This window comes from Columba livia, chromosome 3 (genome assembly GCF_036013475.1).
Source record: "Columba livia isolate bColLiv1 breed racing homer chromosome 3, bColLiv1.pat.W.v2, whole genome shotgun sequence".
NCBI lineage: Eukaryota > Metazoa > Chordata > Aves > Columbiformes > Columbidae > Columba > Columba livia.
Window position 1 is genome coordinate 58014591 of NC_088604.1, and position 288358 is coordinate 58302948.

Below are 288358 nucleotides of genomic sequence, written 5' to 3' on the forward strand. Positions count from 1 at the left end.
GTCTTTGCTAGAAAAAAAAGCACACAGGCAGGTCAAACAGCAAGATTCTGCATTGGCCCCAAGTGAAGTTAATGCAACCTGCATGCAATAGCACTCCCAAGATGTCAAGTCTACTCACCAGATGTTTTTAGAAACCCGAAGGTGTAGGGAAGGGCTATATAATGCCTAATCTTACTTTTAAACCATCCAATCAATGTACCCTAGACACAGTTGTGCCATAGGCTGGTGACCAGACCGGAAAACACACCAGACAGAATATACTCGATTGAACATTTTAAAGGTTCTTCAAGTCTTCAGCACATCTGGACAACAAAATCACATCTTTTCAACCTCACTAAAAAAATAAACCTTCCTAAATTTCACTGTTGTGCAGCTGCTCTTTGGAAAAAAATGCCATTGGTACAGCATCCACTGCTTGCCTCAGTGGTCTGATCTGAAAAGTCTTCAGAGCAGAGACCACACGTATGCTTGTGTGCTCAACTTGATTGCATAACAGGGTCTTCACCCTGAGTGAACATTTTACATCTATTGTGAAATTAGTAATATAACTAGAAAGAAGGTACTTATTATTTAGAATGCCCTGTGCAACATTAACAGATGACAGAACCCACGTTGCTCAAAAGGCAGCAGCCTTACATATTGAGCCCTGCCCAGCCAAACATATCCAAAGGTTTTGAAGCCCCACTTTACGCTTTTAAACTTTGTGGTTGAATAACTTTGTAAGTGAACTCCAGTCCTACCAGGAATCACAGGCCTACACAAACAAACCAAAGTCCAAAAAGAGATAACAGCCTGAGCAAAGCGCAGGATGTGAATGCAGGGGGAAAAAAGGCAAGAAACCAGGATAAATAAGGTCCACACGTAGAGATCTGAAGGATCTTGTTCAGCACAGTCAGGAAAATAAGCATGCATTACCATTTTTTGGTGTTTATGAATGAGTTGCCTGGATTTGTTCTCTTTGCTTGGATCTTTATGCCTGTGACTTTACTCCTGCTGCTACTAATTGCCTACTTCAGGATCAAACTGTCAGAAGGTGAGTGAGGACTCGGGGGAAACAAGTGGGTAGGCAGACAAAACTTCTCGTTCAACAGTCTACCATCAGGCTTGCAGCATTAACTAAACTGAAGAGAACAATTATCATAAACAATTTGCTAAAGCTGTACTGCATTTTAGGCCATTTTCTATTTGAAAAACGTTACAAGAATTTGTTTAGAATTTCGATTGAACTCCGTAGTTTTACATGCCACACTATAGAAGAGGAAGCCAAAATGGACAAAGAGAGTAGGTTGGCTAATATGCAATTCATTTTCCTCTGTCCTTTCACCTTGCAAGTCTTCACTGAAACAAGTTACAGCAGTTACACTCTATAACTCGTTGACGATTATGTGTCTGTGTTCTTTCAAAGATACGTATTTGCTTTTACTTTGTACCTAAAAAAACATTTGTCATGTTACCTTTTCAATTTAAAACTCAGATTTTATTTCAAAAATCTATTTTCAGAGTAAAACCAAAATGAGAACAGCCCCACCCAAACAAATGCAGAGTCAGTGCAATGTACCTGAGTACTGCAACATGAAGCTGCTGACAGTGCCTGACGGGTCCTAGACAGAAGACATTGGGCTACAACCATAGCAGACAGTTTCTCATAGAAGTGAAACCCCTGTATGTCAGACCATCCAGCTTTATAGGGATCATTTCGTACCTTCCAGGTCTGGGTCCCAGCCGCAGGCTGAATCTGAGGTGCAGCAGATTAATCCATGTGCTACTCCTCTCTCAGTCCTCCAGCTGCCAAGCCCAGCCTGGCGCATGTTCAGATCAGAGTCCTCAATTTTTCTTTCCTTCAGCCCTTCCAATATATGCTTTTGTAGACACTGGACTAAGCTTGTTCCTCAGATCAGCTGCCTTTTGAACCTTTTCTCCATAGGGGCTGTTGGGGGAGCAAAAGCAATATCTTAGATTTCCTCCGTAAACTTCAGACGCTTCTTGGTACAGCTTAGTGAGAATCCCCTGCCTGGGACAACAGGTCACAATGCACATGCTACAGGTTTTAGCTCTAGCAGCCCACCCATGGTCTCAAAAGCAGAGTCTTGGGCAGGGCAGGCAGGACAGTTCCAACTACAGGCCTTATCAGCAGATAAGCAGAGACATTAACCCAGAGCTGGCCCAAGGTGCATCAGCCCAACAGGAGAAGGCAAGATTTAACCACCAGTGAAAGGCGGGGGACGAACCCTTACCTAGATGCTGGATCATCTGTAATTTGTACATTCATCAAGCTTGCTCTGCCCTGCAGCCTTCTGAAATCTTGAACACCAGGTAATTTAACACAATTCTAACAGTAAGAAAGGTCACACGTACTCAGAAATGTAGAATGAATTCACTTCTACTTTGTGTAACATCTCCAGACATTTAGACCCAAGGCTTTGAATGAGGGGAAGGGTGTTTGTTTGCATACAAACGTACACCACAAGTTGCCTTTAGGCTGCTAAAACTCAAACATTTCCTGTTCAAGATGTGCTTTTCAGATGCTGAATTAATCAACTAGGGAAGCCTGTTCCACATGCCAAACCCTTCGGTTATAAATTAACCTTAGATCAAATTGCTGACAGTTTCTCACACACTAGAAAACAACCGCCAAAAATGGTGTGGTGCCAAAACATTACACAATTCAATATCTATGAGGGAATAGGAAGGTTAAGTATTGAGTTCTTTCTTGTAAAAAGGTTGAAATGAAAGTTAACAGAATTATTGCTTTGGAGTTTGGATAAAAGTGAGGATTCTCCCTTAGAGCAATAGTCATCTCTGTGTCCATCTGTGTTAGTGAAGACATTATTATGAAATAATACTGAAATACTACTGACTCATTCTTACGTGGTGATGCTCTGGCTTTTCTATTCCAGCTTCCCTTAGCCAAAAGAGCCCATCTGAAAAACCCTACAGATGTTCACATTCATGCTGCATGAACAACTGCTGAACCCAACTGGCCTGACCTATTTCACTGTGCCCATATCATTCTTTGTTGCACTTTCTGCAGGTCTGAAAATAATATGCAGAGCTACACATTAAATACTACTTCTCTTAAAGGACAGAATTTTTAACTTTGAATTTGTAGTGAGTTTAAGTAATGATTTCCTAAATTTTCTGAGATTAACAATCAAGGCTTTAAGAGAGAAGTAAATGAAGTAGTTGGCAGACCAATTTGCCAAAAGAATATTGCTTCTGTACCTGTGCCTTTCATAACCGAGAAGGATGCTTGAATGGAATTACCTGGCTGTTCAGTGCCCCAGGGAAAGAGATTCTCAATTTGCAGCTCTCAGGTGTTCTGGCTGGGATTCTCAAGACCATGTGAGATTAATTCCTGTCTGCTTAATATTTTGGGCATCGCAGTTCCAGCTCTACCTCCAAGCACTTCTTTTGCTTGATCTGAGACTGCCAGAGTCCAAACTATCACTTAGGCCTCCAGTCAGCTCACACAAATCACTAGGAGCAGCTCTCTGCACAGGCAGGTGGGGCCAGCTTCAGCTTGAGACCATCAGGTGAGCAAAACAACTAACCATAGATAAGTCTGAGAACAGACTCATTTAAATGTGCACGCTTCCTCTCTGACAAAACCTCAGAAATTCAGCTGGCTTTAGGTGCCAGTGACAATTTCTTTGGATCGCTTTAAAACAAACAAATTTGCATGACTAAAAGCAAGTCTGCCTTGTTTCATTGTCAAATAAGCATTACATTTTTTCTCTGTGCAGCAAGAGAGAGGCTCCGTGTAAATATACTAAACTCCACCTTAGCATCATCCCTTCAAATTCCTTAAAAATAAAACTAAACCCATCAAACAAAATAGCGTACCTTTCTCGTGAACAACTAGCAATGACAAGGGAAGCGACTATCCTGTGACAAAGTGTTTTATACTAACGGAGCTTTTTTATTTTCTTTTGCCCTTTTTTTCATTTCCTTCTTTCTTTCCCCATCACACTCCAAATATTGTCCAGGCCTCTGACAACACTATCCTGTTCTGAAGATGACAGGTTACGGTGGCAGAGAGAGTTTTTCTGTTCTATTAGTACCACAGGTGGCATTGGGAAGATCAGGACAATTTGAGGCTCTCATGGCACTGCCACAGTAAAGGAGAAGGCAAATTGCCAGTACAAGCTAACTGCTCTTCTTGCTGTTGTTTAAGGATTTTATTCTGATTGAAAGTTGGTGGAGGCAAATGAGAATAGAGTATTTCTGTTGCTGTCAATAGTTTGTGTCAGTGCTCCACTGGGCACAGGCCCAGTCCTTTTCTCACACTCAGAAGACTTTCTTCTAGGAGCATGGGCAAACTGGTACTTATGTGCCACCTCCTTTTATTTATAAAATTTCACCATGGGAAATTAGTGCATTCTTATGCAATTTTGTGGGTTTTGTTTTATTTTTCAGTTAATGAGGAACTGGCCATGGCAGAAGACACCGAAGAGGTCATCCTGAATTACTATAGCCAGTGGCAGAAACCCAGGAGATCTGGGAAGAAAGAGAACAAATACAAGAACTCAAGACATTCAAGGGAGTCTCACATCTCAGGAAACAAACTTAAACTTGTACTAAGTGCTCAGCTCTGCAGGTTTAAAAATAACTAGCTGTAGATAAATACCACAGAGGAAAACAAAATGGAGAGAAGAAATCAGTACTGTGTCATACAAAGGAAACAGCTGCTGCTATTCAAAAAGGTCTTGTAATAGTTTTGCTTTCTCACATGAGGCCAAGTAAGAAGTACTTCATGCGACATACTGGACACCAGAGACCACCTGCAATGTCCTGTTTCAGTTCCCTTACATGACACAGAATTTGGGGGGGGGAGGGAAAACATCTCGCTCACTAGCCCTTCCTTAGCCCACTGAGAAGAAAGCCCTGTAACAAGCTCCTGAGAGAGCTGAGCTGGCATATACAGGGAAGGCAGCCTCATTAAATTGAAGATACATAAATAGAAAGTTCATATCAAGCACCAGTATCTAGGAAAATGAGAAAGGTGATGAAGAGGAACTGACTTTTTTTATTAGTTTGTACACTTTGGGAAAAATGGTACGTTTTGTGAAGTATGGTTTCCATAGAATCTGGAAGCAAAAATATAACAGCTCTAGGAAACAAAAGGACTTCTGTCTGCGGACTCACCGTGTCGAATTTTGAAACCATAAAACCACTAAATCAGTACTCTGTAAAGCAATTGTTATTCTAGTTTAACAACAAACAGATGGTTTTTCAAATTAAAAAAAATATAAGTATGAAATCTTTGTGTGTGTCACGTCACACAAAAAAAAAAAAACTGTTTTTTTTCCCCCCTATTATTTAATGCATCTCAGATCAGCTGTGGCAGATGGCCCACAAAAACACAACTCGCACTGTTTGAAAGCACTATTGCCTTTTGGCTTCTCTGTTTCTGATGCTCAAGTTTAAACCCAAGCTGATGAAAAATGACAAGTCACTATCATTAGTGTCCCTGATATCTACTGTCTCTATCTGCTAGCAACTGCTGTCTGCAATTACCTTTCATTACAGCTGTTTGTCATTACCCACCCTGCAAGAACAGAGTGGATAATGCCTTGTCTGAGATTATGTGTGGCTTTGCACAATTTCAGTTCTCATAAACTTTTAATAACTCCTTTGATTCATTTTATGAGAACACTAATGAGGCCATGACCACAGGCTTAAGAACCCCTGTAATTTATCAAAATCTAGGAGAAGATAACAGGAGTCAAACTTCAAGTACCTTTACTATATGTAACAGTCCTCTAACACACTTTAATATCACCCTATTTTTAAAAACATAGTTCATCACACTGGCTTGCATCTGTATAGACATAGACAGGGGAATCCTCAGTAAGTCTGCAGATGACACCAAGCTGAGTGGTGCAGCTGACACGCCTGAGGGACGGGATGCCATCCAGAGGGACCTGGACAAGCTTGAGAAGTAGGCCCATGCAAACCTCATGAGGTTCAACAAGGCCAAGTGCAAGGTCCTGCGCCTGAGTCAGGGCAACCCCCAGTATCAATACAGGCTGGGGCATGAAGGGATTGAGAGCAGCCCCGTGGGGAAGGACTTTGGGGTACTGGTGGATGAAATATTGGACATGACCTCGCAATGTGTGCCTTCAGCCCAGAGAGCCAACTGTATCCTGGGCTGCATCAAAAGAAACGTGACTAGCAGGTCAAGGGAGGCGATTCTGGCCCTCTGTTCTGCTCTGGTGAGACCCCACCTGGAGTACTGTGTCTAGCTCCAGGGCCTCCAACATAAGAAGGACATTGACCTGTTGGTGAAAGTCCAGAGAGGGCCCCAAAAATGATCAGAGGGCTGGAACAGCTCTCCTATGAGAAAAGGCTGAGAGAGTTGGGTTTGTTCAGCCCGAAGAAGGCTTCACAGACACCTTATTGTGGCCTTTCAGTGCTTAAAAGGGGTCTATAAGAAAGAGGGGGATAAACCTTTTAGCAGTGCCTGTTCTGGCAGAACAAGAGGTAATGGTTTTAAACTAAAGGAGGAGAGATTCAGGCTAGACATGAGCAAGACATTTTTACAATGAGGGTGGTAAAATTCTGTCACAGGTTGCTCAGAGAGGTGGTAGATACCCCATCTCTGGAGACATTCAAGGCCAGGCTGGATGGGGCTCTGAGCAACCTGATCCAGTTGAAGATGTCCCTGCTCATTGTGGGCAGGTTGGACTCGAGGACCTTTCTAGTCCCTTCCAACCCAAACCACTCCATGATGCTATGACTCTGTGCAAGTAACATAGGATACATCACGTTGAACAGACGAAGAGACAATTATTTATTATATGGAAAGAGTCAGCTGTACATTTGTATAGAAAGAGTAAATATGCTCCACCTGTGATCACGCCAAAGTACTTTCCCAGTATCTTGCAAACAAAAGGAAAAAGATATTTTTCTTCTGATTTTGCTCTTTGCATAAACTTGTTCTTCCCAATAAGAGCAAAAGTGTACACTCCTTTTGTCCTTAAACCTCACACCACAAATATCATTTGACTAGAAACAAAAATGATGCATTTCAGAAATCAAAAGGAAAGTAGTACTTCAAAGGCAGCTCTCAAATGAGAAATTATGATAGGTCCTTATCACCCAGCTCTTGAGAAGACCTTACATTCATGGTTACTCGGGACACTGGGGAGCCCCAGCTCCCTTACTCCCTCTCATACCTGGACTTTCACATTGCCTGGCATTGCCTTGCCAAAGTAGCATGCAGTTTCTTTGTACTTTGTGCATCCAGAGGGAGTCTCAAAAGTTCTTAGTATTGGCCTACTCCTACCTCAAGTGAACTCCACTCTTGTATTTAAGTGCTGACACTAAAACAAAATAATACTGTTGTCATCAAAAGATCCATCATGATACCAGGAAAGGAGTGATGATGGAAAAAAATGTGATGCTTTGTTTCATTTTTAATGATTCTAAGCTTAGTTTTATGTCATTATGTAAAGTATTTAAACTTCACCAAAAAAGTAACAAGACACATATTACGCAGTGTCAGAAGTGTATTTATGAATACTTATGTGACACCAATGAAGAAACTAGAAGTAATAGATAAAGATTGTTAAGAAAAAGGGTCTAAAGTCATACAGAGATAAAAAGGTTTATTCTCCTGATTACACAAATGATGTGGGTTTTTTGAGTGCCAGTGTTCCCATAGGATGTAATGTTGAAGATCAAACACACCACAAATAGAAGAGATCTAAAAGTTGGAGTGAAGTGTAAGGTGGTGTCTAAGGAGAGAGATCTGAAAGTTTGATTCTAAAGATCCCACTCTGCTTACAGCTGTGTCACTTAGAAAAAAAACATGATCTGTAATTGATGAGTTTATCTGTAATCAATAAACCTACTGGCCTCCTGCCATGACCCTGCTCTGTCCCGCTCCAGAGGTGTGATTTCATCATTTGGTATTTAAGTGTCCAAGAATTTCCTCAGAAGCAGCTGGTAGAGATCCTTGCAACACACAGGACATACTGCTGAATGATACAATATCCTGAAGTACAGAGAACTTCCTGTTTCCCTACATAATCCTTAAATAACTTACTCTTACACACATCCCAAGCAGCCATCAGTAGCCTCAGCCAGAGACAGGATTCAGGCAGTGTCAGTCATGTAGCCTGGCCCAGCCCAGCCACTTGCATACACTTACCTCCAAACACTCTTGTAAGATTTCCTTCATGCAGTACATTAACACTACAGGCATTAGCAGCACTACTAACACTTGCAACTTGTATTAATATTACTAATCCAAGTATCTTTTTCAAGTGCAGTACAAAAAAAAAACCCCAAACAACTGGGCAGCCTGAAAATCAACACAGTTTCACACTGTCAGGCCAACAGTGTGGAACACCAGCTGCTCCCAGTAGCCCACTTCCACAGCTGGCTAGAAGATGAGAGGCTCCCACTGCACCCTGGCCAAAGGTACAGTTAGTTGTTGTTGGGATCTATAAAATCTCACAAACTCGGACTTCTGTTACAGTATTTCTTTTATTCCATCTCTTAATCTATTCTGTGGCCAAACTAAAAGTTTCTATTCAGCTCAAGTTGTCGAACAGGAGAATATTTCAAGAAACACCTTGTATTGTAGTTCCTTATCACTTTGGGCAATCCTTTCTTTCTTTTCTTTTAAAAACAGTCTGTCACAATAGCTGTTTGCTTGTCCTCTATGAAACCTTCATCTAGGAAACAATCTGTAAAACAATTCCAACATTATGAACCCTTAGATGATCATGATTACCAGAAAAAGCTCTGTTAAATATTTTTGTGCAGGATCTACAACTCACTTTTCCCCATACTTAAGGAGAATCAGGTACTGAAATATCTTCTTATTAAATAGGCCCATAATTGCATTTGAAATTACCTATGTATTACAAAACCAGCTCGTGAAGTGCCTCAAGAACAATTTCTTTAGTTGCATGTTACAGTTTTTGCTACAGATATATTAAAAAAGTAACAATGAAGACTCGGACTTGCACAATATTCTAGAATCACACTCAGGGCTGAAGTTTTTCTGCATGTTTAATTAGTACACATTTAATTAACATAAGGGATAGCTACGCACAAGCTATGCTGACCTGACCTGAAAGCACTATTAACTTTTCCTTGACAACATGTTCTGATCACTATTTGAAGACATACAGCTATCGAGGAAAGTAATATTGTTTTCAAGAATATTACATTTGTTGTGCTAAGGATTAAATACAATTGCAACAGAAAACAATATTGATCTAGTGTCTAACAAATCAGAAAGATCCAAGTCAATAAGGAACTGAGTAATATGCTTTCCACCCACCAAACAAGTTCTGCAACTAATAATACACCACATCAAAAATACCTCAACGATTTTATAAAACTTTTTCTTATACACTTTGGTAAGAAAAATCCATTAAGACATTCCCTTAAATGCATGTATCTCCATTTAGACCTCCACTCACATATGCCAAACCTGCCAGTTCCTTGACAACCTCCCTCCTCCTGCACAGAGCTGTGGTAGTGTCCTTATGTTATTAGGCCACGTGGGTTTCTCTTCCCTTTCAGAAAGGCAGAATGCCTCTGTTTTTGAAGAAAAGCAGGTCAGAATGTTATCTGCTATTTTTCAGAGTAAGGTGGGATGTAACTGAAAAAACCTATATGCATATATGAATCAGCAACTTGGTTACTGTTACGTTATCCAAAGTGGATGAAGCCAACACTAATAGTTAAGCAAGCATGTGGACAGATGGCAGCAATCTAAACTGAGAATAGCACCAAAAATATATTGCTCAGAAGTGAAAAGAATGTACTGAGAAATGTTACAGATTGTTTTGTTACTTGAAGATCATAGTGCATCCCAACTCAATGAACTCAGTAGAACCACTTGCAGGCTGAGTGGCATTTTATCTTGTGATGTGCTGTCCAAATCTCATCTCTTTTGGCATCTGAAGATCTCTCCTCCTCTGAACAACACAAACCAGTATGCTTATCAGAAGAGGTTTAAAAAACACTGATACTTTAGTAACAGTATTAGGAACCAGGCAATTCTGCCACCGTTCTGGAAAAATGGGGACTACTTGTACTAATCCCTACTTTTCAAAGTTCCATGGCCTCTAGAATTGCAGGTCTCATAACTGACTTGCTCACCTTAAATATCTTCTAAGTTCATGTGTGAGTGTCAAAAGTCATACAGAGAATAAACAACTTTATTTTATAGCAGAATTACAGAAAGCAAAATATCACTTAATACAACTTCAAGCTGCTATAGATCTAATTTGGCATTTTAACTATACACAGAGTCAACAGCAAAAAAACCCCAAAACAACACAACAAAAAAAACCCCAAACAAACAACCCCCCTGCAGAACAAAATAAAAATAAAATTCAAAATAATTAACAGGTTTTCTCAATGGCAGTCTCAAATAATGGTACTGTCTTGCTACTTTATGAATGAAGTCCATTGTAGGCTTTTACTCAGTATGCTAAAAACCTGCGTTAACCATTAGATGAAGCATCTTAAACATACACCCTCTCAAGAAATGTCAGTTCTAACATGGAGACAGTGAGGTTTAATAGAAAGCGCGCATTCTACACATGTGTTCAAATAATGGAAGTGTTGAAGTTGGGACACAGTAAGAAAAAAAGCACTAAGGTTTTAAGCTGCCTAGATCACCTCTTGTTGGAAGAAGGGAAAGATACTTTGTTCTTCCTTCTTTCCTTATCTGGAATGCTGCAGACAGCAAAACGTCTGCAAAAAATTGTGTTGGCACCAAAGTGCAAAAAGAACACAGTGCTCAGTCAGAACAAATGTGTCTGCAACTCCTTCTCCTCTATAGACTGCCACACCATCTCTGCTCCACAGAGAGGAGAACCTTAGAGCAGAAAGAGTTACAGAGATAGCAGTATAAAATTTATTCAAAGAAATATAGTTTTTCAAATTTAGGAAATGTATTTTTATAAAAATCTTTGTTATGCGATACATATATTTACCTGAATAATCTGGAAAAAAAAAAAAATCTGTAAATTACTCCAGTAAGATATTTCACTTGAAATATGTGGAAAAACTATATCTAAATTAGTTAAGATCCCCCTTCCTGCACAATTACTACCTGCTCCAGTGAACAATGCTTTCCAGACTTTTTGGTTCACTTTCATAGAATTAAGAATCAGCTTCAAAAATGCAAGTATGTGTGCGAAAGAAGATCATACCCTCTAAAACTTCATTTTAAAAAAATCTAAGACTGTTAAGAAGTGGTTATAAAAAATAAACAAGAAAGATTGTAAGGGAACATAGACCAAAGGTGTTAAAATGGAGTTTGGTATTGGCATTTAAGTCTTGAACATATGGTCATCATCGCTAGGCTCGGTGAATTCGGTAGAGTAGTGATGACTCGGAATGATTACAGTTCTTCATGATCACGGTTTCATTTTTACTTCTGGAAGAAAAAGGTGAAGATTTTATGAGCATGCGTAACAGATACTGTGTGAACGTCACAAAGTCAAAATGCCATTTTTCCTACATAGGTTATTTTGGGGGAAGGCTATTTCATTTAAAAATGTTGAATTAATTATAGCATCTCTTCAATCATGAGGTAAACAGTAATGAATTTTCTATCAATGTTCTTCTTGCCCTTGTGTATTTCTTCCCCTTCCCAAAATTCTCACGGTATTTTAAAAGTCACCTCTTGCACATTTACTGAAAATTTTAATCCACAATCTAGTGCATAAATAAAAAACAAAGATACCTGTTCAATTAATAATCGCTCAGAATCAGAGTGTAATATTTCTCACTTTTATTAGAGTAAGCAAGTCTACACAAATAACACTGCTGAAGTCACCAGGGCAGAGTTTTCACCGCCTTAGAAACACCTCAGCAAGATTTGTGGCACGATTCCATTGCCTAAACACAAGTGTCCAGAGCTGTTCCTGCCATCCCACCTGCCCCTCAGTTTCTGCTACAGGAGGGCACAGGTCTCTTGATGGTCCAAGCTGAAAACATATTCAAGGCACTTCAGACAGCCTGTGTTTAGACAAGTTTTTTCCTTAATGTTTAACTGAAAGGCATCATCAGTCAAACAAACAAGTCACCAGGCCTCAAATACAAGAGCAACATGGTGAAATGTCTTCATATTAGTCCTCTCTTACTTTCACAAACATTTCAGACCAAGAGCTGTACAGCAAATACCATTCCACAATGTCTGTCTTTCTCAAAAAAAAGCAAAAAGCTCCCACCCTTAGCAGATGGAAGGAATTATTTTTTTTTTTTTTAATAAATTTTTTACCAAGTGGTTAAATATTTGATAAAGGAACAAAAGCATCTTCGTAGTTAGTCACTAGTGTAGAAATGTGGTTCAAACCTGCCAAAATTGTTTCTTTCTCCCATGACACAGTCCCTTCTAGAGAGACGTTGTAATTACTTATAAAGGATAGATTATGTTGAACACTCATCTGAACGATACTTTTCTGGATTAAGGTAGCATGACGAAACCAGCACATTCTGTACAAATGTAAAAGAGGCAGCATCCCTGCTCCCAAGACCTTTAAATTCACACTGATTAATAATAAATGGAATATGTGGATGGCAACACATATTATAATAGTAACTCCTTGCAAATCAAAATGATCTGTTCTGTGGTCTCAGTGCATCTTCCTACCTTAGATCCTGCTATGTAAATGCTGAAAATACAAGAAGGATGCTTTAAGCATGCATGTTTAATGTTGCTGTGTACCAAGGGACAAGTGAAATTACCCAAACTGCAGGCATTCTCCTTGCTACAAACCAACAGCTCTCTCAAAAGTGATGGGGATTTTTCTGAGCCCTTCTGAAGCGTTTATGCGATGTGAGGACTCATTCACACATCCCTATCTCACAGTTCAGTGCAGTTCCATGTCTGCTGTGCTTTCAAAATAAAGCTGGAGCACTCATGCTGTACCCATCTTCAGTGTCACTAAGCAACAAAGCTGCAAAGCAAATCCAATTGAACACTAAAACAAAGTTGCAGCAAAAACACACAGAGATTTGCTCAGAGTTCCTATGTTTTGGTGACTTTTCTCAAGCCCTCCCTCACAAGCAACATTTATTTTCACAGTTTATAACTTTCTACAATGTTATAGTAATTTAAAAAATATTAATGTTACAAAATCAATATCCAGGTGAGTGTTGACCTAGCACTTCCAAACTCAATCCATGTTGCTTTCCTGGTTTGTCATGTTATGAGCAAAAACTATCCATTCTTTTTTCAAACACAGAATAACCTGACCAAAACTGAAGAAATTTGCAGGGGGCAGCTCCAACTTAGCTCCACTCTGATGTAAAACCTCCAGGTTCTCACAAGCTCAGACAAAAACTGGCCAAAAGGTAATTTATGAACTCAGCTAATAAAAAAAAAAAAAAACAAAACCCAACATTGTAGCTCTAGCACAAACTGTATGAGGTCAGGAGAAGCAACTGGAACCACTTGGATGGATAAAGGGGATAAATTTTGTATCTTCAGGTAGAGGGCAGACATTCTACTCTTCTCCTCACAGACTTCTCCACAGCTTCCAACACCATTGCTCTATACAGTGCTGCAGGTGGCAGGAGTTCAGGATAAACTCCCAGAAGTGATGATGTTTGAAGTGATGGGAACCAACAATTCCCCCAACAGATACCTCATAATAGAAAACACCTCACAATATGCAGTCTTAAACTGATCACATACACATCAACAGCTGGCAACATATACTAGCGCTCTCTTTCCTCACTGATATAGGCCCTTCCACTGCCATCCAGATGCTAGACACTTGCAGGTAGATGAAATAAACTAAGGCTCTAGCCTCTGTCTTCCAGCTGAAAATATGCATCTGTGATCAGTAACTAGTTCAGGAAGACTCAGATTCCTTGATAATCGTCATCTTTCAGAAAGCAGCATCAAGCAGCAGCACTTCATATCCTCTCAAACTGACGCCTGAATCTTTTCTCCTCTGGATCACAGAAGCGATACTTAACAGTGAAATCTTCAGCTCTTAGGACACTTGGGCACAGTAATAAAACATCTCAACATGAAAAAATATCAGCATTATGTGAAATACATCATCCTTATGTGACTACATCCTCCTTATGTGAATGCATACTCCTACAGTAGCTTACATCAATTCTCTTATCAAGTCAGCATCTCATTTTTTATATAGTCCTGGCACTTCACGAATAGTGCTCATGGTATGTAGAAGTCTCCTGAAGCTAGAGTTTCTGACAGGTAATTTCCTTGGTAAAACTCCATTCGATACTACAGAAAAGCACACCTGTGCAGGACCTAGAGCTCTCTTTTCCACAGGCCACAACACCATTGTATAAATTACTGAGCCAGGAAATAAGAATCATGACAACTCTCATATCTTAAAAAAAAAAAATACAAAATGTGTTTCTTTTACCTTGCCTCCCTCTACATTAACGTTAGTCAAAATGGACATTAAAACCTTCCAGTTGTTGAAACCTCTGCTCTTCCAGCTAAATACAGACTCATCAGCAGAAACAAAGACGTCTCCCAACAAAGGCGTAAAACAATGCTTTTAAAAATTTATTTATTTTAAAATCTCTCCCATTGTTATTTAACCATTCCCAAATGAAACCTTTTCCTTGAATCTACAGTTAACAAAGCCATTGAGTTTGAAAAATCTGAAGCTTCAGTTTCATGACATCAACCAACAAAGGAAATGCAAAGCTTTATGCACTTGAATGGTTACCGAGCTGTAAGACACTGACCTACAACCAGCGCAACAGCACATTTATTCTACATTTATCCTGATCTTTCTATTGAAAATGTGCATTTTTTGTTTGTGTTCCCCCCCCCCCCCTTTTTTTACCATCGTAGAAATGAGGGCTAATAAACTGACATTCCTTCAAATATGTTTTTTCAACTGCTAAGAGGCTTTAAAACTTGAGTTTGCAATGCATCTAACTCCTTGCCTGGGAAAATAATAACAAGTTAAATATTCCAGTGTTCTTAGGATTAAGAATTAGCTGACTAAATTAAAATATCCAAGTGTGCCCTTTCACTATGGACAACTGCACACAGTGTTCTGACTAAACAAGCAAGTTGTAAGGCAAGGACTGTAATTGTACATGTAAACAGAAAAATGTGACATATCCTTCATGTTTTGCAGAAATAGCCGAAACTCGCTTCGATATAAACTAAAACAACTTGACCAAACATCATAGGAAATGCCATGACAATACTGTGACAAAACTGGGAGACATATACAGGAAAATTTGCAATGAAAAGTAATGTCAGATTGGACTTAAAAATTCTTAGACTAACAGTCTACTATCAGCACCTCTTTCAACCCACCATTTTGTGACAGCATATATCAAAGACGTCCCATATTTTTCAAGCCTTTTTTTACAGAACTCAACAGGGAACGGATGCTACATTTCTCTATGTTAATTATATACATTGGCTTACCTGAAGTATTTGCTCAAGGGCTTTTATGACTTTATTCCTCATCTTCCTCAGCAAGTTCAGTTTCTTTGTGCACCACCACTCTTGTGACAGACATGTCAGGGTGCTGTTCTTTGGCTTCTTTGATTGCCTGTGCCAGGGCCTGCAAATGTATTCAAAATAAGTAATTTAACAACAGCAAAAGGACATTCATGTGGGACCACAGAATGGGAGACTAGCATCGGAAATTTTGGTTATAATTTTTCAAAACTCTAAATTCCTGAACTTGAGAGAGCTCAGGGGTGGGAAAACAAACAAACACAAACAAACAAAAAAAAACCACCCACAAAAGAACACAAAACCCCCAAACAAAGCAAAAAACCCAAAACCCAAACCAACTGAAACACAAAACCAACCAACCCTCAAACAGTAAAACCCAACCAAAAATAACCCTAAGCCCCACTATGCTAAAAGCTTACTGCAAATTCTGGGAAGTAACAAATAACCACAAGTTATCCTGTAACTTTTTTAGCTCATTCCAGGAGATAAAAATATTCTTATACCACAGAAGGTTTTGAACTTCTGCAACAGGTCTAGCAAGTAAAGACTTCACAAGAATGCAGACAGTACAGAAGCATAAGAGTTCCCTCTAGTTTCCTGAACAAAATGGACAGATCCTTTTGAATGTGTACTAACATGGTACTGGAACTCTGGAAGATAATCGTCAGAAATTTCTCAGCACAAGAATCTCCTTTTTCTCCTTTTGCTAGTTTAAGAGAACTTTCTCTAGTTCAACTCAGGGACATACAGATATTACTCCGTTTCTTGTAATCCCTCCTCCACATTTTAGGAAATTTTATCTTTTTGAGAAATATACCAATATATAAAACTGGCAGTTGGACTAAAAGATCATTTTACAGGTCCCTTCCAACCGAAATTATTCTAGGCTATTCTACGCGAGGCTTTACAGTCAGCCACATCAGAGCACCCTCTGAGGCAGAAAAGGAGAAAGAGCACCTGGGACCTTCTATTCCTTCCTCTGATCTGAATCTCATTTCAGTGGAGCTGTGTCCTGGTTTTGTTAAAAACAAGACCAGTTTCTCTTTTAGTGAATTTTCTTTTCAGCTAAGTTCTTGCAAGTGCCTTCTAAGGAACTGCACTTCTCTGAATTTTTGCCTGCATATTTTTTGGACCATGTGCTCGAAACTGGTAAGAGTGGCCAATGGAATGCTGAGGAAGCTCATGTTTAGATGTATTGCTTTGACAGCTAAGAATTCTGATAACATCCCATAATTGAGGGGGATGTGTTTGCAAGGAGGGACAGACAGAACAGGTGACTAAAACTGACCAACTGAGTATTCCACTCCATAATTGTCATATCCCCTATATAAAAGGGTGCTCATGAGGGTCTTGTCCCTCTTCGACCATGGCCAGCATTTAGAGAGGACTCTGTCTGCCTGCAATCTATAGGCCCCAGGCCCTGCATTCCTGAAATCCAGTTTCTGGTTTGCTGTGAAGTGTCGCCCATGACTTTGGGGTGCCGGCCCTGCAGCTGCTGCAGCCACATCAGCTCCCAGCCCCACCGCTGGAGTGACGCCAACTCCATATTGGGCATTCAAGATTTGGTTTTGTGTACTTTGTATCATCTTCTCTCTTTATTAGTAGCATCAGTAAAGCCTTTAAAACTCTTCCAACTTGCAAGACTCTTTCTAACTTGAAGTCCCTCTTCCTTATCTTCTATCACCTTTTATGGTGGGAGGGATTAACAGAGGGCATCTGCCATGGTTTATTGCCACCTTGCTTTAAACCTTGACAAGCTGTACTACTGTTGGAACCCAATACAAGAAAGAAGAAACTGAAAGGCATCCTGAGGCAACAGTAAGCTCACTGCTCACCTTAGTATTAACCACAACTGAAAAAAAAAAAACCAACCAAACCAAAACACAAAACCAAACCAAACAAATCTGAAACAACACACCAAAAAAATCCAAAACAAAACTAAAAACCAACCAAAACAAATAAAAAACAAATATACTAGAAGAAGCAATAAAAATATAAACTTTTTTTTGCATTATCTTCATTTACAAAAGTGACATTTTCCTGAGCCATCGGTGGTAAAAGGGAGAAGAAATAACTAACTCTGAAGAGAGATCGGAAACAACAACAGTAGCCACTTTAACTATCATGTGATAATGAATTTGAAGTCCTATTAAGGAAATACATACAGATGAACACACAGTGTGCATTGGAACACACTGATGTTTGCTGATGTATTAATCCTAACAACTTTTTTTTTTAGTTTGTCCTTTACAATACACCAAGTGTAATCTCTGTAGTACAAATGAGGATTTAAAAGTAGCTGTTGAGATTTAAGAATCAGTGTTCATAACCAAACCTTAAACAACGAAAAAACCTTAAGTCTCTAACTGTTTAATTACAACAGCTAATTTGTATTCTGAGACTCAAAACTAAAATATCTTTTTTTTCCTACTGAAAACTGTTCTAGTGATGTAGAGAGCTAAAAGGCAAAAGACAAAACAGCTAGCATGTAGTTTGTGCACCTAAAAAGCTCCATATCCACTGAAGAAAAAGTGGTAGATATTTCTTAAATCTGTTAAAGGCTGCTCACTGCTGCTTTAAAATTCAGCAATTTAAACCGTATTTTGTACTTCCTTTTTTATAATTGCATTTTTTACTTCATTACCCACTTATCTGAAAAACAAAGAAGAGCTTAGAGAACCATTTTACTAAAGCATTGTCTGGTATACTAAACATATTGTGTGACCTTTCCAGACATCTGAAGTGCACCGAACATGTGTCAGGGGTAAACAAGAGCGATGCTTGATGCTGAAAAGCCATCTCAATTTAATTAGGAGTTTCAAGAAGAGATTCAACTTGTCACGAGTCACTTTCTGAAGGCAGATCAAGATGTGAAATTAAATTTCCCAAGAGTACTTTACACTAAAACCTGTTATGTTGATTTGTATAGCTTTCATAAAGTTAGAACTGGATTCACTGCAACTTTATGTACAAGGTAGGCTTTTCCATTTGTACTATCCAGTAACTGTTGATCGACTTTGTTACTGTATTTTCTTAGATGAAAAACAAAAATTGTGTAATCAACACTTGAAAGAAAAGATAATTACACTTCCTCAATTATTTTTTCTGTCTACTGCATTAATTCAGCCTTCTTAATTGGGCAGGTAGAAGTGATTTTAACCTTAATTTCTAGGACATCTTAAAATACTGCTTTGGTACTGATAGAGATGAAAGCTACTTATATAGGATTCCAGCAGGTCATCAATTACTTTTATTATACAGAATTCTATAAATACAAGTCAAAACCTATTTTTTAAATTCGAGCAGTTTATGCTGTAATGTATTTCAAATCTTTCGGTGAAAATGGCTGCTGCATTCAGATGTTGCTGACACAATGCGGTAGAGACTCCCATCTATTCAGGCTAATGCATCAAAATAAGATTATTTTAGTAATGTCCTTCCTCTAAAATGGCAAAACCAGCACTAAACAAATCTGGTCTCTTCCAAAAAAAGCAATCCCTTTAAAAATAGTAACAAATCCATTCACATGAACTATGACACAAAGTTACAAGTGCTGTTTTTCTTTCAGTTATATTCTAAAGGCTCCTTATTCATAAAACACAATCACTTAACAACTTTGTCACAATTAACAGTCTCAAGGTCTATGTCCTCTTATTCAATTTCTCTATCTTTCTCTGATTTCAGGTTTCTGAAATATCGTCTAGATCGCACTGGACTACAAAAAGGACATGGTGAATGTTAACAGCTTACATACCTCATCGTGGTCAATATCCGCATCTCCAGTAATGACAATACGCTTCTCAATTCTTGTTTCTGACACCCCACCTTTTACCATCTACAGGCAGCACAAAACAAGAAGAAAACATCCTTGTGATTATTCCATATTGCTGCAAAGCAATCCTTTCTGTCACACTGAAGCGAATGAATTTTTGTGATTGAGTTGCAATTAGTAGTAAATATTCACGGTACTAAATCATCCTGTCCTTTTTCAGCTATGCAGTTAGTCACACTCTAGCAATTGCTAAGCCTGCTAAAAAACAACTAGAGAATTCCTCCTCTTACTGAAGCCCAAGTTTGAACACATCTAGATATGCAGACAAGCTGGAATTCCAGCTTCTTCCACCATATAAACCTGGCACCAAGGAAATTCCAAGAGTCTTTGATTTCAACCCATCTATCATGGGCCTCCTCATAGACTCTGTATTTAATGGCTTGGGATTCTTCAAGGATAATCTGGTTTTCGCATTTTTTTTTTTTTCCATGGACCTTAGTGAGATATTTTTGACATATTTCACATTGCTGATGGAAACAACTTTGTGCTTTGTTTCTCCATTTCTTACTCTAATGATGAAACACCAAGTTTTCCTTTCCTTTTCAAGCATGGAATGCAGAGCACATAATTCAGCACAAAAAGATGACTGAAAAGTATTCTAGTGGTAGGGTCTGTTTATAAACATGTTCTAAACCTAGAAGCATAAGGATCATCAACACTAAGACTGAGAAAACACTGCTGCAGTTCATCCTTAGATGCCACTGGCAGAGCTACTGCAGACCACAGACAAATCATTTACCTCAATAAAGATATCAGTGAGTCATGACAGGGCTGAAACTGAAAAAGTTTAGGTATACACTTATTTGTCAAACAGAACTAAGACCTATATGAAGTACTAAAAAAGCTAATAATATATTTCACCCTTTCCCTGCACCCTTTCCCAGATATTACTGCTTATTCATTAGGGTTTCCCTGTTCATCATCTGATTACAGAAAGATTAACTCTCACACATGCCTGGAATGAACCCAATCCATTTCAAGTCAGCTTGCTTAAATAAATTGTATGAGAAAATTCATGTAGGACTTCATTTTGAGGGTTCTTTTTAAATTTTTATTTAGTTTGGAGAGACATTATTATTTTTTACCTTTGTGATGTGTGTAGTTGTGGTAGTAGAAATTGACTCTGATGTAATTGTCTGTGCACTCAGCAGCACACCAGCATTGCCACCAGCACTGCTATCAAGCTGTAAGGAAAAAAGAATGGTATTTTTGTATTTTGGTCTTTAAAAGCTTTGTTTTCACAGGAAAAATGGATTATTTTCTTACTAAATACATTGTCTAGTTCAGTTAGAACTGTTATCTAAACAGAAGCCATCCGAGTTTACCCAGTCATGTAAGACTGTTGTTATGGTTCATTCTTGGGGAAAATTTATGATCAAAGCCACTTGTTCCTTTCAGGAGCAATGAGACATTTGAATCAAGTTTTCAAAACTAAAAATGAGTTGTACATTTGCAGACAGCAACTAAGTTCTTACATTAAAAACAACCAAACACCACTTAGACTTCAGGAGTAACACAGCTTTGTCTACACACATTTCACTTAATTAACAGGCAAAGCTTAACTTTAGCTGCTTAGAAAAAAAGGACAGGTTTTTGAAAAGTGTTTTTTGGACATTATTGATTTTGATATACAAGTAACTGGAATAGAAAATAGCTTGCAAACAATACAGTAACCCAGCCGCCATACCTGTGGCGATTCATAGGTGATAGTTTTAGTTTCTGTTTGAACAATTGGAACTTCTTTAGTGGAGATTTCAGTTCTCTGTGTGGCATCTGAAATGGTTATCATCTCTGTTTTCACTACTGGAGGCTGTGGTGCAAGAAATAACCAATCAATTCAGAAAACAGAAGCTGGTTTGTAAAGTAGACCAAGAAAACACACCCATAAACTCAAGAAAATCTTAACAGTAAGGTAAGTATTTGACTGTCTTCCCAATCAGAAAGGATGCAATAAATAAGCAAAGCGAAATGAAGTCTAACACACCAGCCCTCTAGTATCTGCATAACATGGTAGGAAAATTTACTCTCCACTATTAATAACCTTGCCAAAGTTCTGTGTTTCAGCCAACACTACGGATCGGAGAAGGCAACTGCTAAAACAAAGCTTCAAGACTCATATTGAAAATGTGTAAGAGAGCACGTAGGAAGAAAAAAAAACAACTTAACTTGCATAAAGAAGATGATGGCTAACTCAGATGGAGGAACTTCATATTAGAACTACTCTGGGAAAATACCTATCATTGCTCAGTCAAACTGCACATGAGGACTAGAAATTCCAAGGAAATTATGTAAAAGTTTAACTTTTTCGTTTGTACTAATTTGGAATAGAAAAACAACTTTGATAACCGGATTTTAAGCAATCTGCATTTAAGGTCATGATTGTGGTAATCAACGGCTTCTTTTGACAAGAAGCTAAGAAGGCATTTCAACCGTTTAGAGTTCACTAGTGGCGTTCTCTCCAATATCACAAAGAAAACAATTAAGCAGGGGTCCGTAAGCCAGTGTTTTCAGTATATTTAAGAACTTTAAAAAAAAAAAGTATAGTAAAGCCTTTTGATATTTTTCTAGCTGCATCAGTTGCTATCTCCCATTGATTTTGGATGCACATGGGGGAAAATCCCAGGGGAAAAAAATAAGCTTTCTTTTTATCACACACACTTGCACGAACAGCAGCCCTTCTACTCTTCCTCCAAACCAGGCACGTTTTTAAGAAGTGTGGGTGCCTGCAACTTGTAAAGATCTTATAAACTAATTCTTTCACATCATGAATCAGATTAGATGTGTGTGCAAAAGAACAAAAAAACCCCAAGGTAAGCTGTTTGAATTTAAGTGCAAAGAAAAGAAACTGTCACCATTAAAAGAACAAGCAGGTAGACAACTAGAAAAAAACCCACCTAATAGTTTAAAAACTCAGCAGAAGATCATGCCAGCTTTACAAAGAGATGCATCCCTGTGCTTCACTCTTCCCCTTTCTGCTTCTTTATAAAGTTTGCCCAGTAATGAAGCCTTCAACCCTCTTTGGCTTAAAATAACTGATTGTGACTGGAACCCACGTGTGCTTCCCTAAATATCGACTGCACGAGATTTCCTAGTAAGATGATGATGGTATCAGTCTCATCGCTTCACAATGCTGTGGTCTCACCTAAATGATTTCCAGCCATACTTATTCTAGTCTATAGATTCATAACTTTTTTTTTAAAAGGAAAAAAAAAAAAAAAGGCAAGAAAAGCAGTGAGTAATGAGGGGAAAAAAAAGGAACAAAAATTTGTGATGGGTGTTTACTAATTTCAATTGCCAATAGCTTTCCAATCACAATTACACATCATGGACGTGTCAAAAACAATTGACAAATAGACAAGACAAGACTTAAAACACTGGAAATGTAAATAATAAATATAGGTTATGTATGTGCATATAAAATACGGGAGAGACAAAAGGGAGACGGCAGTCTTCGGAAGGTTTGCCTTACTGGTGATTCTCACTCAGTTCTAGCAAAAAGTCAGAAACCATAACTGAAGGAGACAGAATTTCACTGCTCATCAATGGTTTCACCTTCCAAATGATCTGTATCCCGTTGGATGCCTGAAGAGCTGGAGAAATAGGAGAAGAAGAAAGGCAGGTATATTTTCACCCCAAGAAATATCTCTGCTTAATCTAGTTGTCAAACTGTTCTACCATTTACCTCAGAACAACAAATTATTTGTGGTGCAACATCAATGTCAACATGAGACACATCTCCATTGAGTCTGAGCTGTTCTTCCTCTTTCTCTTCACCTAAATCTTGCTTAATCTCCTCTGACAAATTCTTCTCTTCTGTAGCTATGGTAACTGCATTTTCCTGGACCAAATCTTCAGCTTTAACTTGTGTGTGCTCAACTGGTACATTTAGTTTACTGCCTTCTGGTGTGGCTTCCACATGCTGTATTTTTTCTTCATGTTCTTTCCTTTTCATGTCTTCCTCTTCTTCCTGTTCTTCCCTGATGACTTCCTCAGTTGCCCTATGATGTGGCTGGTATTCTCCCACCTCTTCATCCTCACTCTCACTACTACTGCTGCTGCTGCTACTATCTGAAGGCAATGATGAAGAGTCTTTTTTTGACAGATGCTCCTCCACCTTACATGTTTCCCCAGCACCAGTGGCAACTTGCATTTTCCCTTTGTTGGTTTCGTCTACGACTAGTGTTTCTTCTATCCCAACCTCTGCCTGCTTCTTCTCCTCCACTATGTCCAGAGTCTCATGTGAACTCTGCACAAAAAACATGGATGAGGAAAAATAAAAGTAGAGTATATGAATAAATTAAAATAATGGAAGCAAAATTAGCTGATGGCTGGTTCATGTCATGTAGAAGACAAAAGATGGTTGTGATGGTTAACTGAAAAACGAAGGAAAGAAAGAATGAAGATGGATTGGAAGAGTTACAGCTGAATTTAACTATGGAAAAAATCAGTAGAACCTTATCAGCATCGCTGACTCCAGTACAAGGCACTTCTGCTCTGGAAGCATGTCTCTGTGAAACAAAAAGCAATCAGAGGACAAAAATCAATGCATAACCCTTTTCAACAGCGTAACACCCTCCAAGCAAGCTTTAAGAATATACATGACACTAGACAGACACTGTGTATTCACTGCAAGACTCACAAAGAACTATGCTCCCTTCCTTCCACTTCATTGAAATCATTCAAAACTAGGTTAAAAATATGGACATTATTAATTGGAATAAGATTTTAATTATGAAAGGCTGAAAATAAAAGCATGAATGCACTGACCAGTGATGTTACTGAGGCAGTTACTTCTCTCAGTTAAATCAGAAATTAGAATAATGTTAAGGGAAAGTTAAAAACACACACACACAAAAAACAACCCAAAATCTACTTAGCATTCTACTATGAGATTATTAGCATAATTTAAAAAAAACTTTATTGTAAGATTTTCTTGGCTGTTCATCCTTGGTCTGTCACTTTATGATACTTAATAGGTAACAAGATGAGGGGCACTGTTTAGGGTGGTATGTTGTCAGAACAGCAATACATGGTTACTAAGATGATCCCATTAGGATTCTTTTTGGAGCCAAAATGATGAGATTAAAGCAGTTATATTAGTATTTGTTCCATAACAAAATTATCTGGGATGGATATAATAGAAAGCCCATCACAAATTATGTATTAGGTAGTGTTTTTTGTTCTAATGTATTTTTAGTGAATGGTTTGCAGCAAAATTTGAGTTCAAGCTAAAAGACTAGACAAAAAAACCCCAAAACAACCAAAACACATCATCTGTGACTTAATCCTAGCTATTACTGCTGTTTACCAAGCAAAGCGCCTACGCAGCGTAAGCCGGCATTCCCAGTGAAGCTTAAACAAGGACTAATTAGTACTTCCTGAGTGCTGCCAACAGAGAACTAAGCTGCGTGGCTGGATGTCCCCGGCTCCGGCACTCGGGCTGCGGGCTGCGTGCCGGACCCCAGCGCGGTGCCGCGCGGCGGGCGGGGGGGGGATGGGGCAGCACCTGGGGCGGCGGCGCGGCCGCGCTCTGTTCCCCCGCAGCGCCCTCTGCTGGCCGCGAGCTGGCGGCGGCGGCGAAAGGCCCTCTGGTGCCAGCAAAGCCCTCCTTACTAAATAAAATGGACGTTATCTCCTCTTCTAGGCTCTAGACGAGTTAGAAAAGGGAGAGGAAAGAATTAAACAGCGGCGGACGAGGCGGCAGAGACCTACAAAGGAAAGGTTTGACAAGACAGACAGGTGACGCAGAAAGGCTGGGAGGAGGCTGCAGGCGCACGGCGGGGTGGGGGGGGCACAGGCTCCCCCCGCAGGGTGAAACGAGGACAGAGGGGACACAAACCTGCTGTGACAACACAGAGTCGTACTCAGCTCTTCACCGTGCACACCTTCGCTCCTTATTTCGCACGAGAAAAATTAAAAACTTTAACATTTCCATGGATTTTTGCTTACTTAGACAGTAATTCCTTAATTACTATTGGGAGTTTTCCCCTTTAAAAATCCATTTGTAACACCCTCTAATTCCTAATTTGCTCAGAGCTTCAGAGCAGGCAGATGCATTTGCTTTGAACAAGACATACCCACAATACTAAAAATAGTTTGTTATTCTTTATAAACGTATTTTATATTAATTATACATGTTTTTCAAATGCTTAAGAGCTTATTAAATTCATATTTACTAAAAAGCCTTTTTTTCAAAAAGCCTTTCCCATTCTATAGGAAAAAAACAAACTTGTTTCATTCAAACATTCATAAAAGCATGTGCTCCTTTAAAGCATAAATTACATTCCTAGTCTGGTCTATTTTCTGTAGTTCTATAAATCTTTATGGTAAAGCAAACACTTAAAATTCACGTGGGTAGAGGCCTCTGAAAAGGCTATAATTCTTTGTTTCAGTTTTCCTTCCACAAGCTCTTGTATTAAGTAAGAAATAAAAACAGTTAAGCAGCCAATAATGTAACATGTACCTAACACGGACATAACACACGTTTTGACAACATTCAATAAGATGCATTTCTGCCGCAGGAGGGCACTACAGAGGATCGCAGCAGAAGCACACGGCAGAGGAAAGCCAAGGTCCATGCAGACAACTGCAGCCCATGCGAACTCACCGAGTGAGCAGTGATGTACAATCTGAACTGACCTAAGTTACACCATGCTACTCAGCATATACTACAACACGCATGCCATGCAGAAGAACAGAGAAAGAAAAGATAAAGAATCCCTATATTTTTTCCCTACAATAAAATTTAGAGTACATTTCAAAGGTGGCTAAGAAAAGCTAATATGAATGCAAGTTATTAAATGTGCCCTCATGCAACATTCAGTATCCATCATGGCAATGTGTTCCTCACTCCCACTTCTTTCCCTAGTTCACCGTGCTCAATAAATGTTCATCTATTAACAGATCACATCAAAAGACAAATGTTCACGATACCCCTTCTACCATATTCTAGTACCACATGTATTCTAACCAGTCAGAGCAGTAAATAGAAAAAAAAACAGGGTAAAAAAAAAAAATAATCTATGTGGTCAGACTGTGTGCATCTCTCCCCACATATGTTGTATATAATTAAAGATAGGCATATACCACCCATCTTTTTGCATTTTAGCACCTTCACGTTTTTAGGTCTTACAATCTTTTAAAATGAAAATCCCAATTATATGATTTGTTTGATAATGTAACTCCTGTTCGCTGAGGTGGCATTTAGTGAAAATGATTAAATATATAGACAGAATTGGCACTTTTCATCAAATCACTGTAGTTACCATAATGTATCAGCATGGGAAGATGTTTAAATTCCTGGCAAATCCCTTCTGGTACATAGTCATGTAGACTAATATGAAATACTGTTTGCAGGGGTGGGGGTGGGGGGAAATGGATTAGAAAAATAATACTGCAGGTATTGATAGCGTAACAACATTTCACACGTTTACTTGTGACATACATATCAATGTGTCACAATTTCTGTTAGTATTAAGTCACAGATGCTGTGTGTTTGTGGGAGTACAGTGATACAGAAGTATAGTGGCACAAACGAGATGTACCCAAAATAACATTTCTCATACACAGGAAATTACTTATTTGGAAATATTTTAACTGGAGCAAAAGAAGGAGGAAAAGAAAGAGTATTAGGAGTGGTACCCCTGCTTTATTTTTGTCTATTGCCCAACTAACCTGGAAGATAGGCAAGCACATACAGTCCAGAAATAGGACTGAGCAATGTATTAATCTACTAATACCAGCAAGTTTATAAATTGTGGATAATGGTACACTTGAACTTCTCTACATCCCTCAACAAATAAATTGGGATGGAAATATACTGTTTCATAAACCTCATATTAATATATGTTAATGAAATAAGACAGCTTTACATTACAGCTGACAGCTGTAATGCTGACAGCTTTACATTAACTTACTTTTGTCCCAGTTACTAGGTGGTAGGAAATAGTCCAAAAGTGATATAAAAAACCAACATCATGATTGCTACCCATGATCACAATTACACTGCCAGTAGTCCCACAGGTTATATAGTGTTTTTCACTGCATAGGTGTTAAACCAGCTTATGGGGGGAAAACTTCCCTCTTTTCCTGGATGAAAAGAGAGGTGCAGAAGCATGGAGGTTACTCAGAACCAGGTTGTCATTGAAATGAAGCTGCTTCTACAGCATTATGGACTTCAATAATGATTACATGGGGAAAAAGTAAAGCAAAAGTTTTGTGTGAAGTGTCAAATAACTGCAGACAATTATTTCCATATAGAATGGAAATACATGCTTTGCTGTCATCCTAATCCATAAAACATAGTAATTTTCCCCAAAAAATTGGGTTTTTTTTTCAAACAGTAGCCATTCAGAACTTCACAGCTAGTTTGGTGTTTAAGCAGAATGTTGTTGGCATTCACGTATGTGTAGATACATACATATACACACACAGAGATCCTGTAAACTTCTCCTTTCAGTACTGGCTTCTCCATCAGGACAAGAAAAAAAAGAAGAAGAAAGAAGCGCCCAAGCTAGCCCACAGCAGATACAGCAAAAAGGCAGTAGGTTTCAGGGCAGCCACCTTATTGGTTTCCTCTGGTTTTGCTCCAGCAATCCATGGTATTGCAGTCCATTGCTTCTCCTTCCCAGGCAGAGGTTTCACTTGGAAAATGTGGTCTCCTTTTTTCTATTTGGTTTTCATTTTATAAAACCATATAAATCAACAAGCAATGAGACAGACACACACTACACATTAACATAAACCCAAACCATCTGAAAGTGACACAACATACTTGATGAGGGGAAAAAAAATACAGAGATAAAAGAACTTGGAGTGTCCTCAAATTCAATACAAAGAAATCAACACAGAAAACACACACAACCACATAACAAAAATTAAATTACACTTTTACATAAATGTCTATTTTAACCAAAAATACCTTTATAGCTATTAAATGAACCAATGTGTCATGAACATTTGAAAATTTGATCAGCATTTGTACGTATGCATATACCACTATGCGTAGAAATATTCAGGTACTACTCAGAAATTTGAGGAATACTATCCTGTCAGTAACCGTAAATTTACAAAATAGTCAGTAAAGAAGTGATCCATACAGTCAGTGACTGTATACTCTGTATGCACATATAGTTCAGATTGCTAAGTATCTTATTGAAATAAAGTCTTATTATCAAAAACCATTAGGCAGCATCAAGCAAACTTAATTGAAAGTTCACCTGAACTGAAGAGAATACTGAAGAGAATACTGAAGAGTTTAATGGGATAGGACAATACATTCAGGAGGGAAGGGTAGGAAGAAAAGGATAGTAACAGAAGAAAAACTGACTGTTTTCAAAGACTGACTTCCTCTTCTACTCTAAGAATGATGCAGCAAATAACTCTTCATAAAACTAAAAGTTTCACAAGAGCAAGATAAATGTAATTGGGTAGTTTACTTGCCACAGACATCCAGAATATTCATACAAAACTGTTTTACAAACTGCTCTTTTAAAGTTCAGTTCAGGAAGGACGTATCGAGAAACAGTAGGTCAATTCATTTTGCAGACTTTTAGAGATTAATCTGAGTAAATTTTAACAACCATATTAAATATGTCCTGAAGAAATCACCGCTATAAATTAACTGATCATGTAAGGTCCTTCTAAAACAACACACAGACTGTGTGTGTTTATGTACCAGCTGTCTATGAAGAGTTATAGAGATGGAAACTGAGGGAAAAGTTCTACTCTCACTAAAAAGTTAACTCCAATCTGCATAAGTCTGAGTGAAATTTAAGCTGCCAACGCACACGAAAATACTGCCATCACCTCCTTTTTGTTTGTTTGTTTTACTGATTCCTCATTCAGTTGCTCTTGTAGAATAAAATTCCAAACATTAAAGTCAGATCCAATGGTAAGTGGTAAAAAGTTAATGTATATTTAGTATAAACAAATATTACATTAGCCAAGTAAAGTGTTCATTTAAAGGAAAAACTGCGTTTACTACATCACATACAGGGCTGTATGGAAATGCATGCGGAGAAGTGTCTGCAGTGACATACCCCTTGTGTCTGTAGGGACAGAGGTGTGATACGCCGCTTTTCCCACTCATTTGGGCGTGGTTCAGGTGTGGATTCCATGAAATTGCGCTTGAGCTCACTAATGCTAGCCTGGTGTTTCAGTAAGTCGTCCTGGGTCTTATCCAGGTCCTAGCAACCCGCAACGTAAAACAAAGTAGGACAAAACACGACAACAAAAGCAAACTTAACTATAAAAAAAAAAAAAAAGAAAAAAGAAAAAAAGAAACCAAACCAAGGAAAGTGCCTTATGTCTGAAGAGCTATTCTTCTTTGGAGTGCCTTCAAATAAAAAACTTTAAGGCTATAAGGGAACTAAGATTTTTTTTGCTTTTGTTTTTGTAATGAAAGGCCCCTCATTGACTGTTCTTTCCATTTTTAAGGCAAAGGAAAAATAATGCTGTGCATTATTATTTAACAGAAGGTTATTTTCATCCATAAACCTACTAGCCCTATGAAACAATAATCATTTCCAGTAGCTGTTTGCTTTCATCTAAAATTTGTAAGCACAGGATCAAGCGTTTTGGGATATTATAGCTGCCTTAAGTGGTTAATTGTGCAAGAAACAATAGTCTAACCCAAGAAGCATTACAAAAAGGCATCTTTCTCGATATTACAAGCTCCATGAAAAATACTGCTTCTGTGAAGACAATACTACAGGGCCAAATGTGCAAACAACTAATGCTTAACTTCAGAAAAACTACTCATTGTGGCTGTCATGTAGGCTTAAACTCAATGGAAAAATCAGATTTAAAGACTTAAAGCCTGGTATCTGCCAATTCCATATTTAATAATCTGACAGCTGACACAGAAGCCAAGTAGGGATAGTTCTTGTGCACACCAATACCAAAGTTCTCCCTAAATTGCACCAACATAGGCAAGTGCCAAAGGGGACACCACAGTGTGAACATGGAATTAGATTTTGTGATGACCCATGGAAGCAAAGATGCAGCATCTCGGATCAAATAACTACAAGTTGGTCTTTCACTTTATACCAGATGCAGGAGCAGATGTAACTATCAGGAGCTATGCAGAAACATAACTGTTCTGGTCAGTAGGCTAAAATCTATCTGCTTAGCTCTCTTGGAAATTCATTATCCTTTAAATACAATGCTGGGCTTTGATGGGAAGAACAGATTTCACTCTGCTTTCATAATCTGTCCTCCTCCCAGCACGCCAGCTCTTGAGGAAAACTATGTTGCTTACGCAAACTCTAATACAAGAATATTTTTCAGTATTCTGTGGTGAAATTCAAGTTTAAGCCTCAGAACCATTTTTAGTAAAGAATTAAAAGACTGAAGATTGAATAGTATCAATGTAGACAATTATTAATGATGTTTTATAGAAATAATGTAATCAAAGACAATAATTTAGGTAAAGCATCTGTGTTTTCTACAAAGATTTTTGAAATTTTACTTTAACATTTTTGTTAGGATTTTTACCATGATTGTTCACAATGCAAAAACATCACATCTTTAGTCACAAAAAACCCAAACCCAATACAAACTCACTAGTTTCTCATTTCTTTTCACTTGTACATACAGCACCAGTAACAGTTCGGCGCTGCACATCTATTTTCTAATTCTGCAAATATTCACACATGCACTTTGAACACTAAGAACCTCTCCATCCCCTTCTGGCAACTCAGTAGGTCCATTGTGTCACAGGACCAAAGCTTCACTTTTAATCTAGGGCTAACTAACGAGACATTAAATATGTCCCCCTAAGGTACGTATTTATTGAGTGAAGTAAAACCTTATGCCAAAGGCATTCTATTACCCAACTGAAGCTTGTTAACAATCATGTCATAATTTTAAAACCTGTCTTGGCTTGACACAAGGCACGTTTCTTGGACTTGATCAAAGCACAGTTACGCAATGCACACTTTCAATGCTTTAGTAAGTTACATACAAGCAAAGTTTCAATAGTGATCAAAAGCTGCTAAAAGCCAAAAAAATTATATTAGTTGGGTTACTGCGATCCATACATCTCCTTATTACTGAACAAGACCAATGATTTTTAAAGGACAGTTTTTGTGACAAAGGGAATTATTTATAGCCCCATCTGGATGTATAAAATAAATAAAAAATGGCAGCAGGACTTCCTAAAATTTCTTCAGTTACTAGTTTATATTATTAACCATAAATTAAATTACACTGATTGCAACTAAAACCATCTTGGATAAAGTAATCCAGATTAACAGACTATATAGGAATTCTTAGAATAAAAATCCCTACTTCTGTGACAAAGCACTAGGTATTAACATACTGTTCAAAGCTCTTCATAGATGCTCATCTTCAATGAAAAACAACCCTTAGGAAGCAAGAATTACTTCCATGTAAGAACTGAAAAAGTAAGGCAAAGATTTCAGAAGCATATCTAAACATTCCCTTTAAGAATATAGTGCCACATTTCTCAAGGTTCCTAAAAATCAGTAAGTGTCAGAACCACAATTAGTTTATCCATCCTTCTATCACTGCTTGTTTCTTACTAACTACATTATTTCAGATAATGAATTTGATAAAGGATGATCAAAAACTGGTGAAAACTAGAAACCCTGCCCAACAGAAGATGCACACATTGACGTGCAATATAGAAATCCCACTTAGGATTATGAATTGGCCTCATGTATTTACTTTATCTAAATAGGGCTATTATTCCCAGTTGCCACCTTGAAAACATGTATCAAAAAGTACACAAAATGTACATTTAACATTCAAGCTGAGGGTTTTTTTTTTTGGTTTATTGGATTTTTTTGTTGTTGGTTGGTATTTTGTTGTGGTTTTTTTTAAATTTAAACTCAGAATCTAGAACAATAACATGCAGAACTTCCAAGCTGTTTCTCCCCCATGCACTTCATGCACTGTGACCATAACAGCCTGCAAGTGACCTCCCATCCCATGCAGCCTGGCAGCCCGTGAGAAGGGAAAGTGTTTCTTATATTATATACAAACCTCCAACATTAAATTGCTATGTCTGACATAAATATTTTCCCCGTCTACTCTCAAGGAATTGCTCTGTGAAATTAAGCCACACAGAGAGAAGGGAAAAAAAAAAAAAAGAACATAAAATGTACCACCAATTAAATAAATAAAGACCCTTAGAATCAGACAGTAAAATAAAGGAAATAAAATGGCAAGGTGAAAAGGCACTATTCCAGACTAAATCCACAAAAGTTTAGGGTGCTAACAAGGCAACGCGCTACAGCCAGATTTAATTGTAAAGAAACAACCATGCACCTTCTCCTGTGCTTCCTCCTCTTCAGAGTCCACCTATGTGAGCACATGGCAAATTATCAAGAAAAGGAACCGTTAACATATGCTTACAGACTAACACAGAGGCTTAAGCTCTTTGTAAATGCTGCAAAGCGTGCTATATTTACAGACCTTCACTGTTTCGGCCCCAGATGATGTTGAAATCATTAAGCGACTTTTGTCTTCCTTCACCTACATTGTTGTAGAATGGCTGAAGGAATATTTGGTGTAAGTGGCATGAAAAATGGAAGTTTTTCACTGTGTCCCTTTATTGCTGGACTTTCCAATGTTTTCCCAGATGGAAATTTAAGAATGAGTAAAGAAAAAACAATGACACATATGATTTCTGTGTTAAGCACCTTAAACTCTGCCACAAGTTGATGGGAAAATGGAATCTAGTGCATGAGTTCTTTTGGGAAGAGAGTCTCAGTTTCAAGGCAAACACCTGAATACTGTATTTACAGACTGTCTTAATTATTTTAAGAATGCTGCTGTCCCACACTGAGTTATTTGCACCCCTCCCCCTTTTTAGGTGAATATAGTCTTCCTCCAACTGCAATGCACTCTGTTGGAAATGGTAGCTAATCTTCATTTCTTACCTACTAGTATTCTGAATTTCTTAAAGAACAGCAATCAAACCACTTGCCAATCTTTCCACAGGCATAAATACCAACTGCTAATCTTAGGAATAGATGCATTATAGAAGTCAACACTGTGTGAGTACATAAATTTGAAAGGGTTTTACTTATTGCACATACTGTTGTATTTTCAATTCTATGTGAATGTACACATAATGTGTTACATATCGCATTTTTATTCATTTCTCACTTATCTGGGGTTCTACTTTCTGCAACTTTATTAGAAATGATGGGTTGAATCAGGTTACAGAAAAACTGAGAAAGTCTTTGAAGTAATTATTTTAAACTTTGATTGGTGTTTTAATGGCATCGTGCCTTATTTAGCATGTTTTTAATATGGACATTGTATTGATTTACTCAGTTTAACTTTGTTTAATGTAACATTGAACAGTGCCTCCCCCTTTTTGATTCTATAATATTTGGTTTCATATTTCCTTTGAACATCAAAATAAATCACCTTTTTCTAGATGTATTGCTGTAACATGCACAGTAGACATGAGGAAAGGAAGCATTTTGCCAGGCACTCCAGATGATCAGAGCAACATGTATTAGTGTGACTGAGGCTTCTGTATAGCAATTTTAACAGTATATTTCAAAGAATGTTCAGAATCCAGTGATGCAAGTTTGATAGAACCTGCAATCCCAGCTAATGAACAAAGTCAATCTCCTCCTTAACTGCTGCTAGAGATTAATCACAGCACTTGAAAATAAATCCAAAAAACACACAGCACACAGTGCCTTGGACAGACTCAACTTTGCACACACCCTTGTAGAGCAGAAACATCTGAAATCTGGAACAACAAAAATCGCCGGTCTTAAAGCATCCAGAGTTTCCTGAAATCAGCTTTTAGGAATTTTACTTTTCGGATCTCAACAGAACTTTGGAGTGGTGCATTCCAGTCAATGCACGCAGGAGATGTGCATTTTAACACAAACCCATGCTGCAAGTCACACAACTTGCAAATAGTATACAGTAATAATATATCTGTTATTACACAGCACTTTCAGTATTCAGACTTCTGTGCTTACAAACATTTTGAAGTAGAAAGCAACTCTACCTGCAGCTGTGATTCTGTAATGAAATTGTGCATGCTGTAGGAATTCAAGCAGAAAAACCATCAGCTATTTACTGACTAAAAATCCCGCAATGGCCATTTTTCAGAAATGACAAAAGTTATAAAGATTCAGCTATACGTGTGTGTGTATTTATAAATATACAGGCATGTATGTAGACATATTCCTACACTAGGAAGTGTGCAAAACTGAGCAAGCCTCTGGGAGAACAGGCACAAAAGCTATGTGCAAGTGTCAACATTTAAGCAACAAAATTACAGACCTCCTCTTCCTCTGCTTTGTCATTCAGGCTACTGTCATTAGAGGCACTAAAGGAAGTCACCTTAGGCTCCAGGTAGCAGAGGGACAGAGCAAGAGGAAGGGAAAACATGAGTGAAAAAGGAATAGACTGGAAAGCAGATAGCAGGACAAAGATAAGAAGGAAAGAGGGGATGAAGGAAGGAGAGGTAATGGGAATATAGTGCTGAAGGCCAGGCGGGAGGAAAGAGCTACAAACATCAGGAAGGCTAGGAAATGTAATATAACCATCCTCATCAAGCAGCGAACGGAAACTAAAAGAAAAGCATCTGATAAAGCTGAATGAGACACACAGCTCGGTGCTTTTGTAGTCATTTTTATGGATATTTCCCTCCACGGCAGGGGAGCCTCGACTAGGTAGGGGTCTCATGGATTCAAAGATATTATTTGGTAAAGCTACTTCGGTTTTATTATGGTTTGGTGTTTCGTTCATGGAACTGCACTCTGAGATGTCTGGGATGGTAAGAAGGGGCTCCCCAAAGGTATCTTCCTCTGAAATATCTGAAAGCATGTCCATCTCGGGGACAGGTGACAGGTCTGTGAGATGGGATGATACAGAATGGATGGGTAGTGATGATGGGTGTACGTGAGTGAGCTGAAGAAAAAAACTCTGTGCGCAGTGGAAAATGAAAGCAAAACAAGTTTGAAGGCACAAGAAGAGGGGAAAAAAAATAGAAATTATTAGTTAGTGAAATTGTTTATTTAGAAGCAGGGATAGCTCTACTAATGCAATAGAAATGGCAAATAAAAATAGAAATCCCTTTGTGTTTTACAAGCAGCCAACTTGTTTACTTCTGTGGATTACGAAAGGAACCCATTACGAATGTTTTGTTCTGAGGCTGTAAAGAACTGTGCACTTTTGAACTGTAATAGTCACAACAGATGGAAGCGGACAGACATTCAAAGCTTTTGCAGAAAGGTCAAGGGACAGTGCAGTACACGAAAGACAAGCTGGCTCTTTGATTCTTGGGTTTATAACCATTTCCTCTAGGACTTAAAGAGAGCCAGAAAGAAAAAGTAGTATCTGCACTAGAGGGGAAAGCAAGCTGTTCACAGAATTGGCCTGTGTAACAAAACCTTACTGAACAGCTTCCTGGAACAACTTCTATTTTTTTTTTCTTTTGGTTAAAATATTGACAGATACTGCCACTTTGAAAACAGGGGAGTATCACCATTTTACCAAGCCCACAGTCAAAACATAGTAACTTATTTTACCATTTTTCTCCCATAAAGAAACACTCTGTGTGCCTTTTTCCTAGGCGAATTCAAAATTATTTCAACTTGCCAGCAAACAAAACAAACAAAAAAAAGCAACTGTTGGTATTTGTTCCCTTCCTACAGTTGAATGCACTGGGAACCTGTGAACTGCACAGAGAAAATCAGCAGTCCTCCTAGGAATCAAATGGGTAGCTAACTTGCAAAAATGTTTGAAAACAAAATTACTCTTCAAATACGGAAGAAGATTCTAGAGAACTGCCAAAAAAAGAAATGACCTCCAAGAGAGAAGAGCAGCAGATTTCAGCTGACACTTCGGAAGGAAATTTTTACATCAACTCATACAAGATATAAATTTAATTTTTTGACCTTTTCCCCCAGTAGCTCAAACAAACAAGACAAGTGAATGGTTGTTTGCAACAGGAACAGACCAAAGTACTCGACTTCTCACAGAAATCTATGCCTCAGTCAACACACAAGTTTTTAAAGGATGAAGTAATTCTGCAACGGCTACTAAAACAATACTGTTACCTATGGTAATTAAACACAGTCATAACATACTCTGTTTTATAGAATGTACACAACTGTGGATATACTAACAATTTCTTTTTAAGTCTAAATAAACTAAGGAAATGAATAAAACATTATTACTGCTTGAAACATTTTTTTTTCAAGAACTCCTGCAAGCAAAGTAAATTTATAGCAATAAAAGAAACCTTAGGTCAATAGCATTAAGAAGTTTGTATTTTCTTTTGCTTACACTCACATTAAATTAAACTGACAGCAAGCACTTGACAATTTTCCTTTAATATTTTAATATGGTGTTCTGTATGATGCTTAGAAGTGATAGGCACTAAATAACCACAAATGGACACAAAACACATGAACAAGTAATTTTGGTGTAGAAGTCAGCCATACCTTTCCATCCTGAGTCAATTCTAATTGTGGAGTTTTGACTGGGCTTCCATCTTCTTCTCTGCCACCTTCTTTTAATTTGGCCTGACCAGCAGCGTCAAGGTCAAGTATTTTATCTCCAGCAGCCTGCCTTGCAGTAGCAGGGAAGTCTCTTAGCAGACTTTGATCTGAGATACCCATGGGAGCTATTAGAGAACAAAATAATTTTGGTTAATCGGGTAAGTCAGAACATTTTGGTTTTAAGACATCTTAACAAACTTACTTTATTGTGATGTAATCAATGAGCAATACAGACTAGTTATCGAGTGATAAAATATTTTTAAGCTTCTTGACTTCGCAAAAAGGTCTATGGTTCTCCTTGCACTGACAGAAACAGCAATGTACCCTTGTCATATAGTGTGCACTTCGCAAGGGAAAAATACCCACAGTATCAAGTAGTTATTTAATTATCAACTTTCTGATTCCTCTTGGAAGGCAAATTGAAGGTACTGTTGTTGTGACTGTGTAAATCACAATAGCAAAAGAGAAATAAGCAACAGTGTTTTGTGGAAATTCACTATTTTGAGAGGACTGTTTAAATGCAATATGGAAATAGCTACCTATCTGTCACAGTATTTTTATTCTGGAACCTTAGCAAATCTGAAGAAACAATAGCTCAGTGCAAGTAAGACTTTCTCCCTACATTCTTGCAAAAAATGGAAGGGGGAAAATACTGAATATATATACTTGAATACAGTCAAAGCACAAGAGAGTGAAAGGCCTTAAATTAGTTTTTCCTCTTATTTGATTCAGCATAATAGGATTAATGAGGAGGATGGCTTTTTTTTTTAATCAGGATGACTGGCTCAGTCAAAACAGTAGTACTGAAATACAGGAGAATTTTAATTTAATTTAATTTAATTTTAATTTAATAAACACAACTTTGATATAAACTTAGCAATCTTCTGTAATACCTCCATATGCCTTGAATTTACAAAGCCAAGGTGCAGAAAGTTGAGAGGAAGAGGCGTTTCTTGGAGTACCTTCAAGGGCTGTCCTCTTTTGAGAACAGTCTGAGCTCCACATCAGAGACTCCCTTAAGCTGCTGAGAAGCCAAGGCCAGCTAATGGCAAATGTGAGATTTGGGATGTTGGGCTTTCAGAGCCTACATAGTAAGTTCTCCAACTTAAGCTTCCGATCTCTTCTTGGGTGTCAAATAGCGTATTTCTTGGGTGGAAGGAGTATTTCTTGGGTATATGTCCCTCAAGTTCCACAAGCAACTTTTTACAAATCACGGCATAATTTCAGTTGGAAGGGACATCTGGAGATCAGCTAGTCCAAGCCCCGGCTCAGAGCAAGTCCAATTAGACCAGGTTGCTCAGGGACTTGTCCAGTTGAATTTTGAGCATATGCAATGTATTTTTAAACAACAAGAAAATAATTCTTATTTCTAACTGAAATTTGCTCTATCTCAACTTGCAGGCACTCCCTATTGCCTTATTCCTGGACACCTCTGAGAAAAGCATGGCTCCATCTTATCTATATCTTCCCCATAGGTTGCTGTAGACAGTAATATCTCACTACTAAAGCTAAAGAACCACAGTTCCCTTAGCCTCTCCTCATATACCATGAGCCCCAGTCCCCTGGCCAGCTTGGTGGTCCTTACTGCACTCATTGCAATATGTCAGTGCCCATCTAATACTGTGAAGCCTAAAGATGCACACAAGTACTTCAGATATGGTCTTCACAAAGTACTGAATAGAGATGAATAATAATTTCTCCTAATGTGCTGGTTCTGCTCTTGCTAATCCAGCCCAGCATACAGTTGGCTGCTTCTGCTGTAAGGGCACACTGTTGACTCATGTTCGACTTGTCCAGCAGGAGTCCCCAGAACCTTTTCTGCAAAGCCGCTTTCAGTGCAGTTGCTCCCCCAGTGTGTACCGGTGCATAATGCTGCTCCTTCTCAGATGTGGGACCCCGCATTTATTTTTGTTGAATTTCACAAGGTTCCTTTCAGCCCATTCTGCAGCCCCTCTAGTGAGGGTGAGATGGGAACAGAACAAGAGTAACCCCTACAAAGATGAATACGCAGCTCTAGGTATTCAAGAGGAACAGTGACACTGGACTGGTTGCTCACAAGGGAGAGTTAGTAACCCCCTACAGGATTTCTCCTTTCAGCTGTTCACTCACAGTATGAACCTGTATCTGGACTACTGCCTGATGAAAGAACAATATTTAAGTTTGACTTTGAATGAACACAGTTTAAAACTATTACAGCCTGCAGACAGCAACACCAGCAAGCTGCCTTAAATGCTGCCAGGAATAGCTGGTTTGTTTGAAATGAAATCAAAGATGATTAAGAGGGGAAAAAAGGAAAACCAAGAGCAATGTTCCATTATGCTCAAAATTTTGATTGTGATAGCTCTGTGCAAGTGAAAGTTTGGCCCTGACCACACATACATACACCTCTGTATTCTTCAGATGACACACAAGGGGTCTCAGAAAGGCTTCCTGATACAATCTCCAAGAATTGGGCAGAAAGCAAATTGTTTCTAACAAGTAGAAGCACAGACATTAAAACCAACTCAGATGTAAAAGTCTTCTAAGTAAAAAAAAGTTTTGGAGAAAAAAGGTAAAATTAAAGGCTGAATTGTAACTAAAGTCGTATACCATTGTCACAGTTCACTTAGATTAAGGCATACGCAACTTCACTAGAATAAAAGACAAGCTTCACATCGTTTTTGTGAAGAATTTCTCTACCTTATATTTATTTCAAAAGTGATCTAGTGTAAAACATGTGCTTCTACATCTCACACATACTGCTGGTATACCTACCTTTCAAAAGCATGCCTGTTTCCAACAAAGGGAACCAGAAGGTATTTCTGCTCAGACACCAAACACCAGTAACGACACAAAAATTATATCTGTTCAAACAATCTCAACATAAAACACATTAACTAAACACAGAAGCGACTAATAAATATACTAGGAGAAAAATAAACTGAACAAATAGATACAAAACTAGAAGAATTTGTTTTGCCTTTTCTGCTTGGTGTAGAGTAGCACCCAGGCCAACACAGAGCCCAAAAGCTGCCACTAGCCAAGCAATTTTAATCAACAGCATATAGTGCATGCCTAACCCGTAAAAACAAAATACAAGTAGTGAACACTGTATGTCCAATATAGAATCCTCCATATATTTGCAGCACTGCCACACAATTTAGACAGTGCCTTAACTTACTGCTTAGGTCACCTAAAACTGACAAGTAACAAAATCAGCTGCTCCTCACATCAACCATTATAAATTTGTCAATTGACATTCTGGGCATCCGTAATGTCAACATTTTGGAATACTGGTCAGATCAGAATGACAACACATAATGTAATCATCACACCAAAGAAATAAGTCAAATTTCATACCTCCATCAAGGCTCCTGGAAACACGTTTACTTGAAGTGCGCTCGAAGTATGGAGCTGGTCTGTCTATGAGGTTGCTGGCCTGTCGTGTCTGTGCTTGTGTACGTCCACTGTAGCGGAACTTGGAACCCAACGTTAGAAACTTGGCTTTTGGAGGCTGTTCTGGTGACACAAGTCTAAAAAGGAAATATGAGAAAGTCAGTTAAACAGGCTTTATTTTATGTATTTAATGAGGTACTTTAAAGCTACTTATTATGCTTCAGCTTTAGTTCATCATGCATGATTTATGCACTCCAAGAAAAGACTCTACCATAAGCTCTGTGAAGAACTTCTAAAACAATGCATGTTACTTATTATTTACAGTTGGAATTGAAGTGATGTTGATAACCACCACATTTTCCACAGTATTTTTAAGCATCTTGGATCCTTATCTTTTGGTGTTATCTTGGTCAATTGGTATCTTTTCTAGAAAGCTGAGGCCATTATGGGTGCATATAGAATACCTCTCAGCTCTCTCTCCTTAGAAAGTTACTTTAGTAATAAGTATAAATTTCACTTCCACTGTCTTTGCTGTATCCTGAGATAGCAATACAGTGGCTGCTCTTCCTCAAAGTAAGGGAATGGCACCTCAAACAGCTAGAGAGTTGTGACCCAATAGTAAGAAGGTTAACAAGCTAGATTCAGACTCCTGTTTCTTTACAATGTCATTTATAGATTTGTATAAATTGATGCTTGCTGGATATACAGAGGGGGTGAAAAAAAGCATATTATGTGAAAAGGGTGAAAAAGGGATTCAGTTACAAGTACTATTAATGAAGGGTATGTATGTTTGTACCTAAGTGTTTGAGCTAATGTCAGAAAGTCCAGTAACAATTTGCTATGAGGGACACCGTTTTGTTCTACCCGTTTTTGCCACCATATGAATTAGACGAGACAGGTCCTCTGCACCTCTCTGGCTTTCTTTCAGTATCAGGACTTAACACTCTTATGCATCTAATGTTCATTGCTTGTACTTAGTTTTTGAATTCTACGCCATCAGCTTCAACACTGAGGGTACTGTTTGTTCCAGTGCCATCCTTTTTGACAGGATAAACAATCATCACTGCAGGAACACTTCCCAGTCTCAGCTTCTCTAGAAAGGTCTTCGATGTTGTTCCTTGGATCAACATAGTGCTGCAAACATGTGCTCAGCCAGCATGGCAGTCTCCATGCCCTGTTCTCCCTCTGCATAGAACCATCAGAATATTGCAGATAGAGCTTTTTGATCTGAGGGTCTACAAAGGATGAGAAGCTCACTGAACATCAGGTTCTTTCAAGCAGAACCAGCAACTACTGTACCCTTTGTACTTAGGGTGGCACAGACAGGCAAGCTAGACTTAAAAGTACACTGACTTCATTCTCCTTTTCTGAAGCATTTGCCTAGGGAATATCTGTGTCAGTAGAATCCAATCCAAGACGTTAAAACAGTATCCAGTGGTAGGTTCTGAGAACTGACAGTCATTCTAAAGATATTTCAGCAAAACTGAAGAGTTTTCAGATGTTTAGCAAAAGGAATAGTGAGCAAGACAGAAAAGTTACCACCTCCTCTAAGGGAGGATGTTGATGGCTTTGCCAGAGCACTAGTCAGGAGGATCCAATCCTGCACACGTACAACGCAGATGCATGCACCTGAATCCTTATCTGTTTCAAGATATTTTTTAAGAAAACAGAATTCAAGACTAATCCACCTCTCTGCACTAAGGCTGCCTATTATATTAAATTACAAGTAACTGGAGCTTCATTTTCATTTCTTCTATAAAACAGCCTTATGCAATCTTTGTGACAATTTATTTTTCCACATTATTTCCAAGAGGGAGTGCATTATGCTCTAAGAGGAAGAAGGCCAAGAGGGTTTTTCCAAGGTTCTTTCTGTTCTTTTCCAGTTTTGGCAAGGCTACAGCATTAACTGCCATTTTTATCTTTCACCCTGCTGAGATAAACTTTTAATCTTTTAATGTGGGGGAAAAAAAAAAAAAAACACAACAAAAAAAACCAAGAGAACTAATTACTTCCTGATTAAGGGTATTTGAGTAGATTTTTTTTGTATTACAAGCTTAAATACATGAAATATCTGAAAACTATGCTTTTACTGTTTTAAGACATTCTGGGGAAACACAGAAACAATCATGAAAATTTCAGAGAAAACATCATAAAACAGAATTATGAGCAGGTTTCTGCAGCCATTGGTTAAGATCCAGAGTTGCACACTAAGCTTACCTCAAAAGAATTATGTCAATACATAGTCTGTATTTCTTAAAGCAGATTGTTGATCTTTGAAAAAGTTACTGGAAACCTATAATGTTGAGTGAATCCAATACCTTTTTGTTGTCATTTTCAATATAGTTCATTACAGATTTTTATAAATAACTTCATATTCTGGCTGCATTTCTCATACATTATAAGAAGATGAATCTTAATGTAATTATTTGAGAAAAGGCAAAGCATTGCAAAAGAAAACACAAGGAATCTTACAATGTTATACAGGACATGCTAAGAGATCTGGAAGCTAAAAATGTACATCTAGATTGAGCACAATTTTCTGTGGTATCACACATGCTTTACACATGCTCTGAAAGAGCATCAGTCTCTTGGACTGTAGCAATTACGTTCTGCTTTTTATCTTTGGAGAAAAACAGAGCTGGATTTATTTCAGTGTTTTTAAAACAGGATGAGAGGTTCTAAGGATTTTCTGATGACATCAGTGGGGTATATGTATTTTACAGAATAGTTCAAATATTTGTTGCATAATTTTCATTATAATGTCATTCCTGGTTAGGAAAAGCCACTTCTGATTGGAATAAAATCCAATTATTATTTTTATTATTTTTGTAGGAAGATTATCTAATATGTGTTAATGCCCCTGGAAACTTGTATTTGCAAATGCTAGTGCTCAGTTTAGTATTTTTAACTTCCATAAGATTTTGGTTTTCTCCCTATTCAGCTCCATTTTATTACTATAAAACCAAGAAGTACAGTTTCCCAGCAAAGCAAACCACTGCATGAGGTTTTTGAAGAGTGTTGATAAACTTTTAATTGCAGACAGAACTGCAGGCTAATTGTGGTAACAGATTTCATCAGCCAAAACAAACTTCAAATTTTCAAGAATAGAATGGTGGAGTAGGCTTCTCAATAAATCTAACCAATGAATTCTATCAAACACGAGAAAAAAAATCTTTGATCAGGATTTCAAAAAGAAGTGCTTCTAAATTAATCATTTTGAGACTGCCAATCTCAGCACAAATTCTAATATTGCATTCAAGAATATTCTACATTCAATGAAAATCTAAATCCTGAAAACCATCCAGTGAGAGAGTTCCAGTAATGAACTGCTTAGGTCTCATGTTCCCCAAGTTCTTTCAAGGTCTCAGTCTAGCAAGTATATTGGGCTTACACTAGTATGCAGAGACAGGATTGCATCTACCTTCAAATACAGTTGCTTTTTCTAAAACAAAACAAACAGGCTGCTGAAGGAGGAAGCTTACCTTTTACATGCCCTAGTTATTGTGCTCATTTCTAAAGCAAGAAACTCAGATTCAATGCCTATTCAATGCATAACAGATTCAACCTAAACCTGTGACTGCAAGGCTGCAAGGGGCACATGCACTCACTCATGGAGTTTGTGCTGTTAAAAAAAAAAAATCAAATGAAGATGTTTTCAAATTCCTTTTCAATGGAGAAAGTAGAAACAGAAAAAACTCTGTGGCCTATTGTTAAAGTGCTCATTTACAAATAGGCCACAATTTCAGTGATCAATTCAGAATTTTATGTTTATTGGTTACTGGGGGAAAAATGCTGAGAAAGTTATGGATTCCAATAAAAACGAATAGTAGTGTGTTTTAAAGTGATTTTCTATTTAAAAAATGACTGTGGAATTAGTCCAGTTTATAAATAAGCAAAAATTCAGCTGTAAGCATTTACAGTCAGCAGAATATGAAGTGAATAAAAATTACTGCTAAGCCCTGAGAGCTTCTTTGAAGGAATACAGTGGATTTTTAGATGGTCTGTCTCTCAGCAGGTCTTACCTCTGATCACTAGTTTAGTTCCATACTGTTAGCACTCTTAAAGTTTAACTAGTTAATTGTACTTGCGACCTTCAGAATTGATAACTTGGGGTCAATGATTGGTAAAGTGTCTTCTGTCTGTGTTACTGGACTGAGAAATAAGTGGCAAAGAGGGGGGAAATCTTCTCTATTTTCCTCATTCTTTCAAAGAGAGATTTGAGCATACCTGGCAAAGTGGGGGAAACAGAGAACTACCATTTACCTGAAGAAAGTATGGTGCTCCACACAAACCTTCCATAACCTCTTAGCAGCTCGATGGTTTGGCAGTTTGAACCCAATAGTGCTCTCAAACTGTTCCAGCTGGAAAGAATCCACAAATCAATTAACCCATTTCCTTAAGCTGGCTATTAACTAGCAGGCAGAATTCAGATAGTTCCATTACTCTAACAAGCTGTAACTCTCCTCTCATAAGACTTCATAAGATTAAAAAAAAGAAAATCAGAATTTCCAGCCTTTTAATAAAATTATACTTGGCAGGCTAGATATGACAGGTAATAATCACATTATCATTTCCTAGCTGTACTAATGACTCTTGAGAAATCCAATAATACTTTAGTGTTCCTTGCTAATTTTCTGACTACCTGCCCAATGTATTTATGAAGTAATTGCACTGCAGGTTGTGCTGAATACTTTCCTTGGATTTAATAAAAAATCTGAAATCCATACTGCAGTGTTAAGCTTACCTGATGCATTTTGCTATATAGTAAATTCTTCGTAAAAATATAACTATGCACCATCAGTGAGTGCAAGAACAATACATCTGTGTTCCAAAATTTACAAAACTACAATTGTTTGTATTGAGCTGTTGGTATTCAGACTTCTCCTTTGTTTTATTTATTCACACCGTAAAAGCTACCTTAAACATAGAGTGTAATTTTAAAAAGCATGATAGTGTTTGAATTTATATTTTTTGTGAAATTCATAGTTGCAATGTGTATGAAACAACCCCCCAGTCTTCTTTAGAAACTCCCACAAACTTAAAGTGATATCTGAAAAGAAAGCTGAATTCACTATTTCCACAGCAGCAAACAAAGAACTATAATGTCCTACAGGACAACTCACAAGCTTTTGGTTACACCCATACAACCAGATACATTGACATTTAGTGAAGAATTATACCCAAGGAGGAAGAGCGGCTGGCTCTCTCCCAGGACTGCAAGTTTGTCTAGACAGTAAGATCATGGCCTGTGTAACTAGCTTTTCTCACAACGAAAAGTTACAGGATGGCATCTATTAACAAAAGAAAATATATTTTTTTTAGTTTGCATTTACTAATCAAGAAAAATATTTAAAACCACCAGTAGAATTTTGAGAGGAAAATAAAACCCTCTTAAGTTTTGCTCAAATCCAATATAAGCCTGTGAGGACATCTAGGGAAAAAAAAAACGAGGATGTTATGTTGCTGCTGGATAGAAATAATCTAACCAAAGAAAGAAAGGTACTACTTACTTCTGCTGGCCTGACTTTGATGTAGAAATTACTTCGCTTATAGGAAATTTTCAGAATTTTTGGCCATGCAAAGCGGTTGATCCGGAGTCTATCTTTGTAAATGAGCAGTCCATTAGCACATACACCCAGCATGATATCCACACCTTCAGAATCCTAGCACGTATGAGACAATTTCACAGACATCAGTTCAATATTCCAAAGAAGTAGTTATTGCTGGCATACCTTGAGGGAATAATGCAACTGGGACTTGTTTCATATTCAAACCTGAAAGACCCTGACAATGAGATTCTTATAGCAGAAATAACCAAGTATATTAATTTTATAGGAAAGGCTATGGAAAGGTAATGGATTGGGCACTCATATGCCATTGCATATGCCACAGTTCTGGGGAATTCTTTAACATTCTGGCAAGCAGGACTAAGTCAACAACTGATAAGCAAGGAAAGAAATGGTGAGTATACTACCAATAATTTCAACAAATATTAAAATAAGAAAAATTAAAAACAAGCCTTTCCAACTTAAAACAGTCAGTGAAAAGTCTAACTTGGTGATCATGGCGATCTTCTACAGTCACCTACTATTCCAGCAAAGACATACGTAGTAATGGATAGTTGGCTGAAAATGTCAACATAAGGATTTCAAAGTGCTGGCAGGCTGAGTTTCTGAGCACTCTGTTCCACTGATAGCATTTGGTGCAATTTTTACAGGTTACAAAAACTGATCAGTTAAGGATAAGGCTTCAATATGCTGAAGCACTACACAATACAACAGAATCTCTTGTCTGCCCCAGCAACGAATCAACTATACTAAATGTCAACACTATCATTAAAAAGTTGCTTCACTGGCATAACTAACAGCTGCAAGTGGATCCAGGCAAACAGGTCTAGCACTTGCTTTTACTTCACTACAGCAAAAGAAACCTCCAATCTAAGTTCCTTCAAACGCTACAGACCAGTTGAAAAGCTAAACTGCACTTGTATTAAAAAACTAATTCTACAGACATGGTTAATGTATGCAAATAAAAACTGAAGTATGTTTCTTTCAAGTGCTTCTAACAGAACACAGGAAATAGTCTATGGAAAAATCAGAAAAGACAAGTGCACATTGTTTCCATATGAAACAGAATTAAACGTTTCTCCAGTACTTAAAGGTCTTTATTTTCTTTTTTAAAATACAAGTCTGATATGCTTACAATGAAGTAATTTTCCTAATGATTTGAGATTCTGGATTTGTGTGAGGGAATGGAAGGGGGTTGGTTAGTTGGGCTTTTAACTAAAAAAATCCTACTATAAACGCAAATTTGATTTGAGTTACCCAGAGGAATAGAAAGAGCACCAAAAAAACACCCTCCCCCAAAGCCTCCCCCCACCTCTGCATTTAACTTGCATGGTATTACAATAACAATTGTGTTGTTTTAGGTTTTACTTTACAGCCCCATGTCTCCTTGGCATCAAAAATCTGACATTTAAAATGTATTTTGCTGCTCTTATGAGTAAAGTATTATTTCCAAGTTTCACACACATCTATGCACTAACTAAACTTAGATTTAAAATAAATTTTAAGGATATTAGAGCTGTGAACAGAGTAATTATTGTGACCAAGAGATAAAAGTCTTATACCTAAGAACTGAGTGTATGAACATGTTTAAATTATCTATATATACTATGTCCTTTAATACTGAACACATCTATCCTAAAATAAAACGAAACCAATCCCCAATACCTTGGCATGATGTAAATCCACTCCATACATGGAGAGTCTCTTAGCATTTTCTAGGAACTGGGAATCCGCCTGTGCTGGAGTCAAGCCCCTAAAACCATTGAATAAGCCTTGAGTTTATTGACAAAAAAAAATGAGAATCAAAACTGAGTGGAATCCTGGAATTCAGACAAATAGAAAAAGCTCAATTTCGTAAGGTATCAATAGCATTTTAGGCCTGAAGGAAAATTGTTATTTCAGAGCATATTTATATTTCTTTAGTAGAGATTTCCACCTTCACTCTTTCAAAATATTCTAGTTGTATGTTGCTTAAACTCATGTGCTCAGATAAAAATATTTTCTCCAGAAGTTCTCTTCTGAGATTTTAGTGAAGCTACTATTTTCAAACTAAAATTTTTAAACATACAAAAAGTAAGAGGTTCTAGCTACGCAGCAAAAGATTTCCAAAGTGACAATAATGTCAGCTTAGCAATTTCACATACACTCCTAGGAGAACTGACATAAATATGACAAAGCGTGATGATTTCATTTAATCCCCCTGTATCTGACAGACCTGTGTGTTTTGTGTAGCTCAGCTACTTTCTCTTCCATTTCTTGGGTTTGATTGGGCGCAAATTGGAATTCACTGATATAGTCACTGCGATGCTCCTCTGGGTCATGGTCACCCAGCTCAGCCTGCAGGGTATAGGAACCAAGGAGGGCGTGAGTCACAAAAGAACACGGCAGTCGACCAGATGCAATGTCCTGACGAAGCTGTAAGCACAAGAAATATCTGCAGGACAAAGGGAAGTAGAAAAAGAAAAAAAGTGTTACCAGCGGCAAATTCATGAGAGATACGGCAGAATTTATCAAGATGAATGTGATCACATATGCATATATTAAAATAAGTCAATGCATTAATAATTTGTTAGGCTTTACATTGTGTGTGCATTATAGACACAGTGAATTTCACTTACATTTCTAAGAGTCAATATTACTTTCATAACTAATTTGAAAAGCAGGAAAAATTCTGATTTCCAATATAAATGAATGAAAAACCGTATCTAGTTTGTAACAAGAGCTGACGAACTACTTCATTTTGCATTCTAGCCTGCAGGTATCTGAAGGTTTACAAGTAAACCCCCATGCATTTCCTTTGAAATTTCACTTTGGCTTTAAAATTCTAACTTTTCTATCCCTTGCAGCTCCTCAGATAATCAAGTCATGTAATACACAAAAGAAATCCAGTTTAGTACCAAACTCATAATTGCCTTGTTTAAACCATCCATGTATTAGAATTTAATATTTCAGGTACTGCATACAGTCTTCTACCCAATTTAACAAGTTATCAATCCACAGACATCTTACCCTTGCACAGATTTTTCACGTAAACTAAAAAAGGTTGAAGTTTTACAAGTGAAGCTCACAGTTTAAGGAATTTAGCTTTAAGCTAAAACCATAAAAATGCTTTTATCAGTTGAATACACAATTGAAAATTCAACCAACTCGCTAGAAACTTTCAAAGTAAACATAGACAGCTTCTTTCAAACATACTGCATACTAAATGTCTTAGACTATTTGTAGTCTATCAACTACAGACTTGTGCAGCTATCTTACTTTGTGCAGAAGACTGCTATGATGTGATGTATAGTAACATATTCTGCCTCAGCACAGTCAGCTAATTCCAAATCAAAACTGTTCAGGTTTTCCATCACTCCCAAAAAAATGAGCATCAGTTCCTTGCACTCACTGGTTATATTAAGTCTTGCAATGCTACTTATTAGGTGTCTAGTATCCACTGCATTCTAAGTACTTTCCATCTAAGAAATCTGGAAGAGAATTATTTTCAGGTTTTATTATGTTTTATTTAAAGCATATGTACACAAATCTATGTTTTTACCAACCTAGCCTGGATAGTTACTGAAGTGTCTTGGATCCTGTGAGCCCCACTCTTAATATCAATACCCTCACACCCTCATTTGCTATATAATAATGCAGCAGTCTGACAATAAACCTTCTTTCAAACATGATCCTTCTCAACCCCTGCCCAAATCATATCCCCACTTCATCATTAAATTATTTTTTCTCAGGTTTCTTCCTGAAGTTTTCACTTTACCTTTTCAACCTCATTCCAAAATGCAGTTGATATAAGAACATCTATAGTGTTCTAGAGTAACAGTCAAACCTGTTACAGCATCCAGAAACTGAAAGAAATTTTATATGCCCTTCAAATTACACTAATAGTAGTTTTTAAGTTTAAAATTAGGAACTATGCATACCTAGTGATATCTTCAGTCAACTGTGAAGGATCTGGAGGATAAAACTTCACATTAAAGGTGAATATCCAAGGTAAACCTAAACAAGGGAAATGTCTGATTGTTAATCTCAAACAAGTTGAAGCAAGCAAAGAAAGAACCTTACTGAAAAATGTTAGGTAGTCATATCAATCTTGTATCACTGAAATATTGAAAAAAGGTTTTTTTTCCCCTCTTTTTACAGTACATTAGTAAGAAGCATACATTATTTCCATTAACAGGTAGTAACTCACATACACATACAGTGAAAGAATAGCTTGTCAAAAACTATTTTCAAAACATGTTTTACAGTAAGTTATAAAAATATCAGCATAAGTTTTTAATTTGAAAACTACTGTGATATATTAATGCTTTTAAGATATTCTGTGTTCAAAGACGCTTGCAATGAATTTGTATTTATTTCCAACTCGTCCAAAGGTAACAGTCTCCCCATTTAAACTGACTGTTGATTTGAGAGACCCTACAGTAGCTGTGAACATGAGATGTCAAAATGAGGCCTGTGCTGCATATAACAGAAAGATAATGTGTAAATTACTCATATTCCTACAAAATGCATGGAAGACTAAATACTAACCATTCCTCCTTCAAAATATATTTTATGAAACAACACCTTTAGCAACTATAATAGCAAAGACATTTTAAGCTTAATTTCTCTTGTGTTAGAATTGTTAACACCACCTGCATTTTTTAAGCAAAAGCATGCTTAAAACTAGATTAATTGACAAAGTATAATTGTTGCCTTTCTCCATAGCTCTAATTTTAAATAAATCTTTAAGATTTGAAAGCTGAAGTCACTTATCAATAAGTAAAATACATTCTCAGAATGTTATTCTACTAGTATTGTAACACTATGCCAGAATACATTAAGTGGAAGGTACTAATAACTTGACAACACAGAACTTCCCTAATTTGAACAGATTTTATTAAGTACAATACAGGACATGTAGTAGAAAATCCCAAAATAAGAGCCTAGAAAAGAATTTCATAGTTTGGCTTTGCATGCTGCTTGAAAGCAAATGTAGCTGAGCTTTACCATACCTTGCCAAACATATTGAAAGTAACACTACAACGTGGATCTGATCAAAATTAAGAAAATCAGAAAATAAATCAAAATATTATCAACACAATTAAGCAGCCTTTTTGCCTTCCTGTTGCCCTTTTTCTCCCAATACAAAAAAAATATTATGGTGAAAGACCTAGCACAAATGATCTTTGGTAAAACATGGTAATCATTTTATAAAGCTTGTTAATGATGAATTTTGGATAGTAAATTATTTTAAAAATCTGTCCTACGCAAATAAATCAGGCTTTGAAAATATATGTATTTTAATAACAAGACTGAAATGCCATTTCCAACATTATGCTAGAAAAGAGTGCTGACATTTTTGTTTAAGGTTATTTTCTTTTTTTAAAAAAAGGGGGGAAAAATACCCCACACAACATATTTTAAAATTTCACAGCTGTTAAAGGTGAAGAGGTGCTTTGTGTCAAAATTTCTGATGTCTTTCAACGTTTCAAAAATTATTTCAGTTTTTCAGACATGACTTCATTGGAGCACTCCAATTTCTGCTTAAATGTGAACATCATTCTCCACCAGGCAAATAAGTCACCTTTTGAGAGTTCAGGGTTTTAACATATCTTAATCTTCCCAGTGATTATTTATTTGCTAGAACAATGATACCTTTGCTTACAAAATAAGGTAGAACTCCTTAAAAGAGAAAGCCTCATTTATCAGCAGTACACAGACTACTGAATCAGGTAAAATATGCCCCATTGCATCATCTACTGCAATCCAGTGCAAGATAGAATTAAGACAAAAACACCTTTAAAAGTGTCTAACACTAATTAATACATATAGCATAAACAAACAGAATTAAAGCTGGAATAGCCTGCTTCCATCATTTATTTCCCAGGGAATTAGCAGCATCATTTAATGAAAAGCCACTGATTTTGAGTAGGCCAAACTGATGAAAAGAAGCAATTGGGCCAAAATGCCTATGAAAAAAGCGTTTAGGCAGAGGTGTCATGTAAACAGGGCTTTGAGATGGGGAGGGATGGACGAAGGATGTGTCCTTCCAACACAAGTACTAAACCAGTTTTCCTGGAATGAAGCAATGTCCCCTGGTCTGAAGAATTTTTTCCTGGTCTAAAATTGCCATTAAACTAGTCACAAATGAATTCCTGCTTAACCTATTTCTCCTTCTTGTCAGCATTTCTAAGTTAGCTTTCAGACAGCACTGTAGTCAGGAGACCTAGACACCATTTGAAGAAAAAGGAAAAAAAAACACTCCTTTCTATAAAGTCTAAAAAGAGCATAAATCCTGTGAATGTATAGACTATGTGAAAAATGTCAGCGTCTGCTCATACTAATTCACATAACTAAATCATAGAAAAAATGTTTTTGTTGACTTTCTACTGAATATATTCTGAACAGTTGGTGACATATTTTGCCTGATGACTGAAAGCAAATCTATCCCCTGAATAAAGACTAGCAAGTATATTACAATGTGCACAGTCTATATTTGTACTTCTCACTAGAGCATACTGTTTAGAGCCATATAATGGATGTATACAAATATAATTGTCTTCACACAATAATGCACACTATACCAGGCATCTGGAATTGGTGGCCAAGACAAAAAGAATAAACAACTCTGATATTTAAAATGATCTTCAGCATTCTGTCCCTGATAAGGCTCTCTGTTTCGATGTTTAATAATATAGGATATAGAAATGTCAAAAATTTTTCTAGCCAGCTTGTTACCTCAAAAATGCTTTTGTGGCAACTTTAGGCACATTCTTAATGAAAAAGAATGCAAAGTAACCAATTAGCTAGCAGCATACAATCGACATGATTCATCCCGTTCAAACTTGGAAATCAGTGAATTGTGGGGTTTTTTTCTCCAGTAAAGGCTTTTTCTGATGATACCTCTGTGTCTCAGCTAACATTTTTCGAGTACTGTGAGATTAGGACAGATACACTGCTCACAGACAGATGTAAAAAAGCCCCATAAAATTAAGAAAATGGTAGCAATTTCACTTAAGCTACTTTTAAGGAAATTGAACACACAAGATCTATATCCAGTCCATATTTTCAAAAATACATTTTAAAAAAATCAATTAAAAAAACACACACAACACACAAACCCCCACAAACCAGAGTCCAGCCACCCCTAGTTGAACTAACAAGATTCAGCTCACAAACTCAGACATCTCCAAACAGCAAAATCATTCTTTATAATTAGTAGACACAGAGGAGCACTTCTGCAGGACAACTCTTCCCTGGCACAGGTACTTACTTCTCTTCATGATTTATAAGATGGACTCGAGAGTAATTAGCTTAGACTGAAATTAGCCACAACTTTTACAGATATATGGTTATTCACATAAAAGAGATGGATATAAAGTTACCCCAATGTTTTGATGCCTGAGCTTAACCATGTTTTGTTAGCACTAAAATCAGAGACATATTTAAAAGGCAAGCCTATACCTTAACTACATCTTACTTCCCTTAGCACTTTAAATACAAATTTTTAATTACTTAAGTATTTTAGTACAGTTTTGTGAAATTCTAAACTCATGCTATATTACTCTCAGACAATCATATTTATGTATTTATCACCATTTGCTCTACTGTAGAATTTAAAAATATACATACTAACCATATCATTACCCTTCCATATCATCCTCTTTTCTGAGCAGTCAAGATGCTTAGGCTGTATTACAGAATATACCATAGAACCAATATCAAAAACCCATTTCAACTCCTTGACAATCCCAGAACCACCTTAATTGTTGGCTACTGTCCTGGTTTCGGTTGGGATAGACCTCATTTTCTTCCTAGTATAATAGCTGGTATACTGCTGTGTTTTGGATTTAGTATGATAATGTTGATAAACACTGATGTTTTAGTTGTTGCTGAGCAGGCAGGGACTTTCCAGCTTCTCATACTGGCCTGACAATGAGGCAGGGAGTGCTCATGAGGTTGGGATGGGGCACAGCTGGGACAGCTGACCCCAACTGGCCAAGGAGACATCCACACTATATGATGTCACACTTCCTATGTAAACCTGGGAGAAGAGGGGGGAAGGGTAGGGTATGCAGAGTGATGGCGTCTGTATTCCCAGGTAACTACTACACGACAGAGCCTGGCTTTCCTGGGGGATGGCTGAACACCAGTCTGTCCATGGGAAGTCGTCATTGAATCCCTTGTTTTGCTTTGCTTGTGTGTACAATTTTGCTTTACCTATTAAACTGCTTTTATCTCAACCCACAAGTTTTCACTTTTCCAGTTCTCTCCCCCATCCTACTGGGGTACAGTGAGTGGCTGCATGGTGCTTAGTCGCCAGCTGGGAATAAAGCATGATGGCTACACACCTCAAAGACAAGCCCATTATTCTGTTTGGCTGTTTTTAAGTTCCCTGAACTGAATGACTGGATGCTCATAAACATAAGGATGTTAAGAACAGTCTTCAACATGACTAAGGAGCAAGGTTTAAACTTGTTGCCCAAGATTTGCCACAAGCGGCCTTACCTATTGTACTACTTCATCTGTTCTAATCCACTTCCATAGAATTACAGAGGATTTCCCTCAACCCCCTCAATAAAGTGAATCAAGTAACAACCAAATTAAGTTTTCTGTCTTTACTCCTCCAATTAATCACTCCTTTCTAAACATAAAATAACTCTTCTACCACCATAGCCATTATCTTTTTTTGATACCAGTAGATATAATTAAATTCAACCCTAGACTGCTGAAATTTAGTTATGTACATAAGACACCACTGACTCTTATAAGCAATAGCAAAACCAGGCATTTGCAAAGGCTGGTTTTGTTCTTCTCTCAGCCCCCCACTTCAGAATGTACTAACCTCCTGAAAGTGCCCGCTCAGAAAACAAGTGCAGTTACCTTAGGCGGACACAGTTAACCTACATTAGATCAGATTAACCATCTAGGTACAGTGGTGAGCTTCTAGAATCTTTCTGGCTAAATAAGAATTCTCCTGAGAGAAGAGAATAAGACAACTTTGAAGTTAACTTCAATAGCAAAACCAGTTAAATTTACCCTTTATCAGATGAGAATGTCAAAAAAGAACCTCTATACAGTCCATTCTGTTCTCAGAATATACAAATCCTCCCCATTTCTTATAAGATAAAAAAGACAGGATATGACATACAAAGTTTCTAGGTTTTATCACAGAATTTTACTTTTGCAGTAAAAATAATAATCATGCCACACACTATAAATAGGTTTAATTGACAGAACATTACATTGAATTTAAGCAACTATTTGATGCAGCATGGCAATTAAATATCTATTTGGAAGAGTATATATTATATCCACACCAAAACCTGGACGTAGCCCAAAAATAGTTTCAAAATGTGTGAGAAGGTCAGTTTCATATACTTCAATTACACAAACAACAAGAGCAAATAATTAGGCTTCCCAAAACCAATGGCTTATACACTCACATCTCTAATCTTTACCCATGATATAACCGTGAACATCTAAATTGCATATGAAAGATTAGTCTTTAACTGCAATTAACACTACGATGAAACCAGGTTTACTTTACTCACTCAACCCTGTTATGTTGCAATTGGGACGGACAAACAACATAGACCAAGTTCTTCTGTATGAACAGCAGTCTCCATTTACTGCCACAAACACCTTTCTATATAGTTTTTACCAGCTCATGTGTCTTTTTGCTACTGGTTACAGGCTGCAATAGTAACATACCATTGGCTAATTTTGCTAATGTCAATGTTACTTTTTTACTCCCTTCTTTCTCACAGGTACACCTAGATATCTCTGGATACTCCTTTACTCCCATCTTTCTCATGGGTAGGCCTTAATATCTTCAAGGCTAAGCGCTGTTCCCATAACCCCCGCCATAGTTTCCCACACTGTTACACTGAGTATGAGAGTAACGAGAATACTGACAGACAAAACTGAGTGGAACATCACGTGTTCCATACTAAATGCACATACAACATCTCACATGGAAAAATTCTCAAATTAGATTTTATACAAGGGTGAGCCACCACACCCTTTATGAAGTCTGGGATTTGACTCTTCCAAGGACAATTGCTACTGCTTGTACCATCACTTCATTCAAGCTGAAATTCTCAATTTTGCAAAAGCCTGAATCCACTTCAGGTGTAGCAATTTTCAAGATGATAGAGAAAAATATAATTACCTCACCTTTCACCTGATTGAATTAGTTAGAGGTTTTAACACATGCCAGTGGATATCCATTTACATGAGATTAAAAAAAGGTCAAGAACTAATTTTCCTGAAGAGACCAGGCTAGCCAAAAGCAAACAAGCATTTTACCACCTTCATAGCTGTGATAACAGAGCCGGTAATTTGTGGATCAAGTTCATTAGCCAAAATAACACTGATAATTGCTGAGAACCAACATAATTGTCCAGCCAAAGGCCAACCTGAACAAATGAGAGATCATAAAGAAGGCCTACAGACCCTGACTTTGCAAGAGCCAGCCTGATGCAGAACATGATTTGGGGGAGACTACAGGATTCTTTCTGTTGTCCCCAGTCACAGATAGTACATACATGCCCAAAGTGCAGAGTATTTGTATTGTTCACACGTTAGACAGTGACTGAGTTTGTTATAAATATTAAGTTGCCAACTGGTATGCTGAACTCAATTTCCAAATTTGCCATCTTTGTGTGTTCAGATCAATGTGTTTGTCCAGATCCACTTACCTAGCACGCCAGTGCTTCAGTTTGTGCTCTAAATGAGAAAAAGAAATGTGTTTCTTCATCTCAAATGTTCAAATGGAGTAGTAGGTTTTAAAGGTACCTTAAATTTACTATAATTGAGTATTTTTGTACATAAGATTTCCATTCTTGATTCAAATATAAGTATATTTAGAACTAAGACTGAAACAAAGAAAAGCCTCATTACTTGATAATCATGGTGCTAGGGGATAAAATTTATTTTTGCAGTACATTCCAATATCTGGAAGCTCTAATACACCAATTACAAGGAACACAACTGACAGTACGCTGATTACTTGAAAATTGGTGTAATCAAGTTTCATTTGAAAAATCCTTAAAATGGCTCACTTGGTGGTTTGCCTTATACACAATGCTTATCAACTCTGAAATGCTACAGAGCAGAGAAAAAGTTCCAGTCATGATGTTTAATTCAAGAAACTGGACTTGATCTCCAATATAAAATGTAGGTCTTCATGATTCACAAAAATCACATCCCCTTAAAATATTTTTGTAGGATGTATTACATGTTATTAAAAAAAAGGTTGTGTAATGCATCCAAATAATTCTCAGGTCATTTCCTACACTTCAGACTAACAACACTTGTAGCCTATATAGCATGCAGATCACTACAGAAGACAATATAAAAAATATCAATGTCCTCAGTCTTCTGTTAGATATTCAAACCAAACAAAATGGCCTTTAGCCCACATGTTTGGACAACTAACAGGTTTTTACTGAGGAGGTGCAGAATGAGAAGTTACAAAACCAGCAACTTTTCCTTAATTAAAAGGATGGCCTTTACTTGCGCAAGTATATTAGTACATTCACTATTTTAATAGGTCTAGTTTGCTTATACAAGAACACATCAGCTTATAAAAGAAGTTTCCAAGGAAGCTTCTGTAACTGTCATTTCTTTATTGAAAACATAAACCACACCTTCCTAGTAAGGGATTTCATCAACTGGTAAAGGCATAAGGAAAGCAAAATGAACACCACTATGATTTCTGGAAAAATGTGTTGACTTAAAACAGAAAGTTAACAAAAGTAAAGAAACCACCTGCTTATCATTGTAAACAACACACTGCTGTTCTTAATTGCAAGTGTTCCCACTGGATCACATTCCTCAAAAGAATTCAGAGTCAGTTTCTTGTATTGCTTAAATTTTTGTTGTGTTGGAACTATAGACATGTACATCTTACTATCATCATCATCATCATCTCCTCCCACTTACATTTCCTGACAGGCACCCACGAAGTAAGATTTCCATCAAAAACCAAACAAAAAAACCCCTGTACTGGCCACAAATTAGTGAACCAATGAGAAGAATTTCAGTAAGGGCTGTCTAGCCCTTCTTAGTGGCTACTTATTTTGAGAGATGTATACTCACAAAGAGTAATTCCTGCATTTACTTTCCATTCACTCCCCTATCTACTACAAAAGCTACCTGGCTAATGAAAAGTTTTGACAGTTTTATGCAGAGTAAATTAAATTACTCATTGTGTATTGAGTATAGGAAGCAGAAACACTTCTCACACGGATTCAGTCTGAAAAGCACCGTAGCAAGACATTCAAAGATTACGCGCTCTATTCCGTTTCCATTCTGCAAATGATGGACACATCAAAAAATCCTTATCAGGACTGAAAAATATACATTTTCTGTGAGACATGTTGATTCTCTTTTTATAGTTTCATATTTTTCATATTTCATGGTTTTGAGTCTTCAGAGTTAGAAGTCCTATAGCAACAACCATGACCATCTTTGCAAGATGACATTCTCCATCCCATAACCCAAATATCAGCACAAAGCAGAAAAACACCTACTGTTTCAAGATGCAAAAAAATCAACTGTTAGTCACAACACAGGAAAATTTTGGGGCAGCAGCCAGTATAATGATTAACTTCTACAGACAACACTGAGTGATTCTTTGTTTACTTCATGGACATGGGACAGAAATAGAAGCTTTGCTTTCTGTTCTAAGATTGAATATATCATTATCAGATAAAAATTCTTTTAATGCTATAAGTACACAATTTAGTTGACATCCAGGCTACTAAGCTTATGAAGAATATTTCTGTGAGGAAATGAAAGAAATATAGCATCTGAATACAGAAGTACTTACTTCGAATTTGTCTCTTAATTTCCTTTGAAGAATCTAGCCAGTTCTGAAAAAAAAAAAAAAGAAAAAAAAAAAGAAAAACAACAAACCAGCATTTAAAATCATTTGAAACTGAAGACAGTGAAGTAATTTCATACAGTGCAGTTAAAGTTTATATTGTTCAGACATCTGTTCTAAAATAACTCAGAATTCTAAAATTGAACTTGTGATTTGCTAGCAAGTCTCACCACCCATGCACATCAATGAAACTGTGTAATGCCACTGCCTTCACTGTTGCTTTTAGACTGTTTATGCCTTGTAATTTTACAAAGTAGATAATCTCATGGTGGAAGTAGTCTAGCTCATTACGTTTGACAAATGCAATTTTCTGTCATGCTCCTTTTATTGACATAAGCAAACTTTTCAGGAACAGCTATGTAATCTCTCCATGTCTGTGCTACACAGCCATACAGAGTTACTTAAGATGGTATTTCTCTTCAACTCTATAGACTTATTATTCTCAAGGCATATACATTTTAGTGCTGATGATGCTCAAAGATGCTTGGAAAAACCTTATGAAATTTCATGCCTTTTTCCTGACCTCCCCCAAAGCAAATTTCTCTATAAGCATGTATTATGGTAACACTGATACACTGGCAAGGTTCAAATCTAGATACTCAGCTCTATTTTAGACAATGCAAATAAAGGCAGTTTTTCATATTTAGATGCCTCACTATCAAATGTGTTCTATCCTCAAGGCAAAAAAAAAAAAAGTTTTTATATAATCTGTGCAACCAGTTAAAGATTACATAGCATTTCAGTTACTATTGGTATGTGCAAAAGAGACATTTGTGACCGGATCATCCAAGAATAGAACTTCGGGAAGTAAGACTAAGAAATCAGTAGCATACATTCATCAGTAACTTAGACAATCCTGTTTACTAATTTTACTCAATGTTAGAAAATACATTGAGAGACTAGAAACAAACCTTTTAAATGCAGTTACCAAGAATTACACAGTGTTTAAACCTTTATTTCCCATGGCCAGATGCACATACATGGACACAGGCACACATGCAGACAAACAGCCTGCCAGCAAGATTCAGCACATTTCAAAGGCCGAGGTGTGCAAAGTAGGGCAGAATTAGCAACTAACTTGTAAGGTCAAGGACAAAACCTACATTTCCACAAATCACTGCACATATTAGCAGCTGTAAGGTCAGAAGGGCTGCTCAATTCTAGCACAGAAGTTGCTAAAGACATCTCTACCAATGCCGCTTGCCTAACCTAGCCAAATAGCAGATACTGGGTATAATGTGACTCAGCTTTCAGTTTACGGTACCAAACTCCAGATGCAACAACTGTTTTCCAATACCACATCCCTCAGTCTTTATTACAGGCTCTTCCATCCAAAGTTGAATTTCCTTCAAGGAGACAAAACATGCTAGGCTATAGTGTTTTGCATCTGTATGGATTAGGCAATGTGGAACTACATGTTTTTGCACTAGTGCAAATCTTTAACATAGATCACCTCTGCTGACAGAGGATGTGGCTTCTAGGAATATGACCTGTTTTAAATGACCTTGATCCAAGTTGATTTCAACAGACATGCAGCATGTATATATTAGACAAATACTGTTTACAAATTAAATGCATTATCATTTTGATAGATGTAATTAAAAACACCACATTTCTTACTTTAAGAAGTCTGTGACCTCTGCATTTCATAGCTACTATAATTCTTCCAGAGATGCACAGTCCATAACATCGTTACAAAGGAAGAAACAAAAAACAATCCTCCAAAAGATCTGGATACTATTTATACTGTTTAAGTCAGAAAAACTGCTAGTTGCTGGATAAGCCTTGATGTAGAAATGCCTTGGAGGACAACAGAAGTTTTCAGCTAAATTTAGCTTAGAGTCACTTCAGCTACAGTCATCATTCTACGTTTTCTGTTTTGGCATTAATTCCATTCTGCAATCATACAGAGCCATATTCTTCCAGTTACAGATAACCAGAAGTAGCTTAAACTCTTAAATTTTACACGTAGTACAGGATAAAGTAAATAAATAAGTTTAGAATATCACATGACATAACTACAGCAGAAAACTAGGATTCATAAGTGTATATTACTTTCAGTGCTTTATCTTTTACCATTATAAAATAGGAGAAAATAATACACAATATCTTGCAAGATGAGAAGAATAATCCTTTCTTTACAGGAGTTATACAGTACATTTTGTGATTTTCCAAACTTGGACTAAGCTTATTTGAAACAGACTTTGCCACCAATTTCCATTATTCTTCTGTCAAAAAAAATCAGACACTTATATTCTATTTAAATGCATAGTGATAGGGGTGGGGGTTTTTGCATCTGTGCCTTTTGTTACGGATAAAACAAACACTATTGAAAGAATCTACCCTGAAATAGACCTCTTAATGCAGAATAGACAGGTCTGTCTTTCAAAAGAAAAGTGTATATACACAACTTTGTTCCAGTAGGCAAAAATCTATTCATTTAATTTGTGAATGGTAAGGTTACAGATAAAACAAAGTAATGAATTGTCAAAGAAAAACAAAATGTTCTCTAACAGTACAAAAGTATTTTGTGCAAATCCAGAAAAGCAGCATTTCCAAGCTGGCGCCCAGAATGTGAGAGCAGAACTTTTCTAGCACTTCTGCAGACCAATTACAGTGTGAATGGAGCATTCATGGACTTCTGAGGGTGTAATGCAATGAAATCACTAACTATACTCTAGACCAATAAATTCCACATTTGCAAAACCACAAAAGAAATAATTAATGAGCAATTAGACCCAAGTAGTTTTTAAATGTGTATTAAAGCTAACAAAAAAATTAGTCTGATTTGAAGACATAACATCTCTTACAGCTGCACAGAACACCCATAGAAAAAAGTTAATGGGACTCCTCCTCCAATGGTACCCCAATGGTGCATTAGGGAGCAGCTCTAATTCAAAAATGTGCCTGGCATTCAGTTTCCACACCCCACAGCTGCCGTCAAGTTCAACAGCTGGCTTATAAATGGGTGGCTGTGATGAGTGCACAAGAATGAGAAAAACACATCATTCAGCATTTAGAACTGACTGGCCTGGAGGTCAGAGATTTGTGGAATTTTAATCTGAAGAGTCAATAGTCATAACAGGAGAAAACAAAGTGCATCAGAAAACACTGGTACTGAGATGGAAGAAGAACTCAAACTTACTGCAGAGGTGAATAAAAAAGAAGGCCATAAAACCACCAAAAGTTCCAAGTCCCCAGACTTTCTTTGGCAGCTACTGCTGAAAACAACTGATCAGCCCAGTACACCTCTATCTATTAAATCAAAACATAAAATGTTGATTTTTTTATTTTTTTTAAGAAGAATGAAAAAAGGTTGAAACACTTAAAAGTCTTAAGACAGAAGCACAGAATTTGTGAAGAACATACCACAAATAGTTATCACACTAAAAACAACTTCAGTGTCCTTCATCTGTGCATTAAAATAAATCTCGTCAATAAGAAAGATGAGCACTCCGGTCTCACTGACCACATCTTGTGTAGCTACACAATTTCAAACTCACCAGCACAAAAGCACGGCAGCTGGGGAAGTGGAACCTCCTCAGTGCACAACCAGTCATTCTGCTGTATTAAGACACTGCAGCAGCTACACTTCACACTACCCATTTATACCATAACTGGTGCAAGAACTTCCAAACGTGGTGTTGTAAAAAAGCAATAGCTCTAAAATATGTAACTTGAGTGATAATAGCAATAAAAATAAACATGCCCATACAAATGTGCACATCACAGACTTGCCAACTCATACAAGCCTGTAAGCACTTAGGCAAGTGACTGGTTCATGCTAAAGCCCATATTTTCAAATGCTTATTTAAAAACCCCCTCATCTGGTCATCACAGCTCAGAGCTGCAGGAGAGGCACAGTACCATCTATATAATGGCACTTTAGGTACAATGTAGAGAATATCCTCCTTCACTGTTAATCACTGACATTCAAAATTGTGTAGCTTCTGCCTTACACCATATTCTGCATCAATCCAGACTTCCATCTTTACAAATGCCAAAATTTTCTTTAAGCTTAATTCTTAATTTTCATTAAGAATTAATGAAAAAGGAACTCTGAAACCTAACAGTTACTTAAGGGCAAGATTTCCTTCATGGTCCTTTTCAAATACAAGAGAAAAGGCAGTATACTTACTGGAAAGTCAGGTAGAAGGTTATTTTTTTTATTATTATTTACCATCCAAAGTTTGTTTTGTTTGTTTCTTTAAAAAAACATAAAAAATAAAAGCACCCAGAACTTTGGGGAGTTGTCAGACATTTAAGGCAAAGAAATTAGTTAAAATTTCCTGTCTTCACTTGCAGGGATGTTTACTGTTTTACCATAAAGCCTAGCAAACACACAATCCGCTTTCTCAAAAAGGTAGGAATTTTAAATACTCCCCTACTTTAAATAATAAGTGAATACTTTGTTAGGTATCTGAACATACACATCAGTATCTTATTGTTAGTTTGCAGCAGACTAGAACTGATATTTTGCAATGTTTTACCCAAATGTTTCTAATGGTATACATTTAATACAATATGCCTCACTAAACTATTCAACTCAAACCCCCCCTCACACAGGCTTACCTTCTGTTCTGAATTCTCATAAAACGAGAGCCCGAAATAGTCCTTCTCCAGTAAATTGAGATGTTCACACACTTTGTCAAACAGCACTTGGCCTTTTGCTCTTTTCTGGGGGAAAAAAAAAAAAATATACAGCATTATCAGTAAATCCTTAACTACAGGTACTATAATTAGATGGTATTAGTCAGGAAAACAAACAAACAAAAAAATCAATAAAATAAATTATAAAGATGTAGCTTTCTTACAATACACTGTTCACCATATTTTAAAAGCTCTGCATATCACTGACAAAAACAAAGACATTTCAATTTTTTCCAATTCATCAAAAAAGTTGACTTGAATGCACAAGGAAAATTCAGTACCTAAACTGATTGAAATATTTTGCACCATTAAGTGCCATTAATAGTTCTTAGTTTTTTCTGCATCTTTATTTTTGAAATAATGAAGAGTTCTTCATGTCAGCCAACTTTTTATATATTATTACCTTCTAAACTCTTATATATTTCCTACAGTGTTAATTTCTGTTAACTTTTGCATTTCTAGCATTTGGGCATACATCTGACTTTTATGAATCACGTGATATGAACTCCCAAGAAAAATAAAGCATGTTATCATCTTCAAGAGACAAAAAGAAGCAGACCACTTAAAGCTGGTGATCAGACCAGCAGAAGTAGCATAACAGTGTAAGCAGAGCACAAGCAACATGTCAAACTGTCTATACTGCACAAGTTTTGAGGGGCAGAAAATAAGAGAGCTGCCTTCTATTTGTAGATTTATGAACTCTTTCAAATACTCAAAAATTAAAACCTGCCTTAAAGAAGTTTAGTTTTCCTCAAAATAATATTTGTGGAAGTCAGTAATCAAAAAAAGATCACATTTTAAGGTTAGTTTCAATATTGCAGTCTGCTAGTTTATAGTAGTAATTGAAGATACTACTAAAAAGGCTGATTGCAGTAGCTCAGTACCACTGCAGCTGAAGCAAACGGCAATTAGTCCTGAATTTTTATCTGTGTTTCTTGTACCTGGAACTGGGAACATAAACAAGGGCATCCTGTATCTTCCTATTGCTGGTAATGAAATGCAGGCCAAGGCCCTACTTCCACACACAAGGTTTTAGGGAAAAGATTTATTGTACTGGAGATGGCAGCTGACAAGAGACAAAGTTTTAGAGCAGACTGCTCACGACACATACACAAGCATGGGGAAGATGAGAATTTCTTTCCACAGCCAAAATTTGACCATGAATGGCACGCAGTCTCCTAGCTCAAACCAACCTCTTCACAACTGTTCTGCTATTTGTGGCATTTATCAATGAGGCCACAACATGGCATTTTCAGAGGCCTGGCAGCGTAAAGGAATTTTTGCATTTGCTTATCCTACAGATTTCAGTAGATGACCAACACCACTGCAATTCCACAGAAAGGCCATCGCGACACTGCAGCCATTGTCCCCACAGACAGCACAGGGTGCTCGCAACGTGCCCCAGCGCAGCGCTCGCCTGCAGCTCAGCCCCACGGCACAGAACATTAAGGCCGGGGGGGAGAAGGGTGAAAAGGAGGTATGCACTGAGCAAATAGTAAAGGCATTGTTGTTTTATTCCCCAAGAATCCAAAGCTTTATTTGTTCAAGATCGCATTGTTCAGCAGGCGTTACAGTCCCAAAGATCAGAACATTTTCAAAGCAACACTGATAAAAATGAGCACATTTTACAGCACGAGCATCGCAGTGAGGCAGTGGAAATTGGAAGTCAGTCACTTTTGAAAGGGGAAGCTGGGAATCTTAAGTCTGTTTGGTACTTTCAGAAATTTTACTCTGCCAAAAGACATAACTATTTCCCCCAAGAGTCTGAAGTAGCCACTTATTATTCTTGACAGCCTCACTTTCAGCTTAATTAAAAAAATCAGCAATATAGAGAAGAGCTAAACTGAAAGCAGAAAAGTATAAGCAAAAGAGGGTTTGAAGAACCTTGGACTGCTGACATGCACACAATAGATCTCATTTTTCTCCCTAAATCAGGGATCACACCTTGCAAAGACAAGTTCCAGGTGTACATTTCAGTAAAGGAAACCTACAGAGTACTACAGAAATAATATATGCTATCATTAAGGCCATATTTGGAGTCAGTACTAATTATGTAGCTTTTCATGAAGTTCAGAAACTAAAAACTACAGTTAATATCAAGTCTTTGACATACAGAGAGATAATGCAGCCAAATCTGCAGGAAATATCTTCCAAATATAACAGTAAAATATTGCACATTTTCTTCTTAGGAACTCATAGTCTACACAGAATTTGGATACACTGGCAACATCCACTGTATCTTTAAAGATGGTTTGGTAAGTTTATAACTCTTTCACATACGGAAAAACACCAGTATGCCATGAAGGCGAAGTTACGTTAGTTAAATTCTAGGCAGCAGAACAACACAAAGAAGTTACAGCATATTTTATCATATAATTTAAACTGAATAGTAATCCCCGTCCCCAAAGGGATTACAAAGAAATAGCACTTGAGAAGTGTTTTTGCAAATTAAACACTTTTGCACTTATAGACCTCTGTTGCGGATTCAAAAGCAAAAGAAGCCTCTCGGTATCAGCAACACTTCGCGTTATAAAATCCTACTTGTAAAATTAAAAGATTCCTAATTTTTCATTATTTTTTAATATTGTGATATAGTTTTAAAAATCTGCAAAAGTATTTAACCTTTTTGAGAGTTATTTGCCTACTCCAATTTTTGGGAAAATGTTCAATCAGAACCCTGGCAAATCTCTTTTTCCTTCAGGATTTAGTATTTTGCGTACTGAAAGAAAAAGGAAGGTACTATTCTTGTCATTTTGTATTCTGGCACCAAAATTGGTATGTACATTCAGACTATGTTAGTAAGGGCATTTACACCATATACATTTAGTTGTGGTGATGCCAGAGGTGAAAGAAAGCGGTTTGATTCCCCCTATGTGAACTTTGCAGAGATGCAGAGACCATCTTTTGGCTTTGACAGGACTTCACACATAAACATTATTTTCCATGGTGTATGTTCAGCCTGCACCAATATTTTTTCAATGTGTCCAATTTAATGTCATACTTATTTTTCTTCTTCTAAATAAAGTATGCCATACTTTAAACAGACCACTTAGCTTTATTCAAACATTAGTCTACACAACTGAGCAATCAGAAATAAAGACTTGCAAATCAAAACCCAACTACGATTAAACATCTGTTCTGTATCAAGTTCATTCAGATTTTTCTTAATTAAGTGTTAAAAACTTATCTTAATTGTACATTAAGCAAACATTTTTACTTTGTGTTAGCAAACTGTAAATAACCACAGAACCTAAGTCAACTCCAATATATTTCACTTGTTCATACGTGCATAAAACACAGTCAATGCTGGCATCCTTTAAATGCCTTTTGTTATAAATATTTAATTAGACCACTGACTGAATGCAGTAAACAAACCCAACAGGATCTTCATTTGCTTCTAACTAGTAATCATTATGCAGTTAGCACTTTTTTGTTTGTTTAAACTGTGTTTATCCTCTACTAAAACCCAGATTATATTTAAAGCAGAAAATCTGAACAAGTCTTTATTGCAGATCCCAAATGTAATGACAACATTTCCTCTCAACTACTTAAGAAACCACAGAACCAAGTGAGAAAAAAAAGCAAGTTGATTCCCCTTCATGAAAGAGGCACATGTAGATCACCCTAGAAGATTAATAACTTACACCTGCTCCCATGGGTGTTAATTACAAGGAAGGGAGTAGGTCAAAATTACATTATTTGCACTGTGCTAAAAAAACTGAAAAAAATGCTCTAGAAATTAAATCTCAAACATTCCAACAGTCAGCTCATTCAGGCTATTAAAACTCCACTCCCATTACATCTCACAAATATTACACTATTGAATCATGAACCTAAGTTATTTTATCCTTTAACATGGTTCTCTCATTTCAAGTAAGAACAAAGATCCAGCCGGTTACAATTTTTGGCAAATACCACTCAACATCTTTCATCCTCACATATTTTGACAAGTCTCTCTGATATACTTACATGTTGTTATCCCTATCAGTGACTTGAACTCTCTTTAAAGTACGCAATAAAATGTAACTGAAAGTTCCTAACAGTTCATAGCCTGTGAAAGTTGTTTCATGTCACACTTCTCCAGAACTATTAAAACAGTAGTTTCTTCCTCTTCAGGCATTCACACATTACTCTGAAGAGTATGAGCCTACATGGACTTTAATTTTAAGGATTACAACAGCTTTAAGGTTAAAATTAATTAACTGAATTAACTGCTCATGTTGTCTATGTATGCACATATTGTGTACACATAACTCACCTTTAGTATAATCCATAAAATATTATGTCATCATATATTTCAGAAGTTTCCTAAAGAGCTTTGGACGTTTTTAATTTAAAACTACAGAACACAGAAAACTGTTTTGTTAATATGGAACCTGTGGACTTAGGGAACTTTATACATTTTAAATTAAAAGTTAAAGGGCTTAAATATAACATTTCACTGGAGGTTAGTCTTCTTCCTTATGAAACTTTCCAGGTTCCTTCAAACCAAAATAAAGTAAGTTTGAATAGTGCCTGGTATCAAAGTTCATAACACTACTAGCACAAAGTTCTTAATTCCTCAGAGCAATTACCCAAGATACAGAATCACAGACAACAAATACATACTTTATCAACTATCCAAGATACCAATGCAGAGATGCTGATGGCAGAATCGACTAGAGTTCATTTATGGGGAAAGAAAACAACAACAACAACCCAAAACAAAAAAACAAACAACCAAAAAACCCACCAAACAAACAAACAATCCCCCATGAAACACTACAGTAAGAATTTCAAGTTACAATGAACTAAGGAATAAGCTTCACTGAGTACAAGGCTTAGCTTCATTCTGTTGACAGGTCATGGACTTCTCTGCGCAACAGAGGAGTACCTTAAATGTTGCGTTTACATCGGTATTCAGAGCAAGCATATTTGGAAGAAGCTATGCTCAAGAAAAGGACAATAAACCAAGCCCTTCAAATTTGCATTTACAAAAGCAAAGCAATAAAGGTACAAAGACAGATGAGAAAAGAACCTGAAGGGAATAATCACAAGAAAATGACATATCTGTTGAAACCATCCTGTAGAAAAAGAATTATTGACTTAAAGTTCAAACTGGCAATCTGACACCAGTCAGGTGACCTATTAAGGCAAAATAAGAGAGTTCTAAGGGCAAAAGAACAAACAGATTACTCTCAGAGGTGATAAATTAATTTACAAAGAAACTCTCAAAAAAGAGAAATATCTGAGATGTGCTTTATGTTGGAAGCCAAACATCAGCCATGGCAGGCATGCCTGGGGCAATGGGAAAGACATGTGAAAACAAGCCCGAGAAATAATTCCATTGCCAAACAGCACTAGGTGGCTGCAACAAAACCCCAGAACTTAAAGTAATTATATACAAAATATATAAATGGCAAAAAAAAAAGGAGGGTACAAATGCACCTGTAATCCTACAGCAACATTTGATGACAAATTTTGAACTATAGAAGAACAGCATTCAATTATATTTGTTTGCAAAGATGCCCCTATATCACAATAAAAACATGCTGATTCCAATGAGTGATTCCGCTCCCCCCCCAATAATTTCATATATAAGCTTGCTATCTCAATATGTTAAAGAGAATTTCTTATCAGTTTCCGTTCTGTGGCACTCACCAACAAATGACAACACGTTAAAGAGAACACACACACAGAGGAATTAGCTTTCAGAAATACTTTGTCATGGAAACAAACTCTTCTTTACTCTGAAATATCTCTGTGCATTCTGCAAGTCACATATAAATATATAGATTCCGAGAATGTTATGCAGAAGTTATGTCAATTTAATGTTTACTAGACTTTAAACTGTAAAAAAAAAAAATAATCCCAATTTTATTAGTATAATACAGGCTAAATTTGCACATGTACTTAATCCACCCAAAATAAACCAAATTAATTCCAGTTAGAACAAAGTGCACATCAATGAAAATTTTGTACTGATTTCACCAAGTTTACAATTGCATCGCAATTTTTGCTGGTTTTTTGTTTGTTTCTTTGTTGTTGTTGTGTTTTTTGTTTGTTTTTTAACCACTGCATAGATTCAGGGTTCCTTATAAATATTTGCTCCTAACATTCAACTCCTTTCTGAATATTCCATAAAGGAAAAAAAAAAAGTAGAGTGACATTATATACAATTCCCTTATGCAAAACCTACTTCTACCCCCACCCTTTTAAGTCGATGATAACGTAGTATTAACCCCTGCTTACAGGGGACAGGGATAAGAAGCCCTAGAGCACTCTCATTTTTCCTGTGTAAACAGGAGTAAGTTTTACATTGGAGTTCACAATGTATTTGTGAAACTCCATGATCAAACCAAATACCAGAACATCTTTGCAATTGTTGCTCAGCTGCAAAAACAAAACAAAAACAAATCAACCAAAGAACAGAAGAGCTCACAAGACAACCACAACATAGTTACTGTCTCTGTCTACCAGCTACTGTCACGGACTTACTGCACTTTCACCTCAGCAAATTGTACTACTCTTATTGCAGCGCTTGAAGGTCAACCTGACTAATTGTGCTGGGGTCTGGGAGGAAGATGCTTGGGAAAAAAATGTTCATGTGAATCATCTGCAGGCAAACCTCTATTTTATCTCCAAATTTAAAACTACTGTGTGTTAAAAGATTATTTTGTCTTTTAATATTAAAGTGCAGACCTCTTACTTTAAAGTAGCTATACAGACAGGTCTTTACTAGAGACTTGATGTCTTACCTCTAGGTCACAGCTGAATTCTGTGCCATCCAGAAGCACCACTTTACACTGCACAGTTTTAATTTTCTTGGGAGACTTCTGAGGAATGTTTTCTGTTTTAATTTCAGCTGTCTGCACTTCTTTTGTCTCCCTTTTTTCTTTTTCTTCTTGTTTCTCCTCCTTTCCCTCTGTAACTTTCTCTACTTCTGTTTCTTTACCATCTTCTTTGGCAGGCTGTATAAAATACAGTTAAACAATGACTGAAACTCAGGAAGGTAGATATTTTTAACTGGTTAATTTCTTTCATAAGCCTCTAATAAATACAACATTAAGCTTTCATTAAAGTTATTCAGATATTGGAATCATAATAAACAGTGTAAGCATTAAGGTCTTCCTCTGAGGACCAGATATTCTTGCTCTCAAACCATGGAAGGTATCTTTTCTTTCCTTAAAATGAGCTAATTTTTTAAAATGTTTTATTGGCTCCCACCTCCCCCCCCCCCAAACAGAAAAACATTTAACAAGAATCTCCATGATTTATACAAAACTAAAAAACAGTGTTTATGAAAGTCAAGCCATACAGAATGACTGAGGTTGGATGGGAAAACTTGAGATCATGTAGTGCAATGATGTGAGGGCCCCTCTGGGGCCACCCTAAAGCAGTTTGCCTACGACATCTAGTTGGGTTTTGAGTATCTTCACAGATGGAGACTCCACAATGTCTCTGGATAACCTGCTCCACCACCACAGTAAAAAAGATTTTTTTGGTGATTTGAGATGGAATTTCATGTTATTAACTTGTGCCTGTTCCCTTTTGTCTTTTAACTACATATCACTGAGAAGAGTCTGGCTCCTCATGCCCTCCCTTCAGGTATTTATAAATATTGATGATTTCCCTTGACCCTTCTCTTCTCCAGACAGAACAGTACCAACTCTCTCAGCCCCTCCTCGTATGAAAGATTCTCGATTGCTCTAATCATCTGCATCAGCCTAGAACGTGAGGTCTGAGTGTTAAGAACAGGCGTGCAACTTTTCAAAAACCAAGACTCTGGAGCACTGCAGTAGGTGGTGTTCTCCTTGGAACTTGGCACCAAACTCCTAGAATGAATCAATAAGGACACTGACCACTAGCATGGTTTCTAGGTAAAGGATAACAAAAATTGAGTACTGAAGGACTTGAGATAATCCTTTTGTTATTTGTTGTGGTTAAGTCACTAAAGAGGTATTCCAATACCTTCAGAGATAAATCTAACTTAAGCAGCTTCTCTTATCCCTGCTCATTTCTACAACAATACAGTTCTACATTCCTTTGAGCTATGCCAAAGTGTGATGTTACACTAAAATTAGACATCTAGAATGAATGGAGTGAAAAATGGTCTGTCACAGAGCAGGAACTCTGAAAACCAGCTATGCTACTCGTAACTACATGAACCCAACTGTACAAAAGGCCAGACAGTAGCTGTCATATTTTCTGTGATATGATCCTATCCAAGTTTTACATTAATTACATAAATCATAAATCAGTTCTCATTAAAATCACTCCAAAGCATTTATTAGCCTTCCCACACATACCTGTGTTTCAGCAATACTAACAGAGTGTTTTTCTTCTTTGCCATCTGCTTTAGCATTATGCTGATTTTCAGCTGCTGCTTCTTTTAAGCTCTTTTTTGGCTGAGCCACCCCCTCTGGTGTCTGGCATTCACTTTCTTGAACTGCTTGTTCTTCCCCTGTGGTCCTTTTCTTGGTCTCATCTTTGGGCTCTGCCAAGGTGTATGATTTTTGTTTCTTAAGCCAGGGGGGAAGGAAGCGAGAAATACCCTTGCTTTCAGGTGAAGATTTTTCCTTCTTCTGGCTACTTAGACTACTTTGGCTAGTTGGTGCTGGGACAGAGGAAGAATCTTGAGCTTCTTCAGAGAATGTTTCCCTAGGCTTTTGATTTTCTGGAGTCTCTGATGCTTCCTCGGGCTTGTCCTTGGTTTTGTCTGGTCCCAGCTGCTCAGAATCTTTCTTTACTTCAGTCTCTGATCCAACTTCAGTTGTCATTGTCCCAGCTTACACTAAAAGAAATAACAATAAAAATAATTTTATTATGTAGCATCACTAGTTTTACTGACTCACACATTCTTTGCAGTAATTTGTAGTAATAATCTACAAGAGTTTCTAAATTAAACTTACTGGGGTTAAAGAAATACTGGTTTAAAACTGTTAGACACCATTAGAAGTCAGTGGTATTTATTCACAACCTTCTTAAAATAATTAGTTTTAAACTGATGATTTGTTTGTCTGGCCTGAACAATAGCAGGTTAGTTACAATCACATTTCTAAGTAAAACATTGGGCCCTTTCCATTAAAATGCCATTAATGCTTGCCATTAGAGGAGGTTATCAGCAGTTCAGGACTCCTGCTGAACTCCACTGCTGCTGTCCACACCCCTGCTCAAAAAAAGAGAGTCAAGGAGAAGGTCACCTAGTTCAGGCTTGATGCACTGAACTCCCACAACACTTCAAAATGCAACTGAAGTCAACCAGAAACTAGTTTACATCACAAGGCAGCAGCAACACGTTGCCCCTAGTCAGAAAAAGCTAAACTAAGCCATTCCCAAGGACAAAAAGATGAAAAAGGACAAAAACACAAAAAAGAGGTAACTAATAAATGCCTAAGAGAGAAGTCTGTCTGGCAAAAGAGGTGGGCAATATAGAGCAAAGCAGACAAACTTGACAGTTACCTTAGTAAGAAGCTTTGACATAGACTAGAACTATCTACAAGCAAATTCATATTAAGTAAGCATCTTGAGATTAAAAGTAACTACATGTTGTATGTGTAAATTGTTCTTTATTTTAAACTTCAGTATCTAAACCAAAACATTCACCAATGGGGAAATTAAAAGTTAGTTTCTTTGCTGCTATATAAGAGACTTTTGAATACATTTCAAGTTCAAATATTACAGTGATGTAGCTACTTCCTTCACTTTTCATAAAACTTTCAAGTTTTGAATTGTTAATAAAATTTGTTGTGATAGAGTATTAATGTTTATGTATGTATTATTTATCTTCAAAGTAAAAGGCCTCTGAAAGGCATGTTTCTGTTTGACTTACTGTTGAGATTAAATAATTTGCTACTTCAAGCCTTTTATTAGCATGTTTGTTTTAAAGCTGCTATTAGTCAAATTACATTTTGCTACCACCTTATCTTATTGCTGCTATTCTTTTCTTATGGTAGGTATGAATCCTAGTAATAATGTAAAAGTTTATTGTCAAAATCAACACTATATAGAAAACCAAAATCAACTTCCTGCAAGAGAAAAATCCACAAACTTCTGCTGATCAGAGAATAGCAATCCACACTGCTTAATAAAGTCAAAATGGAGGTTTCATTATTAACAGAGATGGTGGTTATAATCTTCAAAGAAGCTACAGGAACAGAAAATCACTGTATTTTCTGCCTTTTACTTTTCAAAATCTACAGAAATGCATGAAATACATGTACATATCTTAAAATTAAGATCATATTTTGCTTATACAGTCAAATAGCAGGCATCTCCAGAAAATTCCTTAGTACTGAGCGAAATAAATGGCCCTGTAAACGTGTTCCTATTATATTGTTCTAACAATAAAAAGAACTGAGGACACCAAGTTATACATCTTAAAGGATTAAATTAAGACAGGATAGCAGTGGGTGGTACAAACTCGCACGGTGTGAAACAAAAAAGGATCTGCACCGCCAAGTGTCCAGGTTTTTCACAACTGAAGTTATATTTAAAAGGACAGCTTGGCTTTATATTGCCAAAGCAAGGGAAACTTGTAACAGACCCTGTCTGAATAGGTCTGTGCACGTTCATTTAATGCCTTCATTTGATGCCCACAGCAGGAGGTGATTTCTTTCATAAGCTCCATTTCCCACAAGCTTGTAACTTCAGTGCTTTTCCATGGAAAAAGAATGAGGGAGGAAAAACCTACAAAACAAAACACAGGTTTTCCCTAAGCCTGTAGATTGCTTTGTACTCCCAGCCACCTCTGAATGAGTTGTTAGAAATGGATGAATTTCGTGAACAAGGGCACTGACCAAGAGCATAAGTGATAGTCTTCCCAAAGTATCTACTTTCTCTAGCACATGAGCTTGATATATTTCTGTTTTCTAGAGTTTCATTTTAGCACAAGAATCAGGCATTCCTGAAGAAACAGACAATCAGGTCTACCTGCCCCTTTCCTGCACTCACCTCCCTTGTACTCACTGATTCAAGGCTCTGAGTATTTAAAAGTCAGAAAAGGCAATGTAAAACTTTTTTCTTTTTCAGTTTGTCACTGAAATTCATAGCAAACTCAAGAAATCAAAATTGCGTTGATATTTATATCTCCATCACCCTAGTAGAATTCAGAAAGGAACCACCATGTCATAGAAGAAAAAAAATAATTTCATCCTTCTTCTGTTGAAATAAATTACAACTCAGTGCACTAAAGGCAACATGAGTGTCTGCACAAGTCATGCAATTTTCTGGATCACCATGTTATTAATAATTTATTTAAATCGTTAGCTTCTTAAAAATTAAACAATTACACACTTGTACTTCCAAATATTAAAATTCACATGAAGTACACAGAAAAAAAGAAGAGAAAGAGAGCAAAGAACTTATTAAAAATATACATGAAAACATAAAATGAGGTCACATGTACTTCAACAACTTATTTGGGAGTTGTTGTGGGTTTTGTTTGTTTTAAAGAAAAGTGTTTTATTTCTTGATGTATTATTGATTTGAAGCACAAAAGACTGCTCTGAATTTCAGAGTTGGTTAGAACAGCTCATTTACAAACAATATGCTTGCTGGTTTCAACACATAACAGTTGTTGACATGAAAGCCATAACGAAGTAAACTCCTAGCTGGAACAGCCATCCAAATTTTAGAGTGTAAAAGGGTCTGGTTTAACCATCAGGTAATACCTGAAGAACATGGTACTACCCCCAGAAGATTTTTCAAAAGCATAAATCAATTCTGTAGAGTACAGTAATTTATACTCCAAATCATGCTAGATGTACCTAAAAAAAGAACTTTCTTTTACATTTCCATTACATTTTAAAACTTGTATTTTATCATCAGTATGTAAACAAGAAAACTCATGGCATCACATACTTCTGTGCTGCATCATTTTGCTGAAGGTGCCAATATAACCTGCACGCATTCTATTAGCAGACAAAAATAATGTAAATCCAAATTCACCTTCTAGTCATTATTTAGGTCGATTACTACAATCGCAATGACATGAAGCTCTCTGAACACAAAGGAATAAATTAATAACTAAAGAATATAGTTTTCAACTTCGAGATCCTTAAGGAAGCAAAATCATCCCTAAAATTGTCCTAGTCTCATCAATCCACAACCTTTACATTCTATAGCTTCTAATAAAACTAATCTGCAGTCAAACATCAACTCAAGAAAGCCCTAGTTCTCCTATTGGAACTTGCACCCTTCTCTGTATTTATACATCCACAGGACTGTATATAAAACCAGGTATACTTTGAGTATTGAATCTAATAATGTGGATTAAGTTCATTTTTAAGCACACTCCTGAAAAAGCAGATGAGACTCAAGTCAATGCAGACTCTGCTTTTTTGTGAGTCTCAACAGCAGCCACAGGGCAGAGGCCTGTTGGAGCCCATCAGTTCCCCACACTGTGACAAGGCCACCACAGCCAGGGCCTGAACTGATCTCATGCTGTCACGGCTCTTCTTTGTAAACTTAGAAGGTAACACATTGATAAACAAAATACCAAGAACAATCCTATGCCACATATAGAAAAAAAATATATAAAGCTTCACAGTTTGTGGAAGAACCTTATGCAATAAATCCAGGTAACTAGACAACTAAAGCTGTGCGACAATGCAGACTTTTGCAATGTAATAGTGTCCCTGCTAAAAATATTTATTGCAAACACAACAAACACAATCCAACTAAATCACCCTTTCTTCTCAGGATTCTGTCCCAAGGGCCTCCTAAACTGGAAGGTCATTTGCAAGGAGGTAACCAGGTGAGCAAACTGTCATTGCCAGTCTGTACATTGGTCAGCAGATGGTGCCATAATAGTTCTAAAAATCAGTAGCACTTTTCAAAGGTCAGACTTTAAACTGCAACAATATTCCAATTTGAGGTGTAATTCCAAAGTTACACCAAGTAATTGAACGTTTTCACATAAGTATTACATAACAATTTTATAAATATAACTTCCAAGCCAGACAGTGAATTACTACTCCATGACAATACAAATTAGTTACATGTATACATGAACATGTTTGTATCTAAGTATATACACATATTTACATAGCATCTAAGCTTATTTCCAAGAGCAGAAATGGCACAAAATGGTTCAAATCCAGTTTCCAGAGAATTCTAGGGACATAATGGTGGCTAGCAAACTCTCAGTTAATGGCAACTATACCTGTAAGCACCCTTTTACCTAGATAGTGAAGTCACTATTCAAAATAACAGGTATTTTGTTAGGCTTCATGTTTACATCCATGTTGTCACATAGCTGAATATTTACAAGCATAGAATGCCTCCCTCCCAAATGTAGTACCCAACCTGCATTATTAGGAAAACATTTTTGTCCTTATACAAATACCAAAATATCAAGTCTCTAGACCTATCTAATGTGGTGCTAGAAAATCACTGCAAATGTGTCATCAGTCCCTGCAATACACAGACTATACAGGACTCACTGGAAAAAACACTGACAAATCCCTACATAAGATGGTGCAAACTTAAAAGATACTTCTGAAACAACAATATAAGACAAATACTAGAGTAATTCTGAAGATCACTGTGAAGACAAAAAAATAAAATGAAGGATTTAGACAACAAATGAAATGAGACCAAGAAATCTATTTGTCTAGAACTGCAAAGTGAGCATGCAGTCTAGATAGAATATTTTCAACATGAAACTATTATGCTGACAAATTTCTGTAAAGCAACTCCAGGGAAGTTGCCTCAACTCTTTGTAAAGTCAAAACAGAATCCAGAAACATGACTGTTCCCCAAAAACCTTTATCCTGTTAAAGCAGCACAACACCACACATCTATTCCCTGTGACTCAAGTGCTCCCAGCTTTTCATGAAACACCTGCTGCAGGCGATCTCTAATTTGTCTGGTGAATAACTTTAAATCCATAAACAAGTTAAAAGTATTAGTGCTAAAGGCTAATTCAGTTGAAGGGATACAACTCTCCAGAAAGGAAAGAAAATACCACTAGACATGAAAACAAGTGAGAATTCTTTCAACACTACTTTGTTAAAATTTCTCTCCTGACACTAGGTAGCAGCCTAAAAACGTATAGTAAAACATAGAAATAATATTAGCAAGTGCTGGTTTGCAAACTAAATGGAACACATTAAGGACTGTATCATTTGTGTAATAGCATACAAAAGAAGAAAAAAAAAAAGGGGGGGGGAAAAAAATAAAAAAACCAAACCCCAAACTCACACACACCAACCAACCACCCCCAAAAGTTCAAAAAAATCAGAACACAAATACCTGTCAGGTGCTACACATAGCCAAGGTGCAATGCCCACATCAACATTTCTTTAAGATTACATTGATTACATTTAAGCACATATACATCCTGCAGCTCTCTCAATGCTATCTATACCATATCCAGAGATGACAGGAATCTGCTCCTTCTGTATTTTCAATCTACAAATACTCTGATATATCCAGGCAAAAAAAAAAAAAAAAAAAAAAAAAAAAGAAGAATCTCAAAGAAAAACTTAATTCAAATAGAAAAAACACTTTGCCAGAGTACATATGCACACATATAATCTTTTTATGAAGGTAGTTTTGTTCTGTTCCTCAGCACTCAAAAAATGTTGTAAGCCGATGAGAATCCAAGCGCCTTTTTGAAAAGCTGTATTGAAGAAGAGTGACCCCACCCAAGCCCTGACACTGCTAGAGAAGAGCATGCTCAGTGGAAAACTGGGATTTGGTGCCAAATTCATTCCAGCAGTCAGAAAACGAACATGGGTCAAGAGACAGCTCTGTTTTCCTGTTATCTGTCCAACAAACTAAGAACAACACAGTTTGAGAAAAATCTCTGCCCTATCTTTAAAATCAACATTGCAAGTTTACAGAGGGTTTCAACTGTTCATATTAAACCCTCAAAATAACCACAATTTTAGAGATTAAAAACAGCAGTGACCAATCATTTGCTATGGGAAACATTGCCCCTCCAATCTCCATTCCCTTCCTTACACCCCATCCCACACATCACCAAATCACTGTTTCTGTAACAGTGTCACATCTAGCTGCCACAATAAATTTTTCATTTCCAACTTTCATTCTGCCTATTTATAATGTATTGACAAGATTAAAACCAGTTTCTCTTTATACTTTGAACATTAAGTTGACTCTTGCATAAAGTACGCTTCCAAGGCACTCAGAATAACATGGTTAATCAAAGCTAGTACGCGACAATTTTTTTTACTGCAAACTGAGAGCCGCAGTGTAATAAAGCTTCTGGATGCTGGAATCGCAGACACACATCATTGTTCTGACAAGTATTAATTTCCTCTTCAGTGGAAGTCATATACAGAATTATTACCATCTTGCATGTTTAGGAAACGTATAACAGCATGCAAAAGAAGGAAATAACCACAATACCAGCATTCTATGTCAGGAAAAAGAAATAAGAGGCAACTGACTTGTGCTTTTGGTAGAATGCTACTCACAGACCACTAGAAACAGAACAAATCTGCAAGTAATTTTCATAAGCAGATATAACCATTAAATTTATTTCACCACTATGTCATGGCTGAATGTCATAAAGGTGCAGGCACTACTGAGATCACATTGACAATACTCATTAGCTTTTTATTTTAGTTAATCCAACTTAGGAACAATGGCCAGAAACCATTAAGACAGTTTGCTCTGTTATATACAAGAACAGAGTTCAATAGATAAACGTTGTTTACAAAGCTTCAGGCTGTAAACACAGCCACACAAGTGCCTTTTCTGGCAGCAACACGAGTTCTGTATTTCAACTATAAAGTGCACTTCATCATTTTTACTATTGTTAAATACATGCACTATAAAGAGAACAGTTCTCTTTGGCGAACCAGTTCAACAATACTGGTTGATGTTCACACATTACTGAGGGAAACAAAAACTTGGAAAAAAGTGACATTAAAATTAAAAATTATTTTATATAGGTGACAGGTGTAGAATCTTTTATTATTTTTTTATGTCAATTTTCCTGAATCAGGGTGCAAGCTGAAATACAAAAATTGATACTGCCACTACTTCCTGCTGATAATGAAGCCAGTTTCAAATACATAGTTAAATGGCATCCCTGGCAATTAACCTTAAGCTTAATCCAAATTCCAAGTAAGTCTGAAGTTTCAAACTATACAGTGAAGTATTGCTGGATATCTGCAGGTCAATTGCAGTAGTCTCTTTAGTGCAAGCATTGCTAGCAGCTGATCAACTGCTGAAGGAACAGCAGAAATCTCAATGCACATGTAAGTAAATAAATCCTGGCTATTAATTGTATAGTATGTTTTATGAAAAATAGACAAACAAAAAAGAATAGTTAAAACCATGATAATTCACAATTGCTTCTGCAACGAACAAATGCTGTCCCATTTTCCCTGCCAGCTATCCCCCACATTCCACAGGCCTCAGAAGTTAGCCACTCAAGATTTCTTGTGTTGGTGTTTCAATTTTTATGTTTCCAGCTAGCACAAGCTAGCTGTGTCTTTTGTATGCTACTGGAACAGACGTATTGTCTTGAAAGAGCAGAACCAATTTGCTCAGTGTTTCCCCCCCCCCAACTAATTATAATGCACCTAAAATGATTCATGTAAAGCAGGACACTGCAAACATTTTCCTACATACTTATGTTTAGTTAAATATATAACAATGTATTGAAACTACAGATAATACTGCTCTTCGGCAAAGTATGCATCTACTGCTCCTGTGGGAGAATAACATTGCCAATCCTGAAGAAAGAAAAAGCAGTGAAAGAGAGATGCCTGTTAGCTGAGCAAATAAAATTGGCAGCCAAAACTTGATCACTCCCATAGGTTCTTCTGAATGCTGCTATTTGATCAGAGGAGTGAAAATATCAGCAACTTTCTAAAAGTTTCCTGCTTTTTGTGGCAATGGTTTCAACATTAACACCGTTTCAACCTCTGCAACATCTCTGGGCTACACAAAGTGAAATGATGCCCTAGAACGCAGAAACAAGTCCAAAAATATAATGGGGGGGAACAAAACGGCAAAATAATTTTATGCTAATAATGCTGGGTTTGTGCCTGGACTTCAGCACTCAACATGTTTGTTAGTCATCTAAGTGCCTTAGCTGTTTTGTGCTTTTTGGAGGGACATTCCCAGCATGAAAGTTTGTAATATAAAACAGATAACAGGATATGCATGAAAGTCCCAAGGGAGAAGCTATTTAAACAAAGTTTTCTTTGGAGAGTTAGGGAAAGATGACAGATAAGAAAGATTTAAAAGAATAATTCATTTTGAAGACCAAGAATGAGGTGAGGAGGAGTATTTTGAACTGTCCTGTAGACAAGGAAAAACAATGATATGCCAAACCACAACTGCAATGTCATTCCCATATAAATATACATCACAAACTGCAGTTTACCAAAGCAGCCTCACCCATTGCAGAAAAGCCTTTTAACCACCACATACGAATGGGGAGGGTGTGTTATTACAGTAAGCTTTCAAGCCAAATCAAGTAGAGGCTTTATTCTGCGTTCTTGGGCCACATTTTCATTCTCATCCTATATATCCAGAGAAGTTTGAGAGCTTTGAAACAGTCCTAGGAAAACACAAATCCAAGCTGACAGCAATTTATCACCTCATAGCTTTATTACGCAAACACACAGAGCACAATATTATAAACTCCATGCCAAAAACTTATTTGTTTGAATGAAACTCCCAATCTGCATAGGTGTGCAGGTTTCTTTGCCTCCTTTTGGGCTCATCAGTTTAGGTGCTGACAGAACAAATGCTTGAAAGCATATTTACCCTCAAGTATAGTGCTGTTCTCTATGGTTATGCTTCTTTTGCTTTTAAACTTAGATCCAAGACCATGTTTGAGCTCACAGTTGTGGACTCCCCCCATACCATCTAAATTTTCCTTAACTCTGGATTCATCTCTGAAATACTTAGAAATATAAAGCAATGAGAAAGATAAAATTGGCATAAGCATATAAACAGATCAAACTTACTTTTCTTGACCACACTGTAATGGTTAACAACTGTACTTTCTTTTGCAAGAGCATATTCCTGTGTGGAAACCATACAAAGCACAGAAAAACAAAAAACTCAGACTGTTGTTTAAAACTACATCATGTTCTCTCAGAAATCAAGATCATTTGGACAATAGTTCCCAAAGTGAGATGTCAGAGACCAAGAACTGGAGCTGTGGTCCATATAAAGTCTGGGATGTGCTACTCTGAGAAATCTGCCTAAACAAATGATCCTCAAAAATTGAAAACTCCTAGCACTGAGAAAATGTGTACATCTGTGTCACTGTGTTAGGAGGGCAGAAACACATCCATACGATAGACTTGTTTTGAGGTACAGTATGAACAACATGCAATTGATGTTCAATAAATTCATTAACAAGGGTGGATGCAGAAACACATTAAAAGGGGAGGACTGATGTTATAGCTCTCAATTCTCTCTTCCTTTCATTATGAACAAAAAACTTAGGAAGAACAAATAAAGACACCACTGGAGAGAAAGTCAGGAGTAAAAAAAATGGTGTGGGGGAGGGAAGGAAAAAACAGGAAACAGAGCTGAAGACAAAACAGGAAAAAAAGGTCATGATTTGTGTAACAGCTAAAAAAACTGCAGTGAGGAGAGACGGGGGAAGGGTGGGAAGACACCAGAATTGTGGTGCAGGCTAAGTTCTATTGTAGAGGCCGCCAGACAGAACACAAGATCTCCAGGTGTTGGTCCTTCAAAAGTGCGAGGCCGCAGGAGATCCAGCAACTACCATTTCTCCCTCACGTATAAAATCCTGCTCAGTAAAGTTATTAAACCACAAAAGAATCTGTGCAAGAAAGGGCACACAAACACCTGTAAGACTGGGAAAAACAAAGCCCTTGAACCCACTGCCCTTATGACATACTATTTACGCAGAAGAATTTCTTTTCAAGAGCTTAAAATCTCTTTCTTGTGCAATCAAGTGTCTCACAAGATGTAATACTTTTAAGACTTTTCCAGTAGCTTATTCATTTTTGTACATTAATTTCATGACATGTTCCTCTACTATAAGATTTAAACAAAGTGCTTCTTCCTTTGCACTTGTAATTATTTCTGTATTTATTTTTAGGCAGCAAATGCTTGGGGTTTATTGTCTAATGGATTAACTGAAAAATTGGAGTGTCAGATCTGGGTTACATGGGAGTTACAAAAACTACAAAAAGTTATTTAATAAGCTTTTTTGCTTTTAAAATCATAACCTGGAACAGAAGTAGTCCTAGCTCAATTTCCACTGAAATAACTATTATACAAGCTAAAATTTATTCTTCTCAAGTGATGTAACATTTTCCTGTTGAACAATCCAAGCTAATTCATGATTGTACAACATCACTAAAATCTGAGGTCAAGTCTGAGTCTGAAGGAGACAGACACCACTAACTATACATTCCAGTTCAATAGAGTTAGAATTCACCACAGTTATGCACAAATCAACCAAATTCTTATCCACATCAGGTAAAGAAGGAATTCCGTGTTGGCAGATTCCTTTTATGAGGTACTGCTGTCATCAAGTGATTCTCTGCAACTTCATTAATCACCATGAACACATTTACACAGAAACAATTCAATATTTGAAGCAAAATGAATATGCTATCTTTGCCAAGAAAAATTCCAGCATTTCTCATACATTTCTTATGCCAACTGAAGCAATGTTTCATTGTCTTCTTTAACAAAGGAGAATGGATTTTAGACTGCACATATCTACCAAGTACACTGCAACACTTAAGATAAAAACTGTGAAGATAAAAGTAAGTTTACCTGAAAAGTAAATCGGAGAAATGTAGCTTAAGGCATTCCTTTTAAAGATATACAGATACGTAATACAGCATGTTTGGTGTGACTTTCAAATAAGAGTTTCAAATTGTTGAAGAGACAAAATTTTTCATCCCACAAAGCTTATATGAATGAAAATATTGTACCATACTTCAGATAAAATGTAAAGTATGCTGAGCTATCAAAAAAGACTTCAAAAATTCTTCAAAAAAGTTGAAAAGTTATTTATGTAATTCTTATTCTGAAAATGTATTACCAGCTTGTGTTACCCCATGCTAAGATATACAGATAAGCCTTTTAAGTATACAGAGAGCGCCATATGCTAAAGAGACATTTAGACAGAAATTGTGAAAAGAGAATTATGTTGAGCACAATGTTCCATAATCCTGTAATGGGAAACAGATTCCCTAAAACTCCTGAGACATAACAACAAAGCTGTTTTAAGCTGTGATGTGTGGGCTTCACTATTGGCAACACAAAGATACCCTTCTCACTTCATATTAGATTCATGTATAAACATCTCTTTCATCCTCTTCTCCCTCCCCTCTTGTACCTCCACTTAATCTTATTTACTTTTTTTAGAATCTTCCCGATTATCAATTAAGTCCTATGCCTCCCATTCTTAATTCCATCACCATTGCTAGAAAGCCAGGGTGCCAAACTGTGTCAAAAGCCTGGCTTACATCCAGATGGTTTAGCATCTCACCTGAACAACAAAGAACATAAACAATTCAATACGCAAGCTGGATTTTTCTTTCAAATCACATCCACACGAGGACAAAATAAGCTGTTTGCAAATTTATGTGAATATCTTTTTTTGCTGATGAAAACAAACAAAAAAATCAAAGGCAGTGCTTAAAAGCTGTTCAAGTTGTCACAAATTATGCCATAGTCAAATATTTAATATTAATTCAACAGTTTCAGAAACTGAGAATGCATTTCTGCAGCTAATTTTTTTTAAGTAGAACTATACAACTAGCTAGTATTGTGAATTTGTTTCTGCCCAAAGCAACTGGAAACCAACATAGTCAGTACATCACAAAGATGTGCTAGGAGGCTGAAATATAGGGAATTCAGGTCTTTTTCTGTGCCTCGCAACATATGCTCCAGTTAGTGTACTCAACATACCCAGCAACTGGGGAAATGACAGAAATCTTTTTAAAACTAAGAGATAATCAAATCTGAAAAAGGCACAACCCACAAGATTTTTCTGCTCTAATCTCCCAAAGTATCATCTTCTGAGAAACACTGATTGATTACACTAGTGATCCATAGTCTATGAAGAGCTCCACATTCCCTAACTGAAGAGATTACAGGCAAAAAACAACACTAGAGCTCCTTTCATAGGGAATCTCTTCCAGAACAGCCCCTGATTAATGGAGATGAAAGTGGAACGCCTTAATACTTCTGAAAGAATCTGCCTGACAAAAAACCCAAGGCAAAGCCTATCTCGAAGAAAAGGATTGTACGCTCTGTTGACGTTGTCAGTGACCTCCTTTAAACTGTCATGGCTGGGATGAATAGCCTAAGTCACCAATCCATTTTATGACTGCTCAATCTGAGCCAGGGTTTAAGCAGCATGCTGTGCTGCATGGGCTACATTAATCTGTCTACAGGTCAAGATACGTGGAAAGCTGCAATCTGCTCATGCCCAGCAGGGAAACAATATCCCTCATCTTCACTCTAATTGAGGACTGTGTTTATTTAAGGAGTAAATTTTCCAATTCAAAGAATGAATATAAAGGTTTCAGGAAATAAATATATATTCTGCATTACTCAACTCAGAGCAGGTTTTACTGTTTACAAACCTCATGCAGGGATGGTAAAATTACCACATGCTTTTTCTTCTCAATTTTGACTGTGACACTATCTCAAGAATTGGCTCTAACTAATCCTTAGTATATACTTTAGTAAATGAAATTAAACCCAGCAGAAACAAAAAACAATTAAAATGAAAAAAAAAAAAAAAACAACGTGTAAGAAGGAGAGACACCATTTGTCTCTTCACTAATTCCTGGCATTACAGGCCTGTGGAAAAAGAAAGAATACTGAAGTCTCTTGTAAGCCCTGCAATATTTCTTCCACTTAGTGTTTAATCCCTTCATGAAACACAGCAAGAATAAGAGGAATGCAAACAAATTTTAAGAAGCTGTGCTGGAGCAAGCTTTTCTTCTTGTTCTGAAGTTCTGAGCACGATGTTGACAGTGATCCAAGAAAAGCCCTTAAAATTTAAAAATTGAATTGATAGAAAAAAGCTAATATTTATGAACACTGTTTAGAATTTTTAAAAAAGATATTTTTTTTAATAAATAGCCCTGTTTGTGTTTTTAAAATTCTTTTAGGTTGCTTCAGTCACAGGTGCTCAAATGGATCTGACAGCTCGTTTTAAAATATTAAAATCTCCAAGTTCGTTAATGGAGTGACCATAAGATTCTGGAAAGCCACTTTCTAAAAACATTCAATCTGTCATTTGAGACATCTGTGAAGCCCTTCTGAAGTATTCAGTCTAATCTTTGAAGAATAAAGTTGTTGTAGTGGTGTGCTTTTTTGTTTTGTTGTTGTTTGTTTTTCTGAAAAGGATAACCAGGAACCATAAAGTTCTATGCATGGCAAAGCAAGAAAAACATCAAGGTTAGATGTCAAATTTGAGTTATGTTCTAATTAGAGCTACAACTGACTACTTTATGGACTGAAACAGAATTTATTGTTTATTTCTTAAACAACTAGAACAAGTATCCCAATATATTATACATCCTACTTTTAAATCAATTGCCCTGGAGTCATTATTCATTGCTCAAGTCCATCAATAAGAGGATGAAAAACTTGTTATCTCCAAGGTCAACACGGCCTGTGGGAGGGCATTATTTCTTAGGATTGACTAAACACACAAGTTTTACTAATTTCAATATAAAACTACCTTAAAAGAATATATCTGATTTCAACTGATTGTCAGTAATGCTCTATTCAACTGTGTGCATATGCCTGCCCACAGATGTTTTTGTAATTTTTCTTAAGAAACATCCATTTATTTCTGTTCAGTACTTGTTAAAATGGATTTATTTCAGCAGAATCCAAGGCTAATATTACCTTTGGCATTGCTGTTGTGATAATCAAGCAATTACCCACACATTTGAATTATTATTAATCTTACTATATACTTATTTTTATTCTTCACTTTATGACCTTGAGTGGCAATAATTATTTTTGTGATTAATGCCTCACACTATTTAGAATGAAGTTAAAATTTTTTTCAAAACATGGCACAGAACACTAAAACTACATCAGTGAGATAAAAATTTTGCAAAGATACTAAAGTTTGATTAGGGACTTTGTGTGTACAAAATGCATTGCTATCTTCAAATCTGATTTCAAAACCAACCATGCTTGCTAAAAAACAGTGACCAGCTTTTTAATTTAAATGTGTCAGATGCGGCTTCTAACCAGACTCTGAAGACAATGTTCCTTTTCGGGAATTATGCAGCCCATAGGTCCTCACTATTTTTCCCTTGTTAACATACTTCTATATTAAATCATGTCACCTCAACCTCTTGTTGATAAACTCAACAGGTCAAATCCTTGAGAACCATTATGTAAGAGCTTTTAAATTAGTTTTCTTCTCTGAACTTTTCAGCATGCTTTTAAAAAGTGGCAACACTGGAAGTGCCAATTGTGTTTTAATATACAATTACTTACAGCATACAAAGCAGCAAGGTCTTTTCCCCACTCCTACTTTCCGAGTCTCTTGCACCCCTATCAGGTAATTCCATTGCTCCTTTACAGCTCTGGCACTGCACTAACAGTCTGTCACCCTATTTTGAAGGGTAAAAAGATGGGTTATCATAGATTCTACCAGTTTTGGTAGAAGCTTGACATGGGTTGGCTTATTGGTACAGATGTATCCAAAAGGAGTTTGAGCTATCCCTCTTCTGAATTTAAGTTTTGTGCCCAAATATCTATATTCGTGTCAATAATTTACAACAACCACTTAGTTCCCAAACTAAACTACATACATCCTCAGACAGAAGATGCTATACCACAATTCTGACCACACTTGTATTTAGATTAGCACCTAATGAACAGCACCAATGCTCTACACACTTTGTTGACCTAAACATATCTCAAAAAAAAGAAAAGGTACTGCTAAACCAAAGATTTCTTATCCAAAATTTCCCTTTTTAAAAATCATAGATCTCTAGAAAATATATATATATATATTCTCATAGCTGCTTTTCTCCAGTGTCTCAAATCAGCAAGTATGTGCTTATATACACCCAAACTACTTCAGAAGCTAACAATAGTTATAAAGGAAGAACTATAAAACTCTGATACAACTGCTACATTTTGGGGCCAGTAGCCTGAGTTGCAGCATTTTTGGTGTTTCAGCCAATTCACCTAACTACATCAACAGCAGCTGCAGTCAGAGTTTTGACTGTAAACACATTCTAAAAACATCCAAAAATAGTGTATACGTGGCCACTGGAAAGAAGCTCTGTCAAATATATTTCCCCTTACATAACTTACATAATATTCCTTGACCTTGTGAAATTATGAATATGTAATCAGCAAATGGGCAATGAGATTAACTCTAGGCAGAAATAAGATTATTGTGACTCAAATCTTGAGTGAAAGATGTCCCTAGTGAGCCAGCAGATCTGTTCCAGTAGGAACAAAAAGCACGACTGCTATACAGATAACACACCCTCCCTAGCTCTAGCCTAGGTATCACGAGTAGGAAATTACGTACACCAAAAAAGATACCGTGAGTCCTGATCCCTACAGGATACATTATCAAATCTCCATATACTTCTACACTAAACTTTCAGGAAAAGTCTGTGGTAGATTTATTTTCATACTTGAAATCAGGTGTGCACTCTTAGCAGGCAAATTGTGAAAGGAAACAGAATTACTAGACCATTACTGAACCAGATTCTCCATTCCGAAAGTGTCTCAATACGTAGGTTGGAGTTTCAGTAAAACTTCTAACTTATAGATTGTATTTTACTATTTCAGGATCATAAACCCTCTAAGTAAACTTTCTATACAAAGTGTGCAGCTGAATAGCATAGGGGTAAAACAGCAGCAATTTTGTCCACCAGCAGGTGTGTGGTATTTCCATCTTGCCAGAAGACTTCCCTTTGTATTGGAGCCACATAACTACAGTATGAACTTAGCCTAAACGGCAGCAACCCTTTATTTTAAGCTGGTATTTTCTCAGTTCTCACTACCATTAAGATGTATTGGGTTTTTTTGCAGATCAAATAGTCACAGCTAGAAGAGTCAGCAACCTCACTGTTCTAGTGCTCTGCACAGTGCAGAAAAACACAAAGATTTGTCCCCTGTTTACTAACATTGTGCAATAAAATTTAAGTCTTTCCTGACAGTTTTATCAAAATGTATTTCAAAAACGTAAGAACTAGCAATAACAAACATTTTAGACAAAAAACTCGTTAAAGTCAGTGTTCCTTTCTCCTTCCTATACTTCCCTCCTCCATTCACGTCACCTCAGTATCCTGAGATACTGACTCCAACACAACCCTTCCCAAGGCTGCAGCCCCTCTCTGCACTGCAGAGCTCTGCTCCTGCACTTCATCGGCTGCCACAGCCACAAGCTACTGCTGAGGAACATGAGAAAGGGGAAAGGCCAAGGGGCAGAGCAACATAGCCCACTTCTTGCTTCATCATTTTTGCTGCAGGAGCTGAAAAGTCAGGTCTTGGGGAGAGCAGAGACTGACCCACAGCACAAGGCAAAAGATGGAGTGCTAAGCCAGGCCTGGCAGGCTCACCCCAAGCAGCAACCGGCACTTTGCTTTTGTATTGCATACTTTCCTGACCCACATTGTGTCAGTCTGCACAAGATCCAGTACAGGAAAAAAGTAATATATTATGTTCACTAAACACATTAAGCCTGATACTTAAGCAGCATCTATAAAATAGCAGATAAAGACCTGTGAGAAAGTGAACTGTACATAACACATGCTAATTCACTCTGACAGAAAATGCACTGGAGAAGCAATTCCCCATGAAGAAAGTCCTTTTCATGTTTTAGTCAATACCTCCATTTTTGCATAGGAACACATGCAAGCACTGTTCAGTTTCTCCCCATCTTCTAGGTTACTGGACACAGTAGTAGAGGAAAAGGATTTTATAAACGCTTACTGAGAAGACAAACTACGTTACATCTGTGCCAATATTATTACTCTGGGTAAACCTTTATCAACCAACTTAGATGTCTACTCCCTGCCCCATGTAATACTCTACAAAGTAAAAATACTAACAGGCTACAATGTTTTCCCACTTTGTGCAGAACTCCATTTGCCCTGTTTCCGTAAGTTTCATGGGAAAAGCGAATAAGAACCTATAAATAAAGGATGAATGGTAACTGCCATATTATTTTTCCACTAACCACCACAATAACAATCAGTACTAATTAGCAGATCATATATTGTAGTACCCAAAGTAAACTGCAAAATCTATTTATGCAAACAAGAGGGAAAAAAATCAAAATACCTCAAGATGTTTAAAGCAACTAATGTTAATTCTTAATGAAGTCTCTAAATATGTTTGACTTACAGAATATTCTGTATCACATTACTTCTGAATAAAAGTGATATTACCATAAAAGAAAAGCACATTATAAACACACATGCATTACAATTGTTTCTTTGTTGTAATGCAAAAGCTACAACAGCTTTCAGAGCTCCACTACCACTGAATAAGGAAACCTGAACTATATAATAACACTACAGTGAAAAGAAATAGTAAACAATTTAATTGAAAAATTCTGATACAAAAAATTAATGGGTAAAAATTTCTGAACTATGTTAAAAGTTAACTGTTTTTTCATACAACAAATGGATGAGATTTTGGGGCCACTTTCCCTAAAAAAGTAGTGAGGTGAACAAACCACCCTTTCAATGGCACTTGCAAAGGTATTGAAACAGTTGATGTGTTGACTTTCAATTCGATGACCCAGGGAACCTATTCCAAGTCTTTAACAACTAAAAATTCAAACATCCTAACACTCACCAAAACTGAAACTAGGACTTTGACAACTTATATTGCTGTCACAGTGCTCAGCATCTCCTTTATACACAATTTTACTCTTTCAGAACAGGAACACAGAAACACAATGTACTTTCTCTGCTGCTTTGAACAGACAACTCTCTTTGTAGCCACCCAAAGAATGTGTTCTGCAATCTCTCATAATTTAATCACTGTCAGTAATAACAGCCTATTGTGAAAAATAATCCACTCATTTCTTTTATCATCAGTGCACTCAAGCATGGTCCATTTATGAGCAACATAGTCACATGTATCAGCCACGAGAGATCCATTACAGAGCTGCTGGAAAGTTTGTGAGCAAACAAGTTGCTTTGCTCTGGTTATCCATAGGCTAAATCTAGAAGTCTCACAGTCTTTCATATTATTTTCACAGGAGAAACAAAGGAAAGCCTTCAAGTGATAGTTCTAGGGTTTACTTCAACCCATGCTTACACTGACAATAAGCTAATTACAACTCCAAATTTTAACATGAAATTACAGTAATAATATCTGATTCAAATCAGGTGCTCATGGAAGGACATGTCATATTGATATCCTAATAGAAATTGAGAGGTCCTCTGATATAATCAGTATAGCTGTTTGTGCTGAGAGACCAAAAGCATCCAGTGTAAGTGGCAGAGTTCTTTGGAGCTGCCACAGGCACACTCAGGAGCTACCAGGCTGAGCAACAATCAGGAGTTGCAAAATAGCAGCCAGATCAACACACCTGCACACGTTTAACAAGCCCAACTCACAAAGGTTAATGAAGTAATGGGAGTAAAATAAGTAATAGCTATGAGATGGTGCTAAGAGATCCAAACTAACAGACTGAGGAGTTTCACAGAAGCTACATGCACAAGAAACACATGCTTACACACTTTAATGTCTGCAGACACATGGATGTGTACTATAGTCTTATCTCTCTCAACCAGCAAAGGATTCATCAGGAAATATCCTCCTGCATGAGACACCAAACAGATTGCTATAATAATAGAGATTGGTCAGAAAATTATTCAGATTATTACAAACCATAAAGCTTTGCACAGATTTTCAACTGATAATTGTTGAAATTGACTGGTTAAAAATAATTTCACACAAAGTAACTAATTGAATCCTGGCTGGTTTTGTGCCATATGAAGAACACCTGCACAATACCCTGTTCCTTGAAGTTCTCTTATGTCTACCATTTTAAAAAGAGCATATAATTAAAAACATAGTGGTAAAAAAAAAAGAAGAAAAAGAAAAAATGTTAACACTAGAAATTTGGGCTTTTTCAGTCAGGATATGCAGATAAATCTGGAAGTGGTCTACCACTTTAAAAAGAAACCCAAGTAAAGAAGCACCACTGTGAGCACTCAGCCACTGAAGGTCCCTGGCAAACTATGGAAGCCTCACCCACCCATCCCTTTGGCAGCTCTATGATGCTATGGCGTAACCTACATGAGAGACATGGCAGATGTCACTGCACATCCTGCCAAAGCCCCACATACTTAACTGGAGAAAATTTGCAGAAGAACTGCAGATGCTGACCATTTGGAATTCTCACTGGTTTGTATAATGCTGTCTTCCACAACGTACCTGATCAAAACAACAATGCAGTTCTTACCGTGTTCAGACACCAGGTATTTCTCTAACTTTGCCAGAAAAGATTCCCAGACAAATCATGGGAAGTTTCTTGCTTATAGCATTAAGATTTGTCTATGAGCCAGAGTATAATTGATCTTCCACACAGACACTCAATCACTTAATACAATGCACTCCAGTTAATTAATAGAGTCAATGTATTAGACAAATGCTTAGGCATTTCTTGTCTTGAAGTGAATTTTTGGCTGTTAGAAGAAAACCTGCTTTGACTGCAACTGCTTTCACAATGAAAGTTAATAAGTGACTTCCATAAGAAATCCACAGTGTGTCAGAGATATCTAAGCAAGTATATACACACATCAAAACTGGTATCAAGAGCATCATGCCTGTTCCTCCATTTAAAGAGTTTTAATTTAACCTCTAGAAGTGTTTGATATCATGAAATTACTTTCTCCAGTTGACTGAAAATTATACACTTTATTTCTTTATAAGCAAAAAAAGACCGATACAGCAAAACTCCTGCTTACTTCCTCACTAAGCTAACAAATCACTATACCATTCAACTTTTAGGTTTTAAAACTGTAAAGCAATAGAGCAACTACCTGAAGGAAGTGAGGTAACTTGAATTCAAGACAATATTTTACAGGAAACCTTTCAGGCTCCAAAGGTTACTATTGTTGAATTTTCCAAAGGAGTCAATAAGAAACAATTTTTCATGCAGTGTTCAGTTTTAAAATCTGCTGAACACTCAGAAAAGGCTGAGAACTAAAGCTCAAATTTACTACCCAATTAAGTCAAGTCAGACACACTAGCACCTCAATAAGTAAACACACCAAGTCTTTACCGTGGTTAGAATCTCTAATTCAGAAACGCATTTGGGACTCATGCACTGAACATACAATTCCGCCACCTGACAATTAATAGATATAAATTCTGAACAAGACAAAGCAACACAAAAATCCACCCAAGGACTCTCATACACGAAACTGGGCTATCAGGCTTCTCTTCAAAAAAGGTGAGGTTTTGTTTTTTGTTAACTTTAACTTTGTGCCCATGCTACCTCCTTGATCTAAAAGTCGTTTCCTTTCAGAAAGCACCTGATGGCAGCCAGACTGTGTATCTTGCTATATACATCTTAACACAGTGTTTAATATAGTTTATCTCTAAACTCTCAGAAACCCCCAGCTGTCACTTCTACAGAAGTCTGAATTGTAATGTGGTTTTTCAGAAATGTCTCTGGACTTAAGCATAAGGCAATCATATTTAGGTATGACACCACTTGTGATTGGCCACCAACTGGATTTAACGCTGTTTACCACAACAGGCACAACAAACTGTGTTTTAAAGGTGAACAATCCAGAACTATTGAGCAGCAGCAAATTTGACAAGTGAAATTTTTAGTATTAAACTAGTTACTATGCATTGACTTTTCTTCCAAGAAACTAAAGACTTTCACGCTACTTAATGCATTTATTTGATTTGCAAAGTATTTGTTGAAGGTGGTCTTTTTCCAGAATACTATTTTCTACACAGTGGATTTACTGGTTTGGCTAGTTCATCTGATTCCAACAGCAAGCTAAAGCAGTATCATAGGTCAAGCACCACATTTCTCAGATTACCTTAGCTTTAAGTTTGGTACACATTATTGAAACACTGAGGCTTTTCAAGATTCCCTCAACCTTTTCTCTTATTTCTAGCATCTTGATACGCCAAAGAATTAAAGGGAAACATTTTAAAGAAAAGTGAAGCTATTAGTGGAGGTGCATGGTATCACTTATTATGAGCACATTTTCGAAAGCAAATCACAAAGACATTTTTAAACATAGCTGATATTTAGTTTTTCAAGATTTGTCTATTCTGGTAAAAGGCACCAGTCATGTCACTGAGTAAGCCCATTAACCATTTAATTCATTTGAAAGTTTAGGGACAGAGCAGTGCTAACTCAAGGCTTCTCAGCAGTACTGACAAGACTAACTTTTTCCAGTCCAATTCATGTTTGCTGCAGAAGCAATAGTAGCTCCCATTTCCATCTTCTTCCCATATTTTAGGAGCCCCAGTGACCACCCCCACCTCAGCTCACTGCACATTGACTCCAGTCCCGCTGCCCTCATACAGGGCTCCTGGCTCCTCTGTCCAAATTTCCAACCTTTGACAGCTTTTCAGGTATCTGCCCAGTTCAGCTCTCACAGGGGGTGAATTTAAATTCAGCATTTCAGCTGAACTACATTTGTCAGGGGACAAGGGTAGGTAGAGAAAGAAATCAGGCTAACAATACTACTGAAGCAAAAAGAAATGAGTTTGTTCCCAGTTACAGCTAAATTATTACAGTGAATTATTTCACTGGAACCTCCTGAAGTGCCTCAGGATACATTCTTCTGCATTAAGTTTGCAATTAACTCTACAAAGCTATACTATAAATTCTTCATCCCTTTACAGCTGTCCCTCTGTTTACAGCTACACCTAACTGAACTGCTGCCATCAGCTACCTACGTTTTACACAGAATGAAGCTATATATTTTATGACATTTGCATTTTCCATTCAATACTGCTCTTACTATCAGCAATATCTGTAACTTGCCAGGACTTCTCAGCCATAGGTTCATTCTTAAGTGTGTAAAAAAACTATTCTCCACAATGTCAGTCATTAAGAGCTTTGTAGTTTAGTCAGAATTGTGCCATAAGTATAAAGTATTTGGAATTGTAATTTCAAATAATTATTTTTGCGTCTTAGTAAAGTAACAAGCATTGTTACTTTCATTAAGGAATACCAAACAGGTGTATCATTGCACTGGTAAGTAAGAAAGCACCATTTTTAAAACTATGATACTCATCCAGTTAAATCTTACACCATCTGGTGCACCTAAAAAAAAAATTGCAATGCTCTTTCATTCAGCTTTTCATTGCAGTGCACATCATGCATCAAGTGTGCCCATTCCTAACCAAGTTAAATGTTAACAAATTGAATGAACACCAGTTCCATGCCTGGAAGAAGGATGTTAGGTACCACCTAGTAAGGCTACAACTACTCATTATGATTTTGGTTTAAGACGCACCTCTCCAGCTGATGTCTAAAATGAACAATGTCATATACCTAGTTTAGGGAGAAGCCCCCTATACAGCTAACTAAAATTAACAAGGGACAATGTCTCTGTCTTCATAGGATATGTGGAGAAAGTTGAAGCAGCACTTGCTTATGTGGTACGGGAAAAGGGTAATACAGGAAGAGTGTGTACAGTGGCAGAAGTTTCCTTAATAAGAATTGCTGCCAAAGGAATTATAACAAGTAATCAAACCTTTCTGTTTGTTTTTATGCTATGAAGACAACACAGTCCTTATCTGCAAAAAACAATAATAACACTTTTCTGCTAATTAATACCAACTTAATGAATTAATTATATGATACGGTTAACACAAGTACTAATAGTAATGTATTTTTTGTCCTGTCTATGGCTATGATCTCTTGTGAAATACCAAGGCCTCAGGACTGAGATTCAGGACCCTTGACTCAGGAGAGGCATCAAAAGATAAGGCTTCACAATCTGTGGTCCTGGCTTTGGGAATCAACTTTTTGAATCTCTGTACAGAGCAATCTGGTCTTATGAATATCTTCAGGAAACAGATACATTAATGATGTTATGAGCTCAACTTTCACACTTCACATGAGATAAAAACAACCCCTCCTTTATCTATCTTTATAATACTAAGTAGCATTTAGTACCTTGATTATAATAAGATACAAAACACTTTGCATGTGGTAGATATAATTGAAAATATGGAAGACTCTACACTTATTTCAACAGTCCTTTTATTGGCAGCACTTCAGTGCTCCCTTGAAGAAAAACAAATGTATTGTTGTGCTAATCCAATTCCTTTGAATTATGGAGTAGCTTCTGTACACAATAACCAAAGTTTTTACTCTCCATAGCTTCAGCTTTCCTTGTTGCAGACTTAAAAAGCTACATTTGAGATCAAACCACAGACTAACAGATATATGATAAAATTGAGCTAAGAGCACCAACAATTTGTTATTGTCAGACATTTCACACAATCAAATACGTAGATACAGAATTAACGTGCCATAAAAATGTACCACATTACATAACTTATAGGAATTTTAAAAGTAAGTCAGTAGAAAAGTTTCCATTTTAAGTTCAGATACTGTTCAAAACCTAAATAACTTCTTAGTATTTGAGAAAATTCACTGGCTTTAAAAATCTTCCTTAAGAAATGCAAAGCAAAAAAACACATTTTAACCAAAATCAAGAAATGTTTTTAACTGCTCCCTATAAGCAGTTTACAGTCAAACAAGTTATTCAAAATACTCCTTGTACATTTGTCTCCAGTCCCCCAAAGAATTAGCTTTAATATTAAAGGGAATATCCTAGATTTTAAGATGTAAGCTTTACATATTTTAAAGCAAGTCAAATAAAATACAATTTGCTTGAAAATCTAAAGTTAGAAAGACATATGCCATTTCATTATTTGGTGCTCTTCATATTCATTCCACAGAAGGATGATAAAAATTTACATAAAATACTCAAATTGTGTTAACATAACACTTTAGCTACCTTGTTAAGCCTTATTAAACATATTTATAATAACAAATCGAAGTTTCTAAAAAAAAAAAAAAAAAACCACAAATCTCCATGCTTTAAAACAGGTACTAAACTCCTCTTGAAAACCAAAGGATACTGGACATCAACTTTCCCTCAGAATCTTTCCCATACAAGTGTATCTACTCTCTTCATTTTGCTCTCTTCACATGGTAGAAGTTTTACTTCATTTAAATGTCTAGCTATTTTAATAGCATCATCATCACTATCACAAAATCTTAACAGAAAACATAACTATGCTCAAGTATTTTTGCTCCTGCTCTTGTGCAAATGGGGAAGCCACTGTCCCATCTAACAGCACTGTTATCAATACACACCTGATCACTGATTGCAGACTAAAGTTAAGGACACTATGGTAAAGTCCCTCTGGTGCCAAAGATGTAGCCACATTCTTAAAAATTGGAAATAATGACCAACTTGACATTCTATAAGCAAGAAAAAACTGCTTACAAAATTTCTGGAATGCCTGTGTAGGCAATGGCATTTGTAATTCTGGGGGTTGGTGCACTCAAACAATGGTTTATAGAAGATCTTTCAGATACAATTAGATTGCAGACCATTGGTTCCATCACAACAAGCCTGAAACATCCTCAAATTCAGGCAATATTCCCAGGATATTTAACTGGGATGCAGAGAAGGTTACTACCAGCATGGCCATCTTCTTGCCTTCTCCAGCTATTCCTTACCCTCTCTTTCCCCATGCACCAGGGAAGGAAAAGGAGGTAAGGAGATCAAATAGTACCCTTCCCCATGGAACTTTCTACCCTGCTGCAGGCACTGGGATTTATAATCAAAACTGTCTGGGATACAGACTGCTGCTAGATTTGCCTGCAATGCTGGCAGGCTGTTAAAGTTACAAAGAGAGAACTATGTGCCAAAATATGTACTCTTGCTTGCCAAGCATATAATCCTGATGCATGCTTCCTGATAGGAAAAGGATTTAATAAATATGAGACAATTTCCTTTTCCCTTTGCTTAGAATCTTCTTTCCCACGTGCTTAAGGTCAGAGAACAAGAAGCAGCATAGCTTCCACATTTCAAAGAAGCTCAGTTAATTCTCTGCATGGAATACTCACTTCATTTGATCAAGCTTATTCTATATTTTCTTAACTCAGATGACAACCACCAGGACAAGTTCTGGAATCTAACACAGAGTCTCTGCCTCAAATCACTTATTAAACATTTGACAACATGTTGCAGGGTTATAATTATTTGGTGAACATGGCCCCATTTGTTGTCAGGCCTACTCTACTGAGTGGTCTACTAGTAGGTTCTCTCCTGGTCTGAAACAGCAAAGGAATACCTGTGAAGGACTATGGGTTTTACACTCGAGTCATGGGAAAAGGAAGTTTGCTACAATTTTTCCATGCCACACGTTTTAATTAAACAACAGGATACATACGGGTTGATGGATATCTTGCAATGCTTAAAAAAGCAACAGAAAGATAGTAAGCAGAAAAGCAAAATACATGTGTCACGGAATCAAATAACAGACAGCATTACAGTGCCTAGGCACTCAGTTTGCTTCATTATTACAGCATGGCAATGTTCCAGTAATTAATTTAGTATATGAGTAATACAAATAAAGCACTAGACAAACCAAAGCTAGGATTTCAAGAGTCCTCATTAAGGAAAAATTAAGGATAGCTAACAAATTCAAAAGATCTTGTTGAAGAACAAACATGAAGAAGGTATTAATAACCATGTGAAAACCCTGTGTCAAAAGTAATCTCAATGTATTTAAGAAAATTCTTACATTCATAATAAGGCTTCCAAAGAAGAAGAATCAATTGTCATTTAGTTCTAACAGACAAGAGTCATCCATGTACAGAAAGATGCTAAGCAAATGACTTAAGTGTTACTAAGGTAGAGATCATGACAGTATTTTCCCCAATTTGCAACATCCTTCTGCTAGTTAACATCTCTTCCTATTTGCACAAAAAGGAGGAAATAAGACCTTTTACTCATGACAAGCTGTCAGAGGTTTCAGTTGCTAAGTACGATCTATGCAGCTGAGTGCACTTAAAAGTCTACAGAGGATATCGCAAAACAGTTGACGTGGCTTTTGGAACAAAAGTCAACAACACACAGAGTAAGTTTGTCCAGCAGCAAGATTCGCCCAATACCAAAAGGCAGTCTACAAATACTCAGTTTTACAAGTAGTATCAACCATTACTGAAGTAAAGAGCAGGCAAAAGTGTAAAAGATTTCAGAGGGGGGAAAGCCTGCTAAAGTAAATCAGAATTCTCAACTGAAATTGGAAACTAACTTCTGTCTCCCAGTCATAACATTTCCATGACTGCCATAAGTCTAACTGCTGTGCCTCACATACAGAATTTAAGCCCCATCCAACATCTCCTCAATGCGTATCTGTACAAATAAATAATGATCAAAATCAAACAAAAGTGAAGAAATCTCTTGCCTTTGCTTTATAAGCTAAATCATGTAACTTTTAATTTTTAACCATTAGTTTAATAAATAACAAGCTAGGCAAACTTCATATGTACATACATATGCATACATATTTAAAAGTAAAACCCATTCTGTGTATTTAGCCTCTTTTGACTAATCCTCTCCTACCCTGTTACTACCATCCGAAATACCTTATACAAGCCTGGAAGATGGTCTCCAGAACCAAATACGAACCTCATGTTCTTATAAGGCGTGCCAAGGTAATCTTTGGCAAAATGTACACACACCACATGTGAGAGAACATTACGAGACAGACTGGTAGGACCCTCTCCCATATCTAACAGATGCAAATGGATTCCTGGTAGAATGGCACCACGTCCCTGCTGCGCATTATGGTTGGCAGGTTCATGCAGTTTTAGGTTCCCCAGTACAAGAGAGGTGAGGATGTGCTGGAGCACGTCTAGCAAAGATGGTTAAAGGCTTACAGCATTTGGCGTATGAGGAGATGCTGAGAAAGATGGAATTGTTTAGCTTGGGAAAGAGAAGGACTGGGGTCAGGGGATCTTATCACAGTGTATAAAGACTTGATGGAGGGTAGTAAACAGAACCAGGCTCTCCACAGTGGTACATAATAAAACGATATGAAGCAATATGCACGAATCAAAACAAAGGAAATTCTACTTAAACATAAGAGGGGGAAAAAATCCTTTACTCTGACTATCATCAAACACAAGAACAGGTTGCCCAAAGAAGTTGTGGAGTCTGCATCCTTCGAAGTATTTAAACCTGACTGGACAAGGTTCTGTGACCCCACATTGAGCAGAAGGGATTGGACCAGGCCATCTCCATCTTCCAACCTCAACAATTCCATAACTCCTAGCACAAATAAAATGATTAATCATGCTCTCCAAGGAAAGCAGGAAAAAAAGAAATGTTAAGACAAGAATGTCTTTATATTCTCCTATAACAGATGCCAAGTATTTCACAAAAATAAAACTAGTATACCTCAAACCAGCTAATAATCTAGCCAAACTGAGACCATGAGATACTAACCATCATCAGATGTGCTAGGAACAGGATGACAAATACTATTTTGAACTCCAACAAGAACACTGAAACATTACAATTGTTGGCCTGGTTTCCTAAAGAAATAAGACTTGTGCAGTCATACTGCCTGTTAATCTGTTATCCTTTGCTAGTAACTTTCAGGTTCAATCATGTCCCTATACTCTTCCCAGCATACCTGTCCCTCCTTCCACTGCCTGTGCATTTCCTTCTTGCCCTTGAGTTTGACCAGCAGGTTTCAACTCAGCCATGCTGGCCTCTTGCCCTCCTTACCCAGTTTCTTACACCTGGGGATTGTGAGCTCTTGTGCTCTATGGAAAGTGTCCTTAAAGATCTGACAGCTCTATTCTGCTCCCTTGTTCCTGAGGGCAGTTCCCCAGGGGATCCTGTTGACTAACTCCGTAAGGATCTGGTAGTTGGCTTTCCTAAAATTCAGGCTCCTGACTTTACTCTTTAGCATGCCTCAGGAGTTCTTCCATTAGAACTTAGTTTCAAATATCTGAAGTCCTGATGCTTTCAGATAAACTTGAAATTAATTCTGAGGAGGATTACAAGAAGATCAACAACATAAATATTACCACCACTAGCTAAAAGAGACTAGTATTTCAGTACTCCCATATTACTAACTTCCAGCTACTACTGAATATTGTATAGTGGAGCATCAGAGCAGGGAGGAAAAAGGAGAAAGAACACGAGGGGAACAATATTTCAAATCCATGAAAAACTGATTACACAGAAATTCTACTGCTTATGTCCTATATTAACCATACTATTACTACACTCATTAAAAGTTTTTGAAATAAGTTAGCAAAAGGAAATCCAGCAACATAAGTCAATTTCAGCTGATACCAGATAGAGGGGGTCTCTAAATCCAGTTTATTCAGTTTGCAGGACTCTTATCATGAGTTTCTGGGTTTCTTCCATCCCTTCCCCATCCAATACTACACTCAGAATGCAAACTAATTTATGCCTTTAACCCAAAGGAACTGCACGCAAGAACACATGGACACTTAACTAATGATAAAAGCACAAAGAGAGCTAGAATCTCTGCCTGCTGCAGGTATCTGAACTGATCATGCTGAGAGGATGATGCAGATTAAAAAGTACCTGCCTCCTGAATTGCTAGTTCAATAATTTTGGCCATATATCCATTATGGTTTTGCAAGTATTCAAACTGAGTTCATGCTGATTATCAACATCTCTCAACAGCTACAGCTGACAAATCTGACAAAACTTTTTACATTCATCCAGAAATTTTGGCAGCAGCCGTCCCTCAGACTACAAATAACTCACGGCATCATTTCTGTACCCATGTCACAAGGGCACAGAATTTGTTGCAGTTTACTGTACTGGGCATGGTGACCCCTTGGACTGGAAGCTGAGAGCACGACCACCATGTATGGCAACAGAAGTATCAAGTCCTAAAACAAAAGGTTACTTTTACTCACAGCTGGGTAGTCTGTCTACTTCTGATCTGAGCACTAAGGGACAGGTTCAAAGCTGCAATGACAGTTTAGACACAGACACATCTTCACATATAGCCAATACAGAAAGCACTTCAGTCTCACCCAGGGAACTGACTCTACCAACTTCCATATATTTTTCTTTTGAAGGATATACCAAGTTCAGTAGGGTATGTTAGAGGTATCTATCATAAAATACATCAGAAGTTCATGTGCAGCCTGTGTAGAGCTTAAGCCGCTTAATTAAGTTTCTTAACTTCGAAGAAGAGAAAACAAAAGCATATATAGAGTTAAAATATACTTGATATTCTATGGGGAAGAGAAAAAAAGTGAAGGGTCTTTGGCATCTTATTACAAGAACTCAGCAGATCTGATTTAGAACTCTCATAACAGCATCTCAACCTTTTCCAAAAGGTCAGGAGATACCTCATGTTTAATAACACTCTCAACTTCCAATGATTATGTAAGCTACAGAATACCACAGATACAATAATCATAAGATCACTAAACAATAAAAGCATTGGAAAACATTCAGAAATCTCTTAATACATCTGTCTTTGCTTTTTCAAGACACAAAAGAATCATAATTTTCACTACAATAAATCCCTCCCTAAGAGGTATTTTCTGCCTAAGAATTGCTATATTTCAACACCCTCTCTTACGCAAACTGCTGGTAGTGATTTTAGAAAGTCACTGTAAATAACCATTTTGATGCAAGAAGTTTTTTAACTGAAAAGTCACACATCTTAAAAATATGATATTACTGTAGGCAATGACAGTCTATCATAACCAGAAGAGATTAGTTGTGTTAATTAATGTTCCTGTATTTATTATACATCCTTTAAGTCAACAGCAACAACAGTCAGTGAAGATGTTTTAGAAATATTTCAGCTTTATAGATTGAATTAAATGTTTAAGTCAAAATTCCCTACATAAGAGGAAACAAAACCACTCACAGGAAACACAGCAGCATCTTACTGATCATCCTTTGCTATGCTGACTCAAATATCTTATGAACACAAAACCACAATAATGCAGAGTCACTGCATTACATCAGACTGCAAGTCTCTTCACTTTTTCTACTTTATGCTATTTAAGAATTAGCTGCTACTCAGACCTCTGAATATCACTATTTGTATTACGATGCCAGACAAACAGCCACAAAGCCCATTATCTCTAAGAAGGAAAATAGTAGCCACATTAACCCATGGGGTGGAACAAATACATCTTATCCTTACAGAGTAGAAAAGCTGGAGAAAAAAATAGGTGACTTTTGAACTTAAAAAAACAAAAAACAAACCACACCACCAACCACAAACACACACACACCAAAACAGAAGAAAAAAATGCATTTTGGATTCCTCCTTTTCTCTTACTTCTCACCCCAAACAGTTATGCCTTCCTTAGCACAGCAATAAGAAACTGAAAACTAGTAGAAGTCAAAGCCAGGAGCTTGTATCTATGCACTCCACATGCATCAGTGACTTTCTCTCGGTATCACTTCTCCCTATGCAGCAACAAGCCAAAAATTTAAAGAGGAGCTTGATCTTACTGTTCTGTTCCTCCAGACTTCTACAGTAAAATCTGCAGGTGTGCTTTGAACAATAGCAGCAAAACAACAAAACATGGAAATGGTTCAAAAAAGTAACTACAACCAGATCAGTTGATCAGACTGGAAAACTGAATGTAGTATACCTGCTCTCTTGACTGAAAAGCACCGAATTGCTGGCAAAACTCTTGCAGAACAGTTTAGCCCTTTGCAGAATTACCAGCCCTTCAGGGTATCAGCATCAAAGACAGTTTTAATCATGTGAATGACTGCATACTCTTGAAAAGTAAGTGCAACCTATGGCAGTGCTTTTCGAGTGTAGAGACACCTGAGTAAATTGAAAGGTTTTTCAGGCAAAGGGAGACATACCTTAAAAGACAACAAGGCATATCCCTTTGCCTAGCAGGGTGAAAGGAGGAACAACTCTTCAACACAAAAGGTTAGAAGCACTGCATGAGAGCATATTCAGCTTAGTTTGATTTTGCAGAATAGTCTTTATACTGTCATCATGTTGATGTAAGATCTATATAAGACTACCTCATTTGCAGTAATAGCTACGTTGCCTATTTTAAACACAGAATTTTGAGGTGGCTGCTTCAATTTCTGCTAAAACCGTGAATGTGATCACCTTCATATAAAGCAACAAGTAGCCTTCCATGTTTAAGTAGTGTAGCATTTAAAAATTCCAGCTGTGGCTCAGGTAACCTTTTCCTTCTTAGAGCAGAGACAAAGTTTTGCATACCTTTGCAGTGTATCACCATCAGAACACTATCAACTCCCTACAAATGTTCCCTTAGTGATGACTAGCTGTCTTCAATTCTTCAGTAGTACGGGACTTTGTAAACAATTGTACTGATTAGACTTAATTCAAGGGGAGATCAAAAAAGACAAGAGAACAGAAGAAAATGAAGTGGGGAGGAGAAGTTACAAAGGGCATGCTTGGAGCTGAAAAGATGAAGAGGAGAAAAAAATGCAGGGAACCACACCTTCAGAGGATAAACTGAAATGTAGTGGAGGGAAAAGAAATCATACTCAAAACATCTGCTGAAAATGGAAGCCCGACTTCAGTTGCTTAATGTAACCTCCATACAGACTACAGATACTCAGCCTCCTACTTTAAAGGCATTGCGCTAAGTACATTCTTGGTTTAAAGGTCCCACAATAGGAGCAATTGTTCAAAAGTAGTGTCCTTGAATGATCCATAGAGTTGCCCACTGATATCATTAATTAGCTCAAATTTTGTATTGAAAGAAAAAAAAAAAAAACCAGCAACCTAGTTAGTGGCCAAATTTGCCGTTCAAAGGTTTGCACATACAAGATACATATGATCAAAGGTACAAAAGTCACACTCTAAGCTCACCAAACCAGACAAAGAAATAATGAATCATAGTCAGAAATGTCTCAAGTATCTCCAGATCTAATGCACTCCTACACAGTGGTACATTTTCCCCTCATGCCATCATACTTTACATACCATTTCAGACTAATAATGCTCCACAAAAATATCTTTAAAGAAAACAAATTTCCATAATTTTATTTTATGTTATTGAAAAGTAGAAATAATTATAATTTCAAGTCTGCAGAAAATGTAATGGCAAAACATGGTTCATCTTCTATAAAAAGATAACTGCTAATACCCTAACAATAGCAAACAACAATAACGATACAGGTGGAACTCTCATTATACTGGAATCTTGCTGTTCTAATAAAAATATATAATACCCACTAAGTTTTGTTTTGGCTCAAAGTTGCTATGCTATGATTGTTTCATTTTTCATTTTATACAGGAAGCACACACTGCGAAACTTTCCAACTTTGTTTCTGTACAGAAATCAAACTAATATTGTTCTGTCATGTAAGAAAGTTACTCAAGCCCCTACAACAAGAAACTTCAGTAAGAGAATTTCCACACAATTATTCAAGTACCAGTTACATTCTTGAACTATCAGGGAATAATACTATACCTAAACACATCTGGGAAAAAAAGACTTAACTGCACAAAATCAGATATTTTGCATCTGTGTAAGAAAATTAGACTCGTCTGAGTCATATTTGTTATGAAGCACCATTGCTTTGCACAAGAATATAGGAACCCTCTTCTTCAAACTAGGACAAGATACTTTAAAGGACTGAAGTGTCATCTGACAGCAGACAGATACTATCACAAAACAGCACTGTCCTGCAGACACTCCCCAAACACACACAGAGCAGCAATAGACTTGCAGGTAACTCACTGGCTCCAGCACACTGGTGGCAGGCAGAACCTGAAGCTAGTCAGCAAAATCTGCGCTTCTCTACAAGAAATTAAAAACTCTACAGCCACACAAAAAAAAAGCTACCACACACATCATACACATCATACACATCATACACATCATACACATCATACACATCATACACATCATACACATCATAAACTTTGTTTCCCCAGAAAAAGAGGGATCCTTTATTTCATTTTATATTGAAAAAAAAACAAGGGTGAGGGAAGAACTAGCAAGATGTGACACAGAAACCACTGGCAACATATCAGTACTACCTAAGACAGTGTAATTCAAAAGGATTTATAAAAAATAGGGTATTATTCTAAGAGATGCTCTAAAAGTGCAGCAGGCCTGCTACACTACTAAGCTTCAGCTCAACTAACTATGTATTAAGAATCACCTAAGTTTACTAAAATAAAAAAAAGCAACACACAAAAGCAAACACAACACACACACAAGGAAAAAAAAAAACAACAAACAAGCACCTTTTCCACTAAAAAGTTACCTCACAAAGAGAAACTGCAAAACTCAATTTAAAGAGGGACCAAATTTAACAGAAAACAGCATCCAATAAACAAACAGAGGTAGAAAAAAGAAAATAGCACTCAAGGAAAATACAATTAATTCCCAATGAAAGAAGACATACGTCTTTACTAAGGTCAGAAGCGAACAAATAAAAAAAACATGACTACATCAACGTATTTTATAACAACATCTTGCATTAGCTCCTGATGCTTAAAACTTAAAGCACTTTTCCTATCAATCACAAGAACTATGATCACTTTCAGCTCTGAAGTAGCAGTTGATCAAAAGCACAGCCCAATGTCAGAAGAGTATTGTCAGGAAAAAGAATTGACCTCCAACATGACCATGCGAAGTCAAAAAAAACCCACACACACCACAACACAAAGCAAAAATGAACCCCAATGACAATTTTTTTTTTTTTTTAAAAAAAAAAGCTTTATGAAGTTTCCTGTATCTTATAGAAGTTTTTATCAACATCATTTTTGTTTCAACCAAACTACCCTTAAGTTCTTAAATAAAAATATTTAACCATCTCTCCTAATGACAACCCACAAAATAGGCAATACACAAGATTTACAATACCTTAACTTGGTTTTTTTTTTTAGGTTCCTGTTCACTCTGCAGGAAAGTTGTTAACCCTTCACCTACACGACAATTTTTTTCCTCTACAATTTTTCTCATTAAACATTAATGCTTTCTATAAGATAGCCTCAAGAATACCATAAGCAGAGAAACTACACTGTGAAAGTAAGCCCAAATATCCAACAGCTGAAGTGAATTAACATGACATAACTAGAGGTCCAAAATAGGTTTAATACTAAAGTCATTTGCAATTGCAGTTTTTGAAAAAAGGAGTAGTAGCACTGATATATAGCAATCCCAGGCTTGATGTGAGCAGCTGCCTCTGACCATTATGTAGCTAACCTGTCTCTTTGACAAAAGATTACTGCAATACAAAAGCGTTGACCAAAGAGAGGACAAAGCAGCCTTCAGACCAAACAAGGACTTAAGTACAAAGTTTATGCTACAACATTCTTTGGGTTTTCCCCTGCCTCCTCTTTTCCTCCAGACATTGGATTTGCTTCAGATTCATGGTCCTATAATGCAATATCCTACCAGGAAAAGCACCCAAAAAGCCATATAAGAAAAAAGGATCCAGTCCTCTAAGGGAAGATCAATGATACACAGGCTTGTTATTTTGCCACGTTTCTTTAATTGATTGATGACAGAGCATTTACAGTATTATTTAAGTAACACATTTAGGAACAATTTCAAAAGGAGGAAGCCAAATGGGATAAAACAGCTTCTTTCAGCTGAGGAAACAGCAAATAGTTCATTTACAAGCTATGTCTACAAAGGACAAAAGAATATATTTGGAAATTGAACAAGAACTTTCAGATCCAAATTTGAATTGTTCAAACTCACAGGACTTTGCAGGACATACTCAGTATATTGAAATTATTTTATTAATGAATCCTTACTTTTGGGAGTAGCTAGAAGCAATAAAAATGTTCACACAAATGTGAAACCCAAGTGCATATTTTTATAATAAAACTTTAATTTTGGTTTGATTTTCAGAAGAAGGCAGATAACATGCTGAGTCAACCAGAATGTAAAGGTCTGCCTAGTATGAATTCAAAGGCTTGTAACACAAATATATATTTTAAATCCCATATACAGGATAACTGAATATTTCAAATTAGAGAAAGCTGTTCTTATTTTCCATTGTGGTAAGAGAGCACATGATGCATTTTAAAAACATACTGAAGAATGTTATTAAAAATACAAAACCTATGTTCTTAAAACGTTGTAGTCAAATTCTTATCCAGGCCACTAAAAAGAATACCACAGTTATAGTCTATACTTCTCAAACCACAGTAATGGGATAGCAGTAATTTACAGTAAAATCTGGTGTTACATTTAGCTGTACAACACTACTAATTACAGAGTAATTTCAACAATAAATATTTGGTTAAACTCTGCTTTGTCATCAGTGCAAGCAATTTAAGATGAAACTGATCTTTCAGAGAGTCCACACTTCTTTTTTAGAGTCTATTTTTATTTTCTGGTAACTGAACATCTTTTCCTACAGAACATTTCTCCAGAACTACTGCTTTGCGAACAGCAAACCACATAGACAATGTCAGAAGCAAAAGGAAAGATTTAAACCTAGAGCACCAAGGCAATCCATACATTCCTTTAAACTGTCCTTAGCTAACCCTATTTTATAATACACTGCCAAAGTCTTTTAACAATGACCTTACAGAGTGCACAGGCTGCATCACTTAGTAACAGCAAGGTAAGTTAAAAGACAGATCACATCACACCCCTCAGCAAGAATCCAGGGAGGACAAAACAAGACAAAGACAAATACAAGCACCATTGCAGATATAACATCAAGTAAAACATCCAGTTAATGTCCTAGACACTGACAAAGAAGCCTCCAGCTTTAAAGAGAAGATCCTCCTGGAGTGCTCCTTCACGAGGTCTCTGAAGAGCCAACTACTATTAATAAAAGCACGACACAGAGATGAACAGCAGTAGTACCTTATCTCCATTAGAAAAAAAAATCACCAGCCAAAAAACCTTCCCAAAAAACACTACTACCTGCTTCTGAGAATATTCAGAGCCAGCCAATCAGTTTTTAGACAAGAGGCCAGCTTAACCAAAGTCAGGCCTTCAAAGCATCACATACTTGAGTCCGGTCACAAACATAATGCCATCAAAGAAAGTTGTGATGTGCGACTGTAGAGACAAGAAGGTAAAGAGAATCACTTGAGAAGAGAAACAGAATTTGAGTTTTGTTTTGTTGGGGTTTGAAGTTTTACATATAAAGTCCATAGATTCCTTAAGATTGCTTCTATTTTCAAGGTAGTATGCCAGACGTAGAGAACTACATAAAGAATATAAAACAGAGAAACGAAGCCATGAGCTGTAAACTGAAATTAGAGAAAGCTATCCGGAATTACTGTCAACAATGCCTATAAAGCTTCTTGGGGAGGTAGCAGTACTTACAGAGTTGCTGTAATGCCGTGTTGGTATAGGGCCACTAAAACATCAGACACTACTGCAACAGAAACAAACTTCTTTTTCCCCAAGTCTGTTAAAATAAACAAGCCGGAATTCTTGCTGAGCTGTCCCACTTGCATTACATGAAAGTCTATAATCTCATACCATACACAGAACATAGTTTTCTCATTTCACTAGCCAAACACAATGCCTAATTTCAATTACCCAAAAGTAATTAACCCGTATATGTTGACATGGCCTTCACCTAGTCTGTAAATCTTTACAAAGCGTTCAAAGACAAGGTGTAGTCTATGAAAGAAATGAGTTACTAGTAAAACTGCCATCACAGAAGAGTTCATATCGTGAAGTTTTTAATAATTTAAGACTTGCTAAAAGTCAAAATATTTACTGTATCAGTATGTTCTTTCCTGCATAATATTACAAAACTGTAATATAATGCAAATTTATCACATCAACAGCTTTTGAGAAGGTGAAACAGAACACAGAACTTCATCTATGTAGTAAATTCCTACACTGAACTTTCTGATATTAAAAAAAATAATCACGAGTTACCTTTCACTCAGTGGAAGTCTTGAAGATTAGTAGAATGCAACCAACTACAACAACTGGATAACAGCACAATATCTTCTTTACCTATAAGAAAGAGATAAATTTGGAGTCAAATCACACCAAAAATTATCCCATTGAGTAAATTTTAAAAGGTAAGTGAAATTGAACTATGCTTAAACAAGTAATATATTTTTAAATGTGAACACCATTCCAAATAGGAAAAAAAAAATGCAATCATTTAAACTACACTTTGATTTTATCTCTTTTTAAAAAGTAGAAGTGTTGCTGTTTATAGCAATGTCTAACACAGTTAAAGTCAAGAGGAGTCTTTTCTTCCAATTTAGAAGGCCAGAAATAACCGCTTACAATGCAGTTTGACTTCTCATATAACCCAGGCTATAACACAATCACACGCTCTCACATCCCCTTTTCTTGCTCCCATCCCTTCTTGTGTCAAACCATTGTGCAAGAATACAATGGAGAGTTTTCCAACACTGCTTTGCTTGCGTTAATTTTGCCTGTGATGAGGAAGCAAGCCCACCTTCTCCCTTCTCGCTACCTCCAACTTATGATCAGCTCCAGAATAAACCCACCATTCAAATTAGTATATCTTAGGAAAGCATTCCATCTTGCTTTAAAAATATATAATGGCAAGTAGACTAAACACAACCACCTTCGGTAAAATAATTTTTACCCTCCTGAAATTTACACATAGTAAACTAAAATGTAGAAAACTTGTCCTCTTTCAATAATTAGAGTAATGCTGTATGCTACAGACATAACTACTAACAACGTAAACAATTTAGATCCTTTTCCTGGCACTGAATCCTTTCATAGCCACTATTATCTGCTCTTGTCCACATTACAGGTAAATATGTCACAATTTTCCCCCCCCGCTCTCCTTTTAGTCCCTAAATAATCAATCTTTTGCAGTGAAACATGCTTCCCCATTCTTGTAACATTTTACATGTTTTCAGTTTATTACTATCAGCTTTATAAAGCTTAACGCCAAAAGTTAACACAGAATTCAAAAAGGAATCTCATAAGCACCAACTACAGAAAGATTTTTTTTATCTTATATTTTATGTTGTTTACATACCTAGTTTGATTTCTTTGCACAACTTAAAGACAACTTATGTTCAAATTATTATTAATCACAATCCACAATACCTCCTTTAAATGTCTGCCTTCCCAGAAAATTTTTCCATTCTGCACCTATGACCCACATTCTTAATCCTTAAACGTACGACTTGGGAGTTGCCCAAATGAAAAATGCATATTTTGCCTATGTCCACACTCACTACATGATTCACACCATATTGAATCCAATAAGTAATACAATTATTCTTCAGGTTACCCTCCCCAAATGAGAGCTCTTCAGTCCATAGTGTTGCCACCTAAAACCCACATAACAGGCATCAGTAAGTCTGACCAGCTTCAGACACCTGCCCTTGTTTGCTCCTACTTTTTACGTTATATCAAAAAGTGGTAACAAAATTCAAAATTTCTTATTAATTGACTGCACTCGCTGAAGACTTACCAAATTAGAAGTGGAACAAAAGGTAAATTTCCAAAGGAATGAAGCCTGGAAGTCTATTCCATGTGGCCTTGGCTGTCAAGAAGTTTGAACTCTTTTCTTCAACACATGTGCACACAGAATGTGTACAATTTGAAAGCCTTGTCTAGATCATTCTAAATAACATAGTTAAAGTGCAAGCTTGTTTGTCACAGGTACAAACTGCTGATATATATACTTCAAGATCCATAACCTCTGAAAACACAGAATGGAAGGCCATACTCTAAGCCCAAAGGCTCCTGCATAACCTAACATGCCCCAAAACAGGTTTTGAACTGGGTTTGTTCTATAACCAGTTGGCTCTGTAGCTTAGGGACTAAATTTATGTGCTGCTTGAAACTTTAAACTATTACACCAAAGGATCTGGCTTTATTTTTTAGATAGTTCCTGTTAAAAAAGTACTTTGCCATTTTAAACTCTCCAAATCTAGAAATATGCAAGTTTATGAGAATTTGCTGAAGGTTAAGTTCTGCAAAATTACCTCCTTGTTGCATTTCACTAACACTCTGGAAGTACCTATGCTAGCAGACAAGAAAATAAGGCAGTAATGCTAAGCAAAGCACTATATGTCAATGAAAAAAAAAACTATAAATTACATGTTTCTAATAAAGAATGGGTCTTGAGACAGCTTTATAAGAAAAAACAACCTCATTGAACTGCTTGCTAGTCATTACTGGTATCAAAGCACCTTAACCTAAACTTACTACCCTAGCTGGCTATTACTTGTTCTGTGGCACTGATTTATTTCAGAGGCAGTTTCTGGAAATCATAATTATTAAGATGACAAACTCTCAAGCCAGCTCCCTTTATGTCAATCAGCAATCATTCATAACATAACCTCCTTTAAGTCCATTCTAGCCATACACATGTATGTTAACATCAAAAGGGATTATCTTCAACTTAGTGGGATCGTCACCTGTGGAGAGCTGCTGCGCTAAAAATGTTACCACAGTGTTAACAGCTCTTCTGAGAGTATTCAGACTTCACAGTACTGTAATCAAAGCTTTAAGAAGAACAATAATAGGAAAAGAACTTTGGGCTTAAAGTTATAAATAACATCTCAAGTTTTTTAAAGACTTCTGTGCACAGTGTTCAGGCAGAGGCCAGATCACCCCATTTCGAAAGGTAGACTATTTTTTATCAAACAGCAGATAAAGAACATACAATAGGATACTACAATGTTTTTTATTCTAATCCTGAAGAGAAAGGAAATTAGGAATGTACAGTCTTCCTCAGTTTCACCCTCCACCTGATTATTGATAAACAACTTCTGTGCAGGGTCTATTTAAGGATTAAAAAGGGAGGGAACAAAATGAAATGGTGATAGATGTACCTGTAACGTGGACAAGAGCAGGTACATGGGGCTATGAAAAGATTCAGTGTCAGGAAAAGGATCTAAATTGTTTAGATTGTTAATGGTTATGTCTGTGGTATACAGCATAACTCTACTTATTGAAAGAGAACAAGTTGTCTATATTTTAGCTTCCTACGTGCACATTTCAGTAGAGTAAAAACGATTTTTACCTATTTAGCTCACTTTTCTGCCGTTTCTCACTTCCTGCTCTAAGAAAGAAACAGCCGAAGATGCAAACAGATGAAGTGATCGGAATAAGGAGTGGTGCTTTAAAAAAAAAAAAATAAAAACAAAAAAATCACAACAGCAACAACCACCTCTCCTCGCACAGCATCCACAACAACAACAACCACCACCTCTCCTCGCACAGCATCCACACGACGGGTACGGGACAGCAACCAACAGAAATCGGGGCAGATTTTCGGAGGAAAGCACTCCTCTCTTTCGCGCCTCAGACCAGGAGACGGAAGGCGCAAAAGCGCCGCAGATGCGGGGCCGGCGGTGACCGCACGTCCAGCCCCGGCCGGGGCGCAGCGCCGAGCCGCCCCTCGGCGGGGCGGGCGGACGGAGGCTGCGGGCAGCGCCCGCGGCGGCCGCCGCGCGAGGGACATTTGAAACCGAGCGGCGAGAAGCAGCTCCGGGCGGTTGGCCTCGGCTCGCCGAGACCAGTGCACAAACCTCCGCGGAAAGGAGGAACGAGTCAGCCGCCCAGAGACCCCCGCCCACCCGAAGAGAAGGAAAAAGGCCCCACCGCCCCGAGGGGCTCCGGCGGGGAGGGGATCTCCCCCGCCGCGGCCGACGCTCCGGACACGCTTCCTCGGCGCCGCTGCCGCCCCCTGCCGTCCCCGCTCCTCCCGCGGCCAGCCCCGGCTCTGACAGCCCCCAACCGACCTCCCGCCCGCCCAACAGCCGCTCAGGGTCGGCAGAGAGGCGGCAGGTCCGACCGCAGTTACGACCGCCCGGCCCGGCTCCGCCCGCGGCGCAGAGCGGGAGAAAACGCCGGACCGGTCCGGGGAAAAGTGGCCCCCTCGGCGCACGGCCGCCCGCCCCCGCAGCGCTGCGGTGGCCCAGAACCCCCCTTCCCCCTCCTTTCCCACCGCCCTCCCGAGCACCCCCGTTCCCCACCGCCTGGCTGCGGGCCACACTCCCCCAGGGACCCGCTTCCCCACTCCCTCCCGCCCGCTCCTCACCGGTACCTGCCGCCCAGACACCCGCCGCTCGCGCTCACATACGAAATTGCAGTGGCCAAACCGCAGCCCTCCGCCCAGCCCGGGAAAAACCCCGCCGGCCACGCCCCTCAGCCAATCCGCGCCCCGCTCGCCCCCGCGCCCCGCCCCCGTCACCTCCTCAGCCCGGGCCTCCCCGGCGCCGGCCCGTCGGCTGCTCGCTCCGCCCACGCTGTCGCCGCCGACCCCCGCCCCGCTGCCATTGGCTGGAGCAGCCGTCAATGATCAGAGAGGGCGCTTCGCCCCGCCCCTCCTTCCTGAGCCATCTCCAACCGCCACTGCCTTCCCGGAATGGGGGTTCTCGCCTGGCCTGCAGCTGCAGCCGAGTGGCGTGTGGGCTGGGGGACACCCGCATTGGAGGGGTGGCTGCTTGGGAGCGCCGCTGTGTAGGCAGGGCCCCGGCTGGCCGGGCACGGTGCTGCCCGTGCCGGCGGTGAGATGCCGCTGTCCCTGCAGCGACTGTCGCAGCGGCGTCTCCACGCAGACTCGTGTTGCGCGGGGGAGCGCTGGCCGGGCTGCGGAGGAGCGCGGTGGCACCGCGACCCTGCGGGCGGGAAGCGCAGCGGCAGCTGCGGGGAGGCGGTTGCCTCTCTCAGCCCAGAGCTCCCCAGACCCCCCCTCTCTCAGCCCAGAGCTCACGCTGCTCCCAGCCGGGCCCCCCCCCGCTCAGGAAGGACACGGACACACCGGAGGGATCGCAGAGGGGGGGCCACCTGTCCTGTGCGGAGCGCCTTGAGGGATAGGGCTGTCTCAGCCTGGGGAAGAGACCACACTGGGGGGCTAACAGAACCGTCCCAAAACCCATGGGGAGGTGGCCACGAAGACACAGCGGGGGTTTTCACTGGTGCTGCACAATGGGAGGCTGAGGGACAGCAGGTTTGAGTTGAGAGGCTCAGGCTGGGTGGAAGGCAAAGCTTTTTCATGCTGAGGACATTCAGGCAGTGGAGCGGGTTCCTCGGGGGTTTTCCACGTGTGAGGGGGGACAGCCCTGAGCAGCCTGGCCTGACCACGCTGCTGGCCCTGCTGTGGGCAGGAGGTTGGACCAGAGAGCTCTTTACAGCCTGAATTTTCTGACCATCTACACTCTTGATGGGGGTTGTCTTCCACTTGGCTAAAGACTTTCAGGTGCTGTTGCAGATGTTGCCTGCTGAAAGGCCTGGCTCTTGACACCTTCCCCACCCAAGGGCAACTGCCTTACCCTAACCCTTTGTGCCCTCCTTTAAACCATGTATTAGCCTTTTCATTCTTTTTGTAACTTTTCTTCCAGCATATGAAAGGTGTATCAAATCTTGGACCACAACGTGATGGTCTGACCTGCAATTTGTGCGTGTATGTGCAAGAAGGAAAGAAAAAGCTAGGAGAGAAATGTAGTACGAACAGGTGTAAAAAACAGAACTCAACAATAAAATAACAAAACAACTGCCTAGTTAAGAAAGCAAAGCCTCTTTTAGTTTTGATCTTTTCTCATTAAGAAAATTATTTATATTACATGAAGTCATACTGAATTTGCAAAATCCAGCATGCAGTATATATTGCCTGTATAACTTCAGTTAATCCCTTTTATGCAATTTAACCTAAAGTTAACTACAGACTTCCCATCTCACTGTCATATGCACACTAAGCCATGCCTTTTTAGTGCACAGAATAGATTTTTCTACTTTGGAGCAGAGCTGTGCAGTAAAATAAGCTATTTTCCATGTAAGCCCTGTGTCATTTCTATGAAAATTAAAAGGGGGGAGGAGGGAGGGAAGGATCATGACTGAGACTGCTGAGTGTTCTTTACAGAATTCTAATGAAATTGTAAGAGATGATGTTTTCTTTATTAAAAATGTGTGATGCCATGCGCTACATTGCTTGAATCTGATTTTGTGAAGGGGTTGAGGGATGTGTTTTCATAATTCCAGTCTTAAGATGCTGAGGTCTCATTTAGAGTAGCTTACTACTGAAAATGAAGTCAACAGGCAGTATCACATAAATACTCTGGGTATTTCATAATGTGTAAGATAAAGAAATCAAGTCCTGTTTGACACTGATGAATACATCTTCTTTAATCTTGGTGCTTCAGAAGTAAAAACAACCCTGCAGCTCATGGGAGTGCTGTTAAAGGAAATTAATGTAAGCACACAGAGAAGCAATGAGTTGGCAATGAATAGAGAGCAGGCAGTATTAGATATCTGTGCTTAATTCAGCATTGTTCATTCTGCATCCAGTGAAAGAGGCTAGGGACCAATAATTAAAGAAGGAATTATAACGCATGTGCACAAACAATTTTAATTCTGACTAGCTATATTGCTTGATGTTGTAATCTTCACATTTCATTTATTATAGTGTATTATTTAAAGAGAGCTAATGAAGTATTTTCAGTATCTGTTGCTCCACATTCAAAAACAGCATTTTAAAAACCTTCAACTCTTTCACAGAGGAAATGGAGTATCACTTTTCTTTTTTAGGGAAACCCGTCACTGTGGTTCTTTCTTTTATATAACAGATGCTATAATTACCACAGCACCAACCGGGTTAGGATTTTACCTCTAGATGCTTTTTATATGCAGAATAGTCTCTAAAACTCTATGCATGATATCCCTTGTTTCATTCCTCAGATGCTTTAACATCTCTAAGCATGAAGGAATGACAGCAGAGTATGTGCCAGTTCCTCAAAAAAATAATAGAGCAGCTTCACATGCCTTCCTAAAAACAGTAACTACTACTTTTAAAGGCTTAATATACAGCCACAACAGGAGACACTTGGTGTCTGAAGCTTTCTGAGGATACCTGAGTTTGCACCGTCCAAACTGCTTTTTCTTACTGCTAGTACTTGTGTGGCTGCCAGTATTTAATACCATTGGCCTGAGCAAGTTTAATTGGCACAGGACTAAAAACAGCTGCGCTTGCAACAATCTTGTCTTCAATAAGGTTCCCTGTGTTGCTAAAACCAGTGGAAATGCCGATAGTGACATTTTCCTAGATTAGAAAATTCAGGAAGACTTTAAAAGAAACAGCTTGAGACTTGTCTCTTTTTGTTCCTTTCCTAAGACAGGCTCGGACACCTCTGATGAGAATATCCATTTGTAATTATAAACTACTTGATGCTGAAAGAAAATAAGACATAGGGAAAAATACTCATTCTGCCTTCTTGTATGCAAGGATTTCCCCATTTTAGAGATTTTGAATCCAGCCTCAGATGTTGACCCATCAGGTACAGCCCAAACCAAGAGACAATTGATATCGCTGCAGTGTGAAGAGAGGAGTTCTCTCACACCCCAGCTGTGGTGCAAATGCAGCAATCCTTCTCTGACAGCTCTTATATGGTGATTATAAGCTGATAAATGTAATTGTGGGGTTTTGGAATTACTAGGATTCCACTCTTGCAGACACTACTGGTTACAGTACTCTTTCTTGTGAGTGCACCGTCTGAATTGCAAAGATTCTTGCTGGTTACTGCTATACTGACTTGAGGATTGTCCTCAAGTTAAGACATGTTGCCTCTAAAGAAGGAGATGTTGTTTGTCAGACCGTACCATTAAAGAAAAGAAGCTCGCTTTTATCGCTGGAAGAAAAAGCACACCTTAAGGGCCTTTGTGACTTCTATAGCAATAGAAGTTGTAGAGTTAGGAATGCTAAAGGCAAAACACAAAATAACACAAAATCCAGAAGATGAGCACTATGTGATGTAAGGTAAATACAGTGAATTTAAACTCTTTATATTCAGCTGGAGGGGTGGGGCTGGGAAGAGAATTCCATGGGAAATGCATGTTGGTCATGAAATTGATACCTATAGGTGTCTTTTATCTTTAGATTCCCCATTTGTTTGATTCTGTAGTGGTTTTGTGTCAAAATCAATGCCACAACATAAATTTCCCCGAACAGCAAAAAACAACTAGTAGTTCAAAGTGACTGTTGATGTGAAAAGCCTGTATTCTCTTGATGTTGCTGCTTGGCATTGCTACAGACTGGGTAGTGAAGCGGATAACAAATATTGGCATGGGTAAGTGGCAAGTGTTGCTGAAGACCTAGATTTTGTTTGTAGAGCAAACACCCACAACAGACGGAAAGATCCAAACTGGCAGGCCAACCAGGGCTCAAATGAGTTATGCCAAAAGAAATGTAGTTGAAACATTATTGTGTGGTAATAAAGTAGAGGATGAAAGCCATTAAGAAAGAAAATAATTTCCTTATTTCACAGCTCCACAGACCAACCCATGGAGATTCCAGAGAAAAAGTAATTTTAAGAAAAGCAAAGTATGCGTGTCTTTGTAACTTAGCAAAAACAAGATTGCTGCGTATCTGGGATTTTGATTGCAAAGCTGTTAACTCTCAATTCATACACAATCTCTGTTAACATCTCTCTAAAATGCTTCTGATTCTAATTTATTTAAATACTGATGAAAGCTTTTAGGCTCTGGTTGGAGACAACTTGTCTTCAGCAAGTCAAAAGATGTGATGGATAAATTTGGCACATACACACTAGCTGCAGCTTTTAGGTGTAAGTCCATAAAAGTGAAAAGCATTTGGGATGAGAGCAGGAACACCTTGTGAAGAGCCCAAAACAAGTGTCTCTGTCATACAGTGTAGAAGAAAAGCTGAATATAAAAGAGAGGATTGGAAAACAGTGCTGTCTGTCTAAGACATCAAATTTAGTGTGGAAAGGATTAGATAAAATGGATTCATGTGCATTAATAACAATTATAATAATGATAATCTAACTTGCAGAGGCACGTCCTATAGCTGTCTCATTAAGATAATTCAGAGAAGTAGCCTTCATGTTCTTTGTGCAGGGACGTAGCTGCTCTTGCCTCATCAGGAGATTTCTGTGTGCCTGTATAAGCTCTGATCTCTAGTCCTGCTGTAAGAATTGTTGCTATAAAAAGCCTGCAGACCATGCTGATCATGCTCAGGTGATTTCCTCCTGAGGGTAAAGATTTTCTTGTTTTGACTTTTAGTTTTGAATTTCAGAGTTAGTGCATGGGGTCGTATGAGAGATGGACTCTCAGCTGACAAAAGCTATGGATAATTAGTACATTTGTAAGGCATTTTCATGGGGCTGATAAATACAATCTTGGAAAAAATGTAGGCTGGAAGGGATTGTTTTTATTTATATTGGAGTCCCATGAGAGCTGTGCCAAGTAGGCTAAGGTCCCACCCTGGTCCCATTATCCTCAATGGGTATTTATGTCACCAGCGTAGTATCTACCACACATATTCCTAGAATCATCCAGCTAAAGAGCCCGAGACCAAGTTGTGGGCAACCTTACCACTTAGCAACGTTCAAAGAAACCACAGCTGATTATAACTCAGTATAAATCACTTAACACCTTGTAAGAACACACTTGCCAGGACTCTTTAAAGAAGTTATTGTATCACTGTGTCCTATGGTAGGAAGCCAAACCATTCACTAGGAATTCTTTGGAAAGAGCATATCTCAATGTGACAGAACACATAATGAGAGAAGATGACATTGGTTAATTAGATGAGTTACATGTCAATCCCACAACTGTGTGTTGGAGTCTTGGCCTCACTACTCCAACAAAGACAATTCAGAATATGCATCAGAATACTTGTAAAGAAATAAAATCAAATTCCTGCTAGAACTTTGAACAAATTATTTCTTTACTTTCCCTACTGCTTTCTAAAACATTTTCAGTTTCTATCACTCACTGACTTCATTTTCCTGCTAAGTTTTGAAACTTTCCAATGGCAAAAAGTTAAAAGCAGGAATTCACAACATAGACACAAAATCAAATCAGCAAGTCCCCTAAAAACAAAAAACTCACGTAGCAATGGTACTTATTATTTTAGTAAAGGGGGAAAAATACAAATTTGATATAATATCCAACCACTTACATGCTTCATGAAACTTAAAACTTTTTCAAAATAACAAGCATATCCAGCATCGAGTCTGTGTCTCTTCTTCAGGGTGTGCTGAGGATCCTCTAACTCAAGATTTCCCAGGCTGAGGACCACAGAATACTGGTGGTGTGGGTCACCTCCTGTTTCATTTTTGGAACAAACAGGGACAACCACAGCAACTGTTCCATTGGAAAAGTAATGGTAAGAAAATATTTAGTCATTCCTAACTGTTCCAGCTGCAGTTCTGGCCTTTACTTTCTCTGCAAGGACAATGCATACAAGAGGCAGTGAAGATACTTATTTCTGTCCCATTCCAAGTGCTTAAATAGGATTCCCGACTTTTGGAAGCAAGAAAGCAGCACTTTGTGTTCTATCAATTATCTACAGAAGATTAAAAAATTGCATGCTGATGCCATCTTGGGGATCACTACTATGGAAAACACAAAGAAGCCATGTGTCTGTAACTGTAATAATAAATCCACCTAACTTGATCATGACATAAAACTTCTCCAACAGGTCAATCTTATTGATAGCTCATTCCACTGATTCGAAGATCCAGATATTTCTAGAATATCTAGAATTCTAGATATTTCTCATCCTAGTACTTGTGTGACAACCAAAATCCTCCTCATAATGTGACTGTGTTCCCACATTTGTGTAAGCCTTTCACACAGCAAAGAAAATATAATTAATAGGGAATGTATTTGTAGCAGCTGAAGAAGAAAGGCATATTCAGGTTGGTATAAGTATGTAAAAAGAGTCTAAAGTTTCCTGATTAGCAAGGGGTTTATATTTATTCATAAAAATGTGTCGCTGGAAGTGCAGCATGTTATGTCTATTTTGTAACACTTCATCATGACTAAGAGATAATTTTTTCTTCCAAATAACTGTTGTTTTCTCAGTGCAGTCCCAGTGTTCCTCTCTTAGCTTATCCACATGTTTTTCTACAATTATGTGTGTTTTTGTAAGCACACATTTCCAGTATCTCTGAACTTGCTTCCCAGGGTATGACCCAATCATTAAGGCTGAACCAGTCAAGTGATTTAACATACAGGGATTTCAGGTAGGGTGTAACCGGAGGAGGGAATGCAGCCCACCCAAGTCTCAGCCTGTGAACGCCAAGTTTAAGTAAATTTACTAGCAGGCCTTTTCCCTTTACCTCCTCCCCCCAACAACAAAACATATAATCAAAAGGTGAAGAGTTCAGTTATGGAACAAACAGGACCTCTTTAAAAATATGTAGCTGGCTGTAGCCAAAGACAAACTATGATGTCATTGGGTGGGAACTTCCCCTCACTGTATGCGAGCAGCGTTGGAGTGATGTGATGCAAGATGTGAATAAAATCACCGGAGTGATTTAATATATTCTGGGGTTTAGTTGTTACAACTAATCTGCATTATCAGTGATTTTCTGTTTTATTCACTGTTATGACTTGTTCATCTGCCATAAATTGGGAGCCACACAATTTTCCATTCCTAGCCATGCTACTCTCATACACAGACTGAAAGCTAATCTGATTTGCAAAGTTGTCAATCACAGCATTGATTACATGGTAGATAGTGGTGTTAATGCAATCATTAAATGGCAAGCAGCTTTTGCAATGTTTTCATTGAGTAGCTTCTAGGGCCTCATCCGTATTAGAAGCACGGCTGATTCAGGGAACCTGGCTATTGACAAGTTACCCTATAACTCGATTTTAACATTTGTATTGATTGGCCCAAGGTTGCCAAGACCTCAGTCCTGCAGACCTTTAGGTACATAGTTCATATTTTCTCTCTGTTTGCAGAGCTAGAAACTGGGTTTGCCCACAAGAGATTTCCTGTGCAGCCAGTTAGGCTTAGACACCTTTATAGCAAATTCCTTGAGAAAAGGCCATGTGTGGTGTTGTCAGCAAATGTGTCAGAAAAATATAGTTTAAAGAAGAATTGGTACTGATGTTGATGTCTCTAATTCTCACTCATCCATGTAAGACTTTAATGGTGATAAGAGAAACAAAGGTGAAATCCTGGCTTCACCACATCACTAAAAAAACCTCTCTTGACAGCAATGGGGCCTGAATTTTATCCTGTATGCTTTACACTGAAATATGGTGAGCAGTGTGAATCAACTCTTTTACCTTTGAGACCTTAGTTCAAAAGAAATTGAAGAAGCAAATTAGCTTGCTGGGTTTATTTCTACTACTGTATGGGCATTTATCTGTGACATTAAACTTCCACACAATGTTTTCTTTTCCCATAGAAAGATCAGCATTAACTATTAGAAGTTTCCTTGGTCTGTGATGAATTACATTAGTATACATGTCTGAGAGAGATCCAGATAAAACATCCAGCTCTTTTACATTTTGCTTTTCCCAGGAAGAATGGAACAAATATTTAAATTTTAACCAATTTGAGTTTACGATTTCACATATATATATTATATTTTTATTAATCACACTCAAGAAAAAACAGTGGATAACAAACAGCTTCACAATTGGCATTGATTTTCAAAGAAATCTGTTACCAGTTTTCAAGTACTGTATTCACAAAGGTCAATAAACTCAAACTGCACAGACTCATTGTTTGAACCTACAGGGTGCTGAGGGGAAAATGTGCATTACAGAGAGTCAACCTCTTTAAAATAATCTATCTCAAGTCTTTGCCTCAGGTCATTTTTTAGCATTAAAAAAAGCATACCATCTATAGCCATGACCTCGCCCAGATGTCTGTGATGTCTTGAATCAAAAATAATGAACATCCTGATATTCAGATGATTTAAAATTTGCTCGACCCAAAGCCAAAACCTTCCCACTCTTTTTTTTTCAGAATAGATTATTTATTTTGTTTCTTGAAAGGAGGAAATGACCATGAATAACAATATTGGGCCCAGTTATTCAAGTTCTCTAATATTGTAAGTATTAGTAAAGTGTTTATTCAAAATGGTTACCGTACTAATAATGATACTAACTTGGACTGTTATCCATATGACATTTAGCGGTATTTCAGTTCTATGCAAGGGAAAGCATCCTCCGCCGTTAAAAATTCTTGTGGCTAATCGTATCGTTAGTGAGAATACATGGTTATCCTGTATGCAATTTTAGATTCAAGTGAATTAGGGAGCCTTGTTGACCTTTGGATGTGTGAAAATAGCCACTAAATATATAAAATCACAGGCTAATAGTCACAAAACATACTTCTTTATGTCACTGCTCTTTTGCTCGGAAAGTCTCTAGAAACTAACTTTTTGCATTCAAGGTTTGACTTGCACGTGCATCAACAAGCAGCCATGCCAGCTGTGCTCAGAGCAGCTTAGGGTTTCTTGCCAACTCCATATGCACCAAGTAACCTCACTTTAAACTCATTTAATGTGCCTGCACAGCAGGTGCATGCTGAGTGTTTAAACTGATACAAGGGAGGCCAGGAGTGCAATTCTCTCTTCGGAGTGGGCCAACTACAACTTGTGAAAAAGAAGCAATAGCAGCATTGATGTTGCTTGTAATGCCCTTTGGAGCGGAGCAGCACAGCGGGGCCCCTGGCAGCTCCTTCCACCGCTCAGCTCACCCTGCTGCTGAGAGGGGAGTCTGGAGTGAGACCTGCCTGGCTTCCCCTCAAATGCCCTCCCAGTCCGTAATCCACAAACCACACCAATCTGCACTGGGGCTTCCCTGCGTTATTGTGGATCAGTGACATTCTGCTGTATCATATAGTGCACTTATGTGCTGTTTGCAGACCCTGTGCAGTCTAACTCATGGCAAGCAATGCTCTGTGGTCTCATGCAGCGTTAACATCGGTTAATACAGGTATATTTTTTAAAAGTATTAAAAAATAGGTATAAATAATGTTATTCTTACTTTACAGTAGAGTTTTATATAGCATACTGCATGCACACCTTATAGCCAAACTTTTTTTCACAACCTTGCAAAGGGAGGTTAAATGTCTCAGGGTGCATTCAGCCATTCCTTTGCACAATGGCAGGCTCTCACCAATCTGTCAGGAGGTGGTGACGTTCAGGGATTTTGCCTGGACTCCCCTGTACTCCACAATTCTTTTCTAGTGGTTTGGCTGCCAGCCTAGCAGTGTTACTTATTCTCCCTCTCTCAAATAAAATCAGTAAGCCCCGATCCTGCAGGAAGCCTGACAGTCTTAGCCTCCCGGCTCCTGCAGGCTTCAGTCAGCCTCTTTTTGTAAGGTCTACTGGTAGTCTTCTGGCAAGCACAGCTCTGTTAAAAAGTGGTCCTGACTAATTCAAAAGGAGGAGAAATTTACAGGACACTCTGAGTTCCTTTAATCTCACCGTTCGCTGGCTCCCTTCCCTACCCATCACCATCACATTGTCTCTTTTCCTCCACTTCTCTGCGGTGAGCCAGAGGGCAAGTTGCTGTAGGTGAGATCAGGAGAACTGGGAGAGTCCTTTGGCAGGGTCTGTGAGCTTCATTTGGTCCTACTGTGCAAGCACTCAGCATACAGGGCGCTGGTGGCCCCTCTCCTCCCCCTGCCACTCCATCAGTCTGCAGTCTCACTGTGCACAGCTGCCATGGGAAGCCACTGTCATATATGCAGAAAATATACCCACAGGCCCTGTGGAAGGACAGCAGCACTGAACTGTTTGCTTGTGTTCCGTAAGAAAGGCTGGAGGCAAGCAGTGGGGTGCAAAGAGCAAGACCCAGAGAGGAGTAATGGGGTGCTGTGGAAGGACGGGGACGTGACTGCATGGAGAGAAAGGGTAACCAAATGCCTTCCTAAGAGTCTGGTAGCAGCACATGGAGACACATACAAACAGATCTGCATAGCTCACAAACACTTACATTACAAATCCTCTTAAGTTCTCCTTCTTTGAGAGGAGAAAATACTATAGCTGGAGTTGCTGGGGAAAGTCATGTCTGTCCACTTCCTCAGGGCCCAGGCAGGGCACCCCACATGAAACACTTTTCATTTCAAAACGTTCACTTCACTCAGCATCACCTGTCCCATCTGCAGACTATTCCCTCTCTTCCTTTCCCTGTCTGACTTACTGCAGGACCCTATATTCAATCTCTGCTCTCTGTTAAAGCTTTAGCTTTAGGGAGAAGGCACCGGGGAGATTCTGATGCTGGTGAGAAGGTGCATTGTGATAATGAACTACTGGCTATTGCTGTATAGTCTTCAGCTCTAAGACTCAATTCACTATGGACAAGTTGTTGCTATCCTTATATAATAGATTCTCTCCACTAGTTACTCTGGTGGCTTGCCATTTTTTATAAACAGACTTCAAATAGAACAAAAAATGTCTTTCTTCTCTTCTAATGTGGATAAAATTACGTTTCCTCTTTGGTGCATTTTATTTTTTTTACTGGGATCATAACTACTGAGAAAGCAGGAAAGTTAAGTCAGATGAGTTTTGTGGTCTGTGAATCTCTGAACTACTTCCATCAGAGTGTCTAGAGATGTTACCTGTTTCTCTCTTCTCCCCTTCCTGCTCCATCAGGGTTTTGGTTGGTTGGTTTGGTTTTTTGTTTTTTACAGTCCACAACTGTCATGGGAAGCCGGCCTCACAAATAAAAAAGTATATCCAGGACCACCTACATACAGTAATGACACCACTGAACTGTATTCTCTACTTTGAAAAAGGTAAAGGTTCAGTACAGGGATGCATCTGTGGAAGCAAAACAAGTAACACCTCTTAAAGTTATTATCCTCATGGAAGTGTTTTTTCTGTTGACTTGAAGCAATCTTGGAGAGGTTTCTGTAACTTGCATCTCTGTTGAATTTTGTACTAGACGCAGCATTTCCCAGCATTTCTGAGGAAATTTCTAGGCAAACTGAACTCTAAATTGGTTATATGTATACACTGGCATGCTCTAAGAAATCACATACATCTTTAGAGAAGTAGCAGCAATGCTCTTCACGCAACACGCGCAAAACCTCTTATGATTTAAATGTGAACAGACTATGTATCTTTGCCATGTTAGCTCAATAATCCAAACTTCCCTCGGGCAAGTTGCCTGTGTGTCTAAATGGCACACATCTGTTCTTTTCCACCACTTGTTTACATGTTCTTCCTCTCCATGTACCTCCACCATCCTCATTTTAAAGATATTCCTTAATGCTTTATTTCTCACATTTATTTCACAACTGCATGCTGTAACAGTAGTATGTGTTGAGTGCTGGTTTTATACAGTGTTTGTTTTTTAATATGTTAGTATGCATTAAGAATAAGTCTGTGAAGTCATCCAAGGTTAAAATCAGGCTTTCTGGCTTCAGGCTGACTGGGCAGCATTGCAAAATACCACATTACAGGGGAATGTAACGAATGTATCTGCAATGATACCTACTATATACAAAGGACTTAGGATAGGAGAAAAAAAGTCTAATTAAAATTAGCAATTTAGTAGTGGCATTCAAAATAGTAATATATTTTTAATAGCATAATCAGAGGAAAAATGCACCTTGAATTAAGAAGATTTTTTAAATGATGACTTTATCTTTAGTTTTCTGTTCTCAGGGGCTAAACAGCCAGATTTTGAGAATTGCTGAGCAAATATTTGTTCAGTAGTGCTGAAAAAATAATGCTGAATAGGTGGATTCTGTGAAGTCCACCATCTTTGCAACATTAATACAATGCTGTACAAATATTAGGACAAAGAAGATGCTCATTTTACCCTAAGGATGGAGTAAAACATTGCTGCTGTTTGAAAATTATTGCTAGAGCAGCTCAGTTCTGAGAAGTGGATTACAAACCTTTCTGCTTAACATTACTTTGTGTTTTCTCTGTACTATTTAAAGTGTTCTACAACTAATAAGCCAGATAAACTGAAGTGGGTTGTTTGTTCCTCTGCTGAAATGACAATCGGTGCTACCAAAACAAAGCTCTCAGCACAGGACTTGTTTACATGTTTTGTCTGCTTGCTTATCTTATTCTAGTGCTGATTAGTGCTGCCTCAGTGTCTTTTTCCAGAGTCTCCGATTGCCAGCCTGGAGTGGAGCCTGCAGTGTGGGTTTTTGTAAAAGGCTTAACAATCAAAGTAAAATCCACAGAGAAATATTGAGCACATCTGACATTTCATAAAATGCACCCACAGATTAACAATGCATAGTTCAGAAAGGAAACCAAGTATTTTCATGGTACAAACAGAAACCAAAAAAGTATTGCTGTGCATAAATGGATATTGCTGTAGGAAAAAAAAAGGTTTCTGATGATTAATCTGTTGGAATTACAAAATCTTAAAACTGGCAGAAGATTGGTGTGGAATTAAAATTCAAAGCCTAAGGAACTCATTGAGATAATTATTCTGCTTCTTAGGCTTATTTTTATTTTTTTTTTTCTTTGTAAAGTAACTTAGCAATGCACATCTCTCTCCTATTTGTGACAGCTATGAAGAAACAAAACTATATTTTTAGATGTGTATAAATACTATTGCATAATGTCATGTTGATCTCTGATCATTGCAAAAGCAATTATTTCCTTTGGACAAAACTGTCTGCTCATTAGCACTGAATGGTATTTATCAGTCTTTTTTCCTGTTTAGATAATTTGTTCAGTGTTGATATATTTAAAAACATTCAATTGGTTGGAATAGTATCTGTGGCTTCCCATCAAAAGAGTGATGGCAGTAGCTGTGGGTCTAAATCTCAAAGCACCACTCTGTAGACTTCCTAAGTGATTAGCACAGAGTATTATCGCCCTCCACCATCTGGCTATCTAATATGGAAACGATATTAAAGGAATCAGAAGACCTATACAGGCTTCTACACTTTGAACATAACGTGCTTCACAGCAAAAATGTGGAAGCTGTGTTTAAAACAAGAAGAGATATGCTTAAACATAAAATTATTATTTTTATTAGCAGAGAAGGTATACATCTGCTCTCCCTCATTTTAATTCCTTGCAAGTGTATAAAGCCATACATATGTATACCGAGATAATACAGCTTAGCACATATACGCGGGCTGCATGTTTAGCATGCTAGGAGTGAAATCTGTTTAAATTAAGGATCTCATTTCTGGTTTTGATGTCACTACAATTAGTTGATGTGTTGGATGGATTCTGAGACTTTGATTCATTTATGCTTTAAAGGTTTTGAAGTTAAACGCTTTGGATAAGGCGGAATTAAAGAATCATCAGAAATTTCTGTGCTAAAACCTCACAATCCAATACATAAAAACTCTTGTAATTCAGTGTACTGTATATCATTGTGTATAAAAATATCCCTTTATAAGGAAGAACAAAAGATACGCTTCTCCACTCCAGGAACATTACATGGAATAAAGAGCCTCTGAAAACCTCCAAAGCACAGAATGCAAGCTTGTGCTGCCAGACAAAAGTGAAAGCCTATCCTGTTTTCTCTCTCCCTGATGTAGTTGCTGTGTCAGATGAGGGCATCAGGGCAGATTTAAAAGTCAGAATGAAGAAAAGAGAAGCAGTGTAGAGAGAAGTGTGGTGAATCCAGTCCTGCAAACACCTAGGTTTTCTCTGCACAAGCCCAGCTTTAGGCATTTCAATTTGTTTGTTTTGCAGAAGTGCAGATAAAGGTGGTAATTAAAAATGGGCTGTCAGATTGCACTTATTCATAGGTGTTCTGCTCCGGGGTATTGGGAGCCCTGTATCCGGTATAGAGGGAAGCAGAAAAAAGGGAGGTCTTTTCTCCTGTTCCCTTCAAGCTGTTTAGGAAGTTATTTCTTTACTTCTTTTTTTAATGGTTTTATTTTTACCTCATAACGAAAATCAAACAGTTTCTTTGCATTGTCAGAGAATCCAGAGCTAGTGGGCTTTCAGCTGCACTCGCTAGAAAAGTTCAGTAGCCATTAATGAGGAAACAAAAATGTTTCGCTGAGCAGCACAACCAAGAGTTTGGTTTGGTAAAGATCGGAGTCTTTTGGTCCAGAAACCTCTTTCCCCACTGCAGCTATCTCAGGTCCTCCTCTGTCTTCTGTGATACCTGCCCTGGACAAAAGAGAATGTGAACTGCAGTGAGCCTGGAAAAAGCACAGTAGCAGAGCTGATCTCACCTTTCCCTCTGATGAAGAATTAATTTCCTTTCTTTTCTGGACAACTGTGGGGTTTTTTTACAAAGTTTGTAAGATGCTAATTGTCTTTAGGATCACTATCCTCTTGCACATATGGCTGAAATTGGTCACTGACTTCAAAAGCTAAAAGGCAATGGCTGACAGCACAGTCACATGCACCTTAGGAAAGGAGGTTATCAATTTGCTTACAATGGGGCTTTTTATATTTTATGTTCTCAGCACTTTTGACCTCAGAACAGCCACAGTTCTCTGACCATTGGTAGTGTTGTCCAGGATGGCCAAGGATAAGTGAAAAACTAACCAACAACCAATATCTCCATACCCAAATTTTCCATCTCTCTTTCATCTCCACCTATAATGAAATGAACACAGGATCTCTTCCCATTTGTACAAGCTGCTTTACACAGGGAGGCTGCAGATCCATGTAACGCTGCTTTTGGCAGCAAAGCCGTCTCAAGTCAAGTCAAGTTGATGAGCTTTGTTCTATGGCTCCTGATCTGATCAAATCTGCATCGTGCTTTGCACCCGCATCGGTTGTGTGAACAGAGCCGTCTGTGGACCCTAGGGTAAGGCGGCTCACTAAAATCATTAGTACTAAAAATAACCCCAAATTAAATTTTTTAAGACATTGTTAATCGATTTCTTTCCAACATTATCATTCTTATCTCTTCCACTTTAGTGATGCAGGGGCAAATGTTCACAGCTGCAGTGGAAAAAAGAGCTAGGAAATGAGGCTTAAACTGGTTCTGCTACCAAAGGGGAATTGATTTTGAGTTACCCATAAAGTGTGAAATTCTGTCCTGACTGAAGATACTAGAAAGTTTGTCTTTTACTGCAGAGTGGATAGAATTTCATCCTGTGCAGCCACAGTGCAAGGGCAAGAATCCAGGCCCTACCGACATCAGGAGTAAAATATCCCATGAATTCAACATCTTGGCACTGAATAAATCCAATAGTTGTGACTCTGCTAGGGTAGCAGTAAAACCTGAGAAACATTATCTGTGGGTAGAATCTCCTCTGCCATTACAAATTCCAAGCATAACTACGGAAAAAGAATTATTAAAGGACCAAAAGATAAAATTAAGATTGCTCCAGATTTAACTGTCATGATCTTTTCAGAAATTAGGATACAAAAACCTTTTAATTCTATTGTACTTACATTTACATTCATAGCTTAGGCAAATATTTTATGCAAGTATTTAATCTTTTCTGGTGCACTGTTGTTTTGTTTTTCCTTTTAATCAGTATCAATTAATACAGATTGTGACCCATTTTCTGTAAAATTTGCATTAACAGTGCAGACAGATATATGACCACCAGAAATGTAAACAGTTTGTCAGTATTAAAAATACAATTTTCAGATATGTAAGAAAAAACCCAGGTATTGATAGGATATACAAGGAGAGAGAAAAAGAATTGTCAGCCTCTGCGCACAGTGTTCAGCCAGTTCATAGTGACCTTCCATGTGCTGGTTCATAATGTACAGGATCTGCTCATGAAGTCCTAATTCTGGCAAAAATTCCTTTTTCCTGAGTAAGGAGAGCAGAGCAGCCCTCACAGTGAACACTCAATTAACAAGTTTTTACATAAAACTGCACAAAACAGTTTTTGGGAAGGAAAAATACATTAAATACATTTTCCAAACAACTTATTTAGACATTTTGTCTTCTGGTTTATACTCAGATATTTCAACATAGCCAAGGAACTGTGATAAGGTAACTCAGTTAAATGTATTTGTGCTCAACTTTTACTCACTGTTGGGCACATACAGTCTGTGGCTGAAAGCACAAACACAACAGCAGCAGTCTATTTTTGGCAGAAATAGCCCTGATATTCCAAATGTTACCATTTCCTTTCTGTGTGTTACTGTTTAGCAAAAAGCAGGAGCATGTACCCGCTCTTTGCCAGCAAGAGGAGAATCACACACACAAAAAATCTGTGTCCAGCACAATCACAGTAAGCATATACCCCTTTTCCCTGCGAAGGACTAACTAACGCTTCAGCATCCTCATTGTAGAGAGGCAATATACACATTTCCTTCTTTATGGTGGAAATCGGGGCAAGACTATAAAAATGCCACTTCAAAAAAGCAGATTTTAATAAAATATAAAGAACTTTATCATTCTTTAGGTAATTCCTTCTGGCACAGATTTTATTACAGCTTTATATCCTGGATTTCCACCAACGTAGATGTCATCTTATGTAATTAAACTGGATCATTTTCAACAGTATAGTATACAATGAGTCACTTGGAAATCAACCGAGGAAATATACTTGGAGGAAAGTAAACTTTTCCATTAATAATATTTTAGAAGATTCAGGAATAGGTATTTGAAGGAAGATGTGTCTCTTCTGACATACGATATACTGGAATTCTTATGGGTTCTTTTTGAAGTGATGTGCTAGTAATTGAAAATGAGATTTTAAAATAGAGGTTTACAAAGGGATATCAGCTCTTTTGTCAAGGCTTGAACTGGTTGTACCTATCACACAATAAGTTTTCTTGTCCAGTTTTCATTAGACAGGTTTTTTTGTTGCTGCGTTGTTTTCTTTTTTAATTTTAAAGTGGACAGGCTCCATCTGTGACAGATAGACCAGGATATATACAAGGGAGCCATAAGACAAGCGTTAAACAGCTTAGAAGATTGTCTTAATGCATTACTAGCCCAGCAGTTGGAAGGATTATTGCTGTTGTTGTTGTTTTGGATTTTTTCCTGGCAATATCATAGCAAATAACAGATTAAAGGAGAGCAATCAAGTAGTTTTGCTGGTGCTAAAAGTGAAGTTTTTCCAAACAGAAGAGGGAGCATAGGAAGAAAAATTAATTCTACATCTTCACAGTACTAATGTAATGATTTGCACAGATATTTGAGCTGCTTCTGAATGAGTTAACATGGCACTGGAAGCAGAACAAATTCATTAGTGTGGTATTTTCTTTGGGCTGTTTACCCGGCTGAGAGGCACAATGTATTCATCCAGATGTACAGCCACGGTGACACAGCCATGCGGCGTCCAGCACCCACGACCGGTTGTTAAGATCTGGTCTGTGTTTCTCTTGAGCTATGCGGGCACAACTGACAGCTCCTGTTTAGAAATTACGTTATAATCCTTTCAGAGAAGGTCATCCACCTTCTCAGTATTAAAAGATAATTAGGACAAGCATCAACCATAAGGAATGAAAATCACGAAACCAAAGTTGTTTGATAAAATACAGAAGATGTGGAGGAATTTAAAGATAGGTGACATTGTCAAAGCTGACATTCTAGGAAAATGACGTTTCCAAAGACTAGGGGAACTAAATTGTATTTGTCGAGACCAAAAAAAGGATGTTTCAGATGTAAGGTGAAGATCTGGACAAGGATTTCAGTAGTAAATATTATAAGGTACACAGACAAGACTCTATCTTAGATAAAAAATTAACTTCTGCATAACACATCTTACGACAGATTGAGAGAAAAGCTTTGAGAGGTTTGAGACAAACATAATTCTTCGGTGATGGGTACTGACTGGCAGGAACCTGTGGCTCCTGATGACTGAAGGAATGCGAAGGAGGAGGATGAACTGTTTTTAATGATGTTGCATGTGGGCTGAAAGCCAGACATCCACAGGCAGACTGGCAGTCAAGGACAGGCTGAGATCTTGATTTTAAAAGAAGGAAACACATGTGAAGGAGAGAAAGACCTGGGAGTGATTTTGATAAAGGTGGCAACTTGTGCTTTAGATGAGAGAGTAAGAAGTGAAGGGTATACAGAAAAGGATGAAGGAGTAAGACAAATCCTCTAAAGGCAACGCTGAAAAATGGGAGAATCATGAGCCAATGTTGTCATAAAAAGGCAAATGTGGCAAGATTTCAGTGTGAGAAATCTGACCGTATGATTTGAAAGATGTCAACTGGCCACTAAGAATAATGATGGAGTCTTGTTTCTGGGACTTGGGTCATTTGAGACTCGGGTGAAAACAGTTTCAGCTGTAAGGCAGAAAATGGACTGTAGAACACGCAATTTTACAATAATTTAGATGGCAAATGTAAACAGCAAATTGACTGAGCCTGGAGCTGAATGGGTAAGACATGTAACATCTAGAAATGCAAGCACATATGGACTTCTTATCAAAGGGACAATGATCCCTGAGGTTGCCAGTTCTCATGGGAAGTTAGTGAGCTGTATCTAATCACTCTCACTTGCTCTGAAATCTCCCTAATTATCATTCTAATAACATGGATGTTACAAGTCAACTATCATTAGTGGTACTTCCCATGAGTATCTGGGGTCCTCCAAATGCGGTACATAATTGGCAACATCTGCTGTAGATCCACAGATAGATTTGACAGAAGTGCAACTCAACATTTCCCTTGGCACTCAGTTTGCTTTTTTCCTCCTTGTCCTTCTGCTGCTTCTGCTCCTCTTCAATTAAGGGAACAGGTCCTGGACATATTACAGCATTGCAGGAAAATGTGACTTCTTTCACTGAATGCCCCTCAAGTGAGGGGCCTGTTGCTTTCCTAACTGTCCCAAAAGCATAAAGCAACCTTTTCCTGGGTATGACTTCACCCTTTTCTAAAGTCTCCATGCAGCTGACCTGTCTCAGCCAGCTCCGCTGTGAGGAAGGCTGTTCTTGAGATTATAGATACCATTGTGCCAACACACAGCAGAAAGACAACTACATGTCCCACAGTACTATTTGTCTGCTGTTTTCGATTTGCCTATTTTTTGCAATGTTGATGCTTATCTGTTTTGCTTGAAAAAATGATGATAAAGTTTTTAGGACCCAGCGCAAATTAGAAAGAAAGAGAACAGTCACATCACAGTGCTGTTACATGGGAAGTTGTCACACCATTTGGTCAAAACTGAATGCAAGCATATCTGATACTGAAATATTTTGATCTGAGTGTGAATTATGTCTCAAAAAAATCCATTGATTTTCTGGCTGCTCACCAAAAATAGAGTTCTTGACAGACTGTATTTTATTGTATGCCTGAGCTCCTTACTTTCAGTGTTTCAAAACGTGTAAGCCACCTTTCGTGACTTTTAAGTTGCAGATTGATGTTCTTACATAGATGTAAGTCTGGCAAATTCTACTCTTAAAATGAAAATCACCCAGAAACTGATTAAAAATAAGACTTATTTCTTTCCTACACAGGTACAATTCTTGTGGTCAGACCAACTAGCTGTTTTGATCAGACCAAATGAACTACAGTTCTTCTGGAGCCCTGGGGAGAGGCTTTGCCCTACCTTCTTCTCACTTTATACTAACTGTATTAAACAGTTAGTTCAGTTTCACAGGTACATGGTAATGGGCACATGCTGGCTTATGGGGACAGACTGGATGCCTGACAAACTGACCCAAATCTGGTTCTTTCAGTACAGGTACTGAAAACACTGTTCAAACCTGGACTGAAAGTCAGATTTAGCAGTGGAAATGTAAATGGTTTCCTCCCTTTCAGTTATTGCAGCATATTTAGTGCTACTGTATGAGTACTTAATGCTCCTGTATGAGTGAATGTGAACGAATAGTTGCTCAGCAAAAGCCTGCAGGATTGAATAAGAGGTCGACTATTAAAGACACAGCAATGTGTTAAGCTGGAAAATTAAAACCTGACTCTTTTCTCATTAGCCAGAATGTGTTCAGGTGTTTTTGTCTAATTGTATTTCTTTCCTTTATTTGTGCTTTATCATAATACTAGAAAGTGGACACAAGTTAAGTCTTTCATTTCATGTAAATTAAAATAATAATTGTAAATAAGGGAGCTTTATATTGGTTTGTCCTTGTTATTTGATACATTAAAATCTTCAGCCTCAAGAAGAGGATCAGGAAAACTCCACTGTCAGCAAAGACATGGCGAATACCCTCAGAGCAACACATACAGGCTGATCCAATAACTAAGAGATTTCAGTCACAGAAACTGGATGCCAGATCACATTGTTCCAGGTGTGAGTGGCAGCTAAAACAACATTAGAACTGAGATCTCTCATTTCTGTTTAGGTCAAGGACCCTTCAAACAATAAGTTACTGTTTCCCTGTATAACTTGTAGGAAAGGTATTTTGAACATCGTCTTTTTATTTGATACTCCTGGTTAAATATAAACAGGCATTTTAAGAGACTACTGATGTGAAAGCAGCGGGTGAAATTTTTTGTGCAGTTAGGCTCAGCTACACCGGGGATAAATCAATTTCAAAATTCATGAGAAATATAAAACAACACCACTTAATTATTTCTTCCTAGGTAGGCTCTAGCTTGGCAGAGTCCCAAAACCTACACTGCGTGAAGCTTTCTGAGCACTTGAGCTTTGCGGCATTTGCCATAGCCATCGTCAGGTTCTTCCGACTGCATGAGGGTTAGTATAGCATTTGAGAAAGGCTGTTTTGACACAAGTGTTTCCAGTTAGAGAGTAGATGTTGAATTTAATTGTCTGGGCTCCAAGAGGCTTTGCCAGAGCCTGACATATTGGGACAGAACACAAAGATTTTTGCCTAATTCTAAAGGAGGCAATAACAAAATTCAGGCCTTGATCCATTTCACCCAACCTGAGCCTACTAAATGACATGCCTAAGCAGGACACAAGCCAAGTTGTCCTGGACATCTCTCTTGTCCATGGTGAGGGAAGAACAAATCTCTAGAACAAATCTTATGTGAATCACAGTTTCCCTCTGAAGAAGCCTGTGTCTTTATTGACTAGTGAAGAGTCCCAGGGCTCATCTTCACATCTTAGGCTAAATGAGAAACTGGCTGAAGTTCTGGTAGTGCTTGTGAACTAATGTCTCAATTGCTCTTAGGAAGAAACGCAGGCATACACCAGAAATCTGCACAGAGGTGAGAGTGATTATCTGAATTTCAGGAAGGACTGTACTACATTCTGGCAATAAGATTAGATTTGTTTCTTTCTAATTGGACTTTGTGCTCTGCAAACGTGCATGAAAGATACTGCACCTATTCCATAAGCATCCTAACTTTAGTAATACAAAAACTCCATAGATAAAAGAGGAAAAAAGATACAAGGTCACACACGAAGCCTGCAGAGCGGTGACAAACACACAGCGTGTTTGTGCAATACCTGGAGCCTGGGAAGGCAGGAAGCCAGAGTGGAAAAAGAAGCTTGTGGCCGAAGGAAGAGATAGATAGAAGGACAAGAGGGGAGAGGAGCATAAGCAACACAACAGATAGACAGCTGAGAATCAAGATTTTTCAGTTTAGACAGTAAATACGTATTTCCCCCACCCACATCTGGAATAATATGAATTTTGGATTCAGAACTGCATTCTTTATTTGCCTGACTCCCAGTAAAGTGTCTTTTGCTCAAGGAATGCAGGATCTAGTGTCTCAGCTGTATGACTTCTGCATGTAGTTGGCAATATTCACAGCATTCAAAATCAAACTGGTTTTTATTTGCAGGCAGTGTTGTCTACTTAAACAAAACACTTCTCCTCTACTTCTCCCTTGCCCATGCTTTTTTAAAAATCTCTGTTTCTTTTTAAAAATCTGTTTCAGTTGGAAAATAGGAACAGCTCAAGGGAGCTGGAGATTCTGGATCTAACTGAACTTGACCTCTGGAGTTAAAAAGTCCAGTGGGTTCCGTAAATTTCCTAAAAGAGAAAAATGTTTTTACTTCAGTGTACAGCCTCTCATGTTGCAGGTCTCTGAAGGTTCCCTATCAAACTGAATGGTGTCTTTACATTGCAGACTGCTGTCCTTAATCGTCTCCAGAACATGTAACCTTTTGCTCAAATACAAATTATCAAGAATAAGAGAAACAAGACTGCAGTCATCAAAATAATATTTTTTCTATTTTATAGGTTTGTTGTGTGTGTATAAATATTTAGTAAAAAGAAAGTTATCTATTCACATTACAAAATATGAAGTAGTAGAAGCATTCCATAAAATTATTTGCATTCTAGTTACCTTATATTTTGGAAAGTGAAGCTATGTGTATCACATTGTTTGATGGAATTTGTGCTTCTGAGACAAAGGTAGGGAAATTAATAGCTTATTTTAACCTTATGGTGGAGCAACATAGGGAAGACTGGGTTTGTTTACTATAGAAAATAAAGTACCTCTGCTGCAGAACGAGGATTTACCTAGATGACTTCTGGTGGATTTTCTCAGCTGACAAGTGAAGGAAAAATTAAGTTAGGAAAACATATTCTACCATGCTGCTTCAAGTATTTCAGAGGAAATACTAAAACTAGCCAATGAGATACCATTTGCAGGGCAAATGGGTAAAGGAACTAGCTTTAATAATTCGTTTTTTCAGGGAGCAAGGCCTGTAGGAGTTCAAGCTAGAGATTACAGCCTAATAAAAACAACCAGTAAAGAATCCAAGTGAGTAAAAAATGTCATGGACTGTTAGTACAGATGTGCATCCAGCAACTTTGCCAAAACTCATCTGTCCTATATGCAAGATTTTATATTTGTATTTGTTGAACTTCATGTAGCAAGCATCTGTTGTTCTGCTTCTCCAGCCTGTTGAGGTCCCCCTAAATGCCAGCTTGTGTGCAGGAGTGTGGGATGGGTCCCCAACGGTGCTGCTTGCTCAGGCACAGAGGGACAGTCTCTGCCATCGTGCTGCCCTGCATCTGCTTTCCCATTGTCTACCACTACCTCTGCCGGCACATCTCTTCTAGCTCTTCCAGCTCTTTTCCAGCTTAGGTCTGATGGGACTGCTTCTCCATCCATCAGTAATCTACTTTAAAGTCCTCCTTATGAGGCTGGGAAGCCTGTTGGCAAGGACATTCATGCCCCACTTTTGTTAGGTGAATCCTCTCTCTACCCAACAGTCACCATTTGTCAAAGAATGCTATCAGCATAGAAGCCTGGAAATGTCTGAAACAATATCTTGACATTAATAGCATTTGAGTGTCTATGCTGATCTTTAGCCAGTGTCCCTCACAACAGGTCACTATTCAGAGGGTACCAAGTGAAGAATTGCTGCTCTCGGTACCCTGTTAATTTTTCAGCTGATTCCCACTGTTCTGTTCCCTCCTCTTGCAATGTAAATGAACAGCCTGTAATTAACAGATCATGAAAATATCCATTTACTTTAATACTTTCCACATTAATCTTCATATTCATGTTAGATGTTAATCAAATGTAGTTTCTATTCATTAATACAACGGATAGCATTTTCATGTACTTCTTCCTTTTAAACTAACTATAGTAGAAACTCTAGCCTATTTGCTTTTTAATATTTGCATTAAATTACTCTATCCCAGGCACTCCTCTTCTCTCATTTTCCATTATCTCTAGTTCTGCAACTCACACTTCTCTTTGTTTCTACAGAAAATCTCTTATTACTACCAGATCATGGTCTATTCTTCTTCACTTGTCAGAAAACAAGTTCCTGTACCAGCAGTGTCAGTAATGAAGCCTCGTTTCGTACCAGTTATGTCCTCCCTTCTCATCACAATAACTCAGGCTTCCCCTATCATCTCCATGCCTTCCCATTACAATACATTCAACTCACTCCCACATCCAACACAATATCCCAATGACCCCTTTCAATACTCAGGCCTCCCTGTAACACTTCCTATACCTGCCCCTTTATTTCCTAGCCTCCCATGAGTGAGTCATGTCCCAAATACTCGTAGCTCCCCCGTATCTCTTGCTTGACTAAGATAAGACATATGCATTGATAATATGCACCCTGACCTATCATGTAATGAGCTGACCAGTACTCATGGCCAACCACAGCTTTATGGAAAAAAATAAGCACAGAATTGTTTCTTCTTTCCCTCACTTGGGAGCTAAATGTGACTCTTTTTTCTCCCAAACCACTAATTTCCAGGGAAGGTGTGGGAATATCCTACCTCTAAATCCTCTTAGTCTAAACTGAATTTGGTTGAAGTCAGACAGTGGATTAAGAGACAGTGAGGTGGGTGGGAGGTGAACAGGTGTGGGCAGTGAGGGTGTGTAAGCAAATAGATTTCGAGAGCTGCCTGTGCTTTCTCTTTTTGCTAGCGTCACTCAGCTGTCATTACGTGACATTTTTTTCCTGAAAGGGACAACTGTACAGCTGAGAGGTTAATCAGAAACTCCCTTTAATAAAGGCAAGGCCACAGAAAATTGATAAAGTGCTGGCTTTTGCTCAAAACTCAGCAGTAGTGCAAAACAGTTTCTGCCAGGCACCAGGTCAGTGACTTCTATGAAACCTGTGCAGTATTGGGCAGGCAGAAAAATCACAACTTGTTACTTCAGCTTTCTAGTCCTCAACTGAACATTTCCCTCTGACACCACTTTTATGACTTGCAGGGACAATTAATGGCAACTGTTACCAGCTCCACCTAAGGTGCTTTTAATTTCTCACATTCCATCATCTTGAAAATAGTATATTCGGGGACATCACAAACCCAAAGAATACATCTATGTATTAGTGCTAAGCTAGTAGGTATTGGTTAGATACAACTTTAGCTCCACTAAAACTGCATTGTGTTTTCAGTTGTTAAAAGGACTATGAAATGACAATTTATCTGATTTCATTGGACTCCCCTGTCCACTGTACAAACAGAAATGTTCTTTCTAGTGTTTGCTTGATGATGATTTCTGCAAAATACATAATGAAGTGATTTGGTGCAGTTTTGGATCCAAAGCTGCGTTTTAAATTAATATTTTTAAAAAGACGATACTAAAATATCTTCTCTGAGTACTTTATCTGTAACTCTATGGAATCCAATTTTATGGAAGTATCTTGCTTGCCAATGCCAACAGGCTAGGAAGAGATGACCAATCATGTATTTAGTCTCCAAATGACAGCTGACATTTAGATGAAATGCGTATAGTAATAAAAACTGCCAGCAGCCTCATCCGAAAGCTTCTCTTGGATCTTTTGGACTTCTGTGTCAGCTCCAGCCTTTGGCCTCTGCAGGACTATGCTGATCAAGTGAAAATACTGTGTGAACGACAGTGAAGGCAAACACAGCACGAAATGTGTTAAAACGGTGATAAAATATATCCAAACAGACTTTATTTCCCAGAAAGGGAAGACACAGAGGAGCCACATAGAGAAAGTGGCCTCGCTTTCACTCATCTTCAAGATTCTAATATCCAGCAACCTTACAGCTTCCTCCCTATCACAACCATCCTATGTTATTTGGCTTTGCTACTCCTACTCTCTCTAAAAATGGAAGTAGGAATATTTATATGCATGTAAACAATCAGCTCCCTCAGATCTAGTCTATACACACAGACCAGCCTCCAAAGCACCACGCAACAGTTGGCTCGGCTTCTCCCTCAGAGTCCAGTGACAGATTTGGCTTCCAAGAAGCACCAAACCTTATTTAAGCAGGAAAAGAGCATCTCCCATGCCTTGCCTCAGAGGAGCAGCCTCTTCCGTACACCCCAGACGCCGATTCCCAGTAAGAGACCGTGTGGCCGCAGCAGAGGCCTCGGTGCCGCAGTCAGAGGGGCTTGGGTCTGCATTACAGGGCACAAGGGCTGCGTGAAGGAAGGAGTTTAGGGTGAGGCCATCGAGTCTCTCCCAGACTGCGGCTAAACGGAGGGAATCATTGCTCCGGGTTGCATACAGTTCTCCTGGCAGCTCTCCTAAGCTACAGCTGGTTATTTGGGGGAGACACCCACAGTCACAGCCTTTCCGTGGGACAAGCGCTCGGGCGGCCACATTTCGGTAAAACGCTGAGTGAAAGCCACGCGTGCAGGCGCGGATCTCACGTTTCAGGGCACACCAGCTGGGTGCCTTCGCTGTGCCTTGCACATTTCGGCCAAAACCCCTCAACCCCTGCCGCAAGCGAGAGGACAGTGACGACGGGGAGGTGCAGCACTCCGGGCCGCGGTCTCCCCGTTCGCCTGCCTCCCGCCATGCCCCGCGCGGGCCGCTGGGCGCAGAGCACGCTGGGAGCTGTAGTCCCGCGGGCACACGGCCCCGTTCCCCCTCCGCCCCGCGCTCTTGCCGCCGTGTGCCCGGGGGGCACGGCGGCGGCGCTGGACGGTCCCCTCTCCGCGGTCTCCCGGCGGGCAGCCCTGCTCGCCCTCACCGGGCATGCAGCAGCTGCTCCGCCGGCTTCTCCCCGCGCTTTACTCGGCGCGGCCGGCGGCGGCCCGCACCCTCCCCGCCCGGCGGGTTGTGCCTGCGCTGCCGCGCCTCATGGCGCTGCGGCCGGCGGCGGGAGCAGCCGGGAGTGTCGGGGAGCCCTCCCGCGCACCCGGCGCCACCCTGGAGCACGGTGAGGAGGCGGCGGGGCGGCGTTGCGCGGGAGGGATGCGGGCAGGCGCTTCCGAGGCCCCGCAGCGTCCTGTGCGCGGACCGGGCGCCCTCCGCTGCCGAGGGGCCGCGCCCCGGTCGTGCTGTGCGGGGGCGCCGCTCCCCGGGGGCCGTTGAGTGGTCACGGCGCGCACAGCGGCTGCGAAAGCTCTGGCTTGTGAACACGCATTCGGCTGTTAAATGGAAAGAGGTTTCACAGCAGGGCTTGGGGAGGTCGTAGGGGAAAAGGATCCGACTTAATTGTGGGCTGTTGCTAAAAAGACTTGTGGCTTTATTTACCCTGCCTGCCTCGCTCTGTCCCCAAACTTCTTGTCTGTGTAAGCATCCGGCCTGGCTGAATAATAAATCTACTACATATATATATGTATATATTTTACTCAAAATTCTGTTTTGTGTTTGTTTTGTTTTGTTTGTTTCGTTTTTAAATAAGATTTTTAATTTTTCTGGCTATGTAAACAGTAGTGTCAGCACCAGTATTGTGCCAAAATGCCTGGAGCGTAAGACCATCTATTTCTACAGCAGCTTTCGGTTGAATTGTCTCCAAAGGTTTCCTTTGTTATTAAACATGTGAACACAAACATACTAAACATATCACGGAGTCACAGAATGAATATAAACATATAAACAGGGAACACCTAATCTCACTGTGATCTCTGATGTGTAGGTGTCAAATAATACAAGATTATGTGAAACTAGAAGTATGAGAGAAGAAGGCTGGGAAGATAATGTAATCAAATATGTTTTCTTGCTCCTTGTTTTTGTATTCTCTCATTTGTGAGCTAGGTGTATCATGATGTTTTTTTCTCCTGGAACAGATGACTCAAATACTGGTGAATATCAGCAGCCACTTAAATACAAATATGGGAATAATGTAGATACCTGTTCGTATATGAAATTTGGGCTAATTTAATTAAGCATGCAATTAAGAAAAAAACATTTTATCCTACAACAGTTTGATGGTCAGGGAGTTCCTGTGGAAGCTGGTTTTGTTACATGTGTCTCAGACTATTAACATTATGTCAAGAATTTTGAAAAATCTTGTTTTCAGGTTGTTTCAGTGACTGGAACACAATTCTTGAGTTTTGTTGCTGATTTCTTTAATAAATATTTCACAAAAGGTGAGAGATGGACTTTTTTTTTGCTCAAGGCACAACCTGTAGAATTTAGGAGGAGTGCCTGTTCAGTGTGAGAAGGGACATTGGTAATGAATAGTTGTGCCTTTGCTATGTCAATCTGCCGTTGAGAGCAGACAGAAGTTTTCAAAGTGGCACAAGTATGTTGCTTTTTGAGTGGACAGAGCAAAGGAAAAGCGTAATCTGCAATATAGATGCCTCAGATTTATATGAGTCCTTGTTCTGCGGCTGGTGCTCCCTTAACAAATCCCTTTTGCTCCCAGCTGATTATGATTCTGCATTTCTGAATATTGTTGATAGCTTTTCTGCCCCAGAGTGACCTACTTGTTTGTCAGTTTCATGGATTTCTGTCTTGGCCTGCACTTTGAGATCTCTTTGAAAGAAGAATTGTTTTCTGTATGCTTGTGGATTACCAGCAACAGTCTATTTTGTGTGAGCTTTGATGTAAATGTTAATAATTTGAATATTGTTTTAACATTCGTTTGTTGTGCATAGTTAGTGTCTACAGGGAGAACAAGCAACAAAACTAAATACTTTGTTTCTTTTTAATAGCCTCGGGGATAAAGTTAGGTGTCAGACCACAACCACAGGGTGATTTATGCCTCCCTACTTCAGACTGGAGTGAATTAGCATTTAATAAGGTTGTTCTTTTACTTATCTTCCCTAACATAAAGCGATATATTTAAAAAATGTTCCACAGGGTAATAATAACCCAAATGGGCTCTGTAATATTGATTTTATACATGTAGTGTAGCTTTGCATGCCGCAGGAACATAATATGCACTTTTGCTGCCAAATTTTCCCCTTGGGCCAGTTTTGGACTATCTGCACTGGTCACAAGAGGAGCTTTGAAAGTGCGTTGTCTGTAGTAATGAGCTGTCCTGGGATAAACTGCAATTCTGACATAAGGCTTCTTCCACTACAGTAATCCCATTGTGGAGTTGTCCCAAAAAGAGTATTGCTGGATGCCTGGTTATGTGCTCATTTTTTTTGCTGCTAGAGAAGATTTTCCTTGCTCATATGCCAATATTAGAGTTTACTGATACAGGAACATGAAGCAGACATAAGGCAATGACTCATGCTTAGTTAGTACTCTTGGGGAGAAAGACATTTTAAAAAACTTAGTGGAGATTATTCTGTCATTGTGGTATTACTCTGAGATGGAATTTCCACGTATATCTTTATACATGCGAGTTTTATATTGATTCTTTCTTTAACTTAAATTTTAGAAGTCAGCTTTTACACTGAGAAGTTCAGATCATTGCTGCCTGTAACATGCTCTACTGTGTGGGAGATGCAGGAATAATCTTCTCATTCCTTAATGACCTAGTCAGCTGAGAGCTCTTTGTATCATGTGAAATGGTAGGATTCTCTTCCTGTTCCTTCATGCCTCATTTTCAGTGTGTTTACATTGGAATTCCTTTGCCAATGCTTGTCTACACTGAATTTCATATGCCATTACTCTTATCTAAAGTGAACTTTATGTGATGTCTGAAGACTTTCTTTTTTGTTATACTCGGTTATAAGTATTCTCTTTTTTGCACATAATTGCATTTACTTAGAACCGAACAAGACCATAAGTTATTAAATATAGAAGGCTGAACTCCTTTTTTTGCTATTCCACGTAAAGCACTGAAGTTTTTTTGCTGATATTTTGACGATGAGGAAGAGCAGCATTCTTAAGAGAGTTATATGTCAATATTTATTTGCTCATAATAAGTGAAATGTATACTTGTATATTGCTTGTGCATAATGTGTCTTAGCTGTTTATATAAAAAACTGAGACTCAGCGTATTATTTTAAATATATTACAGATGGGCTGGAAAATGTACAGCAAATTAAAATCTTTGAAGAGAATAAGAAAAAGACACAAGAGGAAGAAGAGCCATGTCCTGCAGATTCAGTAGACTCTCTGATGGCAGAAATGCCATTTGTCGACACAGATATTGAAGATGAATTTGTTAGTAAGTACATTAAATAGAAGTAGCCTGGAAGCATAGGCATATCACACAGTTCTTGGTCCTGCCTGTTTGCATGTACAAGTGAGTTGTGCACATGGAACAGCGTTTCCCCATGAACAGGATCCAGTCCAGAGCTTCTCTTAATCGTACTCGGTCCTGCAAGTACTTGAGCATGCTAAAAATGTACTGTTTTGCGATCCATTGCAGCAATGAGTCACAGAATGAAGACTACCCATATGTCAATTACTGTATATGAGCTTCTTGAGTGATGGCTTTTATGAGCTGTCTTCCAATATGTGTATTCCCAGCATGGGGCTAGAGCTGCACCTCTAACTGGACAGTGGATGTCTGCAGCCTGGGTCAGCTTACAGGTGTGTGTCAGGGCATGTGGTGGGAGAGGGTGTGCTAAAGGCTTGAGGAAATAAGCTGGGAGAAAAATAATTTATGGTGCAAAGGTAGAATTGAGGATACACACTTTCTTTCACTGTTGCAAGGTATTTTTGGGAAAGGAGGAGGTAGAGAGTAGATCTGTGTTTGATGAAATTTTCTTCTGGGCTGGGTTTGGTCCTTGAACTATCAGTTGGCTGGTCCTAGTCTAATGCGACCTTTTCCATTAATAATTGTATGTATTATTGTGTTTTATATTTCAAAATGCAGCATGCCTGGAATTATTGAAACTTAATGCTGACCCTTTTCCGCTAAAGTCACATCCATGTTCAAGTGCAGACAATTTGCAGGCCTGTTACACTGCAGTGTGAGTTGGCTAAATGACACACAGCAGTTTGGAACCTGTTTGTCTTTGTTAGCAGTTTATAAGCCTTACTTAGAGATGTTTGCTTTTAGTTCAGACATGGTGCTCCACTCGTATGACTACATTAGTTCAGAGTGGAGTAGGATCCCAATCAGACAGTTCAGAGCATGAGCAGATTGGATAACTGGGAAGACATGCTCCAGTCAGTTGACTGAAGTCCAGCTCCTGTTTGCATGTTATGAAGTGTATCTTTGTTTTGATTTGTCTATATGCTGAAAGTCGTTTTGTTTTTTTTTCTTCAGTGCATGCAACCTCTGAAATAAATATAAAAAAGAAAAGAAAGAGGACTACTGGAAAGGAAATTGAAGAAGGCAGTGAGACAAAGAAGAAGAAGAAAAGACAGTATCAGCCGAATTATTTCATTTCTCTTCCAATCACTAATCCAGAGGTAACATTCCTTTTATACTAATTTAGTATAAACAGAATTACTTCAATATCTGCATGTGTTTGTAAGAAGCACAGTGTTTTATTTTGACAAAAAAATCAGGTATTTTTAAAGGAAAATTAGCAGCCTGTTCAAAGAGTAGCTTTATTTCCTGTAACGTTTTTGTGAGTAAAATTGCTTATCTGGAAAAGACTAGAGGAAAACTTTTTCTCTTTTTATTCAGTTTTTTAGTCTTATGGATTTTACCCTGTTTTTACTGGAGCTGGCTTAAATTTCCCCTTTCTACTGTTCCAATATTGCTTGTTTTGTCATTCACTTACGCAGGTGTCAAACTCATTTTCACTGAAGTCCACATCAGCCTCGCAGTTGCCTTCAAAGGGCCGAATGTAATTTTAGGACTGTATGAGTGTAAGAGTAGTTACATACAGTCCTGAAATTAAATTTGGCCCTTTGAAGACAACCACAAGGCTGATGTGGCCCCCGCTGAAAATGAGTTTGACACCCCACATGTAGAATAAAGGAGACATTCCTATTTAATTTAATAAGAAAATCCCTAGCAATATTTTTAGCTCTCCTTATAGAAAGGAATTTAAATTTGGATCCTTTTCCTGTTTTAGCTTGGCAGCTTGCAGTTCAACATTTTCCAGTAAAATTGATCATCTTATTTAAATTTCGAACAATGTGTTGTTTTAGTGAGATGTTGTTCAAATGGATTAGAGAAGTGCAGAGAGCTCTTTTAGAAAATGTATTTTCTTGTAGTTAGCACGTGTTGTCATGTTTAGACAGCGAATGAGGATTATTTCTTACATGCTGTGGGATGTCTCTTATATAGCTTTGAAAGCAGGTGCATTATGTTTAAAAAGTTAAACCAAACAATTTGCCACCATTTCCAAATTTAGATTTATTTTTTAATACAAGGTTCTATCTCAGGTGAAATTTAACTCATCCTGCATCTGTATTATCTGTTCTCTGAGAAAGTCAAAGATTTAGAGAATCCAAAATGAAAATAAACCAAAGTAGGTTTGAAAATTACAGTGCAGTCTTTGATACTTTTGAACATACTATATGAAGAAGAGATTGTAAAGGTTGGATAGGCTGACACAAATATGGTGGGAGATCTTTTGTGTCATCTTACTCTGAAATATCTTTTTTCCTGTCTATTCTGTGATTTAACAAGTGAAAGAATAATGTTTGGGTTATATAATCAGATAATTGAGACTTTCTGCTCATGGTTGTTATTGTGTTGAATGGCTGGTTGAATGGAGAGTCTTAACTATGCATGCTTTTTCTATATGTCATGTATTTAGTCTTTTATTATTTCCAGAGGTAAAGGAACAACTATATTAAATCTCAGAGCATTTGGGAATTCCAGGATTTTGCTGGAAAGTTTTGTTTATACTTGCCTTAGATATGGAGTTTTTCTGAAAGTAGTAAATACATGTTGGAATTTTTACAGGCAACATTAGCCAAAATTTAGACTTAAGACACTTGGTTTCTTGATAACCAGAAGGAATCTGGTAATTAGTGGTAGTATGTCAGTACTGAGAGAACTTTCTTTTTTTAAGGATCTGATTTTATTCCAGTGGAGTGTTTTGGGCATTTATGCCGAGAACCATTTTGTAATAAGGAATATTTCTGGAACATTTGATGAACTGTTCCTCTTGGAAATTAAACAGTTTCCTTGTTTTCATTTTAATTATGTTTTGAATCTTCATAAATAAAATGTGGTGTTCCCTTAATCTTGAATTTATATTAAACTTTGCATTATTACTTTTGCAAAAATAGTTAAATGGATGACTATCATTGTATTCCTTTCTGGTAATTTTTTTTTAATGTTTCATCTGATATGTTATCACTTGGTAGATTAGTCTTTCAGGGCCCTCTAGTCTTTATGATATTATAATTATAATTAATTTGGTAAATCTTTAAAGCTTATAGTCTTTATATGCACTTACTAATATTATCCTTGCAATAAGCAAAACCAAGTTATTTTATTACTCTTCAGAATAACATGTTCAAAGTAATGGGAGAGGGGACCTCAAAATCAGTGTTTGAGGCCTTATTTTGGAACACTTTTAAAAATAATCTGAGGGGAATTGTTGAGTATGATCTGCCTTCAGATATTTGTTTTAGTTAAGAAATCTCAAGTTAAATGACATGATAGCAGTCGTAATACAACGTACAACTTTGTAAGGTAATATAAATAGCAGGTTAAATAGCAATTTAACATTTTTATTTATGCAGTGGGTCATAACTAGTTATACTGAGATGTAGGAAGAGTCCTGGTTCACTTAATTAAAATTCAGCATTCTCAACCATTAATTGCACCTGAGATTTATTGAAGAAAACAGAACAAATCTGAAGTTATCTTATGCGTTGTGATGGCACAGCTGTGCTACAGCTCTTGCCTTATGTTTTGATCATAAAGTTTCTGGGAAAACATATTAGATATAAAATCCTGAAATTCACAAAAATGTACCTGAAAACTTTTCTTCTTCTCTCAAAATAGTGTAGATAGTGTAGAATGTTGTAACTTAGCAAGAGAGAGAGAACATGGTTAGTCTTCCTTTTTTTTTCTTTGCCAGCTTTCAGGTGCGAATTAAATTTAGAAGCAATAGTTGAAAATGGAATAAAATTGTAATTCATATGATAGGTGATCTCATTTTTGAGGTTGTTTTGGGTTTTTTTGTTGTTTGCTTTTTTTTTTTTTTTTAACAGGGATAACTGCATTTATTTTAGTTTATAAACTTAAATAATTATGCAGTCAATACATTGTAATTACCAGAGATTGCATTTACCATTTTTTTTTGCTTAAATGCGGGTTAAATTTCTCCTACATCTGAGACAATAAAAGTGTTATTTATCCAATATAAGATCAGTTCTGACATATGAAGGAAGTTGGTCTTATTACAACATGATTAATGATCAAAATGTTGGTGCAATTTTCTTCGTACGTCTTACACTACCTAAAACACTTGTGGTTTTGTAGATGCCACATCGCCTTGTACTGGCAAATGGCTTTTACCTTCCTTCCTCCTCTTCATCCTCCCTAGAGTTGGTTCGTTTCAGTTACAACTTGGTTTTATTTAGATGGCATTAATAGATATCTGTGGCACATTAGATAAAACTTGCATGGCAAAATTCATCTTAAGAAATTCAGTCAGAAAACTACTGATCACTCCCATTAGACTGTGTTTTTTTCAGGAAATTTATGTGGTCCTTATGATTAACAGAGCTATCAAAATATATCAAAGCTTCTTTTTTAACCTAAGATCTGGTTGTGCTTATGTTATGAAAGTCAATATGTATAATATATTTGTGAAGCATTCACCACTGGGTTTTGAATTAAAAAAAACCCAACAGTTTTCTACAAACTTTTATACATGCTTCTTTTAGACTCACACACCAAATCTGAATGATCTGTAATGCCTTTGTTAACATGCTTTAAGAAATAATACGTTTTGTAAGATGGTCAAGGTTATTGGATTTATTTTCCATCTACATATTCAAGAACTGTCACACTTTTTTTCTTAAATCACTACGATAGAGCTATCATTATGGCAAGCACAGTGAATATTTTGTATACAATTTATAAAGCATAAATAACCATACAAATAACTTTCAATGAAGAAAATGTAATTCAAGTAATTTTAAGGACTCGTGAAGTTAGAACTGTATAGATGTTGTATGGAAATTTGTTAAAATATATTTGAAGAGAGTATATAATTTATATCTATCTATTGGACAGTATGGTCAGAACTGTAAAGTGGATATCTCTACAAATTATTTACTGAATATTCCTGTTTTGTACATGCCCAGTCCTGCAAAAATCTCTTTCTTTTTCCAGACACTTGTCTGCACATAGCAGCATACAAGTGAGCAGAGTCCTTGAAGAAACCTTTTATTTGAATTACTGGTAGTGTAAAACTGGATGATCTTAATCTGTTCCAGAAATTTATCATACTTATGGAAGCAAACTCCTATCAAGATATGATGGGGAGTGTCCAGTGATTTATTAATTACTCCATTCATACCCACTTTGGGTTTACTCGGGTCAGTTAGCACAGCTTTGTCAGAGGATCAAACTTTCTTCTGCTAGAATGGTTTTTACATAAACGTTTGATTTCAGTTTGTGTGCTTTCTTGTTCACTTGCATGATGGGACACAGTAATTGTAATAGCTGACTGTTGTTTCTGTGTCTGTCTTTCTTCCCAGATTACTGGCAGTATTCAGGCTCTCCAAGATGCAATAATACAAAAGGATCAAAGGCTTTCCAAAGCAATGGTTCGCTCTGGCTCGTTGCATGTCACCATGTTAGTGATGCATTTATCGAATGAAGAAGACGTTAGTATGTAGGTATTTTATATTAAATTAAGTATACACAAGTATTTTTGCTGGAGTAGCTCATAAAAAGACTAGGACGGTTGACTGATGCTTATTTTTTGTGATACACAGCCCTGAATTGCCAGGGTTCCTGAACATTAAATTCATATTGTTGTTAAAATGCTAACATTAATATTAGCCATTTTCATAACTTACGGTATGTCATGAGCTCTGAACAAAAGATACTTTTTTCCTTTGCATTTTTCTTACTGTGTGCTGAACTTGCATAAACAAATCTCATGTTTGCTAATGTAATTATTTTAAAACACTGTTTTGATATAGGGGACACTGAACAGATTAACAGGGGAACTTTCAAGATTTCATAGGTTAGCAAATCTTATAAGCCAAATCAGTAATTGTCACTGAAAGACTTCAATGAAATAAACCATAGCTCCAAGCTAATGTCTCATGCAGTTACAGGATTTTTTGATGTCCCTAAATGAATTTATTATACTCAAAATTCAAGTACACTAAAAGAGAGGTGGCTATTAGGCCTTACAAAAGTATATTTTTTATGTTGCTTCAGTGATATAGCTGATCTCTTTGATCATAGAAAAGCTGTGGAAAGACATATGTATTATACAGTGATGTCATGTGTCTGAGTGTTAGATGCAACTAGTTGCCTTATAAAAATGCAGTTCTTTGGTGTTTTTTACTGTTTGTTGCATGTTGTACTGCTGTCTGACAAGTGTACTTTAACATACAAGTCCAATGGTAAATATGAAGATGTTCAGACTTTTAAGTCTATCTATACAGCTGTAATTTATCAACGTTCAGAATAATAATTTTTGTGTCTAGTTGTAATTTTGACTTGCAATGAAAGCATGCATTGTATTTTATAGTCCCGCATTATGCAGACTTGACAGTTTTTATTTAGGTCTGGTGCACAATAGCCTGCATATGTGATGTCTCTATATTCGCATATTATAATTGCAGAATTGAGATTGCAAACACTTTGGTAACTGCAACAGAGTATTATCTAAAATCCTGATAAATGGCCTACTGGCATTATATGAATATCTGGGAATCTTCTATCCCTTATGTGTCCATTTTGTATTTCTAATGAATTAAAATTCATGAGATGGTTATAATTCTATGAAATAGAAGTGTCATGGTTTCATCCCCCCCACATGAGTTCTCTCATTGGTTTTCTCTGCAGCATTAGCAAGCATGTGGTCCATGTACTGAATTATCTAGGTCAAATAATGAATAAGTGCAGTGAGACATTGTTTTGGTTATGGTAATACAGTTACAAACTAATGTGTCTAATAAGTGTGTGTTATTTTTTTCCCCCAGAAACTTTGGTTGCTAAAGTGCAGATTGATCATAAGAAAGTGAAAATCCAAGGTAGAATTTAGGAACCGTTTGGTAGCCAAGGGCATACTTCTAATAAGGAGAAGTATTTTGGCTAAAAACATTAACACCCCTAAAAATAATGAGATACCAGTATATCTAAATCAATTTCCTTGCATTATTGTCACACTTCTTTCCCTGAATGCTATATCCTTGAGGCCTCTACACTGTTGCCTCTCCTGTGAGGGTGCAAATTTGCCTGCATCCTTGTCTCCAATGATCTGATCTAAAGAGAGAGAAACATAGCCAGGAGCAGAGAATAGAAGGGAAAGCAAAGGGTAGTAGATCTGCTGGACTCCCTCTCTTCTCCATGTGCATTTTGTCTCCTGGAGTAGAGGCACACTAGCTTCCTCCTGCCCTAGTTGATGAGCAAACTGTAGCAACACATGTCAGTTGGTGAAAACAACCACCAACTGTTCACTGAAGATTTTTTTTAAAAGGCTTCGAAGTTTAAACTTTTTTAAAAAGGAAATGAGTATTTTGAGACACCTAAACTGTATATCAAATATTCTCAAATTCATTCTCTTCTACTACTCCTTGAGCTCCTTCTCGGCAATCTGACTGCCACTCGAGCACTGATGGAGTTCTTCTCTGCCTCTCCCAGCAGAACTCCCCAGTCCAGGCACCCAGGAGCTGGCCTCTAGTCAGCAGCAGCTTCCCCAGTGATTCACTCCTTCTCTGGCCAGATGCCTCCTACAGGTATCTAGCTCAGCTATCCTCAGGTATTCTAGATTGCATTTTCTATTTTATGGGATTTTTTTTTCATTACTGATGTTTTCAGTTTAATCTTTTGGGAGCACCTGGAGATTGAAAAGTTGAAATTTCTTTTCTTTGCTTTACCAAGTTTCAATACCAGGTTAATGGAAAGAAACCAAGATCCAGGCTGGCAAAAGAACCTGTGTGTAATATAGGGTGAGAACAATCCCTCAAACAAAGTTCAGCTAGTCAGCTGTGTGTCTTGGTGTTCACGGATCCTTAGGTTTGGATTCATTAAGTTACATAGATATCTACAGTTTTTCTACTGTGTTTGCACAATAGTGCCTCTGTCTAAACAGAAATGAAATGTGTTGAATGCTATTTGAAGTCAAAATGCGTGATAAGCATGTGCTAAACATAACATTCAATTCAGCACAAAGCCCTTTGTATGGTGTTTTAGTACATACAGCTTTCACCCTGGAAATGGAAATCTGTATTTGAGACTTCTCTAAGGGAATCCAGAGCTGTAGTTCCCATGCAAGTTTCCTAACTGATTGACTGTGGTCTAGCCTTCATGAATGCACTTCACACATCTTTTTCTAGGACTGTGTGAAATCAAGAGTATTCGATTCTAAAAACCATAAAGAAATTAAGCAAGAGTCATGACAGTGCTCCCTTCAGGCAGAGGAGCTCTAGTCCATGCTAACAATGCATAGTCATGGGACCAGGTACTAGAAATCAGGATGCCTGCCTTTGCAGTAAATGGCTTCATTACCAGACTACAATGTCAAGGTCTTCTTGCTTGTTACCTGTCAAAGACTGTGAATCTTACCTTTTCATTACAAATACGAGAGCTGGAAGGAATCAGTTTGGCTTTTTTTTGCAAGGTGGCTTTTTCTAACAAGTAATCAAAATTAAAAAATCAGAAGTTTCTAAAAAGAAAATACATCAGTTTTAAGTGCTATAATATTTACATTACAACAGTATAGAAAAAAGCAGGCACTGCTTCTATAATCCTAGTTTGTATTCACTTAGAATATGCTGCTTAATTTTTTTTTTTTTTTCTTTTTTCCACTTTGGAGCAAAATGCTTGTAAAGTTTTTGTTACCCCTGTGGGTTAGTTCCACTGAGTGTGACTACTATCTGGCATTGTAAATACTCTTTGGTATGGAATCATAAGAAAATACTACTGTTCTGTGTTTTGCTATTGACTTCAGTGGAAATATTTGTCCTTGTGCCTTATTCTTACAAAGCAATTGTTAGACATTATAAAGTGATTGACAGAATACAAAAATACAAAATATGCTAGAGTGAGATGACAACTGTTTTTCTAAATATTTTAGTGTTTTCAAGATCATATGTAAAAAAAAAAAGTAGAAATAAGTCTTCAGTGACACAGTGCTAAACTGAAAACACACTGCTCTGTGTGAATTGACCTTTCATAGACTTCTTCAGGTAGAGTTGAGCTGGTCAGCGAGTTCTGCAGCACACCCTACAGTGTGGAAATAGGAGTCTGTTCAGCTGGAGAACAGAGCTTTCCATGTCTCGCTGTGTACCAGTTCTCAGATGCAAAAAATTCAGAGATGGGTGTTAGGTATGTGCATGACTCACTACTTGAAAGCCCACTGCAGTCTTTCACACAGTGTATTTGAAATATCTGTGCTTGATTTGGAACCATTTTCAGGTTCATGTCAGTAAATAAACTTACACATGATTACTTTTGAAGTAATCTGACAGGTATGATCAGTACTAGATGGTGGTTTTGAAAGGTCTTGAAGTATATCACATAGGAAAGACACAGGAATAGACTTGCCCAATGGTGATAAAATGGTAGGTAAGTGGCAGAGACTATGCTCAAATAAAAATGTCTTTGCCAAGGAACAAGTAATGGCTTTTTTTTTAAAGTGTTTATATAGGAGCTAAAGTACTTGTAGGCTGTAGATTAAAGCTCTATTTAAAAAACACAGGAGGACTACATCCATCAAGGATATTTTGTCATATAATCAACAGTAACGTCTCTTAAGCTGGCCTAGGTTTCAATTAAATGCAGAGTTCTCATCAAGAGTCCATCTTGTTAAACACAATGGAAGCCTGGGTAGAGTTGTTTGTAGTTGTACAGGCTTAAATAATATAATGTAGCCCACTTTAGAAATGATGTTGGCTTTTATCCAGCTAGGACACAAAAGCCAAAATAAACTCTTGAGAGTTTTTAAACAGTTACTGCCATCTAGTGTTTAATAAAGTCAAAATCAGTTCAGTGAAAAGTTTAAATTCCGTTTTCGTTGAATAGAATTAAAAACTGTGAGCATGTGAGAGATCTTCTAGAAGACACTAAGAAGGTTTATATACTTCTTGTTTAGCGCGTGAATCACTTCAAGTGCATGTCAAAACACATGTTTAATGTAATTGTACATACACTTAATGTGGCTAATTAAAATGATTATTAATAAGTTACCAGGCTTGTTCCTGTTTCTTAAGGTACGTGTAGATTATGTGTGCATGCTACATATCTCTTAAAGAAAGTAAACATCAATTTAGGTAGTACTTCTAACAGTTCTCAATGAGCTTAATAGTAATTTCCATATAATTTCATCATTATATATATATATAATGACACTAACCTCTGTTTATAATATTAAGTAACACACTGTAGTAAGTTTGAATGAAGCAGAATCCTAGAGTTTTCGGTTGAGTTATCAGGAGATGAAAAAAGTTAATTAATTTAAGAATGGAAAGCCAGATTCTTCTGAGGAAGGATATTACTTAAATGGGATGCGCAGAGTAATAGAGACATTATCATCTTAATGCCTGGTCACCTTGAGGACTGAGGTAAACTCTCTTGAGGAATTACACCTGCTGCTAGGTTTGCCTTAGTATGTTTTACAGAAGGATATATGAACCAGTGTACCTTTATAAAATGGTAGTAATAACACTGACTGCATTCATAGGAAGTTGTGTAAAAGTACCTGAGTAGATAATAAATTGATACTAATAACACTTTGTGAGATTTTTTGATACTGATTACATTACTATTAATCATTATATTAATATGTTTGACTTTCACATAGATATGTTCTTTCCTCTTGACAGAGCGGTTGGTGCTCTTTCAGACAGCAAGGGTTTTGTAGAAGATCTCCTGAAAGGAAAAACCGTGGATTTGTCTTTTCAAGGAATTGATCACTTCAGAAATGAAGTTGGATTTGTGAAGTTGGCAAAAAAAGATCATACAGCTATACTTACGGAAATAGCAGGTACAACTTGTCAATCTAGTTTAAGTGCTTTCAAGAGTTTTGACTACCTAGATGAGAATGGAGCACAAACGTAAATTGGTGGTAATTTAGTCAACGTTACTTTACCTTTACAGCTGTAAAGACTACATAACAAATTTCCCAGCATAGTTCAAAACTATAGTCCAAAACTATTATTCAGTTACAGGTGGTACTATTCTCTGATATCTTTTTATTTAGTATATGTAACTGCAGGTTTGTAGATGGATCTAAAGACCCCATTTTACCTTGTTTTGGTCCAAGTGCTGTCTGCTGTTTCTCAGCTGATACTTGCACCCCTTTCAATTTGTATATTCATACTGACTTAAAGAACTGTATCTTTGATGCATCTTACCTGACTTTCAAAGTTACATAGTTCTCTCCTTTGTGTTCATACTGAGTAGAGCACTGAGAGACAGTGACATTCTTTCCTATTCCACGGTCTGGGGAGTGTTTAAGTTTCATGTTTCCTCTATGTTATATATACCACTCTTAGATCTCAGTGAATTAACTGTACCTTACCATTCCCACTTGTATAAGTGCATATATACACACACACATATATATGTCTAGGTATAGATATGTACTTCATACATACATTTCCATATATGTATAAAGTAAAACCTGGAGTTTCTTTGCACCCCTGGAGGATAAGGAGAATTCAAGAGAATTACATGACTCATCTGCCAGAATAATGGAGTTGGATTCTACGCTGCTTTAACCTGAAATAATTTTTGGAGCAGTTGTGGAACCAGTCTGTGGCTTGTTCAATGTTAATTGCCTTCTTTTAGCAATTAGGAAGTTACTGAAAGATGTGGCAGCTACATGCTACTCTGCACGTGCATCCACATGTTCACTTCAAAAGCAAAACTCTCAGTTCTGTCTTAACAGTGGAGCTAAGGGCACTGCCTTTGCCAGTGAGATAAAATGCATCCAAAGACATAGTTCAAGTCAGTAGGAATATATAAAAGGCGTATAAACATCTACTGGAAAACAGCAGGTAGAGTGGAGTTTTTTAATCTATGACTCTATACTTAAACTATGTTGTTTACAGATCTTAAATAAAAATTCTCAGAGAACAGTACTGTCTGTAATTCCTTTGTGTCCTTTAAAACTATCCCGGCAATTCCAACTATTCCTTGGAAAGTCTCTTCTTAAAAAGAGTTTTTCAGTATTGATGAATTATCTTTTGTGCTCTGGGGAATGTGAGGTCACACCATTTTTTTATAGTGCAATAACCAGTATAGGACATTCTGCAGAGTAGCAAAGAGTGCTGCTGTCACGCTACCTCTTTGCAGTCCAGCACAGAGAAAAGATGGAAAAAGTCTTTATTAATACAGTGGTTTCTCTAGTAATTAATTAGATTGATTTCTGAAGCGCATTTAGAAAATGTTTAGTATTTTTAACTTGCATTTTAAAGAAAACTTGAATGGAAGAGTGTGAGCTTTCCAGCTTACCAAATTGCTTATGCCGTTATTGGGCAATGCTTTACTATTTTAAGCAGCACTCAATAGAGCAGTATTTCTAATATTCAGCATGATAGAAATGGAACAGTTTTTACATTTCCAGAGGCGCTTGCGTTGTTAAATAATCAAATAATATTTCAAAGATTGAACCTACCAAGTATTCTTCAGCCCTTTGGATGATGTGCTTCCTCATCCTTGTCTTTGAATTTGTCTTTAGACTTCTTTTAAACACGACAGAATATTGAGTATGTATGCTGTTTTATAAACAGTGAGATAATTCATGAACTGTATTCCCTTTCAGTACCTCTTGTGAAAGGAGGTTAATGGCTCCTGTTAGTGACAATAACTTTTGATTTTGAGAAGATTATAGTTAAGAACTCCAACATAATCAAAATTGCTAGACATGGAGAGCCAAGTATCTTTAACTACAGGAAAGAAAAGTTTCTTATCAGTGATTTTCTGTGCATCTTGGACTCGTGAACTGGATTTTGATGAGAATTAGACAAGTAAAGCTGAGATGACCTTTGTTTTTCAGTTCAACTGTCCTTCCTAGTGGACAAACTGATAGTACAGTCACATTTAGCAAACAAGAAAACCTATGTTTTTCTTGGAAAGCATAACTACTGATACTCACTGTGGAATATTCTTTGCTTGTATTAGAACCACAGCTGTATATTTTTATTTTCACTTAACTACTGCTGTTTAGTAAAAATGTTTCTTATTTCAGGGCTTACTTTTGCCAACCCAAGACATCATTTATTCGCCTTAGGCCTGTTCTTCAGTCTCTACACTTTTACAGTGATTTTTGTTTCATCTGGATTTAGTTCTGAAACAGGGTAGGGAACTGAACATTACCAGAAGAAAATGGTAAAATGATTGAAAATGTTCAATGGGTATGACTTCAGAATATGCCATCATAACATTGCTTAGTAACTGTCAAAACCATAGCGTCTGAATTGCTGCTGATTTCAGAGTATCTTTTTGTGCCTTCTTGGAAGTGCTAATATTATTTCATAACAGGTAACCTATAATTCATTAAAACATATTTGGTTTTTCTATTGATGTTTGTGCTAGAGAAAAATATTTTAGGTCTGTAATTATGCAACACTGAATATTACACAAGTGTGTTTCACATGTTAGCTTAGTTACATGTTAGATGAGTGGAAAAACGTGTGAGTAGGAAGAAAATCAATATAGCAAACAGTTTCTATGTAGGTCTTCACTAGATTAAATAGCAAAGAAATTAATATAAGTAACCTGATAAAAATAGATAATTTGTTATTACACAGATGTCCTTCAGGGCAGTGCAATTTGGAATATCAAATAATCTAAAACAAAAGAATGCATGTGAACTCTTCAGAGCAGACAAAGTAAACAAGAGAGTCATTAGGATTTTCTCTTCTCCCTCAAGCATATCACATGTATAATTCCTTTAATGTAAGAGTACACTTACAGAGTTAATTGCAACACAGTTTAGTTTGCATGCAGTTTTTACAAAACATTAGCAGACAGTCCTCTAAGGGCCAAACCTCCTACTGAAGGCGTTGCATTTTGTGGAAAAGACCATGTAGTACTTTCTGGGTTGTATTTCACACAATAAATATACTTTCTAATGTAAAGAACCATATTAGCAGAAATGTGACATTTATTTTCTGTAAAACATCTTGTATATTAATTCAAAATAGGCTGTAAGTCAAATGCCTAGTACTCCTGCTCTGTGAATAGTATCCTGAATACACAATTGTAGAGATAACTGAAAGAGAAAATATTGGAAACTCTTATCTGCTGGGCTGCTGTTGTCAGGATCTGTGTGAAGATTCCTAGCAGCTTTTTGTATATACTGCAGTGAGGTTATATATGTTTGACAGAAATTAATTGTCACTAGTTTATTCTGGCTCCTACTACAGTTTGCCTGTGTTATAACTTGTATGCAATTTTAAAACTGAAGCTGGTAGAAAGAAAAAAGATATCTACAGTATTGCCTCCAGGATGGTAATCATTTTGTTGTTGTGCATGGAACAGTAAAGAGAGCTCACTTCTGTAGCTGTTTGATTTTTTGCAAGACCCAAGATTCGCTTATTACAGGATTACTGGTTTGCTACTTCGAGATTATGCTTGGTTCTGCTATGCTCTAAGGTGAATTTTGACTTCATGTGTTCTTTTGTGTTCTACATGAATTTTGAAGGAGAAATACACAAGCAATAGAAAATATATGAAGTTAAACCAGCTTCTTGTAAGAGCCTATTTAGTTCCAAAAATTACATCAAAATTTGTTTGATACCAGTAATGTCTGAATGTGGTACAGCATTATAGTAATAGTGGTACAGCACAGTAAGTGCGTGTCTACTAATACCAATGTAAATAAAAATTGGCCAGAGATGAGTTCAGGAAATCTGAGCTAAGATGGGTCTTCTGTTTGTTGTGATTTGCTTGTTATTTCCCAACAATCCATTAAGAGACATTAGTAGCCTATAATTATCTACCAGGAATAGTGCTAAACTGTTATTACAGAAGTTTGAGGAGTAATTTAATCACTCTTTGTCCATGTCTTTTTAGAAATCCTGAGCTAAAAGTGACTTATACACTTAGAGAGATTTTTAAAAACCTCTTTCTTGTGCTTTGCTACACTCCAGAATTTTTGAAGTACTAAGTGAATTTGGAAAAGGTAGTAAATTGTTTGGGTTCAATTTTCGTTTTGATAATCATATTTATTGTAAATGCTATTTGAAGTCGATAAGAGTGAATAAGTGAATCCTGTTATTTCCCACAGGATTTGCAGTTTTTGGTTTTATGGATGAACGGTGCACATTATGGTCTGACCATGGGGGGGAGCTTGTATTTCATGAATGAAAAAGCTACTCTTCTGTTTATGCAGATATTTACTTCATGTGCTTCTGGTCCTTTCTTTTCCTGAAGTGTTGATTTGTTGGGTTAAATATTTTAATACAGGTAGGAGTGCACTAGACAGACATGTAGTACACCTAAGCAGTTGTTTCCTTTAGTTTTATATAAATGACATTTAGTCCAATCTCACTAAACTGATTTTCCTAACACTCTGTACTACAGAGAGAGAGAAATGGTGAGTGAGTCATACTGCCCATCTTCTTCTCTAGGTATATTACAGCTTTACTCGAGCATCAGCTGGCATTGCCACCATAGCAAAGCAGTCTGGCCCCACTTGTTGTGCTGGGTATTTGTGCAGCCACATGGTGACTTCTGCTGTTGTGAAATTAAGTTTTTACCTTTGCCAGCTAATTTTTAACCTACGCAGTTTGCCAGTGCAGTTTACTGTAGAGCTATAGGACTGTCTGCACAGAAAATAGGAGCAGTGGCAGGTACAGGGCTGGAGAGGAACAGTCTGTTTTGGCAAGGATGGTGGTTTATGAACTTCTTTAAAGATTATGAAACCACACATTTGACGTCTGTTTTAGGATGAGTTACATTGCCCTGAATTCAGAGAGCCTAGGGAAATAGTTTAATTCAGTTAATTTAGTTCCCTTTAGTTCCAGATGGCTGAAGCTAAGATAAATGAATTTTGCCTCATGTCAGTTATTCTCAAGTCAATTCACATGATGGAAAAATTGAGAACTCAAAACTCTTGGAACATTAAAACAACTGATTTGTACGAAGTGAACAAAAAGCCGCTAGTGCAAATCCGTAACAGTTGCATTGAAAACGTTCTGCTGTGACACGTTAGATTTTCTTCTAGTCCATGCGCCATTAGTTACAGTTCCTACTAATGCTCCGAAGTTGAAAGTGGCAATGTTCTGCTGTCTCAAGAATATAATTATCTATGTCAGCAAATACATATATGCTGTATTGTTTGATGAATATAACCAGCAGAAAAAAACCCCAACAATTCTTTTGTTGGTTTCATTACAAGAGCCCAGACACCAACCTGCTGATGGCACTTAATGACATAGACTGATTCCAATAGACACGAGCACTGTTCATGCCTTTTGATATTACAAAGTTTTCTGCATGCAACCTTTTCTAATTCAGCTCTGTGCTAACAGTTTTCTTTGTTTTAGGCTCCTTGACTAGACAAATTCTGACAACAGGGGCAGACATTTTAGTGAAAATGAACAGTCACTATTATAGCCTAGTATAACACCAGTTAGTTTAGAGTTTGTGCTTTCAACAGGTAATACTTACGAAGTACCGTTTGCTCTAGAGCTCAACGTTTTGTTAGTTGCATGTGAATATCAAATGCCATGCTATTGTGAAATCTTGTAGCTCACTTTTTTGTGTGTCACATGCCAAGTAGAAGCGACTGAAGCAGATACACAAGAGCAGTAGGCTGGGACAGGGGCCTGGGCCTGGGCCTGGGCCTGGCTTTGGAGTGCTGTATTGCCATGCCCCTCCTGCCCTTTGACTCCACTGCTCTTCACGCAGGGTCTGAAATTTTTGATGAACTGTGTGGAAAGAGTCAGAAAGAATCTTTTCAATTTACTAAGAAAAATGCGATTTGACTGTATAATGGCATTTTAAGCAAGGTACAGAGAGGGCAGATACAAGGGGAAGAGTAATGGTTTAAGAGAAAGGAAGTTGAGGTAGCAGGAGTAAGTAGAAGATCTGTTTTTAAGGCAAGGAGAAAGTAAATCTTTTGGGAGGATTTGGGCATTTACAGACCACGTAATCTCTAATTTACTGTTGTGTAGTCAGGTAGAACTGGAAGCAAAGTTTTAAATTGTTGCAAGGAATTTATTCAATTAGCAGGGAGCCTGAAACATCTTCAGTTTGTCATGGCATTTTATCTCTGCACCTCAATATTTATTGTGGTTTTTATTCTTATTGTAGTTTTATGTGAAATATATAAAACAAATTAACCATGTGCATGCCTGGCTCTGAATCTGCCATTTATTTTCTTCTTGATTGTTTATTATGAGAAGTTTTTGTTAACATCCCTCTGTACAGAACGTATGTGATGATGTGGTTAATGGCAACTGAGCACTGTTGTATTATTTAATGAAACCGGGCATGCTGATCACTATATTGCTTGCCTCTGATCCTCTAAAACACCCATTAATAACCTCCACATTTGTTCCTTAGCCCTAAAAATGCAAAGTTTGCTTCTTTGAAAGCAAAGACAGCAAATGCTTTTAGATTTTCATTTACATTCTTCTTCATATTGTGCTTCCAAACACTGAATAACAATAACTGATAAATACCTCATTAACATGAAGCATTAAGGTATGCTTTTTTGTGGTTTAAAAGAAGGTATTCTCACCCACTTCTTTCTGAGATCGTAACAAACTTTTAGGAAATATTTGCGTAGATTAAATCCAGTAAAAGAAGCAAGTTTCATCAAGAAGTCCTACCTAAGTTTCAGTCTAGTGCTTTGAGCCTTCACATTATCATTGTTTGTCTTGTAAGGCTTACATTACACATTAGCATCTGTGCACAAAGTGGGGATTGGTTTGTCCAGCTGCTTCTTGGATCCTACTTCATGAACGAGCCCACCTTTCTTCTATACACGTGTATTGTGATGGAGAGAAACATAACAACCCACACATACTGCTGATACATGTTTGAAATAACCATCTAGCTCGCTGGTATATGATGGTGGCGTGGTACAGTGACAATTCCCTGTAGAAAAGCCTAAGTAATATATAACCAGGTAGCAGTGGAAGAGCCATTGGGAAAATGGCTTGGCTCTGGTTTACCTTTTATCACAATGTTAAGCTGACTATTAGCAGGGAAATGCTAGTACTGATGGGAAGAAAAAAATAGCCTCTTATGGAGAGATGAGAAGTAAGGCCTTTTCTTACATCCTGGAGATAAAAATCACCAGCACAGTGGTAGTGACTGAGCCTGATTTAGCCACCTTTTTTTTTTCAACAGAGGTTGGGGATTGCTGAGGTGTTCAGGAGTCAGTGGTTTTTGTCAGGCAGCAGCCAGGGACACTCCTCAGGCTGATGCTGTCCTTCATGATGGTCTGAACAGTAGGGTGGTAGAGAATTTGGTGCTTGATGCAGCCTTTGATTATATATTCCAAGCATAATGTGATATGTTAAATATTTTTTTTTAATTTGTGGTACTCGCCTCTGGTGACGTGTAGTTGAGGTCATGATAAATATTAGCATCTGAAACGGATGGCTTTGAGTTCTTCATTGGCTTGGAAATTAGGCCTTGTAAGGCTTTGCAAGTGCACTATTCTCAGTGCTATTAGGAAAGGAAGGATGACCAGAAGACCATCTTTGTAAACCCCAAACTTGTGCTGATAGCCAACAGAATACTCATACAAAAACCCTAACAACTTAAAAATTTAACATGAGTTAATGTGATAGTTATAATTGTAAGTTATCTGTGCATAGCTTTTCTTCATCTCCAATTGTGAAGTAAAAGAAAATTTCAATTAAGAGAGAGAACATTGTTTCTAAATTCTGAAGCGTTTAATTGAGGGAACATGGTTTAGAGAAAAGCAGAAATTCATAGGCTGGAAGAAAATGTAGATCTGTAACAATCATATCTAATGAAATCACAAAAAAGATGATGACTATTTGTACGAGGGAATAAGGCTTAATGTGCAATTTCTCTGCTAATCATTCTGTATTGATCTAGCTGTTGAATTTTTGAGCCTTTCCAGTATATAGCAGTTCTGAGTAAGTTTCATATATCACATTTCAAGTCTAATTATGGGGAATCAGTTGTCTAATGGATTCAGCCACAGCCAATATAAGAGAGGCAAATGTTATTCAGTAATTTTGACATTGCAAAAATAAGGTACAAAATGGTATTGCAGAGTACTTAAAATTGCATGAAAGATGGTCTGAAAGCTGTCCAGAAATTTGTTCCAGGAAGTAATGGCGCTTGTAAAAATAGCCTTAACTTTTTTAGGGTATGCTTTGAAGCTGCAAAGATTGGTCAACCTGAAACTGGCCAACATTTTTCAGCCACAAAAATGATCAGAGGATTGGAACAGCTCTCCTGTGAGGAAAGGTGGAGAGAGTTGGGGCTGTTCAGCCTGGAGAAGAGAAGGCTCTGGGGAGACTTTGTTGCTGCCTTTCAGTACTTAAAAGGGGCCTATAAGAAAGATGGAGAGAGACATTATAGCAGGACCTTTTGCGACAGGACAAGGGATAATGGTTTTAAGCTAATAGAGGGGATATTCAGGATAGAATGCCCAGAGAGGTGGTTGATGCCCCATCCTTGGAGACATTCAAGGCCAGGCTGGACAGGGCTTTGAGCAACCTGATCTAGTTGAAGATGTCCCTGCTCATTGCATGGGGGTTGGACTAGATGAGCTTTGAAGGTCCCTTCCAACCAAAACCATTCTGTGATTCTAATGAGGGAAAACACAGATCTTGTTTGATTTTTCAGTCTAGCTATTAATGTTAATGTCTGGGGGAAAGATGGCAGATCCTCACCCGTGGACATTGTCTGTCATACCATCCTTGTCACTGGCCTCTAATTTCTTTCAGTTCAGGCAATCCCCATCATAAACTTTAACCTTTGTATATTTGCTTAACCTTCAAATCCACTTTCATGCTGTCCCATAAGCCTGGAACTTTGTCTTGCCCACGGCATCCGTGCTTCCTTCCCCATTTCTTTTAAAATCTTTCTTGTGGGCACTTCTTTGAAGAGCTGCGTGGATATTAAAGCATTACATTATCTTTTAATCTTCCTGTACTCTCAGGAAAACATTTCCCTTTGTTTATTTTTCCCATCCATCTACTCAGATTTTGTTCTATTTTCATTATCTTTGAAGAAGGAAACATTGTGCCAATTATGTTTGTAACTCACCCTAACCAGTAAAATGTCACGCTTAGTCCCTAAGTGTCAAATACTGCAAAACTGGGGCTATGTGTAGCACCAGCAAGTGTGGCCAATCTCTTGAGCCTGTGATGTTTAATAATAGTCTATGCCGTGACAAAGCTGTGTGAGAAGTCTGATCACCATGAGAACATGTATGGACACACACACATACACACGAAAATCTATTGAATATAAAACTTCCATCACTCACTGAAGTTGTGCTTTCTTTCCTCTGACCCATTTTTTTCATTATGTTTTTTCTGGATTAGAGTTACCAGGTATGAAAAAAGATGAATTTGGAAAGATAAATAGAAGCAGATATTGAACAAAGCTATTTAGCACCAAATGAAGACACACAGGCCACATGGTTGCTGTTCAGCAGCCTAAAGTGTGTGGGACAGTGAGACACACACATTTATAGTGCCTCATGATCAGTCTACCATGTTGGAAACACTGGGTTTAAAATCCTGTGATCAGATGTACCTTGGCAAACCGCTGGTCTGACACTAAGCTCTTACTGGAGATAGGGGGTGTGAGCACTGGTGCAGGCACGTTGCAAGAAGGGCTAGAGGCCAAGTGTGCAATTGGAAACAGCAAATTTCTTTTAGTTACCTCGCTACCAGGGGTCTCCAAAGCAGCACCTAAGCTCCCAGGCAGAGGTGACACAAGCAGGGATGCAGGCGCTGCAGAATTCAGCCCTGGAAGAAGACCACTGGGCCTGCTGTGTTTGCCTGTATTTCAAGGCTCCAAGCAAGCACACCCTTTTGCTCTTTCTCACAACAAAGCAGGAATCTTGGCCATAATGATAAGGTGCCTTAGAGTTTCTCACAGGCCTATGTTATCTAACACAGAGGTTCTACTTGTCAAGCACACAAGGTCAGTAAAACAATTAGTGTGATGTATGTGTTTTCACTGTACCCCAGCTGCAAGTCACTTGAGCATGTTTACATTTCTCCTCCTTGCCATTCTTCAAGAATTCCCATACAGGGGGACACCCTTCGAGGCACACATCTTCACCAGTACAGACCTGAATTGCAGAGTGGGAGACAAGGCACTGCTTGGCATAAGACATGTAGCCAGAAAGAATTTGAGCTTTTAGGGGAGAAAAAAGACTACAATCCACAAGACTGATTCACAGTATCACAAGGTAGCGTAAACCTGGTTTTGATAAGACTAATTTTTTGGCTGGAACATCAAAAAGTCAAGGAGTCCCCAAACGATGCAGTTCAGAGAACCAAACAAAGGAACCAGAAAATGGCTTTGTTACAGATAATTTCAGTTTTAAATAAATGTAACATTTTATTACCTTACTAACATCAGAAAATAAGCAAGCCATTGGATGCATGGAAATACATGCACACTATGACTAAATGCCTTGATTTGAACTTCTATATCTCAGTTTGAAGAAGTAGCAAACATCTATTTGTCGTCTTCTGGTTTGATATGTTAATCTGTTGTTCAGCAGCATTTGTGTGAAAAGCTGCACAACAGCTTACTGGAGATTCAGTGCAAATTTAGAAATATTTCCTGCAGACACAATTTAAAATAATATAAGTAGGTAAGCTGTACTTGTGTACAGATACATAGCTGTAGATATATAGTGGACCTATAGATCTAGATATATAGATGTATAGATTTAGATACATAGGTAAGCATCTGCCATAGTAATATGACCCCTATTACCATTATGTAAATGCCTCACAGGTTTTAATCCAGTTGTCCTTTCAGCATCTGCTGAGTTAGAATAATTAGCTGGGCTAATTCTTTTTCGTAAAATGCATCAGCATCGTATAGGTGAGGAGTGAAAGCTGAAAGAGAATTTCAAGTGGGCCTATTTAAGAGATGACATTTGGGTCTTTGATTTCCTTGGCTTCTTTAAAAATCCCAACTTTAGTTGCATAGACTGTGGAGCCTAAGGTTATAAATAATAGGCAGCAGAGAAAGAGAAGTGAATTTTGCTCGCTAGGGCCCATATGCATAGTCGGAGCTTCTTCTAGAACTTGTCTGTTGACAAAATAACACATAAACTTGTAAAATCTCTTCATAAGTGTGATTTCAAAGTAGCTCACTTAAGGTGTTCCTCAGTGTAATGCATTTTTTTCCAGGTGGGAGAATAAACCACTGGATCTTTCTGTTACAGCTGAACTATCAAGCCAAAAAATATTAAAACTAAATGCAAATACATGGTTGTTGTATGGATTGATTAAATTCGTGTGATAGAACTGATTTATTTCTTTTTCACCTATTTTGATTTTGGTTCAAGGGTAGTATGGTCAGTTAGACCTACACCTAGTGAAGAATTGCAAGTTGTATTTGCAAAGAAAAAGAAAAGATTTTGCAGTTTGCCTGTTTTTCAGTAATAGAAATATTCTACTTACTGGTATTTTTGCTACAGTTTTTGTCAATTTTATCTAAATGGATTTTTTCAAAATTACAACAGAGATTTTTTATTTAAAGTATTTCAGCTAAAAGAAATATGGAACATAATTCAAAAGTTATACTGAAATTTATTTCCAATAAATGAAACATTATATCGGGCAGTTGAGTTGGGAAATACTGAACTAGGTCAGTGTAGTAGAGTTGCTTTGGCCTGGGCTGTAGACAGATAAAAGTTTACATTAACAACAGGAAATTAAAATGCAACAGTGAAGCTTGAAAAAAACAAACCAAAATCACCAGCATTCCTGATGTTTTCTCTAATTCTGCCATGTAAATCTAGTGCCAGAATTTACAGCTTTCAATTTCAGATTTCCTTTGGTCTGGGTGGGAGATTACCCAAATACGGGTAATAGAACTCATTGCAGAATAGTGTTTTTGAAGGGACACAATTCTGTTATATACTCCGAGTTTTCCTGAAGTTTCCAGAACTCTTCCAGTGAGAGTAACTCCTGAACAGTTTCAATGTCAAGTTCCTATTTTGACAGCAAGAGCGGACATCATGGACAGCTTTCTAATTGCTGGTATTTTAGTAAAGCAAATTTTGTGACCCATATTAACTGCAAATGTAAGACTATTTTCACACTATTTTCACTATGTACCTTTGAAGTTACCTAGAAATCTCCCTGCTCTTTGGCACTCATCATCTCGTCTTTTCCATGTGGAGGGGTGTGACTCATATTACAGTAGAAAGCTCGTTTTTAAGCATTCTATCATGTAATATCTTTGTACCTCTACATTGTTTCTCACCCCTTAGATACTATGAAGAAGATATTTCAAGAAAAGGGCATTTTGACAGGGGAAGAAAGAGCGTTTAAACCACATTTGACCTTCATGAAGTTGTCAAAATCAACACAGCTACGTAAGCAGGTGAGCTCACATTTCACATAGCTCAGCAGCAACCTGGAAAGTTTAATGTGGAGATCAAAAAAGGAGTTGCTTCTGCTGTAGCATCATACTTTCTACTTTGTAAGCAGCTGAAGAGGTAAGACTTGAAAAGACTGATTTTTTAAAGAAATAATTAGTACATATACCATATAAACAGGAGACCTGTACTGTACTTTAAGTTACGATCCTTGATATTCTCAGTACAGTAATATCATGGTCTATTTTCTTTCGTGGAACTAGGCAAGACCACAGGATGAAAGTACTTGTCCAAAATCACAGAATTATTATTAGGATGTAGATTATATGCATGTAGTTTGTTTGGATAGTTTTGTTTTGTTACTGTATAGAAGAAAATAAGCAAGTAAACAGTGTTTATGTTTGGATTATGCATGATTATGCAGACTGTCAGTTCCCTCTATTGAATCTGCTTTGGTGAATTTCAGAGTAGTGATGAAACACATCTTCTGTATTCTCCCATGCTGGCAGTTATTTCTTGCTTATTTATTAGCTTTTTTGACAAAAACTGCAAATACATAAAAATAGTTTAAAACTGTGGTGATAAACATACAGAAGCAATACTAGTATATCTAGCTTTTTATTTCATACTAATTTAACAGTAATATTGTATTATTTAACATAAGGTATGCCTCCATAAATTTCTTTTGCTAACTTTGCATAGAATGTTTTATGTGATCCTTTAACATTGACCAGCAAAATAATTTTCAGAAGAAAAAGATATTTTAAATAAGAATTAAAGTACTTAATATAAATATTTTAAGTTGATTTTTCCTTAATAGTAGGCATTAAAGAAAAATACATTAAAAATTAATTAGAAATAACTCTAAAAAATGCCAAAAGTGTATCTTTTAATTAAGTAGTGTTGTGAAACCAGTTGGAAGAAGGCAGTGAGATCTGAGATACATCAAGAAACTTCAAGGGCACATATACATGCTCTGAAACAGAAACAAGAACTTGTCTGCAGGTTGTAGGTGTTGTATTACAGCTGTTAAATTTGTAAGCTCACATAAGCTTTTGCTTGTATTAACAGTTGTTTTTTTAAACACTAATTTTAAAAATCCATAGCTGTTCTAGAATATCAACTGTTCAGTAATTTAACTGTTTGTTTAAAACATCCAAGACAATCAGGGTGAGGTTTTTGCCATTCAGGATTTTGGTTGGTTTTTGGCTGTTTGTTTTGTTTACATTGGTCTACCTTGCACGAACTGCTGCTAGCCAGGATGCATTACTTTCTGTGTTCTGATATTCACTGCTGCTGACAGAACCAGGTCAATGTCATTCCAAATCATCTTCCTTAGTCCTCCATAATGCTAGATAATGCATGTGGTATTGTAAAGATACACTGTATAGAAAGATATTATGTATTAAAAATCTGTAAATTATTTAAACAAGAATTTTTCTCTGTCAATCCACTGTCGGGCATAAGCATTGGTCTTTACTATAATTTTTTGTTTCATTATGTTCATGCATTTAGGGAGATAGCTTCATGCATTTACTGAAAACAATACATAAAAATATGAAACATAAAAGGAATAACTTTTGCAATACATTTTAATATAATGTTTAATCGCATTTTCAGATCATACAACAGTATGAGAACCAAGCAATGGGGAGTGGATGAAGATTACATGAGAATGCATTTAGAAAAGCAATACAACTGAAGTTGTCAAGTACAGTTTACAGCTAAAGCTTTATAACTATATTATTTTTTTTAAGTCTCAGTTTTCTTATTTGAAGCAATACGCTGCTAAGCTGCTCCCCTCATAATGTCATGATGTCCTCACCAAAATTATCTTTTTGGGAAAAAAAACCCATCTGTTTTTCAAACCTTAATATAGCTACAGACATCTTTGAAATGTGTATATTCTGAAAAGATTTTCACTTTCCTGAGTTGTTGCTGATATTTACATAGCAATGAGTTTGAGAACTCAAAATCAGTAAAGATCTCAAGAAATGAGCTTTCCACTTCGAAGGCACAGCATTAAGCTAAAAATAGCAAATGCAAAAAACTTGGAAACAGACATTAATAAAGGATTAAAATGTGAGATAAAATGGGTCATAAGAGAGCTATCTGGATTACTATACCCCCTTTGGCTTCTCAGGTTAAAGAACTTCCCTACTCAGAAGTGGGAGTAACTCCTTCTTCATGCTTATTTGGATAATTCTGAGATCAAATGTGCAACTGAAAACTTCCCCAAATATGGAGGTCCAGTGTGCCTCTCAGTGTCCTTGCAGAAGGAGGTAAAGGGATATGAGTTACTTGCACATGTTTAACTATTTCCACAATTGATTGTTGGCATGATAAGAATCTTGGGTTACTATCGTTATCTTCTATACAAAGAACAGTGAAACAATGAAAGAAGCAACTGGCATTTTGCACTTGAACATTTCTATTCCTGCTTCCCTCACGAGCCTCCTGTGTTGCCACAGGTCAGTCACAATCCCCTTGTTTTTCATTCATCCAGACTGCTGGTTATTTCAGGGCATGTTGTGAAGCACACTTGATAAATGATGCATGACATTTGGAGATCCTTCGATACCTAGTGCTGCCAGAACTGCAAATGCTGGGAAATGGATTTCATGAGCAGAAGATGACTGACAGCTAGCTTGCTCTGATGGCATCTGCTTAATTAGTAAGGGGCATATCCTTAGCCTAGACAGTGGTTGACAAGAAAAAAAGCCAAAAATATAGTTTATTAATATTTAATATATGAAATTTTCTGTATAGTATATCTTTAGAATGCTCTATGTATAATTAGTAAAAGAGAATGTATCAATGAGAATAATCCATTTGTACTTTCAACACTTCCAAATGTTGTACAAGGCCTGATTCACTGTTGCTGGTCAGCTTCAATGGTAACATTGTCAAGATGCTGGATATTATTTTGCAGACTGTATTATTATGACTGCACTGGAAATAGTAAAACTGCACGATTCAGTAATTCATTCTTGTATTTTGAATGTAAATTATGTTAAAACTTTTGCCACTGTCCTAGTGTCATATAGAGATAACATAAGGTACTTATTTTGTAATAGTAATTCCTTCATCATAAAGGAGAAAATTCCACACTGAATTAAACCCAAAGCAGTGTCTCCAACTTCAGATCTTTTTGATGTGCACTCACATTGATCTTTTTGCTATCTTCAGCTAGACCTATCAGATAAGATACTTAAAGTGATAATTACTTTTTTCTCATGTAAATTTTCTCTCATTTTATATCACATTAATATTTTGTCTTCTTGAAATCAAATATAGCTGAAGAGAGATGTAGTGTATCTGCTGATGTCTCTTTTTATCCATACTGTAAGCAGTTACAGCAAGTTTTCACAGTCAGAAAATAAGCTATCATCTCTCTTCTATCTTACTTAGATAAGGAATCTCAAGCACTTATCTTGTTGGAGGAGAGGTTATTTATTACTTCTATGGTACTTACATATCATGTCTTCTGTTTCTTTGTTAATGAATTTTTGTTGCATATACATACATCAAATACCGTGTTCAGTGAAGATACTGTGTGACATGAGAAGTGAAAGGGAATCCTCCCCTTCTGGTATTGCTCCTTTTAAGTTTTACTCAATACTCAAAAATAGAATATAAAATGTGAATTTCTGTCTTACATCCCTAGTATAGTTATATGTTTCCTAGATTTGTAATTTTATTTATACCCATATGGCATAGATACGTAGTTGTACCATATAGAACCTTATGAGAAGAGAGTGATTCTCAGTAGAACCAAGGCATTTCCTCTGTTGATCAGTCCCCACTGATTCTGACCTCCAGCATTCTTTGTATGATCATTCCTGGGATCTCTGGCATTTTGGACAGAAATGGTGGTAGAAGACAAGCTGCAGAGCTCATTAAATCCCTCTGTATTTCAATTTATCATCCTCTACATCAGCGGTTTGTATTGTGACAACTGTTACTTGTTGATTTGGGAGTCTGAGACACATACTTACTTGGAATCTTTGATGCTGACCCTAAAATGGCTGAAACAATCACTTTGGCACAACATGAAACAATAGACACTTTGTTTTCACAGTCTTATGAAACCAGCAGAAATGTTTTGTGATTTTTCTACAGAATTTTTTTAATCTGAAGATCTAACAACAGGGGTAGAAAATGCACAAACAGGGTGACCCAACAGCTGGAAGAGGTTCTTGAATTCTCTTCTTTCAGTCTTACTGCTTTCATATCATACACCATATTGCAGAGATATGTAACTAAAGTATTTGTTTTAAACAAGAAGAGGAGGAAAGGACATACACTACAGACAGTTTGTTAAAAGCTAAATGTACTGTGAGGTGCTAGTCATAATGATCAGTTTTTAAATTACCAAAGTGTCCTACTGAACACGGTAGATGCGAGGTAATCTGTGCCTTTACACATATGCCCTGTTACAGGACCGAGGCTGCCAAAGGCAGCACCTCTTTACGCATGAACTCTTCTAAGTCCACATGGGGATCATCAAGGTCCAGGCGAAGAAACTTTTCCACAACAGACCTGGATTTTTCCATCCGATCTCCTTTTGAAGGATGATCAATACGTTTGATAGCCTTTCCATTGCGAAGCAATTCTGACACTTCCACTCCTCTTTCAATAATTTTGGCTGGCATTCCTGCTAATGCAGCGATGTTGGCAGCATGACTAACAGTGGACATGCCCTGCTTGATCTGATAGAAAAATATCAACTCGTCTCCATCTTGGTGGGTCTCCATGGTCAGGTACTCCAGTAGAGGTGTGTCAGGCAGGAGTCCTAGCTGCATTAAACTGTGAAAATTAGTGGAGACAAAGACCTGTGGACACTGGGTTCCTTGACTGATCCAGTACCTCAAGACAGCAGCCAGAAGGGACAAGCCATCCAGCGTGTTCGTCCCTTTACCAAACTCATCAATAAGTACCAAGGACCTCTCTGTGGCATTGTTTACTGCCTTGGCAACCTGGTTAAGATCAATCATGAAAGTAGAGAGCCCTACAGAAACAGATTCCCTACTGTGGATTCTTGTGTAAATCCCATCAATTACGCCAATCTCTGCCTCTGCTGCAGGGACATAACTGCCGATTAGAGCCATGAATACAATAAGACCTACTTGCTTTAAGTAGATGCTCTTTCCAGATGAGTTGGGCCCTGTGATGATCTTTATTCGTCTGGTAGCTTCACCACTGTTCACAGGATTGGCCACAAAAGTCTTTGCACATAGTTCCATGAGTGGATGTCTTCCATCCTTGATGTGGAAGCCATGGCGGTGAGTAAAGCGTGGCCGGCAGTAGGCATTCTCCCGGGCCATCACTGCCAAAGCCAGCAGCACATCTAGGTGTGCAGTATACTCAATCACACTGATAAGCACTTCAGACTTCTCCAAGATCTTGGTCTGCAGCTGGTGCATAATAAGTGTTTCCTGGTCTCTGATCTCACAGTGCAAGTCGCCCAGGAGGCTGTCTAGCTCCTTAGTCCTAGCGCTTCTGTAGTGCAGTTTATCCTCTGATAAGAACATGAAGTCCAAGCCTTCAATTTCAAAGTCACTCTTGTCCACCATAGTTGGTAGCCGTGGAATGGAGAGAAGGAACCCGATCAAAGGAATGTAGATCACACAACAGGAGGGAATGTGGTTGTCCAAGGTCTCCAGTTCTTTTCGTGCAACTTCTGTAAGGAAGTCTGACAGTCCCATCAGCTTTCGTTTCTTCTCATCAATGGTGGGATCCACATTGGGTTTAACAGTGAAGCGGTTCTCTGAGATGCTGCCTTCAAAGTCTACCACTTTGCTGATTAGAGTAGCAATGTAGTGCAGATCATCAGTGAAGACACGTGAAATAGTGTGAAAGAGTTCAATAGTGCTGGGCAGAGAACGACATGTGTCTCTAAGGCACACTGCACTGTACGCTGTCTTATAGAGTGCTTGCCAGTCACTAACTTTTGTGTTGGAAAGAGTCATTCTCTTTAGAATAAGAGGCACATTTTTAATATTCTTGAGGCAACCTTGAAGAGTGAGGACTGTTTCATGGTTCTGAGCCAGCAGAAAGAAGTGGATAACATCTAGCCTTTTGTTCAGCTCTGTCAGGTTTCGAGTAGGTCTTGTGAGCCAGAGCCTCAGCAGTTTTTCTCCCCATTTGCACCTGCAACGGTTTAAAATTCCATATAAACTGAATCCTTCTTTTAATCCACTGGACAGCTTGTACACGGAAGGATGGATATCACTTTTAAATATCTGCAGGACACAGTAAGTGTCTTGGTCCATACTCACAATATCTGTCAGCACAAACTTTTTAAATGCCAAAATAGGAACAGCAATAGCGCTTTCTTCAAGCTCAACTCCAACCCTTCTCCGGTCTAGGAACTTAAGGAGTCCCCCTAGGGCTCGTATCATGAGTGGGCTCTCAAAAGGGATGACTGAGGACAAGTAGAGAATTTTCTCTGTTGCAGTCATATGAGACGGGATAAATGGAAATTGCCTAGATAGGATACGTTGCTTGCTGACTTCTAGCCCAAAATCTATGTTAGGAAACAGAACAATTTCTGGTTTTCTGGTATTGTTGTCACCAGCAGTAGCTGTTAGGTTGGCCAAGAATTTGGCAATATTCTGGTCCTGTTTTGCACTGGTCACTACGCATTGAGGATTAATTTCCCCAATCGCTTTATGCAGTAGCTTGAGGTCTTCGTTATCAGGTGTGTCAGGCATGAAGTAAACTGAGCAATCTTCTGTATCATAGTAAGTAATTGCAAGCTGCCCTGCATACCACAAAACAGACATGTGTGTCTCAGAGCCCTCTTGGTCCTCTTGTTCGGGCCCAAGTGGTGGTGGCAAGGCACAACCCATGACTGATGTGGCACTCATTCTGTTGGAGAAAGATATTTTTATTCATCAAAAAAGTTCTGAGAAGTAACTGTAATTTATAAGAGCAGGTTAACACTCATTCTTCCAACTCTGGGGAAACTAAGATACCACCAGGAGTTCAAGACAGACGTTACATGTTTAAGGGAAAAGATGGAGCCGGTAACTACAGCCGCCATCTTGTTTCCACACAAGGTATAACTGAGCTAACTACCAGCAATGTTGGAATAGTTTTACAGTTTTCCTTTGTATCTTTTATTTAAGTAAGCATATAGGTATGCCCAAATACCCATCAGTACAGTAATGTACATACATATGTACATACACATGTACATACATGTACAAAATCACCCTCATGCAGAGGTGTGGGACACCCATGTACACTGACCACAGATCCTCACAACGATGCAGCCCCATAAATTGCTCATCGTTTCAGGGTCCTACCCCAGCACCGTCACACAGTGCCGATTTCTATACCAGTACATAACACAGTGCTGCAGGGATCAGCCCTAGCAAACAGTTTCATCTACAGAGTCCACAGTCGCTGTCAGCAACCCACTTCCAACCCTCTCCCATTCTTCCCCCTTACTCACTCTCCTCACCACAGACGGGCAGCTCGTCCCGGCTGTCCGCGTCTTCTTGCAGCCCAAAAACTGTATTTTGTCCCCCTTTCCCCTCCTCCGCCAGGTGCTCCGCGCTCCCTGCGCTCAGCCCGCCCCGCCGCCGGGTCCTGTCAGGAGGGCGCCGCACTGTGGCGCCGCGGCCGCCATCCGGCCCCCGCCGCGCCGCCCCTAACCAGCCCCAGGTGCCCCCGCAGCCGGGGTTCACCGCCGTCCTCTCCCCGCAGCAAGTGCCTGCAGCCGTGCGGGGAATGGAACTTCAACCTTACTGACGCCTTCCCGGCGGAATGGGAGCTATCCTCTCCTCGGGGCTCAAGCTTCTCCCCCAGGCCCCTGTTCCGTGCCCAGCGGCGGCTTGCTACCTCCCTCCCCGGCTTCCTCGGAGAGCCGCGCTGAGAGGGAGGGACAGGAGGCGGCTGGAAGGAGCCCCCCGAGCAGCCCAGCCCTCTGGCTGGCAAGGGATGCCAAGCATCTGCTCCCATGTGGCATCTTCATGACCTGCCCCTGCACTGCCTTTTGGTGCTCCAGCAGGACCCATGATACAGGCTGCCAGGCTCCCCACAGCTCGCCTCTTTCGCACATTGCGGCTTCTGCAGTTCACTTAATGAGCTATTTCGAGCAGCTGTAAATGAATCTTCATGTGCAGCCCTCGCCTTCAGAGAGCTGGACGTGTGATGATGGGAGCTGGGTGTTTTGGCTGTGGGGTCTGGTACATGGAAGCTGGAGCTGCTTGGGCAGGGTGTTGGGGCAAATGCTGCCTGCTGACAGCAGCCACGGGGACTCCAGCCACCTAGGGGGTTTAACTGCAGCCTGGGGGTGGCAGGCTGCACTTTCCCACCTGCATACAGAGGAGGCACAGAGACCTAACAGATGTGACAGGGCTCCCAAATGCTTTCTGCATGGTGCCCTGCCAGTCTTGCGAAAGCTGCACTTGCAATGCCTCTCCATTATACAGCCATGTCCCATTCATTCGTAAGAATGATTCCTCAAGAGGCAGGTGTCTTCCTCTTTCCGAGCATCAAACACTTCAAAATGGCCTCTGAGGAACTCTTGTTTCTCACTCTCTCCCAATTATATAATATCTTTGTAATCAGCATCTGTAACTTTCCTATGTGGAAATAACTCCTCTCTTTCATCTCTACTGTTCCAGACCCTTTCAATTAAGAAATGAACCGTGACCTTCCCATGCACCTGTATTGTTTCATCTTTTCACATCTCAATACAAAGAGCGCTCCAGAGATTGCTACAAGTTACTAAAAATATCAGTTTTCCCATGGCTCCTTTTCCAAATATCTTTCAGTAGTACATCACAAGCATAACTCAAATCCTGAGCATTCAACATTTGATTCACACCTTACTGATCTGTTTTTGACAAGCAACATCCCAGCCTTTTGAAAATTCTATTTCTTTATTGGAGCATGAAGTGGTGATTTTGATATTTTCCTCGTTTTGTTCCATGAGTACTCAAGGCTTCACATTTTGACAAGTGTTCTCCTGGTTGAAAAGGTCTTTTTTAAAATACTGATTGATGTCTAAATATATTTCAAAGAACTGTCAGCCAAAAAGCAGAGAATGGTGTTTTAATTTCAAAATAACCTTAGTACATAAGGACTAATCGAGCTTTGGAATATCAAATTTTAAATAATGACAGTGAAACTGGAACAAATGAAGTCTCCCAAGGAGGTCACATACCTGAAATGAAAAGTGTCCACCACTAGATGTCATCGTTTCAGAGATTAAGGAAATGGAAAGACATTTCTGGCCTTCACTAAATTAGACTTTAGAGAACCAAATGTGCAGGTACTTACTCAAGCAAAGTGCTTTTGAAATCAATAATTTTGTACTTAAGTAAAAGCTCAGTAGACATACCAACACTGAGCTCATCTTGCATATGAGTAACTATAAATGAAGCATCACAGGAAAAGCATGAGCATGGTGCTCAGTTGAAGAGATACAGTCTAAGTGTGTGAGGAAGGAAGCAGCCCCTGGCCCCTTTAGGGTGTCTGGTGAGGGATCTTTTCAGTGCAGAAGGGGATAATAAAAAAAGGAGGAAGCCTGAAACAACACTTAGAGAGACACAAACCTGACCAACATATGATAAGGGAGGCAGTGGCAAGAGGCTGATAAGGGCACGTGGAGTGTGGGGATGTTTATTTCAGTAAGAATATCTGCTTGAGGACCTTGTCAAATGAGATGGTAAGGGAAAGGCGGAAGCCATAAACAAAATATATAGAGCCACAAGCCTGTCAAATATAGCAGACAAAAACCAAGAAACAAACCTCATCAGTCACACTAATTGATGGGCTGTCAAGAAACCTCAGGCAAACTGGGACTTTGCAGCTGTTGGGGATGTAAAGCTGAGAGTCCGGGCTGTTGGGGCAGAGGAGACTGCGCAAATGGATGGGAGATGTGCAGTGGAAGGGGATGGGGAAGAACAGGGGAGGAGTGGACAGAATGGGGTGCAAAAGCTGCCAGTTGTGTGTAAAACGGGGCTGGTGGGTGCACTTGTCTGAGCTGGTGTACTGGGTGCTGGCTGTTGGGGGCAAATGTCTGGATCTTTCCCAAACTGTGTGTAAATGAGGGCTGCAGGTGTTTACTACCAAAGCTTAAGCTGGACCAGTCAGCAGTTGGGATGCCCATGGGGTGGTTGGGGGGGCCTGGGAGCTGGGCTGGGGTGCCAGCCAGGCAGAGGGGCCATGACAGTGCTTGGGGAGTGCACAAATGTGTGTGTGTCTGTAAACCTGGAGAGGGTGATGTGCGCACCTGCAGCAGTGACCTTCTGTCTCTGCACTTGTGTCTCGTGTGAGCCCTGCATGCAGGTGCTGTTGAAGGCAGCAGCTTGTCTGTGGCAGCCTGTGTAGCCACCATGTCCTCTGAGCATGCGTATGTGTCTCTGAGATGTGGAAGTAGCAGGTACATCCATCAGAGACCCTGTGTCCCCGGGCCACTGGGCTGGGCTGGAGCTGCTGGAGGCAGCGGTCACTGCTGACATCCCTTAGCATATAGTAATGATTTTTAAAAAGCAAAGAGCATTATTTTGAGTTAGATTGAAGGAGAAAATATTAGATTTCTACAGAGATCATCTATTTTTATTGAAAATATAATGGAGTGAGAAACTCTAAACTCTTACAATAACTACTGAAATGAGGTTTTCTGAAAACAGCCTAGTAGGATATTTATGTTTCACTTCTTATATGCAAAACAACATAATGGTAATGATATTATAAATTACTGTAAGTTTTTAGATTTGCTGAGGTAAAAAGCCTAGTGCTAGTTTAATAGAACAACATTTTCCTGTTTGGTGATTCTAAAGGCCCAGAAAACTGCCCTTGACAAACATTTGAGATTCTTCCTTGTAGTAGCATGCCCATTACTGTTTTGTATTCTTTTTGCACCTTGAAGTAGTTTTCCATCCTAAGTATACCTGTGCTTAAAATTAAAGCCATAGGAAATAAATATGAAAATTAGGTCTTCTAGTGGAATGCCTAATTGAATTTTATGTTGCTATTTTAAGGTGAAAAAAATTGACTCAAGCCTGTATGAAGATTTTAAAAGCCATTATTTTGGAGATGAAATCCTGCACCGCCTAGATCTTTGCTCCATGTTGAAAAAAAAGCAGCCAAATGGTTACTACTACTGTGAGTCCTCTATTGTTTTTGGTAAGTCTGTCCTAATTTTTCTGTTATTAATATATCGGTTTTGTTTGCAAATTATGTGTCTGAAAAGCCATTTTTTTCTGGAGTGTATGTTACATGGTTCTTGTAGTAACATCCATGGAGTCTGATGGAAGGCTGTCCTTCAGTCCTGGCTCTCCAGGAACATTGTGCAGTGCTACAGTTCACGTTCAACTGTCCGTCTCCAGAACCCAGTTCCATTTCTCATCCTAAAATGAGTGTTTAAGATCAGTGAGATTTTTCACTCTCCAGAGCTGCTCATCTCTCTGATGGCTGTTACAACAGCCTGTGTGACTAAGTTAGATTAGACGCAGTAAGTATAGATGATTAAAGCTAAGTGAAATGTCTCTGGTTTGGCAGAGATATGACCTTACTTGGACTGTACTCATACAGAGAGAATTTCAGTGGTACAGCAGATTTCATAATATCTGTTCAGAATACCGTTAAGACTTTAGACATTGCATGGACACCTTGCCTAGATCATTGCAATGCTAGAAATCACAGCTATGTCCTCCTGCTTTGTCTGAACAGAAGCTTCACATCCCTATGATTAATATTCTAGGCTTGTCTTCTCATTTCTGCCACAAGTCGCGTATGGCTGGAGCTTCAGGTGGTACACATGGATGGTCTATAGACTAAGAGACTATAGGATAATGGCTTGTACAATAAACCTCTCTGTGATGGGTGGTTCCCAGTAACTGATTGTGGATCTTTGGGCTGCTATTGGTCATATTAAGAACATGAGTTAAAACACTGTAAGTGGAATAACTAGAGAATGTTGAGGATTTTTTCTTGAATGCAGTCACCCCTTTTAATGCAGGAATGTATTGTGTGATGTGTTGGGAATATCTTTAAAAATAGCATTCCTGCACCTGCAGATCTTTAAGAAATCAGATGGCATGGGAAGGTGGTCAAGTAGTAATACAGCAAAATACAAAGTTTTTCCATAGTAATTGATTTTTCTGCCTGTCCTAATTAGACTGATTCTTTATATATGTCGTGTTAGAGGTGATTCTCAAAAGCCAGGTTTATAGCAGGGAACAGGTCATGGTCTTTGGAGGTCAGTCTATATTTTTTCGTCTTTGTACTGATACAGCTTGCGTTTTATTGTTTGGGGATTAGTTTTTTTTTTCTGCAGTCATGTCAAAGGTTGGATGTGGTGGTGTTGGAAGACGTGTGGCACTGAAATTCATACTAGAAGTTCATGTGTTGACTTAACGTTGTCTTTTTTCTTTAGAAATAGAAATTTAGAAATAGAGCAGAACTCTATAGGGCATGTTGTTAATGAGCAGTAGCTCCTTCTCAACAAGAATATGGATGACAGTCTTAATAAATTTTAATAAAGCAAAGTCTTAACTTTCACCTACTTAAGGAAAAGAGAACATCTGTTCTTGTATGGATCCTCCAGTAATAGGAAAGAAACATGAAAAATCTTTTACAAGGAGCCTCAACAACAAAAGGCAGACTTAAAGACTACGATAAATTTGCTCTCATGTTCTCATATACCTTACAATATTTTCTGGATTTCTGGTAATAAGCAGAAATGTAAAAAAGAAAAGGCAAAAAAAGTGACCAGAATACATTCGAACAAGCAAATTTTTCTGCAGCTCTAATGTTTCCCACTCCAAAGCATTCTAGCCTTCGTAATGAAAATATTCGTGACTGAGGAATGATCATATCCTCGGAAAGAAAGAACAAAACATGCAACATCAGGGAAATCTTCCAAGACTGTTGCCATCCCAACTGGCTGAATAGAAACATCTTCACTGGAATCTTTCCTTGTGTGGACAGTTTTAAAAGAAATCTCCATCTTCATCCTTAAGTAATAAGGAATCTCAAAAAGAACGAAGCTTATGTTTGATATAAAGATACATCCTTAGGGACTAAGAAATCTTGAAAAGATAAAAACTTCTGTTTCTTATGAAGATACGTTGCTATGTACTAAGAAATCTCAAGAAGACTAAGACTTTATGGAGGTACCATGTTCATCCCAAATTTCTGCAAAACCTTTAAAGCTATTATGAACATAAAACAAAAGGAAAACTTCTGATCCAGACACCTCTTCTAGGTGAGCTAATTTTGATGGAAAGATCCAACTTTCAAAGGCTTATAATTGACAGGAATACATGCGAATAATGCATTACACTCATTATTTCCTAAGCACATACTGTTTTTTTCTTAATAATGAAAACTATGCTTGGTTAACAGGCAGGTTATACCTGGTTATACTTGGTACTTCATGTGCTGTTTTTTGGATGCTTTTCAAGATCTGGATTGTTTTATTCTTAATGCTATAAGACCAGCATTATGTTGGAGACGAAGGGTGTTCATGGACAGTTATTACTGCTCCTAAATTCCTCTTGTTTGGGCTAGTTTTACGTGTATGCCACTATTAAGATTTAGTGCTGGCTCCAAAATTCTGTGTAGGGCCTTGGTGACTACTTGGTTTTAACCTTGTGGGAACTTGTTTCTCTGTGTGACAGCATTACTGCTGGAAGTGCTCAATGGTCTTGAGCACTCTTTTGAGGACTTACGATTAAAAACTTATACAATACTTCAAACATGTCAGGCACTTTGAAAATGCTGATTGCTGTTGATGTTATTGTTTGCACTTGGGGCCATCTTGATTTAGCTTAGGTAGACTGTTACAGAATAAATCAAAAGCAGTGCAGAGGAAATAAAGTGTAGGATGTCTGTTTAAACTAGTGGCAACCCTATTGCAAAATACAGACCAGTCAAAATTAAAGTGAGTTATATTTATACATATCTATCTGTCCATCTAAATCTATTATCATATTTATTACCTTGTGTTATACGTCTCATAGTTATATCTGTGTATATATCTGTATACCTAGTTTCTTCTGTACATGTTTGTACATTCAAATATTATTTATGTGCATACAAATGCTTAGAAAAAGAGAAATTACAGGATAATTTAATGTGTAAAATTTTTCATTTGGTTGAAATTGAGGCTCCACTATTCACAAATATACTTCAGAATATTTTGGAATATGTATCTGATTAAGGAATTTAGTAAATAACTTGTTACAAATAAAAGCTGTTTAGTAGTATATTTAGTATATATTGACAGTGTTTTTTTTCCAAGCATTTGTTTAAATCTCTCTTCTTGAACTTGTCTTATTACTGACATCTCAGAATGCTAAAATGAGGCAGTCAGTCTTTCAGCTGTCTTTGGAATATGAGTCCCATTAAATGGTTTATAACAGCAGTCAATCAACTGCTATTCAAAGAAAGAATCAGATGCTTGTTTGGCTTCAACTCAATCCTGCTATGACAATGCGTAAAGACTTTATGGCAAGTGTCATTTTCACAATCTGAACAGAATTCTCCTCTGAATTATTTTTACATGAGTACTACATCTGGCTTTCTCTAGCCATAGTATTTGAATTGATGTTCTTCACTGATACCACATTAAGCAAATGTAATATTATTATCTCCACTTTTCTCAGTCCTTTATGAACATAGGTGCATCTTGCCCAAATACATGCATTTCATTTTTTTTGTTTGGTACCTGTTAATATGTATTTATCTAAAGCCAAGAGGTGAAGGAAAATAGCTATATTGGAACAGTATTTAAATTACTTAATTTTTTTTTATTTAAGAGAAGACAAAATTGTATTTTAATGAATTTTGAAAAACATATTTTAATATGTTTTAAAATGTGATTTCAATACGATCTTTATTAACTATAGGTACCTAGGACATTAAAATAAAGGAGTGAATTAATGCAGTTCTCTTAGTACATGAGAAATAGTGAAAACTGAAAATTGCCTAATGCGGACACAACGCTGTATCCAGCTCTAGTTCTTTCTGTGTACTCAAGCAGTGATCTTCTTTCTCTGAAGTGCACAGAAAATAGAAAACGGGTATTTACTTTTTGTTACCTAGAGTTTGGGTCAAACGTGAGTGTTATGCGTAATAATAAGATGAAAAAATCTAGAAAGGGATCAATCAGAACTAATGCTAGAAACAGAAATCCGTACACAACACAGGATTGCATGCTACTATGGCTGACAGGTGCAACAACACATATCAGCTTCACAGCCGTGCATTTTAAAAGCACGTTTGAAAATATGGGAAGCATAAAAGCACGATAAGAATAAAGGCCGAGTGCCCAGCAGGGAAACTGGCTGGGACAATGTGTTACAGAGCAGCATCCACTGTGTTCAGCAGGGCCTGCAGACATCTGCACCAGAAGATTTCTCTGCATCTTCATGCCAGGCCCACAGGCTGTGTTCTCAGGAGTTAAAGTTTGACATGACAGTGATGATAATTTTGAAGCTTTACCCTCAAAGCAGAGTTCAGTTTATTCTTTAAAACAGACAAACCATCTAGCTAACAAAGTGTCCTCCTTCAGACCACCCACCTCACGACAGCTGCTGTATGCCACCTCAAATCCCACAGAAGACCAGGGAATGCTGGAATGAGTTGAGCTTCTCAAGATATAGCCCTTCACCCAAACAACTGGTCAGTTCCTCATCTCATGGTGAAAATGTTCAGTAGACCCTCTGGCCATCATGGAAGCATTATGTAAATCTTCTTAGGTTAAATATGCCTTTAGCATTAAGTATTTCATACATTTTCAGTATCCATTCATTAAGATTTTTGTAGACTTGTTTCAAACAATATGTTTTCTAATATAAAATGAGATTATATTCACATTATGAACAGAACACCTTACAAATAAAATTTATTCTTGCAGATTGCTGCTGTTAGGCTAGTTGAATCTTTTAAGTAACTTTTTAGTTACTTAAACTTTAATAGCCTTGATTTAGGATTTATTGGTGCAGTTTATGCTTCTGTGTACACAAACGCAGGCACGTCGCAAGAAGAGCCAGAGGCCATGAATGCATTGGAGAGAGCAAATTTTATTTTGGTTACCTATGTATTGGGGGATCTCCAAAGCAGCACCTGAGCTCCCAGGCACAGGTGACAGAGGCAGGGACACAGGCGCTGGTCAGTTCAGCCCTGCTGGAAGATCACTGGGCCTGCTGAGCTCGCCTGTATTTCAAGACTTCAGGCAGGGGCAGCCTCCCGCTCTTTCTTGAAACAAAGCAGGAATCTCAGACATAGTGATAGGGTGCCTAGAGTTTCTCACAGGGCTATGTTATCTAATACGGAAGTTCTACTCATCAGGCAAACAAGGCCAGTAAAACAATTGGTCTGATGTATGTGCTTTTTCTACAGACAGGTGCAAGTCACTTGAGCATATTTACATTTAACTAATCTCCTCACCAAATCTTCCGCTGTATTCCCATACAGCTTCCACATTACATTTGGCAGTGTCAGCCAGGCAGTTGCTCAAAACCCATGTCTCAAACAAAGAACAAGATGCTTTTAGTGGTACCTTGTGTAAGAGCTCTCCAGACTGAAGATAGGTTTGTCAGCAATAGGTTTTGGGGATTCCCATCAAGGAGAAGGAATCAGAAGAAAGAAGAATAGAAGAAAAGACTCATCTGTACCTGAACCAGAAAATAGATGTTATAATGTCACTTTATGAACTCAAAATAATGCTGAGAAGAAATAGAAGACTGAAAATAAAAGAATTGGAAACCACTTGGTAGTCAGATAGATGGTCAGATCCCTTGGTTTGCTCATTTGAAAAAATGCACTTATAGTGTCAAGCAAAAAATATAGTAATATTTCACCTTCATCATTAAGGAAGAAGAGGATTCATGTGTAGTCTGCAGTATGAAGTTTGACCAGTTTGTCTGAAATCTTTTTAAAGTAGCACAGGCTTAAATGAAAAGAAAGACTGCCCTTTGGCTCCTTTAGGTACTCTTCTGCTTCTGTTGCATGCAGATGGTTTGACCCAAATGCGATTGGTTTTATTCATACAGCAATTAAATATTTTCTCACAGTGGAAACACCAATGATAACCAAATAAATGCCCTTTTGATTGTCCAGATCCTACATCTTCCAAAATAACTTTAATCACGTGTTGATTTCTTTTATTTTCCTTCTTACTCACGTGACAGTGAATCACTTCTTCTAAAATAATAATAATTCTTTGATTTTATCCGTTATCTGTCATTTGCCTTTCTTTCTTCTCTTTCTGTAATTTCAAAACACTCCTAGGTCTGTTTCTTTCGGTCCTTAATGCTTCTCTCCTTGCTAGTCTGTTTGCAGGCTAGCTTCTACCTTCTCCACTCTATTACGTTGTGAGTAATCACTCTTGAGTTTCTCACATATCTATGGCACTCTTCCTAAATTCTAATTAATAATATGGCAGGCATACTGCTTTTGGATAAAAATGTCTTGGGCATCTTCCCACGGGCTATTTCTTCACATTGGAAATTAGTAATTAATTCACTGTTTGTGATGAGTTTGTCCACAGCTGCTGCTAAATGACTCTTTGCCTACATAAAAAGCAACAGGTATTGTGTGCTAATCAGTAAAGTCTTTCTCTAAAGCACTGTTTCTTAGCAGAGTAATGTGGTGGAATATTGACTTAGAAAAACGATTCTTTCAAACATGGCAGAGAAACACTCACATTTTAGTCACAAACATAGAAGCCAGACTCTTTATGGACAGGGAACAGAATGTGGCAATCCAGTGGTTTTGTACACACGTCAAATATTTCCCATTCACTACTGAGAACAGTGGTGGTCCCCTAGTGATTCCTTTTTGCTGGTCTTACATTAAAATTTGATGGATATTCTCTAGTGACATATCTCATCTTGTATTGCTGTGTTGGGCAGTTTCTTCTGTATTTGGTAATTTTCTGCTATTGAAACATTGACCATTAGTATAGCATTTTTCATGAGGAGAGAGCATTTTTATATTAATTTTGTAATACCAGTTATAACTTAGAAACTATATTGAGAAATTCTATGTGTGGACAAGGAGGAGAACAAGCTGATTGAGAGGGAAATAACCAATGTAAATATGTTTTGAAAGTGGAAATTTTAGTTTCAGAATGATATTTCATTGGTTTGAGGACAAATTCGAATGTCCCTGACTTTGAGCTTTAATGTTGGCAAACGTGTAAAAACTTTTCATTAGAAAGTGACAGGGAGTTTTGGAGACAGGAACATGGTGTTTAGTATTCAATCATGCATCTGCTAATACGGAAAGTAAGTAAAACCCTCTCATCATCTTCCGTGTAATTCTGTGATTCACGATTCTGTGATTATGTGGTATTTGCTTTATTGTACAGGATCATTTTTTGCAATTTTCTTTAAAAAATACCATAATGTAATTCTGTTCTAAAGGCTATTGTCCTTTTATTTTTCCACAAAAAGGTATTTGAAGTAGTGATGCTGTTATGCTGTTCATATCAGAGCTGTTATCAGTAGTTGAAAATACGTGAAAATAACGTTTTCCACCAATGACTTTCAAAAATATGTTTAGACAATGGGATAAAACCAATAAATCCGACAGGAAAACACAAAAGCACGATTGACATCAGTAAGAATGTGATTCGTGACTGAAAATGTAGTTGAGTATGTAAAAAAGGCAGAATTCATTTTTCACAACATAACATAGTGCATTATGAAATACAATATAATAATGCCCAGCAGCTTTTTTGTATCTTAAGTATTTGTGCTTTAAAGACGTTTTTCCTCAAGCAGACTTGGGCATCCAAACAACTAACTTATTCCTAAATTTAACATATTAAAAATACATTGAAAATATGTAAAACATTAATTTCAACATATGTTCATTGCAAAAAGTAATCAGACCACCTAGATGAGGAGTAAATTGAATATGTAATAGTGTTTCACTGAACAGATCAGTAAAAGATAGTTACTTTTTATTCTTAAAATTTTCCTAGCTAGGAGATTGCTTTCTTTGATATGTGTTTATTGTATAGTCTTAATATCAAACAGAAGGTATGTTTGATGTACCATAACTGAACTAAGCTCTTCTGCAGTTCCCGTGAGGAGTGTTTTTCAGTAGTTCAAAGGACATCGAGTGAAAGGAAAACCAATTTCCCATTGTTCAAATGTCAACTGTTTTTCAATTGTTGATGGTTAGTGCAGACCCAAAGAGCTTATCCCTTGTGCTGCCTGGTTACACAGAGAGTCTGCTGAACTGCCAGCTAATCCCTGGGAGGTGTTCTGAAGTAAGACATGGTTGCTGGTCAAGTAGAGATCAATACTGCAGGAGAAATACAAACACAGACATAAAAATTGAGTTGTTGAGGAAAAGGGCTTTGTTTTGCTTAATACTGCAACTTAGATTTCTCTTTCAGAACAGTACTTGGCAATGAATAGAAACAGGTGATAATTTCGTTTCCAGTAGTTCTCTTATTCTCTACATAAAATGGTTTTTTGCTATTTGTAAAAGTAGTTTCTTTTCAGTGGAAATCATTTCAAGATAAAATGTGGCAGATTTTAAGGGAAGTATTGTTAATGTGGCACATCGTGTCATTTCTTCTTTCCTAGAAAGCAGCAACGTGCTGTTCTTATAGAAGCAGTAGAATGTAAAAACAAGATGACATCAACCACAAGCTAAACCAGATCATTATTGTCTTAATAGTTGCCTGCCAAAATTCTTGAAGTTTTAACTTGTTCTTAAACACATCAGAAAGGGCCATCACAGTACCTGCTGGATACATAATTTGCGATCTTCTGTTTTTCAAATGAAGGTCGAACATTTAAGATCTGAAATAAGATTTGATGTCAGGAGGGAAATCTTAAGCACCTTTCTGTTTACAGGACACTTCCACAGGTCTGTTGGTTATGAGTGGTTGGAGGGTGTCACTCATGAAGTACAGAGAACTTTCTGGGAAGATGCAGCATGCAATTCATAAACATGTTGCTTTATTGCATAGATTAAGAGTTTCTTAGTGAATTATGTCTGAGTCTGCCTGTGGGCCCTTATCTATCAGCCATCCAGCTGTGGGCAGTCACGCATGGGGCTTCATCCCCCTGCCCCACAGCTTGAAAATTTACCAGAGGACGTGGGTTAGAGTAGAACTGTTGTAGGAAGAATGGTGCCAAACGTTGCCATTTGCAGCCGATAATAAATGGCTGAGCAATGCGTAAGAAATAACTTTTTGATGCTGCCTTTTGTGCCGTGTGAACATTCCTCTGCTGTTCCATTGCAAAATATGTTAACCACCATATCATAAACTATCTGATATTACTTAAATGGTTTAAGGTACCCCACTTGCTTGTGCTGAGGAACAGACCAGGAGGGCTTGGGATCAGGTGGAGATGATAATGCTTAATGAAGTTGGTAGTCCTGCTTCTGAAGTGTTGGCACAGTGCTGAGCTTGACTTCTTGAGTTGGCACCACAGACTCTGTTCACCTGGAGTTGGGTCACCTACGAGTATGGGAAGAGTAAGCTCTTCTTGTCCTCTCTAGACTGTGTAGTTTTCATTTAGGTAAATAGCTCGATTTCTGAAGTGCTGAGATGCTACAGCTGACTGTTTGGCATATACTTTTTAAAACCTCTGCTGTAACTTCGTGTTTTGCAAAGAGCAGATTTGTCTTAAAGAACTCTGAGTAACCATCCACAGCCTACAGATTACAGCAGAAAGTAATTGCTGACTGAAGACTGTTTAAAAAACCTTTTACCTTTGAAATCACTTATTTAGGGAAACAGTGAAAATGCCACAATTGCATTTTAATACCTAGGCACTGTTGCTTAAGGTGTTTTGAATCAGAAACCCTATATACTGAACTTCATTGCTTTAATCAAGAGAACAAACAAAAGGCTTTCTTACACATAAAACTGTTCCTAATTAAATACACTTGGAAAGTAGGTCAAGCTGAACAGGAACAAAGCACTCCTATTCCAAAATAGGAGCATTCACATATGGAATTATTCAGAAACAGCTTAGTACTTTAAATTCTCAGCCAGTGTTAATCTGCCTTATCTTTCAAATGCAGGCAAGCCCTATAGCTTTCCTTCTCCATTCCTATCGTATCGCAAGCAAAAAACACATTCGATATTAAAAATTTACGTCACATGATTAGGATGTTATGTAGCCTTTGGCAGAAAAAGAGACTTGTTAGTTGTCGTTAATATTAGAAATGTTATTTTCACATAAAAGCAAGTAAAAGCTATTGCTTTTATTAGCTATTGCTATTATTAGCTATTGCTTTTATTAGCTATTTTAATAGCTATTGCTATTATTTTACATGTCAAATATACCTGCTTATGGATGTACTCTTTTAGAAGCATATGTTGAATTCTTTGTGATCTTCATTACTGGTGAATTCCATTTTCTATACATGGTAATTTTCTTTCCTGACATATTATACAAGATACAGAGATGCTAACCTCCAGATATCTCAATTACCTTCCAAAATCTGGATTAGCTGTTACCTCAGTCTTTTATATCTTCCAGTTGTCTTGCAGTTATGTAGTTGTCTGGCTGTCTAGTCAGAACTTCTCATATATGCTTTTTCTTTTCAGAAATATACAAAACATCTGGTTTATTTTTTCGTCATAATTCATTAAGCTGGATTGATTTGAATGTACTTAGTAGTTATTCATATTCTTAGGGATAGCTTTTCTTAATTTTGAAGAACACAGAACACATGAAGGCATACTGTTTCTCCAAATGGAGTTTAAAATATTATACTACAATTCTTTCTATATAGGCATAGCAAACACATACTTCAAAGTAAACCTAAATCAATAATTTGAAATACAAATGTGTAAATCCTAATACCTTAGCTATTTTTAACTATTGTAAATAACTTCCTGATAAAGCATCATCTGTATTTTGACTGTTTCTCTGTATCATGGGGCTTTTTTTTCTTATATTACCAATTTTCATCATGATGCTGTAATTATCCAGGTTGCTTATGAAGAATAAGAGCTAAAAGGTTTCAAAAATTGATTTCTTTCTGATTGTTTATCTGCCCTTCCAATTTTAGACTCCCAGTCACATTCAGTCTTTTTCTTCACTTCTTTCTCAGTTTGGGACTTTAGTGGTACAGGGCCAGTGGTGGTGAGGCTCGCACAATGAAATTCTACGGAAAATAGTATTTTTTTGGGAGAATACTTCTCTGTAGTAGGGTAGATTTAAAGGTAACAATTATTCAGTAGAGTGCAATAGTCAAGTACAAAATATTTTTGAATATTTAAATACTTTTGAGTTTCTACTTAGCACCCTTCTTGTCTAGACTCGAGTTGAGTTACAATGCTCAAATGCATGGAATTAGGTGCATATATTTTAATAAGTATGTCTTTTGTAATGGTAGCTATTCTGACTATTGCTTTTATATTTGAACATTGTTGTCTTTCTTGGTTTGTTTGATTGAACTGAGTGCTGCATTGAACAAGCCAGTGGGAAACACCCAACAAAGAACAGTGTCAGCACATCTCTGTCTTCCTTTGGTTTTGACTTGAGATACAGAGCCCAATATCCTCTCCTGATGATACATGGGTAATTAAATCAGATTTCACTTTATTTTCAAGAGGAAATACATATTGCACAGATTGGGACTCTGAGCTTTTTTCTTTGCCCCACTTGGGGGAGTTCAAGGCCCTGAAGGCTGGAGAAGCTACCACCTGCAGCCTAGCATGAGGAACCTGTGTTCTTCCAGGAGCTGCTTCAGCATGGAAAAGAATTCAGATCCCAGAGGGCCAAAGAATGAGAGCCCCCCATATCCCCCATCCCAAATCAGATTTTGTGATCCTGTGATTATTTCTTGGAGTGTCTAATCTTACAGAGGTCATAGGCACAATGTTAAAATGCCCACTGGACTCATAGTCTTGTGGCTGTTTCTGGATCTTAAGCAGGTGGAGCCCAGGCCGTTCAAACTGAGGCTGTTCTGAACGTGGATCCTTCTGCTGCTGGGCAATAGTAAAATATGTCAGTTTTAGTGAGTTTTTGAATGCCGACCCATCTCTCCTGTCTAAGTGTCTGTTTGGTTCTAGTCTTTTTTTGTTATTCATTAGAGACAAATCATCAGATGTGTATGTGTGTGTGTGTTTGCCTGTTTGTGTATATGCACATATATGTACATAGCATAACTCCTGGTATTTCCTGTTAGGTGATGCAAAACATTCCCTTTAAGCAGCTCTTTTCTTGCTAGAAATCTTTTAATCAATTTAGCCACAGAAGTGGGTGGTGTTCACGTGGTGGAGGTTAAGAAAAATCACACCAGAAAAGCATTGAATAAATGTGATTTTGGACAGCCTTTGACAATAGGATTTGTGTGGTACCGTGACATATATTAAAGCCACTTCCTCCCAGTTGCACACTAGATTCCCTGTGATAGGCTTTGGGCTTTGGACTGAGTGCAGCCCTGATGTTCATTTTCTTATGTATTGTTAGTACATGATTCCTTTTATTTGGAAACAGTTCAGAGAATCTCATACACTGACATGTTTATGAATGTCCATTTAAGGGGGCATCTTTCTTGATTGTTGCATGTTGTTACTGTCTTTTATATGTGAGCTTATTTTTCAAGCTATGCTGTCTTTGTGTTCTTACATAAAAACTTAATTAGTACTTAAATAAAAACTTCAGTTTAACATTGTAATGAAAGTACATAGATAAATCCCCTTTTATCAGTAAGTATAAAACAACAATTTAAAAACCAAAGCAGATGCTGAAGGTGTAACCAGTGATTTCTCCTGTTTCCAAAACATATTTATCATTGCTAAGGATGAAAACAAATGTCTTTTTCCCTTCCCTAGGAGGGAAACACAGTTGTAGTTTGTACAGTACACAGAAATTTTGTGGAAGTAAATAGAATCCAGAGCAAACAAAGGAAACCATTTTACTTTTAAAGCCTGATTATACACGAGTACGTTTTGTAAAGAAACATTTTTGAATACATTGAGGAAGGAGAAATAATTTTTTATTTCACTTAGTAGATATTGTATCCTCTCCTTGTTCTGACAGCAAATGCAGAATCACATTCTTTTTTTTTTTTTTTTTGACCTTTATAAATATCACTGTGTCCTTAGAATAAAGAAATACGCAGGAATGCCCACTCAGTTACTTATGTTGTAACTGGTTAATATAGGCATCTCAGTCATAGCTCCTAATTCTTGAATTCCTTTATAAAATTAAAAATATTTTTCTCAAAATGATATCAGTTTTGTACAAATAGGTGTTCACATATGAAACTAAAATTTCAGAACACACCTTCCTCATAGTTATAAACCTTAAAAACTGCTATTGAAGGACAAAAAGCAAGTTTCTACATGAAGATCTTCTAGGTGTCATGCTAGCTGGCTTTTTTTGAGAACTTTGCAGTAAATCACTCCTAGCTGTCAGCACATCTTTGACTCCATATATTTCTAGGAGGACTTTCAGATTATGCACTTTTGGTATTACCAACTTTATCTTAAGTAGATATAATTTCTACATCTTTTGATAGAGATGTGATAGAAAATCCTAATGCACAAGCTTTGCTTCACTTGTTCTTTGTTTACTTTATGCTTCTTCAAGCTATATATAGCATTCAGATTAATTATTGTCAGTACTCTTATAGATAATCACTTACAAAATAACTTACTGAGTTTTTGAAAATGCGTGTATTTTAATTTAAAATCTGTAAGTATATTCTATTAATGCTTGGGTCTATTAGGTAAGTAGTATCATTAAGTTTACATTATTTTAATGAACTCTAATATTTTACCTCATCTTTATTGGAGACTGATGGAAAACTGGCAAAAACATTCATTTAAAGAAATATTAAAATTAGCAAACTGTAGCAAAAGAATGGCTGAGTTCCAGCATAAGTTTCCATTAACTTTGGGTCAAGACATGACTTTTGCTTTACTTGGATTTTTCTGAGAAAAATGTATGAAGGGAATAACAAGAATATGTGTATGACTAACCAAAAGGAGGTTAGTTCACAGTCATCTCAGAAAGCAAAAGCTGGCTGGCATTCCCAGTTCTCCTTTCCTTTCCATTTAGAATGAGTTTTCTGCTTTGGTCTCAAGAAAACCTTGGAGCAGAATACCGTAAGACATGAGTCAGTGTTACTGCCTGTCCTGATCTTTTAGCAGAGACTATCTGGCGCTTCTCTTCTTGATGATGGATCCGACAGATTCTCACACAGGCAGCGTGGCAGTTTAATGCCTATTAGTTAAAATTAAACCAACAGTTATCCAACTTTCAATCCTTTGGCAGCGCATTTATGATGTGTTGGTAGACCGTATGCTAAAGGGTCACCTGCAAGTGATAAATGCAGATTATTCAGTACACTTGCTGCAAGATACATTAATAATGAATGTATTTTTGTGCTCTTTGTGAGAAAGAACATTCTGAATTCCATGCTGTTTCCCCATTCCTTTTCGTAGTGTAAATTAAAACAGCAATAAAAAAAAAAATTGTAAAAGGAAAGGATTGTTAAAATTCCAGTCAATAAGTGATTACTAGACTAAATGTTTACAATATTCTAGAATATGTGGGTGTATTCAAATCTAGAGAGTCCTTTTTTGGAAAGCTTTGAGGTGAAACATGTTATTTCAAAGGAAGGGGAGTCAAGGGTTAAGCCTTTTCTTTCCGAATATTTTATTTTCTTTATAATCTGAACATACAGATTTTTTAAGGTGTGTACCTTGGTTAGCTCTACACTTCACTAAAGCAAATCACAGCGCACTAGCAGATTTCAGTGAACCATATTAAAGTGCAGCACTCTTGCAAGTGCTATCAGCTGACAACATCAAAAACTTATTAATTGTGGGTTTTTTTAATTTAAGTTTTTTACCTGGGTTCCTTTGCTGACTTTATTCTACTTTCATTTTTTTCCTCCCATGAATCATGAAAAGCCTTTGATGCAATCTTAAAAACATAGCTGTAATGCACAGTTACTAGCATTGGTCCCTTCATTTCTGTTCTCTAATGCTAAGTATTTATTTGGAAAACAAAAATACCACATTTTCACTGGCATACTACAATAATATGGCAAAAGACTGAAAAAATGACATAAAACGCTGCGGTTTTGTTCTCGCCAGAAAGTCTGAAGAAATAACCTATTACTACTGATTTCAAGAACTTGAAAGAGCATAGGACATCTGTCTATTCAACATTTATTTTTTCTTCAGGCTGTAAAAATACATATTAAAGGAGCCTTTTGCTGTGGTACTGTCAAGTACCTCTTGAGTAATTAAGATTTTTACAGAAAGGACTACCTTAAATCTCAACTCCGTCCTGACTTGCATTCTTACCAGCAGCTTTAACAAGCAGGAGAAAAGGAACTTTGTAACATTCTCAGAAAGTTAACAAATCTGGGCTCTGGAGATCCAAATGGAGGAGATTGGGGAAAAGTTGCAACAGGAGGAGTGTTGCAACAGGATTGGAAAGGGGACTGTAATCAGGGGGCCTCCCTGTGCAACCATATGCCATCTGAATTTTGGGCGCATTCAGTGAGCCTATTTATATACATATTCCAAATCCCAGAAGAATTCTAGTGTAGAATGATAATGAAGAGCAATAAATCAGCAACAAAATACTGACTGGAGGCAGCAGCATTAGCAGATCTGACTCACAGAGCTGCGATAGAGCGTCAGTGCATTTCACCAGCTTTCTTGACAAACTTTGAAGAGAAAGAATATCAGTAGTCACCATTTAAAGTTTTTTTATTATTATTTTTTAAGTTTATTCAATTTGCTTGTTCTAGTGGAAAATTCCTTTTGATTTTTTTTTTTAAGAAGAATTGTTCTTCTAGGTTGTGCACAACATTCAATGTTCCAGAAAGTAAGTTTTAGCATAATGTGTTTGGTAATATATATATACATTGCAAAAAAAAAAATCTCACTGTGCCATGTTCTTATTCCATTTTATTTTAAATGTAAAAAAAAATGTCATGTTTGAATAGAGAACAAGGGAAGGAAGTACAAGAACAGAACCCTAACTTCTTTTTCTTGGTAGCCACATTTTCTTGTTCATCAAAGCAAGCATTTAAAAATGCTAAATGTAATCAGGGCAGTAAAGAAAATATTCAAAACAAAATTTGGCCAAAAAATGAAAGTAGTCTTAAAAAAAGGTAAACAGTGTAGTGATAATTTGCTGGAAATTAAGGTTTATCGATTTAGAAGTCAGAACATAGCCATTAGAGCCTTGCCACTGATTTTCTTACTCTTGTTTAATTTCTGTATGTCAGAAAAAAAAATTCTTGTTATTTTACTATAATTAAAGTTGAGACTAGGGGAAAATTTTTATGTTCTCCTTAAGACCTTTTTGGTGTCCGTGCAGTCAGGTTGACTCTCAGTAAACCATCACTGGACAATGGTTGCTGTCTCTAGCTACTTGCTGGTTGGTAGAATCATTGAGATACTGACAGGCTATGAACAGGACTCTTTTCAAGCCTCATTATCCTCAACTGTCCAATTAAACTTCGAATTTTAGGAGAAAAAAGTACATAAGTACCAACATTTTTACCATGACTTAAATCACACTGTTTTTTCCCATGTGGCATTCAATATTTTTTACTAAGCTAAGAGATTAAATTTCTTGCTGTGATTTTGGAGGGTTTTTTCCTCACAATAGCTAGCATATCCTTCAGTTTCTGGTTACCCTCCACCCTCTTTTATACATTCGTTAATCTTTCTTTTCCACAATAGTAGGAACTATCTGAACACTTTAAATAAAAGAGTTCTTATTTTAAAAGTTATCCTGCCACTTCTTAGTTATTATTTAATGATACAGCATTATCAAGATCCAGACATAATCGTCTCAGCACCCTAATGCAGCCAGTAGGAATATTGAATTAAATGAAGGCTTGGTAGGCCTCAGAGGCTCAGGCCTGTAAGGTGAGCCTTGGGATGACCCTAAAGTGTGAGGGGGACCTTGCCCTGGCTTTTCATGCTGTCATTGTCCTGGGGCTTATCTACAAGGGTGACATTTGTGTTAAGGGGGACGTTTGTGTGCTGGCATCCTCTACAAAGTCCATCTTGTACACCTGCTCTCAGGCAAAGTCACTGCAGGAATAGATGGGATACCTGGGGACATACACACCACAGACAGACATGTCCACTCTGCAAAGCAAGGTGCCGTGAGTGCTCACAGGGCTTGAATGTATGTGGAGTTTTCGCCCAGAGGTGCTCTGTGGCTTATTCTAAACGTGGCTCTGAATGCATTCCCGAGGGTAAACAATCTGGGCAGCTGGCAGATTTGGTCTTGAACCTCGCCCTGAGGTTGCACTTAAAATAGAAGGCAGGCGTATCTGTGGCTGGTGTCCCAGCCTTTGCGTTCAGCAAATGGAGCTCACAGAGACAGTGATTTACAGTGCATAGGAGCAGGCTTCTCTCTCTAGAAGGCAGTGTTGTAAAACACATATTAGTGGTGAGACTTTCCTGGAAGTATTTTAATGTGGTTTAAAAAATTTAGCTAAAATAGGAACTTCTATTTTAGAATGCACATGCCAACTCAGCATAATTTTTTTTCTTAACAGTGCATGTTTCTAGGAATATTCTTAAGTCATTGAAGAAAAAGAAAATAAAATACTTTAAGATTAATTTAAGCTTTTTCTCCAAAAAAAGGAAAGTGTTTTCAGAAGGATGCAATGGATAATTTGATAGAATTACACATTGCATTAAAAACCAAGTATCAGAAAAAAATTGGAGCATAGTCTGCACTGTCAAACACAGTAGGAAAATGTTTGCATTTTGGGAAGTCCAAGAGATGATTCATTTATCCCTGGTTTTTCTTCTAGATGGAGATGGTAATTCTGAATTGGTAGGTGCTCCCAAACCAACACTTAGAGTGACACACTATTGTTCTGCACTCTGTGTGTGTGTATATGTGTTTTTATACAAAGGCTTGGGAAAAGCTTAGGTTCTGAGTGCAGAAGTATGTTAAGTTGAAATGCAGATCAGCTTTTCTTCCTCACCCACCTTTTACATAATTTTCACCACAAGCATCATCTAATAAAAAACCTCACCAGGTTCCTTGTGGATCAGCTGAGCAGTATTCAGGAGCACTAAGAAAGCTGAAATTGCCTCTGTGTAGTTTCTCCTAGTCTTTATCTGCGCTGAAAAGAGACACTTTCCAAGATTCAAAACTGTATTTTCTGCTTGGTGGATGCCAATAGTTCTGTCGGCTGGTTTTGCACTAGTTTGTCTTGGCTAGTCTAGGCATCCATCTTTAATAAAGGATGGCACCTTGCCATCCCTTACCTGGAAAAATTCCACCCTTCAGATTCAATCGCGGGGTACTCTCCAGCTTCCCTGCCTCCCAACAAAATACTTACCAGTGTCTCTTGGGGTTTGTTCATTTTTAATAATACTTTGGCTGTTTAGGCCTCATATGGCTAGACTTAGTATAATTCTATATCCAGTCACACTTATGATCCTGAAATAGCTGAAAACTTTGCTGCTGTGCTATAACTTCTGTCAAAATGTACTTTGTGTATCTCACCAAAATTTCAAGAGATGTCCAAACAGAACAAACTACAGGCCTTGAGCTAGCAAAGCACGGAAAATGTGGTCAGAAACACCTTTTTCACAGAATACATGCCCAAATACTTAAGATGGACCATATCCAGCTGGGGAGGTTTCAGGTGACTTCATGATCACCACCCTCATCTTGCAAGTTAGAGCACATACACTTATCTGGCAGTGTTACAAGTCCAGGGCCCTCCTTGAATCCTGTTTCTTCTCTGTGTCCACATTTGTGCTTATGTGTTTTGTTAGTTTTGGCTAAAAGATGGCTTGTAGATGGATGAAAGAGGTCTGTCACTGTTTGTGATTATTCCGGAATTGCTTATAGACTATTGTCAGCCTGGCATCCATGGATTGCCAGGACTGCTTAGAAAGCCATCAGGGAGAACTATGGTTATTGCATGTTTTAACAGAAGGATGTTTGGGTTTAAGTACAAGAGGACTTTGTGCTTCTTATACTGCTTTGTAAAATAAGCTTGTCAAAACATGACACCACCAGGACTTTTGTATTAATTTAGGTATTACATAGATGTGTTGTATCTATACAGAGGGAGATTATGCCTAAGTAAAACTGAAAATTTTATCATGGAGTACCAGGTTGGAAGGGACCACAAGGATCATCTGGTCCAACCTTTCTTTGCAAAAGCACAGTCTAGACAAGACGGCCCAGCACTCTGTCCAGCTGAATCTTAAAAGTGTCCAGTGCTGGAGAATCTACCCCTTCCCTGGGGAGATTATTCCAGTGGCTGGTTGTTCACATTGTGAAAAATTTCCCTGTGTGTCCAGTCAGAATCTCCCAGGAATAACTTGCACCCATCGCCCCTTATCTTTTTATGTGATTCCTTGTAAAAAGGGAGTCTTCATCTTCTTCGTAGCCATCCTTTAAATACTGGAACATTGTGATAAGGTCTCTGATGTATTACATGAACATTTCTGATTTTTTTTTAAACTTTTCCTCAAGGAAAATATTTGTTTTCTTGCCTAAAATGTTGCCTCTGTTCTTGTTTTGATCCTGAGCAGAATGGAAGATATGCTCACTCTTAGAAATAATCTCTCTATGCTTTGATGACTGGCTTCACTTATACCCTGTAGTACTCATGTTTAATTCGGTTTTGTTGTAGAATGTGGGTCATGTTCTTTTCTTTTTGCTCTTGGTTAGGCTGAAAGCATCTCCTCAAGTGAGGCAACTGCACAGCTGAAATGAATTTCTATGAATACAGAACTTAACTATTACAGTTATTTTGAAAACTTGTATACCATCCTGATTTTTTGTTTCTGCTACTGGAAAATAATACTTCTTAAAACAGTAGATGACTTAATTATTGTTAATAACAGAGTAGTGGTGGAAAATAATTTTAAAAAAATTACACCCTGCCAATCTTATTTCAGTGCATTTTAGTTTTGGAATAGTACTTAGCTTAGAAACAATTCTGTTTTTGTAAGGAACAATGCCTTACAAATATATTACACTTGTTTTTCTCAGGTAAGCTGATTTATCTCTATAAGAAATAAGAAATCTTCATAGGATTCTCCAGTCTGAGATTCTTGCATCTAGGAAAACAAACATATAATTTCATGAATTAAATAGTAGTTTGAATATAAAGCACTAGACATTTTTGTGGAGAATTTCTGCCACTGATTAAATTATTGGTTTTCTGCAAAGTATGTCATACTAACTAGAACGCTTACAAAGTGTAGGTTAATAGTAGCAGAATTTATACCCTCATTTTGTGGTAAAAGGATTATTTTTTCAACTGCAAATATTAGTTTTTAGAATATAGACAAGGACATAAAAGAGTCATCTAAGCCTTATCATTTATTTTATTGGTGTGGTAAGGAAGACAAGTGCATGCTTTATCCATCCTTCATATTAATATTAAATGTTGAGAACCACTGCTGTCACAGGCTCTCTGTTATCTTCAATGGGTGCTTGAAATGTATCAGCAACTGCAGGTATTACCAGAGAAGGCTTGCAAGATTAGGTAATTTAACGGAGACTATTTGTGGATTTGGTTTCTTTTGATTTTTCTTTTTTAGATTCTGAATGTAACTTGCTTTCAAAAGCTAAGTGACTGCAGCCATGAAAGGCTGCTTTTCCAGTGCACACAGATGACCTTTCAGTGAAACATGGTGGTTTTCCTGGATCTCCTGACAGGAAATTGTGTGCAGAATTTCTAGACTGTCGTCCCACAATTTCTGTGTATACCTGCGTTCCTTCATTATTAGCCTAATGACAGAAGGCTTGTGGGATCATGCTTTGTGGATGTCTATGTGTGTGTTATCTGTCCATTACAACAATAATTTATAAAGTTTTTGACAGGTTTCTGGTGAACACATGTAGAAGTCTTAGAATATTAAGTATCTACATGTTAGCAGAAATATACATCCAGATGGATTAAATCTATCCAGAGATATACTTCATTATTACCCACAATGAAGGAAAAATTGTAGTATGACTTCAGCTTCTAAAAGCCATGGGGCATCCAGGGACTGTTGTCATTATGAATGGCTTTCCATGGGTCGGTCTTCAATATGAGTTCATTGGACACCAAGGAGCTACTTCTCAGCTCAGGTACATTCCTTGTTGTGTAACAGAACAGTTTGTGATGACAGCTATTTGCAGTGAAAGCTGGGATATTAACAATATAATTACCCTGCAAGGATGCTTTGATAGCTAACAGCATGTGAGCAACCCAATCGGGTTTGTATGATTCCTTTAAAATTCAGTGAACACAAGAACACTTAAAATTTATGTCTTTACATTTGGTTTTATTTACATACTTTGGATGAATAGACTCAGTTTGCCAAAGCTGCACAGGCTGTGCTTATTTACTGTCCTGTCTCACTATATGCGTGCCAAACTTCCACTCTTAGGTGGTTTATTACATAGAATCAGAGAATCATAGGATGGTTTTGGTTGGAAGGAATCTTCAAAGCTCATCTAGTCCAATCCCCTGCAATGAGCAGGGACATCTTCAACTAGATCAGGTTGCTCAGAGCCCTGTCCAGCCTGGCCTTGAATGTCTCCAGGGATGGGGCTTCAACCACCTCTCTGGGCAACCTGTGCCAGTGTTTCACCAACCTCATTGTAAAAAGTTTCTTCCTCATATCTAGCCTGAATCTCATGGCTTTCAGTTTAAAACCATTACCCCTTGATCTGTCACAACAGATTGTGCTAAAAAGTCTGTCCCCATCTTTCTTATAGGCCCCTTTTAAGTACTGAAAGGCTGCAATAAGTTCTCCCCGAAGCCTTCTCTTTTCCAGGCTGAACAGCCCCAAGTGTCTCTGCCTGTCCTCATAGGAGACGTGTGTTCCACCCCTCTGATAATTTTTGAAAAAAATGACTGTTTTGAGTAACATTGGGACAAGTACTAATCCCTATAGGACTGCCTTTGTTTTTTTTAATTTTTAATCACTAACTTACTCTTTACTAATGTTGCATCTGCTTAGTTTTTTACCTTAAAAAAGCTTAAATTTATTATGTCCAACAGGTGACCTTCATCAACCACACGTTTAATACATATCCTGTTAAGAAGGAAGGCTAGTAACCTGGGGTAAAGCTGGGTCACCAGCTCTATTTCAGCTGAAGTTGTTAGTGAATCCCCACCAAACTGAGAGCAACGACCCCAGTTTGTTTCTCAGCATCTCTTGCTGGGGCTGCTACTCTTCCAGCAGCTCAACCACCTTTTTTCCTTGCTTAGGCTTGTAATCTCATTTTTGCTTCTGGAGGGATGAGGGAGAGCCCATTTATTAAGTACTTTATATATATATATATATATATATATAAAATGTATACTTAACCGTATTTTCTCCCCTTCCTCAGCACACTTGTGTGGAGGCGAGCTGCCGTGGCAGAGGGCACACAGCCACGCTCCCACTCTTTAAACGGCCGGTGCCTTATTTAAGGTGGCCAAATGCTGCCTCTTTTTTTGAGTGCCCATCCCTCCTGTAACAGAAGGAAGAGAAAGGGAAGACGGGGCAGCTGTCTCGGAGACAACCGCCCGGCAGGGAGGCAGCGCAGGCTGCGAGCGGGGCCGGGGCTGCCGCAGCGGAGCGGAGCGGCGGGCGGGGCCGGGCCGGGCGGGGCGGGGCCGGGCCCGGGGGGCGGGGCCTGCCGCTCACTCCCGCTCTGCCGCTCGCTCCCACAGCAGAATAAGCAATTTCTTCACGGACGGCAGCCCGATCTGCAGCTTTCGCTTGAGGTGTGCACGCAGAAACGAGGAGGAGGAGGAAGATAAGGCAGTAGATGCCATGGGCCAGCTCTGCTGCTTTCCCTTCTCCAGAGGGGAGGACAAGATCAGTAAGTGGCAGCGCTGCGGGCTGCCGCCGCCGCGGGGAGCGCAGAGCTGCGGGCGGGCAGGGCTTGGGGTGCTCTTGCCTTTGGGAACGTTCACCGATTGCTTTCTAGAGAAAGGACGGGGATAGCTGGAGACAGATTAAACAATATTCCCTTTAGGTAGATTAATATATCCCTGTAAGAGAGAGAAAGTCATTATGTCTGATTTTCTTTCTGAGCATTCTAGCAGTCGATTTCTCTGTGCAAATGTAGCCAAAGTGAGTATTCTAATTTTCCTTTTTAGCAAGTGTAGTTTAAAGTAAGAGATGAAAAAGGATTAAAAGCAAGTGCGATTTTAACTATTGCAATTTAGAGTGTGAGATGAGAAGGTTCTGATGTTGATAGCATATGCATGTTGATGGTAATGCTCATTAGCAACAGATAGAAAGAATGGACATTTTGTTGATGGCAATGTTGACAGATGATGAAGGAAATCATCAATTCACTTTTCATCTGGGTGTTGTTTGGATGTGTAGTTTTAAGCTGACCGAGTGAGGGAATAGTTGCACTCTATGCATTAATCTGGTAGCGTCTCTAGAGTGACGATCAAGTGCATCAGTCTGGTTCTGCTTTTAGTTGTAAATGTAAGTTGAATTAGAGAAAGCAGTTCTGATTGCCTCCTCCTTTGGTGCACTGAGTCAAGCTAGCTAGTTTGACTGGAATGTTGTTTCTGTTAAATTATGTGCTGAAAATGATGTTTGTCCTAAGTTGGTTACACAATAAAATATTTACTCTTGGCTTTTTGCTCAGTGAAATATTTTCACCCTCTCTTCTAGAGGATAGAGCCATGTTTCTGTCACATTGTGTCTGAAATCAGTTTTAACTAAATTCACATAATTCATTAGCTGTGGGCTAGAAAATCCATTTTTCTGTTCTGGTTTCTGTTTCATTCTTTTTACTCAGGAAGCTGTCTAGGCATAATAAAATTAGAGTTTATACCATCAATTTAAAAAAAAAGTGTACACCAGTAGTGTAAGAAACCTAGAAGACCGCCTCAAGAAAATTAGTTGGCTGTTTTAAAATGTTTTACCTTTACAGGTCATGGTATGAGGGTAAATGTTGCCTGGGGAAAACACCTAGGGATATTTTATATTTCAAAACTTTTTTTATTCCTTATCCAGTACAGTAGCTAGTGCATCTCACTTCTAATATACAGAATAGATGGAGAGAGACAGCAAATACAAATTGTTTTTAAGATTGTTCTGTTGACACAGAGCAAAGATACAAAAATGCAATAGATTCTTCTGCATGCTGCTTCTTTTGGTCCCCTCACTTCACTGCTTTTTGACTTTTCTTCTGGCATTACCTGTCATGCACGGGCTGTCTTCATACGTGCTCCTGAGAGTGAATGGAACATATAGTGAACATAAAATTTTGCATAGCGTGACCTGGAACTGCTGGTAGTTGAACAGATCATTCAGGAGATGTCATTGTGTGCTAAGTCACAAAGGCTTTTGAAAGAGGTGGGCTTTTGGCATGTAGCAACTGAAAGGTGTGGCACAAACACCCGAGGATGAGGGAGGGACAAAAAGGACAGTTACAGGACAGTGGGAATCTGAAGCAAGGAGATCTGGCTATGGATGAGGTAAGAGGGCGGTGTCTGAAATGGGGAGAAAAAAATAGATGCTGCAGTTTTATCAGTGTTTGTGGAGGAGTGAGATAGGCTGAGACATCTTAAAAAGGGAAAGAGAGAGGAAGTATGTGACAAGGATGGTGGGATGGTGGGCTCTTCCCTCGGCCCTGCACGGTCTGGAGAAAGAAGCAGAGAAGGGGCTTTGCTTTCAGTGGTCCCCTGGCCTCCTCCCTCCTCCCCTCTCTGCTGCCGCACCTGGTTCTCCCTCGGGGCGGTGGGAGAAGCGCTGCCGTGCCACAGCTAGACATGCTGTTCAAAGCTGGGCACACAGAACAGGCAGAAAAGAGGGACTTTCACATCTATTTTTCATCTTCCTATTGTATTATCATGATGGCCTTTAAACTAATTGTGTTGGGAAATTCACCTGGGCTTTTATTGCCCCTAAATTGTCCTGGTTAGCAAACATGCAGGTACAAATCACGGTCATGTGAAACAAAAAAGAACATTAAATAAAGGCAAGCATTTGCAGTAAATAGCAACTCACCATGCTACTTGACTTGCTTCTGTCACAGTGAAGATGAAAATGTCCAGACTTCTTTATGGTCTTCCTTTAAGTTTTGTTTCAGCTGAGGTGCCTCAAGTTAACACAGCTGACAAATGCCAGTTATTGAAGTGCTGGGAGTTCATTACTCAGTAAGGAAATGTTTCCATTTCATATATTGTGTAGTTCCAAAAGATTTTGTAAATTATACTATCTCGTATTGTTACTTAGTACATATTTATGTTGAGTGAGGTGAAAGCTCACCACTTTCGTGGCATGCTTTTTAAAATTTGAGTTTAGATCTATTCCACATCAGTTTTGAACTGAATTTAGCTTCAACAGGTTGCCTAATCTGCATGGTTTAAAAAAAAAAAAAGGATTTAACCCTGGGATTTAAGAGATGCCTATGACTGAAATGCACTGAAGTACTGACAAGTGGAAGCTGAGTCATTTTATTCAGTTCGAAGAGCCACTTGCTTATATCTTGTATTCACACACCGTATGTATTTCACATCTCTCTGTATTCTCTTCCAATACAGGTATAACCTTGAAAAACATTTAGCCAAGTTTTATGGTTATGGTAAGATCACAGGAGTGGTTGTTCTGGACCAGATTTGAGATCCCTTTCCCCAGCATTGTAGGTACAGGGTGCCTAATAAAACCCTTAGAAAGGGGCACACATAAGAAGGCGTTTCCTCAAAATATAGCTCCAATGCTGCAGCAGTTCAAGGCTTGTGGACTTTGTGAAGCAGGGTAGCACCCTTGGTAATTAAAAGTCTTTCATATTTTTTTCTTCCAATAATTTTTCCTGTCACCTCTTGAATCCACATAAACTTTTAGTACATGTACTGTCTTCTGGCAAGGAGCTTTACAGCTTAAGTACGTATTTTCTGAAGAATCTTATTAGCCATGCCAAAAAATACAGTTTGATTTATTGAGTACTACCTAAATAAACAGTTTCTCTACCACACTTGATAGAAATCAATTCCCAGAATGTACTCTGGGGAGCAAAGATTTAGGGTATTCTACAGAAGAGGGAAGGAAGGAAAGAAGTATCTGTCCTCACCACAGGTTGTGGGACAGAGGTATAAGTAAAGCATGAGTAGAAGCTGTTATAACTTAGGCATTTAGGATCTTCACATGCTGTTCTTTGAGTTGTCTCAGTGAATGATCATGTAACCACTCTAAGGCTGAGGAGCTTTCTGCAGGGATGCAGACACCTAAATCAGCATCTCCAAATGCTGCCTTTGTGTATATTCATCTATAAATCCTACGTTTAGTCCTTTACTGGACAATGTTTTAAAAATAATTGGTGGCTTACCTAGTTTTTTTCCTTGCTATTAGGTACATAAAATGTGACCATGTTGATATTATTATCATCCTGGTCTTGTGCAAGAGATCCCTCAGGTTCCTAAAAATTTGAAGGAATTTATCCTTGTGAATGTAAATAACTGGCTTAGGGCTTACTTAAATTTTGGTAAAATTTAAGAAGGGGTTTTTTCTAAATTAAAAGCACAGGATGTTTCAAAAAGATGGACCCAATGTGAAGTCAACTGCAACTTGAAATTGGGTCCATCTTTTTGAAATGCCCTGTATTAGGGTGGAAATTGTTGTGTATTTTTTAAATAAACACAAAATTAAAACCCCCAGTTTATTTCTTCCCCCACTCAACCATGTTAAATTCCAGTAAAATATGTGCGGGTTTCAAAATTTGACTTGCTAAGTTTAAGGAGGGTCTTTTGAAAGAGTATGTTCCAAAAAAGGGTGTATTCTGAAAGAGAGTATATTCCAAAAAAACCCCTAGTATACAGTCTAACAATTCTTCATATTTCTGAGATCATGAAGGAGTTCCTTGTATGATAACCCTGGAGTTAGACCTGGTATTGATGTGCTGATGTCGATGCTAAGTAAGTGCTTTTTCATTTTGGCAATTATCTCAAATTATTTTAACTGCTTTTTGAAATTATCTTGTTGGAAGCTTATTTCTGGTCTGAAGTTGTTTGTTTGTTTTAATATGATAGTGGGACACTTTTTAATGTGGTGTAAAAGAAAGCATTTTGCAAGATAAGAATCATTGCAATTCATTTTAGCTGTATATGTGTTAGTCCATTTGCTTCCTGGTTCCAGATAGGAAACCAAGGATTTCAGTCTTTGTTATACGGGCCATAAATTTTTAAAAAAGGCTGTTGAATATTGAATGCATACAAAATTATTGGGTCAGACAACTACTGTTGTGAAATAAGACTGGTCATATCAAAGTAGATCCTGGAATTTGTTTGATTCATCACTTGAGAGGGCAGAGCACACCCATGTGAGCATTCTCGTATGTTTTCATTTAATGAAATTAAGCACTTAAATTGTTATTTGATAGCTGTTATACACTATTACTTATGGTACACGTTGAATATAACATTTGCAGGTAGTTGTGGAAATAAGTAAATGAACCCAGGGCCTGAAGCTACATGCTCTGTGCCCAGGAACTGGTCAAGCTCCAACACATGGCCAGGCCAGTGACATTCCATTTGGATCTTGCTCATTTGGGCCTGACCAAAAATTGCCCAACTGTATCAAACTAGGGATTGTGTTTTGAGGGTAAAAAAGAGTTCAATGAAGGAAATGCAACTATTTTATTTAGGTCTGAAACTGATTTTGAAAATCCTGAAAGTTACATTTGCAAATCAATGACTTGGTTGAATTTGCAGTTTGTTATCATTAATTATTTTGCATTTGTACTGCAGACACATAAAAGATGCATTGTCTGGCCTTCTGTCATGAGAGACAGTACAGGTTTGCCTACCACAAATAGTAAGTCAATCCCTGTTGTTAAACAGCTCTTGTACATTTGCCAGGCTAACTAGTTTCTGAACAGCCTCCTGTCCTGCAGGTCGTGTGTCCTTTTCACTTCTGTTTTGTGAGGTTTTAACTCTTAGTTGCTCAAAGTGTTACCTGCTCCGGTACTATTAAGACACTATCCTTTTCCCTTCTTACCTGAATGTGAAAATACACACTCATCAGCTAAGCTTGGTGAGCCCTATATAGGCTCTGCTGCAGTGCTTATATTCTTTTCTTGCCAGTCTCCCTATTAAATGTCCTTTCTTCACTCCTACATTCGCTCATATACACAAGATAGACACAGACAAAGTTTGAAGGAAAGGTGCATTTCTCAAAAATGACATTTTGAGTAACAACTAGGTGTTGTTTGCCTTTTTCTCTCGTAGAACTTCATAGTGCCCATGATTAGGTTGCTAATGTTACTTCTATTCTCTGTTGGAAGAAAAGAAAGAAAACTTAGTGGTCCCAACCAAAACTAAATGTTCAATATGTACCATGTCAAAGTTGAAAGTTACACAAGTCTTTCCGCTCCTGTAACCAATGTTAGGTTTGAGGACCAAGGCAATAAGCCTAATAAAGGCCTGATCACAATCAAGACTGTCATTAGTGTTTGTGAATCATGAGTATCTCCCCTTGTGTGTCCATTCTTGGGACTGACACTGGCTGTTGAAAATAACCCCGCAGTGATGAGGCTAGACTGCTAGGATTGTGCACACCAGTTTTCATTTAATTCATATGACAAATAGCATAAATTTAATTAAAATCTGGGAGAGAAAGTAGGGGGCTTAGATTAGCTGTTAATTTCAACTTCATTGCAAGGTATCAAGGTAGGGATGATAGAAGAACAGGTTTTTAAATAGGAGGAAGGAGATTTTAAAAGGCCTGCAGCAGTGGGTGCCTGTCTGTGGCCTCAAAAATGGAGAAATGTAGTCCTCTTGAAGATAATAAAAATAATGATGGCTGTGAAATTGAAGAGTTTTTGAATTGATGTTAGATGCATCCATATGTCTTAGGAAGTCATTACAGAAATTAAAACGTCTCTATTTTTTTGATTAATAAGTGCTTTCAGCAAATAGTCCTGCATGGTACGAATGCATGTTGCCAAATTTGCTCCAATGAGTGATCTATAGTCATTTCAGGTGGCATTTGACTTTTAATTGAAAAGCGAAAATCAATTTTTTTCTCTCTTTTTGTTTAATACAAATATAACTAAGTCCACATTTAAATTGTATCAGCATGTATGGCCTGTGGAAAGAAATTAAATTAGCTTATTGAATTTAATTTTTGTACAAGTTTTTATTTGGCTATAAGGAATTTTCAAGCATAGAATTGTATAATTTTTAAAATGAGGCTATGTTTTACTCTTTCACAAGTATGCAGCAGACTGTCTTGCTCTATAATCTATCAGACTGCAGATGTTAGGCTTCCTTTCACCTTCCTGACAGGATGTTTTGTGTATAATAAATTGCAACTAGAAATTCTGGAGATGAATCAAGTCAAATGTGATTGCCTTGCTATTAAGTTATGTTACTGATGGGGTAAAAAGCAGCAGTGTTTATTCTATAATTTATTTAGAAGTATTGCAGAACTGCTTTTTTACTGAAAGGAAGCATGAGCAAAGACAGGGAGTTCTTTGGTTCATAATAAAAAAATTGTCAAGCTGAATTTGTAACTGTTCTATAACAAAATAGCGAAAACTGTGAATTTGATTAAAAGTCTGATCTTTCTGTAGCATGCTTTTATGTATGAATGGAAGACTTATGTGGGGCTGAAGGCCTTGTTAGGAGGTACTTTGGACCACAGTGATTTATAACTGCAGTACACTGAGAAATTTGAGCAAAACTGTTAACCAAGCCTGTTTGTATTAAAGGACTTGAAGTCCCATGAGAAGTTAGGAAGAGATTTCATTTCAGTTCTGTTGTAGCAAGCATCAGAACTAGCTAATTAGTATAGGTAACTAGTTTAATGATGGGATAGATACCAGCACTACTTGGCTGCACTAAGAGAAGATAAGAAAGAAAAAGAGTAATAAAAAAGTTCAGAAGGCCCTGATGGGAAACCTAAGCAGGTGGGTTGGACTAGCTTATCTCCAGAAGTCCCTTGCAACCCCAACCATTCTGTGATTCTGTGAGATGAGGTTGCTAAAATTGACTCCGTGTTGATGGAGTTGGAATTTTAATAAACTTGATTATCACTTTTCAAAAAGTATGTTGGCAGAGAACCAGCCTCTAGTGATTTCTGACTCTGTTAGCAAGATGAGAACTGCCCAGGTCCCCAAGTGCTGTCTGCTGTTACTGCAATGTATTGTTTGTTTTCTGTCTTCCACTGATGCCACCAGGAGCTGATTGCAGAAAATGTCTGCACCGATGGTTAAGACCCTTTTAAAACTTCCCTCCTGGATAATTTTGTGGGCAATTTGTTCCTGTCGTACCTAGACTGTCCGTTGGCTTAAATATTCAAGGGTAAATAGCTTAATGCCCTTCTTATCGTCAGCATAATTGCCAAACTATCACTTTGTGTAGGTGGAAAAAATAAGGAGCTTTTTAACTGTGAGATGACACATAATATTTTGCAGAAGTATTTGCATAGTTTCCTCCTATATTGAAATTGCATTTATTTTCCATATTGAGGTCAAGTGCATGATCCTGTACTCACATGCTACTGTTACTTTACTGTCAGTACCACTGCAACTGTATTAGGTCCCAAACAAAATTTGATGTATTTTTTTTCTCCAAATGACTGGCAGATGGGGCATAAGATAACTCTTGACTTTTGCTTGCACCTTTGCTATGTTCATAGTCCTCTTTATCCCCTGCATGGGTTCTGGGTGACGTTTGGCATGCCTGCCTCCCTGGTAAGACTATCAAGGTGAAAACTGCCCGAGTTTTGGTAACCATACCTGTACTTTGTAGTGGGTTGCTACAAGCCGCCTTCTTTTGTAGTGAGTTCTAGCAAGAAATAAATGATCATACACAGTATTAATTAACCTCACTTGTTACAGAAGAATGTTGATAGAAACAAAGTTAATATGCTGGCAGTTGTTAAGATAAGCAAACCAATAATGGCTCTACGGCCATAAAAAATACCCTGTTCTAGATTCAAAAGTGCCAACAGAAGATGTTGATGTTGCCATGTGGTCATTGCTGCCACCATCCCCAGTTGTACACCACGCACTGGTGATGTACGCTGTGTGTGCTGATCCATAGCAGAGCAGGTTATTTGAGCACTCCCTTAAGGCAAAATCACCCCAATGAGGTTACACACTTCTCCATCGTTGGCTGACTAACCTGGCTAATTTTGCTTGAAATGAATTAAGAAATCCTCCAAAACCCTGGGGCAGATAATGGTAAGCATCACCCAGCTACAATGACTTCCTCCACTGTGTGATTTGATCTAGTAAAGAATATCTGTTGCTTCAGAAATACACAGGCTTAGTCTTGCAAAATGCTGAGCAGTCTCGATACCTCGTGAACATGTGCACAGGTGGTGATGCTGGATCCTGCTGCTGGCAGAGGATGCTGGGGTGGCAGGGAGCTGAAGCTTTTCTTGCACATGGGAAGGATTAACGGTGTGACGGGAGGGGACATGAACCAGAACGGGTTGGTTATGGTGCCTTTCTCAACAGACTTTATTAGTAATATTTATATTGAGATAAATTAAAACTGTACTACTCCCTTGGTGTAATGAAAGGGATTTTACTGCGTCTGAAGTAATAAGCTCTGTTTCTGTGCAGATTGATCCACTGATACTTGTGGATCAAATAGTACATCATGTAGACATCAGATGGGTCAGTGTTCCTGTTAAGTTCAGTATTCTCAGCACAGTGAAATTGTGTCTCTTTACCTTTCCCAGACTCAGATGGAGAGAACAAGGAGGACTTGCCTGGTTGTAGTCCAGCACTTTTCAGGAACTGCAGCAAGATTAGTTGGAAGGGTGAATCTCTGAGAAGCGTGTGGACTAGGCATCTCCCTTTTGCCATCCCTCCCAGTTGTTTGCCTCACATGGCTGCTGTCCCACAAGATAAAGTGCTGTACTTCTCATTGGGTGGCTAATTTCCAAGGTCCTGTAGCGCTTACCATGCTTATATTTCACAAGAGGCTTATCTTCATATTTGTATGCTTCCCTATCCTCTTCTGACCTGCAAAACCATAATTCTCTAAGAATTCCAGAAATAAGCTTATTGACAAAGAAGTGATAGTTAATTAATGCTAGTCTGGAAATGTTAAGAGACATGGAAGAAAATGAAACAACCGATGCAAGTTTATACCTCATTTCTGCTGTGAAGGGCATTATATGAGCCATTTGTGAATTTTTAGGTAAAATAATCTATTTAATCACACCAGAGCAGATTCTCCACTGTTTAGTCATGTTAGTACTGCAGTGGATAACTCTGCTGTGGGATTTTTCATTGAGCAAAGATGAGAGACAACATTAAAATTGTTTTGTTTACGGCTGAAGGCTTCTTTGCAGATTATGGGACCTGAGCCTGTGATCCCAGCGAGCCCTTGCAAAGGTCACCACTGCTGGAACTAGTCAGCACACTCGTCAGGCTAACAGAGGCTGCTGGTCCAGGGGTTGTGAAAAATGCAGTGTTAGTTATACATATGTTTAATACAGATGTTTCATATATAATATACAATATATATGTATATATACACATATATATTCTATACAATATACATACACGATATATAATATACAATATATATGTATACAATATATATGTATAATATATAATTAAACACAGTAAGAGATTATGATCAGTACCACACAGTATTGCTGCTATTATGTGTGAAGGGAAGGGAAGGGAAGGGAAGGGAAGGGAAGGGAAGGGAAGGGAAGGGAAGGGAAGGGAAGGGAAGGGAAGGGAAGGGAAGGGAAGGGAAGGGAAGGGAAGGGAAGGGAAGGGAAGGGAAGGGAAGGGAAGGGAAGGGAAGGGAAGGGAAGGGAAGGTCCTCTGTCAAGGAGAGGGACATTCCTTACAATATTTATTTTACTGCATGTTGATGCAATGAATTATTTCCATCATTTGTTTTCTTGCTTTTACTCTCTATTTTAAAATTTATGGCCAAGTAACTTTTTAGTATGCTTTGCTGCAAGGTCAGGCAGTCCACGTGGAGAAGTAATGCACTGGAAACTTGATTGTGTGGAGATGTTTCTAACTGTGACATTAGCCAGACGTTTTATTCATTGTTTCCGAAAGGTATTTCATTCAAAGAACTGTATGAATAAAAGAGCAGATTCAACAGGAAAAGTAGTGTTTTCTTGATCTACTTACTAAGCACACTGATGCTACTTCAATTAAATTGATTGGCAAATGTTTGGGGAGACAGGAACTTTCAGTAGATGCAGAACTGAGCCCCATATTTCCTCAATTACATAGATACAGTTTAAATTCCATCCGCCATAGGTCATTTCCTTGCCCTGTTTGGTGGGGGGAAAGCCCAAGAATGTATCCGAAACACTTTGTGTGGCAGTCTAGGAAAAAGGAAGCTTTACAAAGCTTTGGAGTCTGAGTGAGTTTTGCTGTAACAGTGTTCAAATAGCCCTGGGCATTTCTGTGGGCTACCAGCTGCAGTGGTGGATTACAGTGAAAATTGCATTTAGTGTTCCAAACTGTGCTGCTTCTTGGTTCAAAAAACCAAACAGTAGTACAGACTGAAGAATGGTGAATATCATTTCTCATGGGGCCAAACCTTTCCAATGCGATTAGGGTTGGTTTTTTTTTGTAATTCTCCAGCATAAAGTTAGAACAAAAACTTGAATAGAAATGAATAAGTCTTTTAAAATATGCTGGAATGGGTAATAACTTTTGTAAAGGGGAAATAATTGATAGTTAACTATTGTCTATCAATTTTCAATATAACACAAATAAGAATATGTGTTGCTTTTCCCCACAAATTTCTTTCTGTATAATATAATTGATACTTTTCTGGTAGTGATAAAATCTCAGAAAAATTTCCAAAGTACATTAACTGGGAATTTTAATAATTGTTATATCAATTTAAAATAATAATTTAAATAATAATTTACCATTTAGGTAATGCAGTGCTTGGAAGCTGTCTAAAAGGACACTTCAGTTGGAGTATTCTATTAAAAGCAAGCTAGAAGTGTTGCAGGATTTTTGCTAAACGTGCAAGTAAAACTATGAAAGTGAGACAGATTATCTAAGGCATGAATCAAGCAGTAGTGCAAATGTCAAGTGAAACCCTTAGCAGCAGTAGGCAAGGATAGTGCTGATTTATACCAACCCAGGACCCGACCTGCCAAGTGTCATGGCTGTGACAGTCCCCTGGCACTCCCTGGAGTCAAGGGCTGCAGCGAGACAGATGAGAATATCAGCTAGCCCATGTAAAAACAGCCTGTCTATAAATACTATCAGAGAGATTGGTTCAGATGGCAAGTCAGCAAAATTGCCAACTCCATCTGGAATCTTCTTTGTTAGTACGTACATAGCAAGGGAAGGAGCCCATGTAAAATACCGTTCTTGCAGCCCTGGGCATTACAAATCAGGCTGGTAGTCTGCTCCCATGGACCTTGCAAGAGATTTCCAACATGATTTCTTAAAATCAGAGTGAGCCTGGAAGTAAAATAAGATCACTTTAAAATTTTCTGCATTTACACTAGTTTGCTTAAGCAGTGTGTCTGCTGCTATCTCATATCCTTTTGGGCGTGAAAAGGAGAATAAAGGGCAAAAGATGAAGTAAACATGCAGAAAAATGTCTTGGGTGAACTAAAGAGAGTAACTTCACTGGTTGTCCTTACGCAGATCTTCCACTTAAGAGGAAGTGTTGTATTAGATTTCTTATACTTTTCTAAGTATGCAGGTTAAGCGTTATTGCTCATTAGTGGAAAATGTTTTGTATTCAGACCATATACACCTAGATATGAGATATTCTGTCTTTTAAGCTGTTAAGATGATTTAAAGATTATCTTAGTAGCACCATTGCCACAGCAGAAGGAAAACTGGGTTCTCAGAGGAACTATGCTTGCTTTACCATAGCATACTATTGAATAAGGCAAAACCTGCAATATTATGTTTTTATTGATTTCCAAAGGGTAAATTACAGGCTGTTGTTATCAGATAATATTAAAAGCTGCCCTGTATCTGTGCTGAACAACATCCAAATACCTTATTCCATATACTGGAAATCCCCTTAGTACTGTTCTCATATTCACTATTATATACTCCTTTCTCGGTTGACAGAGTTTTATGTGTACTCTGGCACTGTGCCTCTCCACTCACTGTACAAATTGTGCCACCTGTGACTCACCAAACAGTAGAAGGAGCAGTGTGGTTTGCTTGAGTGCTCTAAGACCTGCCCTGAAAAGTAGAAAGCATCACAAAGTCTAAATATTTAGGGTTAGCAATTCTAGCTTTCCATTTCCTTACTTCTGGGGATTAAATCAGCACTAAAGCAGTAGGATTTCATTGTAATAGAAGAGGAAATGGGAATTGTGCTCCCGCAGCTTTGCTGGAGTCCTGAGCCAAATCCTGGCCTCTGGCACATGCATTACTCCAGCTACTTCTGCGTTACTCTGAAGCTGTTTCTTATTTTATATATTCTGTTTTCATTTGTGCTGGGCTGCTGTGGACTTAAGTCAAAACCTTTACCAGCAGAAATCCACAGAAGTAACTGTTTCATGAACGTGGAATTTATCCCAGCGTACTTCTTGCCTTTACTGCCTACAGACGCACCCCGGCTCTGCAGCCCACTCTGAGTGTTGCAGACTCCTGTGCGTTGCACGAAGGGGTGTCTGGGGTGCACCCAGGATTGCCATGCCCATGCTTACGAATTGTCACTGTGGATCCTGCTGTAATTCTGGCCCTGGCAAAAGGGCATCCTCTGCAGCAGCTCCTGGGCGCTGGTTAGGAGTGAGCACCAACCCGAGACCAGTCCCAGCTGGCAGTTTGGGTGCAGCTGCACTGTTTGAGAAGCCGGCAGAGCTGGACAGGGTGGACCCGAGCTACTCTGTGCTACTTGGCCTCATAGCCAAGGAGTGAGTACTGGCATCGTGGAGCTCACCTGTGCAAACATAGCCACGTACCTCTGAATGGAACACTGGGTTTCAGAGGTACTTTTCTTGTTACTGTGAGGACGGGCATTGTATCTAATGTCAACATAGAACCTAGGTTGAATTTTCCTTCCCTGCTCAAAAGTGATGCGTAAGCAAATCCATATTACAGCCAAAGAAGAAGTGTGACATGCTAAATATGAAATACTGTTCTCTGTTACTATATATAAACACCTACCCCAATTTAGGTACTTGTTTGCTTCAACTTATTGTATTGCTGTATGACAAGTCCTTCTGTAACCCTGTGAGTTTAGAGTGGAACCACTCACAGTGCAGAAATTGTAACATATGGAAAAAGCATCTATCTATTACAGAAATAGAATAGCCACACTTGGGAGGGGCAAAGTGTTATACAGTCAAAATGCAGTAATTGTCTGCTTCTTCCTAACCTGATGTTTTGAATGTGCTTTTTTTTTTCTCTTATACTGTCTTATTTGTGATGCTTAATGCTACCTAATTGAGTACTTTGTTTTCTAATGGAGAGTGGTATTCCTGGAAGCAGGCAGGCATGTTTTAACCTTTATGCCAGAAACCATTAAAATGTTAAAATGAAAAATTATAAAAATGGTCTGCACAGCCTCTCTAAAAGATGCCATATGATTAAGAAAGAGAAAATAAGTTCTTTTGTTTCATTAACGGCCTCTAGTAACCAAAATCTGGACAAATAACTCTCAAATTTGACATTTCTGTACTGACCTGGAATGATGAGGAGGCTGTACTCAGTCCTCTTGAAAAGGGGGGGAAAACAGGTTTCGTCTATGGAAAAGATTCACTCTGGGAAGCCGAAAATACTCCAAACCCTATAGCTTTTTCTCCTCTGGCAAGGTCATGTGGCACCAGACCTACAACCTTTTAGCAGAATTGGCATGCATGCAGCGCCAGCCAAATCTGCACTGGAAAGGTCAGGGTAACTTTTGTCCTAGAAGCTCCAGAGGCACAATTGTGGAACAGAGGAGGAAGAAGTCTGGAGGAAGGGTTACGTTTTCAGAAGATAATGCTCCAAATGCAAAGTAGGTGCCCAGGCTGCACTTCTAGAAAATGCCTGGGGAGCTCCACCCTGGGGAAAGCCCATGTGCTCCAAAAGTAAGAACTAGCTAGTTTTGGAAAAAAAAATCTACAAAGACAGAAGGCAGGAGGAGGAACTGGTTGATACGATTAAGCAACTGTTAAGATAGCACAGAATTACTTCTGTTGCATCATGCGAAATAAGAACAAGAGAGAACATTTTGTATATATTTCTGGGAAAGCTTCCTGTCAGTGACAGATGCTGGACTGCAGAGGGTCTCTTCGTTTTGCAATGTTATGACCAAAATTTTCAAATGAATGCAGACAAACAAAGAAAACAAGGCAAACAAAGGTCCTTGGTCCAGTGAGAGGTTGTCCTTTAGATGACACTGGTCTGTTATTATTTATGGAATTATTATAGGCAGAGTGAAAAACAAGATATCTTGAGAAGTTTTGTCATAAGGCATACTGGCACCTTTTTCAGCAGCTAATTATTGCCGGTTTAGTAACATTTCATACCTAATAATTTTTGCTGTTCCTAAAGTTTGAGTGATTCCATAAGCTTGAACTGTATAATCAACAGAAGAGACTGAGATTTAGAGGAATTTGGGGTACAGAATCACAAAATCACAAAATGTTAGGGGTTGGAAGGGACCTCAAAAGATCATCTAGTCCATTCCCCCTGCCGGAGCAGGAACGCCTAGATGAGGTTACACAGGAATGTGTCCAGGCAGGTTTTGAATGTCTCCAGAGGAGGAGACTCCACAACCCACCTGGGCAGCCTGTTCCAGTGCTCTGGCACCCCCACTGAGAAGAAGTTTCTTCTCATATTTAAGTGGAACCTCCTGTGTTGCAGTTTGAACCCATTACCCCTTGTCCTACCACTGGTTGTCACTAAGAAGAGCCTGGCTCCATCCTCGTGACACCCTTTATATATTTGTAAACATTAATAAGGTCACCCCTCAGTCTCCTCCAAACTAAAGAGACCCAGCTCCCTCAGCCTTTCTTCATAAGGGAGGTGCTCCACTCCCTTGGTCATCTTTGTTGTCCTACGCTGGACCCTCTCCAGCAGTTCCCTGTCCTTCTGGAACTGAGGGGCACAGAACTGGACACAATATTCCAGATGTGGTCTCACCAGGGCAGAATAGAGGGGAAGGAGAACCTCTCTCGACCTACTAACGGCCCCCCTTCTAGTACACCCCAGGATGCCATTGGCCACAAGGGCACAGTGCTGGCTCATGGTCATCCTGCTGTCCACCAGGAGCCCCATGTTCCTTTCCCCTACGCTGCTCTCTAACAAGTCATTCCCCAACTTACACCGGAACCCGGGGTTGTTCCTACCCAGATGCAATTCTCTACACTTGCCCTTGTTATATTTCATGAAATTTTTCCCCACCCAACTCTCCAGCCTGTCCAGGTCTTCTGGCGTGTCAGCCACTCCTCCCAGCTTGGTGTCATCAGCAAACTTGCTGATAGTACACTCTATTCCCTCTTCCAAATCATTGATGAATATACTGAATAATACTGGCCCCAGTACTGACCCCTGAGGCACTCCACTAGATATAGGCCTCCAACCAGCCTGTGCCCAATTGACCATGACTCTCTGGCTTCTTTCCTTCAGCCAGTTCACAGTCCACCTCACTACCTGATCATCCAGACCGCACTCCCTCAGTTTAGCTGTGAGGATGCTGTGGGGGACTGTGTCAAATGATTTACTCAAGTCAAGATAGACCACATCCACTGCTCTGCCATCATCTATGCACCTTGTTATGTCCTCATAAAAGGCTATGAGGTTGGTCAAGCACGACTTCCCCTTGGTGAAGCCATGTTGACTGCCCCGAATGACCCTCTTACCCTTGATATGCTCTGAGATGGCACCAAGGATAAGTTCTTCCATCAGTTTCCCAGGGATGGAGGTGAGGCTGACCGGTCTGTAGTTACCCAGGTCCTCCTTCTTGGCCTTTTTGAAGAATGGAGTGACATTTGCTTTCCTCCAGTTTTCAGGCACCTCTCCCGTTTCCCAAAACTTGGCAAAGATGATGGAGAAGGATTGTGTATGCAATAGACCTTAGCATGGAGAAAGGGATAGGAAATTGTTCTATGCCTATACGTATCCTGTACCACTGGAGAAAGGGCTAGGAAGTTATCCTATACCTATCCTACACCATTATGGAAAATGGAAGTCACAAAGGTTTAAAATTTAGATACCCTCCGTTGATAAAAAATACTTGGGTACTGTACCAGTGGTAGATTTGGCACTACCAAACTTTTATAATAGTTGGTGCTTTTAGACTTGCAATTCTGATGTTAGCATACATAGCTGATCTTTTGTCAGACTCCTGGATGTGCCTGTAACTCTCATGAACTTTAGGAATTGCTGTATAGGGAAAACTCAGCCCTTATTAGATATCATCTCTGGATGCCAATTCCCAAAATTGTCAAAATCCACCATTAACTTTCTTTTCTGCTGATGACTTAATCCCTCTGAATATCTGCCAGTCTCAGGTGAACTTCATCTGGGCACCTGCTGAGTTTCCTGTGAGTTAAAATCCTCTGGCATGGATAATTTGTTTGCTCTTGCTAGAGAACTTTTATGTTTTTGCTAAGAGGTGAAATATCTTATGGCATGGTCTATTATTGTGTTACTCATTCTGTTTCACATCATAGCAATAATTTTTTAAATGGCATTTTATTCAATTTTCCACCTTAGTACAAAGCACAAGAATTGAACAAAAACATATTAACTATCAGGAATGTTTTCTGCAGCACTTACTGTGGCTGAGGAGTATCAGCAAATGAGTAACATTTTTGCTGTCTTAAAAATCCATTACCATCCAGTAGTAGCCTAATGCAATCAGGAAGGTTTTCTTCCTTCCTTCCTTCCTTCCTCTCTTCTCTCAGCCCCCCTTTTAAGTTTCACATACAACATTGTTAATAGAATGTGAGAGATTTTTCCAGCATAAAATTAAGAGTTTATTCTTGTAGTTCTACAAAATATAACCTGCAATTAAGGTGAGTTTTAGTGATTTGAATGCCCTCATAAAGTCCAGGATTACCTTTCTCTTGTTAAAATGAGATTTGATGTAGTGTTTGCGTGTTTTGCAACACTGTCGATCCTCTGATTTAAAGAAATAAATGTTACTTTCTGTTGATCCCACCTGTGTGCCCTATTCACAGGTTGTGAGTGCTCTCTATTATAATTAGACTGAAACATCTGGGAGAAGGGCCAAGTCTAATAAGGACAGAGGGCTTGGTACAACGCAACCCGGATCATGGAGGCATTGCCTGTAATGCCCACTTCAGCATAAGTGAATAATAATACTAACTCCATTTTAAATGAAGTGCCTAATTTTGCTTTGAAAGATGAATTTCATTCCCTTGGTCCTTCTTTAGCCATAATCTCTATAGAACATGTAAAATCAGAAGATACTATGGGATTAGACTTTGGATAAAAATACATTACGTGGTTAAGATGTGTCCAAATACAAGCTCCTATGTCAGCAGTGGAATATCTGGTTTGACGTGGTGCTGCACCCAGGCTGTGAGAACAGGCTAATTCTCAAATGCTCTGTGTTACTGCTTCTGATTTGCTGCGTAGTAACAGCACATAACCCTCTGATGTATAGTTATACCTGCATTTGCAGAGTTAAAACCACATTGCATTATGCCACGCAACTGTCGTATGCATTTACCCATCTCAGGAAATCTCAAAATCATTAATTATATGATTTGCTCTAGAGGAGAAACATTGTCCATCTCCTTCCTTCTCCTTATCCTTAATGAACTTCTCTTGGCCCCTGTAGCCAAACATAGAAGGAGAAGAACATAAAGCGAAGGGGAACTACAGAATCAGATGCATTGCTGTTTAGCTGGACTGAAGAAGAAATACTTGCTTTTGATTTCTCACTTGGTTCTGAATGTAGTGAAGAGAAATGCAAGAACTGGATTTGACATGAATATCCAACCTTTATTCTTTTACTCTGAGTTAGAGAAAGACTGAGAAAAATATTAAAGTAAGAGAGAATAAAGAAACTGTTTAGCCTGATAGAAATAAAGGACCAGAAGACCAGCTGGTGCAAATAAGCAGTTCTTCATTCATGTTAATGGGACAAAGTTAGAATTATTACGACGCTGAAGAGGAAGGGATGGAATTGTGAATACTGTGTTGGCAGAGATAAAATTTCCAAATGGAAAAAGGAGTGGAAAGAGAAGAGAATCCGCAACTTCAAGGCATGGTATTGAGCAATCCATTATGGTACAGAGCACAAGCTGGTAAAAGTTGTGAGGATTAGTTCAGTTTTTGGCATAGCAGATGTGTTCTTCTGGATTTCCTTCATTGAAGTGCAGCTAGAATAGGTTTTGACTCACTGAGTTTGAGGAAGTAGAAATTTGGAGGAAGAGAGAGAGGGAGTTATTATTTTGCTATAGTGAAGTGTAGGAGCTATAGGGAATTACCGTAATGAAAGAAGTGTTGCTATTATGTAGGGAAATGTTGGTTATGTGCTTAAGGAGTTTTGTTTCACAAAGAAAATGCTTTTACAACTATTTAATATTTAGCATAGGAAGGATGTGAAAGTAAGGCCCACTGGTTTAAACAAATAATCAGGATTCACTTATTCTTGATTTCTAATGGTGAGGCAGACTCAAGAATAATGCTAATTTTGATTACTAGGTGTTTGTTCATCAACTTAAGAATGTGTTCTGTTCATAAAGAAAATAGGATGAAAACAAAATGAGTGTTGTCCTCTAATTTTCTTATTCTTTGGGGTTTTTTTTCTTGTCCTAGATTATAAAGTCTGCAAATTTTATGTGAAGGATTGATTGTGTTAAATTTTGTTTTATGACGTGTTAATGTTTCAGTTTGTTTCATCCACAGATTTCATTAAGTGATCTCTCTCTACATTACAACAACAATTTTTAACTTCCTGTGAATTAAATTAAGTGAACTGTAATCATACCTTCAGCATTCTTTAGCCACAGCTATTCTGATTTCATATAGCTAAGGTGACCAAAAACCTTATGACACAGAGCAATTTATTATAATGCAACAGGAGCCTGAATTTGCTTATCTCATTGGGATATTTTTCTTTAGACATCAAGATTCACTGTTCTTGCAATCGAGTATACTGGGGCTTTTAGAGAGAGATTAAAGCTGAGGAAGAGCTTGTCCTAAAGAAGATCCTGAGCAGTAGTTTTATGGGTTCCGAGCCAGAGCATTTAAAGAGGGGTCTTTATGAACTCAAATTTCCAAGTATAAAAAAAAGCCTTAATATTTATAAATCTTTCATAAACCTGTATGTGGTAGAGCAGCGAACATTTCTACAGCTACATCTCACAAAATCAGATTGAAAACTTACATCAAATTCTTGCTTCAAAAAGACATTTAAAGTGGAGGTTATGTAGAAAATAAAAGGGTGGAAAGAAAGAATAAAGCTAAATACATTACTTAAAGCAAAATATATAATATATAGAGAGGGTTAAGACAGAAAATGCCATGATAAGTACTTAATGATTTTTTTTAAATGACATTCAAATCAGCTTATGGGTGTTATGTTAGTTTTCCCAAAACTATTAATGAAAATGGTCAGATTCTGCGGGCTTGATCCATGAAATGAAAGATAGCATCAATACTACTCTTATGTTCAAAAATACATAATCTCATGGTTTGCCCAAGAAGCTGAAGTGGGTTCAGTTCCTTCATGTGAGATCCTGGGGGAGAAGGACGAGACCGTTTATTTTGACAGCCTTAGAATGTACTTACACTACCAATTCAAACCTAAGTAAGATGCTCCTACCAAAAGAGGTGACTCTAACCTTCTTCTGTTAGATTTAGGCTCAAATAAAATATGATTACAGAGATGTTGAAAACACCTTGCAAATGACATTTTCCATAAAACATGTTCCTTATTACAGCATTTTACAGACACTTGGACATCCATGTCAAGTATGCTCCTATCTTAATCTTTTTGGACAAGATTTCATCTTTGTTCTGCAGTTCAAGCAGTATGCAGATGTGTAACACATGTTACTGTTACTGCAACTGAAATAATTAAATGAAAATGCATGTGGATTAAAATTTGACTCTTCTCTCCATAATTTACAAAGGTATTCAAAATTACTTTCTCCAAGGAAAGACACTTAGTATGTGAGAGACTATTTGATAGCATGAGTTTGTATGGAGTCTTTCTCTGAGCTCCAAAGGAGCAACAACACAGGATCAACTTGTTAAGATTCACTTAATTTATATTTGTTTAACATATGTCTTAGTCCAAAAAGGTTGCTTTTTTTAGTTTACTTGACAGTAACATGAAGAAGTCTCAGCCAAAACAGTGTTTTATTTGAACCTGTATAGTAGCAGATGAATCCTAAAGAAATGAAATTGAAATCCACAGAGAATATAATGATAGGAAAAAGTAAGGAGAGGGGAATGTGTATTGAATTACTTCCCTCATCACACTTGTGAGTAAATATTCAATTTTTTGCAGTTGGTTGGTCCATAAGCAGGAACTTTTAGGATTTGGCAACAGGTTTGGACTTTGACAATTAAAAACTGTGTATATCCTACACTGGTTAGCTGCAGCATGTCTTGGACCTATGCCTCGCTCAGCTTAATGACCCAGCAGGGCAATTTTCTGCCTTCAAGACCATCCAGCTCAGTGCGTTACATTCTCAGTACTATTTCTGGAGGGTCATTGACAGTGTGAGGGACAGCTGGGTCTGTCCTCTTCCAGAATTCAGCTTTTCCCTAGGAAACAGGGAAGCCTGGGCTCTCTCTCGGGCCCTGAGAAGAGCGGGAGGCTCCCCCTTGGCTGCGTCCTGAGGAAGGAGGAACTTGCCAGTCCTGGTGGCTCCTGTTCACCATCTCATTGAGCTGCTCGCTGTGGATGGTGAAAGGCGGGGAATAATTCTGCCTGGATGTTTTGGTTCTCCAATTGTCAGCATGCCCAGTGGATGTTCATGTGGTTATGGAAAACCACTTTTGTAACTTGGGCTGTTTCCTCTACTTGATTATTGGTGAGAAAGCTGAGTAAAACTCACCGGTTTTTGAGCCATCTTTTCTTTCTTTCAGCTTTGATATCTTTGTTTCCTGTTACACTAGACTTCTTATAAATTCATTAAGTTTAAGCGTTAAACGACATTAATGGAGTCAGGAAATTTCTCTCTCAGCAGGTCTCTTTAATAGGAAAATAAACCCAAGATACTTAGCAGACCTCCTGGTATGATGGGCATGAATTCTTAGTTACCTTTTGTGTTTGTTTTGAAGACTCGTGCCTGAGGAGTCGCATCCTTCAGTTCTTGTAGAGGAAGCACATGTTTAGCAGAGCACGTCCTGTCTGTCCACTTACAGTTAGAGGTGGTCAGAAATTTTAGATCACTGGGCTTCAGAGGGTTTTATCCAAAGCAAACCAAACTTTTGCCATGTTTGCCAAGCCTCCAGCTCCAAGGGGGCTGCAGGTATTCCTGCTGTCGTCACTGACACTGGCAAGAGCACCATTTTCCCTGAATAGCTGCAACACACTTAATTTCCTCTTTACTAGAAATGCCTATTTTTGTTGGTGTTTTTCTTCCATGGGGGAAGGGAGAGGAATAAAATTAAAAAAAAAAAAAAATCTTTCCAGCAGACTAGAACCACATGTGTTCAGCACAAATGGCAGATCCGTATTGCCTTGTTAGACAGTCCTTTATTTACAAAGCAATATATGTAAAACTGGAAAAGTTTGTTGTATTTCCAAGAGGAAAACTAAGCTACATATGCTGCTTAACATCAGATTGGAACATCCAGCAACACAAATGTTACCACCATCATGTCATAATGATATAATAATTTCACCTTTCCTTTCGGTGCCTTATTTGTGCCAATTTCTTAAGTGACCACTTAAGAGACATTTCATGGTAGTCCTTCCTAATTAGCAAGGAAATGTTCAGAGTTGTGACTTTCCTGTCTGTGCTTATTGTGTTGATTAGATATGGGCACATGCTCGTGTTTGTGTTCATCACTTCAAAAACATGATCTTGAATGTGCTGGCTCAATAACAGTCTGTTGCAAGGGTGGAAAGCATACGGTCTGGTGCCTGGTTATAGCTTGTTATTCAGTTTATTATGGACTGTGGACTCACTGTCTTTGCAGTGCTAAGGGGGATGGTATTTCTCTAATGCTGTAGTTCTTTTAATCTGTATGGCCTGCCAAATATATGTGCAAATGCTTAGTAAAGAAGGTGTTCGACACATTGGTCTGATGCGTAGGACATTGCAGTTCAGTATGTAGGTGTGGTAACCTCATCCAATTCCCACAGAAGACAATGAGATTTAATTTGATTTTTAATTAGATTCTGTAGACACAAAAGTCTAGTGTAGCAAAAAATAGATGTTCCAGAGGCTGCAGGCAGGCATGGGTTAATAGTCAGTTGTCATATAGTGAGGGATTATTGTGAGGTGGAGCTACCAAGGAGTCACTATAGAAAGGGGGTCTTGGGATGAAAGCTTTCCATGCACACAGCAGTACTTTTCTAAGTAGAAAAATTAAGTTTTCCAGGAAGGAATTTGTTAACATTTAGTTTTTGGAAGACTGAGTCCCTTGTATTTTTTTTTCTTTCTAGAGTTTCTAAAAACAGTATTACAAAACTGATGAACCAAAAGGTAGATGGAGAAATATCTGTTACCACAGCCCTCCCCAGGTTGCAGACTGTAACTTCTGCTGCCAGAGTATGGACTTCCCAGCTGGTCTTAGTCACCTATGCAAAATACCAAGGATCTCCTTTATAATTTGCACCATGTTGGTATCATTTTATTGTGAAAGATTGTTGGAAGGAAAAACAAAACCCAGCGTGTTGGGGCCATGAGACAAGGATTGCAGAATGTTGTCTTGGAGTGTAGCTGGTAAAAGTTTGTATAACTGGCTTTTTCTGTAAAAGGGACCCACTGTTGGTTCTTTCAGTTAAATCTCTCGCAAAAAAAAATAGACTAGCAGTATAAACAGGAGAGTGATTCAAGTAACTCTCCTGCCTCTCTCCAAATCTGAGATACTGACATGGGCTTTAAAACAGGCTGTTGACACAGGACCATGAAAATGCTGTACCAGGTCCACTCTGTCTGATTTACTCCAATGCAGTATTTCAGAAATCCAGATCACAGTCTTTAAAGTGTAAGGGATTTAGACTTGGAGAGTAAACCTAGTCCAACAGAGAGATATAGCAGTGAATTTGAATCCGAACTTGGATTTGGTTGCAGGGATCTGGTTCATGTCCATAACTGCTGGCAGCACACTGTAGGATCATAAAGCCCTTTTTGAATAATTCTGTGCAGTTGATAGTTCCCTTTTGTAAAAATATGGTGGTCATTTCAGGACAATAGCTATGCTTCAGTTTCAGTAATATAAAACACTGCTTAGCCTGGATGCATTGAGATATATTTGTAGAGTATGAATTTGTTTTCATCTTCAAAAAATTATGGAAGAGAATCCTGGAATAAACAAAATGAAAGTGTTTTTTTCATTTTTATTCTGAGCTACACGCAGGAGAAGGCAGTGGAAGCTTTTTGTTTACAGGCACAGAAATAAAGTAGTGGCACAGTCCATACTGAGAGGTACAGCATACATACATATACAGTGCACCTGGTATATCTGTTCGCTTTTCAGAACAGAGTTTACAAACAAAGCAATTCTGAACTTGTAAACCTCTCTTTTAAATCAGAAACATTCGTTATCTGCAATGGCTTTTTACTGATATTCTGGTAATTCCCAAAACATAAGACAGTCTACACAAAGAAGCATTTGCCTACTGCAAAATAGTTGTGTATGTCTAAGAATCAGGCAAGCAGCAGATGCAGCATGTAGAGTGAGATATAAACAGGACATATATGTGTGTTAAATATTCAAGTAAATAGAGATAATCAATACTTGTTATAATTGCACGACCTATTTCTTTTCGTCAACAGTCGTGAATAGGCATGATGCAGTAGTGTACAACTGCCTTGCCAATGAACCTCAGCATTGCACAGGTACTCACACGACTGCCATTTAGGGGGTCTGTGAATTATAAGCAGAGTGTGAGTGAATCCTATAGCCCCCTGCCCCAGTCGGCCAAGGTGGCCAGATGGATAAATCCAAGGGCGCTCTTCATATGGGGATGTGCATGCATCATTCACATCCCCTCTATGTCTGCCCAGTGGGAACACAGAGTTAGCTTAGGAGGCAGTATAGACTCCACTCCAGACTTGGTGAGCCATGAGTGTCTCTAAATATTAAGAACAAAAAAATAACCAAAAAAGTGCAAAACATTCTTCTGTAGCTATATAAACTGTACTTTTAAAAGGCTCATTTTAAGTAGCCTGACTTTTTTCATGCTTAAGAAATTAGTAACACAGTGAACTATCTACTTAATTTGAACTTTTAAATGCAAAAGTAGATATATAGATTTTATACGTATGTATGTAATTGAGAACTGTTTTGCAGAATATATGAGACGAGCTCTGTCCTTTTTCAGATTGTAAGAATAATACATAAGGTACTACGTGTAAAATTACATTCAGAGTAAATACAGTCACTGTTCTTTTGTAGTATCTGGAGGGCTCTGTGACTGATTAGTCATATTCTGCATATTAAGTACTGCAGGGTCAAGTGTCAGAGTGGCTTAGCACCATATTTCCCATTGATTTTCTTCAGACCTGCATGGATAGATCATTAGAGCTATGTAACTATTTCTGAAAAATAAGAAACTCTCCAACTGGAAACCACAGTGTTTGGTTGTTTGTTTGTTTGGTTTTTTTAACTGAATAAATAGACTGGAACAACCAAAAGATTTTGTTGAGCATCTTTAATAAAAGCAAAGGAAATTTGGAATCAAAGGGCAGCATTCAAAAGAGCATATGGGATGAATTCATAAAAGCTGGGAGTAGATGCTGCTCATATATATCTTAGCTCTTCTGAGAGATAAGAGCCTGAATTAAGTCTCTCCTCCAAGCAAGTTAAAGGATAGGCTTAATCCCAAGTTTTGGAGATAGTGAAGGAAAGCAGTAGGCCAGAGAACCTGGAGTATGTAGCTGTTTGAGTGGTCTTTGGAATAGTGCTTGTGCTTCCCTCAGGCTCCTGTGTTAACCTAAAATGCTTCTTCTTGTAGATGCTAAACCCATTTTTAACATTTTCTTTTCTTTTCTTTTTAATTTTGTTTTAGTCAAACCTATTCCCATAGCTGTGTTTTAAAATATCTTTTTGAGTATTTTTCAAAACTTTTTTTCCAAAATGTAATGAAATGCTTCACCAAGGTCTAGTCTGATGACTCTTCAGCTGGAGAGCACAGTTCTCCCTTCCCCACAGTAACAGTGTGGTGGAGGCCCAGAACTGGAAGAGCTTGGTTGCTGTTCCAGAGTGGGATGCTCATGTTAACAGCTAATAAAGGCACTGCTCTGAAAATGAAGGCTTTTGTTTACCTCTCCCCCTTGAATCCCTGTATGAATTATGTTTTATCCATGAAATCACTCCCAGGTTGTGCAATCCAATAGGAAGACTAAGAAAAGTCTTTTAGAACTATAATCTGTATGTGCTAGTAAACTTGAATAAATTTACATTTATGAAAAAGAGCAAATTTAGATAATTGAACAGTGCAGAGCTTTGTGCTGAGAGCATACAATAGTATCTTTTTCACCAGATGTGTGTGACTAAGCAGCTCCTTATTACTGGTTGCAGAATGCTAACTCCAGAAAAGGACATTAAATGTATGGGCTTTAAATATAGATGGAGGGAAACAGTTATTTACCTAGTGCAAGAAGTTACAAAGTGGCAGATTATATGGCCAGTGCAAATTGAACAATAAAATGTGCTTTTCCTGGATTTCTTCATAAGAGGAGGATGCTGTAGTAGGCTATATAGTGTATTAAGAAAATGATTAATGGAAAAGTACAATTTCAGAACACATGTAATAATGTATGAGAATCCTCACTAAGTATACAGTTATTTCATTATATGTGATTGTTCCTGTGAACCCTCAACAAAGCAGGGAGATGCCAGCTTCTTGCTTTTATCAGCAGGTCTCTAAGAATAGACTGCTGGAACTTGCATTCCTTCGATGTCAGATCTTTAGTTAGAAGACAGAAGAGAAACGAGGAGGGATTTTCCAAGCTTTATGCTTTGTTTAGAAAAAAAAATTTAGTCAGTTTTTCCATAAGAAGCCCTTGAAATACAAATACTGAATAAATAGGTAGAAGTTTTACGTTTATTAAGCAAATGCACAAGTTTGGCAGCTAAATTTAAGAATGCTGCTAAAAATGTAAATTAATTGTGTAAAATGTAAATTAATTCATCTTTGCCCAGATGTCACAGGTGATTGTTGGCCAGAAAAAACTAAACTCGCACACTTGCTTTTCTAAGCTGAGTGGGTGCTCATGGCGTTAGCAGTGAAATATTTTTGATCTGCTATCCTGTGTACATCTTCATGAAACGCTTTTGATTCAGAGCTTGAGGAGGGGGAAATTGCTTTCTACAATCAGGAAGAGGCAGCTAACAACTTAAAATCCAGCTCAGACAGAGGCTCCTGACACAATTACGGCTGCTGTCTTTCCGTGGCAATGAATTCCTTCTCTTGTCTGTTGTGGCGCATAGGTGAAAAACATGCAGCAGAGCCCGACGACGCGGAGCTGGTGAGCCTCAGCAAAAGGCTGGTGGAGAACGCGGTGCTCAAGGCTGTGCAGCAATATTTAGAAGAAACGCAGAACAAAACCAGACAGACTGATGGAAGCCCCGTTAAAACCGAAGAAGGAGCAAGCGGCAGTAAGAATGAGAGTGACAATGATAACAGCAAGTGAGCGCTGTGCAAAAAGCCCGGGAGCGAATATCCCGCCAAGAATAACCACAAAAACATGTCCCAGCTCCCCGCTGAAATTTGCTAAGTGGTGCTGGGTGACAAGCACTCTGCTTTGTGAGTCTCTTATCAAAAGTTTGTTCTGAAGTGAAGGACACTGTCTACCAGTTTAATAAGTGCTTGCACTGCTGAAAACCTGATGAATGCTGGGAGGGACGGACGGTGGAAAAAAGACAAGAATGGTGGAGCAGGTGGCTCCAGTCTTCACTGGCTCTTGGTACCAAGAGTCCCTTCCTTGCTTTTGAAGAGAAACTTAACCCTTTGCATTTGCCTTTCGGATTGTGACGCGTGGCCGTGGAAGAGGCCTTGCCGTGAGCGGGAGCGATGCCCTGGGCCCGAGGGCTGGCGGGGCCGCTGGCTCCCTGCGGGAGCACGTGCTGTTTCCCGGTCAACAGCCGTCAACCCCAAGCTAAAATTACCCCTGCAGACATTCATCGCAGATGCTATTACACAGTATGTAATACGGCAGGAGTTTCTCGTAAATGTGACGCTGTACTGTTCTTTACTTTTGGGTAGCACTTGTTGATGTAAATTATATTTTTTTGACAAAGTACCTTTTTATAGAAAATCAATATGGGCAAAAGGCTGAGAACTTAATACTGTCTGAGGCAGATATGATCTCTTTTTCTCCATACATTATTGATTCTAAATGACATTTGTTGTTATAAAATGTATTATATTGTTCTTTTTCTCTAGGAAAGAACCATGAAGCAGACTTAGTAAAGGAAGCTTTGTACAGAGAAACACAGGCCCTGTTATCCAGACTGAATCAGATAAAGGAGCTGTTATCCAGTCCCGAGATCCGCATGAAAATTAGCAAAGAATTGTTTGAAGACAGGCACAACTCTAACAGCAAATGGCAAAGTTGTATTGACTCTGGATCTCCCAGTGCATGACTGTAAATTGCCATGATGTAAAATTGCATCGAGTTATTTAAAGACAACAATGATTTCTTCAAGAAATTTTCCCTTCTGTTTCTTTTTTACTGAAAATATGAATGGTTGTAAATGGCTGATGAGGAATCATGCTGAAACACTTGCACAGAAGGACTGTATTTCATAAGGATGAAGTAGAGCTACTCCTCAGCACTGCATGGAAACATGCTTGAATGTGCAGGTGTATGTCATGATTCCAAAGTGGAAAAACACTGGTTTCAAATAAATCTGAGCAAACACTGTGCCCTTCCTTCAGCATTGCAAATAATTCAGATTTTTTTCATAGATCCCTTCCCTAGCAATGATATACAAATACTAAAATATGGATACTTTTAAATACTTTAAAATGTATATTTGAAAAAAAAAAAAAAACAGAACAAAAACAAAACCTCTTTTAATTATCCGCCTTTTGGATATGTACTGGCATTTTGGGTTAAAACTGTCTGGTTTTTATTTTTTTTAAACAGCACTTGAATACTTGTATAGATGCTGACATGTTTCTGCTGATGTTTACACTAACGCAAGAATGTTTTTAGATTTCAGAATGAAATTCGGGCTCCACTGATCTCAATGGCAGACTTTTATTTGCTTTAATGGAGTCAGGATGCTGCAATTAAGGTTTTTCTTGAAAATAATAATATTCCTTGGGATAAAAATTGCCTTTTTACTTTTGTAGAACAGTATTTTTGTCTTTTGTTTTTGGTGTTTCCTCCGTCTCTACCTTCTGCTGCCTGAGGTGGGGTGTCGGTTTGCTCTCATTGTTCCCTCCACACACCTGGAAGATTCACTGAAGCTTTTGATGTACAACAATGCAGGAATAGGTCCAATATTTGCATTTTTTATAAACATTGTTTAAAATTGCCTCTGATCATAAAAGCTGTATAATATATGTTGTGACTGAAATCAGAATTGTGCTGTTAGAACAGCTGTGTGCATATTCTTCATTGGTTTCAAGCACTGGTCATTTATCTCATGTGTCCGAGCTTGGTTGTTTTTTTTTTCTCATTTGATATATAACAGTATATTCTGAAATATCTCATACATGCCATGTTCACAATAAAGTATTTTTCCTTTGCACTCTATGTATGTTTTCACCTGTCTCCAAATGGAATTTAATAAAATTACATACTTGCAAGTAACTGGATTGACAGAAACATTGCTTGTATGAATCACGACATTAAGCTGACTACAGGTGTTGTGCCAAGATACTGATCGAGAGCTTGGGTGCTGAAATGATGTAAAGGAATTAATGCAGATAAGTAAGTCCCAAGTTGTTATCATTTTGAATAGCAAAACTGAAACTTTACGGATTCATTTGTATTCTGGGCAGTGTGGGTTTAGAAGGAAATACTTGTACAACTTCCTAGAGCTCCATATCTTCAACATCAAAAGTGGAGTTTGACTTTAATAGAAGTCTCAAATGTCCTATAGAATAATGGTAATTAAAAAAATCTGAATCTGCAATAAGTCCGGAAGATGAAACCACCGAACTTGTGACAAGTGGATCTGTACATTCCCGCACAGTGACTCTCTGAGCCCACCTTCCTCCCTTACTCCATAGGCTGAGGAAAGAAGCTGCTTTCCTCCTTCTGAGGAATTTCATTGTCATATCAAACATTACTGAGTACTAGTTCATTCAGAGATAGCTGTTCATATGGTATCAGGCAATTTAAATCCAACTTGCAGATGACAACACAAAACCAGACAGTTGGCTATGAAAACAGGAAAACAATTTATTGTATTCTATTCTAGCTGAATCTCAGGTTGTCATCTCCCTTTCCTCCATGCAAGTCATTACCATGAGTAAGTACCTTTTTATATTGTTCAGCTTGTAACAGTCATTGTTCTCAAGTTCGAGTAAAACTGTTGAAATTAATCACTGAATTTATCTCCAGACTCTTTGATAGGTGACCTGGTTATTAGAGACTCTGCTCATTCACAGTTCTTATGGATGGCATCAGGAACAGCAGCTTTGAGAAAATAAAGTGTAGGGAATGTAATGGCATGAACAGAGGCAGCCAGTGTCATTTGAAATGCCCCAGAATGGGCCAGGCAAATATGACACAAACCCTACAGGAGATGTGTTCTTCTAGATCCAGAACTGTGGGCTAGAGGATACCCCAGAGCCTCTAAAAAGACACTGGATACCTGTGCTCAAGCAACTGAAACTTGTCTTGGAATTTCAGACGTTTTGACCTGTGACAGTCAACAGGGCTTTTGTTTCTCAACCATTCACCTTCTTTTAAAATGCCAACCGGAGCCTTTATTTCTGGCTTTGACTAGACACCACTATTAGTTTACTTAAAATTGAAAACAAAACATGGTAAAAAAACAAACAAACAAACAAATCCTGCGTCTGGATTCATTCTCTTACGACAACCCTTCTTCTCTTCCCCCACTGGTAGTGAAGCCTGGCTGTCAAATTAAACCATAAATCTCTTGTATGAAGCTGTGGGAGGAGCACTGAAGAATGCAAGTGCACAGAGACTGAACCTGACGTGAACAGGTGTGAAGCTCAGAGCCACACACACCAGAACAAATATGTCACCTTCCTCACACTCATAAACCATTTTCAGATATCAATTCTGTTTTTTATTTAAGCATTTCTTTGGAGTTATGTGTTGACGTAGTGATGCACAGGTTATTCCAGGAAAGTGTTGGCATTTCAAAACAGATGGTGCAAGTTTGTCTGTGTTTTGTTTTCAGTTGCACCTTGTAGCTTGCTCATACTCAGGAGTATTTCCACACTGCTGACTATAGAGATGTCTGTGACAGGTTTAAAAGCAGTCGCTCAGCTTCCAGGACCAGGCTGGCTGCAAAACTTTCGACTGCTGTGACCCACTGACAGACTGTCCCTGACATCCATGCTTGGTCTAGGTGAGGGGACAAAAGTTGAGGAAGCCATACATTCGATACCTGAGCAGCCCTTGCCAAAATTGCCTGCACTGTTGAGTTGTGCATCAGAGAAGCTGAGAGAGTGACCAGAGAGATCAGTAAATTCATGTGAGTTCTGACCAACAGGCAGCAATTCTCTGGTGTAGGAAGAGAGACTGTTGTGGAAACCAATGTCTCCAAGCGTGGGTGAGTGTAGCATAAAGATGCTCAGTCTGGTACTTGGAGAGTAATGCAGCAGATTGCCTCGGTGCATCAAGATCTTTGTGAATGGGAATCTGAACAGTGTTTCTGTGTTGACTGAGGGTGTTATAAATCTAAAAAGGGTTGGAGCTTGAGGTCAGACTCAGACACTGTATCAAGACACATAGATATTGGGACCCACACTGGATAATGCCCTGTATCTACTAATGGTCCTACTGAAGTAAATAAGATGTTTTGAGTGGTAAAATGCGACTTCATGGTAAGGTTAGACAATCTGGAAGTTAGAATTCAAAAGATTTCATGTTCTGTATTTATGGAAGTTTCTGATTATAACTGTGCACACTTTTGCATAAGCTATTTTAGCTTAAAGGCCATACGAGTGCGTCATGGATCAAAGGGTGTCAGCCATGCTTCATTCTGGTGACGAGAATGATGCTGTTTCATTTTCATGTCAGTCTAGACATGACTCATATATTCTTGCTAGAATTCTGATTTTATAGAAGCCTTGAGGGATATCCTACACGTTTATGTAGTCAGCAAGCAGGAAAAATAGAAGAGCAAAGCCACTGTGCTCCATAGAGCTTGTAAGTTGAAGTTTAGTAAAAACACACATTTACTTTTTAAATTCAGTTATGTCTGAGAATATGCTTGTGAAGTGTAAACTGAAACTTCTTCACTGCAGATGAAATACGACCTGCAGAACCTGCTGCAGCCCCATGGAGCCAGGAGGGAATCCAGTTGCTTCAGGAGGAGCCCAGTAGCCCGAGGGTTGCTGCACTCTGCTTCGAGTCGTGGACTTTGTTTTGCACAATCTTTTTCAGAGCAGTTTTTTATCTGTGAATGCCCTCTGTCTCTGTTCAAGTGATAATGGCATGTTACCTTGTCCTGAGAAAATGAGGGACTGAATGGATGCTGTAGCTTTCAGGTGTTTTGATCCCTTTGGAGGAAGTAGGAGGTTGTCAGTGAAATCCCAAAGAGGTTGATGTCTTTGCAGAGACACCTCTGGTCTCATTCGAACTGCCAGAGGTCAGAGGAGGGCCTGTGTGGCTGTTTTCAGAAGTCTTCATCTAGAGATGACAACTGTCTGGTCCTGAGGCTGCGGAGATGGCCCAAAACTACCGGAGAAAAGCCATTCCCAAGGGATGCATCCTCCCAGAACTGAGATGGTAAGTGGTTCAGCTGTGTGGTTAGTGGGCAGTATTGTTTAAGCTTTATGCAAATTGTTCTAACTTATGGTCATATAGTAACTTAATTTAAAACCTTTTAGAGTTTTGATTCTTCCATAAGTTTTCACATAGTTATAAGGGGGAATTTCTGATAAAGGTGCATTTGCTTTCAAAGATCTCATTAGTACTATACCATAATGTTCTATAGAAATGTTTTGCACCTTTTATTTCAGTTAAGCGAAATCATTATGTTGGCTTGGTTTCAGAAGCAAGGAGTCACACCGTTCTTGTGGGAAAGGAAACTTGTTTGAACCCTGGAAACAGGAGCATGTTCACACTGACGTGTTTTACTGTGCTGTTCCTTTGATCAATACAGCTTCTGTATAAGTAAGTCCTTAGCGTGCACTCATCTTCTCATTTGTATTCTCCTCATGTTAAGTCTTTCTAATGAGAACATTTGTACTGAATGAAAATCAGTCCTGAGAGATGGCTGGGCTGAGAAAGAAAATGCACTCCTAGTGGAGCAATAATTAGAACAGTACATAGGAAAACAAAGAGTGATATGCTTGCCATTCCCAGCATAGTGAAAAAGGCACTCGGGCATTGATAAGCAAATACTTCTGCAGCGAGAGGCTGGAGTTTGGCTGCGTTCTGGTCTCTGCTCCCACTGCTATTTATGTGGTTTGTTTAGTGATTCTTGGACACAAAATGCGTTAGCAGACACTGGGACGTGGAACTGTTTCTTGCTAGGGACCCTCCTCATTGTTGGAAAATCCCCCTTTTGCTCTTGGTGATTAAGGATTAAACTAATCAAAAATGCAGAATTAGGGTAGTTAAAAGGAGTTGATTAAGAAGCGACAAATGAGAATTTCAGCAGAAGCTCATTTGAAATAAAAGGAGGCAGAGATGTTTTGAGGTCAGGATTGACTCTAGAGATTCTGGTGCGGGTTTTTTAACAAAATTACAATTTAAATTAGAAGGCATGGAAATCATTGTGCTTTCAGAATCTTTGTTATTTTTCATTCTTTTTTTTTTTTTTTCCTAGCCACACAGAACTTCAGGCACTGAAACAGTCATAAGAGAAGAAGAAGAAAACATGTTGATATGATTGCACTTCAGTCATAACTCAGACAACCAAAATAGAAAAACAAAACCAAGAAGAATCACCAGCAGCTACTGATAAAATTCAAACATAGCTGCCACTATAAGAAAGATGTAATAAGTCAAAATGTTTAGAAGAATAAAGGATGACATAAAGCAAAATGATTGCCTTGTCTGGTCAGTCAAATGTTGCACACCTGTGTTTGTCGCTCAGCTGTGCTGTGTAGGCAACTGTCCCATTTCCCAGCCACATTTTCCAATCAAATTACACCTGTGAGGGAGAGACGAACAAGCGTGGAGCTGGGAAATATCACTCTGGCAGAGCACTGAAGTGAAGGGCTACAAGAAATATTGCAGGATAGAGTTGATGTCAAGGGAAGGTCAAGACGAAGCTTGAGGAGGTGGTCTCTAGAGGAGCAGGAAGAAGCAAAGAAACCTAGCATGCGTTTGAAACTACTTTTACTAATACATTTTATCATCATGTAGGTCTACTGAGCTGCTGTGTCCAGAAATCAAAGTGAACCAAGTAGTCAAATACTCGAGTGCACAGAGAGCTATAGGAATTCATTGCAAATCTTAAATTCTGGGGTACGGATGCTGCCAGCCAGTGGAGCAGAGTGGGGAACAAACCTCTGCCCTCCAGAACCAAAGAGATGACTGAGCGCTTGCAAACGGCTGAGCGCGATGGCTGCAGCTTCAACCTGCTGGCTGCATTACTTTCTGCCTGTGAAGTACAGGAAATTGGGATACGAATCACAGGTAAGAGGAAATGAAATGTCTATTCTTTGTATAGAGAATGTAAGAAAACTTTTTTAGTTTAATTATATATATATATATAAAAAGAGAATCCCCTGCAAGACCAGGCACAATCACCAAGCAAATAGGAGAACTAGATAAACTGAAAGCCACTTTGCCATTATACCCCAAAATGAGATGCATCACTGCACTGGGGTGGATACTCTTGTTTATAGAACAATTGCTAACAAAGACAATGTGTAGAGAACTACTAAACCAATATCCTAAACTAATAATACTGCAAGGGTAAGAAAAACATTTCAAAAGTGAACATGCAAAAAGGAAAAAGCGGATTAATTTTTTTAGTGAATCCAGATATTCCTAACTTCAGCCTTCTGGGCAAAAGCTTCAAGTGCAGGACTGGTCTCTAGAACGTATAGCTCTGTTACACTTAAACCATAAAAAATTCTCTAGTGTGTTCATCAAGGAAACGTAACTGAAACTGCTTTTAGTATTAGGTGTAGCAGGCATACAGAAATAGATTAATCAAACTAACATTTATTGTAAATTACCTGGCATTTTTGTTATATATGCATTCCACAATTTTTTGTCTAGATACAGTAATAATTCTTCTAGAAAGGAAAGGCACTGGAATACAGAGGATGCCCACTTAATTTGTACCTTAAAAGAAGATTATAAAAAAAAGGAAATGAAGTTATGCACTTTTTTGAGAGACTGGAAATTAACTTAGTCAGTAAGGTACCAGACACTTCTTGCATTTTCAGTATATGAGGATTTATTACTTTCAAAATATCACAAATTAAACACATAGACATCATTGGACTTAGTGAGTCACACGAAAGTTATGCATGGAGAAACCACAGATCAATTTGTGTTGTTTTGGCGTGTTGCTATCATGTAACTTCAGGCTATTGGCAGACAACTTTAATCTGTGGTAGCTGCAGGGGTGATTCTTCATAATTACTTGTTAAACTTCTGGGTTTTTTACTGGTGTAGTATTTCTGGACCATCAATGTGAATAAATAATTCATAGACATTAATAATTTACACTAGAAAGTCTGATGGAGTAACAGAGGCTGGAGGCCATGGGATCAAAGGGAAGAAGGATCTTCTCTCTAGTCAATGAAGTCGCTACAGCCAAGAAGAGACACTAAAAGACCATGTATGGGGGTCTTGTGTCTTTGTGGAGAAGAACTATGTGCTCTACCAAGCTGGATGAACAACCTAGCCCACCAGCATGGCAAAATTTGGGCTAGGAAGGTGAACGCAAGTGAGTTTTAGCTCAAAAGATTTTATGTCCTCTCTTTCATGTCAGTTTCTTTGTGAATCCTTAACGAGACGCAAAGAGACTCTGCAAAGAGGACATGCGCAACTCAAAAGCATAAAGTGATCATTTATTACACAACACACACTATAAAAAAAAGAGATTTTACAAACTCCTAAGGTAAGCGTGAGCATGCTCCTCACCCCAAAGTCTCTCTGCCAGCCAGGTGGACGTTGGACAGGAGAGAGGTCCATCTCCACAGTCCCCTGAACTGGAGCCTCCCCAGTGCTGCGCTGCCACCTGCCACCCCTCCACCAACGCTGGTCCGCTGTCTGTATGACTCAGGCATTCCCAACATGGTAATTTTGCGTTGCTGGCCTCTTCCCACACTGTCTCACAGCTCTTGCTCAGCAGCCCGAATCAGAGTTGCACAGGGGGCCCGTGTCAGAGCAGGACCTTGGCTCTGGGGTAGGGGAGCAGCTGACTCCCGCATGGAAGGACACTCACCACAGGGGCTGGCCCAGCTTTGGGGTGAGGCAGATGAGAAGTCATCATAATGGAAAAAAAACTAAGAGATGTTTTCTGTGTCCTGTACCAGGCAGGAGAGCCAAGTCCTGGCTGGGCATCTGCATTGTTCCTCCCTGGAGGAGGGGGCGCTGAGGAAGGCCGGCCATGCCTCAGTGTATGTCCAGGCAGGAGCCCAGGTGGGGACAGTGCCGGCATGTGGGTCACATCATCCTCCACTTCCCTGCCTGCACCACGTCACCCCATAGCCACAGCACAGCCAGCCACCTAGCCCGGTCCTCCATTGCCATGTGAGTTGTTCCCCACACCAGTAGATATTTCCATCCAAATACTACGTTAGTTTAGGCATGAGTGCATTACTGTTACTATTAATATTCCAGGATCAAACTGGTCCTTGCAAGAATTAGAAAAAGGAAGTTTCAGAAGTGTCAGCTAACATTTGTTAATCATTATGCTTGAAAGAAATCCCATAGCACTTGGCTCCACCAAAGTGTTTGGTGTTTCCTTACCCTCTCTCCTTTTCTCACTCTTGATAAATCCAAAGAGAAGATTGCTTTAGCCATGGTTGGCCCCAGAGGGTTAGTCACACAGGCACAGCAGGCACATGGCCAAAATCAAATAGAAACCTAGGGAAATGGACGCTGAACACCAGATAAAAATCTCCATATTGCACATAGTCATTTCCTTTCTCTAGTTTGCCTGGGGTCATCATGCAGTGCTCATCTGGTGGGGGCTATGCCACATGGAAATGCTCATGTTTGGCTGTTTTGCGTAATTCATCCTTCACTATCCACGTTATTTAGATTTGTAGGTCTGTATATGACCAGTTTAAAAACAAAGGAGCCCAACAGAGACCCCACAGCCTGGTTTGAACATGTTGCAGCAGCTGAGTTACACTCCCCCAGTATTAGAGAAACTTCATACCCTACCAACGCCTACCCTGGAAATCATAAAAATAAATCAGGAAGCTTTCGAAAGAAACCGTTTCTTAAACCAGAGAGCGAAAAGCTTACCAATGGTATAGCAGCTCTCCAGACATTTTATTAATTGTGTGAGCAGGCATGCTGGGTTAACCACAAAGCAAAGGCCAAAGCCTGGTGGCTACAGCTGAGACTCCTGCATGGTCACACGTAGGCGAGGGCTCACGTAATCACTTGTGTTCCCTACACCTTCTACTGCACTTGCAGAAGCCCATGTCACGTAAGTTACCTGTGTGACAAGAAGGGCAACAGAGAAGGGTGCTCTTCTCTGTCTGACAGAGAAGAGCAACAAGACTGCTGAAGGGACTTGAGCACAAGACCTATGGAGAGAGGCTGAGGGAGCTGGGGTTGTTTAGTCTGGAGAAGAGGAGGCTTAGAGGTGACCTCATCACTCTCTATAACTATCTGAAGGGAAGTTATAGCCAGGTGGGGACTGGTCTCTTCTCCCAGGCAGTTAGCAATAGGACAAGGGCTTAAACTCTGCCAGGGGAAATTTGGGCTAGATATTAGAAAGAAATTCTTTACAGAGAGAGTGATCAGGCATTGGAATGGCCTGCCCAGGGAGGTAGTGGACTCGCCGTCCCTGGAGGTTTGTAAACTGAGATTGGACATGGCACTTAGTGCCATGATCTAGTAAATGGACTGAAGTTGGACCAAGGGTTGGACTTCAGGATCTCTGAGGTCTTTTCCAACCCAGTCGATTGTGATTTTGTGATACTTATATGTGAGAACCATAAGGTGCTTTACCAGAGAGAAGAAGAAGCGTGGAGTGGCAGCACAGCCAGAAGCTAAGAAAACTTGGGCTAGGGGACACCAAAGTTAAAGAAACTGATTTCAAGTTAAAGTAACCTTCAGGAGTGTCTTTCATCACCCAGATTTCCATATTGAGAGGACAGATGCAGAAGTAGAATCCCAAGCCTGAACCAGTAAGTATTTATTAGGCAGTTGTTTATAGACTGGGCTACTGGAATGATATGTAAAGTAGCCCTATTTTTAATCAGATTACTTTAGAGCGTGTTTAAAAACTGAAAATGCCATTGCTACCCAACTGATGTAAGTTCACCTAAGAGTCTACAGGGAAAACATACCTGGGGTGGGACATTTGCGTTAACAGAAATGAAAGGAAACTTAGGCCAAGAGTGAATATTTTAAAACTCTTGTTCTGAGCCTCTGTGATAAACACAGTTAAATAATGGCAAAGTAAACCTGTGGGCATATTTACAAATTCACTCCACAAGTCACATTAATGCTTTTTATGGGCTCAAAAATCAGCATGCGTAAAATTATGCAATAATAATCAGGCCAGTTTTTACAATAAACAAAACATTAGAGAAACTCAACATTTTCTGTTTTTTTCAACTGTTGCCCTTCCTACATCATTTCAGAGCCAAAGGAGAATAATAAATCTATCCCCTGTTTTAATAGGTATTACACATATCGAACTGTAGTTCACATGAATAAACATGTTATTTCAAAACAGAATTTTTCCTGATCTGCTTTACTTATGTGAATGTAAGAACTGAGTTAGAGCAGAGATCTGGCGTGTAGGAACAGCCGGCAGTGGCTGCCTGAACAGGGGCAACCAAGTGTTTCTCTCCCTGGCAGATCCTCCCAGTTTCCAGCAACCAGCCCGTCAGGGATTTTATGAGTGGCAGCTTGTGTCTGGAACTGGAGGCTTTGATTACCAGCCTGATTACCAAAAATGAATATGATTTCTGAAGAGCAGAGACATAAGAATACAATAGAAGACAGTTGTAGTCTTAAGTGAATTAATGAGCTAGAGAGCAACTCAGTTCTATTTAACAAGAATGAAGTGAGTATTATTTGGTACAGTCCCAGCTCTCACAGAAGTAGAGGTGGGCTGCAAAATGCTGAATGGCGTGGGTTCCTCATATGTCCCACTAACTGTTGTCTATGAGTCCGTGCCCATAGTGTGCACAGGGAATGGCAAAGCACATACTACACCGTGGTTCTTAGCACCCTGTAGCAAGCTTTGCCCAAAGCACTTAAATACTGAGATTGACAGCTATCCTTTTATTGCCATGCCAAATCAGAAAGGTTTGGCTGTTGTGGTAAGGAAAGTGTTCCCAGCAGTGAGTTGCAGGACAGCTTCATTTTTCAAATGGGACACTGCAAATCTTCCTCACCTGGGACGCCCAGAGGTTGTGGCCACCAGCCATGGAGCAGCCATGCAGTTTTGCCTGGCATGGACGTGGTGCCATTAGCAAGATCTTCTCACTGGTAAACAATGTGGGTAATTTACACCCTCCTAGGGCAATTGCAACACATTAGGCAAAATGGCTAAGGTATGATAGATTGGTGGCTGCAGGAAATGATGACATATTTTGAAAGAAAATGGTCTTTACTGTGCTATAAAGCGAGGAGAAATGCTGACAGAATAATAAGTACAATTGAAATGACACTTGGTTTTTCCACTTGGTTTGGGGGTGAAATAGCATTGCAACAGCTAGTGGAAGAGTCTAGTTCTTCTTAGATCACCAAACCTGCTAAATGGAGAGAAAGTATTATTCATATTCTTTTTATGTTATGCTCCTTTCCTATTCCTTTCAGTATACTGTGTTGCAATAAAGGACATCCAAGGAAGCTGGCAGGACACAAAACAAACAGAAGGTTTGTCATGCAGTAGATAATCAACCTATGGAATCTGTTGCAGAAGGATCTTGTTAGTGGAAAATCTCTACATGGCTCAAGGGGGCGAATGGATGAGTACTTGAAAGTGAAATCCACTGTGGATTGATATGGAAACCATATCCACTTCAGGAAAGCCACAACTGTAAAACAAATTTGGTATTTTAAAATATGATTTTTTAAAAAAGTTTTTAATTCAGCTAGTCTGTAAAAGCTGTGAACTTTTTTACCTTTATTCCCTGGACTTTGGAAAGTTGCTGTCATATATTTTGATCATATGCAGGAAAAATATTGTTAGCAAGCTGCAGTCAGATAACGAACAAAAATATAATCATAGACTTCGTAAACTCAAAACAGCCTATGGGAGGTGATAAGATGTGCAGATCACTCTTTAACAGCCCAAGGAGATTTTCATGTTTCAGCAGTATCTTTCCCACCACAGGCACAGGGAATTGTCCTCCTTTGTCCCTCACCCCTTAGATCAATGTAGAGCTCCTTACCAACACAAACAACCTACTTGCTATTTCCCTTTTGTTTGGAAGCGTGTGTTCTTATCATATGGGAACCATACTGTATTTCAGTATGTTTGTCCTTGTTGGCCATTATTACACCTCTCTAGCTCTAGAACGGGTCCTCTGCGCTGATGTGACTAGAGCTGAAGATGCTGTTGTCATTCCAAAGGCATAGACAGTCTGGCATGATGATGTTTTCTTTTATATTCTCTAATTCTTTCCCAGTAATTACTAACATGCCATTTAGCATTTTTGATCACTGCCCTGAATTAAGCTGAAATTTTCAGAGAAATAATCACAGTGATTGCAAGATCTTTTTCCTGGGTAGTAATAGCTAATATAGAGACCATTATTGTGGATGTGTATTAAGGTAGATTTTGCATTGCTTTTTTTTTTTTTTTATCAGTATTGAATTTCTTGATACGTTGCATTATTTACTGATATTCTCATAAAATCTTTTTACAGCTCTTGATGGACTTAGCTCTGACTACTGTGAATAATTCAATATCATAAGTAAAAAGTGTCTCATAATTCTTCACATTCTTTTCGTGGTCATTTAGAAACATTTATGGAGTCCTACAGTTATTCCATTTCCTATTACTGTACTAATTTTATACTCATAATTGCTTAGTTTCTTTAATGCACTTTAAGGAGAGACATTGTTAAAATGATTTGGTGATTAGCTCATCTTTAGTTGTATGTTTGTTGATATCTTCAAATAACTCTAACAGATTTTACTCTGAAAACCATGTTGAATCATTCCCTTCATAACATATTTATCTCTTTTTTAATATTTTTTTCTGTTAATCTGCTCAGTATATAAGGCAGATTTGTCTTCCTGTAATTCTCCACATTTCCCTAAGGGTCTTATTAAATATTGATGCCATGTTTACCATTTTCAAGGTAATTTTAAGCAACAGGGTACAGTCTGATCATTTCAAACCATCCTAGGACTGAGTCAAGCAGAAATTACTCATGGTCTGGTTGCCACACTTTACCATGTCTGTGTTGCCGCATTGCTGTGGGAAATGTCAGAGGAAAACCAGTGCCACACTGCAGGCTTAGCACCTCATCCACCTTTCATTTGTATCAGTAGCTTTCAACTCCAGGACTTTTTGGATTTGGCTCTACAAAAAGTAGTTAGAACAAGCATCTGTTGCCAGTGGCCTTACTTGAGCGTACACTGCATTTCCAGTGGAAAGGTTTTAGTGGCCCTTGTGTCAAAATATGCTGTGAAAACTGGGCTGGATCCTTTGTAATAAGAAGTTTTACAAAACTGGTGTGGATTAGTTAGTTTTGCTATATAGGAAGCTCAAATAGTTAATGTGCAACTACCTACTTCTCAATTCAACAGTAACTAGAAGAACATTGGACCATACATGGGCTCACAACCAAAAAGAAAGAGAGTATTTCTTCTCATTCAGATGAATAGTTTGGCTAATGAGAGCTCCCAAGCAAGGAGGGCCCATGCTCACCTCAGGGGGGGAAATGGAGATACTGGTGGAGGTTAAATTGCATGGTCCTCCCCTTTCATCCTTCTGCCAAGACTCCCCCCAGGTGAACCTGGGGCACAAATTCAGACAGCAGTTCATTGTAGGAAAGAGAAGATGGGAGATCTTCCAAGCATTTACAATTGCTTTGGTCTAGATTAGTTTCACGTTGACTGTATTTAGATTTGGGCAATTCGAGAGATAGGAAATAATGATGAGAGAGACAGAATTTAATAAAAAGAGAAACATCACATGCTGAAGTTAGTAATGTTTCATATAAGAATTTATTTTTGCCCTTCAAAAAGAAAGCTGCTTTCAATTTTCTGTCATGCTAAAGCCATTTCACACCATCTGGACTTCTGTTCCAGTTTTCAGGCAGGAAATATTTTCATTTCTGTGTAAGCTTCATATCTTAGTTGCAGTGACCTCTAAAACTCAGTTACAATAATAATATTGCATAAGTAAGACTAAATATTGAGCATCAAATACTAGATGGATTTTCTCATCAAAGATTCCACTTCTGTAATGTGCAAGTTGTCACAGCCTCACAAAGAGCCTGTCTTTCCCGTCTGCTAGTGCCAGAGACAGAACGAGAGTTCATCCCTTGGCTTGATCCTGAACCTGCTAAGTATAATGGCAATGCTGCCTGCTACCATCTGCTATTTTGGCACTATGGAAACTGAACTTGAAAGACTGGAAGTCCTATCAGTCTTCAGAGGGATGCGTACTTCCAAGATTACCTTTTCCACAATGACAGAAAAGCAGATCTATCCAGACAAAAATTTTTGTGTATATTTAGGCATAGTCCACTGTACATCTCCTCATTTGCAAGACTACAAACATTTGAACTTTGGTTCATGGAGTTCCACAGGGGTCAATATTAGGTCAAATCCTGTTCATCGGTGACCTGGATGAAGAGACTGAGTGCACCCTCAGCAAGTTTGCTGATGATGCCAAGCTGGAAGGAAGGGCTGACACACCAGGAGGCTGAGCTGCCATTCAGTGAGATCTGGACATGCTGGAGGACTCGGCAGAGAAGAACCTGATGAAGTTTAACAAGGGCAAGTATAGGGTCATGCACCAGGGGAGGAATAACCCCAGGCACCAGTACAGGTTAGGTGCGGACCTGCTGGAAAGCACCACTGCAGAGAAGGACTTGGGCGTTCTGGTCAACAGCGGGTTGACCATAAGTCAACATTATGCCCTTGTGTCCCAGAAGGCAAACAGTATCTTGGGGTGCATTAGGAAAAGTGTGACCAGCAGGTCGAGGGAGGTTTTCCTTCCCCTCTGCTCTGCTCTGCTCTGGTGAGGTCGCATCTGGAGTACTGCATCCAGTTCTGGGCTCCACAGTTTAAGAAGGACAAGGAATTACTGGAGGGAGTCCAGCAGTGGGCTATGAAGATGATGAGGGGCCTAGGGCACCTTTCTTATGAGGAGAGACTGAGAGAGCTGGGTCTGTTCAGCTTGGAGAAGAGAAGGCTGAGAGTGGATCTCATCAATGTTTATGAATATCTCAAGGGTGCATGTCAAGAGGACGGGACTAGACCCCTTACTGTGGTGCCCAACGATAGGATGAGGGGCAACAGGTACAGACTGAAGCACAGGAGGTTCCATCTGAATATGAGGAGAAACTTCTTTACTTTGAGGGTGCCAGAGCACTGGAACAGGCTGCCCAGAGAGGTTGTGGAGTCTCCTTCTCTGGAGACATTCAAAACCCACCTGGACACATTCCTGTGCCATCTGCTCTGGGTGAACCTGCTTTAGCAAGTGGGTTGGACTGATGATCTCCAGAGGTCCTTTCCAACCCTAGTGATTCTGTGATTCTGTGATATGTCATGTTAATATTTAAAATAAATTTAAAACAAATGCAACAGTCTCCAGGTATCACAACTGCCATTGACGAGTGACAGCAGGTGTGTAGATAAGCAAGTAAAAAAGAACCTGAGCCTTGTGACTGGATTAACACAAAGTTTTCCTTATGATTACTGAGGTTTCCTGTTTCTATTTAGGCTGTAAATACTTTGTGAACAGTTTAACACAACTATGGAGTGGTTCCAGTCCCAGCAGCATTTGTGAAACAGAGGACAAAATATTAAAAACCAAAAAATAGCAAAAGTCTTAAAAATTCCATAAAGTTTGTTTGACATCCGTTATTATTTTGAAATAGAAATCTGAAATGGAAAACTTCCTTTTAGGAAAACCTGCTCAGACCTTTTTTTTCTTAGAATGATCTCTTTCCCCTTGGAGAAATGCTAGAAACACCGAGAGACTATCATAGGTTCTCCATAGGTTTTTCCAGCTGGGAATCTTTGTTCAGTTAAAATATTCTTCATCTCTTAAGCGGGATCTGATACCACTTCTTTTCATGCTGCATGAGTCCTCCTCTGACCTTGTAAATCGAATTTTATGTGTACACTTGTCTACAGTTCTCATTTGCCATGCCAGAGGCAATTTAATTGTTCAATACTTTCGTTAGTCCTCTATTGATTGGTTCCTTTTCCTCCCTGCTGTGCAGAGAAAGGTACATTTCCTTTTGCTATTTGCTATCTAATAAAACTTCCTTACTCTTTCTTTGGCATTTTGATTATATCTGTTGCTAATCTTGCCTAGTGATACTTAAAGCAACTCTTTAATTTAACATTTTATTTAAAGCAACATTTTAAGCAATTTTACCTGGCCCTGCAAGTTCTTTTACCCTGAACCTGTAGTAAATCACTACTCCTCCCTGACTCCCTCCCAGCATCTATTAAACCAAATACTGGGCTGGAAAGTGGGAGGCTTCCCTCACCTGGCTGAAGGCATTAGTGAACTAATACCCTAGTGTGCCCTCTAAGGCAGGGGTGTCAATTTTGTTTTTGCAGGGGACCACATCAGCCTCACAGTTGCCTTCAAAGGGCTGAATGTAATCTTAGGACTGTACAAATGTAGGAGTAGTTACGAGGGGCAATGGTACTCAGGAGGGTCCATTTAATTATGAGAAGAAACTTCTTCACGGTGAGGGTAACAGAGCACTGGAACAGGCTGCCCAGGGGGGTTGTGGAGTCTCCTTCTCTGGAAACATTCAAAACCTGCCTGGATGCCTTCCTGTGTAACCTCATCTAGGTGTTCCTGCTTCAGCAGGGGGATTGGACTAGATTCTTTCAAGGTCGCTTCCAATTCCTTACATTCTGTGACTCTGATTCTGTGATTCTGAGTTCGACAGCCCTACTCTAAGGCTGCTCTCTAGTGTGTGCTGGGAAGTTCAGCACCCTGAACACACTGCGGGTGTCATTATCTGGGACACTGGGGCCTCTAGGGTCTCAGAGAAGCATCAGAGATTGCCATGCAACCTCATTGGAGCCAGATGAGAGACCAGCCATGGGAAAACCCTGACCTGCCTTCTTCCAGCCAAGGGGTGTTACACAAGATCACTAGAATAAAATAAAAGACAGTCTTTTATACAGACCCAAGCTTCCTTTCATGGCATAAAGCCACAGCAAGCACTCCCATTCAGGTATGTCAATTTCTCCAGCTGGTGCCTCCTCCCTGTTTCTAGAACAATTTTGCAAACCCCTGGGAAAAGGGCTTCTCCAGCTCAGTGAAAAAAGTCCACATCTTTGGAGAGCATGTCTCAGTGGGATGCCTCTGCCTTGTATTTTGTGTTTCACACCAGTTCTTTGGTCTTCAGAGAGTAGGACTTTCTGTTTGCAGTTTTCAAATTAAAAATCTCATTCACTTCAACGTTTTTTTCTGAGATTGATTTTATTCTGTTTTGTTTTGTTTTAGTTGGGTTTTGAGCTTTTGAAACAGCTTAGAAAAGTAAAAGTCTAGGAGAATGTGTTGTTGAGGTGCTCACTGCCACAGGGGAAAAATGGAAAACCTCTTTCACCTTTTTTATTTACTGTGAACCCAAATAAATTAATATCATGTCTTTCAGACACTTTATTTTTAAATTGTTCATGCTTGGAGTTAAGAGTCCTAAGGAGAGTTACTGGAGCAGTGACCAAATATAAGGCAGGAGCTGAACATAATCCCAAAGTCCATGTAGCTACTGAGGAACCAACCTGACTCCTTAGAACAGCTGATCCCCTAAAGCCTGGACATTTCAGACACATGTCCCCTTCCCTCCCCACGCTCTCCCTGGTGTTAGTGGCAAGAGGCAGAGGTCTGTGGAGGTGGTGTGGCCTCAGATACCTCTCTCAGGTGTCCCCAGGGAGCTGCTTTCCCCCAGGGGAGTAGGCAGTGCCTGCAGCCACCCCACTGCTGGCTGAGTGACCCAGGAAGGGCCTCACCAGGACAGACAGGCTGGGCCTGATGTTGAAAGAAGGAGAACAGTGGGAAAGAGAGCGATTTATTCTGCAAAACCACCTTAAAAGAGCTAAAGATACACACATTTGTTTCAGTACGCAAAGTATGCCCCATTTAGAGGCTCACCACCAAGTATTGCAGATGAGGATGAGCTGGTACCTACGGGATGTTGCCAACATGTCCTGCAGCTGCTGCTGCTTCCAGACACAGCCAGACTCCACTCTGAGACAGACACACATTTTCAAGGACACCATTGTGGGGTCAGCAGTTACTGGTGGTTGCCTCAGTCGGATACGACAGGTGTATCACAAGACAGCAGGCAGCTGCAGTATGTCCTGTATGATAACTGCCAGCAAATAAAATGGCTGCAGCACTTTGACAACCTCATGGTTTTCAGGATGTTTTACAGATTTATTAATTTATTGGTTTTAATGAGTTACTGAGACCCATGATTCTCATAGTGACCTTAAATGTCTCTCAGGCAAGAAGCAAGACTGGGACTCACACCATATGCTTGGAGGGGTGTATTAAGATTTACGGACAGAGGACAGTTGAGCTTGCTAGTAAGGAAAAACTGCTAAACTGCCACTGTGTTTTCTCATGTCCCCCGACCTGCACAGAAGAGGACTAAAAGTCTTTGGAAGTGGCGAGATGCCACTTCATCAGTGCTGAATTCTTCTGCTAAAAAGGCTCAGCTTCAGCCAGATGTTATTTAAGAAAAAATGTGAATAAGCATTGACATTGATTTATGATATGAAAGATCAGAACCGGAAATTCGAATTGTTGTTACAAACCTTTTTTATTAGAAAAGTAATAAAGCAGACATGAAAAAGCCCTGGTGGTAAAGTTCTCTATTGCAAATGCTTTTCCTGATGCTAATGGAAAATGTCAGCTGAGTTTCTACCCTGGTCCAGCAGAGAAATCCTCCTGCTGAAGTGCCAGGTTCCAGCATGGAAATCCAAAGTGTCACATGGGTATATTGCTGAGGGTTTAACAACAATATGGAAACCGTTGATCTGTTTCTTATTTTAGGCTCTTGCCCATGCTTCCTAGTGGTTTGCATTCGTCCATGAGGTTTGTTCCCAGGGATTTCTTCTCTTTCCTCTGTGCCCTCCTGCCCGTGGTGGCTCAGGGTGAGGCAGGTGGGCAGAGCTCTGCTCTGCCAAACGCTCACCACGTGCTGGGGCACCGAGCATCCCTCCTGCCAGAAACAGCAACTCCTCCTGATGCTGTTGTTGACAAAACCACTGCCTGGTGCAAGTCACGTGGCAAATGTCTGGACAGAAGACTGCTCCACCTTGGTTTTATGACGGTGATTGCTGACAGCATGATTCTATGACAACGAGGACTGAGCACATAGTGGGGAAAAGAGGAAATACAAGAGTAAGGTTAGAAACAGCGGGAGCCTTGGGGAAGAGCCCCCAGCACCTGGCTTTGCCCCATTGGCACTAGGGAGCAGCCTGACATGGTTGGGGCATCTCCTTGCCCTGGACCAGCACTGTCAGACATCTCCTTTCCCTGCTGGCACACGGCATCTCTCAGCCACCATGCTGGGAGGGCAGTGGCTGCCAGGCTGGGAGGAGAGTGGTCTGTCCAAAGGCAGGAGATCTCCTGCCTGGCCAGGGGACTTCATTTCAGCTCCAGACTTGGCCAGAAATGGCTTCACTCAGTACAAAGCTCTTTCCCATGGAAACAAAGTCATTGAGCTTTCTTGGGCCAAGTTCTTAATCTTTCTTCAGGGAAGCTGAGCATCCCGTGTGAGCCACAGTGATTCCCAGGCAGTCTGAGAGCCCTCCAGCCCTGCTTCTGTTGCAGACTCACCACCTCCATCCCTGAACCTCCCTGCAGAGCCCCTTAGCACTGTCCAGTGCATTCAAAATGACATGCCAGTAGTCTCCAAAAAACCAAGTGCTTGGTGGTCTCTGGGACCCTGGGGAGATGCTGCTGGGCATACTGACATGCAGGTTTTCAGGTGATGGCTGCAAGCAGGATGGGTTACAACCACACATTCCCCAGCATTTCCAATCCCTAAATCAAATACAATTCTCTCCACTGTAGCTTGCACAAATGAAGAAGTTTTAATGGCATCCAGAGAAAAACTGGCATGTGCTTTATCTCTGTGAGAGCTCAGGTTTTTGCAGTGCAAACCCTTTCTTTCAGCCCCCTGACCCAGAGCTGGGCTTCTAGCATGATGTTACAGGTCTGCTCAAGGCTCCTTAAGTTTCTGTAAACCTCACTTTACTCCTCAAAACAAGGGCTCAAAGCCCACATGGACAAAGGCAAGCTGAGACAGAGTGGCTCCTGGCTTGCCAGATACCTGGTGCTGAGGATAGCGAGCATTTAGTTTCACACAGTCGGTTTGGGAAGCAGCTAATGGAGCAGAAGAAGTAGCCAGAGCTCATTTGGTATGGGATGAACCCCCAGGCTCCAAGATGCTATTACGCCCTCAGTGGCTACAGATGGTGCAGGTTATGTTTTCCCACTTCTGTCCACATGACTGTCTATTGGAAGTGGGACAACAAAACCAGAACTAAACCAAAGAACCCAAATCATCACCTTTTCGGAGGCAGCACTGAAAGGCAGCTTGGAAAATATCTCTTTTCTAACAGACTGAAACAACAGTGAAAACATGATGCTGCAGTCACTGTACCCAAGCAGTGGCTTTGTAGGAGCGCTGAACTGACAGGGACAGATAGTGGATGCTTATAAAGGGCATTTACTGAAGTCATTTCCAGTACCTTGTAGCAAATATAAAACGTGCTTCAAAAGCTCAAAACCAGCAAGTAAAGCATCCTGGGGAGGAGAGCAGGGGATTGTGGGCATTGTTCATGTTTCGGGTTCATTCTTGCAGGGAATACATTAAATGAAACTCCAGGACAATCACAGAAAATGGACCATGCCCAAAAGAAAGATGAGAACCAAGCCCAGAACAGGTGTTGAGTCCTGGTACGCTGACATGCAAGAAGGCTTTCCCAGACAAAACTGGTGCAATTCTCCATGGGCATTTGTTACTGATGGGGGTACCAGGATGTCCATGTACTGCATTTGGCTCAGTAGTCCCTGAGAAAGGGTTTTTTAAATCTGTTTAATCTGGTTTTTTATTGTTTATCTGAAGTAAGGTGCAGCTCACTGAAGTACCCACCTGCATGCAGATACCTCAAAGTACTTCAATTTCAGCCACCACCTGGCTAAAGCATCTGAGCTGAAAGACAGCAGATCAGATCTTAGGACACTCCCCAAAAAGCAGAAGGGTGACTTGCCTGTGCCCAATGGTGTGATGGCCTGCCGAACGGTTCTACCTTCCTGCCCCATACAGCCTCACTTGTTTCACATGATCAACGCCTGTCATGGGTCCCAGACATGTTTCTTACAAATGCATCCAGCTTTCTCTGGAAAACATCAAGAGATGGCAAATCCTTAATTTCTGTAAGCAACTTGTCCCACTATCTGGTAAGAATGTGATCCTAATTGCTAATCGAATTCCTCTGGATTTACTTTCCAGGAAGGTTTTTATTTTTTTTTTTTTTTTCTGATAAACTAAAGAAGTTCTTTGTATCTTTTATTTTCTACCTACAAACATACACACATTCTGCAATCAGGCCACTGTTCATCACCCAATAAGTGAAGTGAACTGAACAAATCCTATCAGCAGTGATTCTCCATTTTTGTTTTCCATCATTTTTCCTAAGATTTGTGGATGGCTGCTACAAATATGAAATTGTTAACACCGATAGTTTTTTTAAAAACTATTGACGGTATATTATCACTCTTCTGCTTCTTCTGGAACTTCTGTGCTGTTAATGAGGAAAAGCCTTCTCAGCAAACTCTTAGGAGGTGGGAATAGATTGGTTACTTCTACTGAACTTAATTTGTTCCATGAATTTGCTTAACCTCCTTAGGAGTTACTAGTGGCATCCTGATAGGCTGTAGGTAGTTTAATCTGTTTTCAAATACAGAACAAAAGCTGTGGTGAACATGCAGAATTTTGTAATTATTCACAGAAATTAAATGGCTGATTAATTGTCAATGGAATTCACAGGTATGTGCAACCTATTTTGCTAATATGTTCATCAGTTTTTGGTATTAGCCAGAAATTTCAAAAGCAGCCAGAGACCTCAAAATCACTGATTTTATTGAACACCATCGGTGGGTTTGTGTCATTTGAGCAACTGAGCCGGTGCATGGGAGATGAAGCAGAAGCGATGCTACTGCAGCTGAGGGAACCTAAGGGCTGTCAGCACAGTGTGTTCAGAAGGGAGAAAAACTCATTTACAGCCACATTCCTCTGGGAGATGAGGTTTACGCTGCTGACCTGCAGGCAGCATCCCTTGCCAGCCAAGTGGTCCAGCTGGAACTGCTGAGCCAAATACCAGCCTGTGTGGGTTCCAGTCGTACGGCTGGTTTGTGACAATTAAGTATGGCACAGTGACGGTGAATGCACCAAATGTCAGTGGGACAGTCCGCGGGGCATGAGAAACATTTTTTAGTGAGAACAGCAAGAAAAACATTTGTTAGTGAGAACTGTCTGCTGTTTTTTAGCTGCAGAAAAAACACTCTGTGAGACCTCATAGCCAGCAGCACTGTGTGAGATGATATCCATGGCTATTGGTGTGGTGGTTGCTATGGGAAGTATGTTTTGAGAACAGCATAAAAGAAGGAGGGGGGGTGTGGAAATCCCATTAGGTGGAACGATGAGCTGGTTGCACGCAGAGGAAGGCAAGGTCACCAAACCAGAGGGTGCAGTGCAGCCTGGCTGTGGTTGGTGGTGTTCAGGTGGCTCGAGAAAAAGACATGGAAAATCCTATGAGGAAAAAATTGGAGCTTTATGAAACTAAACTCGAACGTGTGAGTTACCTTCCCCCAAAGGATGCGCTTCAGGATGTATCACTGGCCCTACCAGGTACGTCAGTGGCAAAGCTGAGGGTGCTGCCCCATGGGAGGCACTACAGATTCTCTGGCTTGGCAATGGAACTTCTTCCCCAGGAGACAACCTCCCTGGATGGCCCCAGCCAGACCATTACAGTAGCCATCTTGTATGAATAACATCTGTTTGCAAACCAAACCAAACCAAACACCAGCCAACCAAAAATCCACACACACACAAAACCCCCAAACAAATAAAACAAAACAAAACCCCCAAACCAACCAACCAAGATGAAAAAAAAAAAACACAAAAAACCTCAGCCCAAACAAACAAACAAATAAAAACAGCAGAGAGAGAAAGAAAGGAAAGAAAATTAGCAGGAAAGAGGGAAGGAAGAAAGTTTGAAAGGAAGGAAGGAAGGAAGGGAAAGAAAGGACAGAAGAAATGAAGAAAGAATAGTTTAAAACAAACAAACAAACAAAACAAACAACAAAACACAACCAAAAACCAACAAGCAGAGCTAATTTCTAAAACCATGACTTTAATAAGTTTGTAATACATTTTTATTTAGTAAATGAATCTCATATAATCAATTTTCTTTTTAAACAAAAAATACTTTTAAAATAGTAGGATTATTTTATAACTGATGTATCCCATCCATAAGAGCACACGGAGCAGTGTGTACTTAGACACACAGCCCACTGACAGAATTCCAGCTTACCTAAAATGAGGCAGGTCCAGTCTGGACACCATGCAAACAAGTTTGGTTTTGTGTCCCATTTGTTCAGTCATAGTTTTGCAGCTTCTAGGCTGGAGGTGGCTTGTGTTCTAGAAATCTGAAACATGAACATAAAATAAGTGTACAGATTTGTCCATTAACACAAACCTTCAGTATGTTCTCAGTTTTGCTCCAGTCAGTTATCTGGACTGAAATTGGGTTTTGGGGCTTTAATGGCAAAGATCTAATGCAGAATGTGTTATTGCATCATTCATTAATTCAGCCTATTTCTTTGATAATACTAGGAATCTGGACCCAATGTGAGGACTGATAAAATGAAGAGATCCTGTTGGCAGTAAAAGTTGATTAGGCTTTAAACAATTTCATTGATATACTTTAAGATCATATTTAACAACATCAAAGGAAAGACAGATCTTTGAATAAGCATATCTGTTAGACTAAAGCATTGCTTCAAGCATCAGAAAGAAAATATTGCAAGTATGATAAGTTTCAGGAACATTATGCAAACGGCTTCCTTTGGATTCCACCTTCACCCCCCACCCTGATCTGTTTTACATATTAGAAAAGCTATGCAAGGCTTGCCCGATATTTACACAATTGTACAGTTGAATAGTAAATGCAAAGTAGTATCAAGACTGTATATTCAGGAAGGGAAGGCTTTTTCAGTTGTTACAGGTATCATGTAATCAGCAGTCAGATTTTTGTAATCCTTCATTAACATGGTTTTTATCCTGAACATGAAACCACATTTTGCTGGGAGTGCTTCCAGCCCTTTCTGTGAGCAGGTGACACCACAGGCACAGAAAATGCTCAGAACTTCCTAGGAGCAGTCCTATTATTAGAAACCTCTTCCCATGCCATTCATTCTCCCAGACATGTAGCTTTTACACCTCTGAAAGATGTGCAAGGTTCAAAACCTGGAGAATAGACATGCCAGAGCCTCATACATCCAGCAAGCAGAGCAGAGACGCTTGCTCTCTTGGCAAGTGGAGATGGGGTGCCAGGAACAGGAGCAAAGACCCACATCCAGCATCTCTGTTAGACACCGAGAGTGTGGGAAAAAGAGATGTAGTTGCTGTTTTTCTACTTGACCTCTGATGGTTCATTAGTCTACTCCAACAGCATGATTAGATCAGTTGGGCCAGTTTTCTAAAGTGCTCCAGATGACTGAATCAGCCAAGGATCAGTCAGATTATTTCTGCTTTACTGCCATCATTACGGTGCCATAAACATATCAATTAAAAGAGTTTGCTCTGACACGATTCCTGCTGTTACTATTTCAATGGCTCCTATGGTAAAGAAAACCACCTTGGTGGTAGCCCTGAGGAGGCTGTGGCAGCTGAGTGTGATGGGATGTCCCAGCTCAGGTGCCAGGGAATATCTGTCCTTGTCCTGGGCAGAACGCGTGTCGCTGGGTGTGATGTAGAGGAAGGGGTGCTATGGGGACAAGGCTCCATGTTTGGGTGGCAAACTGTTTGTTTACACAAGTGAAAAAATTCATCTGAGCTTGCTCTTGGGACCCTGCAGGCTCCTGAGGAGTTTGGAGGCATTGCCCAGCACCTTGGGCTTTTCTTCCCCCAACCCAGTTAGATCAGTTCCTCTGACCATACTGAAGCCTGCTGCCATGGCCCCTTCCCAGCAGTCATACAATAACCATGGTGTTCACTGGGCTTTCGGGATTTAACTGTGAAGACTATTTGGTCTTCAAATCTTGTGTTTTGCAGGAAAAAAGAAATGATGCCTTTAGACTGAATAAATCTCAACTGTATTTCCTGAATACAATAATAAGATCAATGCTGTGGGACAGCAGTGCTAGCATAAGATAATTCTGAAATCCTTATCTAAATAATTGTGGATGAGTAAACAACTTGCTTTTCCAGAACTGGACAGCATTTCCAAATACTACTTTCCAAAGACTTGTAGTTAAACAGCATACCTGTTCTCTGACCTCAGGATTATGAGATACAAGAGCTTTCCCATCAGTCATAACACCTCAGGAATGTTTTGTGTGGGTTAGCTATGATTATGGTAATTTGCAAAACTAAATGCTGGGTGGAACTCTTATGTTCTGAATATACCATTTATTTGCATCAAATACATACCTCTCTTAAAGCACGCTAGGAGTTTTCACATGGAGCCTGCAGAGTGGGTGGATCTTTATTCCTGGTGCCTGAAAACTGTGGAATTCACAAAGCAATACTCCGATGATGTCATTATCAGCATTATATGGCTGACCCCAAAAACAAAAATCATGTAAAGAGATCTCTTATAAACGGGTGGCTGCTGTAACCAGGGTAGGTCTGGGCTTGCTGCCCCTGGCTAACTCCAGCTGATGCCTTGCCAGTTCATTGATGCAGCACAAGAAAGCGCTGCTTCACAGCTCTCTCCATCCAGCTTCAAATCATAGCTGCTCGCACATCTTGGCTACAGGGGTCACGTTTATGACTTAAAGAGGACTCCTGCCTATCATATTGCCTTTCCCTGCAATGCTTCCTCTCTCTTTGCTCATTCTTCTTGTGCTCAGAATCAGTCTGCCTGTTTTTTAGCTATTTCTGCTACCTTTTTCAGCCCACTATGCCAACACAATGCTGGAGCATGAACCCATGGATACACCTCCCAGAAAAGACATGGCTGGTTGTGTTACCCCTGTTACTCCACACACCTCAGGCAGACCTGGGACTTTCAGCTGGGCTGTGCAAAACCCTCAAACCACTGCACCCCTTCATCCTCCTGCACAGCTTATAGTGGTACAAGGGAAGCCCTTGTTAGAGTACTTGCTTTTTTTGCAAGCATCAAGGTGTGACCAGGACCACCAGCAGCTGCTCAACACTTGCAGTACTATCAATGCTGGGTGGTATAACCTTTCTTGCTCATTAACAGTGGAAGCCTCTGAGGGAGAAGGGCATGTATTGAGTATGAGTTGGGAATACATGCCGGGAATGTTGATGCATGTTGGAGGAGCAGCAGGAGTAGCAAGGGAGAAATCACAACTGGAACTGAGATAGATAAGGTATCTTCTGACCTATGGAACGAACGTGATAATGACAGGATAAAATCCAGATGTCAAAACAACAAAATAATAGATACCAAACTGGCAAATATGAAATGCAAATGAATGTTGTGTAGAGCCCTCCCTATGGGGTGATTTGACTTCCACTCTCTTCTCCCCTAAACTTAAGGGGTAGGAGTGACCCTGCTGAAAGAGAGTTAGCAAAAGTCTTTCCTTCACAAGCTGCAGGATTCCATGGCACTTATGGTCTAGGAAAGTGATCATTTTAAAAAATAAACTCCTATTTCATACACATTCAGATCTTCTACTCACTTTCAGAAGAGCGGCAGGAACATCTATGGGCAGGAACATCTATGCGCAGGAACATCTATAGGCAGGCACCTTGCACGTCTCCAGATTTGTTAATAGGTTGATTTCTACTGTGATCATGCTCTAGAGTCTGAGCCAGGACTGAAGTACATGTTCACCAGATTACTCCTGCCTTTGTCATGGCCCAAAGGGAAAAAGATATGGCTCAAGTCACCTTGAAAATCAGATCCAAAAGCCATTTTAAAAACTGTCATTTTATACTGGAGTTATCAGTAAAGAGAATTAACATTTGTCAAGATACATCTACAGCTTTCAGAGGGCTTTATGCTCAAGGATGTCTGCTACAGTCTTACATTTCCTCACATTTTCAGTGTTTTCCCTCACCACCAAGGTGGCTGCAGACAGCTGTGAATGAAGAGGAGGAGGGAGGGCGAGAGCAGTGCCTGAGGGAGACACCATAGCTAGAAAGCTTCATCCCCTGGCTGAGGACAAGAGACACAACTGTAAACTCTGACAAAAAGAAACAGAGGTGGCCTCTGTGGTGTGGCCTCTTCTCAAAGGGAAAGGCAGGGCTGCCTAGCCCACCCTGTGAGGACGCAGCCCCAGCAGAGCCCCAGCAAGCCCTCACACAGCGCTTGGGGAACAGGCTACTTGTGAAGTGGGCTACATCCCTAATTAGAGACTGTTGAGGAATGCAAACCTACAGAGTCTAATCACTGCTAATTTATTGCATCAATCATTTAAAATCAAAGGGCAAAATGGAAAAATAAATACAACTTTACCTTCTGCAAGTAGGAAAGTATTGAATTCAGCTGGAGGTGTTTTCTAGAAGCAGGAAGACAACAGGACAAGAACCTGTGATCTTTTTTTTTTCGGTCCTTGCCTAGATTGCCACATGTTACAGCTTTTATATGGGCCGTGCTGGAAGGAGAGCACAGCAAACATTCTGAATAGAAAAATACAGACTGCGGGTTCTAACCCTTCACTGCAAGAGTCAAGTGATCTGCTCACAAATAAACATTCAAGATGCAACCATAAAATTGCTCTCTGCATGCAGAGACCATCCCAATGTCAGAGGACAGGGAGTATTTTCTGAAGGAGTGACTTCAGCTTGCCTTGTGTGAGCACTCTTCAGGGGCACATGGTTTTTCAAACACAACCCCTGCACTTCAGAAGGCAGAGAGAGGTTTGCCCTGGTGCTAATGGGAAGCAGGATACAGAGCAAAGCACAGGTGGGGTTTCTCTTCTCTCGTTTGCCACTGTAGATATTAAAGAGCATCCATTTACTCCAGACATGCCGCACTGCTGAAGTGGGAGCAGGTGGTGGGAGCTGTTTCCTTTTTTATCTCTTGCCTCCTCTCCTTTGGAAGCATAAAATTTCACCCTCTTTCGAAGACAGATCTTGGTGCTTTTGTAGGTGACACCAACCCTTTCCTTCCCTCATACCGTGTCACTGCGATTTCACAGCAAGCAACTGAGAAAAAAGTGTGTTAGTGGCTCTCAGTTCATAGGCATGCTCTGCTTTGCTGCAGGAGCAATGGTATAAAAGGGCTAATTACAGACAGAAAGCCTGCTGAGTTACAAATGCTGAACATGAGACTAATTTCTTGTGCCTTTTCCTCACTCTTCCATGCTGCAGTGCCTGTCTAGTCCATCCCAGCAGTGCTAAACACAGATTTTTGTGAGGAACATATGGGATGGGGGCAAGGGTCTTCCTCTGCCCAAACCCTGAGGTGAAGGTTTCCCTTCTATGAAGCACTTCCCCTTTGTTTGCTCAGGTCTGGCCACTCGGCTTGACAAATTGCTTTTGGCTAAATAACACATTTTAAAAACAACATTCCCAAATCTGCAGATGAAGGGTATCCTTAGCTCTCACTAGACCTTCCCACATAGAAACTAATTTGAATTTCAATCAGGGTAGAAAATGTAGTGTATATGCAGCAAAGCTACTGAAGGCAGGCTGAGAAAACATAAATGAGCTTCATTTTTGTTGCTTTTAAGTTGCTTCTATACAATCTCTTCAGTTCTTATTTACTGTAATCAACATCCATCCAATAGCAATTTGTAGGTAATTGTGCACTACAGTTTGATCAACATTCACAGAAAAACTGCATGTTTCTGAAACCTGAGGTAAAACTCTGCAAATGCCAGAACTCCGGCTAGAGGATGAAAAGGTCTCAGGCCATGATGCTCATTGTTCTGCTCAGAAAAAGGTACAAAGTAAAAATGGACACAAGTGCTTCCAAGCAGCTATTTACATCAAGATTATTCCAAAATCAAAAAAAAGTTTAAAATAGCTTCAGTTCTTCCACCCCTGTGGGCTGTCTGAAGCTAAGTTGCATGGTTTCGGCATCTCCCACATATAACTAAGATTTTTGAGAGATTTCTATCAAGTCCCTTCCTCTTCCTCAGCTCCCCCTCTCTCAGCCTCCAGGCAGGTGATGGACAAACCTATTCTGCTGTGAGAGCAGGTGTGGTGTGAGGAAGAGGAATAGGGGAGATGGGTGCGTGTTTGGGTATCCCAAGGAACCGAAGCAACATAAGAATTTCAACCAATTTGTTCAGCTGCAGATGCTGTGGAAGGTGCTTCTCTTGGCACTACTGTTTCTGTCCACTCTTCTTTCACTTCTCATGCAGCCTCCTTCTTGCAAAGCCAGGTTTTATTGCAGGAAGGATAACAGAGGTGGAAAATGCCTGGTGTTGAATGCTCCACTGCTTCAAGATGGCCATTTTAAGTGCTGATCTAACTTTTACTTCTGGTGTTACCAAGTGAGAGTGGCATTAGTTTGAGTTCTGCCGGGTTGAGATCAACAAAGTCACCTACATCCTTATGCATGTGGCTTCCCTCTGATCATACTTGAATAGCTGCTAACCTTGATCCACCTATTCTCTTGGCACAGCACTTTTTAAACTGATATGGTCCTTCCCTGGAACAGGAGCAGTGTATTTATGTTTTTAAAACCTTATGTAAATTTATAGGGCTACCTCAGTGGTGAGCAATAATAAGCATATCAAAGGTCAGAGCAACTGCCAGAATCTGTGTGGCTGTGGGCGATAAGCCTGGTGTGAAAAAACTGTTGGAGTTATACACAGATAACATGATCCTCTCAGGCAAATCCAGTGAGATGCTATCCTGGGAAGAAAATGGAGCAGCCAGCATGAAACAGCAATTTATAGGGGCTGAACAGCATGTGCACATCTTAGGCAGTGGCTGCAATTCAAGAAGGGCATTTTCCCTGCTGCACTTATTGCTGCTGAAAACTTCAGGGGACTGAACTGGATTAATATCTTGGGGCAGGCTGTGATGTAATTGTTCTCTGTCTCCATGTAAAAGGTACTTAATTTCTGTGTATAGTCTTTATCCTGGGTACAGTCCTTCCCTTGGATTTACGAGGTGATCAGTGAGAGCACTTTTTGTGGTAAGCCTGAAGCACGACTGACTTGATTTTGAATAATCTCTTCTTATCAGACAGCTCAGCTATTACCTCTGCCCTGGGCCAACAACCAGGTCTTTTTGCTTTGCAGCCAATGATGTTTTAAACCTTCTTTAACACTGAAAATGCCTAGATCCTTGCACAAACAAGTCAACAAAGCTAGTTTGTGAGAAGTCAAACTCTTCATGGAGGTCTAAACACTCTGCAGCTGAGAGACACATGTGAAAGCTGCTTTGGAATAGCTAAACCCACTTAAATCCACTAAAAAGCCTCACAATTAAATTTGTATGCAGTCAGTGAGTGCCCTGTCTCTCCCAAGTAACAGTGGGCTTAGTAGGCTGGTGAAAATGAGGGCTACATGTTTGCCATCTTAATCCCATTGTCTTTTCCAGATGGGCTATGTGAAAAGGGCACTGCTGCTGAGAAGCCTTGGTAGGAAGTTGACAGGGAAAATGTGAAGCAAGCAAAGTACAAATAGACCCCCAAAAAACCAACATGGGCCAGGTAACCTCTGTCTGAAGAGATGAACTGCTGAGCAAGATGCCAAGGGTCAGACGCAGCCCAGCGCCTCCCAGAACAGGACATGAGGGTAAGTGGGCTGCAGTGTGATGGGGCTGGTGGGTGGCACAGTGTGATGGAGGGAGAGTGTTTCGGGGCTGGGGTCAACATGGACAAGAGGAGAAGGCAGCAGGTCAAGCACCAAAGAGCAGAGCTTGCTTACAAGCTGGTTTGGGGCAGAAAAAGCTAGACAAAGCACCTCCAGCAATCACTCCTCCTCATTAAAGAACTGATGATGGCACAGATGTCACTTGTCATCTCTCTGTCTTACAAGACAGAGCAGAAACATTGGTTTTTCCTTGCAGATTCAGGGTCCTGCCTGTCACTGGATGCAGATGATCTGTATTGAAACAGATGGCGGCTCTGGAAATTGCCGAGGGCTTGTCTGTCGGGGTTAGAAAATGCACATCTTCCCGCAGCCACATCGAAATCCTGGGGTTGGTTAAACAGGCATGACTGTCTGCTTTCAAATATGGGCCAGTGCCATGTGTAATGGCAGCTGTGTGTTCCCAAAACATTTCCATGCAATTAGGTTGCAGGGAGACAAAGAGCCAGCCCAACTCGCTTCTTCCTTACTCTGCTCCAGCCTCAGGGACCTGCTTGCTGTGTGCTGACATCAGCCTCGGCACAGACATTGCCTGGGAGGTTTTCAGCATTTTCTAATGAAGCTTGCTTCCTAAATCCTGGAGCAGGGAAGGCATCCCCATCCCTGTCCCTCCCCCCCGCCTTTTCCTGCTAGCTTCCTCAGAAAATCAATCAGAGTTACTGAGCATGTGTGGGCTTTTTTTTTTTCTTCCTAGCTATTAAAAACATAATCATAGTAGGTTATTCTGGGATCCATTCAGAGAGAAAAAGTAAGACAAATAAGAAATTGTTTCAGTCTGGAAAACACTAATGAGTAAGGAAAGCTCAGTGACACAATCTGTATTCAGAAAAATCTGTGAATTTTAAACGTTGTTTTCACAAGATCAAAATGTAACAAGTTGTCTCTTTGAGAAACAAGACTTAACCTGCCTTGACCTATCCGGTACGTGTCAGAAAGTATTTTCTGCTTTTATCCAAGGACATCAAAGCGCTGTTGTGCTCTGTACAGTACACCGTATTCCCTTTGGTCTCTTCAGTGCCCTTTGTCCCCCAACATTGCACGTCCTGCCGCTCCAAGTAGCTGTGAGCTGACGTGCGGAGCTGCCTGCTGGACGTGCGCCCTGCTGATGATTTGCACAGCAAAAACGCTGTTTGTTTTTTGCAGGGTGAGCTCTTCTGCTCAGGCCAGCCGGGAGCAGCTCCCTCCCCTCTTGCTTGAGCAGTCCAGGCTTCTGGGAGAGCAACTGGCTGCAGGAGGGTGGTGGAGAAGGAATACAGGCTGGGAGCTAGAGGTGACAAAGATTGTCACCAGCTGGTGGCCCTCAGTGAGCTGAAAGCAGCTAACGGGAAAGAGAAGCAAAACTAATGAGTATCAATGGTCTCAAAAACTGAGATAATTGCAGGTTTTGAAGCTTTAAATGTGATCAGCTTAGATGCTTGGTGTTTCCCACTGTAAGAGGCAATAATACAAACCTTTTCCTTTCTAGTCAGTTCTGTATTTTCAAATAGTCATAAAAGATCATTCAAGAGCTTTTTCTTTTAAAAGGATTAGAATTAACCAGGGATAGAATACATGACTTTTGTGGTCTCTATTTCTTGCCCACTTCTTTTTCCCGATGAGCATAGAAGGATCTTCTATAAATGATTGCAATGGAGTTATTATAATGCTGGAGTACATTCATCCACACAGCCTAAAGTGCAGGTCTCTGTAGAGAAAAGATTCAGCAGTGGAGGTGTTAAATTTCTTTCAATAAAGCAGATCAATGATTTTTAATCCTCCAGCTGTTCAGAAACGCTGTCAGAACATACAGTTTTAGCAGAAGAAAGCAAAGAAAGTGTGTGCTTACAGGTGTATATGGTATGTTGCTCCTTTGGATTCTCCAGGCATGAAATCATCTTGTCTAATGAAGGGGCAATTACCAAAAAAAACCCCAGTCTTTATAATTTTCCTCCCACCTTTCGCAGATTCCACTGAAATTCAAGGTGAATTTCTGAAGTTTTCCCACTGGCTTCAAAGGAATCAGCATTATCTCCAGTGGGGTGGTGGCCGTGATGAATTCTGTGCAGTAGCGTCTAGGAGGCTGCATGTTTAACTGCCTCATGAGTGGTAATAACACTGCCACTGCAGATACCATTTGTGAAATATATTACCACAGTACTATGAAAAAAGTACTCTTAGGTTTTGCAAATTGATACACTAGAGCCTTCAGCTGCGAAGGGAAGGGATCAATTTACACTTCAAAAACCAAACCGTGCCCTTAGATATATTTGCCAAGCTCCTTCAGAAGTGAATAAGGACCATGAAATTAAAGAAGATACAATTTAGCTTAACTGAGCCTCTCTAACTGTGCTATTTAGACGTCTAATCACTTTTAATGTGTCTATTTTACATCTTCCACAACCCACTTTTTCAAATGAGTTTCTGAATGTTCAAGCTGAGGCATTTTAAGGAGAGGAGGTGGTCTGGGGGCTTTTCGAACAGAAGCCTCTTAAAATAATAGATACCAACGAATTAAACAATCTTCAAATCTCCAGATTCTTCAGAGACTGGGAAGAGCATTTACCTATCCAAACCATCATCTATTTTTCCAGCTAAGCTACTTCATTCATTAAAAAGATCAACTGTATCTACTAACCTTGTCTCATCAATATGCGTAAGCGTAAATTACTTCTTTTTATGATATGACTGTTCTCTAAAATGTTCCTGATAGAAAGTCACCAATTCTGTGCGGAGTGAAATTTTCTCTATCTTACTGCTTCTTTCTTTGTAAAACAATATTTTGACTGAAAGCAACAAACTCTTCATGGTTATCAGACTGGAAAGATTTTTAAACAGAAATACAAATCTAAAATAAGGTGGATATTTCAATTAATCTTCTCATATCAATAAAAAGTGCAGTGGAAATTGATGACTGAAGTATTTATTTTTTATTTGAACCCTTTCAGTACAATGAAGGGATTTAGGGTGGGTGTCAGATATTTCTAAACTCCTAGAATTGTGTGGCAGGCTGTGCCCAGCTGTGAAACAGGGAGAATGGTTCTCTCTGCTACAGTGAAGGATTTTCTAAAGCAGTATCAGGTCTCACCTTATTAAAACCAATTATGGATACTTCTGTAATCAATCTGTCTCAGAACAATTACATTGACTTATATTGGCATACTAAATAGACTAAGGTCAGTTTAGCTTTGTCTACACTGACTAAACAGAAAAGTCCACAGTAAATCCATTTGATGATGTGATATAAACTGACAGTGCAGAAAGATACCAAAGCAGAACCACAGCATTAACTTTCTTCGTCCTGCCTTGCTCTGGAGAAAAGGTGTGTGGGACTTCAACACATGCATGATGGAGGCTTCTGTAATGTTTGGAGGGATTAGAGTGAAGCAAAAACAAGAGCAGGAGCTCAATTCCCATCATCTTTTAAACAAATCTGACCAGAAAAAGCAATTTTTTAAAAGAAACTTTTGCTGTTGCTTTCTTTTTGGCATTTCTTTATAGTGATGGTGATGATAACACATCACTCATTCCTCTCTGCCCTTCTCTGCAACCATTTGGGGGTTTGAGGAGCTGCTGCTGCCACAAACCTTGCAATGAAGAGGATGCAGAATGACTCTGAGAGCCTTTGATGTGGCATGGGAAAAAGCAGGAAGAAACAAGCATGGCATACATTCAAAGGTATAGCTGGAACTATATAAGTAGTTCTGTACTGTAACTATACTATAATTATGAAGCACTTTTACAGTGCTTGGATGCTTGAGCAATCTTCCTGGCTGACACTGAGTGCTGCTGGCTGCACCTTCCCATTAGTGTTTTCTGGGAGATGAGCTGTCATTGCTGCCTTTTGGCTTCTCTTTCCCATTTACAAGCAAGGACCACTGCTGTGACCCTTTGTCTATATCCTCTCACAGTGCAGCCATCCCTGCTGAGAAACTGTGTGATGCTGAGGATCACAGTTATATTTTGAGTATAGCCCTGATGGGCTTCTCCTTGCACCACTTTGAAGCCTAGGACAGATGAATGTGACAGTAACAATGAGGTTAGAGTTTTAGGGGGGGTATTATTGATGTCAGAATAGAGAAATAACCATTTTTCAGCTTCTCTATTTCTAAACAAACTCCAGTCATTTGATGTACTCCAGGGCAGCCAAAAAATGTGCAATGAAGAAAGAAATGAGATTTCTGGATATTAAACTTGTATGAAGTTGAATACTTTAAGACAAGGAAAATAACATGAGAGGAAATGTTTTTTCTTTAGTTTTGAGGCAGGCCAGAGATTCATTCATCTTGTTGAAAGTGAGTGAGAAATGCTGTCAAATTGACATTCTATACTAAAGTGAGTAGGTCTGCAAAAGTTTTAGGTGGGAAAAATACTTCTCATATTTAAAAAGATACCTGATCATTGATTATCTGAGTTTCAGAAGCAATAGGACCCATACTAGGTCTTGGCTTCACAGGGCTTGTTCCTACAAAGGCATTGTGTCTACCAGTGCAGCTTGCCAGCTCAGCCCATGATCATGGAATAAACTTGCAGTGATTTTCCTCAAAGTCAATAAAAAATGTTCAGCTCTATAAAGACCTCAGGGCTAAAGGTACATCTATATTCTAAAAGAGGAACAGTAGGGACAGATGGAATTTATAAAATACATAACACAACCTTTGGCACATAACAGCAAAGCACTTCAGGAATCCACCGTGAACCTGGTGTAGCTTCATGCTACTAGACTGTAACCAAGCTGTGAACTGTCCTTAGTAGCACAGAAGGAGTTGTTTGGTTTTTTTTTTTGGGGGGGTGGGTCAGAATAAGTGAAAGAAGCCTAGTCAGTTCACATCTATTGCTTAATTAGACCCAGTAAAGCTGTTGCTTCCCCCCCATGAAAAGAATTGTCCAGCAAATCCAAACACTAAGACCAATGATTTGCTATTGTCTTGCTAAAGTACTAATTCATGTGTACTCAGTCTACTGTAATAGTACCCAGTATCAAGTACAGTGAAGAGCCATAAAACATATACACAGAAAAAAATGTCAACTAGAGCTTATTCTCTTAGAGGAAAATACAGTATGGGCTACCTCCTTTTAGAAAGCTATATGAAGCTTTCCTTTTAATGGTGTTGCTAATTGACAACTCCTTTCTGGATATGGAAACACTGTCACCTTCCAGTGTTTACATCAGTTTCTATAACAATAGAGACCATAACGATGTCTCCTTAGCGATATTTTATCTATTTTTATCTGCTATCTACTTAATGTCTTGAGCTACTGGTTTATAGAGCAATTTGAGGTATAAGGAGTTCCTGGAGCAGTGTAACTTAGATCGGGTTGTTCAGAGCCTTGTGCAGTGTAGTTTGAGTATCTCCAAGGATGGGGAGTCCACAATGCTTCTCCACAACAGGTGAATTGATGATCTGAATCTAAAGAGGACTAGGTAAAATTTTGTGTCGGTATTTTTCATTTGCCCTCAGCCTTGCCCTGACTATTCCCATGGCTTTGTCGTGTAACATGCAGCATTACACTAATGTGTTTTACCTTTCCTCCGTGGTCCTGTAGCCCAGGGCTTGGACAAGCCACCATGTAATGTTGGCACCCTGGGGCATCTTCACTGTTCTCTGTCCTTCTCCTTGGTCTGACGGTACATACGTGCCATCGGATGCAGTGGCGCTGAGGTGCTCAGCAGCAGCTGGGAGCAGCTGGGCACACAGATCTGCCCTGGTCCCTTTCTTCCCCATGTTCCTGTGCTAAACAGAGCCCTTTCAGCTAGAAGATTCAGTGCAAATGGAGGCTGACACTGAGACCAAACTGTGAAGTTTTTTTCCCAGGCTATGAGAGACATGACTTTGTTTTTAATTTCTTAATATCAGAACTTATTTCTCAGCATTGTTGGACCACAGGCTGCAGATCTGTCCATTGCATTTTTGACCCTGTGGTCCAACGTGCTCCAGCTAGGAGGAATAGCTCATTCTCAGAAACAACAATACGTATTGCTGGCAATATTTGACAACTATAGGAAGTAAACCTATTGTTTCTGCAGAATATTTGCTTCTTCAATAAAGTGGCAACAGATACAAGAAATCCCAGTGTGATTTAATAATCCCATGGTTCAGAAACGCCACCTGGATCCTGTGATTAAAATACTGATGAGCCCAGTGAATTAATGCAGTGATGGTACAGCATTGCCTTCCAGCATTTAACTTGACTGCTGTGCCTGGTGTATTCACAGTGGGCTAATCCCGAGACTTACAAATGAAGCTGAATTCCCTGGAGCAGTGTGTGCGTGATTTTTTTTTTCAAACAAGAGATGCGGAATGTGATGAAAATAACCAACTGTACCTATAGACAGGGGAGGCACACAGTGCTTTTATTTACTCTTCAGGTGTGAGCAGCATGCAGCCACCATGGCCAGTGGGGTCCTTGTTAAACAATATCCCTCATGATGCATTATGAATGCAACAGTGGGAGAAGCTTTATTACATGCAAAACCTGAATCCACAGCAGCCTGAAGCCTGTGTTGGTGTGTTTGGTACCATAAAGCTGGCTTCCTGGGGGAGAGCTGGACCTCTTCCAAGAAAGGCTTCAATAACACAGGAAATGGAAGCAAAGACAAGAAATAAAACAGTAGTGAGAGAAGACTGTAGAAGACAGATAATCAGATAGTGTAAATTCTTCTGGCACCACAGATGTTAATGGCTCATTGGGACCTTTTCTTCCTACAGACTGGGCTAGAATAGAATATTTATTGCTTTACAGTAAGTTCTTGTTTACTGATGGCTAGATTCAATCTCAGAGCTGAATGATAATGTGGAAGTGAAGTTAGAAGTTTTCTAGAAAAGAAACACATTTTTTCCATAGGCTCCAATTTTGTACACTCAGCCATAAACTATTCAATTTTTAAGGCACAGACCAGAGCAAAGAAGAAAAAAAGGGTAGAAGATGTCCTTGTTTACCATCAACACAATCTTACATGCAGTGAGGAAAATGAGCTTAGATCTTACATAGGATGCAGATTGTCCAAGGGAAAAAAAGTCCTCAAGATTATTATTACTTTGTCCTCCCTTCTTCCCTTCTCCCACCCCCAAAAAGTTCAGAAAAATCACTGAAATTTCTGGTGCTTGTGTCCCCACGTGCTGTCACAAATAACCCATTACTTTAAAAGCTCCAGTGACTAGTGCTATAATTTCAGGAGCAGACCTGCAAAACTGGCGTTGTGTCACACACATCAGATGGTTCAAAATGCATTGGTCTCTGTGCCTGGCAGCACGTGACAGGCATCAAAACCAGGATGCTGCTTGTGTGTTTACAAGGCATCCTTTCTGTTTGCCTTTTTGACACCTGAAGGGGTGAGCAGAACCTGGAATTCAGAACAGGGGACTCAGGGCATGGCCTTTGTGATGCCTCAGATTGCCCATCTTTATAAGCAGCTAGGTAAAATATTGCTATTTCAAGGTAGTATTGCAAGAACCAAAGCATATGAAGTATTTGTGCATTTCTGGATGCAGAGTGCCATTGAGAACATATTTCTTGATAGTATTCATAGTCAGTGCTCATCCCTTTTTCTGATGACAGGCCTCTGCATAATGGAAATGGTCCCAAAACATCCTTGATAGCAGAGCATATCCCACAGTGCACTGCCCAACTTGCTGGTCCAGGCATATTCTCTAATCCTTAGAAATAATATGCCATTCAATTTGCTGGTTTTGTTTCCTCCCTCCTGAATTTTCAGTTGGCTCAGGGCACTTCAAGGTTATCCAGAGTCATACAAACAAGAAGTTTTGCTTTGCTTCAGGAACCTCTGAGGCTCAACTTTCAACAAAACATATGGATAAGCCAATAAAAAAAAAATGGAAAGTAAAGACTTTAGAAAGGTCAACAAGCTGCTTTTATGCAGATAGGAGTAGAATTTTAACCACAATTATTTTTTCCCCATGAATTATTAATGTGTGCCGTAAAAATGCTGTAAGCAGAGGACAAATAGGGCACTCTTAAAGAATTTCAGAGTTTGATATTTTCATCTGGAAACTAGAAAAAATCTCTGCCTTCAATGATACAGCTATTAAAATAAGGCCAGCCTTAATAGCTGTGAAACAGAGTTTCACTCTCTTATGACTTATTCAAAAGCCCAAAGAGACCGAAACATGTCTGCTCTTTGTGTACTAGAGGCAAAGTTTGTCTTTTTACCATCACAACCAAGAATTTAAGACAAGTACTCAGGAAAGTAGTCAGACAAACTGTTTCGTTATATGAATGTTTTTTTTCCCGAAACTATTTTTCTAAGATGCTGAAAGAACACAGCTCTGCCAGACATCAACATTTTTCTTTTTACAAATTTAACTCCTGTAATAAATAATTCTCAAGAATTAAAAATTAAACCTTTCCTGGAAAATTGTTTCAAGGCATGTTTTCTGAACCTCAAAATCAACAGCAGTGGTCTTGCTTTCCCTTGTTGTTTTCTAATAGACTGAGTGACACAGCCATTAGCTTTGTCTTGGTACAGAAATTGTTTTAAAGAGGTCACATCCAGAGGACTTCGGTGTTTTGTAATGTTTCCATGTTTGCTTGACTGTAGGGCAAAACATAACTCCAACACTGACCAGGAGTAACTAATGAGGGAACCGGTCCTCGCTCCAGATGATGAAGGATTCTGGCTCCCAAAAGTAGCATGGGGAACCTTCTTCCAGGCAGCCCTGCCCAGGAGCAATGTGGCTTCCCAAGGATGCAGGTTTCCTAGCTCCCAGTTAGAAGAAACCTAAACCTAACCTTGGCTAATACTGCCAGCTCCTTTACTCCTGTAAACTCTGGTTTATATAAATGCCAGCAATGAGTTTTGTTGTTGAGGCTATTGATTTTCCAGCACTAATCAGTACTCTGCCCTTAAGCCCATCCAGGCAGAGAATTACACTCAAGAAAAGAGAGAAAAGATGGGCTGTAATTGAAGGCAGCTGCCATCATCACCCTTCAGGTGCTGCAGACTTGAGCAAACATCCTTGTTTAGTTATCAGATTTTAGAGGACATGAGCAGCTATGAAGAGTGCGGGTGTGGATATTTTTTGAGGCCATTAGTCCTCTTTCCCTGTGGGGTTCAAGACTGAATTTGTGGTTAGCTTACAGAACCATCCCTGAGATATACCATGGGACTTGGTCTGCAAAAAGTAAGAAAAGGCTTTGGTCCCAAGCCATGACAGCCTTCTTCCTAGCTCAGCCTCATGCATAGTGAGGTCCCCAGGTGGGGAATTGGAAGCTTTGGATTGCTTGATTCAGACACCAGACAAACCCCTAGCCTGAAGCTGAGTGACAGCCCACAGACTCATCCAAAGGCACATGCAACAAACCCCCTCAGTCATCACCATCAGCCACACTCCCAGTGGTGATCAAAGCCCTACTAAATTATTGAAAAATTTCTGGGCTTTGCACCATGTTTTTATAACCTCATAGAAACTGTAACTTGGCACAGACGCTACCGAGATAGAAAAACAAAGCCATAGCCCTCTAAGATAACTGTCTTTGTTCCACCCCATGGGCATGGGAGACTGCACCCCCAGGTCACGGCAGGGGTTGCCTTCTCCAGGGCCTGGTAGGTGTCAGTCCTAGCACAAAGCCAAGACAAAAAACTTTAGCATCTTGCAGAGGAAATAAGCATAATTAGGTCTCCTATAAAGCCTACACAAAAAATACTCCAAGAGCAAAGAAAAGGGTAAATGATGCTGCAAGTTGGGCCATGGCCAGGCATTTTGTCTGTCTGGGCTGTCTTTGAGGTTCTGTGCATTGTTAGGGTTAGGGGATGAAAGAATGGCAGAAGGTTGCAAGGTGATGTAAGAAGAAAGCCAGGGTTGATGAGAGCTGAGGGCTTTGCTTGCCTAGCAGGGCAGGGCCTGCTTCCCAGACCCAGGAAGATGACCAGTTTCCTCCTAGGGCTGGAGAGGGTCTAGAAGGTACATGGATGTGTTGTGGTTGACCTGTCGCTAGTGGTGGTGTTAGGCTTAGAGTAAGATGTGGAAAGTATCTCCTGAAGACAGGTGGGGGTCTTCTTCTTCAGAATAAAGTGAATGATGAAGTCTGTTGGTTTTGAAACCAAAGTCTGTTGCCTGAACTCTGGTTGTACAAAAACTCAAAAGAGTATACCTTGACATTTTTGCACTGTTCTGACTCCAGTGGTTCAGAATAATTAGAACTGATGGGTATATGGAGTAGAAAAATAACACATCTGTGTGCTGCACAGGCTGAACCATGGATGTAATTGAATGCTCAGCACCTACTGTTTAAGTGATTGTATTAATCTGGTACAAGCAACATTAGAGTGGTTAACAGAAGTGCCCAGGGCAGGGGATTTATGAGATGATGCTTGCCAGGAGTAGCGGTAGGTGCAGGAGTGGAGACAGCTCTGCACTGAGCTGGGTGGGTGGGGAGAAGAAGGTGGCCAAACACAAGGCAAACACCCGTAGCATCTTATGAGGAAGGAGGAAACATTACTTTACAGAGACAATTTCAGGGCACCAGGAGTGTGGGGGCTGTCCAAACAGGTGGTCCCCAAAACAGGGTCTGAGCACACCAACACTTTGCAAAAGAAGCCATTGGTGTGTGTAGCAGGAAAATACATTTTGTATCATTAATTAGTTAAATTTTAAAATAAATAAAAATAACATTTGTTTTACCTTTATCTCATCCTATTTTAAGTTCTATTTTTGTGTATGCTTTATAATGTTCATACTACATTGGTACATTTGTACATGTATATAATTTATAAATAAATATACATATATTGGGGTAGTGTGCTCAAAATTTTTTATTGCATAATCAAAAAAGTTTGGACACCATTGGTCTAATTTCCCACCCAAAAACAGTAGGGGACGGAGATCCTTCAATCCTGCTTCTCACCTAACTTCAGCCATGCACTGGCAGCTTATGTGAGATGGAAACCCATGTCTTTGTTTTGGTCCTATCTTGCTGCTGTGGCCACAGCTCCTACTCTGCTTCTTGTCAAATGGGGTCTCTTATGATATTACCTTCTGTTTCATTGTCTGTGGAAGTCTACAAATGACCTAAAGAGAGCACATAATTTTCTGCTCACGTCAGTTTCACCATGAGGCTTCCCCACTTTGTGGCGTGGGCACAGGTGGCAGCTCCTGGCTGGCTGCTCCACTTTCTCACTCAAAAAAACAACCCTGACAGCAAACATAAAATATGAGACTCCTGTGATAGCATGAGCAGCATCCATATTTACAACAAATGTTATAGAAATAGGCATGTGACCTGCTGACAAATCCATGATATCCGTATTGCAATGGGTCATTACTTCCATGATTTACAGCCTCTGAAAGCTCTGCACCAGGTGCTGCAGAGAGTGAAGGGACTCTACCCATACATGAGGAACACAGGAAAGACAACCACAACAAAAACCATATGTCAAAACTTGAAAGACATTTGAGAAAAAAAATCTAACGAACACCAGAGATTAAAAATTGATAAATGTATCATGGGGGCAGCAGGGTGGTTTTCTGTGGGGATGGATGTACACCGACTGCAGCTGTGGGAGCTGCAGCAGGGAGAAGCCACTGGCTGGGACCTGCTCATGGACTGGTGAGCCACAGGCAGAGCCTTCGCAAATCCACAGTGCCAGTGGAAAAACAACCAACTTCTTCTTATATTTGTATGAATGACCATGGCATTAGGGCTGCATAATGAAGTGCTGCTTGCAGCACTGCAGCATTTTGTCTTGCTGGCCCTTTCACCATCATTTTCCTACAGCAATATTGAGGAGATTAATTCAGTTGTCTGGGATGTGTCATTCCGTGTCAGTAATTTTCTCCCAAATGAGAAAAACTAACTACAAACTTCTCTTTTGCCTCTGTCATGCCCATCAGCCCAATATTTATGACTCTGTGTAATACATTCTTAGTGTTTCTGATGAAAGCTCTTCACTTTTCTGCTCTTCAACTGGAAAAAATATGAGAGCAATTCCAGCATCTTCAGTGAAATTAAGCCAGCTATGACTAGTTCATGAGCTAGCTATGCATTTTTGTACCCTACATTGCACTTCTCATCACACAACTGCTGCCAATACAAGCATCTCGTTAAAATGTTGTTATCCACTGAATCTCCAGAAGGGCTGCCTCTCTTTTTCCCCCTTTCCCAGCAGATGAAATGCAGGTGAACTTCAGTACCTGATTAATACATTTTATTCTCTCTGTGGAGCCATAAAACAGTAGTCACATATACGTATCTCTCAAGATGATACAGAATAATCAAAAATTTGCTGTCCAATTTAATAGTATTTAAATCTTCAGTCTCTATATTTAATGTGAGAAATAAATAGTTTTTACCTTGCTTTCCTCTCTTCATAATAGCAACCATAGAAACGTCTCACAGTCCTGCCTAAAAAAATTACATTAAGGCTTTTCAGTTTGAAGTAGATGATGCTTACAGTACAGAAATAGACTGTTTCTAGTCAGCGGGATTAAAGGAAAGAAAAGCTCAGCAAGAATGAAGTTGCGTTGCAGAGCTATCTCTATCTAGGCAGCAGACTGTAATTTCTGTAAACTAAAGAGAAAATTCTCTTTTCATCACTGCTTTGCAGGTCAAAAACACACTTTTAAATTCCCTTATCTTGGTCTGCTTTTCCTTAATTCCCTCACTGCCTCATTTTCAGTGCTTTATTTGAGAATCAGAGAGAAGTGAGGCATAGAATAATGAACTCAATGATTTCATGTTATATCTAGTTGTCTATATAACAGCATATTTTGCAAGTGCATATTTAAGAGAGCGGAGTGGGGAAATGCCCTTAAACAGTACTATCTATTGCAAGACATGGGTGTTATTGTCTCTTGGTCACTAAAAATCAATATGTGAGCTGTTTTTACTAAAATGGTTGGTCCTGTAACCTCACTACCTTCTTCTCACTCCCCTTACTGCCTCCCTCGAGCCAATACTACCTTTGCCAAGCCAGCTGCTGAAAATTAACTTGTCAATGGCAGTTACAAAAGTAAAGACTTCTTTGAGCCAGATAAGCTGTGGGATTCAGCTCATTGTATGGCCATATGGACACCGGTACCAGTTTGAGGGAGACCACAACTACATGATGCCAGAGGCAGGCTGAAAAGTGACTGAGGGAAGATAAAACCACCTCTTTTGACACCAGCCCAGCCTTAAATCAGCTTTGAGAGATGGCAGAGCAGAACCTTGAGCCAAGCAGTGTGAATACAGTCATGGAGCATCCCCGTCAAAGCTGCAGCTTTCACTGGATCATTTCCTACACAGCATGTTGTAATAGCTGTCTGAGCTAGCCCAGGCAATCACTCGTCCTGAATACAGTGAGAGAAGAAAGCACCGTTACTGAAACACTGAAATTGCTAAACAGAGCCACTGATTTCTCTAGTCTTTGATTCAAAGTCTCAAGATGAGGAAACCTAAAAATTAAGGAGTAAAGTCCTGGATCTCTCATAGCCTATGGAAATACCAAGGCAGAGTCAGGCTTGCTTACACCCTTGCTTGAAGTAGTGGTGTGAACATGGATAATATAAAATATGGATCTCATAGATTGTCAAAAATCCAGTGAGATCAACCCCAAATCATAGGAGATGAAACTTTTATCACTAAGGCAAAGTTGCAGGAAGAAGTCCTGGCAAAGCAGACTGCTCCACAGGACCCATACCCCCTTGCAGGGTAGCCAAACAGCAGGGGATGTTTTCCCTTGGCAGTGAGATACAGCACCCCCCCACTGCACTGCAGGGGGCTCCCAGGATGGGCAGGCCCTCTCTGCATTATTTATTAATATTATTATTGTTTTTATTATTATTTTCTGTTTTTAACATCTCAGTCTTCAGTAAGTAATTAAATAGTATCTTTGCCAGCTTTTGAATATCAGTATCCAAGTTCAAAAGAACAAAGACAGGAGATGTTTGGGTTTTATTTTTCCATGATAAAAAAATCTAGAAATGTTATTTGTTCCTTCAAGAACAACATTTGTGGTTGGGCTATTCAAGCATAGAAACTGTATGACAAACACTTGTGCCTTTCCAGTTGTGAGCATGTAAAATAACCATACTTTTGATGGAAAAGGTGTTGCAGAGTACCTACAGTGAATGCATACTTAATATCTTAAAAACTAAGTGCACACGTTTTCCCCCAAATGCATATACATGTGGACAAATATCCAAGTATATAAGATGTTAACTATGATATATACACATATCTATGTAGATAACAAGCTAGAAGAAATATCTATGAGCAGAACATAATGGATAACATATCTTCTAAATTCTTGCTCAGTAATAAATCTATTTATTCACATGCCTTACTATCCAAATAACTTATTCAATTAGTATACTATTGGCTTGTCAAGCTGGCATGTTTTCCAATGAAATTAGCAGCAGAGTTTATGGACTCTGCTTCATTAATCTATTTAGGGATGGTACTTAGCAGCAAGAAAAAGCAAAAAAGACAAAATGATCCAAGCAGCCTGCAAGCTCAATGATTTCTCAGTGCCTTTGCATTTGGTTACAGCTCAGGGCAGCTGCCACGCAGCCTCCTAACCCAGCTGCAGAGCAGCAGAGCCAGGGCCTGACTCTCTGCTTGACCCATTTGGGAAGCTGGAGGTGCAAGCCTTTTTCCTTGCACACCTTTCCACCCTGTGGATGATTAAGCCATGATCTGAGTCAAGGCCACCCCATTTTTTTGCCAATGGCATGTTTTTGCACATCTGTCTCCACCTTGGGAGGGGGCAGAGCTGCCCTGGAGGAGCTGCAGCTGGGCAAGAGCAGGTGAGCAGCACCCACAATGGCTGGGGAGCTCACAAGGACTGTCACTCTCATGGACCCAGGTGTGCCAGGTCTCAGGAACCACACTCATGGCAAGCCCTTAGGATCACAAAGGAAGACTAGTTTTGCTAATATTGGTGTTACAATCAACACTGAAACAATTAGATGAAATGAAGGTGGAAAAGCAAAATATTTTAGTAATAGCAGGAGTAAAATTGACCATCTTTTATAATAGTGAAGGCTGGCTAAGGACCTCCTTTGCATTTACCAGCAGTTTTTAAACATTTCAAACATTGTATTCTGATTTCTCTATACTATCTGAACTTCTGCACAATTTTTACTCACTGCCTGTAATGAAATTCCAGCAAGGTAATCTGGGACTGTCTATGCATATTCAGCTGTGATTGACTCACAGCTCCCAGGAGTCTAGAAAAAAAATACATGCATAGCAGTTTTCTTAGCTGTTCACTCAAAGCACAGTTACAGACACCTCTGCATGTTTGCATCAGTGTGACTGAAGATGAATAAAAAAGAAGACTTTATTTTTATGCTACATCTTACCACTATAGAGACACGACATACTTGTTCTGCAATGAAAAGGGGACTACATGGCACATTTGTAGGTTAAGCTCTGAGCAAAAAGAGTATTTGATAGAGGTTTACACATAGCTGTTGTAAATTCTGTTTGATCTCTGCTAATTTTGTCTCTGCTTTTGACTAAATAATAAATCCCATTTGAGTATCTGAATCCTTAAATGCTGACAGGACTTGCTGAGTGGAATACTTACTATGGTTGTTCATGCTGCCAAAGTGAAAAGCAACTCTATGTGGCAGAGCTTAAATCCCATCATAGCCTCCTTCCCAAGGGAACATTGTGTTTCTTGAGCAAAGGAAATTTCACAAGGCCACATGGTTAATGAGGTGCAAAGTTAGTCAAAGAGCTGGGAGCCCTGGTCCCATCCCTCATTAACACACCTCCCCAGGCAGAAAGAGTTGTCTGCCTCCTTTGGGCTTTCCAAGGGGACAGAAAACTGCTTTCGAAGCAAGTCTTCACTTCTTTATGGCTCCGAGAGAGCAAAACTGCCTTCTGCTCTGTTCAGTTCACAGAGGGCCTGGTGCCACCCCGGCTGTGAGCGCTGTGCAGACTACCAGCCTTTGCCCCACCACACACAAGTTTTCCTATGCTGACAGCTTTGAGAAGGCAGCCCTGGAGTTTCAAACCAGTAAGTCTCTGGGGCCAGGCTTAGTGTCTTTTAACAACCACAGAAAATTGGGCTTCAGCTTTTTTTTTCTTTCCGCAATCCATCACTGAATTCCAAAGAGCAATCGCTATTTACCACTGGAGAGCATGTGACCATCCAGCAGAGAAGGAGGAACAGGCTCAGAAAGAGAAAGAAAATAGAAAACACAGAAGGCAGGTAGCAGAGATGGAAAAGTAAATGTCAGGACCATAGGGAGGGAGATATGAAGGAGGTTAGTGTGATATTTAACTCTAACACTGTTGGTTGACTGTGTTGATTCAGGCAGATATAATGCTATTAAAACCTTTTCCACTGTTTAGAGATCTCTCCTGCACTGTCCCCCAGAGCTTTTTCCTTTTTTTCCCTGAAACAAGCTCTGTAAACATCCTCTTCCTTGCTCAAAGACTGGGCTTTTCTTTTTATTCTATGTTTTCTAGGCTGGCTGAGGCCTTTTGAGCTGCACTTTCTTCAGGAAGAGTCAGCAGCCACTTCCCTTTGGTGTCTGCAGAGGGGTAGCAAGACAGAAGAAAAAAGTAGCAGGAAAGGTACCCACAAGTCTTCTGTAAGGCATCTGCTGGGCCTACATCGTAGGCTGGTGGGCTTTCAAAACAAGCCTTGGCTGCATTGTGGCTCAAAGACATTGCAAAGTATTTGGGACCTGGGGTGTTACTGAAACAACAGAACAGCTAAGGCTTTGCACTGTGACACTGAGAGGGAGAATTTGGGCTGCAGCCGGGGCTCATCCTGAAGGTGACCCCAGCAGCCTGCAAGTACCTGCACTGGTGGGCATGGATTGGCCCCATGGAATCAGATGATACCTTTGAATTCCTGTGTATGGCTCAAGCTGAGAGATAAAAGGTGGAACAGACTCGCTTAAGCCAATAGATTTCCCATTTCTAACACTGAAAATATTTGAGGTAATATACTGCTTCAAAGCAAGGTTTTTGGATGGCTGTTATCAGCCTGAACACCAAAGTCACACATTTGTACTCACATAAAGCCAGTTGGTCACTGCACCTTACAACGGCCCCAGCACCATGACCTCTATTTAACAAGCTCTTATCTGAAAAGGAAATAGGAATAAATCTGTCAGCCACAGTCTTAAATTACCTCTCAGCATGTTCTGAGCAAGTGCTGGATGCTGTTCCCTCGTAAAGGAGGTTGTGCAAATTGGCACTTCGCCTTTCTTAAAGGCTGAAGGCAACCAGCTGGGGAACACCCAGTGGGGCTCTGCTCCTCACCAGCTCACCCCACGGCCCCAGTGCCTAGGGTGCTTCCTTCCTCCCATAGAGACTGCTTTGCAAGTGAAAAATCCAGGATAAATGAAATGCACTGGGGAAAAAAAGATTGCTTACAGTATATGAGACTCTCACAGGACCCATACAACACTGTAAGGTGTGACTACAGTTTCAGTAGTTATACCTGAATCAGTGCTAAATGAGGCAGCTCAAAGACTAGTGTCACTGAAGTCAGCCTGGGCTGGCTGCCTAGGGGCTGCAAATTGAATTTGCTTTTGAGTATGGGATTTTCAAGCCTGGCTCAAACCTCCTTTACCTCCTGCATTCCCTAACACTTGCTCCTGCCTTTGCATCACCTATTTTTTAGTGCTGGCACTGTCACTTCTGCAGTTGCGTGGTGACCCAGGTCCAGCTGATGAGTAAGTCAACTGGAAGTGCTCCCTAAGGTTCCTCACCATGCTGCTTCTCAGCTCACATGGTGGCCAGCCACAATGGGGTGAGGGCAGGTCCTGGTGTAGCAGGAGGGGGATCAGCGTAAGGGCTGCATGGGCTGGGGCCTTTGTGCTGACTGTGCAGCCACAGCCAGGAGTGCAATGGGTGATGTCTCAGCTGCCTACCCACAAGCCATTGACTGAATAGCAAGCGATGGTGCAGTTTCCAGCTCAGGGAATTATGTGTAAATTAGAGCAACTTGCAGAGCCCATGACTGTGCTGGGACATAGGGCCAAGATGCTAGTGAGGGGAAGGATATCCTGTTGTGTTGTCTGTGCAGCAGAGGGGCAGGACAGCAGCCAGGGCATTTCCACCTCGGGCAGCTAAAGTCTGCCACAGATGAGACAATACCATGACCACCTCTGACTTTCCTGGTAGCCTTGCTCACAGAGCTCTCCCTTCAGAAAGCAGGACAAAGTCAGACTCAGTGGCACTTGTTAAGCTGGAGTGGAACATTTAAACTCCTCTTTGTTATTTGACATGGCTGTTTCCCTTGGCAAGCTGACTGCTTAACTTTTTCTTTTTGTTTTTCAATTTTGCTTTCTTCGCTGGCTTTGTTTTTATGAGTCAAATGGCCATAAATTTAGAGACAGTAAGACCAGAAAGGCTACCACAGATGATATCTACCTTGATCTTCTATCATATACAACCCACTGCTCTGTCCTTGTTACACTCTAAGTCAGGCTTTTAGAAAAATCTAATACAAGCCAAATGTGGCATGAACTGGCTAACTGGGCAGTATGTGTGTGTGTGTGTGTGTGGACCGGCCAGCTGGCATCTGTGTCAGACAGCACAAAGCGTAATCACAGCTGCCCTCCTCTGCAAAAGGGCATGAATCTACACAGCGCTCTGCCCAGTTGCTTGTCATCAGGACACTTATGGACTTGTCATATCTTTGAGATTTCTATTTCCCACTGTCTCACCCCAATATCTTTGGTTGTAGCTGGACAAACATGATAAAGATATTTTAAACTTGTCTGGGTGGGAAAGTAGGACAGAAAACAAGGAATGAAACTGAAAGATGAACAGACAGCCCAATTGCATAGACTTTGCTACTTCTAGGAAACAGTATGAAAAATGCTCTATATGTGTATTAGCATGGAGACTATAATTTATCTGTTCCCCAGGTTTAAAAAGTGAAGAGCTCCCTGACAAACATACTGTTGAATAAACTAAATAAGTTAAATCCCTTGATTCCTTTCTCAAGAAACATATTTTCTAGTCCCTTGGTAATTATTCTGGTTCTTTCCTGATTCTTCTCCAATTTCATCAGCATCTTCCTTGAATTTGTAAGCATCAGATGGGACAAACATTTCAGCAGCAGCCTCCCTGTGGGCACCACATAAACCTCTCTGTTCCTTTTACATTGTGCTTTTATAATCAGCATATGGCAAAGATAACATCAGGTTGTTTTGCAATCATCACTCTGAAGCTCATGTTCAGCAGATGATGCACCAGGACCTACAGTCTCCACTAAAGTCCTTCCCAGCACTTCCAGCTTTTATACAGACATATATTCATTATGGGGCACATTCAAATATTGCTTACTTGCATCTCATTTACTGACAGATACATATTGCCTTGTATCAGAAACCTGTTTTCTTCATAATTAATTAGTGTCTTTTTTTTTTTTAACATTTGCAGACTACTGCACTTCTCTAGGCTGTTAATGAACCTTTTTAAATAGCATACTGTTAAAAATTAATCTCTGTGGGAAACAGTAGAAATACAACCATTAAAACAAAAATTCCCATTACATTTTGAGACCTACCAGTCAGTTTTTAATCCACTTTGTGTCTTAATCAAAATGCCATGCTGTACCACATCACACGCCCTGCAGAGTCTATTACAACAACCAGAGTTAGCTTTTGCAATCAATCTTGTAATATTATCAACAGATAAAAAGCTAGTTTTTCATAATTGCACTTTGTTCAGAATGAAATATACTGCTTCCTTTTAATTTTTTATTAACTGACTCTCAGATCAGCTATAGAGTATTTTACCTGGGATTAGTTTCAGGCTATCAGGCTTATAATTACATGGACTCTTTTATTTGTCTTGTTTGAGAAGATTGGCAAGATACGGCGATACAGCTGGTTACTTTCTCTTTCTTTTTTTTTTCATGGGTGCAGCACTTGAGTTCTAACATGACCTCAGCTGGACTGTTTTGAGAATCTTTGAACTACAAGATGAGTGTCTGAGACATCAGACTATTTTTTTGACTGAGAAATTGCTCCTTCACTTTTCCTGGGCTGAAAATTTTAGATACTGAACATTTTGTCCTCCAGGATCAGATGACTGTTACCCAGAAGGAAAGGAGTGAGGGGAACCTCAGGCCTGAGGCCCGGAGAGCAGGGGGAGAGTGTGCGGGGAGATTGTGTGGGTGCGGGGAGCATGACTGGGGGCCTCACAGTGCCAGCACCACTTTTGAGATCCCTGCGTTAGGAGACCTGCAGAGTGGGACCTGCCTGCAGACAGCAGGAAGGAGCTGATATCCCTGTCCATCCTGAGGCTCTTCAGTTAGAATCACAGAATCATAGAATGGTTTGGGTTGGAAGGGAACTTCAAAGGTCATCTAGTCCAACCCCCATGCAATGAGCAGGGACATCTTCAACTAGATCAGGTTGCTCAGAGCCCCATCCAGCCTGGCTTTGAATGTCTCCAGGGATGGAGCATCTACCACTTCTTAATTGTTTACCACTCCTCCATTCAGGGGAGAAACCTGGGCTGCTTTGACTCCAAATGTGGAGGTTAATGCTGATACTATCCCTACTGTGAAGGCTCTTCATGCCCCAAATATTTCTCTGTATGAACCTGTAAATGCCTTTACTTCCTGCAGTTAGTGGGGCCCCTCAGAAGTTCTAGTCATCACTGTCCACTCCCTACCATAAACACTGCTCATGAGCTCGACCCTGTCCAACCTGCACACCATGGGGCATCGTTGTGCATAGGCCTCGCTGCTTGGGTCTGGGGGGAGGAATGAGGTGAAGTCCTGCTAGGTCCATTTCTTCTTTTGCACAAATGCCCTGACCAGACTGACGTGTTTAGGATACAGATTAATAACCCACAGAAAGCCCTGAGTTCCTTATGTTGCATTCGTCACTGCTGCTTCCCCTTCTGTCCGTTGTGCTTGCAACCTTTTCATCAGGTATAAAAGTCCTGTGCATATCTTTGTACTCTGTTCCTTTGTGTCCTACCTTAGTTTTTGATTAACCAATGCTGGAAGGGACAGAAACTACCTCTTACCGTACTTCTGTTTCTTACTCCAGCTCTACAAAGAAGACCTTCCATCTACCAGAGTTCAAGTGCTGTGCAGATTTCCTGCAAAAGAAACTTTCTCTACCTGAAGGTCATGGAGAGAGGCTGTTGCCTGCTTGAAGTTTGTCTATAATGACATAATTGTTTTTCTATTTTTACCTCTGCTTTCCTCATAAGGATTTTGAGGTCCATCACAACTACAATAGGAGGGGGCTTCTAACTAGAAGCCCAAAGCTGAGAACAAAAGCTTTCATTTTCCGTAATAGAGCATGGAGTAGAGCCGAAGCTGGTATGAATCAAGACAGCTGGTGTGTCTTCAATGGACCTGTCTCTGGTGACATCTGTTGTGGGTCTGACTCTGAAATGAAGGATGTGCTGTGCAAGCACATATGGCAGCACTTACTTTTTCTGATTAATCCAAAATGCATGGAGAATGGGATAGGTCTTTTATAGAAAAAGAATTAAATAAAATAGCTGAGATAATAAAAATGCCCTTTCACCCTTCACAGGCAAGTAAGAAGTAAAATCAGCTCTTTCATTAAAGCAATTTGGCACTAGCACTGGATTTGTTGGGTCCTTGTAGTCATGCCCAAGACCTTGTCCCAGTTTCCTCCTTTCTCCCTACACCCACTCCTTTAATAGCTGCCTGAATAGCTGTAAACCGCAGACAGTACTGGAAATCTGACGCTTTTTTTTTTAATAAGGCAGCAATTTAAAATCCCCTGTGTGAATAAATAATCCATATGTTGCCTGAATCTTTTATGACATGAATTCCAAAAAAACAACTTTAAAAGCGTTCTCTGTTGTTTTGGAACTAGGTCAGAAAACTCGCTCAGAGAATTTTTAACGAGCTAGGCAGCCTCCCAGCTCTGGGTTACTGGTTCAAACAGGAATCAGGTTAGTAGGGAGCAGAATTTGTCACTGCAGCTGAAGCAGTTAGACCCACTCCTCACCCCAGACACCCACATTATCGTGGGCAAAAATGGCATGATGAGCTCAAAAGTCCAGGGAAACATGGAAAAAGGTCCTGGATTATGGCAATTGTTGAATCTCCTGCACTTTAGCCCACTTCCTAGCCTGGGTATTACTGTCCTGTGCCCTTAGTTTCTTTCAAAACCCTCTCCTCTACCTCTGGCTGTAAAAGGACCATTAACCTGGGTCATCTCAAAGATAATGAAATAACTGCTTTTGTCAAGGGAGATCTTAACACAGTTAAACAAACATTAGTTAGCAGAAGGTAAAAATAAATCTTTTTCTGGAGTTGCGAATCTTCACTGTTGACAAAATCACCAAGCTTGATGCTGTCTTAACTCATACAGAAAGTCTATTTTTGTACCTTTATTGTTGCTTTATAGATCTTGTATGGAGTAGCTGTGCCCAAATTTTTCAGTTTTCCCAGTAAATTTAGTAAAATTTACTGTTCCTTTTACTGTTCCTTTCTTCCTTTCTTCCCTATGTTTACTGTGCTCCTTTTCCTTTTTCAGCTCATCCATCCTAATTTCTCTGGTTCGTACAAGTTTCAGTTCCCTGATTGTATCATACTGCTCTTATTGTCACCCCTGGCTATTCCATCCAACTGCCTGAACACTTTTTTGTTTTCCTGGCTTTCAGACATTGAATGTCGTCAGTCTCACTGCCTCCATCATTTACTCCCAATATTTTGATCTACTGATATCCCAGATATCTCAGGCTGTCTCCCACATAGATGCAGTCCAGGGACAGTGGAAAGGATATGGAGACAAGAGGAATTGCCCAAGGCATGGCTCTGCTGCAGCATCTCAGCACCGCGGCATCCCTGGCTGACATCCCACCTAATTTTCTTCCTCTTTTTTTCTGGAAACAGGGCTGCTGGCAAGTGCTGCAGCATGCTAGGGTCTGCTGAACACAGAGCCTATGGGCTGGTAGGCACATCTAGGTCATGCTGCTGCATGCAGCTTTTCCCGTTTCTGCTGTACTCCATTGCCAAGGGCTCAGTCGCAGGTGGAGAAATGAGGTTTCCTTTGTATCTTCTACAAATTAGTAACAAATACTTTGTACCAGTGGTGCCACTTTACCAGTGTCAATCACAGAAGAAGAGCCTTGGGGAAAAAGATGGGGGAGAAAGAAAGGGATCATAGGAATGCATTTGATCAGATTTGTACTTTTTGGTATTCTTAGACACATCTGCAAAAATAAACAGAGCAGCTTTTAGGGTTGAACCTCATTCTGTCTGACTGAGATATACATGTTACAAAATCCTGTAAAAATCAATAGTAAAACTTTCAGGCTGTACTAGACAGCATTTCTATCTGCTCACAAATCTCATTTTCCGGTTGTCCAGCTGTTGGGAATGAGATCTCCAAACAAAACAGTATCTGTCAGGTTTAATAACTTCCCTTAGCTGTTTTTGTGGAACTAACAGAAGTGAACCAGTCTGTATAGTGGGACAACCAGTAAAGAACTTTTTTTTATTCAGGATGCTAAGAAGGGTGCTTGTCAGACATCACAGGGAGAGTTACTGCCTGCGAGACTTAACCCAGTCAGTAGGAAGCCGGGGGAATTACTTTATTCATGCATATGTCAATGGAACAGTGATTATGCCCTGAATATCCAAACAGAGCATTTTTTTGTATGCTAAAGGGAGGCTGTGAATTGCACTGGAGAAATTTTACTGAATTATTACAAAAGAGAAGTAGAAATAATTTTTTAAAAGGTGGAATATATAAATTAGAACAGAAAAGAATTACCAGTTTTATTTATTTCTTTTGTAAGCTGAATAGTAAAAATAGATGTATTTACTGAAAAGGTTTTTCTTGAACACTACAGATATTACCAAAATAGGCACTCCAAATGCAGTGACCTGTTTGCAGTAATGTATCTGAGTCTTATTTAGGGCAGAGTAGGAAAACTAAATCTCCTCTCTCTCCCAGCTAAGCCAGAGTCAGGAATTTAGGATCCTTTGGCTTACCTGGAAAGAGAAAAGCCAAGGCTAGGGCTGGCTGGCTGACTCAGAAAAAGTCATTTCTGGAGGAAGGAAGGAAGGAAGCCCTAAGGAGACAAGCTGTGGTGACCCTAAGTGTAAAGGCAGAATTTTTAGACTGGGAAAGCCAGGGTTAGAAAGACAATGCTAGGAGGAAGCCCGTGAAGTCTTGACTCCACTCACTTTAGGGAACTTGTTACACTAAATAAACTATACTCCAAGAAAAGCAAAATGTTGTTTAGACAAGCTCTGGGTAAAAATAGATTATTACTGAATCTCTACGAGGAACACTCTTGACTGTTCTATGCCTGTAAGTGCTCTTTGGCACCAAACTCAGTATTATTAAAACTTAGGGGAAAAAAATTTATAATAGAGATGCAGAAGATGGTCAGTAACAATCAAACAGCTGTTTGCAGAGACCTGAAAATAACACAAGACCGAAGGAGACTGCCAAGGTCACTGAACCGCAGATCCCAGCAATTGCATCAGGTGATTCTTTTCTTAAGTGCTTTGTTTTAAACCTAGTTAGGTTCAGGACTAATACGCACATCGGCCATTCCCTGTCAGGCAAAATTTAAATAAGGAACAACCATTTATACAGATGACGCATATTCGATTCTTTTCAGTGTCACAGTTTGATGTGCTAGGGTATTTTGTCTTGAAGCACGTAGCATCAGCATTATACCTGAGGTGCTGAGAAGGGAAGAAATTTCTTGGGGAGTGATTACTGAAAAATGGCCTTTTGGCACCTTCTTTGGCACAAAATGGTGCACTGGACTAGTCCTGGGCTGCAATTCCTAATGTTTTCAGTTCATACCTGCCTTCCTAACAGGCAAAAATCTGTTTTTAGTCAGTGAGGATTAGTATTACAGGTAAGTATTTAATAATAAAAAAAAGTTGCTTTCCTTTGGTTCAGATCTCCAGATGAGTGACACCCCGAGCTCTATAATAGTTACACAAATGAGCAACTGGTGAAACACCGTGACTCAAAAGTGGAGCTATCTCACTGTATTTTGACTGTTGCTATTTTGTTTAAGGTTTTATTTGGCCAAGTTTCTGAGGAGTCCAAATTTCTGTTCCCAGAAAAGGCCTTGCAATCTGATAAGTTCAAGTGATTTGTTCCAGTACCGATCGGGCTAAACATGCGCATTTTGTTCTTTATGTCTCAACAATGAAGGCATTGTGGCAGGGCATGGCTCCTTGCCACCCAGGAAAGAAAGAACAGAGAGAGCCCAGAGCCAGTGCAGCCGTGGGGCTGAATGACACCTTGGTTGGTGCTTTCCAGGCACTCCGAGACATGTCACTGTGCCAGACATCCATCTATATTGTACCATTAAGTCCATAAATACTACCTGCCGCTGGTGTTCAAAGGCAAGACAAGAGTTTTCAACTGATTGAAGTGTGATAAGAGGAAACTTCATTGATGTCCTTATAGCAAAATATTTGCTTAAGTAATTATAAGCAAAGTCAGTGAAATCTTCTGGCACTGCCACGCTCACCACTGCTTCCAGTTGCTCTGTAGTGGAGAACAGCAGGCTCCAAAACAGGAAGGCAGCTTCTCTCAGGGACTGCGTTTGCAGACACACCTGGGAACGAGGATTAGTCCCACAGGCACTCCTGCAACCATTTCTCACAGAGAATTTTTAGCAAGTGTTTGCAGGAGGAGGATCAGTCTTTCCTTCTTGGAAGGGAAGGATGACTTCAGTGACAGGAAAGGGTGCATGGGGCTTTTCCAGATAAATTCCTGCCATGTAGACTCAGCTTTTAAACCTCAGAAAATCTCAGTCTTTTTTTGAGGAAAAAATATGTATAATTGATCCCAAAATTTTTTAGTATAGCTTTGAGACAGAAAAAAAAAGAAATAAACCCCTAAAACTTTGAGACTGAAACACCAAAAAGCAATCACCAAGAACACTGAGTTACAGACCTTGATCACTTTCATTAAATCTGTTCTTTATCTTTTCACCTCTCTGTTTTTTCTTCTGATGCTTACTCTGCTTTATCACTTTCCTCAAGCCAGGTGTATTTCTGCCTCATAGAGAAGGAAAGAAGGTGTAAAAAGTGATGAAAGGTCAGACTGGGGTGAAGAGAAATGGAGAAAAGGAAAGATAAGAAGGAGAAAAGCAAAAAAAGGACAAGAATGTGGTCTGTATGTCCTGTGGACTTAGATCTCCCCTTCTCCAAGGTGTGTAGGACAAGAGGATCTTCTTGGGCCATATGGTGTAGGTCCTACAACTACTGTGCAACGTCTACGTCAAAGTATTCAAGTCTTTAAGTGGAATTTGAGTTTTTCTCCTTACTATTCTGCAGGAAGGCAGAGCAGCACTTCACAGGTTTGAGGCTTAGAAATCTCCTGGTTTCCAGGTCATTGTTATAAATGGCTGGTTCTTGTCTGTATATTCTTGTGACAATGCTGTTCTTCAGCTTCAGCAACTCCTTTTATGGCTGTATCCCTTTCATACCTCACAGCCACAAGTAATGAATGTGCCCAGGACTTGGTTTTGTTAATGAAAACATACAGTGGAAACACACACTGTCAGCTTAAAACTTGTGTAGCTGAACAGTAGGAGTGACATTTAGGTGCTAAAGGTTGAGCATTCTGTCTATGCTTTTGGGGTGAGACATCTCAAAATAGACACGACTAGCTTAAAATACCATCTAGTATCTTACAGATTTATGCCTTATTTTATTAAGAATCCTTTACCTGAAAATGAGATTTTTTTCTCTTCTTATTTTATTTGCACTTCCTCTTCTAATCTGAGGATTTCATAGACACTGTATGCCTTTCTTTGTGTCTGCATTTCCTCTGCCCTTGCATCTGCAGTAGATGACTGTGTGGATGTGCCCTTCCTAAATCTCTCTACCAGTAACAACAGCAGCAGCAGAGCTAAAGATAAAGAAACAGCAGATTCTGAGAAGAAGGAAGATGAAGAATGAATATAGTAGGAAGTAAATGCAAGAGATCTCTGCAAGAATCATTAGGACACAGAAATGTATTATACTCTCACAGAATCAAGTAACCAAAGAAACATAAGGAAAACGGCTCTGTAACCAAGAAAACAAAAGCTTTTTAGATTCTCAGTGCAAAACCTGTGCACCCCATTGAGGTGTCCAGTTTTTCATTTGAAATACTGCGTCAGGTAACAGTTGTGCTCATTAAGAAATGCAAGCAGAACTTGTGCCTAAAACCCTGTGCCGTTAATGGTCAACAATTCATGTTGAACACTATGCTAAAGATCAAACCAAATACTGCTTGAGAATGTGGACCATAAGGAACCCAAATATGTCCTAAAGAAGGTTTCTTGCCCCATAACTTTCCTGCAAAAAGATGACTTTGTTAAACTGAATTGTGACTTATACTGCATGACTCCGGGTGTGCCAGGAACATTGTAATCTAGATACAAATAATGAGCAGAGAACTCCTTTGGCCTCGGAGTCTGTTGCCATTTCTCTGTAGCACCCTGCCCCAGTCCTTCTGGTTTAAGAATTTGTCATGAGAAATCTGACTTAAGGATATATTTTCATAAAGCCTTGCATGGATTTTGTCAGAGTGAGGAGTATAGAAATGAATATTACTTAAGGTCTTTGAAGCTACGTGGGGTTTTTGCTTTTTTTTTTTTTTTTCTTCTTTTTGACTGTTAAGCTAATTTCTTAGATTGGAAAATATAGTCAGAGTAGATCTTACTGAGTAAAAAATCATTTTGACACAAATGGGATTTTTTTTCTTTTGAATCAGTGCCGCAGGATTGGCCTGACATTAGGATGTGTGGAAATTCCAGATAGCACACTTCCCTGTCCTGCTTTACTGACAGCTATTTATACCCTTTTATCTTTTTGGAGGATCAGCAGTTTAACTTGGCAGGACACGGTGCTGGATTCTGCAAGATGTGTGTAAGCCATGGGTATTAAAAACAAACAAACAAAGCCACCTAACTTCAAAAGCAGTCTCTGTATCGTTCAAACCAGTCACAAGAACGTATCTGATATATTGCAGTTCATTTACCTTTCTGCAGAAAAGTTAAATATTCTTTTTGACCAAAGCATATAGTTGCTAGGTTTCAAATTGTGAACTTAAATGGTTGCAAAGTTTTCTCTCTCTGAATTCAAAGGAAATATAATATTATATAGATTTCAACTTCTGCTCTGACAGTGCCTTAAGAAACATTTTTAGGATTAAATATTACATAACAAAACCATGCCTGTCACCTGTCAGTGTAACACCCTCTGTGACTGACATGTGGCTGACTTCTTTCCCAGAGGGAACCAAGTAGACTGTTTATTTAGAAATCTGTTGTATGACTCAATCAGTGACTCTTCTGTGTTGTTCTCTTGCCTATTCATTACTTCTAATTAGAAATAAAAGCCAGGAAGAGCAAACTGGCTCTGCTCAGTTACTTAATTGATTATGAAAATTAAACTAATAATTAATACAGATGTACATTTCTAGAGATCCAAGGCACTTCGTTGCTCCCAAGGGACACTGCTCTCTACAACTGTTCAATAACCCAGACTCAGAGATCTCTTTTCTAATATGCTAAATACTCTCCGCTCCCTGTTACTCAGGGTAACTAAAGGCTGAAATAGCCCAAGGGATGAAAAACTCAGTGTGACTTGCATGGCAAGGGCAGCAAAGCAGCATCTTACAGCATCTCCTGACTCTGTGTGTAGCAAGGCCCTAGTCCAGTGCCTGATGGGGTCATCTCCTGCTCTGCTGCACACAGGCTGGGTGGGGAACTAGCAAGGTCACATGTTTGTCCCGTCTGGGTTGCACAGACATTTCCACCATCTGGGATAAGTCACCCCAGGGCTTGGGCTGTCTGTGGGTAACTGAGATTTGAATACTGCCAGCAGAATATTCCCTACTTCAGCCTCCCCAACAATCTCCTGGTCTCAGCTCAGTGTTAGTTTCACACAAGTAAAAGAAGTAATCCAGGATCCTGATTTGCACGACCAGTGTTTAAAGGTGGAATGAAGAGTTTTCCTTTGGCACATGTCCAGGGTATTCCAAGAAAGCACTGGAATATTGAAGGTTGATATGTGAAAGACAAGCGTGAAAGGTACACAGCATGGATTTGTCAATCTCTTATTTCAAACAAAACATTCAGACAGATTCACCTTATACTGAGAAGTCAGAAATTTAGGAGGGAAGAG

General features: G+C 39.0%; 3 protein-coding genes across 52 annotated transcripts; 1 reads left to right on the forward strand and 2 right to left on the reverse strand.

The window, feature by feature from the left end:
- Positions 1-10166: 10166 nt before the first annotated feature.
- EPB41L2 (erythrocyte membrane protein band 4.1 like 2) lies at positions 10167-113358 on the reverse strand. Of its 50 annotated transcripts, none has more exons than XM_065056945.1 (25): positions 113230-113329; positions 109107-109187; positions 108540-108624; positions 71548-72032; positions 69997-70209; positions 63182-63286; positions 58556-58598; positions 49656-49731; positions 47951-48169; positions 47401-47488; positions 45679-45831; positions 44432-44529; positions 40133-40305; positions 36737-36918; positions 32295-32357; positions 29327-29473; positions 27849-27953; positions 24793-24933; positions 23741-23794; positions 22969-23532; positions 20974-21096; positions 20372-20470; positions 19209-19289; positions 15419-15557; positions 10167-11413 (listed from the first exon to the last, which is right to left on the reverse strand). In XM_065056945.1, the coding sequence occupies exons 4-24, from the start codon at positions 72016-72018 to the stop codon at positions 15450-15452; spliced, it is 3306 nt and encodes a 1101-aa protein (XP_064913017.1). In that variant the 5' UTR covers positions 72019-72032; positions 108540-108624; positions 109107-109187; positions 113230-113329; the 3' UTR covers positions 10167-11413; positions 15419-15449. The 50 variants fall into 50 exon arrangements, with proteins under 50 accessions (XP_064913017.1, XP_064913011.1, XP_064913012.1 ...); XM_065056939.1 differs by lacking the exon at positions 108540-108624 and adding an exon at positions 112204-112300; XM_065056940.1 differs by lacking the exon at positions 108540-108624 and adding an exon at positions 112204-112300 and having other exon boundaries at positions 113224-113329.
- Positions 113359-139894: 26536 nt separating this feature from the next.
- AKAP7 (A-kinase anchoring protein 7) lies at positions 139895-229592 on the forward strand. Its single transcript, XM_065056989.1, is given in 9 exon segments — positions 139895-139954; positions 139956-140259; positions 143245-143394; positions 144445-144590; positions 148803-148939; positions 154110-154270; positions 166703-166815; positions 177814-177958; positions 227260-229592. Coding segments are annotated over 9 exon segments (1419 nt in total). The 3' UTR covers positions 227463-229592.
- On the reverse strand, positions 170914-174716 carry MSH5 (mutS homolog 5). Its single transcript, XM_005509383.3, has 2 exons — positions 174273-174716; positions 170914-173683 (listed from the first exon to the last, which is right to left on the reverse strand). The coding sequence occupies exon 2, from the start codon at positions 173680-173682 to the stop codon at positions 171247-171249; it is 2436 nt and encodes an 811-aa protein (XP_005509440.2). The 5' UTR covers position 173683; positions 174273-174716; the 3' UTR covers positions 170914-171246.
- Positions 229593-288358: the final 58766 nt, after the last annotated feature.

Coding starts and splice junctions, on each gene's coding strand:
- MSH5 (XM_005509383.3), bottom strand. CDS start 173,682: ATGAGTGCCACATCAGTCATGGGTTGTGCCTTGCCACCACCACTTGGG.
- EPB41L2 (XM_065056945.1), bottom strand. CDS start 72,018: ATGACAACTGAAGTTGGATCAGAGACTGAAGTAAAGAAAGATTCTGAG. Junction 48,170..49,655: donor TTGACTGAAGATATCACTAG/GTATGCATAGTT, acceptor TTTGTCCTGCAG/ATATTTCTTGTGCTTACAGC. Junction 29,474..32,294: donor ATAGCAATTTAATGTTGGAG/GTTTGTATATAA, acceptor GCGGGTTGCTAG/GACCTGGATAAGACCCAGGA.